The sequence below is a fragment of the Pantherophis guttatus genome, chromosome 6 (genome assembly GCF_059756535.1).
Source record: "Pantherophis guttatus breed Tessera chromosome 6, ASM5975653v1, whole genome shotgun sequence".
Lineage (NCBI taxonomy): Eukaryota > Metazoa > Chordata > Lepidosauria > Squamata > Colubridae > Pantherophis > Pantherophis guttatus.
The window spans coordinates 103,245,042-103,462,580 of NC_142068.1; the positions used below are offsets into that span (position 1 = coordinate 103,245,042).

The 217,539-nt window shown below is 42.0% G+C and overlaps 5 protein-coding genes and 1 long non-coding RNA gene across 14 annotated transcripts; 4 read left to right on the top strand and 2 right to left on the bottom strand.

The window, feature by feature from the left end:
• Positions 1–8,961: 8,961 nt before the first annotated feature.
• On the top strand, positions 8,962–24,434 carry RGR (retinal G protein coupled receptor). The gene is made up of 7 exons (XM_034434753.3): positions 8,962–9,098; positions 9,499–9,655; positions 11,510–11,631; positions 19,817–19,970; positions 21,561–21,678; positions 22,924–23,037; positions 23,638–24,434. Exons 1-7 carry the CDS (start codon positions 9,020–9,022, stop codon positions 23,779–23,781), a joined length of 888 nt encoding a protein of 295 aa, XP_034290644.1. The 5' UTR covers positions 8,962–9,019; the 3' UTR covers positions 23,782–24,434.
• An 18,125-nt stretch (positions 24,435–42,559) lies between these two features.
• SLC18A3 (solute carrier family 18 member A3) lies at positions 42,560–45,652 on the top strand. The gene has a single exon (XM_034434754.2). The coding sequence runs from the start codon at positions 43,137–43,139 to the stop codon at positions 44,730–44,732; it is 1,596 nt and encodes a 531-aa protein (XP_034290645.2). The 5' UTR covers positions 42,560–43,136; the 3' UTR covers positions 44,733–45,652.
• Positions 45,653–48,594: 2,942 nt separating this feature from the next.
• CHAT (choline O-acetyltransferase) lies at positions 48,595–111,165 on the top strand. Of its 2 annotated transcripts, none has more exons than XM_034434756.2 (15): positions 48,595–50,083; positions 57,458–57,561; positions 58,524–58,715; positions 59,315–59,433; positions 64,151–64,204; positions 72,102–72,282; positions 86,497–86,674; positions 87,891–88,060; positions 90,187–90,287; positions 92,922–93,050; positions 94,337–94,459; positions 96,079–96,220; positions 98,072–98,134; positions 101,429–101,566; positions 106,417–111,165. In XM_034434756.2, exons 2-15 carry the CDS (start codon positions 57,499–57,501, stop codon positions 106,675–106,677), a joined length of 1,914 nt encoding a protein of 637 aa, XP_034290647.1. In that variant the 5' UTR covers positions 48,595–50,083; positions 57,458–57,498; the 3' UTR covers positions 106,678–111,165. The 2 variants fall into 2 exon arrangements, with proteins under 2 accessions (XP_034290647.1, XP_034290648.1); XM_034434757.3 differs by lacking the exon at positions 48,595–50,083 and adding an exon at positions 53,506–54,473.
• A 226-nt stretch (positions 111,166–111,391) lies between these two features.
• LOC117675772 (uncharacterized) lies at positions 111,392–112,405 on the bottom strand. Its single transcript, XR_004594268.3, has 2 exons — positions 112,326–112,405; positions 111,392–111,475 (listed from the first exon to the last, which is right to left on the bottom strand). It is a non-coding gene; the product is annotated as an uncharacterized LOC117675772 (long non-coding RNA).
• A 308-nt stretch (positions 112,406–112,713) lies between these two features.
• C6H10orf53 (chromosome 6 C10orf53 homolog) lies at positions 112,714–120,507 on the top strand. Of its 2 annotated transcripts, none has more exons than XM_034434760.3 (3): positions 112,714–112,868; positions 118,046–118,165; positions 120,322–120,507. In XM_034434760.3, exons 1-3 carry the CDS (start codon positions 112,775–112,777, stop codon positions 120,345–120,347), a joined length of 240 nt encoding a protein of 79 aa, XP_034290651.1. In that variant the 5' UTR covers positions 112,714–112,774; the 3' UTR covers positions 120,348–120,507. The 2 variants fall into 2 exon arrangements, with proteins under 2 accessions (XP_034290651.1, XP_034290650.1); XM_034434759.2 differs by lacking the exon at positions 120,322–120,507 and adding an exon at positions 118,316–118,479.
• A 356-nt stretch (positions 120,508–120,863) lies between these two features.
• On the bottom strand, positions 120,864–202,449 carry OGDHL (oxoglutarate dehydrogenase L). Of its 7 annotated transcripts, none has more exons than XM_060685521.2 (23): positions 202,198–202,449; positions 194,825–195,048; positions 175,496–175,684; positions 173,283–173,385; positions 172,095–172,210; positions 171,291–171,445; positions 170,318–170,464; positions 169,328–169,418; positions 168,360–168,539; positions 167,291–167,419; positions 156,748–156,927; positions 155,084–155,236; positions 153,313–153,415; positions 149,042–149,170; positions 146,628–146,778; positions 143,789–143,916; positions 129,975–130,153; positions 128,676–128,747; positions 127,335–127,460; positions 125,899–125,971; positions 124,213–124,376; positions 122,076–122,230; positions 120,864–121,632 (listed from the first exon to the last, which is right to left on the bottom strand). In XM_060685521.2, exons 2-23 carry the CDS (start codon positions 195,029–195,031, stop codon positions 121,509–121,511), a joined length of 3,054 nt encoding a protein of 1,017 aa, XP_060541504.2. In that variant the 5' UTR covers positions 195,032–195,048; positions 202,198–202,449; the 3' UTR covers positions 120,864–121,508. The 7 variants fall into 7 exon arrangements, with proteins under 7 accessions (XP_060541504.2, XP_060541506.2, XP_060541505.2 ...); XM_060685523.2 differs by lacking the exon at positions 173,283–173,385 and adding an exon at positions 173,474–173,567; XM_060685522.2 differs by having other exon boundaries at positions 201,420–202,251.
• Between the last annotated feature and the right edge of the window lie 15,090 nt (positions 202,450–217,539).

Consider the following 217,539-nt stretch of genomic DNA (forward strand, 5'->3'; position numbering starts at 1 on the left):
GGATGCTGAGACCCTAGAAAGAGTGCAGAGAAGAGCAACAAAAATGGTAAAGGCTCTGGTAGCTAAATCATAGAATGAGCGATTCAAGAGCACTAAGGGAACTAGGTATGCTTAGCCTAGTGAAGAGGAGGCTTAGGGGCAACCCGATAGCTTTCTTCCAGGACTTGAAGGGCTGTCACCAGAAAGAAGGGGTCGATTTATCAGGACAAGAACCAACCCCAAAGGTACTTTTTCAAAAGGCAACTGGACTTCAGAAAAAGCCATTTTGGGACAACCATGACTGAGAATCTCCATGTAGAAGTTGCAATGGGTGGAAGCTGATAAGGCTGGAAGGCTGGAAATAAGGAGGAATTTCCTGACAGTGAGAACTGTCCTCCCAAAATTGCAGGTGCCTCCATCGCTGGAGGTTTTCAAGAAAAGATTGGACAGCATTTGTCAGGGATGGCATAAGGACGCCTGCCTTGAGGGAGACCTCCAAGGTCTTTCCCAACCCTCTTATTCTATGCTCTATGTTCTTTCCAATATTCTCAGGGGAAAAAAAGAGCATGTGGCTATAAAGAATCTGTATCACAGCCTAATACAAAAAGATGTTCATAAAAATGGATAAGTGAGATCTCAGATGTAATTCACAAGTTTAAAATATCTCATCATTTTCCTGATGGTCTCATAAAGCATAAGAATTCTGCTTAGTTGCCAGGATTTTCCATGGGTCTCCTAGGCAAGACCCTACCAGGACCAATTTTGGTTAGATTTTCAAGATGAGCCCGGTTCAACTAGGTGGTACCACTCAGTCCTGGGAATAATAATATTTATAGACTGTCATGATTAATAAGGCTGAATCAGAAACAGCTCAAGGAAGTGATATGTTTTGGGATGCAAAGAAACAAAGCAATCTCAAACACAATTCATAACCCTCCAATAAACTACATTTTGTGATCTATCATCTGCAGAATCATCACCAAAATTCTCTGACGCTTGGAAGAGCTGCATTCCTCCAAATATTGCAGAGACAATAGTTCCCATAGTTCCCATTGGCCAGGCCAATCAGATGGTGTAAGCAGCTCAGTAAACTCTAAGGTACCCCTGACTGTGGTGGATTGTAGTCTGGATTCCCAGGAGGGAAGGGCTGCCTTCCAGAAGAGCAAGAGACAGCAAAGTTTAGATAGTTTGATTGGGAGGAAGAGACTTAAGATGGCTCCTCCCTAGAAGTTCTCAGAGCATATCCTTATTGATGCAAGTAGTTGCTTTGACTGTAATTTTGTTGCTTGTATCCTTGCAATTTATATTGATATTGATTGTTTCTTAGGATGATTTGATTGCTTATTGTACCGTATGACTGTCACTGGGTGTTGTGCCTTGTGATTCTTGAGTGTATCTTGTCTTTTTATATACACTGAGAGCATCTGCACCAAGACAAATTCCTTGTATGTCCAATCACACTTGGTCAATAAAGAATTCTATTCTATTCTATTCTATTCTATTCTATTCTATTCTATTCTATTCTATTCTATTCTATTCTATTCTATTCTATTCTATTATTCTATTATTCTATTCTCTTCTATTCTAGTTTGGCAAGATTCTGTCTATAGATAAGGAACAGTAAAGGAAACTGTTCCTTACCTATTGACAGAATCTTACCAAACTAAAGCAACTACTTGTAAAGGAAACTGCTTTGGAGTAACTCAACATATCTATCTTGGTTTTCTAGCCTGGCAGAGACACTTTGTACCCTATAGGCAGGTAGGGAATTGCCATCAGTGGGCTTTGTTTCCATTGTCAAAGAAAGACCCTTCATTTTAGACTACATTGAACGAGACTGCTTGTGATTCTCTACCTGTCTGCATAGAAGCACGACCATCTTAGTCAGTGGTGGCAGGAAAATAGAAGGAGTTTGGTAACACCTTTTCTGATGAACACATTGCATTAAGAGGCAAAAGCTTTCTGATGAAGTAATCTACAGCTCCCTTCACCTTATTTACTGGTTTGTACTTCTTATTCGCTTTTGCATTTGCTAATGAAAGAGTTTGTTACACAAGAGAAACAGAAGGATAATGAATGAAAAAGGATTATTGATGGTGTTCCTTGCCAAAAACACAAGGAAGAATCTGATTAAATGGACAGCAATGTACTGATTTGATGTTATTTGTGAGTCAACATTAAAAACACATCATACTGATAAACTAAACAAGTCCAACACTTTAATTCAGTTCTCATCTGCTGATGATAGCAGATCCTTTGTTGTACAAACTCTCGTCTAGTTGATGATTGTGCAAAACCAGAGAAGGAGATGATTCAATCATCAAGGCCAGTGGATCACAGAAAAGAAAATATCTTCTTTTCAATAAAAATGTATTTAATAGAATAGCCAATAGAAAATAATGAAAGGATGAGTAGGTTCATACCTTATTAAGTGGTGAAAATATGTATAAAACCAGTGGAACCGCTTGCCTCCAGAAGTGGTGGATGTTCCATCATTGGAGATTTTTAAGAACAGGTTGGACAAGCATTTGTCTGCAATGCTGTAGGGCCTCCTGCTTGTGCAGGGGTTGGACTAGAAGACCTTCAAGGTCCCGCCCAACTCTGTTATTCTGCTATAACTTGTGGGATTTGTGGATTACATTATAAGAGAAGACATTGTAGATACTGGAGGAGGAGGAGGAGGAGGAGGAGGAGACTCATGTTGGTAGCTGAAAACCAGGGGAAGTCTGGAAGCATCTTTTCAGACTAGCACATTTTATTATTGGTCATGAAGTTTTACTTCTTTAAGAAAATTTTTGCAAGCATCATAGGGATTGGAAAACATTTTCCAAGGCACAAGATGCTCACCAACCTCCCTATCTCAGACAATTCCCATAGACCTTTGCAGAAAATTGGTTTCAGCCACAACTGGCAATTCTGGAAATGAGCCTAGCACAGGACTTTTATCTGTGATTACATTTTATTTTTCTACCTAGATCTCCCTGGTAGGAAGGTCTCAAAAATTCAGAGTTGTCTTCCTTTGCTGCCAATATGGCATTTTCAGTTCACATTCCATTCTCTTTGAGCAGCTTTGAGTGCTAAGAAGCTTAAGTGGATTGATAGAACAGTTCACATCACATGCTCTGACTTTCGTTAGCGTAAGAATTTTGTGCAAAAATAAAATGACTGTGGATTTTATGATGGTTTTATTGCTCTCTTGATTCCGCACTTTATTCTTCTTGTCTCGGCCAGGTAGACTTCCAATAATAATAATAATAATAATAATAATAATAATAATAATAATAATAATAATAATAATAATAATAATAATAATAATAATAATAATTTTATTTCTATACCGCCCTTCTCCCGAAGGACTCAGGGCAGTGTACAGCCTAATTAAAAACAGAATAAACATCAATTTAAAATAATTTAAAAGTATTAAATAAGTTTGGCTTAATTTAAAACCCCCAAAATTTAAAACATCTAATTTAAAATTATGTTGCTAACCCAGCCTGGCGGAACAATAGGGTCTTGAGTGCGCAGCGAAATACCCGGAGGTCGGAGATCTTACGTATTTCCGGGGGCAGTTCATTCCACAGGGCTGGGGCTCCCACAGAGAAGGCCCTCCCCCGGGTGTCGCCAGCCGACATAACTTGGCCGATGGCACCCTGAGGAGACCCTCTCTGTGGGAGCGGACTGGCCTGTGGGAGGCTATTGGTGGCAGAAGACGGTCTCGAAGGTACCCGGGTCCTATGCCATGGAGCGCTTTAAAGGTGGTAACCAACACCTTGAATCGCACCCGGAAGACCACTGGGAGCCAGTGCAGCTCGCGCAGGAGGGGTGTCACGTGGGCGCAACGGGTTGCACCCATAACCACCCGCGTGGCCGCATTCTGGACCAGTTGGAGCCTCCGAGTGCTCTTCAAGGGGAGCCCCATGTAGAGAGCATTGCAGTAGTCCAATCGGGAGGTGACAAGGGCATGAGTGACCGTGCGCAAGGCGTCCCGATCCAGAAAGGGGCGCAACTGGCGAATCAGGTGGACCTGATAAAAGGCCCCCCTGGCCACGGCCGTCATATGTTCTTCTAAAGACAGCCGTGCATCCAGGAGGACACCCAGATTGCGAGCCCTCTCTGTGGGGGGCAAAGATTCACCCCCAATAGTCAGTGATGGCACCTGCTGACTATATCGGGACGCCGGAAGCCACAACCACTCAGTCTTGGAAGGGTTGAGTCTGAGCCTGTTCCTCCCCATCCAGACCCGCACGGCCTCCAGGCAGCGAGACATCACATCAAGGGCATCGTTGGGGTGGTCTGGGGTGGAGATGTACAGCTGAGTGTCGTCAGCGTACAGATGACGACTTCCCTTGAAGAGAAAGAAGGCTGAAGATAATAACTTGGAGCAACTTAGATCCTGTGACAATACCTCTAGCTCCATCAGACAACCACATCTGCCTATCCCAGGTCTTTGGGGAGGACTCGATAGGTGGACAAAAGTGCCAAATCCAATCTAAACATCTGGCTTATCATGCAACCAAACCTTATAATAATAGAACTGGTGGGAGCACAAAATAGACAAAATTATAGTAAAGGCTGCATTAACAGAGGGACAGAATCAAAATCACCTTAAGTGTTAAAACCACTTTATAAGGCCTTGGTAAAGCATCCGGCTTTGTTTCAAATTAAAATTTGAAATATTAAAAAAAAAAGATGTTGATACTCTAGAAAGAGTGCAGAGAAGAGTAACCAAGATGATTAAGGGACTGGAGGATATGTCTAGTTTAATGAAAAGAAGGACATTATAGCAGTCTTCCAATATTTGAGGGGTTGCCACAAAGAAGAGGGGGGTCAACCTACTCTCCAAAGCACTTGAAGGCAGGACAAGAAGCAACGGATGGAAACTAATCAAAGAGAGAAGCAATTTAGAACTAAGGAGAAATTTCCTGACAGTTAGAACAATTAATCAGTGGAATGTCTTGTCTTCAGAAGTTGTAAATGCTCCAACAGTGGAGGATTTTAAGAACAGATTTGACAATTATTTGTCCAGAATGTAATAAAGTCTTCTGCTTGAGTAGATGGTTGGATTAGAAGACCTCCAAGGTTCCTTCCAACTCTTATTCTGTTAAGGAGATAACAACATCCCTATCAAAAGTAGGGCAAGCTACTATATATAAACAAGGATCAAACTCCACACACTAGTACTGATGATGTTACCTTGTTGGGTAATGAAAGGTCTCCAAGCAAACAACCAAGCTGAGATAGCATCAAAGACTCCAAAGCATATTTTTGCTTTGTTTCACAATAAGAAACCCCCTCTCCTTTTCTCCTTTGTTCCCCTGATTAGTGATTTAATCATATTTGTTTATTTCTAGTGACTCCCTAATTACATAGTATTTGCTTTGGCCACCATTCTTGTATTTTTTAGCTCTTTTTTCCCCCCAGAATTAGCCGGGTCCATTCTTAAAACTTGTCTCTACAAAGGCTTCTTGTGATCGCACAGAATGTTTCCTTTTGCATTATGCAGTTCCAGGCATGGGAGGGATACGAGGAAGAATTTTTCAGGGATTGTTGGGTTAGGATTAACACACAAAGCTTTTCTGTAAGTTTTTCCACGTGGTCGGGCCCTTTAAGAAGATAAGATTTGTAGGTGATTGGATGGAAGAAAGAAAATTCAGGACAAAGAATTGACCAGGGCAGTTAGCTGGGGGAAATCCAGACCTTGGAGGAGGGCTGGAGTCTTTTCCTTTTTTATTGCAAACATGGTTAATTCAGCATATCCTATTCCTGATGGTTTCACTGAAAGTGAGGTCTTCACCATTGGCACAATCCTGCTGGTTGAAGGTAAGATGGGCTGCTTTAAAGAGTCAGAAGGCTGTTTCTGCCATTCTCCGCCATTTCAGACTTTAAGAATGGAACAAGGAAGAATTTAAGACAGAAATTACACTTATATGTTGACTATCTCTCTTTCCTATGGATACTCCAAAGCCTTCAGTTTGGACAACCTTGGTCGACTCTGAACTTAATTTTAGTACATGTGTTCAAGGCTCCAAAACATTTGAGGGAAGTATCTAAGGAAACATCTCTTCCTACTCAACGCTGCTCAAAGTGCTTGTGATACGCTATGCGATATCAGTGAAGAGAGGTGGTTGTTGTTGTTGTAACTCTTGATTGTGGAACCTTCACCCCGTCTCCCTCTCATGTGTGCAAATACATTACATAGTACTTAATACTAGAGTCTAGAAGCTAAACTGTACAATGAACTATTTATTTGTTTGTTTGTTTGTATGTTTTCATCAAGCATGTATTAAATAACAGATATAAGTATAAACATTTTTATGAATACATGAAATGGATATGAATAAAAGGGAAGATTAGGACCGGGACGGTAGGCACGCTGGTGCGCTTATGCACGCCCCTTTTCCCAGATTGAGGGAACTGGGTATGTGTAGTCTAATGAAGAGAAGGGCGGAGGGTGATACGATAGGGATCTTCCGGTACTTGAAGGGCTGTCACAGAGAAGAGGGGGTCAGCCTGTTCTGCAAAGCACCTCAGGGCAGGACAAGAAGTAACGGGTGGAAGATTGTCCAAGAGAGATTCAATCTAGAACTAAGGGTTAGGGTTTCCGGACAGTTTCCTGACAGTGAAAACAATTAATCGGTGGAATGACTTGCCTCTGGAAGTTGTAGATGCTCCATCACTGGAGGCTTTCAAGAAGAGATTGGACAGTCATTTGTCTGAAATGGTTTCCTGCTCAAGCAGGGGGGTTGGACTAGAAGACCCCTAAGGTCCCTTCCAACCCTTGTTATTCTTCCCAGTTCACAAGCATGGGAAAGAACAAGAACAAGAAACAAGAAAATCTTATCACTGAAGTCGGAAGGAATTTGAGAGTCTTGGTCCAGAGACCACAAGATTACCCCATACGTGGATGTGGATGCATCTGCCTATTTTTGTATCTTACTTACGTTGTCTTGGTTGGATAGTGCAAACCATCTTGATAATAGAGAAAAGGCAAAATAAAATAGAACATAGAATAATGGGGTTGGAAGGGATCTTGGAGATCTTATGACCCAACCCGTTGCCCATGGCAGGAGATCCTATAGTACCATTCCAGACAAATGACTCTAACATCTATTTTTTCCTAAGAAGTGAGGCCCACATCTGACTCCAAAGCAATACTATTGCCAATTATATAGTCTAAGAAAGAATTAAGCATGAGAGGGCCTTCCCTTTCTCCTCCAGCGCCTGATCCAGGTGCCAGAAGTCCTTAAAGATTCAGGCATGTTCACCCCATTGAGTTATTTACTTACTTAAGAGGTAGGGCAAATAATAATAATCCCAACCATGTTATTTCCACCTTCTTAACAATAACTTTCCTTTCCCTTTGCTAACAAGTGACTTGACCTTTCTACTTCTGTCCAAGCCAATAAAGATGTTCTCTCTGTGAATTCATAGAGGAGATATTAAGTGGTGCAGCAACAAAAAAATCCTATTTCTGGACAGATTTTCCCTGAAGGCAGAGAAAAAGGTACATGAAACGGAAATGGTTCAGTTGATGGCAAAGGAATATTACAACATCGTTGTCTGTTGTAAAAGCATTTAGGTTGGGGGGGGGCTTCTAAAAATGAAATAAAGAGATATTTCTGTTTAGAGATATAAGTCATGAAGATCAAGTTTGATCTACCCTGCTTTCTTTGTATAAATGTATGCATATAAAATTTATTGGTTTATACATTTATTTACCAAAGCTTTATTCTACTGCATTATCTGAAGATTCCTGATGGTCTATAATGAAAATCTTCTTTGTTCTTTCTGCATCTGCATTGAAAGTAGCAGTCTAAACTATTTTGGTGAAATATTCGGAATTAATAGCGAGCTACACAAAATCCTAGAAAACCACAGAACTTTGCATTATACTATGCAAAAGAGTCCTTTATTTTGGAAGCTTGCTTATAGAGAGTCTTCCCTTTGTCTGGCATTTAAATCTTAGAATCACGGGGTTGAAAGGGACTTTAGAGGTCTTCTAGTCCAACCTCCTCTCTGGAGGGAGTGTTAAAGCCGCAATCCTTTAAAAGGGAGGGGGGGCTTTCAGAGAAATAGACACCTGGATAGGAAACTGAGCAATTCCCTCTTGCTATAGTTATTGTTAATGTTAAACTGTAAAGATTTTCAATTTAAATCTATATATGTAAATTAATATCTGTTCTTTTTTACATAGATATGACCTTTGTGGTTCTCGTTTTGGAAACAGATTTCATCTCTTTGGGCTATTCTAATGCCTTATAGAAGGTGTTTTTTTTTTCCTTTTAACAGCAACTTTATATAATATATTAGATGCAAGTTTTGAAATTCAGATGACAACCCTTTGGCTGGCCTTGTTGATCTCAGAGGTTAAGGAAGGTTGGCCCTGAATGGAGAGTCACTGAAATTCCAGGGTCTTGAAAAAATAATTCCCAAGAATAGACTGGCAAACTAGTTTCATAAGACTGCCAAAAAACCTGCCTGGAATCACCCAAAGTTGCGTTTCATTCAAGAAATCTTTATTTTGAAGTCCAACTCATGTTGAAAAATAGTTTACCCCTAACGGGGGTGAAAACACTGTTTTAATAAACATAGTAAAACCTAGGTCCTACCTGACCTTTCTTTTCAAACAAAGCACCCACAGCATTGGTTAAAGAGAGATGCTTTTGTGTCCACATGAGAAATACCTTTCTGAAATGAAGGGATTGCATGACTCAACCAACAGTCACCACCAAGCCAGTTCCAGATCATGAGCAAGCCGTGGCTGTTTTTCTCTCTCTGACATTCTCTCTTTCGTGAACGAGAGACCCTGGAGAAGGGAAGGCAGACAGTTGCTGTTCCTTCTTTTCAAAAGAGCTAAATTTGGCAGTAGCCAAACACTTTCAGAAGGCAATTGTCTTGGGGTTTTGAAGAGCAGAAAGGCGGGGGAGGGGGGAAGAGGAGGAGGGAGAGGAAGGGAGGGAGAGAGGGGGGGGGCGAGAGAGGGAGAGAACAACAACAGACAAGGTACAGTCTAGGTTAGTCTGGTTTTACAACTCCAAAGATGTCGGCACCTGACTCTCTTCCAGAAGGATTTACTGAGTTCGAAATGATGAGCTTTGGCACAATGATGCTGACGGAAGGTAAAGTGGGATGGTTATGCAACATAGACCAAACTGGATTCAGGTCTTCTTCCTGAAATTACATTGCTAAGCAAAAAAAAAAGTTTCAGAAGCCTGACAGTTGGACGTCACAGAATTTATAGTAAGGACTTTATCTAAGTCATGCAGCCTAAATTATTTATTTTTGGGGGGAACTTGACCAGATGAAGAATTCATAAAACGTTCATTGACAGAAAATGTACATTTTCCATATTGTTTTGCATATTTAATCTATATGAGATATACAAGTTATTGTTCTGAATAAACGAAGTTGCAGCGTTTTATACCTTTGTTGTTGTTTGGATTTGTGCTGATTAACCTGGTGTAAGGGTCTGAGACAAAATTACAAATCACAATAAAATGATTCCTTTTTATATTTTAGCTTTGTTTGGATTCTCTCTGAATGTGTTGTCCATCGTTGCTTTCTGGAAGATCAAGGAGATTCAAACCCCTGGCAACTTTCTGATACTCAACCTCGCTTTGTCTGATTGTGGCATTTGCATCAACGCTTTCATCGCTGCTTTCTCCAGCTTCTTAAGGTAGGCTTTATTTATTGGGAGAGATGGCTATTTTTTCCCTCCGCTTAAAAATAGCACTGAAACAACTGCAGAGAGCTGTGTGTCCTCTGAGCATGCCCTGTCTCCAAACTGATGCTCACTCAGAGCAGAGAATCATTTTCAGTACCTAACTTCTCGTTCGTGGCACTTTTCATGCAAATATAAGTCTTTGGCCATTCTAACTTGAAGATACATCGTTCCTGTCTGGGGGAGAAGGGAGGGAGGGAGGGAGGCCAGGTTATTCTGTAAAGCAGTTCTATTCCCAGGCAGAATTGACAAGGAGAAGTTGCCACCAGAAAGGGGCTTGGTTGGTCTTAAAAACGCTAGGCAGGTCAGAACTGGTTAATATGTGGTTGGGAGATCTCCAGAAAAGCTTGGAGTGATGAAGTGGAAAGCCAAAATATACCCAAAGAAGGCAAAAAAGGTTGAACTGAGAAGAAAAAAAATAGATGTGGGCATATTCTGCTGTGCCCTTAAAACTTTCTTTTTTTCATCAAGCCGGGCTGGCTTAACATATTTTTAAATTTTTAATTTTTAATTGGTTTGTCATTTTAAACTGGGGCCAAATTAATATATATTCTTTTAATTGTTCTTAATGTTTGTATTGTATGTTTTTATCTGGCTGTACACCGCCCTGAGTCCCCTGGGAGAAGGTGCGGTATATAAATTTGAAATAAAATAAAATAAAATAAAAAATAAATATTGACAGAAATGGAGGATGCCTCAAGAGAGTCATGTTCTACCCAACACCAAAATCACATGAAGCATTAGTGGCTCTTTATAAAGCCTTAGGAAGGCCACGTCTGCAATACTGCATCCAGTTTTGGTCACCCCCGTTACAAAACAGATACTGAGACTTTGGGAAAAGTGCAAAGAAGAGCAACTGACTGTTCACCGCCCTGAGTCCTTTGGGAGAAGGGCGGTATAAAAATTAAATGAATGAATAATAATAATAATAATAATAATAACTAAGATGGTTGAAGGCCTGGAGACTAAAACATATGAAGAAAGGTTGCAGGAACTGGATATGGCCAGTCCAGAGAAAGGAAGGACTAGGTGAGACATGATAGCAATATTCCAGTATTCGAGGGGCTGCTACAAAGACAGGGGGGGGTCAACATTTTCCAAAGCACCAGAAGGCAGGACAAGAAGTGATGGATGGAAACTAATCAAGGAGAGAAGCAACCTGGAATTAAGGAGAAACTTCCTAACAGTGAGGAGAATTAACCAGTGGAACAGAAGTTGCCTCCAGAATTTGTGGGTCTCCATCACTGGAGGTTTTCAAGAAGAGACTGGACAGCCATTTGTCTAAAATGGTCTAGGGTTTCCTGCTTGAGCAGGGGGTTGGACTAGAAGACCTCCAAGGTCCTTTCCAGCTCTATTCTGATTGATCTCCTACAATAGCACATTCAGACATTCGAAAGTGGCTCAAGAAAAGCAAACAAAACTGGCAGGAAGAGGCATTTGCAAAGGAGAAGTTGGAGGTAGCCAAAAGAATTAAGAACCCTTTTTTGTGAGGCTGTTTTAAATGTCTCAGGCGGCATCTCAGAACCTTCCAACAAAGGAGCTTTGACTTTGTTTCTTGGTTCCCATGTTTAGAACCTGCTTCCTCACTCTCAGAACCAGAGAAAACATGACACATTTTCACATTGCCTTGTATAATTCATGACTCTCTTTAGCAGTGCGTGCTGTGAATTTTGGATGCTATCATCTGGAAGACATCCAATACTGCCAGAAAGAATCTTTGAAGCGTCCATTTTGCTAACATTTAAGGGAAAAAATGCTCAAGTCCTCCTCCTGACATGTTTTCCTACCGTGTCATTGCTTCCCTTTCAGATATTGGCCCTACGGCTCTGACGGCTGCCAAATTCATGGCTTTCAAGGATTTTTAACAGCCCTAACAAGCATTAATTGTGCAGCTGCAATTGCGTGGGACCGATATCATCAATATTGCTCCAGTAAGTCTCTGGCTGGTTATTATTATTTTTTAAATGTATTAGTTGCATAATTTAGGGATAACTGGACATACAGAAAATGAGAATTGTGGCCAAAAGGCACCTGTACATTAAATGATCTAGAACTGTGATGGCGAACCTTTGGCACGCGTGCCAGAAGTGGCACACAGAGCCATCTCTCTGGGCATGTGAGCCGTCGCCTGTTCCTCTTCCGGGTTCTGGCGCGCTGCATAGCTGGCCTTCACAGGAGTGAAGTTTCTGGCATGCAGGAGTGCTAGAAACTGAAAGAGCAGCCACCCAGGGCGCATGCGTGTGCCAGGAAAATGATATTCCGGTTTCCGGCATGCACATACACGCCGGCCACCTGGTCTTCCAGTTTCTGGTGTGCATGCATGCGCAAAGACCAGCTGGCCAGTGCACATGTGTGCACCAGGAACCGGAAGGTCATCTTCCCGGCGTGCGCATGCGGCTGCTCTTCCGGCACTCCCACATGCGTGAAGACCAAGCGGCTGGTGTGCCAGAACCTGAAAGAGCAAGGAGAGCAGAGCTGCCAGACAGGGTGGGTGGGCCGGGGCTTCCCGCCCAAGTGGGCTTCTTGCGCGGTCCCAACCCTCCAGCCACCGACGCCCATCTGCTCTGATGCACAGGGCAGCAGGGCAGCATTTGCTGGCTGGGCGGAAGGCTCCCTGCCCGCTGCTCCTGCCGCTGCGAGGGGTTTAGGTTTAGGTTTACTTGGATTTATATACCGCCCTTCTCCCGAAGGACTCAGGCGGTGAACAGCCAAAGATAGAACACATACAATATAACATTTAAAAACAATTTAAAACATATTAAACAAATTTGGCCCATACTAATTAAAACACCCCCTTTTTAAAAGCAAATTAAAATTAAGCAATTAAAAGAGTTAGGCCAGCCCAGCTTGTTGAAATAAAAAAGTCTTGAGGGCACGGCGGAAAGTGCGTAAATCCGGGATCCTCTGTATCTCCAGAGGAGCTCGTTCCAAAGGGCAGGTGCCCCCACAGAGAAGGCTCCTCCCCTGGGGGCCACCAGTCAACACTGTTTGACCGATGGCACCCTGAGGAGCCCCTCTCTGTGGGAGCGTACTGGCCAGTGAGAGGCTTCCGGTGGTAGAAGGCGGTCTCGTAGGTACCCAGGTCCTAAGTCATGGAGCGCTCTAAAGGTGGTAACCAAGACCTTGAAGTGCACCCGGAAGAGGGTCAGCGGCGTTTCTTGCGCTGCCACTTCCGGATGGGATGCTGGAGCAGCCAGGAGGAAAAGGAGGGGTAGCCACCATCGGGAAGGCAAACTGCCCCAGGAGGGACAGAGGAGAGCTCAGGTCCTCACGCATGCAGATGCTGCTGAGGGGTAAGAGGTGCGCCAGCCGGGAAGCAGCCGGGAAGGGTGGGTTGCACTGGCTTGTTCTCGGTGGTGGGCTGGGGAGGCACTTCATCCTGGCCAGAGTTGGGGCAAAGTTCTCCCGCCTGCTGGCCCCCCAACCTGAGCCCCAGGAATGCCAACGCCCCTTACCTCCAAGGTCAGGAAGGGGCTCCGGCTTTCCAATGGAGGGAGGTGGCATTCCCCACCCAACTCTCTCCCCATCCAGGGCTGTGGAACCCGGTTGTCAGAGGGGACCCCTTGTTGTGGTCCTGCCACCCCAACAAGGATGAGGGGGGCAGGCAAGGGTGGGACAGGAAGGCATGAGGAACCCCCAAAAGGCCAGGCAGGGCCAGCGCATGCTCATCGGACAAGTGGTCTTTGCACGTGCATGCACGTCAGAAACTGGAAGACCAGGTGGCCAGATCATCTGCTCTTCCTGTTTCCAGCATGTGCGCACGCACTCCCCTTTTCAGCAGTCGGTGCGGAAAAGGTTCACCAACACTGATCTAGAAGGATGACCAAACAGTCATTTAAAAATAAGAATTCTCAGACTTTAAGGTGGCAATCTTGAAAGGAAACTTTAGGAATGTATTTCCAAACCTTGGCCACTTTAAGATATGTGGAATTCTCTCAGAACTCTGCTCCAAAATGAATACTAAGTCGTCTGCAAATGCTAGTACTTTGTATTTTCTTTTTTTATTTCCAAACCTTTTCTTTCTGGATCTTGTTGGATCTTTCTAAGCAAGACTTCCAAAGTTAATATGAATAATAAAGGAGATAGTGGACATCCTTGTCTTGTGCCCTTGCTTATGTTAAAATTTTCTGTTATATCCCTATTTACTATTACTTTCACCATTTGTTTGGAATATATTGCTTGGATCATATTTGCAAAGTTTTCAGCAAAGTCCATACATTTTAATTGTAGTATTGTAAATTGCCAGTTCATATTATCAAAGGCTTTTTGCACACCCAAGAAGGTCAACGTTAGCTGTTTTTCAGAGTGAGCTTTGTCAGATCCCTAAGAGTGATACTGCCAATCAATTTTTACAAATGCGTTATTGCTTAACGCATTGTAAGCCGCCCTGAGTCTCCGGAGAAGGGCGGCATATAAATCAAATTTTAAAAAAAAAATGGGAGAAGGGGGAGAGTTGGATTCAATTTACTAGCATTGCCTGTGTCAACAGATATTTTACAACCTATATCCTGGCGCCAAAGAGCCCTGAGATCCTCTTAACATGGAGGAATGTTTATGATAGCCATGTGGGTTGTTTCACTTTAAAGGATAACACGGTGAATACATGTTTGCTCGGTTCTCAGGAAAACTAGTAAAGAAAATATCTTCACACTTGTGTATTGGCTAAAATCTGCATTCTGACTTAAAGGAAGGGGTGTCTACCGCTTTAATCCTTCTTGTCTTGCCTAAGGTATTCAGATCTTGTTTTAACTGGGTTGCTATCACTTCTGCTTAATAAAAGGTTCCTTTTGAACAACCACGTTTCAAGAGTTTTTAGTTTCTTAAGTGGGAAGGAGAGGCAATCATTACAGTTCCAATGCATTCACAATAACCCTCACATTATTTTTCACTTGTCTTTTAGGTAGGAAACCATTCTGATCAGGGGGTATAAATTCATTTAGAAATCTTTTTAATCTCTCTGAAATTATAGAGGCATATATTTTATAGTCTACATTTAATAATGATATTGGTCTGTGGTTTCTTTATCTGTTGAGGATCTGAATCTTCTTTTGATATTAAGGTAATGTATGCTTCTGTCCATGGGTTGGGGAGCTTGGCCCCTAATAGCACTTCATTATAGACCTCCAGCATTGGTTTGTAAATTTTTATATAGTTCTCCCAGAAGCCCATGCGGTCCAAATGTTTTATTGGTTTTTTGCCTTTTACTTGCTTCTGTTAATTCCATTGTCGTTCCATGTCAGGGTGTGTAAGGACCGGTTCGGCGGCAAACAGTCATTTCATCCTTCTGGTATGCCAGGACAGTTGGCCAGCTTTTTCCAAATATTGTTATATTGCATCGTCTGACCTTTTTTCTTGACTGTAAAGTTTCCTGAAAAAATTTGTGGATTATTATTTTTTTAATAATAATCATCTATCAATTTGTATATCATTTTCTTCTCTTTCTTTTTTTTCAATTTATATGCTAGCCATCTATCTGGCCTATTTGCATCTTCAAAAAAGTTTTGTTTCGCCATTTTAATTTTTTGTGCCATTTCATCTTGTATTATTAGGTTTAGTTTTATTAGTTCAATTTGTTCTTTTATCTTATTATTTTGTGTATCATTCTGCAATTCTATATCCAGTTTTTTAAGTTCTTCTTGTAGTGTATTTTGCTGTTATTTCTTTTTTTTTTTTTACTTTTTCTTGCTATATGTGTTATCTCTAATCCTCACATGTATGCTTTTGCTGTGTCCCAAATAATTTGCACTGATGTTTCTTCTTCTTTCTATTTTCTTTAAAGAAGAATTCCATTTCTTTTTTTTGAATTGTTTGTGTGAACTCCTTATCTTTTAGAATAGTTTGGCTCAGTGTCCATCTCGGTTTCTTCCTTTGTCCCTTCCATGTACTTTTTAATGGATTGTGGCCAGCCCATATGTTCACTTCTATATCTACCTCCTGGACATCTGTTCTTATTTCTGATGACATCCACACCATATCTATTCTCGACAATGATTGATGTCTATTCGAGTAGAATGTATATTGGTTTGTCTTTGGGTTTGGGTTTGTCTCTCCATATATCCTATAAGCCTATTTCTTATGTCATTTCAAGAAAGGATTTTGGGAGTGTCCTTCTTATTTTTTTACTTTTTTTACTGCTTCTGTAATCTATTTTGGCACCCACAATTGCGTTGAAATCCCATATCATATGTATGCTTTCATAGTCCATTTCTGTTATCTTTTTGTGGAGTCTTTTATAGATTTCTTCCTGCTTATTGTTTGGAGTGAATATTGCAATCAAAAGAATCTGTTTATGGTTTATTACCACCTCAACCATTAATATTCTCCTTTGTCTGCATATACTTGTTGGTTCTCTGACATATAATGCCACTCCTCTTTTCTTTTGATGTGCTAATGCAGAGTATAATTTCCCAATTTTGGGGTATTCCAATAGGTTGCCAAATTGTTTTTTAATATGCACTTCTTGAAGACAAATTAGGTCCAATTTTAATCTTTGTAGTTTTGTGAAGGTTTTTTTTTTTCTTTTCATGGAAGAATTCAATCCATTTATATTAATTGATAGCATCTTTATTTCTTCTTCCATCTTTTCATTTATATATAGGTCTTGTCCTTCTAGTTGTTCTTATCTTTCTGTGTCTTTTTATTCTTGCACCTTCTCATTCTGCTTGCTCTTTTTTCTCCTTTTCTCTTTCTTCTTGATCTATAGCCTTTTCATTTGTATTTCATCTTGACTTTTACTTTCTATCTCTTCTCTACTTTCCTGTTCTTCATATGCAGTAAAGTGATCTCAAAGAATTTGTGTGCGTTATCTAGTGTATCCACCCTAAATTTTTTATCTTGCCAGGTAACCAGAATTCCTTCTGGTATCAGGCTTTCTTTCCTATCTTAGACATATTTGGCATACTTTTCATCTCTACCACTTATCGGAGGGGGGAAAACAAAGAATTATATCTACCCAGAGAAACTACTTCCCAAACCCCCAGGTACACCTCCTTCAGTTCTCTGGTATAGTATGTCAGCATTCCAGAAAGTCCCCAACTCCAAATAAAAATTCTGAGACAGGCATTTCTCAAAGTTCCATTTATTAGAGAAGATAAACTAGCACATCTGGGAAAACCTGAATCTGAGGGTTCCGGTTTTCCCTCAGTAAGTCAAAACCCTAAATCCAGCCCCTTCACCCATCAGTCTGCCACATATGTCGAGGGTCAAGTATCCCTCGACACAACGCCATCAAGCCAGCAAGAGACACCTCTGCAGGGGCTGGCAATGAATCAATGAAACAAAGAGACCACATTAGGAACGGTGGAGGGGGTGTATTGCGAATAGGCTTTCTGTCCACTGTGATAACAGGTGGCGGACGGAACACGGACAAAGGGCGGGAGTTAGGTGATGGGCAACCTGAACGGCAACTGGGAATGACATCATAAGTCCACGACCCGGCCATGAGCGAGCAGATTGGTGGCTGCAGATGACCTCATAAGCCCACACCCGGAGGGAATCGGGACAAGCGGCAGATTCAAAGCCCAGCAGCTGATAGGATTTAATGCTGACTGAACAACCGCCATCACACACGCCCTATATAAACAGGTGGGCGGAACACTCAGTGTCTCCGACTTTATTCTGAAAACAGACCTCAGCGCCTACTGTAAAACGCCGCGAAGCTACTATTAAACTGGGTTTGATCCTACTGTTGTGTGAGTGCCCGGTGGAGCCGTGGTGTTACCAGAGGGGCTGAGAACATGGTCCAATCATCATCCGTCCCAACTTGAGCCATCCCTGCAACCACTCCTCCTCTAGATGCAGAAACATCAAGACCTTGAACGAAGGGAAGAATGCTATTATTTCTAACTACATTCACTCTCCTAAATCCACCCTCCTACTTTCCCAGGCACATGGAGTTGACAGCGTGGAAGCTTCTGGTGCTAATATGGCTTCCAAAGCTGACATCTATAAAATTATACTCACAATCTAAAATTTCCAATCACCACCATTTAACAAAAATATATCTTTGTGATCTACAGAATTAATAGTCCTAAGAAGTCCATTGAATATTCATAATTCCCTTAAGGGTAGGTGCTTCCTCTATCCTCTTCCTCTGACAGTTTAAATTTATAATCCACGTAATTTTATCCACACTCCTGTTGTTATAATCCTCAGTCTCCTGGGTTAACTTTGACCGTTGAAGTTCTCCAGACAGGCAAAATCAGGTGGGAATAATGTAGCCCTGTTTCCCCAGTCCGTTTTGCAGTGACATCACTACCAGAAGTCTGCTTTCTTATGCCCTTCAAGTTGCAGCGATGATGATGATGATGATGATGATGATGATGATGATGATGATGATGATATAGAAAGGGCTGCACTTGAAGCTACTATTAATGTATAATAAACACTCTTAATTTTAGTGGGAGAACTTGGTACGAAAGTCCTATTGTAAAAAATGCAGTTTAAAATGCCTTAGGTTGGCCACTTTTATTCCTGTGGCCTATTTGCCCACAGTAGATGGCACCAAGGAGATTCAAAAATATTCAATCCTCTGCTGCCATCTAGTGACTGTCAAGATTTTTCTTCCACCCAGACATGTTAGGCAAAAATAAAATAAAAACCAAGCAAAGCAATCCAGTAGCTATTACACAAATTATTTCAGAGGGAAAATTCTGCTCAGATATCAGGAGCAAAGTGAGGTAACATGTTTTATTGGATGTTTCAAAAATAAGAGCAGGACTGGATAAGAGTTGGCTGACAGGAATACCTTTTCTATTTCTAAATACCCAAGACTCCCTTTTTCCCAAAGAGCCCCAAATTATGCCATAGAAATTGGTATAGGAGAAGGACAAGCAGAGACTGGAGGAAGAGTTAAGAGAGTAATCAGCCTGGAATCATTATATTCCAGTGGTGGGTTCCTCCCGGTTCAGCCCGGTTCTCCCGAGCCGGTAGTGGTGACGATATGACATCACTGAACCGGTTCTGCCCCCCACCCCCCGCGCCCCCCGCCCCCTGCATTATTCTTACTTTTTATTTGGTCCCACCCCAATCTAGTGCTGCCTCCTGAGTCCCAGCTGATCGGCTAGAGGGAAAAAACCTGTTTAAATTCTTGCCACGGGGCTTCAAAGGGCCGCCCTACAGCTGATCAGTGTTAAAAGAAAACAAATGAGTAGACCGGTGCCTGCAAAAAATAAATGGGTAGATCGGTACAGCTCTGCAAGCAGTTAAAAGCCTGGTAGATCAGTACCTCTGCTAAATCCTAAAGAATTGTCACATGACCATCAAGCCACACCCACAAAATAAGCCATGCCCACAGAATCGGTAGTAAAAAAATTTAGAACCCACCCGTGTTACATTCCCACAAACGGTCCAAGTCCAATCCCTCTTGAATTCCATTGACTCTTGTTTAGTGCCAATTTACTGGTGACCATTAGTTGACTAGATTCTTGTGTACAGGCAATAAATCTTCATCACTGGAATTTCACCTATGGTCCTGTTCCTTCACACCTGACAATTGGCTCATTTTGTGGCAAATTTCAGGAGTGCAATTCTGAACCATGCAAAACTCTTCAGGGAGATGGATATGGCGTTGATTCATCCCAAGACTCCCTGCTGTCTTTGGCAACTTGGAAATTACACAAAAGCAGACAGACAGACAACAGACCTCTTCCTGGTCTCACCTCTTCCATTCATGTCACCAGGTCACCAAACTCTTATCGTTTCCTGCAAAATGAAGAGATTGACTTGGGTCTATCTCAAGGGCGACCACTATATGTTGGGTTGCATTAAATATTGGAAATGTTTAGCTCCAGGCTCTTAGCAAACCCTTAGTTTTCCAGGCAGCAACCCTGTCTCTATCTTCCCAATTTCTGGAGGAAAAATGCTTTGGGGGCCTACAAAAGAACATGAGGTTCTTCTCTCCCGATTTGCAGGCCTGCAAGAGGAGGCCCTTCACGGTTAAAGCCTTTCCATACCCATAGAAATTCCACCTTAATGTTTCAGTAGCTTCCTCTCCAGAGCCTCTTCCCAAAACAGAGTCCACCCTCGAGTGAAAATCTGGAGAGGTTGCCCTTCCTTCCTTCCTTCCTGCACTGCAATCCCATTGCAAGTTGGTGAGCTTCAATTTTTCTCTTGTAGGGCGAAAATTACAGTGGAATTCGGTGTTCTCCATGGGGCTGTTTGCTTGGTGCTTCGCTGGCTTTTGGTCCGCCATGCCCCTTTTGGGATGGGGGGCATATGATTATGAGCCTCTGAGGACCTGTTGCACTTTGGACTATACCAAAGGAGACAGGTAAGTATTTCTGAGGCCTAATTATGGGTCCAGGCCTCTTTGGGAAGGGAGCAGTGGTGGGATTCAAATTTTTCTACTACTGGTTCTGTGGGCATGGTTTGGTGGGCATGGCTTGGTGGGGCAGCAACTTGCTGTGAGTGTCATTGAGTTGGCCATGCCCACTCAGTCACATGACCCGCTGCTCCACTGCGACGCCATCCCTCCGGCGCAGCAGGCAGTTTTCCTAGCCGGGTCTGGCAATGTGGTACGTCCGCACACACACACCGGCAGGCAATGGGGTGCGTGTGCACCGCCAGTGAGAAGAACAGGGCGGCGACAGCGGTGACAGGACTTCACTGATGCTGCATTCTTTCACTTTACCATTCACAGCAGTAACTGCGATAGAAATGTTGGGGTCTTAGTAGTGATCACTTGAATAGGAGCCAGCCGTGTGCTGCAGCTGCCAAAAAAGCCAGTGCAGTTAGGCTGCATTAATAGAGAGACAGAATCAACATCACATGAACACCAATTTATAATGCCTTTGTAAAACCATACTTGGCTTTACAAAGCATCCGGTTTTGGTCACCATAATATAAAAAAAGATGTTGAGACTCTAGATTGAGTGCAGAGAAGAGCAGCAAAGATGATTAGGGGACTGGAGACTAAAACACATGAAGAACGGTTGCAGGAATTGGTCTAGTTTAATGAAAAGAAGGACTAGGGGAGACCTGATAGCAATGTTCCAATATCTCAGGGGCTGCCACAAAGTCAAGCTATTCTCCAAAGCACCTGAGGGCAAGACAAGAAGCAACGGGTGGAATCGAACCAAGGAGAGATCCAACCTAGAAATAAGGAGAAATTTTCTGGCAGTGAGAACAGTCAGTGGAACAGAAGTCGCCTCCAGAAGTGGTGGGTGCTCCAACACTGGAGGTTTTTAAGAAGACACTGGACAACCATTTGTCTGAAATGATATCAGGTCTCCTGCTTGAGCAGGGGGATAGACTAGAAGACCTCCAAGAGCCCTTCCAACTCTATTATTCTGTTATTCTCTTGAAAGAGAATTTGTCTCTTTGTCTTCACCATTTCAACCAATGGCCATGGTAGATGGGAAAAACACCCCCTCTTTGCAATCAACTGATATGGATCTTAAAAGCCAACATGGCAAGCGATCTGGGTAACCTAACTTGAAGGACTAAGCATCAGTTTATCATCCTAGGTGTCTAGATAAGAACTCAATAGTTTGGGGAGCTTTTCCTGCATATAAAAGACAGACACAATGAAGTAGATCAGTGGTTCTCAACCTTTTTTTCACCATGGACCCTCAAGGCTTAAGATTTAAATCATAACGTTTCTTCAAGCCTGTGATGACATCGCACGCACACACCCAATCGCAGACCACAGGTTGAGAACCATTGAATCAGATCATCCTCAATCAGGGTTTGGCACCATATAAGGAAACTTTGCACCAAGTCATTTGATGCAGCTTTCAGCCTTCAGCGTCAGGTGGAGGTTTTACTCTTTCGGTATCTGTTTTACATGTTCTGATTCTTGACTACATCAGGATTCATTCCAAAGAATCATTTGCCATTCATTGTTTTTCACCCCCCCCAGAAATTACATCACGTTTCTTATTCCTCTGGTGCTGTTCAATTTTGTGACCCCGATTTTCATCATATTAATGTCCTATCAATCCATTGATAACAAATTCAGGAAAACAGGACAGCTGAAGGTAAGAAAACATTGCAACATAGAATAGTTTCCAGCAAAGCAAAGCTAGACCTTGTTTGACTTGAGTTTTCTGATTTTCATAGCATTGATACCGTGTCTATCCTGTACAGAGTGGTGTTTTCAGTTACACCAAGCTTCAGGAGACGGGATGCGACCCGTTTCATCCATATGGAGAAGTGTCAGATGTAGGTAGCTGGATCCTATTCTATAGGATGCCTATGGAGATTCTCAGTCATCCAGGTGATGGTTGTGCCAAAGGCGCTTTTCCAATAGACAACTGGACTTTCCTGGGTTTGTTTTTCCTTGAAAACATTTTGCTTCTCATCCAGAGAACTGAAGAAGCTCCTTGAATGAAAAGCAAAACATTTTCAAGGGGAAAAAAAACGAAGAAAATCCAGTTGTCTGTTGGAAAAGTCACCTTTGGGATATTCTGTAGGATCCCAACGGAGGAACTGAGCTGGCAGACCACTGGACCGGGCACTGAACTTTAAATGAGCATTTGTGTTAAATTAACTTTAGGAGCTATTGAGGGCCTGCTACTGAGCAGTGCTGAAATGAGCATAAAAGTGGGGTTTTGATCATCAGGAACTTTGCTCTCCAGATATGATGATATGGATTTCTATAGCCCAGTAGCAGGGCCTCTATCAGCAGGTTAGATGAGAATTGAAGAGACACCCATCTGTGTTGGAAAGCCCTGGGAAGGGAGACTCATGCATCCCATCTTAGCGTCTTAGCAACGGAGGTCTTTTAAATATATTGGTGGAAAAGGGTGAGTCCATGGCACAAGTTAATGGAGGAAGCCAGGATGTGTAGACAGAGACTTTTGGTTTTGGGAAAGTGTTTTATGACTTACATTACGAACCATTTATGGACAACATGATAGAGGAAGCCGTAAGTCAGTTTGAAGGTCTGGAGAACTTCAGTTTACCTATCCCTACGGTGGGAGATTAGATACAGCCCGCCCACTGCCATGTCCCTCACCATACACATATCATTGACTTTCTCCAGGGGAAAAGCTTTGAGAAGCCCAGAGTGAAGAGTGTCCAACCCCTCAATATAAGAAATTTCAAAGAATGGCACCCATAAGGAAGAATTAGGACTTTTCTGAACTCTTCAGAATTGGATACGCTTGGAGTGACAATCCATCCAGAACCCCAATTTGCTTTTTTAATATCTGACTTTATTTTTTTTTTTATGTTGATAGACAGTTGATAGGGTGCTCTAATCTTTGTTCTTCTTTTCCCAGTTTAATACTGGTTTGCCGGTGAAATCTTTGGTCCTTTGCTGGGGTCCATACTCCCTTTTGAGTATCTATGCTGCAGTGGAAAACGTGGCACTCGTCTCACCCAAAATCTTAATGGTAAGTAAGAAATGATATGAGGTCCTACCGCACTGAAATTTCTCCTGAAGGTGAAAGAAAAAGCCTGTTCCCTCTAAAACGTGGCCCTTTTACAGTTGCCTTCAAATTCACTTTGTTGATGTGATTCGGGTTTTCCATTTTTGGTCTGAGACAGCCCAGGGTGTCCCAGATGTTTTTTTTTTTATTTCTATCATTACCTGCTTCTCCATCACTTTATAGCAACCCTGACAGTGAGAACAATCAACCCATGGAACAGAAGTTGCCTTCAGAAGTTGTGGGAGCTTCATCACTGGAGGCTTTCAAGGGGAGAGTGGACTGCCATTTGTCCAGGATGGTGTAGGGTCTCCTGCTTGGGTGGGGGGTTGGACCAGATGACCTACAAGGTCCCTTCCAACTCTGTTAATCTATATGAATCTATATGAACCCATCAGCCCACCTTGGAAATGTCTTTTTCTGAGGTGTTATTGAAGGGTTAGTAGTCAAAGGGGCCGAAGGAGGGCGACCAGATCTGCAGTTTTAATATGAAATGAGGATGAAGAAGATGATCATGATAATGGTCATGGTGATGATGATGATGATGATGGTGTGGCTTTTTCACAGATTCCTGCTCTTATCGCCAAGACTTCACCAACCATGAATGCCTTCATTTACGCCTTGGGGAATGAGAACTACCGAGGAGGATTGTGGCAGTTTCTCACAGGAGAAAAAATGGAGAAACCCAAAATTGATGACAAAATGAATTAATTCACATTCTGGACATGAGGTGGGGTGGGGGAGGGGTCGCATGTGGCGAAGAGAGCGGAATGGGTACATTGCCCAAGGAGAGCCAGAATTGGTTCCCTGCTGCTCCCTTCTGGGTGCCCAACATGGGTTTCTTGCTTCATTTAGAACCCCCAAAACAGGTAGTCCCCGACATATGGCCACAATTGAGTCCAAAATATCTGCTGCTTAAATGAGACCTTTGTTAAGTGAATTCTGCTCCATTTTACGACCTTTCTTACCACAGTTGTGAAGTGAATCACTGCATTTGTTAAGTTAGCAGCGTTGTCGTTTAGAGAGTCTGGCTTCCCCATTGACTTTGCTTGTCAGAAGGTCCCGAAAGGGGCTTATGTGACCCTGTGCAGTGGTCGTAAGTCTGACAAATGGTCATAAATCACTGTTTAGTGCTGTTGGAACTCTGAATGGTCACTAAGTGAACTGTTATATAGCTGTAACTGGACACCAAAGTAGGATCCAGGCCACCAATGTTTTCCCCCGTCGTCTGCCACATTGTTCAAAGAATCGCTTCGTGCAGATGTTCTTCCCAGCCTTTGTCCCTCCGCCTGTATGTCCCCCCCCCTCCTCAGCTCCCTTTCCGTCCATCTGTCACTGTGAATAAACGGCCACAGGAAGGACAACGGTCTGGCTGCCTCCTTTCCACAGAGGACAAGGCTCCCTTCAGAAACAGGGCGGGGAAATGACCGGAATGCAAGGAAGGGAGACAGCTGAGCAGGCTGGATTTCCCCCGTCTGCTTTTGCTAGGTTACCCGGAGATTAAAGTAGGCTGGGCTAGTGCTAACGCAGATGCTTGGCCAGCCTGTGCCATTTCTACCCAATGGATGCAGGCCTGTAAAACCCAGGCAATCCGTCACCCCTGTATAGAAAAGACGTTGTGACTCTGGAAAGAGTGCAGAGAAGAACAACAAGGGGCCAGAAGCTAAACAATACGATGAATTATTGAAGGAACTAGATAGGTCTAGTCTAACAAAGAGAAGGACTAGGGGTGACATGAAAGGGGTGTTCAAATATTTGAGGGGTTGCCATATTTGAGGGGGTCAGCCTATTCTCCAAAGGACCAGAAGGCAGGACAAGAAACAATGGATGGAAACTATCCAAGGAGAGAAGCAACCTGGAACTGAGGAGAAACTTCCTAACAGTGAGGAGAATTAACTGGTGGAACGGAAGTCACCTCCAGAAGTTGTGGGTGCTCCATCACTGGAGGCTTTTAAGAAGATGTTGGACAGCCACTTGCCTGAAATGCTGTCGGGTCTCCTGCTTGAGCAGGAGGCTGGACTAGAAGACCTCCGATGTCCCTTCCAGCTCTGTTCTCGTTCTGGCTGAGAGTGGCTGGTTGGAGCTGAGCATTTACTGACCGAATGCCCTTGTCTCCGTTAATTAACACAGCACAGATTCAGCGTTACGTAAAATGAAATGAAACAAAACAAAAGCCGTTTCTCCCACACAGCTTCCTCTGTTCTGAGCTGTGGAGAAAAGGACTGGAAACCCCCCAGCCAGCCATTCAGTCGGCCCGAAGGATTGCTCCCAGAGAGCCGCCTATTAAGGGATGAGCTGTTCTCTTGTTTCCTGCATCCATTCTGGCTCCTTTAATCCTCTTACGGCTCTGAACTGACGTAGCCTCAAAGTCTCAGCTACTACAAAGCAGGGAAATTTCTTTCCATCCGTAACTTTTGGGGGGGAGGATATTTGAGGCCTCTGTTCTTCCTATTCTGGGCACTTTGGGTAGACGGGCATTTTTAGCCATATACACAATAGGAAGGGAGGAAACAGGTGGCTAATTTAAACTTAATTTTATAAATTTTGAGTCAGCCCCAGGAAACAGAACTGAACTGCAGACTCAACAACTGACCTCAATGATCCCTCACGGCTGATCCTGCACACAGTAGACACAATTGCAGGCTGGATGTCCCGTCTGCTCTTAGACATTAAGCCCAACATCTGGAAGCCACCAGAGAGGGAAGCCATCAGAATGGCATCTACTATGACCAAATAGGTTTCTTGCCCAAAACATGTGCATTCCATTGGCAGAACACATCTGGGGCTTTTTTTATTGTGGAGTGACACAGTCAGGCTATTCCAAGGGGAAAGAGGGGAAAGGGAGAGTGAGAGGAGAAGGAGGAGGGAGGAAGACAGAAAGAAAGATGAAGAGATAAAAAAGGGAGAAAAAGAGAGAGGAAAGAAAGAGGGAGGGAGAATGGGTCTTATCTTTTATCCTACACAATCTGAGACATTTCTGTTTTGAGCACCATAACTAAATTTGCACACCAAAAACAATTCAATCTTTGCTGCCAATTAGTCTTTGAAAATCAACTTTGAACAGAGAGACAGAGAAGAGAGACAAGACATGAGAGGAGAGGAAAGGAATGTTAGGAACATCTGGAAAAAGAATGAAAAACTATTTCTAAGATGCTTCATTGATTAGATTATCCTAGTAGTCAATAAAGGATGTAAACCAGGGGTGAAATCTAAAATTTTTTGCTACTGGTTCTGTGGGTGTGGCTTAATTAGTGGGCGGGGCTTGGTGGTAAGGTGACTGGGTGGGTAAGGTGGGCGTGGCCAAGTCAATGTCACTTCTTTGCCCTTTTTTAACTTACAAAACACAACACAACACAACTGGCTCACCCACAATGTAAACGCAGCTGTGCTAGACCCAAAATGGCCCCTGCAACAAGCAGGAACCTCACACAGCCACAAAAAAAACCCCAAAAAACCAACTTTCACACTTTACACACACACAACACAACACAACTGGCTCACCCACAATGTAAAAGCAGCTGTGCTAGACCCAAAATGGCCCCTGCAACAAGCGGGAACCTCACACAGCCACAAAAAGCCCCCCCAAAAAACAACTTTCACACTTTTTTTTTGAGATTTTGTGTGTTTGTGTAGTTAGAGTGAAACACTACAGAAACACACTAAATCTCAGAAAGCTGCACAAATATTATTTTATTTTATTTTATTTTTATATAAAAGCAGCTAAATTTAAAACTTCCTAAACTTTAAACAGCTAGATCTAAAAAAAGAACAACTAAAAAAAAAACCCAATTAACTATTTTTTTAAAGCTCCCAAAGAGGGAAAAAACTTACCCAATAGGACAGGGGTCTCCAACCTTGGCAACTTTAAGACTTGTGGACTTCAACTCCCAGAATTCCTCAGCCAGGAATTCTGGGAGTTGAAGTCCACAAGTCTTAAAGATGCCAAGGTTGGAGACCCCTGCAATAGAAAGTACAAGGCAGGCAATAAGGCAGGCAGGCAGATAGAGATGCTCACCGATGAGCTTGATTTCAGGCAGGGAAATTCAGTTGCTTGCTGATGCAATGGATTGCAGGGATTACAGCAAGGCGTTGCGACCAGCAGCTAAGGTAAGCAAACTACTGGTTGCTGCTGGTTAACAGGCAACTCAGCTGGGATCATCAGAGCTGGGCTTGTCAGAGCCATTTAAAAGAAAAAAAAGGCTCTGATGATCACGCAGGGGGCAGGGATTTTTGCTACCAGTTCTCCGAACTGCCCGCCGCCATCGCTACCTACTCACCCAAGCCGGTCCGAACCGGGAGCATTTCACCCCTGATGTAAACCATCCTGGCTCACCCCTCTTCCTTCTGTGACACATAGAGGCAAACTGGATAGAGGATCATCCTGAAAAAGGCCCTGAGCAGGTTACCAGGTTTGTGAAAGGCAAAAGGCTTCTTGAGAATCCATCTTGAAGCTTGCCCTGTTTGTTTCAGACTCAGTTCTGTCTGGAAATGGGATTGGATCACCTTTATGAGTCTAGCGGGTGGGCAACTCACAGTGGCCTTTTTCTTAGTTAGCTTGCCCTGGATTTCGGCCAACAGTTGGGTTGGCTTTGCTACCTTCAAAACTCAGAATGGAGTTTTGCCACAATTGGCTTCAAACATTAGAAAGGACAGTCTGTGGATTTGGGGTTACCCACCTCGTGAAGGAACTCTACATTTAGAAAGCGGGACGAACTCTCATAAACCTATTACGCCTCTATAAAACCATGCTGACACATCATGGTTTACATAAATCCAACAAAAGGATATGCACAAAAAACATGAACCTAGGACTTCACATACAAGATGGCCAATATGTTCATTATCCAAATGTTGCTGAAAATACGCATGACTCTTCTTTTCTAAGCAATCTGTGAAATACTTGCGTTCTCAGTTCTCAGTCTTCCACTGATAACAGAAAATATGACCTCCTGCAAGTACAATTCAGTGACACTTATTCTTTCAGGGGGAAAACAATGTCATTTTACTTTGCCCTGCATTGATGAATGCAGCAATGAAATGGTGTCTGTCATATCGAGGGAGCATGAATTGTGAGTGTGAAAAAGATAATTTAGCCTATTAATCACAGGAATAAGTACATCTGATGGTGATGATTTTGTAACCAATGCAAATTTCTTTTCACTTAAATCATCAGTGGGAAACTTTTAACCTGGAATGTAAAAGCATTCAAATCAATCCAAGTGAATATTTTCTTAATTGGCACATAATAAATATCCTAAGAGTTTTTTATATAGATATACAGTTTCATCAAAAATATCTTAGTGTCTGAAACACTATCAAGATGCTTTACATTTTGAAAAATATAATATCTGAGAATAATTGTTTTGTAATTCATTGCCCATCAAAACCTGTTTTAGGCTGGCCGCCGCTAGACGTTCCTTTGGGATCGTCAGCTTCCTTTGCCTGTCAGAGCCGCCTTCACAGCGGAATGGCGGCTCGAAAAAACTCTGTTTCCATGAGGAAACGGAGATAGAGCCGGCAGGGGTGGGTAGAACTCTCTGCAGAGTCCCAAAAGTTTTTTTTTTTACTTTTGGGACGGAGCGGATGAGATGCCCCATATCCCCAGCCGCTGCTCCGGGCTTTGGGAGACCTCTGCTAATGCAGAGCCAGGCGTGAAGAGCAAGCCTGCGAATTTAACAGATTACTCAAAGAAAATGTGAGCTGGACCTGTAATTTTGAAACGCAAGTATTTTACTTATCTTCTAAAAAAATTATTTAAGAGAAAAGAGGAAAGGAAAGGGGGAGAAAAAAAGCCTTTTAAAATGGCGTCTGCCGCGGCTGGAGAAGAGGCTGAAAGGAAAAGTCCTTCCGTTTTCTATTAATACAATGTAGCGGGATAAACACCACTGGCTACATTTGTAGACAAAACTTCGCTCCTGTGTCTTTTTCTCTCTTTTTTTTCCCTGGAGACTTGACATTGTTATTGATTGGAAAGAAGTCCTTTTTCTTGTTTTTTTTTTTTCCTTTTAACAAAGCTTGCCTGGGCGGAAATATGGCACTGAAACTTATAAAGTCAAACAAACAAGTAGTGAGGGGGGATTCCCCCACTAACGACTTAAAAGAACAAGTCTTAACTCTTCAGTCTCAGAAACCTGATTTTAATATAATAGAATTTCTTTTAGAGGAGATTGTAAGAAGGGATGAGATTGTGAATCAGCATCTTGAAAAATTTAAGCAGGAAATTAAAGAATTGGTGAAATCTAAGTTTGATTTTTTGGAGCAAAAAATTTTAAAAGTGGCTAATGGTTTGTCAGAATTTATGATACAGTTGGCTACAAATACTAATTTACTAGAGTCTAAAATGGAAGAAATTCAAGATAAATTGGACAATAGAACTCAAAAAATTGAAAATGATTTGATAAACACTCAGGATAATAGCCCAGAAGAAAAACCTAAAATGGAGGCTGATCAAAAGTCTGGTAATGTAGAAAATCTGCAACAGAGGATTGAAAGAGAGGTTTTAATGGTACAATATAATTTCACAGAATATGCGATAAGACTGAGAGGTTTGCAGGAAGATAACAGAGATGATTTAAGGAAAATATCTTCTGAATTTCTAGCTGGGATTTTAAAGGTTCAACCCGAGGAAGTGTTTTGTAGGATTGACAGAGTTTACAGAATAAATTCCTGGATTGCCAAGCAAAGGCAATTGCCTAGAGATGTAGTGATTTATTTTACAGACAAAGAAATTAGGAATAATATTGTGCAAAATTCCTTCAATTCTAATTTGCAACTGCATGGAAGAAAGATTTGGATTTACAAAGAACTCCCACCTAAGATATTAATGGAAAGGAAGAAATTTGCTTTTCTGGTGACTGAGTTAAAAAAGAGAAATATCCTATTCAGGTGGGACGCTCCAGTTGGTATCATATTGCGATATCAAGGAGAAAGATACCAGTTAAATACTGTTGAAAGAGCGGAAGAATTTTATCAAAACAGATTGAAAATGAACTTAACGTCTTCAGGTATAATACAGGATAAGCAGAAGGAGTTGGAAATAAAGGGAAAATATCGAGCTACAGAGACTGTACCAGATAAACTGCCTTTGGATTTTTCGGATACCCCAGCTGGATTATTTACAAATCGGAGAGAAGTGGCATCTGACTGTAATGTGATGACCTATCAACTCAAGGACAAGCACGGAAACCAATTAGGGGATATACAAGGGGCAAAAAAGAAAGATGAGACACAAAAACAAAACCAACAAGATCAATCTACAGAGCAGAATCAAAACCGACTAGTTGATACACAATCTGTAGAAAGGAAACCAGGATGGAAATCAAACCCGCAAAAAGAAAAGAAAAAAAGAAATAGGTTGCATAAAAATAGAAATTTCTAAATCAAGCAACAGTGAAGCCAGTGACTTTAAAAATGAATGAGTATGTGAAAATATAGAGGAGGCGACGTATTGGTCAATATTATCCTGAGGATGGTGACAGGCCTCTGCATTGCCGTAATTTTGGGATGTGAAAAGAGCCTCAACTGATGGATTTTAATTATCTACTTTGGAACTCCTTTTCGTGCTGATAACTATATTATAATTATCTTGAATTATAAGGCAAAAGAGTCATACTGGGGCATGCAGAAGATCTGGTTGTTACCCACTATGATGATGGGAATTAATAATCCTGATGAAAGCCACAATTATTACTACATGGAATATAACTATAATGTCACTCGGGTGGTTGTTTTTACTTTCATATATATAAGAGGATATTTACTACTGATGGGGGTAGATATGATTGAAGATTTTGAATATACTGTTGCATCAGCAAGCTATGTTACCCTATTATGGATGATGGTTTTAATAATCCAGTGGAAAGACTTTAAAGAAGATATCATATGGATTATAAATTTAAAGTTATTGTCTTTTCTTTTTTACTTAGATATAATGGAATATATATACATATATTTTTAAGTAGAGTGGGCAATGAATTAAAGATATTAAGAATTGTTGTGTATGATAATTTTGCAGGACAGTGGGTGAATAAGCTAGTTTGCAGACTGATTAGTTTAAGAAAAGGGATTTTTAAGTGATATGTTTAGGGGAGTGGAGGGAATGGATAGAGTGGAATAAATGTTAAATTAGGTTTTACGGGGAGGGCCGCTTTGAAATGCTATAGTAATATATATAGATCAAATGTTAAAGTAGGATTTATTGTATAGTTTTAAAGTGGAAGGTGGCTTTGAATTGTTGTAATAATATATAGATACAAGCTTGGGAGAGGAGAAAAGGGGTAGATTATTGCCAAATTGGGAGTTATAATACTATTTTGCTAAATTAGAAGTTATTATACAATGTTATAGTATAATGTCTTTTTTTTTTTTATTCCTTTCTTGAAATGTATGGATAAAGGGGGATGTTATAATATTAATAATATTTTTAGTAAGTAAAGGTCAGTATTTAGAGGAGGGGGTAAGTAATCTGTTATGAATTAGGTTTTTTGTTATGAAGAAGTCACAGGGGGGGACAGGGGGGAGGGGGGGTTAGGGAGGGGGAGGGGGGAAAAAGGGGGGGAAATTTTGTATTTGAAAACTTTTTCAATTAAAAAAAAAGATGCTTTACATTTTGAAAAATATAATATCTGAGAATAATTGTTTTGTAATTCATTGCCCATCAATACTGTATGTTACCGAACAATGCATGCAACATATTTATAAAATATAGGTAAGGCTAAATGCTTATTTTGGATAAACACTTAAAATTTCAAAAAAACCAGGCTCATTTGTAGACAATGGCAGAAATGTTCTGTGTATCTGCGTTTAACTGAATATAAAATTCAACACACATATTTGAAAATAAGGTATAAGTCAATTGATATTAAAGATTATCAGGGCAAAGAAACCAAATGACCTAATAATGTACACTGTGATATTCAAGGACTTTTAAATGAGCTATATTTAAAAAAAAATTGCATACAGGTATTTTGCTTGTTTTTATATGTGACAAGGGTAACATGGATTTATCTGCAATTATATTATCTACCGCTAGGTGGCAATGGTTCACTACAGATCATTCTGGAGCTTTTTTTTTTTTTTTTTTTTTTGATGTGCTGTCCACTAGTTACTGGTGCTGAAGTTGCTTCTCGTGATGATACTTCTGATCATTATGTCTGGTAACAAATGTGGATTTGCCATTTCATGTAAAACATCATTGGACTGAAACTCAGTCCTAGCTCACTGATGGGTTATTTACACACACACACAAACCCACACACACTTCAGACATGAAAGACAATACTTGGAGTAGCCCACTCTTTAAATTAATCCATCTAAAAACACAATGCATCTCTTACACTGTGAGTTGGGGGATGGATGGATGAATGGATGAATCCATCTCATTTCCAGTTTCTGGGCTGTAAATTGGGAGAAAGGATGAGCTGAGCCTATCCCTGGGGAAATGAGGATAGGAAATGGAGATGTGAAGTAGGAGGAGGGGGGAGAAGGAAGGAAGGAAGGAAGGAAGGAAGGAAGGAAGGAAGGAAGGAAGGAAGGAAGGAAGGAAGGAAGGAAGGAAGGAAGGAAGGATCTTACTGTTAAGGACATAGTTCATACCTCCCCGCTATGTTGGAAATGTAAACATCAAAAAGGAACTTATTATAAATCAACAAATAGAAATGAGGCCAGAAACTTTCTTACAGGGAATAATTACTGGGTCATATGAAAAAGAAATAAGATACTTAATTATTCACATAATTACAGCAGCACAAATAGTTTTCACCCAAAACTGAAAAAACAATGACATACCATCAGAAGACAAGGGGATTAGAAAAATTATGGAGTTGTGTGGAAATGGATAAGCTCACAAAGGAGATACAAGAAAAAGATGAAACAGACTACTACTTAGTCTGGGAGAAATGGTATAAATGGTTGGAGGAGAAACGGGGGGGAGAAAGGGGGGGACAAAAGAAAATTAAACAATGGTTAAATTAGGTGGAGGAATATGGAAACAAATGGGAAGATAAAAATTGTGGAAAGGAAACTAGGTACCCGTTTATGTTAAATAAAATATTTAGATTAAGAGAATATATATATATATATGATATATTAGAAATATATGTATAAAAGATAAAGATAAGAAAGAGAAAATGTATACATATGGATTACTGATGCGAAGATGTTGAAAAGAAGATGTAAATATCTGTTTTTGTTTGTTTGTTATTTTTTAAAAAACTGTTTAATAAAAATTATTATTAAAAAAAAGGACATAGTTTATCCCACATAATCTTCTGTTTCATTTCTGAGCAGCATACATCAATTTGTGCACCCAAAGTGATTCAATTTTTGTTGCCAATTAGTCTTTGAAAGTCAAATTTATTGCCACAAGGGATCTAAAGGAACTAAAAAAAACAGAATTCAAAATTCTTTCCTGCCACTTCCCCTTAGCACACCAATCTATATATTAATATAATTTTATTGATCCTGGCAATCCTGTTAATTCTTTTAATTGTCTCTCAGCCTGATTTCCCACTGGACACGCCATGTACCTTAAGTGCCTTCCATTTGAATTATGGCGATCTCCAAGATATTAATCCATGGTTCTAGAGGTCAGTAAATACCTGGTTATTCAAGAGAGGTCAAAACAGAGAACTACGTCAGTGTCTGCTTCTTCGATGCTCAGATCCGGCATTGAGTGTCTCGAGTGGGATGGATTCAGAGAAGAAACTAAGAATAAACCTTCCCTATTCATCTCGTTAATGTGGTCCAATCAACTAATCGCTGTCTGTGGATCAACACGATTGATTTCCATCAGATTTTTAGTGGGTCGGCTGGTCAATTGTCACAGCAGTCAGATTCACACATGTGTAAGTTTCACCTAATTTTCTTCACTGGTGAATTGCCTGAGCACCTGCTGACTGACCCTCAGTGGCCTTGTCCAAATGACTTTTTGAAAACCTGGCTGTTGGAAACGGTACCACATTCTCTCTGTGACGATCCCATCAAGTCTGCTCATCACCAGCTGGGATCCATGGAGTTTCAGAGAGCAATCTTACTTCCATGGTTTAATTAAAAGCAACTAGTTCAAAATAATTTTAAAGCGTGCTCTTTTTTTTTTTTTTCCTCAGGAGGAAAGAGTTAGAATCTATCTCTATTTGCCTTTTAAGACATGTGAAGTTTTGTTTTCTTCTGCTAGAGTCTGGGAGAACCCAGGAATATTAAGGGTGCATTTCTAACCAGACTTCCTGCTATTGATCTCTGGAGCTTTACATCCGAGCTAACTTCTACAGGCTTGTACTTTTTATTTGCCAAATCAGAAATATGGAAATTCAAAAGACTACACTTATTCTCACCAAACAATGAGACCCACTGAACACAGAAAACATTATCTCTGAGAAAACAGGCATAGATTTTTTTTCCTTTATTTTTGACCACAGAGTTCCCATTCCACTCTTGGTTTCCATTTTCTCATTTCCCTCCAACTGAGAGCTCCTGGCACAAGTATTTTGAATATACTTCTCTTTCTCCACCCCCTCACCTCCCACTTGGGGGGGGGGAGAGAAGACCTTATCCAAGTCTTCTTGAGGAAGGAAAAGTACACTCTGACAAGAAAGCCGTCGAGTACTGCCAAACTCTTAAAGAGGATGAAATCTTTCTTAAAACCACTGATTCCAGAAGCTATTAAGGCAATGAGCCTTCCTTAAGACCTTAACCTTATTTTCCTGGCAACAGCTCCCTGCTCTCAGACTCGGAGCCTTAGCAGAAGGCGAGTCACCTGATGAGTAAGCTACGTATGATCATTTGCCTGTTGTGCTCCTCTCCAAAGCCCAAACCTGTTCTCGAACACGTACAGGGAGTCCTTGACTTAGAACACTTCATTCAGTGACCGTTCAAAGTTACAACAGCACTGAAAAGGGTGATTTCTGCTCGCTTTTCAGTTACGACCTCTTCAGCATCCCCATAAGCATGACATCAAAATTCAGAGGCTGAACAACTGGTTTGTATTTATGACCACTGCTGTGTCCCAAGGTCATGTGATCCCCTTTTGCGACCTTCTGACAAGCAAAGTCAACGGGGAAACCAGATTCAACCAGGTGACTAACTTTACAACTGCAGTGATTCACTTAACAACCATGGTAAGAAAGGTCATAAAATGGGGCAAAATTCATTTAACAAATGTCTCACTTAAACAACAAAAATTCTGGGCTCAATTGTGGTCGTAAGTCGAGGACTGCCTGTAGTTGGCAATCTCACAGGCCTGTCTTGCTTTCTTAAAGCTCGGGTTACCCCTGTTAGAGTCCGATCACAGTTATGAACTTCTTGAAAACTGTGTTCTGGTCACGATGTAAAGAGGAATTAAGGATCTTTCTCCCCTATTCAGACTTAAACTACAAACCACTAAGAGTTTCCTTTTAACTGGCCCTAGGTTGAGCCTCCAAGCACCTCATTAGCTATATCTTACTCTACCTGTCAGGTACAAGCAACCAGACCCATAGTTCGAAGTAGGTACTTTATTGCTCCATGCCTATTCCACAGGAATCTTCCCAGACTTGCAGATTCCACCTGGAAAGACCACATAAGGCTGAAAGGCATTCAGTGGAGGTTAGGCCTTGCCTTCTTGTGTAACGAGTCCAGGCTAATTCCCTACTTGAACCCTCCTCCTGACCAGGAAGGCTGCCCTCCAACCATAGCTCCCCAAATCAAGAAAATAAAAAAGAGACAGGGGACAATTCACATCTCTGCCTGGATATTTCCGGGAGGACAAATGGTTTGTTTATCTCGAGTCATCCTTCCTATATATTATTATATTTCATAAAAGCTTCCAGTGATTAGTAACACAGCAAAAGATACATGTTCAATGTCCATGATAAATCCAGCAGATAAAATAAAAATTATCTACGGGAATAAAACCAAAACTATAAAGCTATGACTGAAGGCATGATGCCACAGCCAAAACAGAGACCATCACCAACAGATACTCCTTCAAAGTAGTTCAGTCAAGATGCATGATGGTTGACCGGACTGCGGCTCCTCCTCCTGTCTCCCAAGGTCATTCTCTCATTCCATGTGACCAACTAATCGCCCAAAGCTTTCAGAAGGACCCCAGCTCCTCCAGCTACTGGGAAATGGTCAGCAACAGGGCAGAACTAATTTCTGCATGTAGACAGAGGCAATCCACAACACCTGGGCTATAAGGGGGCAGCCTTAGGAAATACCGAGTTCTTTTGCAGGATGAGCCTACTGGACAGGACCATTCCAGATGAATCAGTGCTGTAAAGAAGGGAGAGAGAGAGAAGTGGACAAGGTAGGCTGTAAGCATTAAGAGTCAAGGCAGGAAGGGCTGTGTAGATCTCTGGCTGGGTGGGACGAACACAATGAGACAAGCTGAAAGACAAGCTGCACCCCGGGAGAAATAGGCCAAGAATAAGCAGACAAGCGTTAGCAATGAAAGGAAACCGGGCCACCAAAGAACAGAGTGGCTGGACACCATCAAAGTTGACACCAACCAGGACACAGAAAAACTCAAAGAAGTCGTGCAAGATTGGAAGACGTGGCGAAATCTGACCCATAAAATCTCCAAGAGTCGGACATGACTGAACGGCTAACTTTGTCATCAAGCAGACAAGCAAAGAGGCATTAAAGAACAAGACCCTTCTCACTACATACTTTGCAAGAGACCCCAGCACAGCCCCAGCCCTACATCTGCTCCTGACCCATGGACTATTTGGATAGCCAGGAGCCAACGTCCATGGGGCCAACCCAGGACCTCACATTGAAAAGTCTCTGCAAGTCTCTTGCGCACAACCAGCTGACTTGGCTGAATAAGGCTGAATTTATTACGAAGCTCTTAGCAAATGTAACCCTGTTTCTCCTTGCTAATAATAGGGATGACAAATGTTCCCCTGAGATGAAGAAAACAGCCTCTGTGTTTTCCAGACACAGCCTGTTCCCCCTCCGCCCACCCCCCAAAGTGAGGCAGAGTCCATTTACATGACGGGAAATGGCTTTTAGCCTTGATTAAAAGAGGGGATTTAATCAAATAGAGTGCCTCATCAACCAAGGGCCAAGATGCCGGTGCTAGTGCGGCATGGCGATAAAGCAGAGCCAGCGACTCCACCGCTCAGTCCTGCCAGAGCCAAGAGGAGGCCCTTCCCGCCCAACGCTGCCGTGATGTGCATCTCAAGCAGGAAGGTGGCCTCTCTCGCGCTTTGGCAGGTGCTCGTGGCTTCCACTCAGGGATGAACGTTTCTGAGGTGTGTCACCCTCTGTCTGAAGACCAACTGACCACTGTTTGTTTAGCAACCATTCGGAGTGACGACGACACTGGAAAAAGTGACTTACGACCATTGTTCACACTTACGATCATTGCAGCATCCCCATGTAAATCACATGATTTTTACATTCAGATACTTGGCAACTGGTTCATCCTTAGGATGGTCGCTGTGTCCAGGGGTCTCGTGATCCTCTTTTGTGACCGCCTGACAAGGAAAATCAATGGGAAAACCAGATTCACTTAACAACAGTGTGACTAATTGAAGAACTGCAGGATTCAAAGGTGGTGAGAAATGTCATAAAATGGGACAAAACTCATTTAGAAACATAAATTTTGGGCTGAATTGTGGTCGTAAGTCAAGCACTATCTGTACTGTCCGTAGCTTGTTTGGTCTTCATTAAGAGGAAACTTCCTCTTTCTTTCTTTCTTATTTCTTCATCCACAACTGACGTTTCCACAGAAATAGAAAGAATTTATGCAGTTCCTTTTGAAGGTTGACCTTTCCCCAGCTCTCTCTTAACTGGAAGATTGGGTAGATTATATGGATGGATGGATGGGTGGGTGGATAGATAGGTAGGTAGGTAGGTAGGTAGGTAGATAGTTAGATAGATAGATAGATAGATAGATAGATAGATAGATAGATAGATAGATAGATAGATAGATAGATAGATAGATAATACATACATACCAATAAGGCAGATATAGATCACCAATAAAACACTGGGGTGGGGGATGTAATTTTCAAAAGACAGAAAACTGATACTAAACGAAGGTGTAGTTTGGGGAGACACAACACACACACATACACACACACATCATCTCAAAGATGAGCACTAAATTTTAAATGTCCATATATTTATTTCATTCATTTAATTTACTAATACACTGTTGTAACTGAATGCAAACTTTTCAAAGATAGAACCTAAATTTTAATCATTCAGACTTCACCCTTTATAGTCCTTTGTGCTTTCTGAGTTTCCACGCAGATGTTTCATTAGATCTTCGATGCTTCTGAAGGTGTTACCTACTCCGGCAATGGAATGACTGCATCAAAACAACCAAGCTCAGAGAGCACCAAAGACTCTACAGTTCAAAGACTCTGAGCTACAGAGATTCTCTTCCACTCACCTTTTTAGTTTTCAAAATATGCCATCTAATTTTCTATTTTTTTTTTAAGTTATTTAAATGCTATTTAAAATGCATATGCATGAAATGCATAGATTCATGAAAATGATGTCAATAACATCTTGGAACATTTCTGCTGTCCCTTAACTTGTAATCCAACGAGTGATTTTCAAGCAAGGACGGTACCAGATGACTCTCTTAATTGAGCTGACTTCCATGCAAAATGATCCGTTGGTTGTTTGATTTGGTAAAGTTGATCTACAGCCATGGAGCCACTCAAATCACCTGTTGCGAAAACAGAATTTGACCATAATTACTTAAGACATTTTGCTTTAAAACCTCAGACAATATCTGCTGACAGTGGAATTATATTTTTTTTTCCTTTTGGCCTCCTCAGAATGCCTGTGTGAGCAAATTAAGACGGCCTGGACTCCGTGCTAAGGTACCATATATAATGTAGCCAAGCACAACTAATTGTAACAATATTTGTCAAAGTATTCCCCTGAATTAACCCATTCGCCCTTTTTTTTCTAACAGATCTATCACGTGTTCTTACTCTAATTTATTCACTAGCAAAATACCGAAACCATGAAATAAATTTTTCAACCATTGTCCAGCCTTAGCTTTTCCCTTTTTTTAAAGCTGGAAAATGAACCTTCCAATCTAAAACTTACTTGAACATTTTCGGGCTTCTTTAATTGGTTTCCTTTGTAGATTGTCGATTATTTTTATTTGGAATTCAAGATAAATGAGACAGCCGTATGACTGTTACACAGTGTGTAATACCCATACTCAAAAAATATGAAAAGGCCAGAAGCCAGAAGATCATAATCTAACAGTTTATGCAGAGTTTGAAACACTAAACTCTTGCTGGATTTATTCAACAAGAGAATAAAAGTGAAATGTTACTCAGCCTTCCTCATAAATAACTTCTAAGGTCTTCGGTAGACTTTTCCCCCACAGAATTGCAATAAAAAAGGACCCTACCCTGAAAAGAACCATTAGTCTACGTATTTAGTTGTATCATAAAAAGCAATAGAAGTAAAATTAAGTGGTGTTCACTTGCTTTTCTTATTTTCTGCTTTCTTTTTTCTTGCTAGCACTCTTAAACATCTATTTTAAAAAATAAAAAGCAGTACTTTAATTGGGAGATGACTATTCATATCTGCTATTTGCACTGCTGTTTAACAGATTTACTAGAAAGGCATTATTGATATGTAATATTCATATTCTCAGAAGTAACATTCAAATCCAGGCCAGACTATTCTCTGGTTCAACCCCATCCGAGCTGCAAATTCTGTAGTTCATTATGTCCTCAGTCTCAGTCCTCAGACTTGCCATCTGTACTATTCAATATGCAAAATGAAATCTCCAGGATCGGATCAAAGACCGCGTGAATAAACAGATAGATTTAGTTGAGGTTTAGCTATTCACCCTGGTGAATTAAGTCACCCTGGTGATTTAAACTGAATGGAGTCATTGCAAGAGGACCATGTAGTAAATCTCCTCTTACAACTACTACCATGTTTTCCCCAAAATAAGACATCCCCTGATAATGAGCCCAATCGGGCTTTTGAGCTCATGGCAATAAGGCCAAGTGCTTATTTCAGGGTTCACAAAAATATAAGACAGAGTCTTATTTTGGGGGAAACACGGTAGTATGTGCCTGTCTTGTCAGAACGTCAAGGAGATTCGCATTTGTTCAAGGAACTTGACATAATGTGAACAGGGAACAGTCACGATCTGGATGAAGGCAAATCTACGTGTCCCACGATAACATCGCAAGGTCCAATCTGGGTCGGTCACAGAGACCAGAGGTTTTGTCTTCCGAGCTTTCGGACTCACGCTGGAGCCAATCGTCAGGGAATTTCTCTCTAGCCTAGTCATGATCCATTTAGAATGACAGAATAATAGAACAACAGTTTTGGAAGGTACCTTGGAGAGGCCTTCTAGTCCAACACCCCACTCAAGCAGGAGACACTATACCATTCCAGACAAGTGGTTGTCCAGGGTCTTCTTAAAAGCCTCCAGTGATGGAGCACACAATTTTCATGTACTAGCTTCTTAAAGTAGTATAACAGAAAACCTCTACTCCTTTAATGGGACAGATTATGATTGTCTATGGGGCATGCCCAACATCTGAAATGCTTCTCAATGACCCATGAAATTCAGCCAACTCATCTGAGCTAACCAATGACACTCCTTGCCATGTGTCACCCCTCCCCCCTCCCCCCCCCCCCGCAAATGAAATCCAAAAGGCAGAAAGCAGGAAGGAACTAGCAATCCAGTAGCACAGGGTGGGCTTTTTTGAAAAGTGTGGTTGTTTGTACAGTCCACCCCTGCCTCCAGCACACAAATGGAACATTCGTTCAATGAGGGTACCAGAAGAGCTCCGCTGGATTAGCTGAGTCTCTAGAGCAGTGGTTCTCAACCTTCCTAATGCCGCGACCCTTTAATACAGTTCCTCATGTTGTGGTGACCCCCAGCCATAAAATTATTCCTAAAACCATTGAAAATATGTGTTTTCCGATGGTCTTAGGCGACCCCTGTGAAAGGGTCATTCGACCCCCAAAGGGGTCGCGACCCACAGGTTGAGAACCACTGCTCTAGAGGTTTCCAGGAAAGCCATAAACCTACCACTTCCTGACACAGCTGCCCTTTAAGGCAGGCTGCTATCAATTCCACACTTCTGGTGACTTTCTCAGGTTTCCCTTTAGAAAGCTATTCAAACTGGGGTCCTCACCTCCTTTCAGTTAGCAAATTCAAGCTGAATTTTGAGCCAGGACACAACTTATCCCAGATCAGCCGGCCTCTCTTTTCAGCCATGACCTCAGGACAATTCCCTTCCTTCCCTCTTCCCCAACCCGGAAAGCCCTCCGGTGACTTTTAGCTATTCCGGGTTTAAAGTAGGGTCTCCTGGGATCCTGGAGGTATCTAAAATCAGTTAGGCCTTCTCTCTCCTTGGCCTGGAGAGACCTCAAGGGACTGGGAAGAGAACCAGGAGAGGAGAGACATCCGCATAGCAGCAGAATCCAAGTGGACATCAGGAGGAATTTCCCATGAGAACACGAGGACAATCAGTGAGAACTGATCCCTCACTGAGACAGTGAGAACAATCAATCAATGGAACTATTCTGTCAGAGTTGAAGAAGCTTCTTGGATGAGAAACGAAACGTCTTCAAAAGGAAAAACCAGAAAGTCCAGTTGCCTCCTGAAAAAGCACCTTTGGGACAACCATGGATGACGGAGAATCTCTACAGTCTCCACAGAACAGCCTCTTCTCCCAGAGTTGTGGCTGCTGCATCGCTGGAGGTTTTCAAGAAGAGACCGGACAACTATTTGACCAGGATGGTACAAGGCTCCTGCCTTGAAAAGGGGGTTGGACTGGAAGACCTCCAAGCTCCCTTCCAGCCCTAGGATTCTATGTATGCCAGTTCACAGCTGGATGCGAAGCACTTCAACTCAGCCAGCAGCGGAAGGAGACATTTTGTTTCTTTAAAGGAGAATATTTGTAGCTCAGGGCTGACATGAGGGGTCCTGGGGGGGTCTTGGAGCCTGGTGGTTTTCTGGCAGACGTTTCATGATCCAAAGTAGGTAGCATCATCAGTGCTAGTTCCGTAGTTTCAGTCATGAGAAGGTCTGCAAGGAAACCACCAGGCTCCAAGACCCCCCAGGACCCCTCACCCTTGGCTTTAGAGAAAGAGCTCCTTCCTTTCATGGGGTCCTTCCCCAGCCTCCTGCGCTCTCAGGCTGCCAGCCCTCCTAGACTGGGAAGGGGGGAACTGGGCCGAGGGACTTCCGTCTCCATCTTACACCTTTCCAGACTGCCCGGCTTTCTCAAGCCCAGCCGTGTCCCGCCAGCCGGCTCAGCCCAGCCGCTCCAGACTCCAGGTGCGGCCTCGCCCGCCCGCTGGCCCCCGGGGGCTCCTTGGAGGCAGCCATTGGCTCCGAGTCCTCCATGTGTTAAATTAGCCGAATGAGAGGCAGCCGGGCCAGCGACCGCTCGGGAGGGGGGCTTCGTTCTGCGTCATCGAAGGGGGGAGGAGGAGGGGAGCCAGCGCGCGTGGGGAGGGACGGAGGGGAAAAGGAGAAGAGCCCGCAACTTTCCCCCGCGCCGATGGCAGCGAGAGGCAGCTTTTCCCCAGCCGCGCAGGCTGCGCCTCGGGGCGCTCCGTCCAAGCCAGCCTGAGCGATGCTGCGGACAGGAGGATCCCGGCCAGCCGCGCTCCTCTGAACCGACCCGGCAAGGCAAGAGAGGCGGGCTGGCCAACCTCGCGCCGCCGGGCCGATTGACGGGCAGCCCCCCTCGCTTGCCCTCGCCCGCCGGCTAGCGGAGCCCCACCGGAGAGAGCGAGGCTCAGGGCGGCCGAGAAGGCGATCCAGCGGCAGCCCGCCACGCACGCCGGAGCCGAGCCGGGACAGACGGAGCGGGCCCCGACCTCCACCTGGCGCCGAGAAGGCAGGCAGGCAGGCAGGCAGGCGGGAGGGAAGCGCCCTACGGGAGCGCAGTGGGCCCGCACCCGAAGCGCGGCGACGGAGGGGCGGCGCAGCGCTTCTGCACAGCCCGAGAAAGGCGGCGAGAGGTGCGGGCGGCGCGGGCTGGACGGCCGGGCAAGCGGCACCGAGAAGCTCGCGCGCCCGCCCTCCATGCCCCTCTAGCGTCCCTGGCCCGGCAGTCGCAGGCGGCAGGATGCAGGAGGCGGCCGGCGGCTCGGCGGGTGCCCGCCGGGCGGTGGAGCAGCTGTCGGAGGCGGTGGGGCTGCGGGCCAAGGCTCTGGGCAGCGCCCTGCAGGAGGCTCACCGCCAGCGGCGCCTCCTGCTGGCCATCGTCTGCGTGGCGCTGCTGCTGGACAACATGCTCTACATGGTCATCGTGCCCATCATCCCGCACTACCTGGCCACCATGGGCGGCGGGGAGGCGCCGTCGGCGCGGCAGAGCCCGGCCGGCAACGTCAGCGGCGCCGGCAACGCCACCCAGAGCCCGGGGCTGCTGCTGCCGCCGCCGCCGCCGCCGCCCGACAACCGGGACCTGAAGATCGGCGTGCTCTTCGCCTCCAAGGCGCTCCTGCAGCTGCTGGTCAACCCGCTGACCGGCACCTTCATCGACCGCGTGGGCTACGTCCTGCCGCTGCTGATCGGGCTGCTGGTCATGTTCCTCTCCACGCTCATCTTCGCCTTCGCCGAGAACTACGCCACGCTCTTCGTGGCGCGCAGCCTGCAGGGGCTGGGCTCGGCCTTCGCCGACACCTCCGGGGTGGCCCTCATCGCGGACAAGTACCCGGAGGAGTCGGAGCGCACGCGCGCCCTGGGCCTGGCGCTGGCCTTCATCTCCTTCGGCAGCCTGGTGGCGCCCCCCTTCGGCGGCATCCTCTACCGGTTCGCCCGCAAGCAGACGCCCTTCCTGGTGCTGGCCTTCGTCTCCCTCCTGGACGCCCTGCTGCTGCTGGTGGCCCTCAAGCCCTTCGCCCGCAGGGCCCGGGAGAACATGCCGGTGGGCACCCCCATCCACCGGCTCATGCTCGACCCCTACATCGCGGTGGTGGCCGGGGCCCTCACCACCTGCAACGTGCCCCTGGCCTTCCTGGAGCCCACCATCGCCGTCTGGATGAACAGCACCATGAAGGCCAGCGAGTGGGAGATGGGGCTGGCGTGGCTGCCGGCCTTCTTCCCCCACATCCTGGGCGTCTTCGTCACCATCAAACTGGCGGACAAGTATCCCCACCTGCAGTGGTTTTACGGGGCGCTGGGCATGGTCATCATCGGGGCCAGCTCCTGCGTGGTGCCTGCTTGCCGGAACTTCGGACAACTGATGGTTCCCTTGTGTGGCATCTGCTTCGGCATTGCCCTGGTGGACACGGCCCTTCTGCCCACCCTCGCCTTCTTGGTCGATGTGCGCCATGTGTCCGTCTACGGCAGCGTCTATGCCATCGCCGACATCTCCTATTCCGTGGCCTACGCCCTGGGGCCCATCGTGGCCGGAGAGATTGTCCACTCTTTTGGCTTCACCCAACTCAGCTTGGGCATGGGCCTGGTCAATGTCCTCTATTCCCCGGTCCTGCTGGCTCTCAAAAACATTTGCCAGATGAAGCCCTCCCACTCGGAGAGGAACATCCTTCTTGACGAGGAGCCCAAAGGACTCTATGATACCATCAAGATGGAAGAACGCAAAGCCAAGGGTAGAAACCTCCACCCGGTGGGGGATTTTGAAGAGAATAGTGTAGATCCTTATCAAAGAGACTTTAAAGGGGCTTTTGAGGATGATTCCTCAGACTACGACTATACTTAGGGCTTGGTAGAGTTGGAAGAGGGACAGTGTCTCAGCTATTGTCTCCATATCTCCTATGTGCTACACATTAACCTTTCTCTAAATACGACAGTCTTCTTCCTCTCTCTCCCTCTCTCTCTGTCTCTGTCTCTGTCTCTCTCTCTCTGTCTCTCCCCCCCCCCATCTCCGTCTCAAGTTAGGACTTAAACCAGTCTATTGAGATTAAAACTGTCTATCCCCAAATAGTATAATTGCATAGATGTATTGGTCCTTTCTTGTTACAAGAAATGTAGACCTCCCATGCTTTCTGCGGTTCTGCCAAAGGTTTGGGGGCAGCAGTGTTGTGTGTGACTTAAGACTGGTTCACACGTGCATGTATGTATCCTTTGATGCATCGGTTTGGTTGGTTTCATTTTTCTTTGTTTTTATTCCCAGTTCCAAAGCCACACTTTATCTATACTTGATTAAAATATAGTTAAGGCGGAAGCCACGAGTTGCACATGCCCTGTTCCTCCCATGTCTGCTGTGCATGTGTGACATGATCTGAGTGTTCTGTCTGGGACATTAGATCTGGGCATCTTCTCACTCGAGATATTGCAGTTATGCCTGTGTGAACCAGCTTCACCTTTACCAGATGCTTCAAAAATACACATCCAGGGTCTCCGTAAATATTGTACATTTATAGACAGATCTCTACCTGGAATTTTTCCATCGGATTCACGTCTTAATGCCAGCAGTGGAAATTATGTTATGTTATTTTTTTCCTCCTGGAGGAGAAAAAAACAAGACAAAATGGTAACCTCTTTTTTATTTTTATTTATTTATTTATTCATTTATTTATTTCCTATTGTGCTGCTACTCGTCAATGAAATATGCCATACTATGTTTTAGACTGAAACTGTTACATTCATATGGGTGTGAATAAATAACGTTCCAGGGAATATTTGTCTTGGTTTTATTGTGTGCACGTTAAGATGAATCCTAAATACACAAAGAAAATATACAGATGAAAGTCAAATCTGAGTATCTACCCAGAAGTCATCCCTCTACCTACTGTATACGCTGAGTATTTTCCCGGAAAACTGTGTAAGATCAACAATTTCAGTCTATTTTGATCACTCAACAACTTAATGTTTAAGTTTTTAAAAATCTATAACTTCCAGTTGCAAATAGCAGGCAGGTAGCTTCTTAGCACTTTTATGTCCATTCCTGGGGGGGGGGGATCAGCATTTTGGGATATCCAGCTAGTTAATGAATTATTTCTGAAACAACAGATACAATAATGTAATCCTTCCCAGAAAAAAAAGCTACAAAAGGGACACACGCACGCACGCGCACACACACACCAATAAAAGATAATTTAAAAAAAAAAAATCCACTGTCATTAATAAACAAATCCCAAGCATGAAATCTGCTCTTCTTACAAATATTTTAACTGAGTTGGCTCATCCTGGCTTAGTTTTTATTTTGGTTTGGAATGAGTCTCTCTTAAGATCAGCTCCGTTTGGGGTTTTCTATTTATTCATTTGTTTGTTTATTTGTTTTAATCATGATTGGAAGGCAGTAGAATTTTTCAAGAATTGTTTCTAATAGGTCGCTGCCACACCCCGTTAGACAGATTCAGTTACGTTCACAAACTATGTGTAGAATGCAGGTCTGTAATTTCTCTCGTTTATTTCCCCAAAGTTTAGACAGCTACTTATTAGATGGAAGCTTTAGTTACTTCTGGGTAACTTCCTGTAGGATCCTTGATATACGGTGAGTATTTTATCATCCCTTTAGGATCCCGCGCTTTGTGCTTTGTGCTATTTGTGTAGGATGGTTGCAAACCGTCCTCTGATTTCCAGGCTAACCAAAGGCCTCCCCGATCTATTTTCTTCCCCAAAGCCCCGTCCTTCCATCAACCTGCTCGACTGCACCGCGTGGCCTGTCCATTTCATGCTACTCCCCAAGGGCTGCGCAAAACGCCTTGCTTGCTTTTTCACACTTTCATCCCTTTTTCGCACGACAGACTATGCGTGGCCACGTCCTGATTCGCCTCCCCCCCCCAAGCAAGTTTGGGGGGCCTCGAGTTCTATCAGCCCGAAGCTGTGGATTTTAGGGGACCGTGATCCAGGATTTCTTAACTTCCCCACAGTTGTCTGTCTCTGACCGGAGAGTTTCCAAGACCGTTTCTGGTTTATTTATTTTTCCTTCTTCTTTTTAATCTTCTCCGTTTCACGGAGGGCCTCAGAGAAGAGGGAGCAGGCTCCCATCCGTCGCAGCGAGCGGGTTCAAGATCGCCCAGCTGCCCACCTGCCTGAAGGACCTCAGCCGGGCTTCTCCCCGCGGGACTCTGCAGGGCTGACCCCCCCGCATTTCTGGACATTATTTTCGCCCGCTTTGATCTCAGAGCTTCGAGCGTTTTCTTTTCCTCCGCAGCTTGGCTGTGTCTCCTCGGAGGTAAAAGCCAGTCGGTGAAATCCGCGAAATCCTCCGAAGCAGCCCCGGATTTCGTTTACAGACCTCGCTGGTTCAAGCCCAGGAAATTGGAAAACTTCGTCTCCGATCGTATCTCGTTCCTATTCTGGTTTCTCCCACCTGCCATCCCGGTGAGGCGAACGGGTCTAACCAGGTGTTGGGGCTGCACTTCGCTTTTCTTTCTTTTTTAAATTGACTTTGCCATTAAATTCGAAGGGTGACGAATTGCAACAGAACTGGAAAAGTAGGCGTGTTATTTCATTGAAGAGATGTCTTCTGAATATTCTGCCCAAAAAAAGGAGGGAGGGAGGAGGGAGAAATGAAAGAAAGAAAGAAGGAGGGAGGGAGGGAAGGAGGGAGGGGGAAAGGAAGGAAGGAAGGAAGGAAGGAAGGAAAAGAAAATGGGAAGGAGGAAAAATGGAAGAGAGGGAGGGAGGGAGGGAGGAGTGTTGGGGACAGAAAGAGAGAGAGAGCACGGTGGAAGGGAAGATGGAAGATGGACGAAAGGAAGGGAAAGAAACAGAAAAGAAAAAATGGCAAGGAAGAGAACTAAGTTTATTCTTCATTGTTCTAATTTTCCACTTCAATCCACACTGCTGTGCTTATCCCCCCTTAGTCAGAAGTGCGTCCTGTGCAAATCCACCAGACTGCAACCAAAGAATCGTGCCTGGAGGAGCCTGGCCCAAGGGATCCAGCAGCCCAGATGTTTTGGGCAAATGCCTTCGCCGCCTTTCCTACCCTGGTTCTGATCTCCTTATCAAATGGCAGCCGACTTCTTCCTTATGGAAGGGAGAGCAAGACGCTTCCGGATGCAAGATTCTTGGCAGCCAGGAGAGGAGAGGAAAGAACTGCTTGTGGGCTGATATAGGAAGGCTGGAGAGATGGGTTGAAGGAATAGGGTGGCAGAGGCAGGAATGACTGCTGCCATCTTGAAATTGACTTGGGCATTAGTCAAGAGAACAAGCAAGGCTTATTCGTTCAACATCCAGGTCCTGAAAAGGCCCACCTGAAAACCATGGATTGCAAATCCAAGAACTAGTTCTGTTTGAGAAAAATTGGGAGCAGTCTGGGGGCAGCTTTGCAGATCAACAAACTTCCTCCCATCGTGACACACACACACACCCATCCCTTGTGCAGACGGCAGGGCTAATTTTTCTCCCTACATAAAGTGGGACCCGTTTTGATTCCTGTTGAGGAAGCAGAAATTAAAAAAACCTTGAAGGATCACCCCAGTCAACAAAGATTCTTTTAACAGGCATTGTTCTGAATGGCCTATTATAACAGGGCCAAAGGACCTTCCTCCCTCCCTCCCTCCCTCCCTTCCTTCTTCCAAACAGGTCACTTTTTCTTGTTTTCTTAAACTACTGGATTGTGGATGGACTTGAAGATTCAGTTGCTGCATTCACACGACCCCTTCACTGGGTCATTTATGAACCGAAAAACCTGGGCCTCATTCGCACAACCAGCTAAGCTTAGTGAGTTTGATACAGGTAAACAGGTGAATGGTGTTGTGGGAAGGTTTCTTTTCCCTCCTCTGCCCTCCCTTCCCCAGTTGTTCATTAGAGAATCCTCGACTATTTAGAAGTCCCTCCTGTCCCTCACACCTAAGTGACTCTGCACCTTGAGCTTTGCAAAGGAAGGTTGTTCCTGCGAGGAAAGACACACAGGCCCTGTCTCCTCTGCATCAAAGCAGGGAGGCAACTCCCATGATCTGACCGGCCTCCTTTTCACCTGAGAGTTTAATCTACACCTCCCTCCTTATTAATCCAGCAAAGTCTTAGCCTGGCCAAAAAATGAAAGTGGGGTCTTTACCAGCACCCCCCCCCTTTGAGAAAGGAGTACGGACTAGAGGTGTGTCTTTGGGGTGTGGGAAGGTGGGGTCATCCCCTCCTGGAGCGGGGAGGGAAAAAGCCCACCCTATCATTGGTCTGGAGAGGTTGACCCCCCCAACCCAAGGGACAATGAGCCTCGGGTCAGCCGGGCGCTAATGAAGGCTGGCTGGAGGGGCCAATCTAGAAGATTCCATTCAGGTGCCCACTCTCTTGACTGACCCAAGCAAAGGCTGGCACACCTTCTGATTGGCAGAGACCACCAAGGACTTTGAAATGTAGGTACGGCACAGGAAGGTGGAAGGAAAAAGAGGCGAGACCGGGGCTGTTCATCTGAGTGGACCCCTCCAGCCTCTCCCCCGCTGGCTTCCTCCCCTTCAAGCGACTTAACCTATAACCTCCAAATGGCGCTGGCGGGAGTTGTAGTCCAGCCACACCTTCGGAGAGCGCCAGGTTGAAGATGGGCCGCCCTGCCATCTCCTTCTCCCGCACCACCAAAGACGCGGCACACTTCAAGCTGCCGCCCGGAGCCTCCCTTACCGCGGAGTAAATTCCAGGGTCGGGAGGGGGGCTTGTTTTTGAGGAGCCCACGCAACGACTCGCTTCGCCGGACAGGTTTCGCTTCTCCCGGCTTCCTTCCAAGAGCCCAACGGTAGGAGAGCGCGGAGCGCCTGGGGGGACTCCTGCCCGCTTTTGCCAAGTTGGTCGCCGGGTGGAAAGAGCGATGCCCGGGCGGCGCGCCCCTCCTTTAGCCGGGACGGCCGAGCCCCCTTTCCCTGCCTGCCTGGCCAAGAAGTTTGGGGAGTTGCGGAGCCGCCGAGGTTGCGCTCTGGCGCGGTGAAGAGCCGGCCCGTGAAAGGGAGGCGGGCAGACGAAAGGAGACCCTTCTCCGCCCGGCCTCTGCCTTTACCGGCTCTACCTCCTCGCCCGTACCGGGCTGACGAAGAGGAAGGCGCAGAACGGGAGCCCGGCAGCCGAGGGAGGCAGGTGAGCTCCGGCGGATGCACCATGGACAGCGCCGCTTGAACTGCTTCTTCCCTGGGCGAAGCGTCTGCGCCGGCTCCACGGGGGCGCCCCTTCCAGGTAAGAGCCCGCCCGGCCAGCTCCCCCGGCCAGGGAAAGAGTCGGCGGCTCCGTCCGCGCCGCCCGCGAAGAAGCCGGTTTCAGCCTCCCGTTTGCTTAGAGGGCGCTTTGGGCACCGGGATGCAGTTCTGCTTGTGGCAAGCAGCCAGCCGCCTTGGATGCGATGAGGAGTGCAGGTGCTTGGGAGGAGCCAGAAGTCGAGTTAATTCGGTTGTGGGAACACAGAGCGCAACCCCTGAGGAGGGGCTGTTTGGAAAAGCTGGCTAGGCGGCCTTTTCTCTCCGTCGGTCAGAGTGGGGGGGGGCATTTCCAGAGGGAAGCCTTGGGGGGCTTTGGAGGCGTTTTGTCTGGTCTTGGTAGCGCTCTTTTAGTTCCCTAAGAGCCGAAGAGGAAGGGGGGCTTGGACGGCCGGTCTGGAGGCTCCTAAGGAGGAAAGAGCAGGGCCACAGCAAGCGCCGGGGGACGCGGGGGGGGGCTCGCTGCGCCCGCTGCGTGGCGGCCCTTGAAACTTCGGGAGGGAACCGGCTGCGAGACCGGGAGGCGGCTTTTGGCCAAGCCGGCCCGATGGGGGGCTTTTCCCTTCTTCCGGCCTGTGGGGTTTGGAACCCGCTCGGCTGCTGGTCGGGCAAGTCCAAAGCTTCCAGCTGAGCGTGGGAGCGCTTCGTTCTCTCTTCCCCGCCTAAAAGGGCCGCGCTTGTGAGGGGGGGGGATCTGACTCAAGAGCCGCGCTTGCGGAGACCAGGAGGCGGAAACCGGGAGCGAACCCTGAAATAGTTTCGGATGGGCAATGGCCTCCGGCGCTTCCACTGTCGAATAAAGGGGGCCGGTGAGCGTGGCAGGGGCAGGGTGGCTGCGCCGCGCTCTCTGAAGCTCACCTTTTCCCGGAAAGTACCGCTCAAGGCAGCGTCTGTCAGCTAACGCTTCACCTTAAGACCAGCGGTGGGATTCAGCCGGAGCGCACCGCTTTGCTACCACCGGTGGCCAATTCCCGGGCAGAGGTGGAACGCCGCCGCGTTTAAGTGCCGGTGGGCCTGGGCGGCTGCTGGAAAGGGACGGGCCCATTTCAGCGCCTGGCTTCCCACACGCGCTTCTTCACCTACTTGACTTCCAGGTCCGTCGCGTTTCTCGCCGCCGGGTGCAGGCAAAGGAAAGTTTGTGGGACAAAATAAATAAATAAATAAAGTTCAATTAATCAATTCCAACTTGTGGGGGAGGGGAGGGGGATCTCGCGAAGTTGGAACTGATCGATTGCGCTTTTTCTTTTTTTAGTCCCAAAACTTTTCTTTCCCTACACACAGGGCGAGAAACACGACGGAGCTGGAAATCAGGTAGGCAAAGAAATGCTTGGGGGAAGCGGGGGCATCTGGGCGCTGGGTGCGAGGGAAGGAGGGGGCCACTTTCCCAGCTCCTCCTCCTTCCCTCCGTTGCCCGTTTCTCCATTGCAGCGCAGCGCCCGCGATCCACTTTGAGTGTGTGTGTAATTTAACAACCGGTTCCTCCAGGGTCAGAACGGTTGCAGGAATTGGGTTTGTCTAGTGGAAAGAAGGACTAAGGGAGACATGGTAGTCTTCCAATATTCGAGGGGCTGCCCCAAAGAAGAGGGAGTCAAGCTATTCTCCAAAGCTCCTGAGGGCAGGACAAGAAGCAACGGGTGGAAATCAATCAAGAAGAAAAGCAACCTAGAACTAAGGAGAAATGTTCTGACAGAGAGAACAATTAATCAAAGATGACGGATGAGGCTGCAGGCAGTTGGCAAATTTGCCACCATGCATCTTTTTTAAGAAGAAAAATTGTGCCCATCCATCAATAGACCCTGTTTCTTGTTTATTTCTGGAACTGGTGGTCAGTAAACTGCATTCTAGAATGTTCTTGGTTGCAATTAGTTGATTTCCCAAGGAAGGGTCCATATAAGAATGTGGTGGTTTATATGCACACCTCTGCTTTTGTCCTGGTTGCTCTCTATCCTTCCATCCAGTTGTAGTGCCCTTCCCATGGCATGCATGCCCATCATTACGTGTCCAATTTGGGGAGCGTTTACCCTGATGCAAGTGAATTTCTCTCTGATTTCTTTCCGTAGATCAACCCATAGGTGGTCCTTGTAAACCAGATGGCTGCCCAGAAAAAACTGAGCAAATCTCTCTGTCCTCCACCTCTCTCTTTCTGCTGAGCTAAACAAGGCAACTTTGTCGACTGCAACCCATAGGATTGATTTAGGATTAGAAATTTCTAATCCCCTGGATGAGGGCCTGGATGTTGGGGTGGAGCTTTGTGCGTGTGATTTTTTTGATACGTGGACAATACGATTTTTATGGGCTTCAGCCCAATTTTCTTTCAAATGGATTGTATAATTTGATTCTGTTTTATTTCCATTCCCCACTTAGGGTTCCATGGGTGTGGGGAGAGAGAGAGAGAGAGGCGAAAAAGAGAGAAAAACAGAGACAGAGAGAAAAAGAGAGAAAAATGAAAAAGAAAGAAAGAGAGAGAGAGAGTGAGAAAGAGAAAAAAACAGAAACAGAGAAAGAGAGAGAGAAAGATGAAAAAGAAAGGAAAACAGAGACAGAGAGTGAGAAAGTGGAAAGAAAGAGGAAAAAGAGAGAGGGAGAGAGGCTTTCAATAATATTGGGGGGGATCGGGATTGCAACTGCTCTTTTCAAAATGTGTTTCCTGACTCTAGAATGCCACAGGAGCAAAAGGCCAGCTAGCACGTCTCATAACTTCATGGCTGGTTAACAGCCCCTTTCAAAATCTCTGCCTCCCCATGCAGGAGCTTTGCTCAGTTCTCCTGTCAAGCACTTGGCTTCCATCAGACTTGTGGGACAGGGCAGCCCCTCTGACTGTCCCTCTAGCATAATGCGGGGACAGATGGTGACGGCACCAAGGTCCAGGCTGCCAAAAGCCAAGGAATCCAGGTGCGAGCCAAGGCAACAGCCAGGGAATAATGCTGCGGTGCCACTGGCATTCTCACGCATACAGGCAACTCCTTGGGGGCTGAAGAGGAGGCCTAGGCTAACCTGTGTGGTGTGCATGCGTGGGTGTGTTTATTCCTCCCCACCTCCCTCCTTGGTTCAGAATGAATGCAGATCTTCCACCAGGACTCCCCTTCTTCTGATGAGAAGGACAGGGACGGTACCAATAAGAGAGAATATTTTTTTGTAGCTCAAGGAGAAGGGAGGCCCTTGACGCTCTCTGAGCTTGGCAGACGTTTCATTATCCAAACCAGGTAACACCACCATTGCTAGAAGGGAGGGGGGGTTGCAGGGGGGAGGAGGAGGAGGAGGAGGAGGAGGAGGAGGAGAGGTGGAGGTGAGTGGGAGGAGGAGGGCTGTGGGGTCCTTGGTGCTCTCTGAGTTTGGTGCTTTTCTTGCACTGCTGCCGTTACCTACTTGGGTAATGAAATGTCTGCAAGAAAACCATGAGACCACCAAGGACCCCTGAGAGGCAGAGATGGGAAAGCCATGGCATTTCTAAGCCTCCAAGAAAAAGCTTAAAGGAAAGAAAGAGCTGAGAAAAATCGCACAATCCAAGGACCTTCAAACAGAAATAGGGGGGAGGAGAGAGACTTTTTTTTTATGCGTACAGAAAAGATGAACTTAGACCGGTTCAAAAAAAGACAATTCAATTTGCTTTCAATGCTCTTTCGTATGTTGCAGTAATGGAATTTCTTAACAAAAACAAATGTTTCCAATGCTAGACTCAAATGTATGGAAGAATATTTCTGTTATAATATTGTGTCTCAGGGTTATAATAGTTAAGGTGCAGCGTTCTGTTTAAAGCTCGTATGTATCTTGAAGAATTAAAGATAAAATATATTCTTCCCCCTTTTCTCTCTCCCGTAATAAGATGGTGACACCATCCACAAAGACTTTTTGGAGAACCTCTCTAACTCTGAATTTCTACCCATTTTGTCTCGCCAGTTAGAAATGAATGAGAGAGACAAATATGTTTTTCCTGACCCAGGCTCCAGTCTCATATATTGCTACAAGGATGAAGTGTGTCTCTGTCTTTTTTAATCTAGAAACCCTGAGACACAATGAAATTAACAAGACTTTGAACGCTCTGAGCTGCAAGGTTCCCTAAAACGTTTTGCGCCCTTCGTTTTCTCCTGGTGGTGCTCTGGGGAAAATGGCCCTAGAAAAGCAATTTCGGGAGGCAGTGAATCGTACGTCATTTTTAGACCTGCACAATGACAAAGTTGAACCCTTCCCCAAAGGAGCTGGTCTCAGACCATGCGTTTCGGTTTGGAGAAGACAAATGACTGAAGAGATCAAGGACAGCAGAGAAACCCATGGAACCTGGGCAGTTGTAAACTCAAGGAAAGTGGGTTTCCCCTACAGTCTAAAGGGAAGGCACCCTTGAAGGAGAAGCTGCTTCCGCCAAAGACAATAGTGAGGTGAAATTCCTCCCTCCTCCCCTCCTTCCTTCCTTTCTTTCTGCCCTCTTCTCCCTCTTTCTTCTTCCTTCCTTCCTTCCTTCCTTCCTTCCTTCCTTCCTTCCTTCCTTCCCCCTGCCTCCCCTTCCCTTGTTGTGACATTTAGGGTGGAATGCAGAAGTGAACAACAGGATGCATCTGTCTGGGTCAGTCTGCTCTTTTAAGATAAAAATACCTTGTGTCATCTCAGCAACTCCTTACTGGCAGGGAGAGAAATATTTGGCCTTGACCAAAGTTTTAGGCCTGTAATATTGGAGCTTCAAGTTAGAACCAAAGATAATGTCTGTACCCCAAATCTAGTCCTCCTCACCCTCACTCATTCTCCTTCCCTCCTTCCTTCCTTCCATGCATCCATCCACCCTCCCCTCCCTCCCTTTCACCTTTCCTTTCCTTTCTTCCTTCCCTCCCCATTTCTTCTTCCTTCCTCCCTTCCATCCATCCATCCATCCATCCATCCTCACCCCTACCTCCTTCCTTTCCTTCCTTCCCTCCCCCTCCCTCTGTCTCCTTCCTTCCTTCCTTCCTGACACTTTCCCAATCTAAAGAGATTTTCACCTGTCTTACCACAGATATTGATATCACACAGTAATAACTCACTTATATATTTGAAGACATAAAATATCACCAGCTCCAACCTTAGAAGCTGCCCTGTTTCTCCCCTTTCCTCCCACTTCACTTAATACTAATGCAGTCTCCAAATAAGAGCACAGAACTTAGCTAAAAGAGGCCTATTTCCTTACATCCTTAGAAATACAAAGGGAGAAACCTTAGATCGGGGGTGTCAGACTCAAGGCCTGTGGGCCAAATCCGGCCCACGGGGTGCTTAGATCTGGCCCATGGGGCCGCTCTGGAAACAGCGAAGGACTGGCCCACAGCGCCTCTGTCAGTGGAAAGGGGGCCTGGTGGGCCGCACGCAGCCCTCCCGAGGTCCGTTTTCACTGGCTGAGGGTTGCAGGAGGCCAGGGTTGCGACTGAAACTGGAGCTCGGGAGCTGATTTCATCGGGCCACCACAGGCGCCCCCTCCCACGAGTGAGGTCAAGATGGCCACGCCCACCCTGGCCCCCTGAGGTCAACCACAACCCTGATGTGGCCCTCAATGAAATTGAGTTTGACACCCCTGCCTTAGATTGAGAGTTGCTTGTATTTTTTATTCTATAACTGTACTAAAGAAAGTCGGAAGTCATTCTTTTTCTCTTTCTTTCTCTTTCTTTCTCTGAACTTTTATTCTTTTCCTTTCCTGAGCATTTTTCTTTTCAGATTTCCCTTTTCTATTTGTTTACCTTTCAAGTTTGTAATTTTTGTTTTGCAAAGTCAATAAAGTTATTTTTTAAAAAATACAAAAGGAGGGAGGTGAATCACCCACATCTGGAGAAACTAAATGTCTGAATCATCCCAAATGCAGACAGAAATTTAGGACAGGACAGTATTAAGCAAATAAGATTTCTCCTTCTCCTTCTTTAAAACCTTCAAGATGTTTGAAATTGAAAATAAGAAATGCCTCAGCTGTTTATAATACCATTCATTTCATTTCCTTTCTCCATCTTAAACTCCTGTCTTTGGTAAGACATCCATTTCCCTCTCTCTCTCTCCTTTTCTCTCTCTCTCTCTCTCCCTCTCTCTCTCTCTCCTTTTCTCTCTCTCCTTTTCTCTCTCTCTCTCTCTCTCTCTCCCTCCCCCCCTCTCCTTTTCTCTCTCTCTCCTTTTCTCTCTCTCTCTCTCTCTCTCTCTCCCTCCCTCTCTCTCTCTCTCTCTCCTTTTCTCTTTCTCTCTCCTTTTCTTTCTTTTTCATCTTTCTCTCTCTCCTTCTCTCTCTCTCTCTTTCCTTTTTATTCTGCAAATCATAAATAACTGTTTCCTCCCATTGAAGCCTACATAATATTGTTGCTTGTACCTATTAAGGTCTTCAGAATGTCTCATTTTCCCCCTTACAATTGAGGGAGAATTTGGGTGTGTCCTGAGCGAACCAGCCACACTAATCTGACTCCAGCCATGATTTAAAGTCGGATCAATCTCTCCTCTCCCTATTGGGAAGGTTCCCGTTCCTTTTCTTGCAGATTATTCTTCGCTTTGGAAGGATTGCAAAGGCCACAGGACCCCATAAATGTCAATCTCCCCATTGCAGGTCCACTGGCTGGATGGCGCAGGAGAAGTTCAACACAATCAACTCAGCCAGCATTAATTTGACTCCTAGCATTTGCCTGACCCCTTAAATCATCTGGACAGAAGTGGCCATAAAAGCCTCTATGGAGGATTTTTTTCCTTTGGCATAATTAAGTTTTCTACAGCATGGAATCCTTGAGAAATAAGTCCACATTGTATTTGACATTTGTCTGGGAGGCCTTGGCATAGCAATTAGACTGTCATGGAGAGGTCTTCTTCTCTTCTCGGATGGGAGGTTCCACCTTCATTTTCCTACTAACCATCAACATGGTTGTATCGTCCGGTCCTGTATTTATCCAAATTGATTGTGCGTTTATAAACACCGACTGAATTGTGCTCAGTGCCCAGTTTTCTCATCTTCTTCATAGAGAGTTGAACATTTGATGTGTTATCCTTTTTTCTTGAAGTGCCCAATTCCCCCCACCAGAACAAATTGCTGATCAAAAAGAATTTGGTGGGGTTTCATTTTCTTTCCTGCAAATAAGTGCCACCACACCAAGATTAAGTGCATGTTAACACAAGTTGGGAAGGAAAAAATAGGGAAATGTTTGTGTCACCTGCAGTATTTTAGGGTTCACTTTCTACCTTCTAGCTTCTGAACCATTGCAGCTAGAAGGCAACAAAAAAGAGACACAAGCGGGATTTGGTTCTAGATTGTAGAGAAATGTTCTTCATCTGGAAAAGTCTATTTCTTAGATTTTCCTCTATGAAGACTATAATTTATCCAGGTATGTAATGCCTGACCCAAGCATTGCACTGTTAAGTTTATCTCTGCTTCCTTCAGGTTTTGCGATCCGTTGAAAAGCTCTAGAGAGGAGACTCAAAATGCCAATCCAAGAGAAGATCAAAGCAAAGAAGGAAAATGGCGCCCAAAGCCAAGATGAGATGGTGAGTGATGTAAGAAGCATCAGAATGGAAGTTGCATTTGGAGTGGGGGGGGCGGCAATTTTCATTGGGGTGGAGAAGAGTTTAGATCAAGGATGTCCAACGTTGGCAACTTCAAGACTTGTGGACTTCAACTCCCAGAATTCCCCAGCCAGCATTCTCGGAGTTGAAGTTCACATGTCTTAAAGTTGCCAAGGTTGGAGAACCCTGGTTTCGAGGAATAGATATCACAGTGTTCCTCTTCATGGACGAAATGAGTGAAGTTGCCTTCAGAAATTGAACAATTCACTTATCCGTGGAAAACAAATTAGCATGAAGTGCGAAGGATGGTCAATTAAGATTAAGATTATGTGTGTACTGAACAATTCTATAGATGTTTGCCTAGAAATCAACTGATATCTCCCTCCCCACTTACCCCCCCCCCAAAAAAGCAAAAGATGGGAAAGAAGGCAACAACCAAGGTCAGAGACAAAGGATGTGGGTTCTTTCTGGATTGAAAGAAATGCTCAGGATGTCCCTTCTTCACAAATCCTCTCAAAGCATAAAAGTTTTAGCTTCAGCCATCCCCTTCTCCTTCCATCTTCCATCTTCCCCAGCATCAGGGTCTTCTCCAAGGAGTCGTCTCTTCTCATTCGGTGGCTGAAGTATTTGAGGTCCAGCTTCAGTATCTGTCCTTCCAAAACACAGTTAGGGTTGATTTCTTTTAGGATTGACTGATTTAATCTCCTTGAAGTCCAAAGGATACTCAAAAGTCTTCTCTAATGCAAGGGTTTATTATCTGTAGCAAATTACAACTTCTATGCAATTTCCCAACATATAATAATATTGTTCCTAGAAGGAACCTGAAAGAAAGTGTGTGGTAGGTTAGAATATCAAGGCAGAATTTCAACTACAAAAAATAGTTTTGTAAAACAAAATACTATGAGAATATCCCATTACTAATAGCTTGGACTCTTTTTTATTAGGTACTGCCCAAGCTCCCGGTTCCCCCCCTCCAGCAAACATTAGATAGGTACCTTCAGTGCATGAAACATCTGGTGACTGAAGAACAATATAAGAAAACAAAGACTCTTGTGGAGAAGTTTGGGGCACCAGGAAACCAGGGAGAATTCCTTCAGAAGAAGCTTCTTGAAAGACATGAACAAATGGAGAATTGGGTATGTCTTCTGCCCTTAAACTGCAAATATGTTTCTCATAGAAGATGTGAAAAGAGCTAGAATCACACTGGGGTCTAAGCTTCTTTCTCCTTTATTCCCTCCTCCAAGGAATTGGTTGAGATGCTCTGATATCATCAAGGAATTATTAGTACAGACAAATGTTTATTTACAGACTTCCTTTTTTGAAGACAATGGGAAATTAACATGGGAGAGAAGAATCACTGTAGACCTGTAGTCATCAAAGAACATTAATATTAAAATTGAGTCCTAGTTTGGGTAAGGCACCAGGTTAGGAAGCAAGAGATGGTGAGTTCTAGTCCCATGACGGTGGGACTAGTTAACTAGGTGGTGAGTTCTAGTTAACCATGAAAGCCAGATGGATGACTTTGGCTGATCACTCTCTCTTAGCCCAACCCATCTCACAGGGTGGTGGTTGTGGGAAAATAGGAAGAGGAAAGTGTGTTGGAAATGTTCATCATGTTGAGTTATTTATGAAAATAATGAAGGCGGGGCACAAATAAATTTTAAAAAATAGAAAGAAAAAGGCATTTATGGTAAAAGATAATGTACCACCCCCCCTCTCTCTCTCTCTTTGGTAGGTATTGCAATATTGGCTAGATGACATGTATCTTAATAACCGATCAGCTCTTCCCATCAATTCTAGCCCAGGAATTATCTTTGCTTGCCAAGAGTTTCAAGAAGCAGATGATCAACTGAGGTAAAGTATCTGAAGACTCACCGAAGACCACAAACATTCTGTTCCGGCTACATCTGTAGCACTGCAGACAGCTGGTCATTTGTATCCTTTTAGAGAGTGGTTGAGGCCACCTGGAGGTTTATCTGTGTCCTCAGGGTCAAATGCAAAGGACCAGCTGTTTGCAAGGAGTATAAACCCTTCCATTCCCTACCATCCTGTCAGAGCTGAAGAAGCTTCTTGGATGAGAAGTGAAATGTCTTCAAAAGAAAAAACAAGAAAGTCCAGTTGCCTCTAGAAAAAACAAAAAAAACAAAAAACATCTTTGGGACATTCATGAGCTGGATGGCCAAGAATCTCCATAGACAGAGAGAATATCAAATCGTTCTGTTCCGATCACTGTCTCAGGAATTGACCAGTGGTGGGTTGCCCCAGTTTGGACCGGTTTGCAAGAACCGGTAGTAAAACCGGTGGGAGGCTCCGCCCACCGACCCGGACATCTTCAGGAAGTTTCTGCGCATGCGCAGAAGCTTCTGTGGATGTGCAGAAGCGTGCGGTCCCATTGCGAACCAGTTGTAAAGGTAAGTAGAACCCACCCCTGTTGCTACTGGTTTGCACCGATCGGGCGAACCGGTAGCGGTGGCGCAGAAGCACCGTGCGCAAGCATGCAAGCGCCCACACGAGCGAACTGGTATCAACGGGATTTGGAACCCTCCCCTGGAATCGACCTCAATCAAAATGAACGCCTTCATTCATGGGACACTGTGTTTAACTTTCAAGTCCCCAGCTCCTTCGTCTCTCTGTCTGACGCCAACCTATCGGTTAAGCAGCCTCTTTTTCATGTCATCTCAGCTACAGCCCAACCAGATCCCGGCATGCCCCACTGAATTTAAAAAGGGTGAACCATGTTAAGATTGTGCTTTGTCTTGCTTTAAATAAGCCTGTGTTGAAAATGAAAGCAGGTTTTTCTGCCTTCACCCTGTTTTGGTTATTCTTCATATTCATTAGATAATTTATATCCCACCCTTCTGATTCCTTTTCCGTTGTCTGGAGACATTAATCACAAGCAAGATCATAAAATCACAATGACACATAAACTAAAAGCAATAAAAATAGATAAACTACAGACAGCTCCAGCAGATAAAAACAACAAAAATGAGTAGTTGTTATATGTATGAATGTGTAAGTATATAAACACACACACACACACACACACACACACTGTCCTGCTTGTCGGAACAGATAAACAAATATTACAAACAGAGATATTATCGTATTTCCTACTAATGTTATAATATTCCAATCAATTAAAATATATACAAATCCTTCTAAGTGACTGGATTGTTCTCAAAGAGAGTGGATTAACTGTAAGAGGAGAATATTGTCTTTGATCATGTAGAAACCAGAGGCTCACATTTCTCAAGAAAAACATTTTCATGTGTCTGCCCTTACCTACAGATTTGAAAACTAAAATGATCTGGGAAGATAAATTGGACTGAAAATTACTTCTGCTACTTATGGCATATCCCCCCCCCAATAAACAGTCTCCTTGGGCCCTCCTATCTACGAAAGGTTCATTTCTGTTTTGCTCGAGTGATACTACTGCCAGACAGTATGGAAGACTCAATCAAATTGCAATGTCTGAGCAACTAAAACATTTGCCTTTTGGATTATAGCTTGCTCAGAATTGTGGAATTAAGATAGAGGTACTTTGGTGAACAGTTGGGGTTTTAAGCTAGCCATTTTTAAAACCTGAAGTGAGATCAGTATGAAGCATTCATGGAAAAGAAGGTTATTTTAATAGGGCGCAAATGGTTTCTAGACCTGTTCATATATTATGAGTATCATTATGGGACAATTTGGGTGAATGAACAATTTAGATAGAGTCTTCAGATATGTAGCAGTGAAACTAGGGCTAATTTTGCATGCTTTGATATTCTGAAATTACCATCTGTAAATCCAAATCCTTATATTTAATGACTGCCAATCCAAGGATTAAGATATATTCCCATGATTTTGGAACAAAATTAAGTATTCATTAACCCAGTGATGCCAAGAAAACTGTTATATTTGATGGAGCTAAGGTGGAAACCAAAATAATTATCCAGAAATAAGTTCCATTGCTAACTTCCAGGTAAATAGAATTATCATTTCAGTCTTAATATTATACATTAAGCAACATGGCACAATATATAGAACTAACACAAGAAGCTATTTTATAACTGATCTATCCAGATCAATATTAGACCAATATTAGACATATTTGGCAGGCAGCAAGTTGAGGAAAAGATCTTTTCTTGTTTATGGGATCTACATACAGGATTCTCTCTCAGATCTATCGAATCTGTCTGTCTGTCTGTCTGTCTATCTATCTATCTATCTATCTATCTATCTATCTATCTATCTATCTATCTCCCTCCCTCTCCCTCCTACCCCTCCCCTCCGTCATAATTTTTTCTGGCATGTCCTGGCCTTCCCTTAATTCTGTTCAATTAATATTGCCTAAGAATTCAAATGTTTAAATAGGTTGAGGTTCCAGTAAGAGACAGCTCCTAGTACTGTAAGAAGCTTGGCTGACCCCTCCACCCCCACCCCACCCCAAAAGAAGATTGATCTTAGTATTTGGAAGAAGTAGGGAGGACAAGCACATTGTCTCTTTAAAGCATCCACTTCCCAGGTTGACTGCTTTAAGCAGTGGACTTAAACTTTAATAGTCAACGGTTTAAAGCTGCCACATCTTATCCTATCCATGTAGTCACCTCAAATCAGGACACAATTAAAGGAGACTTTTCATTTAAAAATTTCCAAAGCACCTTTTAAAAAATGTTTTTAGATATATTTCTCCTTTTTTATTACAACAAGCCCTCCCTGAGTATAAGGTCAAATTTTTACTGGTCAAATTAAATAGCATTTTCTAAAGTACAGAGGGAATGTAAAAATATTGAAACTCTGATTAAATGCCTTGATTGAGATTGTTCTGCTAATGTGATTATGTGCTCAATCTCATTTTACTTTGAGTACAATCCAAGAATTCCAATGCTCGTGAAGTCTAAAAGCCTCATTTCTTACTTCGTCTGTCACAAGGCACAGAGACAACAGCTCTCCATTTACATCTGAGTTACATCTCAGACTCAGCTTTCCAATTAGCCCTCCCTAATTCCGATGTATGCTGGCTAAATCATATGATCTGCAAATGTTATTGACGTGCACTGTAAAATTACAGAACGACAGCACTGACCAGAAGCTCTTCTTTGGAATCTTTCAGAAATGTATTATCAGTGCTGATTTGGCTGCAAACTAAATAGCTTCATTGTGGCAGCTATTTTATTTTTCTGCTTTGCATCTGTTATTTGCAGAGCTCCTGACCCGGAAAAGGCCTCTTAGCCTGCTGGAGCCCTATAGAGAAACCTTAAACAGGAGGAGGAAACAGAAAATGCTGCCCAGATACAATCTTGACCAGATATGAACTGCAATAAGACAATTGTAATTTTAAAAATTGTTCAGAAAAAAGCAGAGAATGCATCCAAAATGTCAGTCTGGCCATTCCTGCACAGTACCGTAAATCATCAGTAGTTAAGGCTAGCCCAAACCGAAGGCGGCTTGAAACAAACAACCCAGGATCCTCCCAAAGGGGCTTTTTCAGGAGGCAACTGGACTTCCTTGTTTTTTCTTTTGAAGACGTTTCGCTTCTCACCCAAGAAGCTTCTTCAGCTCCGACAGGATGGTGGGGAACGGAAGGATTGATATTCCTTGGAGACAGCTGGTCATTTGCCTCCTTTCAGAGGGTCTTTGAAGCACTGGGAGGTCTATCTGTGTCCTCAGGGTCACCTGAGTAAGTGTTCCTGGTTCCTGCAGTCTGCAATTTTTCCTCTGGAAATCCATTCCTACTCTCACACCGTTCCAAGGGTGTTCATCCCAAATTGTATAGCTAAATTCTGTAGAGATCCTCAGTCATCCAGGTCACAGTTGTCCCAAAAGGTGGTTTTTCAGGAGGCAACTGGACTTTCTTGTTTTTCTTTTGAAGATGTTTCACTTCTCATCCAAGAAGTTTCTTCAACTCTGACCGGATGGTGGGGAATGGAAGGATTGATATTCCTTGCAGACAGCTGGTCATTTGCCTCCTTTCAGAGAGCCGTTGAAACATTTGGTGGTTTATCTGTGTCCTCATGTGTCATGGGACAACCATGACCTAGATGACTGAGGATCTCTACAGACTTCTAACCCATGATCCTGTTTGTCTGTCTTCAGGAAAAAAATAAGGAGAGATTAAAGATTATCCTTTTGTAGGAAGAGTTTGTGAGGGAAAGAGAGGATTGGGAGCATTAAAATAGCTCTGTCCTGCCGCATTTTTGCTAAACCACTGGTATCTCCTGGCTGGCCAATTTCAAGGAGTAATCCAATTTGAATAGGTTCAAGAAATTTATTAAGAGACTTCCTTAATATGTTGTTAAAACAATGGATTTAGATTCAGAAGACCTAGGTTTGAGTTCACATGTCATATCAGGGATCTAACCTACTTTGCAGAACAAATTAGCTGAGAATCTCACCCATTCCCTTTTCAGAGGTGATTTAAAAATGGAAGTAATAAGATTAATTAATACTGATGGACAATATATCAAGTTGCTCCTTGATTGTCAGCTGGCAAAGGACCACCATGATAATTTGATGATGATGATGATGATGATGAGTATATAATTTCTTGCTACAGAAATCCATGGGGCTTATATATTTTGACTTTTAGGTTTGCAGCCAATCTCATTTCTGGAGTTCTGGATTATAAAGCTCTCCTGGACAGGTAAGCCATTTGTCTCTTACAAATAGAATCCCTTCTTAAATGAGGGACAGAAGCAAAAGGGGGTTGAGATGAGTTCATGCAGCAATGAAGTCACCCTCTCGAAATAAACCATGTTCTGAGGAGAATTGTAGGTGTAATTTAGATGTACCGCTTTTAGGGGAAAATCCCATAAATTGTGGACAATTCACAAGAATATATCTGACTTTAGTCCCAGACTCTGGAACTGATAGGAAAGAAGGTCTGAAGATTAGAAGAGCTGAAAAGCACAAAAAGTGTTTCTATGCACAGCACATTTTCTGAGCAGGAGCAACATTGCTACATGACATACGATCCCAGGGCTGAAGGCCATCCTCCCAAGGACTCCAAAATTTTGGATGCTTCTTTTTTTTTAAGAGGTTGGGGAAAATGATAGAAGACACAATTAGAAGTTTAATGACATTTCAGTTGAATGAAAAGGAAAGATAACTGAAAAGTAAAGAATGTTAATTTGCCTTTGTCTCCACCAATTACTCCTGGAAGGAGGGTTCCAGTGGTGATGTTCAAAAGCCCAAGCCTGGTCCTCAGCAGGGGTGAAATGTAAAATTTGTTACTACCGGTTCTGTGGGCGTGGCTTGGTGTGTGTGGGGGGGGTAATGTGACTGGGTGGGCATGGCCAACTTTTTTTTTTTAACTTTTAAAAGCATTTTTTTCTACAACCTCTTTGGCTGAAGAAAAAATGCTTTTAAAAGCCTCTGACGATCCCAGCTGATCCGCACGATCATCAGAGGCTTTTTTTTTTTTTTTACTTTTAAAAGCATTTTTTCAGCCGAAGAGGTTGTACAAAAAATGCTTTTAAAAATAATAAAAAAAAAAACCTCTGATGATCGCACGGCTCAGCTGGGCATGGGGGGGGGCACGCCGGGATTTTTGCTACCGGTTCTCTGAACCACCTGCTACCATCGCTACTGGATCGGATGATCCGGTCCAAACTGGGAGCATTTCACCCCTGGTCCTTAGCCCTGAAAAAGTTGTGCACCCCAGAATTATAGTTTGGCATCAAAAGGCAACCATTTCCAGTTCCTTGCAGGAAGGATTTATGAAATCGTGATGTCATAACACTGAGTAGCATAACAAAACTAGACCTGTGTGGGATGGAATTTAAGATGTTGTTATGAATAGATATGATCATTTGCCAAAGCACAAAAGCTTTGTATACTCATTCCATTACGGGCCAGTGTATCTTTCTTAGCATTGTTGAACCTGGCTGCATGTGCTATGTCTTGTGTTGAGTAACCCTCTTTTGTTAGGTCACACTTTAGCTCAACAATGCATTCCTGCTTCAGATCTGTTCAATAAATCATCTTCAGTCCAGACTATGATACAGGCTATTATCCAATTCAAATGACCAGAACTATTTGAAAATTGAATCAACTCCATAAAATAGGATTTGATGTGATTTGAAAGGTTGGATTGGGTTGATTTAATTTGTTGAAACAATCTGGGGTAGGAACCGCTTTTACGTGTGCTCAAAATCCTTTTAAATTGTTGAATTTATTCAAATGCATCTTGGGTGATTCAACAGTGGGATTCAACAATTTGATTTGAGAGAGTCTATCAAATATTATTCTGATTGAAACTCTGGGGAAAAAAATCTTTGTTCCAGAGGAAACAGTGATAGGATATTTTGCCAAACAATTCATCAATTCTGTTGTTTCCACCTAGTTTAGCACAACGTCTTTTACAGTCTCCAGAGAACATTGTTTACAAAACATTATAATTATGAATTTTTCTACTGTCCTTAAAATGAGACATTAATATGATACCATAATTCAATTTTAGCATCTCAAGCTTCTCCCAAATTGTAGGCAATTAGGCATCACATTGGCCTAGCAGCTTTGCCTGCCCTTTAAAAAGGACTAAGTCCATCTAACATCTTCCTTGTGTCACCACAAAAAAATTACACTCCTCTCTGGCAGAAGGACCTCTGCCGTGCATAGCAACATTCTCAAGTAGACACCTTTGGTCTTTATTATTGACTATTACTGGGTTTTCTCCAATGCTCATTCATGAATGGTTGGAATGTGGACATGTTAAGAATGATGGTTTTTCGGAGGCTTCCGGGAGTGATGTCACAGCGGAGCAGGGAAATGGGGCTCTGTTATTCTCACCCAATTTCTCCTGTCTGGTGGCCCCCATGGGTATCGTTAAGCCTGGAGGGTTAGGAAAGGTAGAGGGGAAGCCCCGAAGACTGCGTGGAGAAGGGCAATCTCCCGCTAGAGTGAAGGGAAACCAGGGGTGAAATGCTCCCAGTTCAGACCAGATCGCCCGATCCAGTAGCGATGGCAGTGGGTGGTTCAGAAAACCATCAGAGGCTTTTAAAAGCATTTTCTTTACAATCTTTTCAGCCGAAGAGGTTGTAGAAAAAATGGTTTTAAAAGAAAAAAAAAACCCCTCTGACGATCAGGTAACTCAATATAGTTGAGATATTGAGTAAATATCTCAACTATAATGGTAAATGGAGACCTAATAGATAAAGTCATTATAAACAAGGGGGTTAGGCAAGGATGCCCACTATCCCCCTTCTTATTTATTCTCTCGCTAGAAGTTTTATTGATTCAGGCCAGGGATAATCAGGAAATAAAAGGGTTGAAAATTAAAAAAGAAGAGTACAAAACACAGGCATATGCAGACAATATGGCTTTCATAATAGAGAATCCTTTTGAAACTGGAGAATTACTAATACAGGAAATAGAGAAATTTGGTATGGTCACGAGTTTAAAAATAAATAAAAACAAAATGAAGATAATAACCAAAAATCTCACACAAGGCCAAAATAAGGAATTAGAGAGGATATTGGAAATTCAAGTAGTGAAAAAAGTAAAGTATCTTCGCACTTGGTTAACAGCAAAAATTTCCTCTATAAAAGAAGTTAACTATTTAAAATTACTACAACAAATTCGAAAGGATTTAGAAAATTGGGCAAAGCTACAATTATCTTTGATTGGAAGAGGGGCGACCATAAAAATGAACATCTTACCAAAATTTTTATACTTATTCCAAATGGTACCCATAAAACTAGGGATTTTTTTTTTTTAAGAATTGAACAAAATAACTCTAAAATTCATTTGGCTGGGGAAAAAAAACTAGAATTAAATTAAAAGATTCTACAAGATTCTAGAATTAAAGGAGGCTTCAGCCTTCTGGATTGGGAACTCTACTACCAGGCGGCAGCTGTAACATGGCTCAAGGAGTGAATAAATTTAAAAAATAGAAGAATACTAACGATAGAGGGACATGACTTTCAGCGGGGCTGGCACGCCTTCATTTGGGAGGGAAAGAACAGAGCTCACAAATATTTCCAGAGACATCAGGTGAGAGATTCCCTATTAGAGATTTGGATGAAAATTAAAAGAAATTTCTACACAAAAATCCCCAGATGGATATCAACAATGGAAGCAATGATCTATCCCAATTTAATTGATTTAAAAAGAATAGTAATTTATAAAGAGCTTCTAGATGATCAAGGGAGACTTAAATCTAATCAGGAATTAACATCACAGGGAATTAAAATAGATTGGTGGCCCTACCTACAGATTCAAACAAGATATTAAAAAGATTCAGAACAATTTGGGTTTCAAATCAAGCAACAAGAAATGGATAAAATACTAACAGGGACTGATGAAAAAACGATTACCAAAACATATAACTGCCTCCTCAAATTTAAAATGGAGGAGGAAACTGTGAAAGAAACAATATTAATTTGGGTGAAAAATTTTGGGTATAATATAGAAATGAAGCATTGGGAAAAATTATGGGGGGAAAATTATAAAATGACAATGTTGGCCGCATACAAGGAAAATATCTACAAAATGTTTTATGGATGGCATTTACCCCTGGCGAGATTGGCCAAGATGTCTCCAAATAACCCACCAAATTGTTGGAAATGTAACCATCAACAAGGGACATACTGCCACATGTCTTGGACATGTCCCAAAGTGAGAGATTATTGGTTAAAAATTAAAAAGTGGTTGGAGGAAATTATTGAACTAAAAATTGACTTGAAACCAATGTTATTTCTTCTGGGTATTATAAAAGGAAAGAAGAATAAAGAAACTCAATACCTTATGCTTCATATAATTACGGCAGCCAAAATATCATTTGCCCAAAATTGGAAACAACAACACACTCCATCAAACACAATGATTATAAAAAAGGTGCTAGAATGCACAGAAATGAATAAATTAACAATGGAATTAAGGGACAGAGAGGAAATAGTATATTATGAGACATGGAATAGGTGGTATAACTGGCTGGAAAAAAAGTCTAAAATTAATGTATGGTGAACGTTAAGAGAAGATAATATAACAATATATATATATATATTTAGAGTGCAGTAGATATGTATATATTGTATATATTAGATAAATAAATACTTAAGAAATAAGAATGTATATGTACACGATAAGCCGAAGGATATGATGAATTTAAGAAAAAATTCTGATAACGGAAAGCTGTAAAAGTGTAACTGATTTTAAAAGTGAAAAATGTTGAATAAAAATTATTTAAAAAAATAAAAAGCAACATGTTAACCTATTGGAATATTCCAAAATTAGGAAATTGTACATGTCACTAGCACATCAAAAGAAAAGAGGGGTAGCATTATATGTTAGAAATTCATTAAAAATTCGTTAAGCTGACTTTGTATAAAAAAGAACACCGATTGGGGGGGGCAAAAAAGCCCTACTAAGCAGGTATATACGAAAGTATGAAGGCTATTGCTTAAAAGCATTGTAAGCCGCCCTGAGTCTCCGGAGACGGGCGGCATATAAATCAAACTAATAAAATAATAATAAATAAATAAATAATAAACAAGTATAGGCAGATGAAGGGAGAATACTAATGATGAAGATACTAATAAACCAGAAACAAACCCTCTTGATTGCAAAATACGCTCAAAATAATAAGCAGGAAGAGTTTTACAAAAGACTTCATAAAAAGATAACTGAAGTGGACTATGAAAATATATGCATAATAGGGGATTTCAATGCACTTGTGGACATTAAAAATGATTATAGAAGCAGCAAAAGAATAAAAAAACAAGAAGAACACTTCCAAAAACCTTCTCTGAAATGACACAAGAAATAGGCGTGCAGGATGTATGGCGAGCGCTAAACGCAAAGGTAAATCAATACACATTCTGCTCAAACAGACATCAATTGTGCTCGAGAATAGACCTGGTGTGGATGACCTCAGGAATGAGAACAGATGTCCAAGAGGTAGAGATAGCAGTGAACATACGGGCAGATCACTATCCCATAAAAGTTATATGGAAGGGACAAAAGAAGAAACTGAGATGGACAATGAATCAAACTATCCTAAAAGACAAGGAGTTCATACGAATGATGGAAAAAGAAATGGAATTTTTCCTAAAAGAAAATAGAAAAGAAGAAACATCACTGCAAAATGTCTGGGATATGGCAAAAGCATACATGCGAGGACGAGTGATAACATACATAACAAGAAGAAGCAAGAAAAAGAAACAACAGCAAAACATATTACAAGATGAGCTTAAAAGACTAGAGATAAAACTGCAGAAGGACCCGCAAAAAAACAAGAGAAAAGAGAAAAGACGGGTTTCCGGCAGAACTTTGCAAAAGCTTACAAGAGGTACTAGGACCATTATTGCTGGAGGTCTACAATGAAGCGTTATCAAAGGCCAAACTCCCCAAAACTTGGACAGAAGTATACAGTACATTACATTAATACCAAAGGCAGACACAGATCCTCAACAGATAAAAAACTACAGAGCAATATCATTACTTAATGTAGATTATAAAACATTCGCCTCTATAATTTCAGAAAGATTAAAAAGATTTTTAGACGAATTAATACATCCCAACCAGAATGGTTTTCAACCTAAAAGACAATTAAAAAATAACATGAGGATTATTATTAACATATTGGAATACTACAAAAAACAGCTAGCATTGATCTTTCTGGATGCACAAAAAGTTTTTGATAACATGAACTGGCAGTTTATGACATCACAGTTAAAAAACATGAACTTCAGTGAAAACTTTGTGAAGATGATCCAAGCAATATATTCCAATCAAACGGTGAAAGTGATAGTAAATGGAGAAATAAATAAATAATAAATGGAGAAAAATTTGACATAAACAAGGGTACACTATCTCCTCTTTTATTCACACTAATCCTAAAGGTCTTATTCAGACAGACCAGACAAGACCCAGAAATAAAAGGTTTGAAGATAAAAAAAAAATGTTCTGCTCCAGCTACGGACCCCAAAGAACGCAGCACACACAAAGTCTGTTCAAACCTTAGTTTACTAAATAAACCAATCTTTTACAACAACGGCTGTTAATTAATTGCATTAACAGCCGCCAAGAATTCAAAGAATAAGAACTAAAAGCTTACTATGGTTGGCAGAATGCCCAGAAGCAATTTGCAGGAAGCTGATAAAATAAGCAAGACAAGACACGAAGGTATGTGAATGAAGTTGTTCCCTGCAAATTGCTTCAGTCGGTGTTCCTCCTTAAATAGGCTAGCCACGATGCAAGGCAAAAAACCAAGAATCAAATTGAAAATGTTACAAGATTTTAAAAACAAGGGAGGATTTGGGCTACCAGACTGGGAGCTGTATTATCAGGCCTTAGTGCTCACATGGGTGGAGGAGTGGATAAATTAGAAGAACAAAAGAATATGGACCATAGAATGGCATGATTTACAATTGGGGTGACCTGCATTTGTATGATATGGAAAAAGTAAACCACATAGTTACTTCCAAAGGCACTATATCAGAACTGCTCTGTTGTCAGTGTGGGGAAAAATCAAACAGAATCACTATATGAAAATACCGGTCTGGCTAGCCACGATGGAGGCGTTAATATACCCTAATGTTTTAGACCTGGATAAAATTGTAAGGTACAAAGATGTACTAAATGAACAAGGGGATTCAAAATCAAAAGAGGAACTAAAAAAATCAGGGAATTGATTTGGACTGGTGGCCACCTATTCAGATACAAATGAGACATAAGAAAGATACAGAGATGTATGGATTTTTATAAGGAACCCCAAGAATTGGAAAAGATACTGTTAGGGACAGATGAAAAATTAATAAAGAAAATTTATAATTACTATTGAACTCTAAAATGGAAGAAGAATATATAAAAGAAACCATGACAGCATGGGCAAATTTTTTGGGGTATATTCTAGAATTAGATAATTGGCAAAAACTATGGGAAAGACATTACAAATTAACAATGTCAATGGCATACAAAGAAAACCTGTACAAAATGTTTTATAGATGGCAATTGCCACCAGCGAGAATGGCAAAAATGTTCCCAAACATGTCACCAGAATGTTGAAAATGTAAACAGGTACCAGGATCGTACTATCATATGTGGTGGACCTGTCCAACGGCAAAAGGATATTGGTCAAAGATAAAAAGGTGGTTAGAAGAGATGACAGCACAACAAATAGGTCTAAAACCAGAACTATTCTTATTAGGTATACAATAAAAGAATCACATACTTAATGTTACATGTAATAACAGCAGCTAGAATCACATATACACAAAATTGGAAAAACGAAAGTATACCTGTAGATAAAAAAGTAATAAAATATTAGAATGTGCCAAATTGGACAGGTTAACAATGGAATTTAAAGATAAAGAGGAATCTTGAGTATTACTCAACATGGGACTAATTATACAAATGGTTAGACAACAGATGCAGAGATTAGTAACTGAATAATGAAAGCTCAACAAAATAGAAATAGATACAGTTGTATAGAATACTTCCTTTTTATCTCTCATGGTTCTAACTGATCTGATCAGATTTCTTTTCCTTCTTCCCTCACACACACACATTATGATTGGTCTTTTGTTCTGTTCCTCCAGCCATGCACTCCCTGTGGATTTTGCTCGTGGACAACTCTCCGGTCACCCCCTTTGTATGAAGCAATACTACGGACTCTTCTCTTCTTATCGTCTTCCGGGACATACCAAGGACACCCTCGTGTCCCAGAAAAGCAATATTATGCCTGAACCAGATCATATCATTGTTGCTTGTAACAATCAGGTGAGGGCATCTGAATCCTACATTTTTTAAAAAATATATATATATATCTACCCCTCACCCACTTTCTTAAATTGATCGAGAATGTATACAAATTCAAGTTATGGGAGTTTTGCCTAGTCTGGGTGATCATTAGGTGTATGAACTTCAGGTTCCAGAATTCACCAATCAATGCAGCCAGTGCTGAGAATTTGGGGGATTGAAGTCCATATATCTGGAATTTTTTTAAAAAATGCCTGAAAACAGGACCAACAGTGTCAGGTCCCATATGTTTCTATTGGGACCCTGGCATTCTGGTGGGAGAGGGAAGGATTGGAGGGATCTCTATCTGAAGTTTCTGTTTCTATTTACTGCTTGGAGAGATTGCTTTATGAAGTTTCTGTTACTGTTTCCTGCATTGCTGTACTGTGGGAAGGGTTTTGTTTACACTGTTTTAAATTGCTGTGTTTTAAGTGGGAACATTTAGTTCCTGCCTAGACCTCTTGCTATCACAAGCCTTTCAAGAAAAGTGCCATTAGGCAGGAAATGTGAACTGGTCAACCCGGAGAGTAACAGTCCTACCATGGGGACTGTGCACCCCATGTCTGCCCAGGGTAACGACCACATAATCCAAGCAGACGAGATCCTCAATGCCTGGATCACGGAGTCCATTGCCTCAAGCATCGCTGCCAAGCCAAGGTGGTCCATCGGCGTTGGGAAGAAGGAAGGCTGGGGCGGCAGGACCAAGGATGTCACCCTCACCAGTGGGAGCCACTGACCCAGCTGGAAGCAGGAGATGGAAGACCTTTACAAAGATGACAAACTGGAAGAAGCCCCAGACTGGTCCAACCAAGGAAGCCCTGAGCCTCATGAGGGAGGCCATCCATGGCATGCGGATCCAGGGTGCCCCAGCTTGCACTGCAGGCAAGGTAGGAGTGCAAAAGGAGGGTACCAATGGACAAAAGGGATCCCCAACCCCAGGGGCATCTACAGGGTTGTCACACTGGCTCTAGAAGGATCCACTGCACTTTGGATGGTGAGCCTCCATAACGCAGATACACTGGAGCTCTGCAACTTCAACCACTTCATGACAGCCCTGAGACAGAGATTTGAGGACCCCCCTAGTTGACCACAAGGCTAGAGATTGCAGAAGGCACATCAGACAGGGGCACCATCCAGTCACTGAGTACATCGAAGAGTTTCGTGACCTGACTTGCCACATAGTTTAGCCAGAGGAAATACTTATGAGTTGGTTCAAAGATGGCTTAAATGATTGCCTGTATAATGCCTACGTTGCCCATGGAGCCCCAGTTCACCTGCATGGTTGGTGTGTCTTGGCTGAGGAAACTGAAATCAACCAAACTTGAAACCAGTACCACGCAAGCTGCTTCTGGAAGATATCCCCACTGGAAGGGAGAAGAGACCAAACCTCTCTCTGCCCCACTGCACTCAGCCACCTGCTTCAATTGCAGGAAGGAAGGCCACCGTACAGCTGAGCGCCATGCAAGGATGCCCACCCAGAAGGGAGAGAAGCAGGTTGGAGGGAAACCCTCAAAGCCATCACTGTGTTCCAGAGATGCCACCCTAAAGACTCATGCAGTCGTTGAGTTCCCGCTGGAATTAATTACAGTGCAAGGAACTCTGACCTCTCTGATCAGTCAGAGAGCGACTACAAAGACCCTTTGGTAAGTGGGGTGCACAAGAAGCCTAATTAGCCCAACTCTGGTTGGGGAATTGGGCATTCAACTAAGGCCACTAAAAACCCCAGTCTCATTCTGCCAACTTGGTGGGTCCATTGCAGGTGGTGCCCTGGCCACATTTGCTACTGAACCACTCAAACTAATGATGGCAAATCACTCCGAAACCATTGCTTTCATTGTGACACCAGGCCTCTTGTTCTGGGACACTGGCCCCTTGTTCTGGGACTGACCTGGTTAAAGAAGTGGAACCCAAGGGTGGACTGGATGGAGAGGATGCTCCAATTCCCTAGTAATGAATAAATCTGGAGTGAGGAACCAGACTGGAATACCGCAGAGTGAAGAGGTAGCTGTGACTGCAGCGAATGGCCCCTACTGGGTGTCCCCAGGGAATACTGAGATTTGATGGATGTTTTCAGCAAAGCAGCCTCAGATGAACTTCCCCCCCAAAGGTCTACAGACTGTGCCATCGAGATTTTACCGGGGCCAAACTGCCTAAGCCAAAACTTTATGCTATGACTCCCTGGGAACTGGATGAACTGCGGCAATTTATAAACAAAAAACTCAAGCGTGGGTTCATCGAACTGGTGAGAAAGTCTTGTTCCGGGAGAAGGATGGCTCATTACGCTTATGTGTGGATTATATCCCCTATCCCTAATGAAGGATATGCTGGCCCACCTGGCGAAGGGGAGTACTTTTTCCAAACTAGACTTAAGGGAGGCTTATTACCGGATCAGGATCCAGGAGGGGGATGAATGGAAAACAGCATTTAATTGTCCGTTGGGATGTTTCAGTTCAAGGTTTTGCCATTCGGGCTCCAAGGGGCTCCCGCCATTTTCATGCAGCTGATTAATGAGGTGCTACATGAGCACTTGTATAAGGGAATTATTGTTTATCTTGATGATATATTGATTTATACTGAAACTAAGACGCAACATGTTAAATTGGTGTCGGAGGTTTTGAAGAAATTAAGAGCAGCTAAGTTGTTTGCCAAACTCTCCAAATGTGATTTTCTCCAAGATAAAATAGATTACCTAGGGTACAGAATCTCTCACTGGGGGTGGAAATGGACCCCACAAAAGTCAGAGCAGTCCTCAATTGGGAAACCTCCCATACTCACAAACAATTGCAGAGCTTCTTGCGGTTTGCTAACTTTTATAAGCAGTTTATCCCTCTTTTGCCCAAATAGTGTTGCTGATAACGAATCTGTTAAAAACCAAGGAGGTAGATAAACCAAAACCTAGCCAATCACTGAATTGGACTATGGACTGCCAAGCGGCATTTGAAAAACTGAAAAAACTTTTTTCGGCCAAACCTGTGTTAAAACACCCAGATCCAGAGAGACCATTTGTAATCCAGGCCAATGCCAGTGATGTGGAAATCAGTGCGGTTATACTCCTAGAGAATGAAAAAGGCAAGTTACAACATTGTGCATACACCTACAGGAAATTAACTGACTGAACAGAGATGGGCAATATGGGGAAAGGAGGCTTTTGCAGTTAGGTGGGCACTCCTAACTTGGAGAAATTTCTTAGAAGGAAGCAAAATAACTTTCCAAGTATGGACCAACCACAAGGACTTGGAAGCACTCAAAAACCCACAGAAAATGTCCCCAAAACTAGTCCAGTGGGCACAGTACTTCCAATGCTTTAATTTCACTTTGAAGTATTTACCTGTTCTGACTTAGGCTTCCTGAGATGGTAAAAAGCACACGATTAGTCCCAAAAACCCTCTTTTTATTTCAACGGCTATGAATTCTGTTCATTCACAGCCTGTAATGAGTCACAAATAGTTTGTAAAGAGTCTGACAAAAGTCTGCCACAGTCCTTTGGGATAAGGCTGATAAGCACCCACCTTTATCTCCCTTGACATGCTGCCAAAGACTTAATTGGCAATTACCTTTGCAAGGCCACAAGGAGCACAGAGTCAAAATGGAGCTTCAGAATTTAAACCGATCAGAACGAACAAAGTTGCTTCCTGCAAAGGCTCACATGCCTTTGCTCCTCCTTTATGTCTTATGGGAGGGACCAATCATCTCCAAGCCCTACTCCTGAGTCATCCCTTTTGTCTTAACTGTTCTTCCCTTCTGGCAGCTCTGTGCATGCACACACTAGGAACAGGTTCTCCCTGTTCCTCTACCTCACTGATGTCCGACTATGGAGGCTCCGGAGGCAGCACATAACCCCCAGGTGGCCCTGGCCCCCTCTCTGCCTCCGATGCAGAGCCCTCATCTGAGCCTTCCTCAGACTTGAGGACTGGCCCATGTTCCTCCCCAACCTCCTTACTGTCCGACTCTGCTGCCAGATCCGCAGGCCACTGGTGGACCACAACATTACTGGGAGGAAAATGCAGATGCCTTGTCCAGACTATCGCAATACAACAGTGCAGTGATGGGATTCAGCCAGTTCACACCACTTTGGGAGAACCGGTTGTTAACTTTCTGTGTAGTTTGGCAAACTGGTTGTTGGAAGAAATCATTAGGTTGTTAAAGTACTTGAATCCCACCACTGCAACAGTGGTAAGGCGGAAGTAATTATTATTATTATTATTATTTTTTAAATTTTTATTAATAATAAAAAGAAAAAACAAAACCAACATATATACATAAAATGACATACAAAACTAACAAACATCGATTCAGTCCAATGACTGACTCTTAGAAGTTACTATAACGGTGGGGTATTTTCCATTTTTCGATTTATATCAATGTCTATAATCATCTGTTTACATGGTTATATATATATATATATAATTGATTCCTTATTTACTTCTATACATTTCTATTGATTAGTCATAAACTATCCTTGTATTCCTATTTTTGCCTCCAGCCAGCCGTACCATCTTTGCCATACTAAATAGTAATCAGTGTCATCTTTCTCTTGTATTTCTTTTGTAAGCTTATCTAATTCTGCGCATTCTGTAATTTTAGCTATTATTTTGTCTTCTGTAGGTAACTGTTCAGATTGCCAATGTTGGGCAAAGAGTATACGTGCTGCTGTGAGGATATGAATGATTAGATATTTTATTTCTTTGGTATAATTTGGTGTGATGATTCCCAATAAAAAGGTTTCCGGTCTCATTTCAAGTTTTTGTTTCGTAATTTCCTCAATCATTGTTTTGATTTGTTGCCAGTATTGTTTTGCCCTTCGGCATAGCCACCAGAGATGATAGTATGTCCCTTTCTGTGATTTACATTTCCAGCACATCGGAGATGTATTTGGGAACATCTTGGCTAGACGCGCCGGTGGGAGGTGCCATCGGTAGAACATTTTGTAAAGGTTTTCTTTGTAGGGTATGGACAGTGTCATCTTATAATTTATCTTCCACAAATTCTCCCACTTATCCAATTCAATAGTATATCCTATGTTTTTGGCCCATGTTATCATGTTTTCTTTGACAACCTCCTCTTCCAATTTGTATTGTAATAGGTACTTATAAATTTTGGTGATCATTTTCTCATCTGCACTTTGTAATATTTTATCCAATTCATTTGGTTCATTTTGGAATCCGAATTGTGCCCGATCAGTTTTGTATCTTGATTCTATTTGCATGTATGGCCACCAATCAATGTCTATACCCTGATTTTGTAATTCTTGTCTTGTTTGTAATTCTCCTTCACTGTTCAGTAGTTCTTTATAAGTCCTCATTTTCGCTATGTCCATAGCATTGGGGTATATTTGTGCTTCCATTGTCGATAGCCATCGTGGGATCTTGGTGTAATGTTTCCTAACCTCTTGCCATGATTTGTACAATGCTTCTCTAATGATATGTTGCTGAAAATACCCATGGTGCTTATCCTTTCCCTCCCAGAGAAAGGCATGCCATCCGCGATGTAGATCAAAGCCTTCTAGTGATAACATTCTTTTATTCTTAAGATCTATCCAGTCCCTTATCCAGTTTAGCGACGCTGCTTTATAATATAGCTCCCAGTCCGGTAGGCCTAGGCCTCCTTTTTCCCTGGTATCTTGCATACATTTTATTTTAATTCTGGCCCTTTTCCCATTCCAAATAAATTTTGTTGTTATTTTAGTAAGGTCCTTAAAGAAGTTCTTTCCTGGCCAGATTGGGGCTACTTGGAAAAGGTAGAGTAATCTAGGGAGTATGTTCATTTTTATGGATGCAATTTTCCCTAGGAATGACAGTTGTAATTTATTCCACGTTTCCAGGTCTTTTCTAATTTGTTTCATTAATTTATTGTAATTGTCTTCTCTGATTGTTATTGCTTCGGCCGTAAGCCAGATTCCTAAATACTTTATTCTCTTTACAATTTGTATTCCTAATTTGTCTTCTAGTTGTATCTCTTGTACCTTTGTCAAGTTCTTTGTTAACACTTTAGTTTTTTGTTTGTTAATTTTAAGCCCTGCGACTCTTCCATATTCCTCTATCCTCGCTAAAAGTTTGGCTCCTGTTGTTTCCGGTTGCTCCATTATAAACACCACGTCATCAGCAAAGGCTTGCAATTTGTACTCCTCTTTCCGTGTTCTCAAATCTTTTATTTCGGGGTCTTTCCTGACTTCATTTAATAATATTTCCAAAGAGATTATGAACAATAGTGGGGATAAGGGGCAGCCTTGTCTCACTCCTTTTTGTATATCTAAGTTTTCAGTCATATCTCCATTGATCATAATTTTGGCCGTTTGGAGGGAGTATATTCTTCTAATCATTTGTAAAAATTTAGCACCAAAGTCCATAATTTCTAATTGCGATATGAGGAAGTTCCAGTTTAAATTATCAAAGGCCTTTTGTGCGTCTAAGAAGAGTAAGGCTGCTTGTTTATCGTTTCTTTTCTCGTAATGTTCCAGGACATTAATAATTGTTCTTATGTTATTTTTGATCTGTCTTCTTGGAACAAAACCGTTCTGATCCGTATGTATATATTTATGAATAATTGTTTTCAGTCTTTGCGTTATGACCAACATGAAGAGTTTATAATCTACATTAAGCAGTGAAATCGGCCTATAATTTTTAATTTGTGTGGGGTCTGTGTCTTCTTTAGGGATAAGTGTAATGATGGTTTCAGTCCAGGATTTGGGAATTTCTGCCTCTAATAATGCATCGTTGAGAACCAGGAGTAACAGTTCATCCATTGCATTTTGACAGTTCTTATAAAACTCCATTGGTATACCGTCCGGGCCTGGAACTTTGTTGTTTTTTTTGCTTTTTCCTTGCTTCCACCAGCTCAGACATCGTAATTGGTCTATTTAATGCTTCTCTATGGGACTTCTCTAATTTTATGATGTTTGTTTTACCTAGGTATTCCTTAATGTCTTCCTCCCGAATCTCTTCTCCCTTATAGAGACTTTGAAAGAAGTCTTTAACTATACGTTTTTTGTCTAGGTTGGTGTGGTGTATTTGTCCTGTTTCGTCTTGCAATTGAAATATTGTTCTCCTTTCTTTTTCTTTTTTCAATTTATACGCTAACCAGCGCCCCGTTTTGTTTGCATGCTCAAAGTGTTTCTGCTTTGCTAATTTAATTTTCTGTGCGATTTCTGTCTGGGTAGTCAGATTGATTCTGTGTTTAGTAAAATTTAATTTTGCTTTTATTGTTTTGTTTTGGGGGTCCTTCTGCAATTCTAATTCATATGTTCTGAGTTCTTCTAACAACTTATTCCTTGACTGTTGTTTCTCTTTATTTTTTTTTGCCATATACGCGATTGTGAGACCTCTTATATATGCTTTAATTGTGTCCCAAAGATTTTGAAGTGATGTCTGTTCTTTAGTGTTTATTTGTAGGAACATTTTAACCTCTTTCTCGATCATCTGTATATATTCCTTATCCTTTATTATTCCCGTATCCATCATCCACCTCCTTTGCTTTCGATGTCCCTTCCATATTATTCTAATGGGGTTATGATCTGCCCAGGTGTTCACTGCTATTTCGATATCTTTTACCTCCTCTCTGAGATCTGAAGTCATCCAGGCCATGTCAATCCTAGACCATGACTGATGTGGGTTTGAATAATATGTATATTGTTTCGTTTGCATGTTTGCCTCTCTCCATACGTCATGTAGGTGTAGTTCATTGATCATATCCTTGAAGGGTTCCGGTAGAGTTTTCTTTCTGGTTTTACTTTGTTTGGTACTCCGGTAATCTTTTTCTATGTCCGTGATTGCGTTGAAGTCTCCTACCATACAGATAGCTTCGTACTCCAGGTCTTTAATTATATTGTGTAGCTTTTTGAAAAAATCATTTTGATTTACGTTGGGTGCATATATAGATATTAATAGTATTGTTTTGGATTCTGTTTGTATTTCTATTATTAAGAAACGTCCTTCTGTGTCTGCATATATTTGTTTTGTTTTTAGGTATTTCTTCACATATATTACGACTCCTCTCTTTTTTTGGTCTCCAAGCGCTGCATATAGTCTTCCTAATCTTTGATTATCCAATAGTTTTTGATGCTGTCTTTTAATATGTACCTCTTGGAGTGTTATAATATCCATTTCTAGTTTTTGAAGTTTTGTAAATGTGTGTTTTCTTTTTGCTGGTGAATTAAGTCCGTTTATGTTGATTGAAATGAGTTTTAACTCTTTTTCCATCTCTCTTTATTTATTTATCCGTTGATTGCAGTCTTTTGTTGTTTCTGAGTATCATTTGCGTCTTTTCCCTCGCTCCCTCTCTCTCCATTCTTTCTCTTTCCAATCTTCTCCCCTCTTCTTGGTCTCTTCCTTCTTTCTCCGTCTGCCGTTCCTCTTGCCTCTTAGGACCCTCTTCTTTTCTACTCTCTTGGTCCTCCTCCAGCACGAAGTGTTGATCAAAGAAGTCCTGTGCTTTTCCTATGTTATCAATTCTATATTTTTTGTCTTCCCAGGAAATTAGTAGACCCTCCGGTATTAGCCAACGGAACTTTATTTTAAATTTATTTAATTGTGCCGTTAGGAAGTTGTAGTTCCTTCTTTGGTCCCTCGTCCTTTTTGGTATCTGTTTGAGGGTTAAAATTTCTCTTCCCTTATACATAGCTGTATCCTCTCTCATCTTCCTATAGATCTCTTCTTTTAAGGATTTTTTTGTAAATCTGATATGTATTTCCTTTGGCAGTTTGTTTCTCCGGGCGTAGTTCGTGTGGACTCTATAGATTTCGTCTATTCCACTTCGAATCTCTTCCTTGTTCCTCTGGGTCACTTCAGAGAGTATCTCAGTCATGATTTCTCCTAAGTCCTCCTCCTTTTGCTCTTCTACATTCTGGAACCTTAGGTAGAAGGATGCCTTCTCCATCTCAAGATATGATACCGTGTCCTCTAAATCCTTATTTGTAGCTGCTTGGTCATATTCCATCCTCTCCATTTTCTTATTTGTATATTCTATTCTCTCCTCCACCTTACAAATCCTCTGTTCATTTTCCTCCATTTTATGTTGTATCTTTCCTATCTTCTCGTCCATGTTCCTAATATTATCCTTTATCTCTCCCACATCCATCCTTAGTTCCTCGTGGTTTTTCCTTGTCTCCTCATGGTTATAGGCCATAGTCTCTTGCATTTTATTCATTCCTTCCTGGATCGTCGTTAATATGGAATGAATGTTTTGCATACTAAGGGTGGGAACTGCTTTATCCTTTTCCGTGGTTTCAGCTGTTTTTTGTTGTATTGGGGAGGCCATGAGTATCATCTGACTTGATGGTATTTTCTTACTTAACTTAGAGATTGTTGTTGAGCTTGTAGTTGCCATTTGTATTTCTTTTAATATCTTCTCCCAGAATCTCATATACTGATTTCTATTTAGGTTATTCTATTTCTTTTGGGATTTTTGTATGGTTAGTGGCTTTCAATAGTCCGGGTAATCCCAAGCAAATAAGCAACTAGGATAGGTTCCCTTGTCACACTATCACTATCTATATGTAAATTTATCTATAAGTTCTATTTTCCCTTTTTCGATATTTTACAGAGATCTTCAATTCAAAATAACTGTCTGGTCTGTATTACTCTCTAAACATAGGGGTAGAATATAAGGGGGGGGAAGCGAGGGAAAAGTCTAATACTTCAGCAATTCATCAGTTAACTATCCTTATATTTGGTTATTTACTATCTTATTTAAATTAATTGTTAAGTACTATTAATTAATATTTATCAAATCAATTACCTTAATTTCAACCCTAAAATCAATTAATCTGTCTAATATAGTTTTCAAAGCTAGACATGCAAAGAGATATAATATTTAACTACCAAGATAAAATATAGCACTAAGATAAATATAGTTATATATTAAGAGTAAATATAAAATTAAATTAACAGTTATATATATAGTATATAATATATAATATATAGGATTTTATAGGTTTCACAAACAATACATTTAATATTAATGCCTTCTATGGTTCTTAATCACTAATTTGTTATCAGCTTTTAATACAATTAATTATACTTTACAGTTGATTCTTCTTCTTCTTCTTTTTCTGGATCACTCTCTTCTCTCTCTCTCTCTCTTTTTTTTCTTTTCCTTCTCTTCTTCCCAAATTTGTATCTTTCTTATTTATTGTTCAAAGTCCAAAGTTCTAAGTCCAATGTCCAATGTCCAAATATTTTTAGATTGAGTGTCCAATGTCCACCAAAGCTTCAAAACCCCCAAGTGTCCACCTTTCAAACAGAGAGAGAAAAGGAGTAGAGGGTAGAATAATCCAAATCCCGAAGTTTAGGTCCAAACCTCCAAATTTCCAAAGTCCAAAAGTCCAAGAGTCCCAAGAGAAATATTCCGCTTAAATTAATTTAATTTAGCTCGAAAAGTCAGTGATCTCCACTTTAAGCGAAGTTTTCCTGGCGCTCTCTCTTCCGGTATCGAATGTTTGTTAGATGTCTCGTTATCGCTTCTACAAAGTCTGTCAAATTAACCCCCTTTCTCTCCTTAAATTCCGTCTCTCCTCTGTGGCTGTATATTCAAAAACCAAGCTTGTCTGGGCTCGCCTTCTCCTCCTGGGTTTCCTCCGCTTTCACCGGCTGCTAAATTGTGCGCTGTCACTGTCAAAATGGAAGCTGTCTCCGCTTATTTCTCAGTCGCCGCTATCTAGCTTCTTAGTTGGAGTTTTAACTTCTTCCGCCTTCGAATTTCACGTTATGGGTTGTAAATATACCTTTTGAGCTTTTTTCTTTCCCGATCTTTCCACCGAAGTCTTCTTTATTTGATTTTCGCTTCCCTCTTAGTCAGCTGTCAACGTTTCTGGCCAGCCGGGTGGCTGGTTTTTCCCCGATCAGGATTAAGGGGGGGTTTCCTGAACCTTCGGGGGGATTGCTGTCCTCCCCGAGGTCCTCGGAGTTTCCCCTTTTTTCTATTGACCTATCCGAGGTCAATAGTGCCTATATCGGCTCCTAAATCGGCGATATTAGGGACTTGGAGAACGGAGAACCGTTCCTTTCGTCCCTAACACGATGACGTCACCGCCGGAAGTGGGGGCGGAAGTAATTAAACCCATGCTCCCAGCCCCCCAATTAGCAGCTAAAGTTGTCACACGCTCTCAGACAAAGAACAACTCCACCACCTTAGAAAATGCCACCACCACAGAATTCAAAAAGAACTTGGAAACAGATGAGTGGTTTAGTGCCCATAGACATACTTGTATAATACAAGAGGGGTTACCTTGGGTGGGAAATAAGCTGTATGTCTCAGATAGGGAAAGGCTGAAAGCTATGCAAGCTTGTCATGACTCCAAATTAACTGGTCACTTTGTAAAAACATTAAATTTACTGAAACGGCAATTCATAGAAAGCTATGTAGCAAGTTGCCCCATTTGTGATGCCACTAAATGCAGGCAGGGAAAAAAACCCAATTTACTGCAGCTGGTGGCTGATCCTTCAGCACCATGGAGAGAGATTTCCATGGATTTTATTGTAGAATTGCCTGAGAGTTCTGGAAACACAGTGATCTGGGTTGTCACAGACCTTTTCTCAAAGCAGGTTCACTTCATCCCACACCAAAAGATCCCTATGGCCAAAGCCTTGGCTAAGCTGTTTTTGGTCCACATATACTGCTTGCATGGGGCCCCATGATGTTATTTCAGACAGAGGAGTCCAGTTCACATCCAAATTCTGGAAAGCCTTTTTGGACCTACTTGGAACCAAACAGGTACTGTTCCAGAACTAAGTTTGTTTGTTCTGTGGCCCTGTTTGTTTATGGATGATGACTAGAACTTAGTCATTATCTGCAAACAAACAGGGCCACGGAACGAATGAACTCAGTTCTGGAACAGTACCTGCATTGTTTTATTAATTATCAGCAGGACAACTAGACCAAGCTATTGCCTTTTACAGAAGTGGCCTATAATAATGCAGTTCACACTAGCACAGGTTTTACCCCTTTCAGAGTGGCCACAGGGCAAGAATTTAATGCTATGCCTGAGTTACCCTTACATGAACCAGAAATCCCCTCCTTGAAACAGTGGATCAGTGATTTGCAAACCATTTGGGCGGTGGTCCGCAAAGCCTTGGATGAAGCCAAGGCTGCCTATAAAGCACAAGCAGATAAGAAACAAATAGAACCGAGACCTTATAAAGTGTGGGACAAAGTTTACCTTTCCACCAAGTTTCTAAAATCTTTGCAGTAGTCTAAAATAGCTGGGCCCTAAATACATTGGGCCTTTTTTTTTTTTTTTAATTTGATTTATATGCCGCCCTTCTCCGGAGACTCAGGGCAGCTTACAGTGCATTAAGCAATAGCCTTCATACTTTTGTATATTTATACAAAGTCAGCTTATTGCCCCCACAAACTGGGTCCTCATTTAACCTACCTTAGAAAGGATGGAAGGCTGAGTCAACCTTGAGCCTGGCAAGATTTGAACTTACTTTAATTGCAGACAGCTGGTGTTAAATTACAGTGTCTTGTCTGCAGAGCTATCCAGACTCTCCCCATTGTTCGTATTAACCCTGTCATGGTGGAATTGCAACTCCCTAAGTCATTACAGCAAGTCCACCCCATTTTTCATTGTAGCTTGCTGAAGCCTGAAATCACCTCTGACCTTCATCTGGTTACTACCCCTGTTCCACCCCCTTTTATGATAAAGGACGAACAACATTTTGAAATTCAAGAAATTCTAGACTCTAGGAAATTCCACGGAGTCACTTAGTACCTGGTGGCTTGGAAACACCCTCCCATTTTCACACAATGAATGAGTTCATAAAAAACATGTGCATGTCCCTAAATTAATATGTACAGTATATTTCATCAATTGTACCCTGACGAACCTTGCTGATTTTATGTTTTCTTTGTCTCCCCTTCCCTCTTTTTTCTTTTCTTTCTGGTGGACTTCCCATTTTTCTAGGGGGGGCAGCATGTCAGGTCCCATATGTTTCTATTGGGACGCTGGCATTCTGGTGGGAGGGGGAAGGATTGGGGGATCTCTATCTGAAGTTTCTGTTTCTATTTACTGCTTGGAAAGATATCTATCTGAAGTTTCTGTTTCCTGCATTGCTGTACTGTGGGAGGGGTTTTGTTTGCACTGCTTTAAATTGCTGTTTTTTTAAGTGAGAACATTTAGTTCCTGCCTAGACCTCACAAGCCTTTCAATAAAAGCTCCTTTTGGAACAACTGCAGTTTCAAGAGTCCTGCTTTCTTGGGAAGATTGGAGAGGCAAGACTTTACAAACAGGTTGAGAAGAAATAAAAAAGGAAGTGAAAAGTTTGTTCCAAATGAATGCCTCCTTCTTCTCAGTTGACTTTTGGCCATCGAAGCAAAACTGAATATACTCTTGGTGACTGGAGTCACAATTTGTTCTCAAGGACCTGAGGACCTCACATACTGAGACTGAGGTTGGCAGATTTTCTGTCTGTTTCCCCTTTTTCCAGAGAAAGCTTCACTTTTTTTTCTTTTTTTAAGTTAGTAATTTTTAATTGTATTTACCAACCAACTTTTCTCAAAGTGTTTGAGACAGAGTACGTGGGGAAAATAAGGTAGACACGACTGTGGGGTACATTGAACAGTTGTATCTCCACAACTACAATCCTACAAGGTAAAATTTATTGTGGTAAACTGACTAACCCAATCATTCAATGAGTTTGTGATGTAGTGAAGATTTCAGTCTGGGTTTCCTAATTCCAATTCCCCTAAACATTGGATTTATTATTAAACTTATTATTTACTGGTGAATCCACATCTCAGAAGAGTCAAAATGGCAGCCGTGATCATGTGATGAGAGCCCCGCCCCTTTTTTAAAATGCACAACATGTACAAACATAAATAAAAAGTGGTGAAGCTTTATATGGTTGTAACCATCATTTTGACTTTTTTGACACCCTCACCCCACTGCCATTAGGTGCTCTTCTTGTAAAACAATGTCTTGGAATTGTCTCACTGGTCTAGCTGGCCGATGTCTGGCACAAACACGCCTAGTTCAATTTTACTTTGGCCCCATCTAAATGTGCTTTGTTGATGCTCAGAGGCTGGTGATGGGGCAGGGCAGAATGTGGATGGGTCAAGAAACCAAGCCAAGCAGGAAGGAGTTGTGAATGGCCTCCAGGAGGACATCAGCAAGGTAAGAATGGCCTTCAGGCAGCAGCAGTCGTCCCTTGATTCAAAGATGAAACCATGCTCCTCTTTTCATTCCTGATTCTTTCTCCGCAGTTTTTTGTTTTGGACGTGGTGATTAATTTCCGGCGTCTCAGCGAAGGAGACCTTTTCACTCAGTTACGGAAGATAGTTAAGATGTCGGAGAATGAGGAAGAGAGGCTGCCTCCAATTGGTCTCCTGACCTCAGATGGAAGGCTGGAGTGGGCCACATCCAGGGCGATCCTCATGGAAGGTCAGCGAGAGCCTCCTGGGAGTCCCACACACCCCATCATTCAGTTATTTGGTGGAGGTCCTCAACAGCGGCTATCCCCTTTCTAGCATTTTTCCATTCCCCTTTTCTTTTTCCCCTTGCTCCGGGGACTTCTTGCTCTGCCTATAGTCTCCTTGTCCAATAAGTCCATCTCACTTATTCCTTTTAACTTGTCAAGAAGTCTGGAAATCCTACAGAACGACACTTCAATCATTCTTAGCATGTGGCATATTTTAATTCTGGACCACATCTGAACCCAAATTAAAAGCATACCCAGATTTAATTTTGGGGATAATATCAAAACAGCCCAATTTCAATGGAGCATGTCCACCTATTATTTCTTCTTTAAGAAATATCCATCTAGGCCTCATTTCCACATTACAAAAACTGAAATGAGGTTGCTGAAAGTTCTACCATTCTGTGGGCTCAGATGGTTCTCCTATCCAAGTAGAGCCATCTCATCCCAGACATGAGAGATCTCTGGTCCCATCTAAAAAGACAATTTCTATTTTCATAAATTGTAATGCTCACATTTCCTCTTGTTACTGGAGGTAAGGAATTATTAGAGGTGGAAGAGGCTTCAAGGCTTCCTTAGGCAAAGATTAGATTGCCAGTAGAAGAGAATTTTGTAACACAGGGTTGAACTCTGGAGCCCTTGGTGGTCTCTGAGCTTGGTGGTTTTCTTTCAGACATTGACCCAGTTGGGTAACATCATCGGTGCTTGGGTGTGCAAACCCCATTCCCTTTTCACACTGATGATGTCACCTAGTTGGGTAATGAAACGTCTGCAAGAAAACAACCAAGCTCAGAGAGCACCAAGGACCCCGCAATGATTAGATTGTAAGACTATCTAATATCCAGTTGGAATGATTTGATTTCAGATGTCAGCCTCATAAAATGTGTACGACTACATGTCTACGCGTAAGTCCATCAAGTTACTAAAGAGACCTGGTGCTTTTCAAGTTCAGCAGATGAATTTATAGAGGGGAGTCAATCAAATTGCTTTGAGAGCTAATCTCCTCCCAGCCTTGATGGGTAAAAACCCAAATGTTGTTCACCCTAAACTTCCACTGGCTTCATTCTGAAGTAACAAAATACTTCTCAGAGAATGAGTGTACGAAGCATAACAATTGCATCTCGGAGCGAAAAATCAAGGAACAGTCTGCCATTATTCCGAGCAAATTGTTTTCTACTCTAGATTCTACAAACCGAGACTCCCTTGATATGATTGAACGAAGCCTGTGCTTGGTCTGCCTCGATAGTCCATCTGGAGAAGAGCTGAATGACACCAACAGGGCCTTGCAGCTTCTCCATGGTGGAGGCTACCCTAGAAATGGTGCCAATCGCTGGTATGATAAGTCTACGCAGGTAAGTCCCAACAACCAGCAGAGGGAAACAGCACACACACACATTCCTGGCTGAATCAGGGGAGGCAATTAAGATCTTCTACAGGCAACAGTGACTTACAACAGTGTGTTTAGTTACCATTCAAAATCACAATGGCATTGAAAAAAGTGACTTACAACCTTTTCTCACACTTATAACCACTGCATTATCCCCACGGTCACATTCTTTACATTCGGATGCTTGGCAACTGATTCGTATTTGTGACAGCTGCACTGTCCTGGGGTCATGGGATCCCCTTTTGCGACCTTCTGCCAAGCAAAATCAATGGGGAAGTCAAGATCACTTAACAACCGTGTTACTAACTTAACAACTGCAGTGATTCACTGAACATCAGTGGCAAGAAAGGTCATAAGAAGGGGCAAAATTCACTTAACAAATTTCTCACTTAGCAACATAAATTTTGGGCTCAATTGAGGTCAGACCTCGAAGACTACCTGTGGTCTGGCTACAATGTGGGACTCTCAAAGAGCTCAAAAGAGCTTCCTATCCAGGCTTAAGAAGCCGAAAATGGATCTGGACCTTCTGGGTCCAAATCTGCCTTCTGCACTATGTGCAGCCCACCTCTCTACCACTATGTGCAGCCCACCTCTCTACCGCTCTCTACCGCCCACCTCTCTACCGCTATGGCACGACCAGGCTGACTGTCTTTGAAGGCCCTCCAAAGGCCTCAGCTTCCTTCACATAACGGTCTAGAAGTGATGGTTCGTTCGGACTTTGTCAAAATTTATCTAGCCTTCATTGGAAGCAGACTGTACTAGGAGGGAAAAGAAAGAAAACATTGGAATGTATCCCAGGTTCTGTCTTCAACTTATCGCTTGCTTCAAGTCCTCCAGCAACACGTAATGGTGAAGAGTGTTTTTCCCATTCTCTCACATCTTCACTTTCACATGGAATAGCAGAATAACAGAATTGGAAGGGACCTTGGAGGTCTTCGAGTCCAATCCCCTGCTCAAGCGGGAAACCAATGCCATTCTGTACAAGTGGCTGTCCAACCTCTTCTTAAAAACTTTCAGTGCCAACTTCTGGAGGCAACTTCTGTTCCACTGGTTAATTGTGCTCACTGTCGGGAAACTTCTCCTTAGTTCCAGGTTGCTTCTCTCCTTGATTAGTTCCCATCGATGGCTTCTTGTCCTGCCTTCAGGGGCATTGGAGAATATAGACTGGCCCCCTTTCCTTTGGCTCCTCCAATGATATAGGGCCTCCGGCTTGAGCAGGGGATTAGGACTAACAGACCTTCCCCCTCTGTTATTCCGTGTGAAAGTGAAGACAAGAGAGAACCCTTGGAGAGGAGGAGAATGCCTCCCTATGGAATATCTTCATAGGCATCGTTCATCCTGAGACGAAAGCCTGCTCTGGGTCAGGGTGCCTGAGGGTCGGCTTTTTGGCAAACAAACCTTTCAGCTGCTATAAGGTGTCTTGGCATTCTAGTGTCCACTGTAGGGGTTGACTCGGCTGTGGCTGTTGCGGGCCCTTCCCCGCCTTCAACAGTTCGGTGATAGGCCAGGCAATTTTGGCAAAGGCGGGGATGAATTGCCGGTAGAAGTTGGCGAACCCCAGGAAACTCTGCAGTTGCTTGCGGGTGCCTGGGGGTTGCCAATCTAGTACCGCTTTTACTTTTCCTGGATCCATCTCTACTCCCTCGCCAGACACTCGGTATCCCAGATAGTCTAGGTGGGTCTTGTGGAACTCACACTTTGACAGCTTTGTGTATAGTTTGGCTGCCAGGAGTTTCTTTAACACCAGCTTCACGTATCAATTTAATTCAGGCTTGACACTGTTTTTTGAAAAAAATCAATGACATTTTTATGCCTTTGCACTTCCTTTCAATGTTCTCTTAGGTGCTTTTTGATATTTCACGTCATCAACTATGTCAAGTTTAAGACCTTTGGATATTGTTATACTGGGGAATTTAAAATTATTTCTGTGATAATTGGCCAATGCATAAAACAAACCCAGTCTCCAATACTAATACTGGCTGGTCTATTTCTCTAACTGGTATCTTAAAGGCAAAATGTACTGCATTCTTTTGAACTCAAGAGTCACCAAATCCACATTTCGCTTCTGCCTAAATTAATGTCCCTGCTTAGTTTGTCGTAGGGCGAGATGGAGTCTGTGGAACAGTGTGTGAACACTCTCCATTTGATGGGATCATTCTCGTGCAGTGCATCGAACACTTGCTGAAGCACATGTAAGTTACCTTCAGCTGCTCTAAGAAACCACCTGCTTTTTCACTTCAACGTGTGCCTTGCATGTTTTCCAGTGACATTTAGATTTCAGCAATAATTTGAAGCCAACATCACTTAACTGGGATCTTTCTCATTTCTTTTCCTTGCAACTTATTGTTTCTTTATATGAAAGGGAATCAAAGTACATTCACACCAACTTTTACCCTCAACATACTCACATTTGCACTGCGATCAAACTGCTGGTGTAAACAAATTTCACATGCAAAAATCCCCTTTCATGCAAACCAATCATTACAATTATTTCAGAGAGCTTTTCACAAGCCAATGAGTTCCATTTTCTAAATAATGTTGTGTACTATTAGAAGGTTTCATCCTCCATCCAGGTCTGGAAATGATTACACACATACACATACACATATACCATCCAACAACATTTTCAGACATGTGGAGGTTTTGTCCATCCCTTTAAATCTCCACTTTTTCTTTCCTTGGTCAATCTGTAGCTCATTCTTCAAGCGGTGGGAAAACTCAGGAAGTAGTTTAATCAAAAATGTGATTTTGGGCCCTAACTTCTGCCAGTTTCCCACAGTTTCAAACTCAAGCTGAGAACTTTGCTTAATTTGCCGGCCGGCCAAACATATCACAATCAATTCAATCCCATTCAATTCTACACACTATTATTATAGATGAACATCTAATAATTTTTAACAGAGATCACATCAAACTGATCAAGTCAAATTAGGCTTTACCCTTTTATTACCTGCTAAACCCCAGGTGGGAAGAACTATAAACCTTAAAAGTAGAATCTTATAACACTGCAGTATTTCTTTTCTTCTACTCCTGGGTCTTCCTACCACATATAACAATATAAACTAACCATATCTTCTTTGGTCAGCCCCACTTCTGAATCATCTTACTGTATTGGGGGGGGCCTTCCCCAACCTCTTAGTATTTTTCCCTAAAGGACTAGTCGGGTCTATTTACAATTTGCGATTCTTCCTAATTGTTTTAATGAACTTCTCACTTTTACTCAAAGTTACAGCCATTTCTCCTCAAGCACTGGATTGTTATTACCTGTCTTTGCCCTGGGGATTTTCTGTCCCTTCTGATTCTAGCTTGACTCTCCCAGCCGGCACTGGCCTATTTTTAAAGATCCAAACTCCTCTCTATCTATCTCAATCTCCCAGCAGACACTGGCCTATTTTTAAAGATCCAAACTCTTCTTAATTTACATGTCCATGGAGCCAGGTTAGAATCATCCCATTGACTTGGTAGCTGTCCTAAAAGACTGTCGGAAGGGATTTGTTAGCGTTACAATTTTTTTCTTTAGGTTTACAACAACAACTACAACAATTACCCATCCTCTTGAGAGTTTCCCTGATTATGGTTCCCTGAGCCACTCAAAATCCACAATACCAGTTCACTTCCCTTCGGGCTGGCCTTCCCCCTCACATAAGGAAATGCAACCTTTCATGTCCGCACTTGCTTTGCACTCACCAGGGTTCCAGAACACAGTCCAACACACACACACACACACACACACACACACACACACTGCCGTTATCACAGAACCTCTCACAATCACTCTCCTGACCACCCAGGTACAATTGCGTGTTTCCCTCCTTCGGGCCAAAAGTTTCTTACCTGGGCCAGTGCACCAGGTTACCTGGTCCTGGGCCTCAGTCGTTGACTCTCTCTCTCTCTCTTTTTCTTTTCTTTGATTTTGTAGACCAGAGTTGTTGATTTAGTTTGGCTCGGAGCCCGCAATGGGAAGCTAGGTCTCAGATAACTCTAGGCAGTTGAAATCAACAGGCGCGCCCACAGAATTTACTGAGAAAAGCCCCCCCCCCCCTCGAGCCCCACATTGGGCGCCAAGTTTATGAGATATAAGACCCAAATATTTTAATCCTCACAATTCATAAACGTCTGGTTCACAAAATCAAAGGTTTATTGGAGATAAAATGAAGAAAAATAAAAAGCAGTTGCAAGCGCGGCCTCAATCGTTCCCAAATGGATTGAGTTCAAAGAGCGCAAGAAGCAGTTTTCAAGCGACTCATTTTATACTCCTACCCAATGCACACCACGCCTAAGAATCCCTCCCAACTCCCCTTTATTCTCCTTAATCATTCTCCAAGTTGTTTTACACTTTAAAGGCTCATCTTGTCATTTCCTGCCTAAAAACAATTATCTTATCATATTTACTTTTAATTTTCACCTTGAGCGGATGTTCCTATCTTACTGATAGTGGTCTTGCCTAGGTTCCTGTCTCCAAGAGAGCTTTTAGCAAGTCTTAACACATTCTCTCTAATTACAATTTGTAGTCAGTTTGCAACAGTAAGAACATCATAGCTTTTTAATACATTAAACACTTTTATAAAAGAGTAACATTATTCATTTCACAGACACCAAGAGCTAAGCTCAACCTCTTATTTCAGACAGAAAAAAAACATTTCCTGTAATTTGTCAAACTCTGATTTTCAACTGTAGCTAAAACTAGTTCTGACTTGGAAGCAATCATATATGGAGCAGGGCAGGCATCTAAGAGAGACTTTCCCTGAGCTGACTCAGAAGGGCAGGTCACAAAACTAATGAATCACCCAACCAACCATTGGACTCCTCTACTTCTCTACGAACAGGAAAGAAGGAGCAAAGAAACTGGTCAGAGCAGACTCAGTGAGTGAGCTCCCCGCTCCAAGGAGGCTACGGTGGAAATGTTCTCCGGAAATTCAGAATCACTTGGCTTCTTCTGCAGAAAAACTGGAAAGGTACAAGGAGTTCCCGAGGAGGTTCAACTTCATGCAGAGATATTAGGGCTGCAGGTTTTCAAGGATTAATCTGAGGAGCACAATCAATAGGCAGTGGGTTCATGAACTGATTGGGGGGCAGATACTGGTGGAGTAAAGAGCAAACAGCAGAGTTGTTGCTGGTGGAAGAAAGTGCAAAAAAAAACATGTTATATATGATTAAGGATATCCTGCCTGCCTGCCTGCCTTTCTCTCATCCCTTCCCCTGTTTCCTTCCTTCCTCCTTCCTTCCTTCCTTCCTTCCTTCCTTCCTTCCTTCCTTCCTTCCTTCCTTCCTTTTCTTAGTCATAATTCTATATTTTGTAACTCTGTATTAGCAAATGTAAGATAGGCACTATAGGAAAAATGGTGGTGACGTCTCATCACAAATCCGCCTCCTCAGGCAGCACCATGGTTTAAATCAGTAGCTTCTCCATTTAAAACATCTGTTCTCTCTGGCTTGTCACTAAAAGGACTGAAGAGGAAAAACTCTTTTATGCTGTTGGATATTTCAGTTATGTGTTTGTTTGTTTTTCCCGTTTGCTTATTTTACTATTCCTATTTTGCTTTTGCATTACAAGCACCTTGGGAAAAATCCCAGCCTTGAAAAATGGCAAAGAAATGTATTAAATGCCAGGGCTGTGCACAACCTTTGAAGTAAGTCAAATGTCCCTCAGAAAGCTCTGTTAAATATATAAATATCTGGAAAAACATCCATGCAAAGGAGCAGGGCTGACCCCCCTGCAGGATTCGGCCCCGTCCTTCACCAGGGGGACGTCCTGTGTATTATTGTCAGTGTGTTCCTATGGCATTAATAATAACTCCAAAGAAGAGAGCTTAGTTTTTGCATTTTATGTAAACTTTTACCCTTTGTGGGTGCACAAGCTGTTCTCTAATTAGTCTGAGGAATAAGTCGAGAGCTCGAGAGTCGAGAGCGAACACTGCCCACGGGAGTAGAAGGAACTAATTTGAATACTAGAGCAGCTCATTTGAATTCAAGCCTTAGCGCTTTGCATAGGCTTGTGCTTCTGATTGTGAACCTGCTTCTCCTGAACTGCTTATTCCAGTGCTCAGAGGAAATGTATAGCTTCTTCAATTGCACTAAACAATCCATTGGATGTCTGGGGACTGAGTTTAATGCCTGAATTTCAAGTTTTTTATGGACACAATGCTGCCAATGCTTTGGGCAGCTTGTCGGGAGAAGCATTTTTATTTTTTAAAAAAGATGATGAGAACTTCTCACTTTTATGCCTCTTCTCCTTTTCTAGACTGGTGAAGAATCTGGATTTTGTCGCTTATAAGTTTGAAAACTATGGGAAAGAATTTATCAAAAAACAGAAGATGAGTCCAGATGCCTACATCCAAGTAGCACTCCAGTTGGCCTTTTACCGGTATGTGAAGGAAATATGTTGACCGCACAGATTTCAGTCCAGGCCAAATTGCCTGCTGTGCCTTTGTCTCCATTAGTCTGTAAATCACCTGCGGCTTTCTCTATAGCTGCCCTTAATACAAATGGTTTTGGCAAAGCTACACGTTACATAGGAGTAAGCAGCTGGGATGGGCATGGAACCGACAGCCTTGAACTAAACAGCATTCTAAATCCCAGGGAGAACAGGGACCTTAGAACTGGTGTCCACACATGGCTCGGAGGATGGAGTTGTGTTTATTGATAAAGAACACAATGAAAGCAGATTAGAATCCAATGAATGATAAAGAAGACTGCTACCAGGATAGCCTGCTATCTACTTTGTGGTCAAAAGTCCAGGCTGTTCAAAGGTTCTCTGCCTGGAAAGAGAAAGTTCAGAGCAGGCCACCAATCTTCTGCACCTTCAGGTATAGAGTTATGGAGAAGATCCTGAGATGTTCGTTTCTTCTCTGACCTGTTGTCTGAAAATTCAAGGTATTTCTACCGTGTCTTCCCACATGGGGTACCAAGAGGGATGGTTGAACTATCCTCCCATACAGAAACAAGTAAACAAATCCTTCCCAGTCTAGATTGTCTTCTGGATATTGTGGAGATAAGTTAAATGATTATTTTTCCATCTCACACTCAAGGTGTTCAGCACTGTGGTGAGAAGGAACCGAAGAAAACGATACAACATTTCCAGGATCCAACCAAAGTATAAGCTGATCCTAGGAATCTTTTTGGGAAGAGCCACTTTATAGAGCTCTGTAAACCCTGTGACTATGCCATGAGATGACATTTGACGATGCTGTAGCCACACAAATTCCACCACTTACACGCTGACTCCAGAACTCTTGACACAAATTCAGAATCTGGAAAAGGATGACTTTTGACTTCAGCTCAGTTCCTACAATCTTCATAGCCCTCTCTGTAATTTTCCTGGTAACAGAGATACATTTCAAGTGCTTTTTGCTTTTCATTTTCCATATAGGCTGTCATCCTACAATTTTCTTTTTAGGGAACAGTCATCCAAATACTAACTAGGACTGATCCCGCCTAGCTTTTCCAGTTCAACCAAAGGTTAACTAGATGCTGCCGTCTAAAGAAAGAATTCACAATTGCAAAAGGGGGCACACGGCCAGCCATTCCACACACACAGTCTAGACAGAACTAGATATTCTGTCTAGATGTAACAAGACATTTCCTTAGATGTTGGGCTTCTTAATTTTTGTATCTCTGATGAGAATTTGTTTTTGATTAATTGTAAGTTTGCTTGCCACCCAGAGTCACTTGTAGAGAGGAACGGACATCCCAAATCCAAATCAATTAAACCATATTCTGTAGGATAAGCCTTTACACTCCACTAAGGATTCCACCACTTTTTAATCACAAAGTAATCTAGAACAGAGTTGTGATAACTGAGGCCCAAAATTCCAGGTGGTCATTAGATTCTTCCCATAGTTAAAAATGAAGTCTTAAACCCAACGGAAAACACAATAGTAAAATATACACCTGGATCAGGATGCTACTGTTTTCTTCTAGCTGTTTAGAGCTTCTATAATAAGGAGACGCTCCAATCAGGATTCTATTGTTGTTTCACTGTAGGTTGAACATGAGGCTGGTTCCCACCTATGAAAGTGCTTCTCTTCGTCGCTATGAATGCGGGAGGGTAGACAACATCCGCTCCGCCACTCCTGAAGCATTAACGTTTGCAAAAGGAATGGTAGATAAGAAATCAGCTCTCCAGGTCTCTGACTCCTTGGCTTATGTTTCGGGTTTATATATGCATTCCATTTCTATTCCTGTCTTTCCTGTGATCAAGTACCCAAGACAGCTAAGAAGTCAAATCTTCTACTGTTGGAGATGATCAATTCTCTTACTCTATAAATGGTTTGAGGTAGATAGATTGGGGGATGCTTTACTTCTTTGCTTGTCCAGAAAGGACAGGTGTATAGACAGGAAGAGCAAGAAAGAGAAGAAATACTGGATTTTACAATGAATACTTTGGTGGCGAGTAATCCTTGGTAAATGTCCAGTGATGGGGAGTTAAAAATAATCCTATGCTAAGCTATATCCATTTAGTAAGTGCAAATGACGCTGTAACAACTCACCTTAAGGGATAACTATAATGCACTTGCGGAATCAGTAGAATTGGGCATTGTTTAGTCTTGGTTTTCAGCAGGTGCTTCAAAGCAAATGAGAAAACAAATAGCACCAGCTTGAACTCTTTAAAGCACCTGTATTTAAGTATCCCTGGGTTCTCATAGCAGCTGAGGAGAGCAGGCCTGCAAGTTGTAGCTGCTTTAAAAAGCTCCTGCATGCAGTGAGCTACTCTTTTGCTGATCACACCAAGCTAATTCTTCAGCCACTGAAGCATTTAATGATTGGTTTGTTACTATTAAAACCGTGTTCATTGTGCTGGCTTCAGTTATATTGAACCTCCTGTAATCTTCATGGCTTCTGGGGAACCTTTCAGATATATTGAGTGGAGATGTTAAGAGTTGTAATCCATCAGATTTGGGGAGTGCCATGTTGGGGAAGTCAGCCATATCTCCGGTTGGACGTAACAGCCTATCTCTGGATTTGTATATGTTCTTTCTCCATGCTATAACACAAGGAGAAATCAACATCTACAGAACCCAAAGATGGACATGTAACTACTCAGCATTCCAGTATTTTAACATTTATTAGTTTACATAATAAAATACAAAAGCAAATAGTAGGACACAGAGGGAGGGGAAGGAGAAAAGAGAAGTGACGAAGGGTAAAAAAAGGTATTAACTTCCGACTCTCTCTGTTGCAGTAGAATAAAGCATTAACATCAAACCTCAACTTTTTACTTTCCCATAATATAAACTAGCCATTTCTCTAATGACAAATCAATCTAACTGGTAAAACCCAAAATCAAAGTTTCATTTTTTTCCACCTCAAGCACAAAGTCCAGAAGTGGCTTCCAAGTAGAAACCAAAGTACATATAATCCTTTCTTTTTTTTTTTAATTTGATTTATATGCCGCCCTTCTCCGAAGACTCAGGGCGGCTTACAATGCGTTAAGCAATAGCCTTCATCCTTTTGTATATTTATACAAAGTCAGCTTATTGCCCCCACAAACCGGGTCCTCATTTTACCTACCTTAGAAAGGATGGAAGGCTGAGTCAACCTTGAGCCTGGGGAGATTTGAACTTGCAGTAATTGCAGACAGCTGATGTTAATAACAGTTAATAACAGTGCTTTAGTCTGCTGCGCCATCAGGGCTCATTCTTTGAACCAAATGGTCAATTTAGCCATCTCTGCCAACTCCATCAGCTTCTGTACTCAGCATTCCAGTCTTTTCCTCTATTTTTCTCTTGAAGACTGAAGCTTAACTGTGCATTTTCAAACTGATTTTGGTACGATGTTTTAACCCAAGTATTGCAGCGTTTGAAATAAAGGGGCAGATGTTGTTCAAACTTGCATTCTAGTTTAGGATCAGTTCTACTCCCAGGGCAGGCTTCCTAATGCATCTGTACTAAAGGAATTAATCACTGCATTAAAAGTAATGGGATTGCCCATGTGGATATATACATTTGAAAATCCCTGTGTTCTGTTTTATCTACAGAATTCTGAAAAAATGCAGCTATTTAAGAGTGCAATAACCGCTCAGACCAATTACACTATTTTGGTAAGCATCTACTATATGAAAAAAATAGTTCATTGCTAAAAAAACAAAACAAAACCAACTATCCTAGTGATGGTGATAACTATGAAATACAAGTACTTCACTTTCCAGAAATCAGAGGCTGAAATAAAATATTTTTGTTTATTTTCAACTTTATGTCTGGTATAAAATTTGTTGTGTTTTAAATGTTTCAAGAAAGGTACCTACAGAATGAGTTACATAGGTAAAATTGCTTTCAAATCCATTCATGTGCTTTTTAATGTGCAATTCCTTGCTTGCTACTCAACTATGCAGCCACTAGAGGGTAGCAAAGATACACTTCAGTGCTGCCATCTAGTGGCCATTGAGATTTTTGCATCCCAGATCAGGTAGCCTTACTTAAAATCCTAATATCGTCTTCAGTGTTTCTATCTGTTTCTTCTTGCCCTGGCTTTGGGTGCTTTGGAGAATAGCTTGACTCCCTCTTCTTTGTGGCAGCCCCTCAGATATTGGAACACTATGATCATGTTCCCCCCCCAATCCTTAGACACACCCAATTCTTGCAACTGTTCTTCATATGTTTTAGCCTCCAGTACCCTAATTATCTTCGCTCCTCTCTGCACTCTTTCTAGACTCTCCACCAGGGGTGAAATGCTCCCGGTTTGGACCGGATTGCCTGATCCGGTAGCGATGGTGGCAGGTGGTTCGAAGTACTGGTAGCAAAAATCCCTGCGCGTCCCCCCACCATGCCCAGCTGAGCCGCACGATCATCAGAGGCTTTTTTTTTTTTTACTTTTAAAAGCATTTTTTCTACAACCTCTTGGTTGTAGAAAAAATGCTTTTAAAAGTAAAAAAAAAAAGTTGGCCACGCCCACCCAATCACATTATCCCCCCACCAAGCCACGCCCACAGAACTGGCAGTAACAAATTTTACATTTCGCCACTGCTCTCAACCTATTTTTTATATCATGGTGATCAAAACTGGATGCAATATCCCAAATGTGGTCTTGCCAAGGCATTGTGTGATCTTGATTCTATCCCTCTGTTAGGGCTGTGTTGTTCTGACATGGCGTGGCTCCATTTTCCATGTGCCCAAGATCTGGCCATCATTCCTTCACAGTTAGCAGCAGCTCCTGGCGTGTAGAATCTCCACCCCATCTGTTTCCCAAGTGAAAGCTGCATTAATTGGATCTAGAGCCAAATCCAGCATGACTCTTCCAAAGTTCTTAAGATCTTTCCTTCACAATCTTTGTTCCAGAAACAATTCTTCCAGATGTAGCCTAGATAGCCTAGATAGTTTAATTATTCTTTGCTTAGCAAATGATTGTGATATATTAAACTTTGTACCCTTAGCAAAAATAATGTAGGTTTCTCTCCCTCTTCCTCCCCCCCCCCCCACACACACTTGTGAAGAATGTGTTGGCACCTCCTTTATTGTGTTAGGACACAGCGGCCTCTTTCTCTTCATTAATCTACCTTGGAAGGATGTCAGTGCTTATAGCCTTATAAATCACACTAGATAGGAAAACATTTTCATTGATCCTCCAATCCATTTCTTCTGATGGGAGGAAACCATGGTAACCTCAGTTTGATCACCTTTCCTCACACTCATTCTGATGTCAGACAGGCCAACATTGGTTTCTTGCTTTGCTAAAGATCCATGGACAGTTCTTTATTCTTTGCTTGGAGTATTTAAATTAATTAAATAATAATAATAATAATAATAATAATAATAATAATAATAATAATAATAATTTGTTTAACCAAAGCTTTGAAGAATGAATGAAATGGTTAGGTTGTAGCCAGGGGTGGGTTCTACTTACCTTTACTACCAGTTCGCAACGGGGCACGCGCAGAAGCATTTTGATGATGTCAGGGTCAGTGGGCGGAGCCTCCCACCAGTTTTACTACCAGTTCTATAGAACCGGTGCGAACCGGAGACAACCCACCACTGGTTGTAGCAGTGAGAATCTGTTTTTTTTAAAAAAAAAAAAATTGGGCAGAAAATTTTAATCTTTTAATTAAAGAACCCCATATTATGCCCATAAAGATAATATGCAGTCTGGGAAAAATTGCCCTAAGTCAATATACAATTTACACAGCATTGCAAAGTTTCTAGACACACTATTGTAAACATTAATGACAGTAGTTTAATATCACCCAGAGGTGGGTTTCTACTGGTTCACCCGAACTGGGGCGAACCGGTAGTGGCAGTGGTGGGAGGCTCCGCCCACTCACCCACACGTCATCATGGACACTCTGCACATGCGCAGAAGCGCCAGGCGTGCTCACAGTTCTGAACCGGTAGCGAAGGTAAATGGAAACCACTACTGATATTACCATCCTATAAATTTATTAAGCACATTTTACTTTTATGATAAAAATGATCAAAATCCTAGTAGGGAGGTACAACAAGATTAATCATACAAATTTACATAAAGCATTAAAAATATAGGATAAAATAAGAACAATAGCAAATCCAGGAAACAGCAGTGGTGAACAAGTAAGATTTTTGACTGGTTCAGTCCAATCCAGGAGTTTCTTTTTTGTAGAAATGCTGAGATGTATCTGTCAGCCCCATTAGGTAGATCAGACCAGGAAATCAAATCTATAGGATGATTAGCATTTTGTTTGGTTCAGATTGATTCTGATAACAAAATTTTGCAACTCTGATTGTACGTGAACCATTTTCTGAATGTTAATTCATTGTTCGGGACTTTTAAAGAAAACTTCGTCCTCTTTTGCCAAATCAACCAATCCTGCTTATCTCTGTCAAGGTCATCTTCTCTCCTCTTTACTTTTTATCCCATTGAGTTCAGTAGAGTTCCTTCAAACAGCAAGGCTAGGATTGTGTCCTTCTTGATTTTCCACTTCTAAAGAAGTGCCAATATCAAGCTGAACATTGCCACAGTATCCACTGAGTAAAAATGAAGGGCCACAAAGATGATTAGGGGACTGGAGGCTAAAACATATGAAGAACAGTTGCACAAATTGGCTATGTCTAGTTTAATGAAAAGGAGGCCTGGGCTGACATCACAGCAGTCTTTCAATCAACCATGGAATGACTTGCCTCCAGAAGTTGTGGGTGCTCCATCACTGGAAGTTTTTAAGAAGGAATTAGTCAACCATTTGTCTGAAATGGTGTATAGGATTTCCTGCCTGAGCAGCGGGTTGGACTAGAAGACCTCTCTTCCAACTCTGTTATTCTGTTTTCTTAAGATGGAAATGGTTTCGTGTTAAATCCCAAAGTAGAAATTGATAGGCTGGCATCTTGCTGCAGTGATCGATTATGCCTCCTTTCTCCTGTTTGGGGCACAGGCTATCACAGGCATGGCTATCGACAACCATCTATTGGGACTGCGAGAGATGGCCCGAGAAAACTTCGAAGAACTGCCAGACTTCTTTACTGATGAAACGTATTTGGCAAGCAATCGATTTGTTCTCTCCACCAGCCAGGTGAGTGAAATTTTCCTGGGATTAATCAGAGGAAGGAATCTCCATTATTCTCACCGTGACAGTCCTTATGAATCAGTGACAACTTGAGATGAAGCCGGTAAAGACTTTCTGATGCTCAACAACCCTTTAAAATGTTCTGAGTTTCCACTTCTTGGGCTTTTGACAGGAGAAATGAACAGCCAGTGGCTGTCTGTTTGGGCAATAAACATGGGTACATTAAACAAAGGGTAAACTCTAATTTAAGTAAATCAATGTTCTCTTCCCCAAAAAGTGGATCAAAGCTGATTGAGAAATGTTCAAGCAAATTATTATTATTATTATTATTATTATTATTATTATTATTATTATTATTATATTAATTAATTAAATTTATATACCGCCCTACTCCCGAAGGACTCAGGGCAGTGAACAGCCAAAAGATAAAATACACATAGTACAAACGTTAAAAAACCATTTAAAATACATTAAATACTTTGGCCCAAAACAAATTTAAAACACCCCAATTTATAAGACAAATTTAAAAAGCAATTTAAAAGGGAAGTTAGGCCAGACCAGCCTGCTGGAATAAGAATGTTTTGAGGGTATGGCGGAAAGTGCGCAGATCCGGGATCCTCCGTATCTCCGGGAGGAGCTCGTTCCAGATGGCAGGTGTCCCCACAGAGAAGGCTCTCCCCCTGGGGGCTGCCAGTCAACACTGTTTGACCGATGGCACCTGAGAAGCCCCTCTCTATGGGAGCGTACTGGTCGGTGGGAGGCTACTGGTGGCAAAAGGCGGTCTCGTAAGTACCCTGGTCCTAAGCCATGGAGCGCTTTGAAGGTGATAACCAGAACCTTGAAGCGCACTTGGAAGACCACCGGGAGCCAGTGCAGCTCGCGCAGGAGAGGTGTTACATGGGAGCGCCACGTTGCTCCCGTCACCACCCGCGCGGCCACATTCTGGACCAGCTGGAGCCTCCGGGTGCTCCTCAAGGGGAGCCCCATGTAGAGAGCATTGCAGTAGTCCAGGCGGGAAGTGACGAGAGCATGAGTAACCGTACTTAACAAGTCCCGATCCAGAAAGGGACGCAACTGGCGGATCAGGCGACCCTGATAAAATACCCTCCCGGCCACAGCCGTCATATGCTCTTCTAAAGACAGCTGTGAGTCCAGGAGGACACCCAAGTTTCAAGCCCTCTCCATGGGGGCCAACGACTCATCTCCAATAGTCAGTGATGGCACCCACTGACTATTTCGGGATGTCAGAAACCACAGCCACTCGGTCTTGGATGGGTTGAGCCTGAGTCTGTTTCTCCCCATCCAGATCCGTACAGCCTCCAGGCACTGGGACATCACTTCAAGGGCAGAATATAACCAGAAATATGAAATATTATTTTGTCAAAGGGTTGTGCTTAATCTTTAAGCAATATGCCAAGCAGGCAGAACAGTGGGAAGAGCTGAGAAAAGAACCAAACTGAACAGAACTTATAAATATATTTAATTAAAAGTAATTTAAAATTAATTGATTCAATATCCTTAATATGAAGGTGAGTTTGGTCTAGTGATTAAGACACTAGGCTAGAAACTGGGAGTCCATGAGTTCGGATGCTGCCTTAGCCATGAAAGCCGGCCGGGTGACTTTGAGCCAATCACCAGGAGGTGGCGAGTTCTAGTTTCACCTTAGGCATGAAAGTCAACTCACCTCTCGGGTTCATTGGTGTTGTGGAGAAAATAGGACGAGAAAGCAGGTGTATCAGATGTGTTTGCCACTTTGAGATATTTGTAAAAATAATAGAGGCGGGATACATGTAATTTAATAAAAAATAAAATAACTAAATAATGCCAGGTATTTAAGAATTCTCTTTCTCTCAATTTTTTTTTAAAAAAAAAACTTAATGTTATGGCAGGGGAGGTGCTCTAAGCACCCCCACTCCACCCCAGTGTTCTCTCAGATGAGGCTCCAGGTTAGGCATTCTTATTGAAGTGGATTACAGGGACGGCTGGCGTCTTTCATCCTTCGCTCACAGGGCTGGTTTCAAGCATTTGAAGTGTCCCTTGCAAAGACCTGCCGAGCATGAAGATCCAAACTGTTCTCTCTCCCTTTGCTCCTCAAGTCAAGACCATTTCGTTTGTGGATTCTTTGAGCTGCTCACCCTGTGAACGTAACACATTTCCGTCAGTGCTGAAATTGAAAACTTTTTACTACCGGTTCTGTGGGCGTGGCTTGGTGGGCATGGCAGGGGAAGGATACTGCAAAATCCCCATTCCCACCCCACTCTGGGGCCAGCCAGAGGTGGTATTTGCCGGTCTCCGAACTACTCAAAATTTCCGCTACCGGTTCTCCATAACCTGTCAGAATCTGCTGGATTTCACCCCTGATTTCTGTGCAAACACAGTCTTAGCCTACCAGACTATGGTAACAACCACTGGATTCACCTTCTGCGTGAGAGACAGAAGGTCAGACATTTTTTTTTTTTTTTGCCTCTCAAAAAATGGTCAGAGGGAAGCTTCTAATGCACAGTGTAGACAAGGAATCTAATAAGTCATTCGATCTCATCATGCTGTCTGGAGGTTTTTTTCAGATGTGACTGTGCGTAAGCCAGCCATCCTTACATTAATTCTCCAAGAAACCATCCATGGATTTAAAAAAAAGAGGTGGGGGGAGGGAGGAATTTGAATAGCTTGATGGCCTTTGGCTGGGGTACAGCAAATTTATCTGCTTCTTCTATAACTTCGTTAGCGGGACTAATGGCCTGTCCGGTGCCATTAAAAGCTAAATGCCACTTTTGAAAGCCTGTCCACAACAAAGGCAAGAGCATAAGGATTTCTTAACCTCCAGCATTTTGCTTTTAAAGAAAGGTTTGCATTCCACAACAATAATGAAACTCGAAACAAACTGGGGGGGGGGGAGAATGACAAACATAGGACTCTGTCCCTAAGAAATAGCTTCTTGCAAAATTTACTGCCTCCGAGGCTTTTTCAAGATAATAAATCTCTGAGATTTGAATAAGCCCAACTCTTAAATGTATACTCCGTAACTGCTCCCTGTTAAGACGTTAAGGGGAAGATGGCTATCTTTCATATTAGTAGGTTGCCAATGAAAGAGAACTGACAAGCAAAGGAATAACATTATTTCAAGACTAATGGGTTCTCCTGAACTCGCAGAGGGTGTGCTCAAAAATCTGATTACTTTTGGATTAAATTGACAAAGCTGTAGACTGCAGAAGATATATAATAAAATGATCCAATTAAAAGAACAAGCATGGCCAGCTTGGTTGTCCATCCACCCAATCATCATCATTCAAAGTGGATTAGGATCAAGGAAACGGGACTCGTAGCTTTTGTTTTCCAAACCAAAAGCATCTCCTAAGAAGTTCCTGAAATAATTCCCAAACTTGGCATTGGTGGAACCAGTGAAGAGGTCACACAGAACATAGAATAATAGAGTTGGAAGGGACCTCAGAGGTCTTCTAGTTCAACCCCCTGTTCGAGCAGGTGAACCTACACCCGTGATGGTGAACCTATAGTGGCACGTGAAGCCATGTCGACTGGCATGCGCAGCCTTGCCTGTTTGTCTTCCGGGTTTCTGCCATGCAGGCAAGCACAAAGTTGTCCTTCGCACGCATGGCAGTGCCAAAAACTGCCAGCTGATTGCGGGGTGTGCAAACGCCCCAGAACCCAGAAGTTTGGCTTTTCCAGTGTGCGATCCCTTCGTGCATGCGGCAGTGCCGAAAACCAGCCTGCGCATGTACGCCGGCCGGCTGATCATCGGGCACGCGTGTGCGCTAGAACCCAGAAGTTCGGCTTTTCCAGAGTGTGATCCTGAAGAGCGTGTGTGCGTGTGTGCAACGTTTCAGCATGACTTTTTTAGCACTTGGTGCCAAAAAGGTTCGCCATCACTGCCCTAGACCATTTCAGATAAATGGTTGTCCAGTCTCTTTTGAAAGCCTCCAGTGATGGAGCACCCACAATTTCTGAAGGCAAGCTGTTCCATTGGTTGATTGCTCTCACCGTTAGGGAATTTCTCCTTAGTTCGAGGTTACCTCTCTCCTTGGTTAGTTTCCATCCATTGTTTCTTGTCTTGCCTTTGGGTGCTTTGGAAAATAGTTTGACATCCCCCCCCCCATCTTGGTACACTATCATTGGTACACTTTCTAGGAGCCCCTCAAATATTGGTACACCCCTAGTCCTTCTTTTCAATAAACTAGACATAGCCAATTCCTGTAACCAATTCTTCTTACATTTTAGCCTCCAGCCCCCCAATCATTTTTGTTGTTCTTCTCTGCACTCATGATGATGAATTACGATGATGACATTATCCCTTGATAACTTCAAGGGATAATGTCACATTAACATCATCAAATGATGCTGCTGAAGTTATCCCTTCAGTCGTGTCTGACTCATGATGATTCTGTGGACCAGCTCTCTCCATATCTTCCCATCTTGCACTACTTTGAGTTGTTCTATGCTCTGGTTTTGTCAACTTTGATGGTGTCCAGGCACCATGTTCTTTGGCAGCCTGGTTTCCTTTTACCGCTAACTCTTCCAAACATAATTGCTTTCTCTAGTGAATCCCCCAAAGTAAATGAGATGCAGTTTTGTGGTTTTGAATGGGTCAAATAATAATAAATAATTCAATCCAAGTACCATGTCTGGTCTCTGGCTTGGAGCTCAATTGATATTTAAAAATATGTTCTATGAATTGAAGATGATGATCTTGAATGGGTTTAGTCATTTCCTTCTTCTTTCACTGTCAAAATGACAATCCCCAAACCAGCTCATTGTCGGTGCATCTCTTGAGCTCCATAGTGGTGGGCGTGAGGCCTTAAGTTGGCCATCTTAACTTAACCCTGTTTTGTTATTCTTAAAATTAGGTTCCTACCACAATGGAGATGTTCTGCTGTTACGGGCCGGTGATTCCTCAAGGCTATGGGGCTTGCTACAATCCACAGTCCCAGCACATCTTATTCTGCATTTCAAGCTTCAAAAACTGTCGCGAGACCTCTTCCAGCCAATTTGTCAAAGCCATAAGTGAAAGTCTAATGGACTTGAAAGAGCTCTGTAGCGAATCCAGTTTGACCTCGACAAGCCGGCAGGCTAAACTGGACGGATGTCCTCCAGTTGCCAAACCCTAATGCCATGCGTGTCGTAGTCTTTTCCTTCCTCCTCTCTGCAAAATCTTCTTAATGTGGAGTGATGTTTCTGTGAAAATGCCAGCTATTTATTGGAGGCAGGAGAACTTTATTTTTCTTTAAGCGAGTATTCCTAGCCCTATTTATCATGACGAGAGCTTAAATTATCGAGAAAGCTGACATTTCAGTGCTGCACAGAGCAAATGTGTGAATAATGTTTGACCCAAAGAACGAAATTACATGCAATTCATCTCAATGTGAAATAAGCAGTTATTGCTAGTATTTTAGAAATAGCTGCTGTGAACGTGCAATATATCCCATGCGTGAGAGTTCCAACTCTCTATAATTTATCCATTTATGAAGTATATAAACTGCTTCAGTCTAAGCAGGATACAAAGAGCCACAGTGATGAAGCCAATGCAAACATTTTTTTAAGAAAATACAGCAGGACCTAAGAAATGATATTGTGCTAACCACATTAATTAAAAATATTCCCAATTTTAAGAGCAAGGCTCCTAGAAAGAGATGCTTATCTCTCATTTTAAGGATGGATATATCAAAACTTTTTGAAAGAGTTTGCTCTGATTGAACCTGCTGGCCTGGAAAGACTCTGCCCTCTTTTTGTCCTCCGGAGCAATTGGTCCATGTGGTCTTGGTCTCGAGAGAAACCAAAGAGCACCATGGATGATGCTGAAGGTCAGGTAGATATTTCAAAAAACCTACTATAGGAATTATCTTTCACAAGAGCACAGTCAAATCTTCTGGAGAAGATTGGGTTAGAAGCCAATGAAGATTGTAAGGTATTTTCCTTCTCTTCAATTTTTAAAGGCCATTTTGAATCCTGAATTAATTAATTACTGTGTCCCTAAAAGGTGAGGCAGGCTAAGAAGCTGATGCCATATCCATCAGGACTGCCTTCATTGCAATGGCTCTAATAACAGAATATTGCAAGGCTGAATGTGCTTCTCTCCTCCCTCACTTTACCTTCCTGTGAACTTGAGTGGGCTTGTCTGTGATGTTTTCTCAGATTATTCTTTTGGCCCGGCCGGGCTCAGGCCCCACTGACCGTTGCCTTAGGAGTAGCTATTCCTCTTGTCCTTCAACCCCATTCCTGATGCCCTCTACAATTACCAGCTCAAATGCTTTACCTGTTATTGTACTTGTATCACATTCTCTTCCGGGAAGTTGTAATAAGTGTTGCATGTTTTAATTGTTTCATTAGGGAAAAAAAAGATGTGACATGTATGTGGCTCAGGGTTGAATTGTTGAATTCCTAGTGTTCATTGAGCTTGTCTTCTTACAAGATGCTTCATTACCAGGGTAGGGAAGATCATCAGGGCACAATGGAGGAGCACAAGAAAAAGATGTGAACCCGCAAGAGTTGTGGTTTCAACTCCAGCCACTGCAAGAGATCCAAGTGTTACCATCAGGCTGTTCCAGAATGGCCTGTGAGGCAGCCTGAGGCAGATGGGAAATTTATGTGCCAGGACAATGGTATTTCTTGGAAGGATCAGAGTTTAACAGATGTTGAAGGCTTCCTTTGCATGCCGTCTATAACTGTAGTTCAATACTTGACATCTCTGGCAATGACTAGGGAGATGTCTTTCTGATAATCCAGTCTGCCAGTGTGAACTGTACTGAAATAATTACAGTATTATGAACTACATCAATGTCCTGGCTTTTAGTAAGGCAGATTGCCCAACTCACTACTCTTCAAATTCCTAGCTCTTGGAACTGCAGTCATAGAATGATGGAATCAGAGATTCATATTTCTAGATGCAGAATCCAATCCTGGCTGTCAGGCCCAGAGAATCAAGAAGGACATGTAGAGTTATGTCAAGAGTAGTTTATTGTTGTTCATTTACAGACAGAATCTTGCCAGATAAAAGATCTGGCAATCTACAGATACATAGTTTGTGAATGGATAGGGAGGAACTGTTTTAGCCCACTTCCTGCCTCCCAGATATTCCAAGCTGTGCTGTTTCTTTGCCCACTGAGCAGGAACCTCTCTTTCCTCTGACTCTAGACTATGTTCCATCCCACTGGCCCATTCCTCAAATTGAAACAGACAGCCTCTGTTCGAAAATATCCCACAAAAGGAGTCCAATATCCAACTTGGGTCATTGGTTCCACACTGTCAACTTGTTTTCCTGTTAGGGTTATTTACCCCTAACATTCAATCAGCATCTGCCTTCTTGCCATTTTTTTTTCCGGTCCAAAGAGCACCTTTTTGACTCTCCTTTTCAAGTCTTTTGAGATGGCCACCATTTCACCACTCAGTCTTCTCAAGACTAAAGGTGCTCATCTCCTACCATCTTTGTTCATAGGACTATTTTTAGGCTCTTCCTTTTTCTGGTTGCCTCTGTCTAAACCAAATCTACTTTCTCTGTGTCTTCTTAAAATGTAGTGCCCATAAATGGAAACAAAATTTGTGGTGGGATCTGTCCAAAGCTAACTCAGCATACTTGAAAAATGCCAGGTTAAAAAAGAATAACATAAGTCCTCTCTCTTCTTGGCTGTATCTGTTTACATATACATTTGTTTTTTCCTCAATGGCTGTTCCTTTCTTCTCCCCACCATTAGACCCATCTGTCTAGAAATTCTTCTGAGAAATGGGTGATCTATTATCTGGTTTGCATGAAATGGTTAATGCAGTGAAACAATTCAATCTTTGTCCTGCATAATATAAGACCTCTTCTTGAACCTTTCCCAGCAACTCATGTTAATTCCTAGAAATAAATGAAGCAGCAGATAAATGTTCTGTACTCATAGATTCCAGAAACAAGCATGCTTTCAGATTAAAACTGAAGATTCAGGGATATTTTGAGAAATTTGATAAAGTATCGGCTGAAGTCCTGTTTCAGTCCAGTGTACTGGATAAAGCAACGTCTCTTGGACAAAATGCTTGTCCATGCATTGTTATGCAAAACTTACCCAATTTATATTCTGGGCACCCTTCCATCAAACTGTCCTATTATGTGATAACACTATTTTTCTCTTATGTGCATGCTTTGTGGTTGCTTGGATTTCAGGGAAGTTTCCATGTCAGTTAAAGTGAGTTGTAGCCAAAGAGGAAAATGCATTTTTACTTTGCAACTTAGAAAAGTATATATCATGGCTATCTATGCTAATTTAATGGGAAATGTACAAAAGGGATTGGTTGTGGACTTGCAGGATGAGTGCCCTGAAGGTTTGTTGGAGATGATGAAGTAAAAAATATTGACTTCTTAAAGGTTAACGATCAGATCCCTTGGTTTCTAAGGAACACTTTACTTACTTTATCTGGCCTGCAGGTTCCAACCAAGGAAAACTTGGATCTTTGCAGTTGAAGGTTTGATTTCCAAAGGAAGCTAATTACCAAATTCTCCATCCCTAGCAGGTTGGTGGTGACACAATATAGACAGAACAGCAGCACAGTTAGCAATTCGAGCTTTCCATCAACAAAATTCCACCCACCCAACTAAGTGATTTTGGGCTAGTGATTAAACCCACTGAACGTGTCCCATTGGAGTGCCCGTGAGTTTTGCCCAAAGCTCCTTGCAGAAGGACAAAATACCAAAAAAAAAATAAAAAAATAAAAAAAAGTCTTCTGAAGGAGCTTGGATGGGTGCACCAGCAAAGCCCAAATTGGGCATCTTGGTAGGTTGGGTTCTAGAAGCATCAAAACTATCAGTGAATTTTACTCTTCTCACTATTCACAGCCGCGATTTTTTCATTTGCAAAAATGTTTACATATTTATGCAATATATATTGAACGCACACATAAACCAAGCACTTTATTGACGTCCATAAGTTTTCTGATTTTTGTTTTCTTCCTCCCAGTGGAGAATTTTTATGGTGAGGTATGTGAGCAAGGGTTATTTTTCCCCCTCCTTTGCAATCCAGCTCTTCCATCCCAAAGCTATTTTTTTTATGCTGAAAAAAGGAGACGGGTTAACTGCATTCATGAGTCAATTTCTCATGATCCAATCAAAATCATTGATCCAATACAAAACTAACATTTGGGGCAGTATATGAATCAGCACACAGGAAAGAGATCTGTTGCTTAATTTTTTTTTTAACAGAGTATCTGGGCTTTAAAAAAAGAAGATGATCTTTAGATGAAAGAAAAGAGTTGGTTTTGGTCCTCTTATGGCTGCATGGATTTAGACAGGTTAGCTATAAGAACTGTATTCAGGTGAGCTGATAAGAGTTATGATGTAGCAACAAGGTGACAATATATCCCAACTTTTTATACTGTGTGCTACATTAAAGTCAATATTTTAGTAATATTTTATTTTTATAACATAGTATTGATCGATGCCAAATCTAAATGTGTATTTCGATAGCCTCTGTGGTTAGTATCAGCTACAGATTGTGAGTTCCCAGGTATCAAATCATCCCCATTGTCAGTTTTGAAGTTCATGGCACATTGTATACACTAAGAATTTAGAGTCCATTGATTGTTAATTGCAAAGGAGTAGTGAATAAAAAGCAAAATTTTAAAAAAAACCAGCGGTGGTGGGTTTTATTCTGAACCAAGTATGTGTTTTAGCCTCGCTTGTTCAAGCTTGTTTCAAGCAAAACTGGACACTGATCTTCCTGGGGGGGGAGGGGGGGGATCTACTGATGTGTTTGCATCCAATTAGATGGCACATAATCAATCAATCATTTCCACCAAAGAGAGCAATCTCTGACCTGCACACTAGTTCTCTATGTACCTCATTCATACCTAATATGGGCTAATATTTCATTTATTTATTTATTGAACTTGTATGTCACGTTTCTCACCGGAGATGATTTTAGGCCTTCTAGAATGCACCTAGATAAATAGAAATAATAGGAAATTTAAAATACAAATAGGAATTTACAATTCAGTTAAAATAAAACTGACCCATGTGGAGAGCGAAGGAGCCAAGTGCATAGGGAGAGGAGGTATGTGGGGGGGGGGAGTTTCTCCACTCCATTAACCACTTCCATAACCGTTGGAGTCCCAATCTAATTGGCACAGCCCTCTCTTCAAGGCCCTTCAGAAGGCCAAAAGGGCAGATGAAGCTCTCGCCTGGAGGAAGCAGGATAGTCCAGAGGGCGGAACCCACAGGAGGAAAGACCGGAACTGGATTGCCAGATTACAAGAACACAGTGATGGGTTTCTTTCTTTTAAATGAATGGGATCCCTTCTCCCCCAAAATAAGAGTGGGAACAGAAGCAGATTCTGCAAGACCAATGCTCCCCTTTTCATCCTCAGTAAGTCCTTCAATTTTGGTTAACTTGCCACCAAATTTCATATTGGATTTGGGGCAAGTAACAGATGCAAGTGACTTCCTTCCAGATGTCTCACAATGCTGGAGTAGAAGACCAAATAAAATGCCCCCCTCTTCCCCAATTCCAACCTCACTTCTTTCCTGGGGTCTCAGCTGTGGTCCTGTAGCCCATCTGGGGAGAGAATTGTGGTCCCAATCCTGGGCTACTTGCCTAACCTTATCAGTCTTGGCAGCCAATATTAACATAAGCCTTAAGAGACTGGAGAGAGCATATCTCTTGCAGTTGGAGAGGAACCGTAAGATCCCCAGAGAAATTAGCCTGTGATAAGATGGGCATCCAATACATTTGATAAATAATAATTTGTAAAGGTCTGTTCAGTCCTATGAAGCTGCAGGGAAAGAACTCACCTTATTGTGGTTCACTACAATGCTGAGCTACAGTTCAGAGAATAGACTGGCTGAATTCACACCAGCCTCTCATCTAAAAGCCAAATTATGGTATTATGAATCCAGCGGAGGTGTTTTTAGTACCCACATCATTAGGAAAATGACTGTAGTTGGAGCGCATGACAAAAGTCTACACACCTTCACCAAGTGATCAAAATCCCACCAATGTGCCAGTTTGAAGTTCTGCAGAATCTCTCTCTCTCTCCCCCTGAAAATGAAGCGCCACAGAATTGAGCATTTTTTTCCCTTTGTGACACTTCATCCCTAAGGAAACGACAAGCTTTGCCATGGCTACTGTGGGTGATGTCAAAGCCACCACAGCTTCCTAGGCAGCAAAGAAGGACGTGTTTCAGCTCCACCCTCAGTTTGCTTCCTCATTCCTCAGGAGTCTTCTTATAGCTGGCCCAGCAATGCCAAAGAATGCTCTGGTGACTCTCAGATATGGGCCTTATCGAAGCTGTGGGGTGGTGGAGCACAGGACTTTTCGCCTGGAGGGCATGCAAGGTGCGTGACTCCCACTTGCTTCTTGCTAAGAGAAGAACGGTGTATGGAGATTCTCAGTCATCCAGGTCATGGTTGTCCCAAAGCTGCTTGGACTTCCTTTGTTTTTCCTTGAAGATGTTTCGCTTCTCATCCAAGAAGCTTCATCAGTAATGACAGGATAGTGGGGCGGGGCGGGGTGGGTGGGAGGATGGAAGAATTAGTTCTGATAGGTTGGAAGACCTCAGTGACTGGAGGGAAGAGTTCTGCATGGAAGCTGTCTTTGTGGGTGGCAGATGCAGGTCACATGTGGCCTCCAACCCCACCCTTCAATTTACAGTTCTCCATCATCATTTTGAGTTCCACTGCTGAAATGTAACAAAACTGCCCATTTTGTGATGTTTGAGGTACTTTTGGAACTTCATCCTTCATTCCTGCCATCCCCCCCAAAAAGAACAAAAATGGGCTGACAGATTTCAGCTCTGTCCCACCACAGATGACCTCCTATGGGCCTTCAGAAGTTAATGAGTTAGCTGCACTTTTCACCCAATGCCCAGTCCAAGCTGAATAAATCATCCAACTAATAAATCTACCTTTTCCATAGACATCTGAAAATGGTGCACTTATGGGTGAATTCTCAGGTGAACATCTTGGCTTCTACACTAATCTGGCATTGGTTAACCACACCAATTTCTGTTTGTAATAAGTGAATGAAAATTCACTTAAGTTAAAGGACTTCTAGTTCTTTACTTGCTTGCTTCTTTCACTGGATGGAAAAAAATGGATGGAAACTAACCAAGGAGAGAGCCAACTTAGAACTAAGGAGAAATTTCTTGACAGTGAGAACAATGAACCGGTGGGAATAGATTGCCTCCCAGAGTTGTGGCTGCTCCATCACTGGAGGGTTTTGAGAAGAGACTGGACAGCCACTTGTCTGGAATAGTAGAGGGTCTCCTGGTCAAGCAGGGGAGTGGACTAGAAGACCTCCAAGATCCCTTCCAACTCTTGTTATTCTGTCATGTTCTATGTTCTTCCAACCGATTTTTTTCCTACTGAGATAAATGCTTTCCCTTGAACTGAACAAAGTACTAAACCCAATAAATTAAGAAAGGAATGTGCATGGAATTCTTTTCTCTTCTGGTGAAAAACAACTGTGGTAGGGGTTTTCGCTTACTTTTGGAGGAGACTTTATACTGTTTTCTGCTCTCTGTTCTGTTTGATAAGATGATGAAAATTTCAGAAAAGCTGACAACTTTAGCTGTCTGTGGGAACAAGAAAGTCATTTTCTTTCTGAATTACAAACCATCTGAGCATCTTGCATGTCATTTTGTTGTGCTTTGTGAATGCTTTTAATACTGAAGAGATGGCAGTTGTTATCAACACAAAGGTATGCAAATATATATTTGTATCTTCCACAAAACTTCTGTGTCAAGCAATGCGTGGGGCACCCTAGGTGAAAATCCCCAAACAAACATGCATTCAAGAGGGTCTGGTTTGCTGGGTTCAAGGAGAGTTGGTCCTAGGTGAGTGGGTTTAACCTCAAAGGTGTTGCTAGCAAAGAAAACAAGTGCTCTATGGGATCACGAGAGGAAAGTTCATTTTAACACTTCTTTTCATACAACCTACTTCAACCTACTTGGCTGAACTTACAAAGCTAAGCAGGGTTGAAACTAGTTAAAACATAGAAGGGGAATCACCATAAATTACCCACATTGTAGACTGAGACTGGGAAACTTTCCAGAAATTAATGTAGAAGATATAAATGCTTCCATGTCATTATCAAGGAAGCTACGTGGATGACATGTCCATGAAGTTGGACTAGAAGACCTCTGAGGTCCCTTTCGGCCCTGTGATTCTATGTTCTAAATCATTTTTGACTTGATTCAAAGACGACTTCATTTTCTAATCCTTCTTGCTGATGCACATTGAAAACACATTGCCTGTTATGCTGAAGACCGTGGATCTTGTTCACCTTTTTATATGATAACCCCTCAAAGCCAAAGCCAACACTTACTGCCCCTTTCATCACTTCACTTATAAGGAAAAATCCATGCCTTTTCTTATAAGAACCAGAGTTTTTACACAATTTGTATCTGCTTAGTTTTATTCCCAAGGAACCCATAACAGCAATACAATGGGATGGGATGGGATGGGACAGGAATTGGATAGGACAGGACAGGAATGGAATAGAATAGACAGAGCTGGAAGGGACCTTGGAGATCTTCTAGTCCAACCCCCTGCTTAGGCAGGAAACCCTACACCCTTTCAGACAAATGGTTGTCCAGTCTCTTCTTAAAAACTTCCAGTGGTTTACATACAAATACAAGATAATATAATGAGGGAGCTGATAAAAGTTCAGCTCCAGGGATCTTATAGACTTTTCATCTTCTTTATAAAGTCAAGGTTTGGCTTTTTTATATAAAACATTGGGGAAATTTATGGATTGTTTTTGGAATGCTTGATTTATACATAAAGGGGCCTATAGGGCAGATGTAGAAATTGAAGAATACCAGTCATGCCCAACCTGAAATTTTAACAGGGAATATATATATATAAATCAATGTATGTATGTATGTATGCATGTATGTATGTATGTATACATATGTGTCTGTGTGCGCACACACACACGCACGCACGCTAGAAAGCAAGAGCACTTGAGTCCTGCCCTATCCGTAGAGGCCAGCTGGGTGACTTTGGGCCAGTCACTCTCTCTCAACCAACTTACCTCACAGGATTGTTGTTGTGGGCAAAGGAGGAGGAGGAAGGCGTCTTGGATAACTGCCATCCAGGGAATAAAGTCAGTATTTTAAATGGAAGCCAAGAAAAGAATCATCCCATGGATTTTAAAGCAATTCAGAGAGCATTGGATCAGCCACACTTTTTGGCAGATCTAAGGAGCTCTGGAGAACCGAGAATTTTCTGATTAAAGAAAATTTCCATTAAATTTCCCAATGGTGAACTTATCAGGAATGGGCCTTAAAGTTTAGGCTTTATTTTTGCAAGAACTTCAAATTCATTCTAACAGCATAAATAGGGTTAAAATCCAAAATGCAAAATGTTTATTATACTTTTATTGAAAAGTATAATATAAAATTGTTACTGGCAGCCAAAGACAAATACCATAATATCTGCTCGGACTTTATTTAATTATTTTTATGATTATTTTTTAAATTAAACCACCGACTAGCTGGAACTTTCTGGTTGACGCTAAAACATCCACAATTTGATTTGGGCCATATAGATAAATTCCGAATTTTTTTAGAAAGGATTTTGATGACTGCCTTGTTGCTGGTCCTTAGTTCACACAGAAGCCCTAATAGACTTTTCACAAATCCCAAATAGCATTGGAAATGTAATAGGCTTCCATTATAATTTGACCAGATTGTCATCAATGCCGGAGTGGGGTGGGTGGGGAGGTGGGTGTTATCTCTACTGGCACTCTCTAGATAATCCAATATATATTGCTTCTTGATGTTCTTATTATTATTATTTTGGGAAAAGCAGAATAGAAAAATGTCACAAGTCAGGGAGAAGTGGCAGCGCAGGGGGAAGAGTTTATTTTCTGCATTCTGCTAATTGCACAAACCCATTAAGTCTCTCCAGAAAGCACTAAGAACATCTTCGGCATCTCTCCTGGTCTAGCGAAACATTAGCCCAAACTTCAAGAGCCTAATTAACCGGACTTCTTGCTGGTGGAACTTCCTGTCATTCATCAAGAAGCTAAATTAAAATTCAGCCTGAGGACTCGGGGGGCAGAGGGAAGTCACAGCTGGCTTGGAGAGAAAGGCTGAAGTGGACCCACACCGGCAGATAAAAGTTCCCGCAATTGTGAAATTCTTCAAAGGAAGAAAACATTATGTCTGCCTCTCCAAAAGAGCAAAACTTGCATGTTCACATCCCAAAAAATTAAAGGGAAAATACCATATCCGGCAATTTATTTATCTGTATTGTGTTGGCAACTTTGCCTTCTAATTCAGTTTCTTGCCCAGTTGCTAGAGGAACAGAAATCTACAATAGCTGGAGTAAAAATTAAGAGTCCTTATATTGGTGGAAGGCTGAGGATAGAAAGTCAAGTTAACTCCTGACAATGTCTAAAGAGCCTTGGTAGCACAGTGGACTAATGCACTGTTATTAACATCTGCTGCCTGCAATTACTGCAAGTTCAAATCTCTCCAAGGCTCAAGGTTGACTCAGCCTTCCATCCTTTCAAAGATAGGTAAATTGAGGGCCCAGTTTGTGGGGGCAATAAGCTGACTTTGTATAAATATACAAAAGGATGAAGGCTATTGCTTAACGCATTGTAAGCCGCCCTGAGTCTCTGGAGAAGGGCGGCATATAAATTAAAGCAAAAAAAAAAAAAAAGGTCTATTTCAGGGCAAAACCCTCAAGGCCTGCTTTAAAAAAAAACCAAAAAAAAAAAAAAAACAACCCTGCTGTGTTTGGTTTTGTCTTTGTTGCATGAACCTGTTTTTAAAATTATTTGACTAGGCAGAAAAATAAATAAATAAGCAGGTACACAAACCATAAGTTCTCTGTAAGGTCTGACCTATGAATAAGACAGACATATTTAAAGCCTGTTTAACTTGGCATGGGAGAAACCACCAGCCGACTTTCTCTTTTCCAGCTCAGATAGGAAGCAACGAGGGTTTTCTGAGAGTCACACAACTCTCCAATGAAGACACGTTTTCTTGAGTCTTTAATTTAGAAACAGCAAATTAATGGGGGGAGACTTAAAGGAGTTGGCCCAGGGTCGGAAAAATAAGGCTCTATCGTTGTTTTGTCACACAGTCAGTCAGATGTCTAGACTGGCTTGGGAGTCTTTGTCCACCTGGAGTCTCCTTCCAAGGACCCGGGATAGGCAGATGTGGTTGTGTGATGGAGCCAGAGGTACCATCGCAGGATGGAAGCTATTTTGAGTCAAGCTGCCTTTTCAACTGACTGATGGTGAATTTGTCAATGCCGATGAAGGTGTTCCAGTGGTGCTCCAGATGTTATTGGGATTGCGCCCAAGGCCCCTATGACTCTGGGTGCTGCCTTTGCTTTCTTTGGCCGCAGTTGTTCTGCTTCTGTTTGCAGGTCTCTATCATCATTGTTATTCTTATTAATCTTGTGATTAAATATTGTGAGGCCCTTCGTGTACTGTGGATGTCAACAGCTTTGGGAACGAACCCTGTTTTCTGCCTGCTCTACTTTTTCTGCAGCTGTGTTAAAAGAAGATGGGCATCAAATTGTTCTCGAGCAAATTCCCGATTGGAATGATGTGCAGCTGATCGTGAATGGAGAGACCGTCTTCCAGTGCAACATTAATGATTTAGATTTTGGTAAGTGCCAATGGCATCGACACGGGCTCAAGTATCTCAGAGGTTCGCTCCATGTACTCATGGCTAAGAAATGCAACAAATCAAGATCCATTGATGTGCTATGAATTTTGATCTATTAATTACCACCCCTTCTTGCTCTCTTGCTCTCAGGAGGAGATGGAAAGTTGGACCCTCTTTGCCAAGAAGCTCGAGAGGCAGTCTTAAAAGCCTACTGAAGTTTTGTTGTGTTTTGTTTTTTTTAAAAGCTCATTTCTCACGAAGGAAGGCTCCTTTTCTACCTTGATGCCAAAACAGTACTATCTCCAATTCACAAATCACTTCTCTGTTTTATATCTAATTCTTTAGAGCCTTTTTGTCCTTGTGCTTTTCTATGCTCATCTTGATCTTTTGAAGTGTTCCTCACCTTCTTGAACCATCCCCGTGACCACAGGGGGAGAGGGATGATCCAAGCTGCATTGCATTCCTTAGTCCTGTGTTGAAGCCTCCCGAGAACCACCTTTCTACTCCATTCCTCTGAATAGAGAGTATAGAGAGAGCTGTTTGCTACGAGATGGGTGGCAAATAAATTCAATAACACATAAATAAAATAAGACGATTGCATCCCGCTCCCTCAAGTACTTGAAAGATTCGAAGTCACCAGTTTCTCATATCAATCCAAAACAATTGTATTCTAGGTAGCAGAGATTCATATAGTATAACATTTAACTATAGGAAGGAAGACTTCCAGTACTATATTCCACATAACAATCTCTCCTGAATATGACAATAAAATCACTTGTTTTATCTCCTACCATGACATGTCATTAGCTGTCATTAGCCATGAATTTGACCGAGCGTCTTGCATTACTACTAGGACTTTGCCAATACTGTAAGGTATGCTTTGTATTAATAACAATCTACTCATACCTTTCTTTAATAGTGAATTTTAAACTAAGAACTGATAATTGAGAGTGTATTTCCATACTTATTTCATATAAATACCAACAATGACTTCACCATCAGGAGAATGAATATGGGACTAGGTTATGAAATATATAATGTGTAGAGAAGAAGAATATATATAGATATGTAAAAGAATAGAAATGAAATGTCCAATATATGATATGATCTATGTATATGACTATCTTATTATGGTTTTAATTGTTTTTATAATTGTTTGATAATTTAATAAAGTTCGTTTTAAAATAAAAAACAACAACAATCTACTCATATCCTGTCCATTTCTATTGAATTAGCAGAGTTTATGAAGAAGGTTTTCCTTTTCTGTGTGGAATAGGATCACCAAGAATCTCCAGCATGTTTCTGTGCTGCTAATGTGAAGCTATTCATGATCTATGGAGCTTCTTAAATATCCAGGTTATCCCAAAGGTGCTTTTTCCCAGAATGCAAATGGACTTTCTTGGGATTTTTTTCCTTTGAAAACATTTCGCTTCTCATCGAAGGAGCTTCTTCATTTCTGAATCCAGCAAGTCCAGTTGCCTTCAGCACCTTTGGGGCTATACAGGATCAGTATCTCTCTCTCCCAAGGAAGAGTCTTCAATTACTCTAGTCCGGTGCAATGTTTGACTTTTCTCGCTTGAAAGTTTATCCAGGCACAAGACAGGGTCATTTGTGGTGCAAGGACTCACCCTTGAAGAAACCCATCCGGTCTCTTCCCTGAATTTCTATCAGGGGGCCCAGCTTTAGTCTCATTTTAGAAGGAAGACCAACAAATGATACAGAGAACTGAACCATAGTTCCATTTATGCACAGAATAAAAACATAAATTAATTTGTGTGCCTGTATGACTGGGTAAAAGAAATCTGTGCATAATTACCAAAAGCACATTAATGGGCTCCTAGACTGCCTAGAAAGATGACATTTGAGATGCTGTTTAAAAGATTGTGAGTCGACAACTGAGAAAATGTTGATATTTCTCCTTCAGGATGCTGAGTATCACAGGAATCACGAAGAATTCGGAAACTTTTTAAAAATAAAACACAAACACAGGATGCTTTCTACTAATTTTCTACTAATTCATAGGTTTTCTTTAAAATGGCCTGAAGGTTCAGAAAAGTAACACCTGGCAAACCTATTAACTTCAGTGTAGTTATGTTGGTATAAAAAACAAAACTAAGTTTGTTCAAAAGATGTTCTCTGTCTTGCAATTCTCCCAGGATTAAACTGCAAAGACTTCGAATAAAATCAAACTATAGATGGAATAATGATAAATTATAACAACAACAACAACAACAACAACAACAACGATGATGGAGGTCAAATTTTGGTGAGCAAGATGCTAGGATTAATCGGTAAAGATGAGACTGTCATAAAACCACAAATAAACCAGACCTTACATGTTATTATTTACTTGTCACGTCTTGGATATTGTTTATTTTTAAAGCAGAATGGTCTGACCCACAAACAACAACAGCAGAAAGCCAGGCTTTCACATTTCTATCTCTATGTTAATTTTGCTCAGTTCCCAGCTACAAGAGCATTTACTACTGAAAGGAAGACAGAAAATATTTCAAGATCCACTGAGATGATCTTTCTTGTGAAATATATAGACTCCCTGTTATTTACATTGCATTCGGGCATTCCCTTTGAGATACTTCTTAAAGAAAAACTCTAAATGTTTTGCCATATTTCAGCTTTCTATGTGGTTGCGAAGAGTCAACACCAACTTGATGCCACAGAGTCAAATACTGGCAGAATATTTCTGATGAATCCTGTTTTATTATTCTTATGATTACCACCGCAGTTACATTTTACAATATACAGGGCAACATAACTTTCTTGGCCCTTTTTAATTGAAAATTCCCAGCTACGTTGCAAGATGAAGTAGCGATATAGTACGTCAGAGCTATTCGCAATCGTATTTTTAGTATACTGTATCTGTCTTATCTCTGCATCTTTTTCGTTTACAACCTTTGCCGATTTTGTGGATTCTGATGAGTGCATGGTTTTCTCTCAGCACAATCCTAAGGAGTAATCTAGGTACCTAAAACAGAATCTATATCCTGTTTATATCTACAGGAAGTTAACAAAGAAGGAGAGATCACTAGAAACGTTGGCAACTACTGCTCCAGTCTTAAAGCACAAGACTTGGGCTACTTGGCTGTCTCTCCGCTAAGAGGTAGCCGTGCTGTAATTCTTAAAGCCAAATTAACGGAATCATAAATTACTTCTAACATTTACAGCATACATACAGCTAATTTGACAAGCTTTTGAAGGAGCTGACTACTTCCCTGCCTAAAAACCGAAACCCTCAACTAGCTTTCATTCCCTTTTTATGGTGATGGCCTTCCTTCCATAAATACATACATTCTAGATAATGTAGCAAGGGAACCCAGGCCAAGGCTCAAAATGTCTTCCCTTCAAAGGCCTCCAGATTGAAGGCTGTATCCAAAAATCTTCGGAGCGAGACGAGATGAGTGTTTTTATTACCTGTGGCCGGAGCAGCCGCTGGGTCCCGACCAACATACCTTAAGATACAAGAGGAAATAAATTAGAGATTTCTCTGAAGTAGGTGTGGATATAATAATACCTACTAACGCTATAATTTCTGATGGACGGCTGATTATACAGGAGATAACTAGCAAGGCTGAATAGCTGTCTGCTACAGCATCCACATCTTACATGGGCAACTAGAAGTTCAGCCAACATTTACCCAGCTCTATGACTAAAGTGGTCTTCCAAATTTCTTCACTCTATTTTCCAAAAAGATTTCAGATCTCTACTGTAGATCAGTGCTCCAAGCAGATTCCCCCATGTGGTCTATTTAGACTCCATAGGGGTCCACCAATCCATCTTAGAAGAAATGCAATTTACTGGCTGGACATGCTCCATGCACTGCAAATTCCAGGCTTACCGCCTGGCGCTAAATGATTTTCAGGTGATCACTGATATCCAATGCAAGCACTGTTACCATATAGGTCGAGTATGGTTGACGATGGTCCGGAAACGAGGCTTGACATAGTCATAGTAGCCTATGTTCTTGTGCTCTTCTTGGCACCAGACAAGTTCGGCTTTAGCATATTTCTCGATTTCCTCTTTTAGCAAATCAAAAGGAAATGGTGAGATCTAGAGGGAAAACATCAAAGGACCCTCTGAAATATAAAGATGTCACGTTCTGCAGCTGTACATCTTATTCCCCAAATGCTTCCCTAACGGGGTCTCCCATGCACACAAACAAGGAGCCTTAAAGGTTTTATTCGATCTATGAATCAAAGCGAACCAAACAGTCTGCATGTCTTGCACAGATGTGAGGATTATGGTGCAGTTATTCGTTATATCTTTCCAAGCTTCCACCTGTTAGGATGGTAAGTGTGAGAGCATGCATGAAAATATAAATTAAAATAGGAATGTTGGCGATGATTTTTGTTTAAAAACTTGGTAGTTGTGGGAGAAGAGCAGGCAGAGTCTGGGGGCAGAGTCAAGAGAGTCATCAGCCTAGAGTCATTCCATTCCTATAAATGGTCTAGGTCTCTTGAATTCTGTTGACTCTTATCTAGTGTCAATTTAGTGTTGAACGCTAGTTGACTAGAGTCTTGTCTATAGGCTTGAGCAATAAATCAGCTTAACTAGAACTTAACATTTGATTCTTCGTGCCTGACAGCAGCCCACATGCAAAACAGAATAGGCAGGATCACTTGAAGAAGGCTCCTTGCACTCCAAATGATGAGTAAAGAAATGATCCTGCATCTTAATCCAAGGAGAAATAATACTTTTTTCCCCTACACAAACAGTATCAGATTAGTCAACTGTGGGGTTACAGTTAGCAGTTTTGCTACTTTTATATAGCTGAAGTACAGCTTTTTCTTGTGGGTTTTGCATCAGTGCATATATTTGCAGCTACTTTCATTTGGTATATATTTCTTAAATTTCACTATTATGAAATTACATCACCAAAATTAAGCTACTTGGGGTCTCAGTATTCTAAGAGGAAGATGACTGGTATCATTTGTTTTCATTACCAATGCTCCCTAATGGAATGAAATTTGAATGGCTCATCTGATAAATATCAAAATAATAATAATTTAAAAAACAGTACATAGTTCTTGGTTCATGAACTATGCATACATTTGCCAGAAGAATTCCAACGATTATCTTTAGGCCAAGGAGAATTCATAGGCACATCAATTCAAAACCCCATCTCAATTACTTAAAAAAAATTCTACAGGATGCAATACTTTAAGGGAAATAAATATGAGAATATTTGGACCCTTTACTGTGCCATGTATTACTGGCTAATATCATGAAACCAAAATAAAGCAGAAGAAAAACATTTTCATTCAAACGTCCATTGGAGACACCAGGGCTTTTAACTTGCAAATGAAAGAAATGGAGTGAAATATCACAGTGACAAGCAGAGTCACAATTAAGATGCAAATGATCAATAATATTATTAAAACTTTGTGGAGGAAAGATGGCTTTGTAATTTACATGATAAACTAGGTTCCATCAGATACTATTTTAACCTTGGCATCCACTGTCACAATCAGAACAGCTTTTATTTCAGTACAGAATAGTGCACTGAAATAAAAGCTCTTCTGATTGTGACAACGGATGCCAAGATTAAAATATTACCTGATGGAATCTATATACAGAATACTACTATCCTTTTTTTTTTCCTGATATTTTTCCTGCAAAAAAAAAAAAAAAACACCCCAAATAAAGGAGAACATTTGTAGCTCAGGGTTGGAATGAGGGGTCCTTGGTGCTCTCTGAACTTGGTTGTTTTCTTGCAAATGTTTCATGACCCAACTAGGTAACATCATCAGTGCTGGAAAGAGGAAGAGGAGGAGGAGGAGGACTGTGGGATCCGTAGTGCTCTTTGAGCTTGGTTGTTTTCTTGCAGACATTTCATGATCCAAACTAGGTAGCATTGATGATGTTACCTACAAAAAAACAACCAAGCTCAGAGAGCACCAAGGACTCCTAAAAAAAACCCACCAGTTTAGAGTCTGACTAATCAAAGACTCAAAGTTTGACTCTAATTACCACATAAATGTAAAATTGTTTCTAAAACAAATGTTCTAGAGTTTCTACAGCACAAGTTTTACCTGCTCCAATCTGATGATAGCCACTGCTTTTTCCAGATCTTGATTTTTCCTTTCTTTAACAAGATCATAATATACCTTCCCAGTACAGAAAATCACCCGATTCACCTCCCGGGGGGTTTCAGCGGCAACTCCTTCTTCTGCAATCACACGCTTAAACTTGGTACCTAGGAAGAACACACAAGGTTGGACTATAAAACCCAAAGATGAATCATTAATGTGATTAGTAGAATAAGAGGAATAATAGTTATTTCTTATTCTTCTGATTCCACATTCATGATTTTCTGCAGAGATGTTCTAGAGATGTCAAACTCAATTTCATGAGGGTTGTGTTTGACCTCAGGGGCCGGGTGGGCGCAGCTGGGGTGGGCATGACCAGCTCGACATCACTGGTGTCAGGGGTACCTGTGGTGACCCAGACGGGGCTGGGGGATCCATTGTCTCCAGTTCCGTTTTCAGCTGCAACAGCCTCCTGCAGCCCTCTGCCAGCAAATGGAGCTCCGTATTCACTGGCAGAGGCACCACGGGTTAGTCCCACGGGGCAGATCTAAGCACCCCATGGGCCGGATCCACCAGTGGTGGTATTCAGCCGGTTCTATCTGGTTCGGGCGAAGCTGTAGCGGCAGCTGTGGGAGGCTCTGCCCACCCGCCCGGATGTCATCATGTCCCGTTTTCGATGCTCTGCACGTGCGCAGAGCTGGCATGTGTGAGCGAAGCAAGCACACTCTCACATTTGCAAAGCAGTAGCAAAAGTAAGTGAATACCACCTCTGGAATGGACAATGCAGGAAGCTGCACCCTTCCCAGAGGATCAGGCTAGTATGGGGATGAAGTTAGATCCTGCTGGTCCAGATTCCCAGGAATCAGTTTCTATGAGATCACGGCCCATATGCATGGGCCTTCTTGACCAGTATTTTTAGTGGTTAGGGAATTCTGAGAGTTGAATTCCACACATCTTAAATTTCTCACCTGCAAGTATGTGTGTAAGATTAAGCATACATGTAAGCTTGCTTAGATGTATGTTTGTTTAATTTTATGCACATACTGATATGTTCATTTAATCTTACACACGTACATGAGATCACCTTTTATTTTTTATGGACCAAAAGCCAACATAAGCCAGAATGGGGAATTCTGAGAGTTGAAGTCCACAGATCTTAAATTTCCCACCTGTATGTACGTGTATAAGATTAAACACACCTATAAGCTTGCTTGTATGTATGTTTGTTTAATCTTACAGACATACTCATATATATGTTTAACCCTACGGACATACATGAGATCACCTTTTGTTTTTCATAGCCCCAAATCCAACATAAGCCAGAACACTGACCAAGGGGCATTCAGAGGAGGTACAGGATTTCCCTCTTAGCTAATGGGTCGTGGCAGGATAGGATGGTCCAGTCAGAGAGGACGTATTGAAGGAGACCCGACTCCCAAGTGAATACAGGCAGGATTCCACTCTCGTTCCTCCCAGCAGCTTCAGCAAAACTGAGCTCTACCTTCAGGCATCTGGGTGGGTCGCTGTTTTCCTCTCCCTGCTCTGCCGGTGGCTGCAGATGCACCAGATTTGAGCAGGGGACAGGAAATCCTGCAGGGTCAGCCCAAAACCCTGAACAGTTAGAAGTTCCGATTGTCTCCCCTGAGCAAGTCACAGCAAGCAAAACGTTTCCAAAACACGCAAATCTACCTGGCACCATTTCATCAAAACTGGATTTTGCTTCAGGATGTCTCAGCAATGACTTAGGGGTGAAGATAATTAGCTGTAAAATCATTAAAATGTGAGTTTGTCACCAGAGTCAGTACATAGTTTCCAGTATATTCAAACAAGCATTGAATCAAAGGCTGAATTGTTTACAACCAAATCATCAGTGAAGTCCTGGGTGAGACCCTAACAGAAATAGCCTACTGAAAAGGTCCCTCTACTAATCAGTTAAGATTAATTGGGTCCTGCTCTTAACTAAGGTTCTGCAACTCCAGTCGACTCTATTATTTTTAAAGATAGCTCAAAGCAACCTCCCAAAGTGCATTTCGTGAATCAAAGACATCACCACAAGAAAGAAAATGAAAAATGAAAATGAAATAACCCAAGGTTTTACGGAAATTTCAAAACTGTTTCCGCCAAAATATGTGGAAGCTGTAATTTACCAGAATGACATCAGAAAACTCCAGGCTCTGAGGCAGAACAGAAAAATATCTCTGAGAATGGAATCATGCAGTTTTCACCCCTCGGAATCACTGACCCATTCGTATAGTCTGGATCAACTGGAAAAGGTGGGAAAGCAGCCAGATCCGAATGTACAGATAAATATCAATATTCAAAATGGGCAGAAAAATAACTTCCAGATAAGAAGACCACAACTGAGCCCAACATTTCTGTTGCTAAGTGAGACATTTGTTAAATGAGTTTTGCCCCATTTTATGACTTTTCTTGCCAGGTTTTTTAAAGGGAATCCCGGCAGTTGTTAAGTTAGTGACACGATTGTTAAGTGAATCTGGTTTTCCCCACTGACTTTGCATGTCAGAACGTCGCAAAAGGGGATCGTGTGACTACAAGACACTGCAAGCGTCATAAATATGAGTCAGTTCCCAAGCATCTGAATTTTGAGCACGTGACCAAGGGTCACGTGCAACGGTCATAAGTGTGAAAAAATGGTCATCAGTGACTTTTTCAGTGCCGTTGTAACTTTGAACGGTCACTAAACGGACTGTTGTAAATTGAGGACTACTTGTATAATGTCCTCATTGTTTCCATTCTTTAGGTCACTTCTGGGATATCCGTCTGGCCTTCTCTCATGCAGCCTCTTGCAATCAGTAATTTGCATGCAACCGTGGTGCAGTGGTGGTGCAGTGGTTAGGGTGCAGTAGAGCAGTTAATTCTGCTGACTGCTGGCTGCCAGCAGTTCAGCAGTTCTATCCTGACCGGCTCAAGGTTGACTCAGCCTTCCATCCTTCCAAAGTGGGTAAAATGAGGAGCTAGATTGTTGGGGGCAAGAGGCTGACTCTGTAAACATCCCTTAGAGAGGGCTTTAAAGCACTGTGTAGCGGTATATAAGTCTAAGTGCTAAGTGCCAGGGCTATTACAGGCGATGCATAAATGACAAACGCAACCATTTCACGACTTACCGGTTTCCTGAAGGGCAACAATATCTGCCTTCGGAGGACGTGGAAATAGCTGGCTGGTGTTGAGCAGTTCACCACGATCCAATTGCAGTCATAGAGCTGAGAAACCTCAAAGTCGTCTTTGAATTGCTGGAGAGGGACAGGATCAAAGGTATTAGGAAGCCAGACGTGGCTTTCAGGCCATCTGCTACGGCCGTTTGATTTTCCCAAGGGCTTGGAGACGGGTGGGGAGGGAGGGTCTTCAGGTGAGATGCAGCCGTTCCTCCAAGGCTCGTTTCAGTCGGAGGAACCTCAGATGCTTCTTGGACCGTCACAAAAGGCACCCAGGGAGCAGAATTTGTCGATTGCAGTGAAGCACAGCTCCTTGTGACGGCCCACAAAGATGCGTGCTTTCATTTGGGTCTTTATCTGGGGTTGTGCTCTGTTGTGATTAATGTCAATGTAATAACTTAGGGGCTGTTAGGAAAATACACGGACATTTTTCCAGTTAGGAGCAATTTTGTGTACAAACAGTGGGACCCCACAAGGAGAGTCTTTAGTCTTGAGACCCAGGATTAAATCCCTCTGGTCCTCTGTTCCCACCAGGGAAGACCAATCTACTCTTAGCAACCAGCCATGAAAGTATATATATATTATTACATTAATTTATTTGATTTTTTAATGAGTTTTACTGTTTTTTAAATGTGTTTTTTTATATTCTGTAAACCGCCTTGAGTCGCCAAGGGTGAATAGGCAGCAATTTAAATCTAATAAATAAATAAATAAATTTCCAATATTTGGGGTTCCCTGCGTCTGAAGTGCTGGTTGTTAGGAAGGTGACTAAACCCATAGTTAATTTCCCTGATATATTTTAAAAACTGAATATTTCAGCCAAAGTTTCTCTGGATAAAGGTAATGACTAAAAATACTAAAATTATGTGCTTTGTGTAACCTATTGTAAATTGTGTGGCAAATCTGCTAAGGTCAGATAATTTGAGTGGTGGTTATGAGATCTTGTTTGCTGTATCTTATATTCCTGCATCAGGTAAATAATACGTATTAACTGGCCCACTATCTGTCCATGCACATTTTATATTTTACTAATATGTGGTGATCCTAGTTGTGATTTTATTGATTTCCTAGCAATGGAAGCTTATAATGACTATATGCAGAGGGGTTTTCTTTCCACTGTCAAAAGATGGTATGCTTAATCCACCAGTACATTGCCTTTTTTTGGGGGGGTGGGGGGAAGTCTGCTCAATTAATATCATTGATGATCTAAAATCAGTGATTGATAGGAAATGTTATTAACAAGGATGAAATGGCAGGGGAAGAGATAGAGAATCAATCAATAAACCTACTTACAGGGAATGCATCGGGATCATCATTACTCATCTGAAGGAACCTCTCCGGTCTGGCTGACGAATGCTCCGGACCCTGATAGTTACAGCATTTGAAGGAAAACAAGTTTAATTATCTACCCTCTAAATCCAAATAAAATTGCCATTTCGGGCAGAATTGCTCTGGCAACAGTGCAATACAAAATTAACAGCTACAAAGGACGGCATGATATACAAGCTGGTCCAGCAAGATATTTTAACAGTAGAAATCCTGCTTGAATCATGACATGAATTTATATCACTTGATTCAAACAGTTGAGTAGAAGCCGTAGCCTTTACCACCAATGGCTACTGCACAGATTTAGTAGCTGATTACTACGTGTGTATATTATAAGTGTGGAACGGGTTATAACTCTATAAAATCTCTCAGCATCGAGACTTACTAGAATGAGCAGGGCTTATTCTCGGGTATATATTAAATCACCTATAAACATTTGCCATTTTCTTCACTGATACTTTTATTCTTCACAAAAGATTCACATTACAGAAGAACCATTGAAGGTGTGAGGATTCCTGAACCAGGCAGGAGAGCCGTCCAGAAGACCTCAAAGTCCTCTTCTTTCTTTATCTTTATTTTTATCTTTACTTGATTTGTATACCGCCCTACTCCCGAAGGACTCAGGGCGGTGAACAGCCAAACAGTAAAATACATAAATACAAAATTTAAAAACAGGCTAAAATCGAATTAAACAATTTGGCCCAGACAAATTAAAACACCCCAATCATTTAAAAAACAGATTAAAATTTGCATATTAAAAAGAAGAGAGGGAAAAGATTAGGCCAGGCCCGCCTGGTGGAATAAAAAGGTCTTCTAATCCTTCTGTTGTGTGAACCTATTTCAAGCAGGTGGAACATAGAATAATACGGTTGGAAGGGACCTTGGAGGTCTTCTAGACAAACCCCCTGCCCAAGGCAGGAGATCCTATAGCTATTCTGGACTTTCTTTGAGCTTCATGAGGTGGATTCACATGACCACAGAAAGAATAACAGAAAAAGAGAGTAACAGACTTGGAAGGGACATTGGAGGTCCTCCAGTCCAACCCACACAGCCCACCCACCCACCCAAGCAGGAGACCCTGTATACCATGGGGGCAGATAAGGGGCTGTCCCGCCTCTTCTTAAAAGCCTCCTATATTTTAAAAGCCTATTTAAATAGGAAAGGCAAAATACGTAGGAAAAAACTGCATTATTTCAAAGCTTCAGTAAGGAAACGAACTGCTTCTTGCCAACCCGGAAGTATTATTGCGATTGGCGAAAGGCCTACCATTCCTTCCATTCCGTGGGGCAAAAGAAGGGCGATTCCATTGTGACGGACCCACTTGGCTTGCCCAGAACTGATGAACTGGTCAATGATGCACTGGGCGGTGTTGTGAAAATCGCCAAACTGAGCTTCCCAGCACACAAGGGCATTGGGACTCGACATCGCAAAACCAAGTTCAAAACCTAAGCAAGCAAGAAAGCAAGAAAGGAAAAGGTGTGATCAAACCCAGCTGTTGCCATAGTGGAAAATACAGGGAGTCCTTCTTTAGTGACAGCCCCCAAGTGAAACTGGCAAATCAGGCGTTAAGCAAAGCATCGTAAAACCGTGACTGTGCTTAGAATTGGACTTCAGCTTTCTTTTACTTGACAGACCCGCAAAGGTTGTAAAAATGTGAATACTTGTCATAACGTTACTTTTTCATAGTTTTTGCAACAGCAAAAAGTCAGTGAACAAGGATTACCGGTATCTATAGTTAAAGATTGAATTATTGAGCACTTGATGTGTAGCCAGAGATGTGCTAAATAAACATCTGGAGAATGAGAAACCAGATCAGAGAACATCCAGAACCCAGAGAAACACAATTAAGATAAAACAACCTTTATTGTCATTTACCCGTATGCACAATGGCACACATTAAAATGAAATTCCGATGCCCCACTCTCGGAGGAAGGACAATATCTGAACAATATCCCCATCCTAAGGATGACAACATAATAACAGCAGCAGCACCAAAGATGCCAAGTTATACAAAAATGACACCAAAACGTATATTAACTACAGTCCATTTTGAATACTTCCTGTCATGCTTAGACACACTGGAAACAGAGTTACCAGCCAGGATCAGAAGCTAAAGTAAGGTCTTATTAGATCTCTTAATCATTATTACTTAATAGAATCCCTTCCTTGTGGCTTCTCTGTCAAAATATCTTCTACATCTTCTATATTTCCAGCTTGGAAATCATCACGGTTTCTGAAACTTGAGTTCTCAGCCTTTGTATTTAAACTAAACTAAACTAAACTGGTTTAGAAAAACTGGGAATAAATCTAGTCTCTGTTTAGTTGTATAGTATACTTATCGAAACATTATCTATGGAGATAGAAAATTAATTCAAGTAATGTAGAAAAAAATTGCAGTATGCTTAACACATGACAGGTGGCTACAGGCCAAAGTTGCTGCCGTTTCAATGCCTTAAAGTGGTCGTATTCTACATTTAGTTGGAATGCTTTCAAATGTTAAATGAATCTCTTTTTTCCCCCTCTTCTCTTCTGACGGTGAGGATGAACTGGGCGTTAGAAAATCACTAAAAGGATAGAACAAAAAATTACTACACTGACCAGCACAGTTCTTGCACAGCTATTGTTCAAGCACAATAACAGCAAATGGTCAGAACAGCTGTGATCTCTCTGCAATTCTGTTGTGTTGTGCCACAGTACAAGATTTCAAGCAGAGCTGGAAACTTCATGAAAACATTAAATGACACTAACCTAGTTTATTTTTAAATAACCCATGACAATGCCAAGCTATTTGTCTTTATGACTCCCGTGTTGCTATGGCAGACAATGCCTTTCAGATAAAAAAAAATATCCCTCCCTCCCTCTCCCCCCCCCGCCCTTTCTCTCTCGTCTTCTGCCCTCAAGCTTTCTTTCCCTAAATGTTTGCACTGAAATAGGTCACAAGATTGGTAAGGGTACAAATGCATTGTGTGTTGCCCATTAAGACTTTATCTTCAACTTAAGTCAAAGGGAGGGATAAGAATACAAATACTTGCCCATGTGATGTGCTGATAGATGACTGTGTGTGTATCTTCATAAACGACTTAGATGAGGGAATAGAAGGGGGACTTACCACATTTGCGGATGATACTAAGCTGGCAGGAATAGCTAACAGCCCTAGATGGTAGGCTGAAGATCCAGATGGATCTTGACAGACTTGAACACTGGGCCCTGTCTAACAAAATGAAATTCAATGCAGAGAAAAGTAAAGTCTTACACTTAGGTAAGAAAAACCAAAAGGACACATATAGACTGGGGGAAACCAGGCTTAGTGGCAGTGACTGTGAGAGAGATCTTGGAGTCTTAGTGGACAACCTGTTAAATAGGAGCCAGCAGTGTGCGGTGGCAGCCAAAAAAGCCAAGGCAATCCTAAAATGCATTAACAGAGGGATACAATCAAGATCAAGTGAGTTACTAATACTGCTCTATAAAGCCTTAGTAAGACCACACCTGAAATTATGTATCCAGTTTTGGTCACCATACTATAAAAAAAGATGTTGAGACTCTAGAAAGAGTGCAGAGAAGAGCAACCAAGAGGATTACGGGAGGCTAAAACGTACAAAGAACGGTTGCAGAAACCGGGCATGGCTAGTCTAGTGAAGAGAAGAACCAGGAGAGACATGACAGCAGTCTGTGGCAGCCCCAATATTTGAGGGGCTGCCACAGAGAGAAGGAGGTCGATTTTCCAAAGCACCTGAAGGGCAGACAAGGAACAATGGATGGGAACTGATCAAGGCCTAGAAATAAGGAGAAATTTTCTGACAGTGAGAACACTTAGCCCGTAGAACAGCTTGCCTACAAAAGTTGTGGGAGCTTCACCACTGGAAACCTCCAAGAGACCGGACTTCCATCTGTCAGAAATGGTGTAGGGTCCCCTGCTTGGGTGGGGTAGACTAGATGACCTACAAGGTCCCTTCCAACTCTATTATTCTGTTATTTCTGTTATATAAATACCCTGTTCTGAATAAAAGATCCTCAGGTCCTGAAACAGATTACAAGTATTGGAGACTTGATAGATTCTCCCGAGAAGAAATAGATTCTATTCTATGTAGACATTTATTCTATGAGAATGAATGATATATTATTCCCCACAGCAAAGAGAAGCAGAGATGGTTAAACTGATTCTTTTATCCAAATAAGAGATGATATTTAATTTTGCCTCTATTTTGAAATTGCTTCAGGATTTTGTGTTTGTAATGCGAAAGAAAAAAAAAAGAAACTTTGATTCTGTTTTTGTAAACTAAACAGGCTTATTGTTATAGAAATGGCTTGTACATGCTGTTGTGTAAAAGCAAAAAGTTGTGGTTGTATTGTTGTTACCTTCTACTGTGCTAAAGAGCATCGGAAGTTGGTGCCTTTTTCTTTATTTTTTTTCTCCTGCTAAACTGTACCCTTTTTTCTCCTCCCTCTCTTCTTATTTTTCTGTGTTTTTCTTTGTATTTTATACTTCGATAAACTAATTAAAAAGTTTTTAGCATGAGATTACAAGTATTTGAGTATAACTAGAATGATGGGGAAATTTGATGGGGAATAATTAAATAAGCTGGAATAGTAGAGTCCCAAGTGTGGAATTCATTTTACTTAAATAAGTAAATATAGATTAACAGAGTTGGAAGGGACCTTGTAGGTCATCTAGTCCAAGGTCATCTAGTATTGTTCTCACTATCAGAAAATTTCTCCTTCTTTCCAGGTTGAATCTCTCCTTGTTCAGTTTCCATCCATTGTTCCTTGTCTGGCCTTCAGGTGCCTTGGAAAATAGCTTGACCCCCTCCTCTCTGTGGCAGCCCCTCAAATATTGGAAGACGGCTATCCTGTCTCCCCTGCTCCTTCTCTTCACTAGACTAGCCAGGCCCACTTCCTGCAACCGTTCATCGTATGTTTTAGCCTTCAGTCCTCTAATCATCCTGGTTGTCGGCTCATATTTAACTGGTTGTCCACTAAGAGTCCAAGATCCCTCTCACAGTTACTGGTTTCACCCAGTCTGTATGTATGCTTTTGGGTTTTTTTTCCCTAAGTATAAGACTTTACTTTTCTCTACATTGAATACTTATCATTGACTATGGTATGGGCACAATAAAGAGAAAATGACAGATAGACTAGAATAACAGAGTTGGAAGGGACCTTGGAGGTCTTCTAGTCCAACCCCCTGCTTAGGCAGGAAACCTTACACCACAGATAAATGGTTATCCAATTTCCCTTACCTAGAGCCTGAGTTTGCAAATACGAAAAAAAGAACAATATGGAAAAATCATATTGGGGTTCTTGAAATCCAGTTCATTTCTGCAGGTACCTGGTGAACGTTAATTGGTTCCGTCATCAATGATAAATTTACTGAGTTGAAGAGAGCAGGGTCAGCTCTGATAAGAAGTTGGACTGGAGGCTTCCAACAAATTCCAGGGCTGTTAATTGCATTTCGAAGTCCAAAAACACATTGGAAGTTAATCATATTAAACTGCTTCCATGTTATTGTTACCTAAACTTTATGGATTTCTCTTTGAAGTGATGAGGAGCCAAGCCTTCCTCAACGAGTCATCTGAAATTCTCTTTTTTTCCTACCTGTGAAAGAAGAGCTAGGAAGAGGCAACCTCTGGCCTTTGTTCTTCTTTCTCCCAAGGTATCAACCGCAGTGACTCTAGTAGGCTGGGCAGCCAGCCAGAGCACAGGAGACAATGCCGGAGGCAAAGAGCTCGGGGCCAAAGAGAAGCAAGGGGTGGGGTGGGTGCAGCAACCTTGATCAGAGAGGCCCCTTCACAGGCATGTACTTATTGGAGCATTTCAATGGCATCTGGTAAATGTGGTTCCTGTGGGACAGATTTGGATGTGTGATTGCAGCCACAGTGGCTACATTGGGCAGGCCTTTCCCTGGTTTGCTTTGCTACTTCCACAGCAGCTGAAAAAACAGCACATATATAGGTAGAGTTCATCTGATATGTATTTTAATTTAGCTCTCCATCTGTCTGCCCATCCATCCATCCATCCATCTCTCTCTTTTATTTATCTATTATGTTTCTATCAAGTATCTATATCTATCTATCTATTTTATTTATTTAATCTATCTCTCCATCTGTCTATCCATCCATCCATCCATCCATCCATCCATCTCTCTCTTTTATTTATCTATTATGTTTCTATCAAGTATCTATATCTATCTATCTATTTTATTTATTTAATCTATCTCTCCATCTGTCTATCCATCCATCCATCCATCCATCCATCCATCTCTCTCTTTTATTTATCTATTATGTTTCTATCGTATCTATATCTATCTATCTATCTATTTTATTTATTTAATCTATCCCTCCATCTCTCCATCTGTCCATCCATCCATCCATCACCGTCTCTTTCTATCGAGTATCTATATATCATTCAATAGCAAATGCGCCAAACACCCACCCATTATTATTCCAGACTGAATCTTTTTAAAAAAGATGCTTTTAAAAAGTTGATATTTGTCATGTTTTAGTTAAAATTGTTTGTTTCTTGGATTTGTGCTTTTCTTCTTTTCTGACTACTGGCTTCATATTATAGTGTTACACTTTTAATCTGATTCACAGGAAAATATTTTTGTTCCTTAATAGCCTACAGGCAACCAAAGAAACTAAGATTCTAATTAAACATAATATTAATAACAACAATAACATGGGTGAAAAAAATTACCCTACAAGCTCAGAAAGGCCGATAGCTGAAAGGCAGAATTGGATGCAGCCCCTGACAAAGGCAAACATGCTGAATGGCATCAAATATAAAAGTTGATAGTTAATTGAAAATAGATTTTTTTAAAAAAAGATTACTGCAAAGCTAATTACCTCCTCAATCTTTAGGCAGTGCATTGCAACAGGAATAATATTGCTTTCTGAAAATTGTTCTTCCCACATCTTTATCATTAAGTAGAGATATACCAATCCGAGACCTTGTGGTACAGGCGGCAAACCCCCTGACCACAACTGATTTCAACTCCCTTCCCCCCACCCACCCCCCCCAGGACATGTCACAGCGGTCTAGGTGGTCAATTCACTCGCTTGCATCCTGCAGGAACTGCCAATTTTTCAAACTACCCCAAGATCTAAGACGGGGGCCTTTGAGATGGCCTGCAGCTTGTCACCAGAGCTTCAACCCCCCCAGCAAACCCTCTGGATCAGGTCTCATGTACTCGTCGCTTATATGATGGAGACCGCAGAGACTCAAGCCTGCAACCTACTTCAAGAGAAAAAGCCTCCTGGAATTTATCGAATTTATTGCACGGAATTAATGTCGATATTATATAGGCGAAGCTGTTTTAACATGGGCCACATCAAGGGAGGAGAGTTTCCACTTATGAAGGTGGTACCTTTTCATTACCAGGCTCCAAATAGCTAGCTCACTGCTAGCTAAAGAAAACCAGAAATAAGAGAGGGTTATTAAGTTATTGTCAAAAGGAATTAAAGTATAACATAGGGTTGGCTTCTAAAAACATCATATATAGTCAGACCTGCTGTCCATTCTATATCTATGCTAAACCTTTCGGTATTGTGGCCTGTCCCACCCAAACCTTGGAGAATTCTGTAACTATGCTAAACCTTTTCCTATTCCGTCCCCAAAGAGGCGCTTGTTATCGAGAGAAATTGCTCCACCCTTTCATATAAAAGTGACTTCTACTGTGGGTGGCCTGTAGCGTATGCCTATAGCAATGTCATTCTTTTTTCCTTTTGTAATGGCCCAAATGCATCCAGGATGGTTTTCTGCTGTATTTCTATAGGGATGTAGTTATTTCTTATATGTAGCACAAATCCACCTCCATTTTTATTAGGTCTGCTTTATTTAAGCAATTTAAATCCCTCTAGCCGGATATGTTCCATTTGTGGGTTTCATCCCATCAAGTTTTGGTGATGGCGAGAATGTCGTTTCTGCCCTCATGTACCTGGATTTCTACTTCACCCCGTTTGTTCCTCATACTTTGTGCCTTGTGTATTTGTGTAGAGGCCTTTCAGTCCTTTTAGACTGACCCACTGTTTGTTTTCCACATAAACTGTTTTGTGTCTGAGTTTCCCTTCTTCCTTATCTCTTGTTCGATTAGTGCACGTAGTGTGGCACACACTATGAAAATCTTGATTTTTCTTAACAGCAACCTTAATATTTTTAACCGTACAAACATCTATGTTTAGAAACACCGACAACCCTATTAGTTTTAGATTGCTGGGGACAGAAATGTTATGTATGATTATCGTAATTCTCTGTCCACCCCACCCCCACCCCCACCCCCACCCCAGTTTAAATGCTTCTCCAGAAAACTCCTGAATTTAGTGCTAAGTAACTCAGTCCCTTTCTGTGATGGATGCAAACCATCTCTTTTATACAGCTTTTCATCAGACCAGCTGCAGACAGCCTGACTAACATAATCAAAACCTTCCACTTCATACCAGTCTTTTAGCCACATATTAACTCTGCCATAACCTGGCTTTTTCCTTTTTGCTCCTTATACTCAGATAAAACCTCTGAAAAAGACTATGGCCTCTCCTGCTAAGTTTCTGTCCCAAGCTCTGGAAATCCTTCTGCACAGGACAGATCGTTATTATCACACTCCTGACTAGCATTTGTTCTGACCCAACCTTCGCAGAAGCAAGAAACAGACTCCTTCTCTGCAAAGAAAAACCCCTCTTTAGTTACACCTTGTGAATTAACTGCATTCACCCAGAAAGTCCAGGCAAGAGTCCGACAAGGACTCAACTGAAGCAATAGGCCTTATCAGCTTGATACGATAATTGCGAGGCTGTGCGCTCCCAGCCGAAGGGCTGCAAATTAAGTCAGTTCAAATGGACAAATCTCAGTTTTGGCAAGGCAGTCTTTGTCGCATGAAACACAATGAGCAATATCTCCAGAAATGCGAACGGTTGTCTGCTACGACCACCAATCACTCCCCTTTCCTCATATTTATTCCCCAGCCAAGGAGGGCCCATTCAGCATCCACGTTTGTTTTGCTTCCCGAGTTGACTCCTTGTCCTCTGTTGTTCACCTCTCCTATCTGCTCTGCACATACGTGCATATGGAACAGGCCCCAGCCCTGTTCTTCCCCCTCACTAATCTCTGACTCCAAAGCCAGCTGCCGATCCAGTGGCTGGGAAATGCCAGATGGCCCTGGTGCTATCTCTGTGTCCGATGCTGAGCATCCATCAAAACTTTCCTCGGGCTCCAGAATTGGCCCAAGTTCTTCCCCAACCTCTTCATCATCCGAGTCTGCCGCCAGCTCCACTGGCAGCTGGTGGGCCACAACAGCATTCTTGACTATCTTTTTCTCTGCTGGCAGTAGCACCAAGCAGACCCTTCACATCTTTCAAAACTTCCACATTCTCTCTAAATTGATACCTGAGTCACTACATGTTCAACAAGGACACTATATCTATTGTGCAGTGATACACCAAAAGCTTCGTGTTTATGGTCCACAGCTCTGCATCTATCAGATCCAACTGTAGTCCATGCTCTCCTGTCTCTGCTTTTCCTACACGGCCCTCCCAATCTTTGAGACTGAGGCCAGGTCAGCAGCGGGAAGGGAGGGGCGCAAGTGGGAGATGGCAGCATCAGAGCCCTCCCTGGCTCTTTCCCAAGATGCCCTGGCCTAAAAGGGCGATCCCATGTGAAGCTGCCGGGCAATTCTGTGTGAAGAAGGGGGCAGGCCGATAGGACAGAGTGTGAAGTTGGTGCTTCTGGGATGAGGGGAGCTGGCCGCAGCTGCTCACCTGCCCACCCTCCGGCCTGGGAGCATGTGGCTGCTCCAGCAGCATCACCCCTTCGTCCACGGGCCCTTCCCTGCCCATCCGTGCCCTTTGGCCTTACCTTTGCGGCAGCAACGTGTAGTGAGCGTTGAACCTTTGAAATGAGCAGAAGTGGGAAGTGCGGCTGGACAGTGGACGATAAGGGCAACAGCTGGAGGAGGCCTCCCCAGGGCCCCTCTCAGCCAGGAAAAGCCAGCTATGCAGGAAGTGGCTGGGAGGCGAGGGGTGAGGGGTGGGGCTTAACATCACTACTCCGTGGGCCAGATATGTTGGGTTGGTGGGCTGCATCCCTCCCTCGGGCCATAGTTTGAGGATACCTGGTCTATACTATAGGCCACCCAACCAAACAGAGGAAATAGATGAACTTTTTGCTAGTCAGCTAACTAAGGTATGTAGGAAGCACATCACAATAGTAATGGGGGATTTTAACTACCCTGACATCAACTGGGAGACAAACTCTGCACCAAGTGGAAGATCCAACAGGTTCCTAACAAACCTAGCAGACAACTTTGTGAACAAAGGCTTGCGACAAAAGTAAAAAATAACCCAAAAAAGGAGCTTCTTCCAACATGTTAAAAACAAGAAAAAAGTCAAGAAAACAATTGGTCCATTGCTGGGAGAAAGTGGCAAGCAGGTGACAAGCAACAGGGAGAAAGCAGAACTACTTAAGTCATTTTTTGCATCTGTCTTTACACAAAGGGAAAAAAACAGCTCAACCTATCAAAAACACAAGTTAAAATAGGGAAGAAAATGGTAAGTGAACACCTGTCTACCCTAGATGAGTTCAAATCACCAAGACTGGATGGATTACACCCCAAGGTTCTGAAGGAACTGGCAGACGAGATCTCAGAACCACTGAACTATATCTTTCAAAGATCCTGGAGCACAGGGGAACTGCTAGAGGACTGGAAAAGAGCTGATGTAGTTCCCATCTTCAAAAAAGGAAAAAAGATAGATCCAGGAAACTACAGACCTATCAGCCTGACCTCAATACCAGGGAAAATTCTGGAAAAGATAATCAAGCAACAAATCAGTGAACACCTAGAAGCAAACAAAGTCATAACCAAAAGCCAACATGGGTTTGTCAAAAACAGATCATGTCAGACTATCATGCCAGACTAATCTTATTGCATACTTTGACAAAGTGACAAAATTAGTGGACCAGAGGAATGCTGTCGATATAATTTACTTGGCCTTCAGTAAAGGATTTTAGACCATAACCTACTAGATAAAGTAGAAAAATATGGGTTAGGCAGCATCACCAACAGATGGATTCGTAACTGGCTGACCAACCACACTCAATGTGTAGCCCTCAATGGAACTGCATCTTCATGGAGGGAAGTATGCAGTGGAGTACCCCAAGGCTCTGTTTTAGGCCCAGTACTCTTCAACATCTTCATCAATGACTTGTACGAGGGGATAGATGGGGAACTCATCAAATTTGCAGATGACACCAAGCTGGCAGGAATAGCTAACATTCCAGAAGATAGGCTCAAGATACGGAAGGATCTTGACAGACTTGAACATTGGGCGCTATCTAACAAAAGGAAATTCAACAGTGAAAAAAGCAAGGTTCTACATTTAGGCAAGAAAAACAAAATGCACAGGTACTGTATATGTGGTACCTTGCTCAATAGCAGTAACTATGAGAGGGATCTTGGAGTCCTAGTGGACAACCATTTAGATAGGAGCCAGCCGTGTGCAGCAGCTGCCCAAAAAGCCAACACGGTCCTAGGCTGCATAAACAGAGGGATAGATTCCAGATCACGTGAAGGGTTAATACCACTTTATAATGCCTTGGTAAGGCCACACTTGGAATATTGCATTCAGTTTTGGTCGCCATGATGGAAAAAAGATGTGGAAACTCTAGAAAGAGTGCAGAGAAGAGCAACAAAGATGATTAGGGGACTGAAGGCTAAAACATATGAAGAACAATTGCAGGAACTGGGTATGTCTAGTTTAATGAAAAGAAGGGGAGACTAGGGGAGACATGATAGCTGGGTTCCGATATCTCAGGAGTTGCCACAGAGAGGGAGGGAGGGAGTCAAGCTATTCTCCAAAGCACCTGAAGGCAGGCAAGAAGCAACGGATGGAAACTAATCAAGGAAAGAAGCAACTTAGAACTAAGGAGAAATTTCCTGACAGTTAGAACAATTCATCAGTGGAACAACTTGCCTCCAGAATTTATTTATTTATTTATTTTGATTTCTATACCGCCCTACTCCCGAAGGACTCAGGGCGGTGCACAGCCAAACAATAAAACACATACATACAAAATTTAAAAGTAGAATTAAAATCAAATTTTATGTGTTTTTATTGTTTGGCTGTGTACCGCCCTGAGTCCTTCGGGAGTAGGGCGGTATAGAAATCTAATAAAATAAATAAAAAATAAATAAATTAATTAAATAGTTTTGGCCCAGACAAATTAAAACCCCGAACTATTTAAAACCAATTTTAAAATTTGAATATATGAAATACTAAAAAATATTAAAAATTAAAAATTCTTTTATAAAAGAGGGAGAAAATTAGGCCAGGCCCGCCTGGTGAAATAATAAGGTCTTTAGAGCACGGCGGAAGGTGCGCAGATCCGGAATCCTCCATATCTCGGGGGGGAGCTCGTTCCAGATAGTAGGTGCCCCCACAGAGAAGGCTCTCCCCCTGGGGGCCGCCAGTCGGCATTGTTTGGCTGACGGCACCCGGAAGAGCCCCTCTCTATGGGAGTGTACCGGCCGGTACAGACTATTGGTGGCAGTAGGCGGTCCCGCAAGTACCCAGGTCCTGAGCCATGGAGCGCTTTAAAGGTGGTAACCAAAACCTTGAAGCGCACCCAGAAGACCACCAGGAGCCAATGCAGCTCGCGCAGGAGGGGTGTTACGTGGGAACGCCATGTCGCTCCCATTACCACCCGCGCAGCTGCACTCTGCGCCAGTTGGAGCCTCCGGGTGCTCCTCAAGGGGAGCCCCATGTAGAGAGCGTTGCAATAGTCCAGGCGGGAGGTGACGAGGGCATGAGTGACCGTGCGTAACGAGTCCCGATCCAGAAAGGGACGCAACTGGCGAATCAGGCAAACCTGATGAAAAATCCTCCCAGTCACAGCCATCAAATGCTCTTCTAAAGACAGCCGTGAATCCAGGAGGACGCCCAAGTTGCGCGCCCTCTCCGTGGGGGCCAATGATTCGCCCCCAATAGTCAGTGATGGCACCAACTGACTATATCGGGACGTCAGAAACCACAGCCACAGGGTCTTGGATGGGTTGAGCCTGAGCCTATTCCTCCCCATCCAGATCCGCACCGGGACATCACTTCAAGGGCATCGTTGGGGTGAATGCTCCAACACTGGAAGTTTCTAAGAAGATATTGGATAACCATTTGTCTGAAGTGGTGTAGGGTTTCCTGCCTAAGCAGGGGGGTGGACTAGAAGACCTTCAAGGTCCCTTCCAACTCTGTTATTCTATTCTAAATGCAATTCTAATACAAACAGTGATTTAATTCCCACATGGCTAGCTTGATCCAATGGACAAAGTCCCAGTTCTCTCCAACCTGTGTTGAGACACTCCTCCCAAAGACCCCTGGTGCTATGCAAATGCAATACATATACAACCGGTGTCTGAGTAAATAAGTAAAATTATTTCTGCTTGTGAGAATATTCTTTCTTCTTGCCACAATTATCATTAAATATGTCTTCCTATGAGAAGGATACTAGGTATTTTAACATTGTCATGTCCCCAGTAATTAAAGCAAAAGTTATGGAAGCAGTATTTTTATCTGAGGAGTTCATTGTTATTATCTTTGTACCAATATATCTAAAGTCAGTTAAAAGAATTTGTGAAACGTCAAATAGTTCCATAACTTTCTTTTGCCTAATTATAATATTTGCTACTGTGATTTTATATCTTCCTGCAATATACATCTTTTCTCTCTTGTTTCAAGGAGTTTCAGGAAGCAGACGTTATTTCATTTTTTAAAAAAATTAAATCACTTGCTATTAAAAATGATAAAGCCATTATTCCCCCACTTTCATACCCATCATAACACTCATACCATGAGCCTCTTTATTTGCTTCTTTCTTTTACAATTTTTATAACTCACTACATTTATGCTATATATAAACGGTATTTCATTTCGAGAACGTCATGCTGAAGGATAATTGGAATGTATTTTCCACTACAACTTCAACAGCCATAATGGCATTACTGTAGGATACAACTAGGTCTGTGATGACGAACCTGTGGCACGCATAGCCATATCAGTGGGCACGCTAGCTCAGCTCTGGCGTGCATGCGCGCGCCAACCAGCTGATTTTCAGGCCTTCTGGGCCCACCAGAACTAGGGAAACAGGCTGTTTCCTGCCTCCGGAGGGCCTGGGGGGGTAGGGAAGGCCCATTTTTCTTTCTCACCTGGCTCCAGATCCTCTCTATGCATCGGGGGAGGGTGAAAACAGCCTCTCCCACTCCCTCAGAGGCCCTCCGGAGGCCTGAAACAGCCCATTTCCCAACTCCCGGTGGGACAGGAAGTGACTTTCTTGCTTTCCTCAGCCTCTAGAGACTCCCAGAGAGGGAGTGGGAGTGGGGAAGGGAGTGGGAGTGGGGAAGGCTGTTTTCACCCTCCCCAGATGCATAGAGAGGATCTGGAGCCAGGTGAGAAAGAAAAACGGGCCTACCTGGCCATCGCGTGCCAGGAGCAGGGGGGAGGGGGGTTGCACGTGCAGGGCGGGGTGCATAGAATTATGGGTTGGGCACGTGCATGCATGAACCTCCCCTGGCCCCCCCATCCTGGCATGCAATGGCAAAAAGGTCAGCCATCACTGAACTAGGCTGAGCCCGAGGGAGGGATCAAATGTGTCATCAGTCTCGAGTCACTTTGCGTCCACAAGTGATCTAAGTCCAGCTCTCCTTGAATTCCTTTGGCTCTTACCTACCGCCAACTGGCTTTGAAGCTCTAAAGCTTCTAGAGAGCTTTAGCAAAGAATAAACCTATATATTCACTGAATAGCCTGGACTCCTGATTTCCTTCAGTTGACATTACTGTTATCACAATGAAGAATGATTTGCTGCATCTTATATTTCCTTCCCAATGGTAGCCACCTAAAAATTATGTTAATAGAAAAAGAGCTAGGGTTTATTTCCTGGTGTAACACAATAAAAGAGGTCCAGATTTTTTTTTTAAAAAAAGAGTTGTTGTTTTTAGAAAAATGTAATGAATACATTGACATGATATTAAAATATAGTTCAATCTGATTATCAAAGCTATGCACATCCATTTAAGCTAAATAACTCTAAAGAAAACCATCCAACTTACCCAAGACTCCGTATTCTGAAAGAGAGCTATTGCACACGGTATATGGAGCCTGCTGCTCCCACAGGTGATTCATAGGAACACAAGTCCTTTTGTCGACATTTTGATCATGCAGCACATGATGGCGATGGCTACCAAGGTTTTCAGCAAGCCAGTTGAAAAGAATTTGGGGGAAAAAATGCAACAGAGGTGTGAAACACTGAACATTTGGCCACCTTAAATGTATTACTGCAAGAAGAGCCTTGGTAGTACAGTGGTTTAGTGCACCCTGTTATTAACACAGCTGCCTGCAATTTCTGCAGGTTCGAATCTCTCCAAGGCTCAAGGTTGACTCAGCCTTCCATCCTTTCTAAGGTAGGTGAAATGAGGACCCAGTTTGTGGGGGCAATAAGCTGACTTTGTGTAAAATATACAAAAGTATGAAGGCTATTGCTTAATGCATTGTAAGCCGCCCTGAGTCTCCGGAGAAGGGCGGCATATAAATCAAATTAAAAAAAAAAAAAAAACTTTCATTGAGTCCGAAAGGTGCTTTTCCCAAAGGCAACTGGACTTTGTTTTTTTTCTTTGAAAATGTTTTGCTTCTCATCCAAGAACTGAAGAAGCTTCTTGGAACAGAAGAAAAAGGTTTTCAAAGAAAAAACAAAGAAAGTCCAGTTGCCTTTTGGAAAAGCACCTTTGGGGCAACCATGACCTGGATGATAGAGAATCTCCATAGGCAATTTTGCTTGAGCAGCCTCTCTGACCACTGCAGGGATTTTTTTTTTTTTTTTTTGCTTTAATTTATATGCCGCCCTTCTCCGGAGACTCAGGGAGGCTTACAATGCGTTAAGCAATAGCCTTCATACTTTTGTATATTTTATACAAAGTCAGCTGATTGCCCCCACAAACTGGGTCCTCATTTCACCTACCTTAGAAAGGATGGAAGGCTGAGTCAACCTTGAGCCTTGGAGAGATTCGAACCAGCAGTAATTGCAAGCAGCAGATATTAATAACTGTGCTTTAGTCCGCTGTGCTACCAAGGCTCAGGTATTGGATTCAGGCCAAGATATGGTGGTTTGCCTTTAAGCAAAGGAGTTCCCAACCTTACATTCAACTTAAATCGGGGCTGTCCTTGCTAGCGTCTCACCTGCTTTCCCAACCTGAAGATCGCATATTTCTTTAAAAAATAATAATTTGGAGGAATGGGATGAAGCCCTTAAACAGGATGCTTCTGCCTCTCGGCCACCAAAGATAACTTTGGCACCGTTGTTATGCAACGCATGAAGCTTTTCGAGTTAAGCAGTTATACTCCATAAAATATGAAGTGTGGAAGCTATTACACAACATGGCTGCTTTCCCTCAAATTACGGCTGCAAAATTCTATAGCTCATTGCTTTTAGACGTGAACAGTTTGCATCGTGCCTCCTTGGTTTCCACGTCCTTAAGCAATCCTCAAGACCAGGGCTTGAAAGAGCGCATTCTTTGCTACCCACCCTCCACACATTCGCTGCTGAGAGGCCCCTCGAGCACCATTAATCAGCATTAGAATGGGGCACCCAGGACCATTCTCAAAACAGAGACGACTGAAGTAATTACTGTAATCCATTAACTCCCCAAGCAAGACTAACTGAGTGAAACACACCAATATGTTCATCTTCTAGAACCACGAAAGAAAAAAAGGGGCCATTACCCTGAAAATAGCTATTCTGTGGACATATGCTTCCCCAAGCTGCAGGCAGGAGCTTTGATCTCCTGATGCAAAGTGTAACTCCGAAACAAACTAAGATGATAAAAAAAGGTTGACTCAAAGGTCAGAGAATGACTATGAAAAACTAATTGAGAGAGCAAATTTAGCTCGCTTCTCACCTCATTTAAAAACAAAAGAGCAAGCTTGAATGCCGAACTTTCTTCTAGTCTTCAGACTAAAACAGGAACGAGTTATCCCATAATAAATAATGTTTTCTGTAAAGGGTGGGTAATCTTTGTCATTTTTACTAAACCATACAGAGAGAAAGACAACGATTCCTTTGGAAATTGTAAAATTCTAAATCATACTGTAATAGCAATTTCTGATGTGCTGTCCACATTTCTTTGAAAGCTGAAGTGAGAATCTCATCATCACAAATTTCATGCAGTTCCTTTCTGTTCTCCACATTTAAGCAAAAAAAAAAAAAAATCCACTCCGGACACTTCTAGGGATTCTTGCAGTCAGTTTCTGCAAGAAATTCGGAGGTTCGTATTCTGCTGCCCGTATAATTGTGTCTTGTTTTTAACTAACATTCCAAGCATTCAGTCGTGGTTTTCACTTACCTTCACTACCAGGTTCGGAACTGGGAGTTCATGTGCGGCGCTTCTGAGCATGCGCAGAGCCTTCCGCTGCCGCCGCTACCGGTTCTCTCGAACCAGGGCGAACCAGTAGAAACCCACCACTGCAAGCGTTAGAGGCAGTATGCATGCCAATAACACACCCTAATTTTGAGGCAGGCAAGTAAGAGCACCAATTCTTACTAAAATATTTATGTTTGTCCCAAAGGTGCTTTTCCAAAAGGCAACTGGGCTGTCTTGGTTTTTTTCCCTTGAAAATGTTTCACTTCTCACCTAAGAAGCTTCTTCAGTTCTGATTGAATGGTGGGGAATGGAAGGATTTATATACTTTGCAGTTCTTTGCAATCCCCTCATTCCCCACATTCAGTCAGAACCGAAGAAGCTTCTTGGGTGAGAAGCAAAACGTTTTCAAGGGAAAAGCCAAGAAAGTCAGTTGTCTTTTGGAAAAGCACCTTTGGGACAACCTGGATGACGGATTTCTCTCCATAAATCCTTTTATGTTTTCTCCCCAATGCATGGCAGACGATTGACAACTCACCTGAAAGTCCCCCGTTCTACATCCTGACCACTTAACCGGACATGGATGCCCTCTTTCAATAAGGACCCAAAAGCCATGTATTCTCCCAGGGCCCAGTCAACAACCCGGTTTGTGGTCATTTCTAGTCGACTTTTCAAAATCCGAGAAAGTCCTAAAAAAGGAGAAAAGGAGAAAAAAGGAGACCTATTGACTTGTTCTCACTCACAAAGCAAAACCAGAAGGAGGAAGGAGTTAATATTATGCTCATTCACTGCCTTGAGTTACTTATAAAATAATAAAGGTGGGGATAAAAATCTAATAAATACATAAATAAACCATCTAGATCAGTTATCTTAAAGAGCTGAAAGACATAATACATGAATTCCACGGTGGCCTCATTTAAACTTTTAATTCACTTTCCTTCTTGACTATTCTGCATTTCTGCTGGCTGCTACACTCCAATTGGACTCGCAAAACTTCCATGCAATTAAGTTCCTGCTAGGTTCCAGTCCTGTCTTATTATTTACCTTGTTGTTGTTAAATCACAGAATACTTTGAGTATACATATAAAGCCTCCTTAATCCTCCTTATACCTCATACCAGTAATATATTTGCATTTAAAATTGAATCCTTAGATCGGTATCTATTTCCCCAGACAACTTAGTATTCATCTCTAAGTTTTGTTACCATTTTTAACCTCTGCCTGTTTGATTTAAATGCCTACCTTTTTATTTTAAATTGTGTTATTCATGAAATAAGCAACAAAAGAGCCTTGATGGTGCAGCGGACTAAAGTGCTGTTAAGTGCTAGCACTTAGCTGCCAGCTGCCTGCAATTAGTGCAAGTTTGAATCTCACCAGGCTCGAGGTTGATTCAGCCTTCCATCCTTCCGAGGTAGGTAAATTGAGGACCCGGATTGTGGGGGCAATGAGCCAACTTTGTATAGAACAACACCGCTTAGGGGGCCCGAAAGCCCTAATAAGCAGGTATATACAAATAAGTATGCAGGCTATTGCTATAATGCATTGTAACCCTAATGCATTGCTGCCCTACGTGCTGCCCTTCTTCTACGGAGAAGGGCAGCATATAAATTGGACTAATAAATAAATAAATAAATAAATAATAAAATGCTGCAGAAATACTTATTAACAAATAATGCACATTCTGCATTTCATTAATGGAAGAATGAATGATTTGCTGAATTTGTGACGTTTCGCAACAGAAGCAAAGGCTCTGTTTATACATATATTAAGGCTTAATATTCATGAAACAAGCAAGATTTCACTTTGTTGCAACTGTTTCAACTCTAGTATGTCTGATAAACTAAAATCAAATCAATTGCCTCTTCAAAATTAGAAACATTTAGAGATGCCCATAAAGTAACACGCAGATGGTTACTTCTCAGTGACCCAGAAATGTCTATCTGGATTTAACCAAATATTCATCTATCAAACTTTCTAGCAACTACAGAACTTCTATTAGCCATACATCATATACATGGCTTCCTTCAAATGCTTCCTAATGAGTAATGATATTGTAATTTAGTAAGAACATTTTTGTTAATTGCATGCCACTTGGACATTAGAGAATTAAAGAATTATAATTGAAAGCATTGCAATAAAGGCTTCTCGGGAATTTTAATTGCCCAAACCTCCTGGGGATCAATCTCAAAGGAAGGAAAAAAAATAAATAAAATATAGCCAGCTGATTGAATAATTTGTTATTAGACCTACACAGCATGACTAGAGATACAAAGATGTGAAAATATGTTGTTAGTTCATGAGAAAGTTGACTCCTTAGAGAAGCCGGACAGTGGTTAGGAGAACCTGTTAAAGCAGAGGCTTTTTAAATGTAGAGATACAGAAAGATCAGAGTAGACACAATTTTTGATTTCCTTCACAACCCTGCCTTTCCGGCTTCTTTCTTCTTTCTACTTTTTTTTAATAGTCCATCGTGCAAAAAACAAAAAACTTTTAACTTCGCATGTTCGCTTGGAGGAATGCGCAGGTACAATGAGCTCCATTGTAAAAGGCACAAGACTTGTGTTCACGATCAATAAGAACATCTGCTATTACTGTATTTACTTTATTACCTTATTACTTCATTTACCATTGAGCTAGCACTAATTCCAATGCGATATCTGCCTAGGTCATTAAAGCTAATGACTTCTTCCTGATGGTTTCAGTTCAGTTTCTTAGAAAAGCACAATTAATGAACCTGACATTCAAATCCGATATTTGGATTCAAATAATGATGATGCCCACTGCTAGGGGAGTGAAGTGGGGGTAAATGCTTCCTCTTTGGAAAATCATCATTGGAACGAGGGAGAAAAAGGAAGTTTGCATCTTTGTGGGATCCAAACCCCAGCTGTCTGGAAGAGAAGAGAAGCTGAGGTTCCCAACCCAGAAGGAAGGAAGGAAGGAAGATGTTCCTCACCTCCGTGTATTTTGAAGCCTTCAAGGGGCACAGAACTGGCAACTTGGCCAATATGGGTCAGTAGCTCCTCGGGGATGCCTGTGGGAGGACAGGTCATACTCTTTGGTTCACCATCCAAGTTAAAAAACCCTGGAAAATAGAGACATTTGGAATAGTATGCAAAACCATTGAGTCTCTCCCTCCCTCCCTCCCTCCCTCTTTGAAAGTCAATTGAGGAATTGCAGCAAAAGGTGCCATCTACAAATAACAAAAGAACAGAGTTGGTAGGGACCTCGGAGGTCTTCTAGTCCAGCCTCCTGCTCAAGCAAGAGGCCCTCGACCATTCCAGACAAGTGCCTGTCCAGTCTCTTCTTAAAAGCCTCCAGAGTTGGAGCAGCCACAACTTCTGAAGGCAACTTCTGTTCCACTGGTTCATTGTTCTCAATGATTGTAGGTTATAAGTATGTTAAATTCTCAGTTCCCATTTATATCTCTGCTTTCAGGCCAAATGATAAATGAATGTAACACTGATCCAACTTAATCCTTAATCAGAATAGAGCTGGAAGGGAGAGCATTGCTGTTCCACTTCGGGTGAAACCTGAAGTGGTGGAAACATGGACATGAGGGGCCTTTCCCAATACCTGAAATCTCCCTGATAGCAGCACTATCTCCATCTTCTCTCCTCTTCCCACTACTTCAGATTTCACCCAATGTGAAACGGGAATACTCTGTGAAAGATTGGATATTATTAGCTTAGGGCTATTCTGGTATTTCACTATCAAGTCATGGGGCTGCAGGAATGTCTACTTTCGGACTGCTTGACTCCTCTGTAAATCCAGCATTGGACTCCAGAGGTCCACCAGGGTTCAAATTTGTGTAAGTTTATCAAAATGCAGAAATAAAAAGAGAAACGAAAATAATGGGGGAAATGGGGAAGGGGGAAGAGGAAAAAGTGCAGGGGAAAGGATCAGAAGAAAAAGAAAAGCATTGAATCCCACCTGCCATCCCACCATGCAGCCCTGCTTTGCTTTGATGGCAGCCTGCCATAAAGTACGGGGGGAGGGGAGGATATGACAGGAACCAGAAGGGCCAACCAGAGACCACGGTTGAACGATCCAAGGATACAGGCATGGGAACGGAGTGGGAATGTCCACCAAAGAGACACCAAACTTTAGAACTGGTTTAAAACAACTGGTTTGAACCTTATTGGACATTACACAAAGATGACCAAGATGGTGGGGGAAGGCCTGGGAGAAAAGAAAGTTACTGGGTTTATGTGGGAATCCTCAGATCTGGCTTTGCTTATGCTGTAACCACTTGGCTTTTAGTAAAAGTATACCTTCTACTACAAATGGAAACTACAGACCAATCAGCCTAACATGAATACCCAGGAAGTTTCTGGAAAAGATAATAAAAAAAACAGATCTGCCAACATCTAGAAACAAGTAAAGTAATAACTAGCACGGGTTTGTTAAAAACAGATCATGCCAAACCAATCTTATTTCATTCTTCAACATAGTGACTAAATTAGTAGACCAGCGAAATACTGTGGATATAATATACTTAGGTTTCAGCAAGGTATTCAACAAAGTAGACCACAACCTACTTCTTCATAAGCTAGAAAAAAGTGGGATAGATAGCATCACCACCAGATGGATGACAAACCGTCCTCAACGAGTAGTCCTTAATGGGTCTAAGTCTACATGGAGGGAAGTAAGCAGTGGGGTGCCACAAGGTTCCGTCTTAGGCTCAGGACTCTTCAATATCTTCATAAACGACTTAGATGAGGGAATAGAAGGGGAACTTTTTTTTTTTAATTTTTTAATTTGATTTATATGCCACCCTTCTCCGAAGACTCAGGGCGGCTTACAATGTGCTCAGCAATAGCCTTCATCCTTTTGTATATTTATACAAAGTCAGCTTATTGCCCCCACAAACTGGGTCCTCATTTCACCTACCTTAGAAAGGATGGAAGGCTGAGTCAACCTTGAGCCTTGGCGAGATTCGAACCCTGCAGTAATTGCAGGCAGCTGATCTTAATAAGCTTAATAACAGGGTGCCTTAAACCCCTGTACTACCAAAGCTCTTGCCAAATTTGAGGATGATACTAAGCTGGCAGGAATAGCTAACACCTCGAAAATAGGCTCAAGTTCCAGATGGATCTTGACAGACTTGAACACTGGGCCTTATCTAACAAAATGAAATTCAATGGAGAGAAAAGCAAAGTCTTACATTTAGGCAAGGAAAACCAAAAATACACATATTCAGGGGTGAAATGCTACCAGTTCAGACCAGTTCTCCAAAATTGGTAGTAATAAAAGCTATCAGTTCGCCTGAACCAGTAGTAAAAAAATGGTACTGATTCGTCCGAACCAGTATTTCCAGTTCAGCTGTGCCGCAAGATTTGTATTTGCTAGAAAGCAGGAAATCCTGCTTTCTAGCAAATCTAAATCATGTGGCACAGCTGTTCTCCCCCTTCTACTTACCTTCTTAAGCCTCCTTTTTCAGCACTGCGTGGTAGCACCTGTAGTACGGACATGCGCATAGCGCACATTTGGCGCACACTGCGCATGTGCCCACAGCAAACCAGTAGCAGACCTCGACGATTTCACCACTGCACATATAGACTGGGGGAAACCAGGCTTAGTGGCAGTGACTGTGAGAGGGATCTTGGAGTCTTAGTGGACAACTAGCTAAATAGGAGGCAACAGTGTGCAGCAGCAGCAGCCAAAAAAGGCAATGCAATCCTAAATTGTATTAACATCAAAATCAAGTGAGGTACTAATACCACTCTATAAAGCCTTAGTAAGACCACACCTAGAATACTGCATCCAGTTTTGGTCACCACACTATAAAAAAGAGGTTGAGACTCTAGAAAAAGTGCAGAGGAGAGCAACCAGGATGATTAGGGGACTGGAGGCTAAAACATATGAAGAACGGTTACAGAACTGGGCCTGGCTGGTCTAGTGAAGAGAAGGACCAGGGGAGATAGGAGAGCATCTTCCAATACTTGAGGGGCTGCCACAGAGAGGAGGAGGGGGTAGCCTATTTTCCAAAGCACCCGAAGGCCAGACAAGGAATAATGGATGGAAACTGATCAAGGAGAGATTCAACCTAGAAATAAGGAGAAATTTTCTGACAGTGAGAACAATCAACCCATGGAACAGAAGTTGCCTTCGGAAGTTGAGGGAGCTTCATCACTGGAGGCTCTCAGGAAAAGATTGGACTGCCATTTGTTAGAAATGGTGTAGGGTCTCCTGCTTGGGCTGGGGGTTGGACTAGATGACCTACAAGATCCCTTCCAACTGTGTTAATCTAATCTTTCCTAAATGCCCAAGCTGGGACAAGCTTGACAATAAGGTAATAGCATACAACCTTAACTTTTACTTTTACATAATAATATATATTAGCCATTTCTATAATAACAAACCTATCTAAACTCAAAATCAAGCAGAACCCCAAATCAAAATTTTATTTTTTTCCCACCTCCTGCACAAAGTCCAAAAGTGGTTTCCAAGAAGAAACAAAGTTAATTATATTCTTTTCTTTAATCAAATTTATTGCAAAATTATTGCCAACTTCCGAGGCCGAAGTCATATCCTGAGAAAGGGCTCAACCTCCCACATGGGGACCCACCAATTAATATTATATATTCTGAGATATTATATATTTATTCAGACATATTGCCCACCCAACCTTTGATGATTTCTATGGAGATGAGAAACCACTTTTAGGCTGAAAAGACTTTCTGGCTTGGTGGTTTCAGAGACCTTAAGAGAAAGATAGGATTAGGATAGGAGGTGGAAAGTGAAATATTTTTAACCTCTTTTGTGGGAAGGGAGATTTGCTGAAGGTACCACTTCCTTTTTGCTTCTCAAACATGCTGACAACAGCTTCTGTCTTGTAAATTTAATATTTGAAGAGGCCCACAAAGGGACAGACATAGGATGATTAGAGAAAAATAATAAGAAAGCTGTCACCATTGCAAAGGATGCTGGGGAGTGTGTGTGTGTGTGTGTGTGTGTGTGTGTGTGTGTGTGTGTGTGTGTGTGTGTGAGAAAAGAGTCAAGTAGGCAGCCATAATTATGCCAATGGGACTTTGCTCCTTTTTTACATGTTTCATATGCCAATACTCTTGATCACCTCAACAAAAACAACATTTAACCAATCACAATGCATTATTTTAAAGTGTGGAAACATTACGTGCGCGATTAGCCATGCTTGGGGCAGTGGTGGGGGTGGGGGTACTGAAAAGCCGAGCATCTCAATGCAATTGCCAACCATCTTGTTACCTGGCCAAGGAGAATCCAGCCAGTGTTTAATATGGAGAATTTTATTATCTTTGGACCTGGTGTAAGCTTCTTCACAGATCTTATCATACTTTGCAATTTCTTCCTGTAGAAGAGAAGGAGGGGGAGGGAGAAATCACAGACGGGAACTAGTGGTTCGATCAGAGAGTGAGTTTTTAACCAACTGTTATCCAGAATCAATCTTTGTCTCCTTTTTTGTATTTTCCCTTTTTTGGTTTCCTCTTGAAAAATGCTGCCAACCTTCTTGATGTGGCTTAAATCTTGTCCACAAGTAAATATGTTATCAATGCCAATCCACTGATTAAATATCAGTATGGGAAAGGAACCATCAAATTATTTCTGAATCTAAGCAACGAGACTAATTTAGCACACTAAGCGAAATGATATCTGCCTTGGCTGTACAGATGTAACACTAACTTCCAAATGTGGTATATCCAAAAGAGAGTAGTCATAGTCCTAGGCTCATATATAACAGAAAACTATGATTAACTGCAGTTTTCAGCAGGACAAGAAAGACTATTTGGTTGCAAGCATTCATCTACCTGACATTCTTCGGATTTTCCAAATTTGCATGAGTATCTTCCCATAAACACATATCAGAACTATGTGATGTATCAAGTGTATCAACCACATCTCACTTATTTATGATTTATAAATCACATAGGAGGATATTCCTTGGAGGCTAATGATAGCCGTCAAAGACCTACATTCACAGTTCTCTGTGGAAGTTCTTGGACTTTTGAAGAACGTGTGCAGATTTTAGAAGGCCCTCAACTAAGGCCATGCTGGATGATGCCTTGATTCTTTGAAGAGCAGCTTAGGAAGGACTCTCCCTTCATAGAGACCCCGTGAGTGAAGGAGCCTTCAGTCCCTGAGGTTACACCATTATATTCTAAAACTTGAGTCCTTCGGGAGTAGGGCGGTATACAAATTGAAATAATAAATAAATAAATAAATAAATAAAAACTGAAGTCCTCACTTGACCAATGAGCTCACCTGATGTTTCTTCAGACCTCCACCCCCTAATATTTCATCCACTATGAGGATAAGAGAGCCCCCTCCCCCTTCCTCACCGTGAACAAGGCTCTCCAGAGGAACAACAGTGTAGACAAGCAAAAACAAATAAATATAATCCCATTGTGTTTTTTATCACCATAATACATAAGAGATTTCCTGCTTTCCAAATCACAATGAGTAGGATTCAAGATCAGGCCATTATTTGGGGAAGAAGACCTCAGGCAAGAGAAATGCAATAATAATTTAAATGACACCCGGCTACTCTTCTATAACAGAATCAAGCTTTTTGAAGTAACTCCGCTTAACAAGGTACCCACAATCTTTGGTGGGTCTCTCTGATCTGTTCTTGCTTCCAGTGACACTGGACTCCATCTCTCCGAAGTCCTGAGACACACAGAATGGATGCTGGTAATCTTTGAGAAGTTACCTTTGGGTTTAAGCCCCGTTTTAGAAATGGTGTGTTGTGTGCAACCGTCAAATCTTCCATCCCTTGTCCCTGATTTGCTTTTCACCTTTCTGGTTATTATTCACTCATCATGACTACTGGTCTTCGTTCTTGTTTTGCTTAACGTTGCTAAATGTTAAAATGTTACTTTATTTTTAAGTAACAACCTGGTTTCCACCATTAGTTACATATAGAAAAATAACGATCAGTGGAAAGATGCCCCAGTTGGAGCAACGGGTTCCGGCAACGTTCCTTGTCACCAGCACCACCACCCCCATTGCCATGGTCTACCTCAAACTCTTGCAGCGTGACCACCCCGTCGGCAATCAGCTGGTCAGCATACTTTTTCAACACCGGCACCTGCTTTGAAATCTGCTTGTACATCAGTGGTTGAGTGAACATGGGCTCATCCATTTCGTTATGGCCTCGTCTTCGATAACAAACCTGCAGAGGAAGGTTGGGTTTTCATCAGGATGAAGTCCCAAAGATGCTTTTTTAAGAGGCCACTGGAATATCTTTGTTGTTTTTTTCCTGAAGATGTTTTGCTTCTCATCCAAGAAGCTTCTTTAGCTATTCAGCTTCTCCTTGGATGAGAATCAAAACATCTTCAAGGAAAAAACCGTCCAGTTGCCTCTTGAAAAAGCACCTTTAGGATAAACATGACCAGGATGACTGAGAATCTCCACAGACATCAGGATGAAGTTGTACCGTATTCACTCTCTAAACAGAGCAAAGAAATTATTCCTTTCTTTTCTGATGTCTTTTTGCCATTTTCCATATAAAATGGTGTTCAAACTTACTAAACTATGAATTGTTGATATGTATATATTTATTGCAATATTGCAGTAATTGCAATATTGAACTGCAAGGCGATCCAACCGGTCAGTCCTAGAGGAGATCAACCCTGACTGCTCTTTAGAAGGCCAGATCCTGAAGATGAAACTCAAATACTTTGGCCACCTAATGAGAAGGAAGGACTCCCTGGAGAAGAGCCTCATGCTGGGAACAATGGAGGGCAAAAGAAGAAGGGGACGACAGAGAAGGAGGTGGCTGGATGGAGACACTGAAGCAGTCGGCGTGAGCTTAAATGGACTCCAGAGGATGGTAGAGGACAGGAAGGCCTGGAGGAACATTGTCCATGGGGTCGCGATGGGTCGGACATGACTTTGCAACTAACAACAACAACAACAACATATATTTATTTATTTGTTAAATTTATTTGCTGCCTATCTCACTGTAGGACTACCAGCCAGTATCAGAGGCTAAAGAAAAGTCATAAAAAGGAAGAAAAATGAAAGGTGTGTAAACAGAACAGAAGTAAAATAATAGAACAATAAACTAAATAATGACCCGTCAAGAATAAATACATCAGTGTGATAATCATAAAGATGGATGGGTGGGTGAAGAGCAGAGAGCAAGGCGGGGGGGGGGATAGGTGGATGCCATCAATCTAGCAATCACTTCCGGCATTGCATGTTCTATGTTGCTATCCACCCAATTGCAAGTTTTTAAAAAAGCAAAATATGAACCATTGGCAAGCATAAGCGGTATATTTTTAAAGAGAATAATTTCTTTGGTTTCCTGCAGAGTGAAGCATCTAATCACAGCAACCTGAGATCCTATTTTTCATTGACTTCTACATACATTTAAGAGAACCGTTCAGCTTATTCACACTGTCTCACATTCAGGACTCTCTGGAGAACTTAAGGACCACAATTTGAAAAGTACAGGCATTCCCTTCAGAGTCTAGGGGTCTAAAGGCAAGATTGTACTGATGGTCTCTTCTCACAACAGCTTTGCTCCTGAGAAATTCCCAGAAGACATTTTGCAGCAGCACCAGCAGAAAACTCACTGAGAGGAAGGGGCTGCTTTAAAAAGCTCTCCTGTACGCATGGGAAGGAAGATTTTATGCACACATTGAGATACCCGTTTGAGTAAAGAATAGGAGCCCTCACCAGATCTATAACCACGTCTTTGTTAAAAGTGTTTCTCCACTCGGCAGCAACACTGCATACATACATCACTGCTTCTGGATCATCAGCGTTCACATGGAAGATGGGTGCATTGACTACCCGGGCCACATCTGTCGGATATGGAGAGGACCGAGCCATTCGTGGGTCTGTAGTAAAACCAATCTTAAAACGCGAGATAAACTGGTTAACCAAGTAAATGCAGTGCTCCTTTTCTTTCACTTCTCTGTAACGGAAAGTCATTCAAGTGGACTCATTGGTGCTCTTTGAGCTGGGTTGTTTTGCCTGCAGATATTTCATTGCCAAGTTAGGTAATAATTAAAAAAAAACAAAACCCACTGATGATGTTACCTAGCTGGCTCATGAAATGTCTACAAGAAAACCACCGGGCTCAAAGAACCCCGAGGACTCCACAATATAAACCTGAATTACAAAGATTGTCTTCTATTGGAGTCATTAAAGTGTCTGATATTTATATCAATAATTATTAACAATTACTAATAATTAATTTTCTAACAACAATAATCAAATGTTTACTGTATCAATAATCACTTAATCATGCAAAACTTTATAAACTTCTTAATTTATATATTCCACCATTTATCTTAATAACTTGATTGCTTTCAATTAGACATTTATTTCATCTCTCACAATTATGTTTGGTTCTTAATGTTTTTATATTACAAAGGCTGAAAGTCTCATCTGTCTCTTATTATTATTATTATTATTATTATTATTATTATTATTATTATTATTATTATTATTATTATTATTATTATTCATTAAATATGAAACTCAGTCAACTGAACATTTAAAAATGCATCACAAATACCATTGACTGGGGCTAATGGTTGATATGGGTTGCTGCCAGCATCCTAGGTATCAACCAAGTACCTTCTTTCTTTTTTTTAAACAAGTTTTATTGGGTTTTTTCTTTTCTCCTCTCCCACCTTCACCCACATCTTTCTTTCTTTTCTTTTCTTTTTTTTTGAACAGAGTGTTGGTCATTTCTTATCTTATACAATTAGTCAAATTCAAATACATTTTACTCAATTACAATTTTTTTCAATATCGTCTTCCCCCTTTCCTTTTTTTTTGAATATATCTCAGTATTTCTATACTTGCATATATAAACACCTTCTTCATTTATCCCTAAATTCTAACTTTGCTAGTTGTACATATTTGTCCTCTTTTATTCTTTAACAATTCATTCTTTTTCCTAATATATTTATATTTGTTTGTTCAGAGCTGCCTTTCTTCCACTTCATCTTCTTCTTTTTTATTATACAGCAATCTCTCTCCTCAAACCTAACCTCTCCCTCCTTCCAACTTTTTCCCCCCACCTTCTTCTTCTCTTCTCTACTTCCCCTTCCCTTCTCCTCCTCTCTTCTCCCGTCTTACCTTCTCTCCTACTCTGCTTTCCCTTCCCTTCCTTCCTCCTTACTCTTCCATCCCTCTCTCTCCTTCCTACTCCCCTCCAATTCCTTCATCTCTCGCTATTGCTGTATTCATTTTCAATTTAATGTTTTCCATTCTGGAGTTCAGGCAGCCCCGATCCCTTATCTTTTTAATTATTAACAATATATTTCATCTTATTCTCTTTTTTCCTTTAAGTCTTTACTCAAACACTTTTCTACTCTCTTGTCTTTTTTACTTTTACCAATATATTTTTTCTACTTTACTTCTTGCAAGTATAACATTTAAATCATTTTTATCATTTCAATTTCATTCAATTTTACATTCAATTTCAATCATTAAATATATTTCTCAAAACATTTTAACAATATATTTCCACTTATTCAAATATATATTTATAAAGCGCATCTTAATCCTTTCTCATTTTACCCAATCCGATTAGTTCTTAAAATATTCTTAATTTGTCTTTTTTTCTCTTTTTAACTATGTTTCAAATATATAGTTTGGAATATTTCAAATATTACATTTCCCTCAACTGATTTATTCATATTGTTAAAACTTATCATTCTGTAAACCTCCAATATCCTTGAGCATGTGACATTTATTACAGTTTTCCCTTTGTTTCTACTTTTCTTTTCCTTTTTCGTATCTTTTCATACGAAAAGATACGAAATATTAATATTTTGTATCTTAAAATCGTGAAATGTTTGCCCTTTATTTCCCATTATTTTCCATCTCTTTTCCCTCTTTCTTATATTTCCACTGTAAATCCCAGTGTAATCATTTATATTTTTAATATTTTTCCTTCTCCTCGACCCTCTTTTCCTTCTTTGCCTTTGGTTTTCCCTTTTTCTTCCTTTCTTTTGTATTTTAAAGTTCTGCACTCTCCTATTTTGCCCTATATTTCCCATTGTTTCTCCTTTTTCTTTCCTTTTTTCTTTCCTTTTTCTTTTCCTTTTCATTGTTAATTCTAGTATGCTTATTTTGTATTTTAAAATCATAAAATCTTTTATTTTGTCCTTTATTTCTTATTATTTTCCATCTCTTTTCCCTCTTTCTTACCCTTCCACTGTTAATCTCAGTGTAATCATTTAAGTTTTTTGTATTTTCCCTGTTCCACCCTCTTCTTTGTTTCTTTTCTTTTTGTCCATATTTAATATTACAATTATTCGCTTTTCCATAGTCAGTCTCTTTGTCTTCTTCATTATCCACCTATCTTTCTTGTTTCTCTTTAGTCATTTCTTTTTCATCTTCAGCACATTCTAGTTCTGTCTTTGCCTCCTCAGATTTCGATTTTCCATGCAAATTTATAATCATTTCTTTTATTTCCAAACACATCGTCTTTATCAGTTCATTAAGTTCCTGTTCCATTTTATTCTTTCTGGATTGAGTTATTCCAGTTTTAAATCACATTAAGGTCCTTCTTTTATAATCATCAAAGTCTGTCCTCTTGTAGGCAAAACGTATCCTCCTTAGTTCTCGCCAGTTATCTTTTTTTAAAAGTTCAAGGTTTTAAAAGTAAAATAATTCCATATCATGCTCTTCCTTCTTCTGCAGATGTCTCTCTATAATCCACAGTTCCACTCATCTAATTAACAAATTGCCATTTTATTTGTAATCCACATCCATGGAGAAAAAATCCAGTTTTCACATCTTCTTTCACCTTTATATATCATCAATAAGTTTATAATCTGATTGTCAGCCTCCGCCTTTACAGCTTTGGCTGCCATAGTAACGGGAGGGGGGAGAGCTAGGTAACATGGGGGGGGAGGGTGCTGGAGGAATCTGGAGAAATCGAAACCGACAGTTAAGCTACCGGACTGTATCTTTGAAGCTGCCATCGGGCCAATGGTCGTGGCATTCCTGATTGATGATGCTGCCAGATGTGTGCTTCCACCTGACCCCTGGAAGACCTTTGGATTGGATGATATACAGTGGACAGTGGGAGGGGATGCTTTCTATATGCAATTTTCGCGGGTATTGCCTTAGATTCTGCTTTCCTTTGGTTGCGTTCACTTCATCTTCTAGTAAAAGTACCTTTCTCTATAAACAATGGAATTTGGGTCATTCTTTCCTGGACTTTGAAGGAAGCACATCTGACATTACGCAGAATCTCATCTCCAGCCATCCCGGATAAACACTGAGGGGGCTCATGTCTGAACAAGAGAGTGAAGGAGACCAGATGGGAGCTTCTGGCTCTACTATAATTTCACTTCAAGCGGAGAAGGAAGCTGCAGAATGGATGGAAAAAATTTGGCTGAGAGAGGAGCCAGAGGAAGCTAGATGGTCGAGGGGAGTAGGAAGGTTGCCGGACCTGGGGAGGACCCCCCAAGGAGTAACCAGCTCCAGACCTCATAAGGGAGAGGCGGTGTGGCTGCAAGAGCAAAAGGAGAGCCGCATGATTGCTCAGGCAATGCAACTCCTCCGCGATGCCGAGGGAAGCCAGAAAAGCCGTGAGTCTTATGTATTCCCTGTGGGGAAGGGAGGAGACTACCCCAGGCTGGATCCAGAAGAGACAGCCTGTGGGGGAGAGGAAGAGGAAGCTGGGGAAGAAACATCTCAGGCTTCTGGAGCTCAAGCGAGGCATGCAGCAGCCCAGGGACCCCCAGCCTTGCAGGCCCCACCCTGCAGACGCAAAAAGCCAAAAATTCCCCCCGAACCGGAAAATATGATGGGAACCCGAAGACCTTGGGGCTTTTCTTGACCCAAGTGTGGAACCACATGCAGGACTGTGGGGAGGATTACTTATCAGATGCGGCACGAGTGAGATGCGTCACAAATGTCTTAGAGGGAGTAGCAGCTGAATGGATGGTGGTCCTCCACAATAATAACTCTCCCTTGCTGAGGAATTACAACCTGTTCATGGGGGCTCTTAGGAGGCGGTTTGAAGACCACCTAGCTAAGCGGAAAGCGAGACTCAGAATGAAGGGTATCCAGCAGGGCCGGAGATCGGTGGCAGAATACACCCAAGAATTTCGCGAACTGGCGCCCTACATGACAGGGTGGTCAGAAGCGGACCTACTGGAGAGTTTCAAGGACGGACTAAATGAAGACATATACAAAGAATGTAGAGCATGGGGGGTCCCCGAAGACTTGCAGAGTTGGTACGTAGTAGCTGAGGATGTGGAGATCGAACTGGCCCGAAGACGACTCCGAGGGGGCCGTGCAGGGGACCCGTCATCCTCCTTCTACCGCAAAGGAGCACCAAAGACGGGCGCAGGGAGAGCAGAATTCAAACCCAAATCGAAGCACCTCACGTGCTTCAAATGTGGAAAGGAAGGCCATCGGGCCGCTGAATGTTTCTCCAAGCCAGTGCCAAAATCTACCAGCTCGGGACCAAAGAAGGCTGACAAAGCACCCGCAAAAGCTCGCGAAACCGCCCTGAAAGGGGAAGTCGTTGAGTTCACTCCCTGAAACCAGGGTGAGTTGGGAACTCTTACCACCGCGGACAACAGCAGGACAGACTCCGACTCCGATGATCTGGTGAATCACACTGAGGGCCCCATGCTCATCCCCATAGAAATAAGGGTGCCGTCCACAGGGGCACATGCGCAGATGTTAACCCTATTAGATTCTGGGTGCAGCAGGTGCATAATCAGCCCGGAAGTGGTGGAGAAAATGGGCCTGAGGCTAAAAACATTAAAAAGGCCCATTGCGTTCTGCCAGTTGGACGGATCGATTGCAGGAGGGGGCCCAGCCAGCTTTGTGACCGAACCCATTGAAATGCAATTGGGGGATCACGAAGAGACCCTCAGTTTTATTGTGGCCCTGACCTCTCATACTTGGACTGCCCTGGCTCCGTAGATGTAACCCACGTGTTAACTGGAAGACAGCACCAAAAAACCGAGACTATCCAAGTTCCAGATTTACATTTCCATTTGTCCATCACTTTTAATTCTTTATTCGGGTTTTTCTATGGCGCGCTTGTCATTCTCATTTTCTCTTTCCATCTGCCATCTCCCCCCACCGCTATTTAGCCGCAATTTCCATGCCGGGGTAATTTTAGTAATTGTTTAGTAGTTGAAAATATTTAAAATTTTCTTTTTATTGTCTGTGGGTTAGCCGATCACTCACCCAACACCAGGACTCTGTCCAAATCTTCCCTCCTGCACATCACTTGCTCCAGAGGCTCCAGCTTCATGGCGATTCACTCTGATCGCTGCCCATCCCCCCATCACCAGCTCGGGGAGAGTTTCTCGGGCTATCCAAGGGACTTGCCTGTCCCTCTTTAGACACTGAGTTGCCTCTCTTTCTTCACTGTCCCTACAGGACAGCTTCGGTCCAAAGACTCACCAGTGACGGTTCATCTGGCTGGATTTTGCCGAGTTCGTCGGAGCCCGACATTTTTCCCAGCCAGTACTGCCGCGCTGCTTCCGGATTCGCCAACCAAGTACCTTCTTAAGATGTACGATGTTCCAAGTAGCGCAGTTTTTCGCAGTTCTGCTGGTGTTATTGCAGAAAGCTGCAATTTGCTGATGAACTTTATAAAATTCTTGGACATGGTACCAAGTGCCCCGATGACAATGGGTATCACTGTTACATGTTTCATCCATAGCCATGTAGTTTTGATGGCCAGGTTGCAATATTTCATGATTTTTTCCAGTTCTTTTTCTTCGACTCTGGCGTCTCCTGGTACTGCAATGTCAATAAATAGCACGTTTCGGTTTCCGACAACTGTGATATCTGGCATGTTGTGTTCCAAGTGACAATCCATCTCTATTCGAAAGTCCCACAAGATCTTCACCTTCTCCTTTTCTATAACTTTTTCCAGTTTATGTTCCCATGACTTTTTGGATACAGGAAAGTCATATTTTTTACATAATGACCAGTGGACTAATTTAGAACTCAGTCATGTCTCGCTTTGTAATCAGTTTGTGCAATTTTGCTGCATTCACATATTAAATGTGAAATAGTTTCGACTTTGTTGTTGCAAAGTCGGCAGTTTGGATTATCGGTGGATTTTTGTATCTTCGTTTTCATGGCATTAGTTTGTAGTGCTTGCTCTTGAGCAGCGAGTATTAAACCTTCTGTTTCTTTTTTGATGGTTCCCATCTTAAGCCATGCCCATGTAAAGTTGTCATCACATTTTCCTTCAATGTTTTTCAAGTGCTGTCCATGCAAAGCTCTGGTTTTCCATCTATTTAATCTGTCATCCAGCTGTTTTTCCTTCTATTCTGCCTTCTGTTGTTTTTATAATGTTCTCTGTTTTCACAGCCTGCAGCAATTTTTCTGTACTTTGGTTCACATAATCATTCAAACTTCATTTTTCTTCTTCTACAGTTTGATGGATTTGCAATAGTCCTCTGCCCCTAATAAATATTAATAATAATATTTATTATTATTAATAAATAATCTTTAGTGAGATTTACAGTCTTTGAGACTGGTTAATAGCTCAGCAGCTTGAGTCCTAACCAAGGACCTAGGAACTGTTAAGGTATCATCGGAGGATGTAAGCTGTTCTGAGTAAGGTGGTTTTTTGTAGAGTCAAAATGTTCAAGTCCGGTAAATTTAGAATTTCTAAATAGTGGGGTAGCCGCTCCAAGGGCTCCAATTACAATCGGGACAATACACAATTTCTTTTTCCACAGTCGCTCAACTTCAATTTGCAAGTCCCGGTACTTTGTGATTTTTTCTTGCTGCTTATCTTCAATCCGTGCATCACCAGATATTGCAATGTCAATGAACCATTCTTTTTTCTTGACATTATTATTATTATTATTATTGGTTAATCTTTAGTGAGATTCACAGCCTTTGAGGCTGGTTAATAGCTCAGCAGCTCGAGTCCTAACCAAGGACCTAGGAACTGTTAAGGTATCGTCGGAGGATGTAAGCTGTTCTGAGTAAGGTGGTTTTTTTGGAGAGTCAAAATGTTCAAGTCCGGCAAATTTAGAATTTCTAAATAGCAGGGTAGCCCTTTGGGTATTGCTCCAAGGGCTCCAATTACAATCGGGACAACACACAATTTCTTTTTCCACAGTCGCTCAACTTCAATTTGCAAATCCCGGTACTTTGTGATTTTTTCTTGCTGCTTTTCTTCAATCCGTGCATCACCAGGTATTGCAATGTCGATGAACCATACTTTTTTCTTTTCAACTATTGTTATGTCAGGTGTGTTGTGGACCAAGTGCCTGTCAGTTTGAATCCTAAAGTCCCACAAGATCTTGAGTTTCTCATTCTCTAAAACTTTCTCAACCTGATGTTCCGAGTGGTTTTTGCTGTACTCAAATCCAAACTTCTGGCACAATTTCCAGTGAATGATTTTAGCAACACGGTCATGGCGTTGTAGGTAGTCAGTTTGTGAAATTTTGCTGCACCCACTGATCAGGTGGTCGACTGTCTCCTCTTTCTCATTACAGAGGCGGCATTTGCTGCTGGTGGTAACATGTTGAATTTTTGCCTTCATGCAGTTTGTGGTTAGGGCTTGTTCTTGAGCTGCCAAAATAAAGCTTTCTGTTTCTTTTTTCAGTACTCCTGATCTTAACCAGTTCCAAGTTAGTTTCTGGTCAGCTTTGCCTTCAATACTTTTCAAGTATTGGCCATGCAGAGCTTTGTGTTTCTAATTTTCAGCTCGCTGCTCAGTTACTTCTTTCTTATATTCTGCTTTTGTTTGAGTTGTCTTTAAAAGGCCTCCTTTATTTACTTCCTTAATCATTGGTTCTTCACTTTTCTGGATGTAATCATTCAAGCTGCATTTTTCTTCTTCCACAGTCTGCTTTACTTGTAGGAGTCCTCGACCACCCTCTGCTCTTGGTAAATATAATCGGTCAACATCACTTTTAGGGTGCAAGGCATGATTCATTGTCATAAGCTTCCTTGTTTTTCTGTCCAAATTGTCTAACTCCATCTGGGTCCAGTCAATTATTCCTGCAGAGTATCTAATCACAGGTATAGCCCAGGTATTTATGGCTTTTATGATGTTTCCTCCACTCAATTTGGACATTAATATCTTACGAATTCGCCGAATGTACTTGGCTGAAGTTAATTCCTTGACTTTATTATGCATTAAGTCAGAGGCTTCTAAAATCCCCAAGTACTTGTAGCCTTCTTCTGATTTTACTGCCTTTATCATTTCTTCATTCTCTAGTTCTATTCCATCCTCTTCTATGATCTTGCCTGCTTTGGTTGCTATTGTTGCACATTTGTCAATTCCAAACTGCATAATGTCTTGGCTGAATTCTTTTGTGTTTTCAATTAATAAATTCATTTCAGCTTTTGTTTTACCAAACAGCTTCAAATCATCCATGTACATCAAGTGCGAGATTTTCAGTCCTTTCTTTGCAAGCTCGTATCCACAGTTCATCTTCTTCAAAATGATTGTCAGTGGTAGCATTGAGAGTATAAAAAGTAGGGGTGAAAGGGAATCGCCCTGGAAAATGCCTCGTTTAATTTCAACTTCACCCAGTTCTTCTTCATTAGCCATAAGTTTTGTTTTCCAGAGGTTCATTGAAGATTCCATAAATTTTTGTATGTTGCTGCTGATGCCTAATATTTCCAGGCATTTCTTGATCCAGCTATGGGGAACTGAATCAAATGCTTTCTTATAGTCTATCCAAGCCATGAACAGGTTGGTTCGTCTTTTCTTTGAGTTCTTTAGGATTAGCTTGTCGATCAGCAATTGATCTTTTGTTCCTCTTGAGTTTTTGCAGCATCCTTTCTGTTCTACAGGAAGCAAGTTATTTCTTTCCAGGTATCCATAGATGATGATGATGATGATGATGATGATGATGATGATGATGATGATGATGATTATTATTATTATTATTATTATTATTATTATTATTATTATTATTTCCTTAACTCTGTGCAATCTTCTCCCAGTCTTTCATCGTTCTCTGTCCAGTCCCTTTTTTTCTTTTCTGTCCTTTATCCTCCACTTCAATTCTCTTCAATTGTAAAGTTTATTGTCAATCTCCAAAAATGTCCAAAATATCCAATTTCAACAGCCTTAATTAGAAATCCCTAATCTTATTGTTTTCCAGTTCTATTCCGTCTACACCTCCATTAAATCCAATGTCTCAAATCACCACTCAAGTTCCGCCTTTAATAAAGTCTTTTTCGTTCTTTAAATCCTTCCGTAAATTTCACAGTCCTAATAACATGAACAATAATGGAATAAATATATTTAATTTATAATCACTACCGCTCAATCCTCAAGATATATCCAGCTGGAGTTTTCTTTCCTCTTTTCACCTAATATCTCACCTTTTGCGCAGTCACTGCTTGTCAAATTGTTTCTTCCACTCCTCTTCCTTCTAATCACTGTGTTTATTTGGCAGTATTTCTGCCTCAAGTTTTGGAGTCTCGGTATCTCTGCTCCCCCGTTCAACAATATAATTGTACCTCCTTTTTGGGATCTTCTCTCCTACCAATTGCAATTCTGTTGGTTTTGATCTTCGCTTCCTACTCCTTGGCTGTCAGCACTTCGGGCCAGCCAAAATGTCTGGTTTCTTCCCCGCCAGAATTAGGTTTCTCCTGAACCTTCGGAGGGATTGCTTCCCCCCCCCCCAAGGTCCTCAAAGATTCCTCTTTTTTCTATCAATCTCTCTGGGATTGATAGTGCCTATTTAGGCTTCCTAGCTGGGAAAAGTTAAGTTTCAAGAACGGAGCCCAGTTCCCTCGCCCCACTCACGCTGACATCACCGCCGGAAGTATTATTTCATTCTTTTCTTCTTCAATTTAACAACATTTTCAGTAGCAGAAGAGACAGAGAAAATAAAATCTACACAGTCCGTGTCAATTCAAGATTGAACAAGCATGACTTTGCTTTAAATTCAGAGTTAACCCGCATATGCAAACCAATATTATTTTGTTACACTTTACAATATTATTACACTTTAAGAGAGAGGGGGGAGGGGGAAGAGAGAGACAGACAGACAGATAGACAGGAATCTCCAATTTAATATCCTCCAAATGTGTTGGGGCTACAACTCTGGTTAACTGGATCTTCTAAGAGCTGTAATTCTTAACCAATATTTTTCTGCCATAGAAAAATTCAATTCCATGCGGGACCAAATGTCACATAGGATCTGTTATCTATTACAGTAGCTTCAAAAAGAGCTGTTGAAAGATGCTAATGCAACTCAAATTCTTAAGGACAGTCTCTGCTTTGTACCTGGTTGTTGACCACAACATGAATAGTTCCATTTGTGGTGTATGGTGGAAGATCACTCAGATGGAAAGTTTCATAAACCACTCCTTGACCAGCAAAGGCCGCATCTCCATGTAGAAGTATAGACATAACCTAAGTTGTAATGGGTTTAAAAATAATACATGTAGTTACCAACCAACGATCTTACAAACAAGCATTTCTGTTTTTGGATGGAATTCACAAAGATTATTATGAAGGTGATGCAAGTGCGTTGGAAGAGGAGCTGTGAATGTGAAGCAGTTGCATGAACCATGTTGGTGTTTCTTTAAGGATTTGTGCAATCCTTTAAAAGCTGCACCCTGGAGCCACTTCATGCCTTAAGCAAAGAGCAGTTCTCAAAATTACCAGGTGGGTCTGGAAAGGTACGGGTTCTGTAATGATTTTGAAAAGAAGATCTTTGCATTTCCACAGATCCTGAAGCACTTCTTCTGGAGATACAGAGACCTACTGGTTATGGCCTTTAGTGCCCTCAATGTCTTGGGGCCAAATTCCCTAAAAGAGCTTCTGGAGCTCACAAATGAATTCTCCAGCTTCTCTCCTGGTTGGAATGGGACAAATCACCATGGCTGACTAGCCCTGGCTGTCTCACAGTGGCTGACTCACCCTGGCCAACTCACGGTGGCCAACTCACTGTGGGACCACTTGCTGTGGAACAATTCAACATAGGATAACTCAAGAGAGGGACAAGTAGAGAACTGCAGCTCACCCCAGCCTGGAGGACTTCCAAAGTTGAGAAGGTTCAAACCTAAAGCAAGACAAGGCCCGCTGCAATTCACTTGTCCCTCTCTTGAGTTATCCTGCGTAGAATTGTCCCTCAGTGAATTTTCCCACAGGGAGTTGGCCGTGGCAAGTTGTCCGAGACCCCTCTAGGTTGCACAATGATGACATGACATGCCAGGCATAATTTGCTCAGCTTGTACTGAACATCCATGGTGATTTCCCACTTACCTTCTATAAATTCAACTTGAGCCAGAATGAGCTTTGAAAATGGAACCTGTATGACAGTCAACCGAAGCTATTAAGACAATGTTACCTTTCTTCCTTCGGTATCCCCTCGGTAAAACTGTTCAGCTTTAGTTTTGCCTTGGACAACAGGATCTACCGCTTCCAAATGAGATGGGTTGGCCACAAGGGACAGGGTGATCTTTTTGTTCGTTACTCGGTTGATTCGCTCGTGATACATTCCCAAATGATATTTTACATCTCCAGATCCCTTAGGCAATCAGAAATTAGGAATGTTAATCTAAGCATATGCTCCCAGGATGGATTGGCAGAATGTTAAGCAATGATTTCTTTACGTAAACTCTGACTTATTTGTATGTCTTTATCGAATCAGCAAAATACAATATACCAAGAGTTTATGAAGATTCTCAGTCATCCAGGTCATGGTTGTCTCAAAAGTGCTTTTTTTCAAGAGACAACTGGACTTTCAGGTTTTTCTTTGAAGACGTCTCGCTTCTCATCCAAGACGTTTCTTCAGAGAAGGGGGGGGGATGGTGAGGTTACAGAAAGCTGCTCCTTAAAGAAACATTGCTTAATTCTTAGCAGTTGGTCTCGTGAGTATGAAATCCATAGAGAATCGCAGAGAATAATAAAACATTAAAAAACCATTATAGAGCAAGAAGAAGCAGCTTCTTGGATGAGAAGCAAAGCATCGTCAAAGAAAAAACAACAACAGAAAAGTCCAGTTGCCTCCTGAAAAAGCCCCATGAAGGGACAACCATGACCTGGATGACTGAGAATCTCCACAGACAGCTACATCCTGATAGGCCAAGTGTGGAATCCTTGCTTTTTAAAAAATATATATATTTAATATACAATGTAAATAATTATTGTTCAGTGATATGGCAGAGCATCCAAATTAATTAAACAAATGGTCACTCTAGCTTTTATGGAAAGTTGATCAAGTTGCCAAAACCCAAAATACCCACACAACAGTGTGATCAAGACAACCAATAGTAGCCGACAATATTTGGAAAAGTTGAAAGGATATTTTCCCACCTCATCAGCTGCTTCAAGCTTTGGGTCGAATTGACAAAATATTTGTTCAAGTTCTTTTCGAATAACATTTGCCAACACATTCAGTCTTCCTCTGGGAGGAAAAAAAAGCATCCAAAATAAATCCCAAGAGTTAAAAATCAACAAATCTATACCCATATAATCGATGGCTAAGATCAGTGATCAGTGTCATACATCATGGTTTAAAATGTTACTATTTCTCTCCCTAATGTTATTATCAGTGTATTTATACCTCACCTAAATGTGAGCAGAAGTGTTTTAAAAGATAAGATAAATTACTGAAATTAGCAGACCATTAATAAACAGACAATAAGCTGAAAGGCTAAACTGCCAATTGTTGGGAACAATGGACGAGAGAATTGGGAAAAAGCAGCACGCAACAGCATTAAATGTTAAAAGGTGTTCGAATCTCACCAGGCTCAAGGTTGACTCAGTCTTCCAGCCTTCCAGGGTCAGTCAAATGAGGACCCAGATTGTTGAAGGTAATAGAGGCTGATTCTGTAAACCGCTTAGAGAGGGCTATAAAGCATCATGAAGCGGTATATAAGTGCTATTGCTATTGCTAAGAGATTCATTCATTGTCAATACATAACTGTGATTTGCTCCCGATGCCACTCTAGAAGTGTGCCTTGATGATAGTAGCAATAGCACTTAGACTTCAGGGTGCTTTACAGCTCTCTCTAAGCAGTTTACAAAGTCAGCTTATTGCCCCCCAACAAACTGGCTCCTCATTTTACCACCCTCGGAAGGATGGAAGGCTGAGCCAACCTTGAACCGGTCAGGATCGAATTGCCGGCAGCCGGCAGTCAACAGAAGTAGCCTGCAGTCCTGCAGTCCTGCGCTACCACGGCTCTTATTAGCATTCTACAGCCAATGTTTAAAAACAAAAGTGAGGCCCAAATCCCTGATAATATTCAGGAACTGCAAGCCAGTGCCTTGCTGAGGGATTAAATGACCCAGCCAGGCAATTACCTGTGGGGCATGCCCATTATAACATATTCAATTCCCATTTCACTTGATTTATCAATGATTGTTTTAAGAGCAGGAATCATGACTTCGCATCCTTCCAAGCCAAAGCGCTTTTCCGATGACCATTTCCTAGCCAGGAAATCCTCAAACCTAAGGAAGTGAAAAAGCAAACTCAGGTCTGTTGCTAAAACAAAAAGCAAACATCCATTGATGTAGCACGTATAATGACCTCAAACAATCCCAATCTTAGAAATTGCACTTGAATACAAGAGTATTGCATAGTTATTTATCAGCAACAAGTAAACAGGATTCCTTAATAAAATAAAGGGAGGGAGGAACAGGAGGGAAGGGGAGTGGAGAGGGGAAGAGAGGCATATAGGATCAGAATCCATCCATATAGCCATTAATAAGGAGTCTGTTCTTCTTGTATAGAAACTAGATACTAAGAAATGCCTTCCCACTTTATTAAATCGATCCGTCTCATGTTAATCAGCACAAGCAGCAGAAATTGTACGGCTGAAGGTTTTTCCCCCCACTTCCAGAAAGATAAATGAGCAAAACTTCTGTGTGACATGCGGTTAACAGCCTGTCACTCAAATGTCATGTTAACCCAATTATTAAAAGCATCTGGCTGGAATTCATTTTTATTTTAATTAAATTCAAGCAACAGTGATCTACAGCTGTCTCGCTGAATAAATACTCCCAGGGAAGGCAAATGTTGTATTTGAGGAACAATGTGAAATTAATATTTAAACGTTCTTGAGAGGACAAGCATTCGTGGGTAGGTTCATTAACTGTGATGAGGGCTCCCCAAAATGCTGTGTTTTTATGGGGTTTTTTGCCTCAACCTGCCCTAAGAATGCAGAGGGAGGGGAAACCCTGAGTATTTACTAAACAGCTAAGACAGCTTTGCTGAAAGAGGTTCTCCTAAGGCAGATCTCAACAGCACACGCTTATCACATCCTTCCAAATATACCTTGTGGATCGTACCAGCCTGGCCAACAATGTCCGTTTTTCTTCGTTGTTAAATTTCATGACACCGGGCATCTCAAACTTCTGCCGGATCCAATCACACTGTTCCACATCATTAATAAACATAAATTCCAGCCCTATGTGTTGACAATAGGTATTCTGGACAGCAAGGCAATAGATGTATAAATGAAAAGGGGGATATGACAGGCAAGTCAACAAAGTTTTCCTTTACAGTCTATTGCTACACCTTATATAGAAGTCCATACAGCTGCGCAGTAGAACATGGGAGCAATCCTCCCTTTTCGTTCACAGAGGGCATCTCTCTCCAGCTCACATCCCCCACCCAAATGCCAATCTCCCCCCCCCCCATTTACTATGGCAGTCGATAGCAAGCAAGCATCGTAGAGGCTGACACTGTGTTTCTCCCTACCCATAGTATTACCTCCTTCAAAATCCCCAGGAACTCTGGCTGCATTTTGTTTCCGAGACATTCCTCTGACTAGTGATATTAATTTACCACCAACAACTAGTTAAATAAAATTTGTAGCAAGAAATGATACAGCCGCTTTGGGGTCATCAGATTTTACTCCTCACCAGAAGACTGGAGACTGTTGGGGCCCTTGGTGCTCTCTGAGCTTGGTGGTTTTCTTGCAGACGTTTCATGACCCAACTAGATTACATCATCAGGGCTAGAAGGGAAGTGGGGGGTTTGCTCTCTTTTTATATTCCAGTGGCTTGCCCTGTCAGTGTTGGTGGAAGACTGATAATCGCCCACGTCCCATTTAGGAGAAGAAGCAACCACACTGACCTCCAGCCGCCTGATAATCTCCCGTAGAGAAAGCATCGTCTCATTTCCTCCTATGAAGGTGGTTGTGGGCAATCGGAAGACTTTGTCCAAGTCAGATTCGTACAAGCCATAAAACTCTGTGAGGTGGACATGATTAGCAAAGAGACAGGAAGGCGGCAAGCCAAAGTCAAACAAGGGTCCCACACCCCAAGGATCTCCACCTGACACGTGCTCACCTTCTTCCCTTTCAGACCTTCTCTGCAAAGAATTGCCTTCTCATGGGGAGAAGAAGGGTTGCATACTGACTGGATTCACACAACACACTGAGTGACTGGCTAACCCATGATTTACCGAGGGAGCCCTGCGTGATTAGATTTGAGCAAGCTATGCCGTAAGACATGGTTGACATATAGAACGGCTAATGGGAGATGTGAATGCCTCCGTTATACTGCTTAGTCAAAAATGGATGTAGAGCGAACACACATTTGGTGCTTGCTTGGAGATTTTTGCAACCATGCGAGCATTTTTTTCAAGACATTATGATGCAAGTTAATGCCTTATCTATTGAAATACTGTATATATTTTCTTTCTCAGGATTTCTTATTTTAGTATTTATTTCTTAGTTAATTTTTTGAAGAGGGAACTGACTTCTGAACATGTTTATGGAGATTTTTGGTCAAATAGGTCATGATTGTCCCAAAGGTGCTTTTTCAGGAGGCAACTGGACTTTTTTTTCCCTTGAAGACATTTCACTTCTCATCCAAGAAGCTTCTTCCAAAGAAACTCCGAAGAAGCTTCTTGGATAAGAAGTGAAACATCTTCAAGGCAAAACAAGGAAAGTCCAGTTGCCTCTTGAAAAAGCACCTTTGGGATGACTTCTGAATATTTCTTAAAGTTCACCCCAGATTCCTGCTACTTAAAAACCTCTCTCTTCAGGCCTATACAAACAGACACACCCTTCAGTTAAGTATACAATGCATGTGTGAACATACGCAAAAATCCACATACATATAAAAAATGCTAATCTATTTACGATAAACTAATACACATAATTAGAGGACAATCTCACTAAAAAAGATTTGGCTGCTACGTTCCAGTAGGAAAAAAAATTGCAATGCTTAACTAACTTGCCAGTTGTGTTTTGTTTCCCTGAGACATTCCTCTGACTATGGATATTAATTTACCACCAAGGCGGTTTAAAACTCTCACCCAGTTTATCTATAGTAGTGATTAAATCCGACGGAATGAATGAATCCAAATCGGCATCCAGGATTCCTAAGGGATCCAACTGAGCCACGTGGTGTCCCCGGATCTGAAGAGGTCAGAGTGGGAAAGAAGGGAAGTAGGAAAGGCGAAGAAAAGAACAAACATCATGCTAAACTGAGTCAATCAAAGCTCACCGAAACTTGTGGAATTACAGTGATTCATGGAAGCATCAAAAGAAACGGCATGAATCCCCAGAGGATCAAGCTGGGCTTTGTAGTGCCCTACAAACTGAAGATAAGAACTCCTGTCATTTATGGGTATGGGAATTATAAGAAATCTTGTCTTACCTAGTTTGCAAAATTTGGTCCAATTAGCAATGAAAAGCATTTTTATATCCAATGGCAAGTGTTAAAATTCTAATTCTAATTTTAAATTAGTTTTTTCAAATTAATTTCAAAATTAAAATTCTAAGGTGCATTCCTTATAGCAAACAGACCAGTGGTAGGTTGCTCCTGGTTCAGTCCGGTTCTATAGAACCGATAGTAAAACCGGCGGGAGGCTCCACTCACCCACCACACCATCATCATGGTTGACCTGCGCATGTGCAGAAGCAGCACAAGCGAGCGAAACGAGCGCGCATGCATGCTCCCGCTGCGAACCGGTAGTAAAGGTAATTAGAACCCACCCGTGAAACAGACAGAACTCTATCCAGTGACATCACAAAATAGCACTGGGAAATTTCAGTGGTGAATATTCCCAAATTGGTACTTGTGTGGTTATTCTTATGTTTGTGCATGATACGACACCCTTCTGATAAGTTCAACGTAGGCTTTAATTCTCTTAAATATTCTCTAAGTAGATGGGCACGGGGTCTAGGACAACTCACCACAGGCAACTTGCCAACTCCGTGTGGGATTAGATCCTTTTATTATTTACCAAAGCATTACAAAAGGTAGCAATCGTAGGAATGATTTCCTTTGATAAAAGGAAATAAAATAATTCCTTGAGAAAAACATAGTCAACAAAAATAAAAGGAAGTAAATGAATCCCATGAAGTTGTCCCCTGGTGAGTTGGCCATGGCAAGTTGGCTGTGGTGGCTTGTCCCATTCCGGTGTGCATATGTGGGTGTTTAGAAACAAGTTATAGCAATAGCGTTGAAGACTTATATATCACTTCACAGTGTTTTACAGCCCTGTCAAAGTGGTTTACAGAGTCAGCCTATTGCCCTCCAACCATCTGGAGAGAATTAGGAAACAGGACTTTTCCTTCTGAGTGCCCTAATTGCACATACAGCATTGGATAAGATATTACTTCTGGTCAATTTGCAAGAGACGACGGCTCTTTCTGTTGCTTTGAACAAATTCCACTTAGAATGATTATACTGTAAACAGTTCTCTTCAATTCTGCTCAGCTGGTATTTATATTACAGTAAACCAATTTCTGTTCTGAAGCAAAAGAATGCACAGTAGGTCTTCTGTTGTATTTGATATCTTACTGAGATAGACATGAGTCTCCCCTAAACATTTGTTAGGGGGTATAGCCACAGATATATTTTAGTGTCAAAGGTCACTTCATTTTCAAAGGCCTTGGCTTGGCAGCTTTCTTTGATTTCCCCTTGCAATAGATGTCCCATATCCATCCATCCATCCTTCCTTCCTTCCTTCCTTCCTTCCTTCCTTCCTTCCTTCCTTTCCTCCCACCCACCCTCCCTCCCTCTATTTTATTAACAAATAGATTCTTGTTGCTGGTACATTGCTGGTACCCTGCAATGCTGTTTTATTCAGTACAATTTCTAAGATTCTAAGATTATTCGGTGCAATTTCTAAGATTGTTGCTTGCTGTGAACAGTTTAAGTCTGTGGTCCTTCCTTCCTCTTTCTTTGGCTTCATATACTGTATCTGATGGATGCTACTGAATTTGGCAGTTATGGAAACATGGCACAGAAATGGTAAAGAGTGAAAATTATTATTCCCTGTTAAACAACAGTGTATCGTTATGCCCGGTGGTACTCTTTTTACCCAACCCCTTAGAAATTAGATTAAGAACTTTCACAAAATCAAATGTCTCCTTCGACAGGATAATATAAAGCTGGACAACTTTGACAGAAGTTAAGTTATTAAAAACTTAATAACTTTAATAAGTTATTTAATAAGTTATTAAAAACTTCTAAGAACGTTTTCAAATGGAAATGGAAGAGAGTCTCTTGTTCACTTACCTGGTAGGCTCTGATCAAGGACTGGACCGCCAGATGGTCTTCAACCAGCTTCTCAGCCATACCAGGTGCTTTAGTCAGCCTATGGCTTTGGAGGGATGTTTTCGTTTCAGAAAGGTCTGGCAAAGTTGAAGAGAGGGGCTGTCCAGGAAGAGCCTTAGCAGTAGCATTACGGAAAAATAAATCCCAAGACTAAAGAAGATGGTTGAGGGCAAGAGAGGAGTGAGAAATGGTTAACTTAGACCTGGCAAGATTTCAACAACGTAATACTGTGTCAGACCTGCCTCAACTTGGTCTTCTAAGTAAAAAAGATCCTTAACTCCATTGGTTGATTAAGGTATAGTTTACTAAAAGTCAAATGAATTACAATAGTGCAAAGCCAGAACTAAGGGTTCACACAGCAAATTTTCCCAGTTAATTTTCCTCCCTTAGTCCCTTCCCATTACTTGTCTCTTCTTGTCCAATCAAATTTAAAAGAGATGCTTTGGAAACAGTCACTCATGTCAACATTCTTCTTCCAAGGAAACAACCTTGAAGACTTCCTCGGTTCTCGCAGAGAACTCTTCTCACAATTCGGTTTCACTTTCCCCCAAGCTCTCTCCTTCCCTTCCAGCTCCCATCGGGGCCCATGGCGGACTGGCAGTGAGGTGGCAGTTCTGACATACTGATCCAAACAGAAGCCCTCACTTTGACATCCCTTTTCCTACTTCCGTATCCTAAACCTCCCATTCAGGTCTTCACACATATCCTATTATCATCCTTGTTGAAAAACCAAAGGCAGCCATTGCAAATGTATTAAGAAATTATTATTATTATTAAATGCCCTATTACATTTGGATTCAACAGTTAGAATCAGAAACGACCAATGGATTTATATAGTGATCTTTCCTCTACCCAGTGATGCATTTCAATCCTGCCTTGTTTTTATGGTGGTTTCCTACATTACCAATATCAATACAAAATGTAGTAAGCTGTGACTGGCTGATCCATGGTTTGCTGAATAATTCACAACACGGCTCTCGTAATGCTGAGCCAAAACTTAATAAATAGGCTTGCATGAGCCACACGCTGCTAGCCAACCACTGAAGCCTAGCATGTTGAATGAACCAAAGTCTTGCAGATAGTACATGGTCCAATTGGTTGAATAAACTATGGTCCGGTGAATCAAATTTCCTTAGAGGAGTTTGCCATTGAATATTTCTGCTTATCTACTACAAAAATCCCCATCTTCTGAAAACGAATGAAGTATGGACTTGTTAGACAATGATAGTATATTTTCATTACTAGACTGTGTTGTTTCTCTGTGCCATATGATATATGTGGGTATGTGGGTATATGCATAATCTTCTATTTATGTATTTATATTTTTGTCATGCTTATGTAGTGTATGTTGGAGGTGGTGACTCTTTGAGAGCTGTAGGTAATGAAATTTCATTTTAATGTGTGCTGATTAGTGTACATTTAAAGTGACAATAAAGTTATTGTAAGTGTCAACTTCAAACCAAACCTAGCAGCAGCCATCTTTCTGTTCCTCAGTTGCCACACAGAGGAGGAAGGGGGGGGAAGGAGGTTGGAATGCATTACATGACACAACAGAGAGCTTTTTCATGAGAACCAAGGTCATCTCTACTAGCAACCAATAAGGTCGGGGAAGGAATGCCCGAAGAGATTGCCAATTAACCCAATTGGCCAACGTGATCTGTGACACTTGGGGATGGGGTTATTTCCTAGTTTAATTATACTGAAACCACAGGAAAAATTTAGGATTGGTTTTTCTTTGAAGCTGTGCCAATATGATATACTCAATCAAGAAGTCCTTTGAGAAGGAACCAAGTCTCAAGAGTTCTGCTTTGCTTGGATTTAGTCAGAGCCTTGACATTAAGTTATTCGTGTCATTCATTTGAATGTGAAAATCTTCTTCAAATGAAGATCAACTCCTGGTGACTCCATGGATGGAGGGAGCTCCCTGTTGCTTTTTCACTAATGCTTTCATCGGAGGTGTTTTGCAGTTTCTATCCCTAGAGCCTTCCAGGTCCTCCAGGGTTAATCCTGTTTAGCTTTCCTGTGCAACCAAGGTCAAGTGAGGCAAGACAGCCTGGAATCACAAGTGTCATCTGGGAACAGCATCATTGCAATCTCCTTGGCGGTGTGATGGAAGCAGCTTGCATTGTCTTCCTCCTGGATCATTTTTCTCCTTCCCAATCTACCACCAGCCTTGAGGCTTCATGGTTATCCCTTTTCAAGAATTAATCAGGGTCAATTGAGATAGCCAAGGACAACCAAGTGCTGCTAATTGTTTAGGCAGACAGATGCTGGCACAACTAAGCCTGTACTTAATTTAACCTCGAGGCACTCCACTCCACGAACTGAAGGACAGATCAATTCCCTGCTTCATCAATTCCCTGCTTCGTAATAGAATGAGTAACTCAATTTGCATGACTTGCAAATCCTCAACCAAGTGAGCAAAAAGTCATTATTATCTGTTGAACCAAGAAGGAAACATTCACTGCCTATCCCCAAAGAGATCACACCCAGGTAGGAAAGCAATTATCCCAATAGCATTCTTGATTTAGCATCTTATAATAAACTTCATTTTATGAATATCTTAAAGAGTGAAATAGTTATGTTACAGGTAGTCCTCAACTTACAACAGTTCATTGAATGACCATTTGAAGTTACAATGGCACTGAAAAAAATGACTTATGACCGTTTTTCACACTTTTCACCACTGCAGCATCCCCTTGGTTACATGGTCAAAATTCAGATGCTTGGCAGCTGACTCACATTTATGATGGTTGCAGAGTCCTGGGGTCACATGATCCCCTTTTGCGACCTTGTGACAGGCCAAGTCACTGGAGAAGCCAAATTCACTTAACAACAGTGTGACTAATTTAACAACTGCAGTGATTCGCTTAACAACTCTAGCAAGCAAGGTCATGAAATGGGGCAAAATTCATTGAACAAATATCTCGTTTAGCAACAGAAATTTAGGGCTCAATTGTGGTCATAAGTCAAGGACTATCTGTATAGAGCAACCAGAAGACAGTTTTAAGGCAGAAAAATGATAATCCATCATTATGGACACATTAATGTAGATTACTACATTTGTAAGACTTCAATTTAATTTATTATAAAGCCCAGTGTCAGCCTCCACCTTTACTGCTTTGGCTGCCATAGTAACGGGAGGGGGGAGAGCTAGGTAGCATGGGGGGGGGGAAGCGTGCTGGAGGAAACGAAACCGATAGTTAAGCCACCGGACTGTATTTTTGTTAAGGATATTGTTGTTGTGTTACCAACCAGCAGAGTGTAGAGCACAGAGAAACGTTGCTGAGAGCAATGAATAAGAGATATGCAAACTGGTTTATCAAAGGTTTACTTTATAGTGAAAAAACAGTCTCATAGTCTTTTAAATCAATCCAAGTCTTTGCCAGTTAAATCAGTCCAGTGATACAAAATCTTCTTACCGCACAAACAGTAGTTGGTTAGAATAATAAACTCACTCTGGTTCACAAACCACGATGGTAGCAGATCCATCCAACGATGATAGCACAATGGATAGCACTCCTCACACAATGGTAGCTTATCATCAACTGAATACATTACAGTACCTTTCTTAAATACGTTCACAACTAATTACAGCATGATTCAGCATTACAATGAATCAGCAGGAAAACTTTAAAGTCACACAATACATATTCATATTAAAGTCACAGAACACATCTATTGCCTGGACAACTTGTTAGGCTCAAATCATATCCTAACAATCTTTGAAGCTGCCGTCGGGCCAACGGTCGTGGCATTCCTGATCGATGACATTGCCAGACGTGTGCTTCCACCTGACCCCTGGAAGACCTTTGGATTGGATGATATACGGTGGACAGTGGGAGGGGATGCTTTCTATATGCAATTTTTGCACGCATTGCCTTACATTCTGCTTTCCTTTGGTTGCATTCACTTCATTTTCTAGTAAAAGTACCTTTCTCTATAAACAATGGAGTTTGGGTCATTCTTTCCTGGACTTTGAAAGAAGCACACCTGACATTAAGCAGAAATCTCTTCTCCAGCCATCCTGGATAAATACTGAGGGGGCTGAACCCAAGATATGTCTGACCAAGAGAGTGAAGGAGACCAGATGGGAGCTTCTGGCTCTATGATGACTTCACTTCAAGCGGAGAAGGAAGCTGCAGAATGGATGGAAAAAATTTGGCTAAGAGAGGAGCCAGAGGAAGCTAGATGGTCGAGGGGAGTAGGAAGGTTGCCGGACTTGGGGAGGACCCCCCAAGGAGTAACCAGCTCCAGACCTTGTAAGGGAGAGGCGGTGTGGCTGCAAGAGCAAAAGGAGAGCCTCATGATCGCTCAGGCGATGCAACTCCTCCGCGATGCTGAGGAAAGCCGCAAAAACTGTGAGTCTTATGTATTCCCTGTGGGGAAGGGAGGAGACTACCCCAGACTGGATCCAGAAGAGACAGCCTGTGGGGGAGAGGAAGAAGAAGCTGGGGAAGAAACATCTCAGGCTTCTGGAGCTCAAGCGAGGCATGCAGCAGCCCAGGGACCCCCAGCCTTGCAGGCCCCACCCTGCAGACGCAAAAAGCCAAAAATTCCCCCCGAACCGGAAAATATGATGGGAACCCGAAGACCTTGGGGCTTTTCTTGACCCAAGTGTGGAACCACATGCAGGACTGGGGGGAGGATTACTTATCAGATGCGGCACGAGTGAGATGCGTCACAAATGTCTTAGAGGGAGTAGCAGCTGAATGGATGGTGGTCCTCCACAATAATAACTCTCCCTTGCTGAGGAATTACAACCTGTTCATGGGGGCTCTTAGGAGGCGGTTTGAAGACCACCTAGCTGAGCGGAAAGCGAGACTCAGAATGAAGGGTATCCAGCAGGGCCGGAGATCGGTGGCAGAATACACCCAAGAATTTCGCGAACTGGCACTCTACATGACAGGGTGGTCAGAAGCGGCCCTACTGGAGAGTTTCAAGGACGGACTGAATGAAGACATATACAAAGACTGTAGAGCACGGGGGGTCCCTGAAGACTTGCAGAGTTGGTACGTAGTAGCTGAGGATGTGGAAATTGAGCTGGCCCGAAGCCAACTCTGAGGGGGCCGTGCAGGAGACCCGTCATCCTCCTTCTACCGCAAAGGAGCACCAAAGGCGGGCGCGAGGAGAGCAGAATTCAAACCAAAATTGAAGCCCTTCACGTGTTTCAAATGTGGAAAGGAAGGCCATCGGGCCGCTGAATGTTTCTCCAAGCCAGTACCAAAATCTACCAGCTCGGGACCAAAGAAGGCTGACAAAGCACCCGCAAAAGCTCGCGAAACTGCCCTGAAAGGAGAAGTCGTTGAGTTCGCTCCCCGAAACCAGGGTGAGTTGGGAACTCTTACCACCGCGGACAACAGCAGGACAGACTCCGACTCCAATGATCTGGTGAATCACACTGTGGGCCCCATGCTCATCCCCATAGAAATAAGGGTGCCGTCCACAGGGGCACATGTGCAGATGTTAGCCCTATTAGACTCTGGGTGCACCAGGTGCATAATCAGCCCGAAAATGCTGGAGAAAATGGGCCTGAGGCTAAAAACGTGAAAAAGGCCCATTGCGTTCTGTCAGTTGGATGGATCAATTGCAGGAGGAGGCCCAGCCAGCTTTGTGAGCAAACCCATTGAAATGCAATTAGGGGATCACGTAGAGACCCTCAGGTTTATTGTGGCCACTGGCATGGAACGACCCCTCATACTTGGACTGCCCTGGCTCCGTAGATGGAACCCACGTGTTAACTGGAAAATGGGGGTTTTGTGCATTCGCACCGGAAAACCGAGACTAGAGAGGGAAGAAAACCCCCTGGATGATGGAGTAGAACACGAAAAGGCGGAAGTGGCAATAGGCCACATCGAAGGGGAGGAAAAGATTCCAAAGGAGTATTGGGATCTCCGAGAAGTTTTTAGTGAAAAGGCCTCGGATGTACTACTCCCCCACAGAGCTACGGACTGTACCATTGAAATACTCCCCGGGGTGAAGCTCCCTAAGCCAAAGATCTACCCCATGACCCCTCAAGAACTAGGGGAATTGCGAAACTTCATTGATAAAAACCTAGAACGGGGTTTTATCCAACCAGCCAGACCAAGGGTGGCGGCGCCTGTAATGTTCCGAGAAAAGAAAGATGGCTCCTTTCGTTTGGTACTTGATTATAGGAATATCAACGCTATTTGCGTGGAAAACGTTTACCCCCTGCCGCTCATGAAGGACATGCTAGCACATTTAGGAAAGGGGAAAATTTTCACCAAACTGGACTTATGAGAGGCATACTACAGAGTGAGAATTAAGGAGGGGGATGAATGGAAAACCGCGTTTAGCTGCCCACTGGGATGTTTCCAGTTTCGAGTGCTCCCTTTTGGACTACAAGGAGCCCCTGCTGTGTTCATGCAATTGATTAACAAAGTACTGCATGAGCACCTGTATAAGGGGGTGCTGGTTTACTTGGATGACATTCTTATCTACTCTGAGAGCATGGACGACCATGTGAAATTGGTGCAAACTGTCCTGAAAAAACTCAGGGCTGCTGAACTATATGCCCAACTCTCTAAATGCGAGTTCCACCAAAGCAAAATTGACTATCTTGGATATCGCATATCGCATGAGGGAATAGAGATGGACCCTGGAAAAGTTCGGGCAGTATTGGAATGGGCTGCACCACGCACCCGCAAACAACTACAAAGTTTCCTCGGATTTGCTAACTTCTAGAGACAGTTTATCCCCTCGTTCGCCAAAATTGCGCTGCCAATAACAAATCTTCTGAAAACAAAAGGTGAAGTAAGACCAAAGCCCTCACGAGCTCTTGAATGGACTATGGACTGTCAGGCGGCATTCGAAAAGTTGAAATGGTTGTTTGCTGCTGAACCAGTCCTCAAACATCCGGACATGGAAGAGCCTTTTGTAGTACATGCTGACGCGAGCGACGTGGCAGTAGGAGCAGTACTTCTGCAGAAGAATGCAGAAGGGAAATTACAACCCTGTGCCTATACGTCCCGCAAATTGTCAGAGACCGCAAGGAGATGGGCCATATGGGAGAAGGAAACTTTTGCAGTGCAATGGGCGTTGTTAACATGGAGACAATTTCTTGAAGGAGCTAAGCATCCTTTTGAAGTTTGGACTGACCATAAAAACTTGGAGGCTTTGAAAACACTGCGTAAGCTGTCACCAAAGCAAGTTCGTTGGGCTCAACACTTCAACCGTTTTAATTTCACTTTACGCTACCTTCCTGGTGGAAAGAACTTCATGGCGGATGCACTTTCCAGATTGCCTCAATACAACAGTACCAAGGAGGAAGTGGTTCGGCCTATCATACCTGTGACACAACTAGCAGCGCCAGTAACTACCAGAGCACAGACGAGGGCTGATCCAGCCCTCTTGGGCGATTTGCTTCAGAAACTACAAGAAGCTCTAAAGACTGACGAGTGGTTTTGAACCCACTCGAATGAATGTACACTCCGTGATGGACTAGCTTGGATTGGGGCCAAATTGTATGTTCCGGGCAGTTTAAGAGTAGTGGTGTTGCAGCACGCTCATGACACCAAGACGGCAGGACACTTTGGATTTGTTAAAACTCTACATCTCGTTAAAAGACAATTCTGGTGACTTCCTGTTTGCTGCTGGCCGCCGCCAGACGTTCCTTAGGGATCGTCAGCTTCCACTGCCTGTTAGAGCCGCCTTCACAACGGAACGGCGGCTCGAAAAAACTCCGTTCCCATGAGGAAACGGAGATAGAGCCGGCAGGGGTGGGTAGAACTCTCTGCAGAGTCCCAAAAGTTTTTCTTTTACTTTTGGGATGGAGCGGATGAGATGCCCCATATCCCCAGCCGTTGCTCCGGGCTTTGGGAGACCTCTGCTAATGCAGAGCCAGGCGTCAAAAGCAAGCTTGCGAATTTGACAGATTACTCAAAGAAAATGTGAGCTGGACCTGTAATACTGAAGCGCAAGTATTTTACTTATCTTTTAAAAATTACTTAAGAGAATAGAGGAAGAGAAAGAGGAAAAAAGTTTCTTTTTAAAATGGCGTCTGCCGCGGCTGGAGAAGAGTTTGAGAGGGAAAGTTCTTCCGTTTTTTATTATTACAATGTAGCGGAATAAATACCACTGGCTACATTTGTAGACAAAACTCCGCTCCTGTTTTTGTTTTTCTCTTTTTTCCCCTGGAGGCTTGAGTGTTGCTGGCTGGAAGTCTTTTGTCTTGTTTTTTTTTTTTTCTTCTTCTAACAAAGCCTGCCTAGGCGGAAACATGGCACTGAGGCTTGTGAAGTCAGACAAACAAATAGGTGGGGGGGATTCCCCCACCAAGAATTTAAAGCAATATGTTTTAACTCTTCAGTCCCAGAAACCTGATTTTAATATAATAGAATTTCTCTTAGAGGAGATTGAAAGAAGGGATGAGATTGTGAATCAGCAACTTGAAAAATTTAAGCAGGAAACTAAGGAATTGGTGAAATCCAAGTTTGACTTTTTGCAGCAAAAAATTTTAAAATTGCCAGAATTCATGATTCGGTTGGATACAAATACTAATTTACTAGAGTCAAAAATGGATGAAATTCAAGATAAATTGGACAATAGATTTCAAAAAATTGAAAATGATTTGTTAAATATTCAGGATTATAGTTCAGAAGAAAAATTTAAAATGGATGCTGACCAAAAGTCTGGTAATGTAGAATATCTGGAACAGAGGATTCAAAAAGAGGTTCTAAAGATACAATATAATTTCACAGAATATGCAATAAGACTTAGAGGTTTGCAGGAAAATAACAGAGATGACTTAAGGAAAATATCTTCTGAATTTCTAGCTGGGATTTTAAAGATTCAACCTGAGGAAGTGTTTTGTAGGATTGACAGAGCTTATCGAATAAACTCTTGGACTGCCAAGCAAAGGCAATTGCCTAGAGATGTGGTAATCTATTTTTCAGATAAAGAAATTAGGAATAAAATTGTGCAAAATTCCTTCAATTCTAATTTGCAATTGTATGGAAGAAAGATTTGGATTTACAAGGAACTCCCACCTAAGATATTAATGGAAAGGAAGAAATTTGGCTTTCTGGTGTCTGAGTTAAAAAGGAGAAATATTCAATTCCGGTGGGACGTCCCAGTTGGTATTATATTGAGATATCAAGGAGAAAGATACCAGTTAAATACTGTTGAAAGGGCGGAAGAATTTTATCAAAATAGGTTGAAAATGAATTTAACGTCTTCAGATATAATACAGGATAAGCAGAAGGAGCTGGAACTAAAGACAGAGACTGTACCAGATAAATTGCCTTTGGATTTATCGGATACCCCAGCTGGATTATCTACAAATTTGAGAGAAGTGCCATCTGATTTTAATGTGATGACTTATCAAGGCAAGGACAAGCATGGAAACCAATTAGAGGATATACAAGGGATAAAAAAGAAATGCGAGACACAAAAAATTAGGATGGAGGTCAAACCCACAAAAAGAAAACAAAAAAAGAAATAGGTTGTACAAAAATAGAAATTTCTAACCCAAGCAACAGTGAAGCCAGTGATTTTAAAATATGAATGATTATGTGAAAACATAGAGGAGGCGACATATTGGTCAATATCATCCTGAGGATAGTGGCAGATCTCTGCATTGCCGTAATTTTGGGACATGGAAAGAGCCTCAAATTGATGGTTTTGAATTATCTATTTTGAAACTTCCTTTTGTGTTGATAAATATATTATAATTATCTTGAATTATAAGGCAAGAGAATCACATTGGGACATGCAGAAGATCGGGTTGTTACCCAATACGATGATGGAAATTAATAATCCTGATGAAACCCACAATTATTATTATATGGAATACAATTATAATGTCACTCGGGTGGTTGTTTTTACTTTTATATATATAAGAAGATGTTTACTACTGATGGGGGCAGATATGATTGGAGATCTTGAATAAACTGTTGCATCCGCAAGCTATGTCACCCTATTATGGATGTTGGTTTTAACAATCCAGTGGAAAGACTTCAAGAAGATATTATATGGACTATAAATTTAAAGTTATTGTCTTTTCTTTTTTTTATTTAGATATAATGGAATATATATATATATATATATTTTTAAGTAGTGTGGGCAGTGAATTAAAGATATCAAGAATTGTTGTGTATGGTAAATTTGTAAGACAGTGGGTGAATAAGCTAGCTACAGACGGATTAGTTTAAGAAAAGGGATTTTTAAGTGATACATTTAGGGGAGTGGAGGAAATGGATAGAGTGGAATAAATGTTAAATTAGATTTTATGGGGAGCCCGTTTTGAAATGTTATTAAAGTAGGACTTATTGTATAGTTTTAAAGTGGAAGGTGGTTTTGAATTGTTGCAATAATGCATAGATATAAAACACTATTATGCTAAATTAGAGTTATTTTATAATAGTTATAGTATAATGTGTTTGTTTTTTTTTGTTTTGTTTTTTTTTTCTCTTCTTCTTTTCTGAAATGTATGGATAAAGGGGGATTTATAATACTTTTAGTAAGTAAAGGTCAGTATTTTGAGGAGGGAGTAAGTAATCTGTTATGAATTAGGGTTTTTTTTTGTTACGAAGAAGTCACAGGGGGGGAAGGGTGGGGGAGGGGGGGTTAGGGAGGGGGGGAGGGGGGGGGAAAAGGGGGAAAAATTTGTATTTGAAAACCTTTTCAATAAAAAAAAAAAAAAAAAAAAAAAAAAGACAATTCTGGTGGCCTGCACTCAAAAAGGACATAGAGGCATATGTAGCTAGCTGTCCGGTGTGTGCCTCAGCTAAGAGACCTCCAGGGAAGCCACCTGGTTTACTTCAGAGTGTGACAAGGCCAAATGCTCCTTGGGAAGAGATATCCATGGATTTTATTATAGACCTACCGGAGAGTGGGGGTTGCACAGTCATTTGGGCAGTAACAGATTTGTTTTCCAAACAAGTGCATTTCATCCCTTGTTCTAAAATCCCTTCAGCTAAAACCCTTGCAAAATTGTTTATTCAGCATGTTTATCGATTACATGGGGCTCCAAAACGTATAATCTCGGACAGGGGTGTGCAATTTACCTCCAACTTTTGGAAGGAGTTTTTAGGGTTAATAGGCTCTGCCCAGGGGTTAAGCTCCACCCACCACCCCCAGACAAATGGGGCTTGTGAGAGAACCAATGCCGTGTTAGAACAGTACCTGAGATGTTACATAAATTACCAGCAAGATAACTGGGTGGACTTATTGCCATTTGCGGAGGTGGCGTATAATAACTCCATACATAGCAGCACCGGTTTCACTCCGTTTAAGGTGGCCTCTGGCCAAGAGTTTGTGCCAATCCCGGAGCTACTACAGGATAACCCACAGAACCCCTCTTTAATTGAGTGGATCGAACAACTACGGGGTACTTGGGTAGTAACTCGAAAAGCTTTAGATGACGCACACCGAGCACATAAAGCCCAAGCTGACAAAAAGAGGTGCCCAGCACACGTTTACAAAGTGGGTGATATGGTTTAACCTTCCACCAAATATTTACAGACCTCCCAGAAATCAAAAAAGCTCGGACCAAAGTATGTGGGGCCTTTCCCAATCACTAGACTCATCAACCCAGTCACAGTTGAATTGGAAGTGCCAAAAATATTGAGACGAATCCACCCTGTGTTTCATGTTAGCTTACTGAAACCAGAACATTCGTCCCCTTTGCGTCCGAACCAGGACTCTCCTCTGGTCCCCATACTGATAGAAGGGGAACAACATTTTGAAGTTAAGGAAATCTTGGATTCTAGGAAGCATCAAGGTAAAATGCAGTATTTGTGGCCTGGAAGCATTTCCCATTATCTCAAGCTGAATTGCTGAATAAATGTGATGTCCGGGCGCCAAAGAAAGTTCAGTTGTTTCACACCAAATATCGTGATAAACCCTAATTTCTATGTTGTGTTGTTTTCTCTTTCCCTATTTAGGACTAACATCTCTTCTGCAGAGGGGCCGAATGTCACCCTCCGCCTTTACTGCTTTGGCTGCCATAGTAATGGGAGAGGGGAGAGCTAGGTAGCATGGGGGGGGGAAGCATGCTGGAGGAAACGAAACGGATAGTTAAGCCACCGGACTGTATCCTTGAAGCTGCCATCGGGCCAACAGTCATGGCATTCCTGATTGATGACGCTGCCAGACGTGTGCTTCCACCTGACCCCTGGGAGACCTTTGGATTGGATGATATACGGTGGACAGTGGGAGGGGATGCTTTCTATATGCAATTTTCGCACGCATTGCCTTAGATTCTGCTTTCCTTTGGTTGCGTTCACTTCGTTTTCTAGTAAAAGTATCTTTCTCTATAAACAATGGAGTTTGGGTCATTCTTTCCTGGACTTTGAAGGAAGCACACCTGACACCCAGGACTAAATATGGCTCCAGAAAAAGATTTGCATGATTTCAGGTAAACTCTTTCTTAGTACATATTAGTGCTCCCTAAAGATTTGCATTTCTAGTAGCTGGATTTGCAAAGTTGATTGTGTCGGGCGTAATAATTGTATTTAAGGAAACAAAGCCAAACCACCTTCACCACAGCAGATAAGCAGAATCAAGGAAATCGTAGCACCTTCATGGGAGATTGGCTGCAGATTGAGAAGATCACAGCAGATGGAAATTCCATAGGCATCCGAGCAATTTTTTCCCCCAATTAATCTTGTGATAGTAATGACTGAATCTTGTCAACCCCCTTCCCAGTGATATATAATCCTGACATTACTCCATGAGTAGAAATTAATGCTAGTTTGTATTAGTGGTACAGAGGGAGGAAGGAAAAAGCAGACGGGATCTTAAAAGTTGACCCAATGGATTAACAGGGGGAAAAATAAAGTTTTCAAGCAAATATGGTTGAAATCTAAACATTATTTTCATTTTTTTTTCATTGCTTCCTGTTTAGGATTTGCAGCATTGTTGTTTTAACCATTCAGTCGTGTCCCACTCTTGGTGACTTGATAGGCAAGTGCTCTCCATGCTACCCTGTCAATCACAGTTTCTTCCAGTTGTTGGATGTTCAGCTTTGTATCAGATTTGATGTTATCGAGTCAGGGCATTCTTCGCTCACCCCTTCTTCTTGTTCGGCTAATCATTCCTAGCCTCCTTGCCTTCTCCAATGAATTTGCACGCATGACATGGCCAAAGTAAATCAGTCTGTAGTGTTATGAGTTTAGCTTCTAGTGATAGTGATCTGTCTGATTTTATAGGATTTAACACCTCTCTGTTGCCCTGTTGCCTCTGTTACTCTGACTGCCCATGGTTTATGCAGTTATTTAAGCCAGCACCACGCTTCAAAGGTGCCAATTCTTCTTCGATCAGCCATTCTTAGTGTCCAACTCTCACACCCATCCATCATTATAGGGAAGGCTATTGTTCTAATTAGTCTGCCTTTTGTATTTATATCAACATCTCTACTTTTCCAGATCTTATTCATGTTAAGTATTGCAGTATTAGTAAGTGTCAAAAGACAGCTAGGTTATATTATGCTTGTATTATTGTTCATTGCACAGTCAGCCAGATGTTTAGACTGGATTGGGCATCTTTGTCCACCTAGAGTCTCCTTCCAAGGACCCGGGATAGGCAGATGTGGTTATGTGATGGACACAGAGATATCATTGCAGGATGGAAGCTGTTCTGAGTGAAACTGCCTTTTGCAATTGACTGGTGGTGAATTTGTCAATGCTGATGAAGGTGTTCCAGTGGTGCTCCAGATGTTTTGGGATTGCACCCAAGGCCCCTTTGACTGTGGCTACTGCCTTTGGGACATCATATTTAAATTCAGTTTTTAGCACATGTCCTGAGAGTTTAGCATAGCCATGGCAATGCAGCATGCATTAGTGGCCAATGTCCCATTGAAAAAAGATCTTAAACAGGCTGTGGATTCTGTGGAAAGTTACATTAACATTTAGTCTTTTTCAGGGAAAAAAAGTCCAAGGTTTATGTTTAGGCAAGTCTCATTGTGGAATAATCCTGCATGAGATGAGGCTGTAGATAGGATTGTTATCTTGTCCACCTACCAAAGAGGAAGCCTACAGAAAAGGTGTTAAAATGCTGTACAATCAGGCCAGAAATGTATTAACAAGGGAGATCAGAGCAGCACAAAGAAGCTACTCTGAAAAGCTAAGGAATCAGTTCTCAACAAATGAACCAGCAAACATGTGGAAAACTTTAAAAATATCACTGGTTACGGCAAACCTCCTTCCCAGGCTGAAGGAAATCAGCAACTGGCAGAGGACCTGAACGTGTTTTACTGCAGGTTTGAAAGGCAACTATAGCCATCTATCTCCACAACCCCCATCTCAGACACACCATCAACAGCCAAACATCTTGCAACTGACCTTTTCTCAAACACACCAACAACATTCAAATCTCCTACAACTGACTCCATCCCATTGGGTTCACAGCCCCTGGTGATCACAGAAAAGGAAGTGCAAGATCTATTCCACAGATAAAAGCCAGGAAAAGCACCAGGCCCAGACAAGATAACTCCTTCTTGATTAAAAGTCTCTGCTGACCAATTGGCCCCCATCTTCACCCAAATCTTCAATAAATCACTAGAGATGTGCCATGTTCCTTCTTGCTTCAAACGCTCTACTATCATCCCAGTGCCGAAGAAGCCCTTCATCAAGGAACTGAATGACTACAGACCAGTTGCTCTAACATCTGTAGTTATGAAAATCTTTGAAAGGCTAGCGATGTCCCACTTGAAAACCATCACGGATCCGGGCTTCCGGTTGGCACCGCCGGCATCGCGGACGGTCTTTTAGGACCGCCAGCCCTGCGATTCCGTTGGAGCCGTTCTGACAGCGCTAATCAGCTGTCAGATGGCTTGAAAACCTCTCCTTCGGGAGAAGAAGGAGAGGAGAGCCGGTGGGCGAGGGTAGAGCTCTCCGGGAGCCCCTGGAGCAATTCCAGGGGCTTGGAGGGTAAGAGCTCCCCGTTCAGCCCACTGAAGCTCCGCATCCATGGCGACTCCGTTTTAAACGGAGCCAGACGCAGGCGACCAACTCTGCTGTCAACAAAGAGATTAACTGATTCCAAAAGCAGACAGAACGGAAGCAGGAGAAGAAGCCTTTGCAAGTATGTTGCTTAACTCCTGGGATACATTGTTTCCACTTGATTTTGCTGAGCTGGAGGTGGAAGTGGCGTCTTCATTGTGGGCGGAAAAGTGAAAGTTAAGTGCTTGTTAACAGATTTGTGCTTAGAGACTGGACTTAAGCTGCTGGGATTTGAGAGCTGGGCGTAGAAAAGACTATCTTGCTTGATAAATTACAAATAAATCTGAGAAAGCTGCTCAAGAGATTTTATGGCTTTGAAAAGAAAAATTCTTTTAAGATAACATGGCTTCCAAGCAAGGAGTTCCTGAAAGTGGTGGAAGCTCTCTAATGGCATCAGAAATGATACAGAGAACTGACTCACAGAGTCAGGAGGTTTTTGTTTTTTTTAGAGACCTTACAGAATTTATAAAGGAAGCCATGAATAACCAAATTGTAATTATTAACAACTTAACAGCAATCATGGAACGAAAATCTATAGAACTGGTGGAGGAGATAAAAGCAAATGAGGATGTTCTTGAAGGAAAGCACAATGACAATGTAGGAGACATTTTGACTAAAGCAGAGAAGCTGGAATTGGCTGATTCTCAAGAATTTTCAAACTTTATTCCTGCCCTTTTGGAAGTAACTGACAGAACTTTTCAAAAATATAATTTGGAGCAGAAAGAAGAAGAAACTGACCAGCCCTACGAGGTTTTGGAAGATTTGGCAGAGGCTTTCACACAATTAATTGAAATGCAACAACTGGACTTTTCCTTACACACTGATCGAGTTAACTCTATGAACTAACTGATTATATAAGCAAGAAGAAGATTTGGGGGCTCCAAATCAGAGGAAATGGTTCCAAGAAAGGGACAAGTTTTAAAGATACATCAACCCCCAGTTGAAATTCAAAACCTCCTCAAAATAAACGTAAGAGGGAGGAAGAAAGATTGGAAAAAATACAGAAAGAAAGGAAGAATGGAAGATTTAACTTTCTTTGGTCTAATAATTGATGTATTAATGATTAATTACAATGATTAAGTAAATGAATTAAGAACCCAATTAATGATTAAGATTTAAGAAAAAATATTTGAATTTTGAGAGAAAGTAGGAGGGAGAGTAAAATTTAAGTAAATGAACTAAGAATATCTTACAGATGTATCACGAGATTTTTAGGCTTTGAATGATTTATTAGTGTTTGTTAATGTTTTTAAAACTCTTAGGTTTAAAGGATTATATGCTATTTTGAGTTTAAAGGGAGGTTGATGAATAATCTGTAGAAGGGGAGTTAAGGGTTCTAGGGAGTTTTAAGTCTTGCATTAACTTAGCATATTTTAGCGTCTGTTTGGTAAAATTTATATCCTGTTTTTCTTCTGGGAAGTCGGGGGAGGGGGGTGGGAAGGGGGGATTGAAGGTTGGGTTTATAAATGTTTAAATAAGACAAGTGAAAATGTTATTTGTTTGATTAAAAATAATAAAAACCTTTTCTCAAAAAAAAAAAAAAAACCCCATCACGGATCCGTTGTTAGACTCCCTGCAATTTGCATACCGAGCAAATAGCTTGACAGATGATGCTGTTAATATGGCTCTGCACTACATCCTACAACATCTTGAATCTCCAAAGACCTACGCAAGGGTCCTCTTTGTAGACTTTAATTCAGCATTCAATACCATCATACTGGACATTCTTCTAACTAAACTAAATCAGCTACAGGTACCTGAACACACTTGTAAGTGGATCATAAGCTTCCTAGCAGACAGGAAGCAGCAGGTGAAGCTAAGCAAATACTGTACAATTAGCACAGGGGCCTTGTACCTGTACAATTAGCACAGGGGTCTTGTACCTGTACAATTAGCACAGGGCCCCCCAAGGATGTGTCCTCTCTCCACTTCTCTTCTCTCTATATACCAATGACTGCATCTCAAATAATCCATCTATTAAACTACTGAAGTTTGCAGATGATACAACATTGACTGATCTCATTCGAGACAACGATGAATCCGCATACAGATGGGAGGTTGAACAAGTATCCTCGTGGTACAAGCAGAACAATCTGGAACTGAACACTCTCAAAACCATAGAAATGATGGTAGACTTTAGGAGAAACCCTCCCATACTACTACCTCTTACAAAATACTAGACAACACAGCATCAATAGTAGAGACCTTCAAATTTCTAGGTTTTATCATATCTCAAAACCTAAAATGGACACCTAACATCAAAAATGTCATCAAAAAAGCACAACAAAGAATGTTCTTTCTGCTCCAACTCTGGAAGCTCAAACTGCCCAAGGAGCTGCTGATCCAGTTCTACAGAGGAATTATTGAGTCTGTCATCTGCACCTCTATAACTGTCTGGTTCGGTTCTGCAACCCAACAAGACAGACACAGACTTCCATGGATAATTAAAACTGCAGAAAAAGCAATTACTACCAACCTACCTTCCACTGAGGACTTGTATACTGCACGAGTCAAAGAGGGCTGTGAAAATATTTACAGACCCCTCTCATCCTGGACATAAATTGTTTCAACTCCTACCCATGCTATAGAGCATTGTACACCAAGACAACTAGATACAAGAACAGTTTTTTCCCAAATGCCATCACCCTACTAAACGAATAATTCCCTCAACACTGTCAAACTATTCACTAAGTCTGAATTACTCTTACTATTAGTCTTCTCATCGTTCCTATCACCCATCTCCTCCCACTTGTGACTGCATGACTGTAATTTTGTTGCTTATATCCTTGCGATTTATATTGATATTGATTGTTTCCTACTATGATTTGATTGGTTATCGTACCGTATGACTGTCACTGGGTGTTGTGCCTTCTGATTCTTGATGAGTGTATCTTGTCTTTTTATGTACACTGTGAGCTTATGCACTGGAGACAAATTCCTTGTGTTTCCAATCACACTTGGCCAATAAAGAATTCTATTCTATTCTATTCTATTCTATTCTATTCTATTCTATTCTATTCTATTCTATTCTATTCTTTTTTTTTTTTAATTTGATTTATATGCCGCCCTTCTCCGGAGACTCAGGGCGGCTTACAATGCGTTAAGCAATAGCCTTCATACTTTTGTATATTTATACAAAGTCAGCTTATTGCCCCCACAAACTGGGTCCTCATTTAACCTACCTTAGAAAGGATGGAAGGCTGAGTCAACCTTGAGCCTTGGAGAGATTCGAACCAGCAGTAAATTGCAGGCAGCTGTGTTAATAACAGGGTGCTTTAAACCACTGTAGTACCAAGGCTCTATTCTATTCTATTCTATTCTATTCTATTCTATTCTATTCTATTCTATTCTATTCTATTCTATTCTATTCTATTGCTGTGTCAAGAGAAGGGGAAATCTCTCTCTCGATATATATTTTTTTCAAATATATTATTTGATCTGTGGTGATTCAGTCATTGCAAAATGTTTCTTCTAGATGTACAGTATATGTCTTCATGGTATTCTCCCCAGGAGATGACTCCCTCAAAAGTTTATTTTAGAATATTCTAGCATACTAAAGATGGAATCTACATAAATCTGTGCAATATTTGCCTATACAACTTCTAAGGTCAATCCCTGCATTTTGGGAATCTTAGCACTGATTTAAAAAAAAAAAAATCTCATGGGAAAGGGCAACAATAGGCCATATCCAGCGCCTAATAAAAATACAAAATTCTGTACGAAAAGCATAAGCTTTTAAGTAACAGCGTTAGTTATAAAAGTTTATATCTTAAAGTTTATTTAAATGTTTAATAATAAAAGTTTATTTTATTCGCATAGATTCAAGACTCCTAACCCAATTTGCTGATATTCTCAAGAAATCTAATAGCTTAGACTTTGTGAAAGAAAACAGCCCTGAAGCTCCAAATAATTAAAATTTAAAATTAGAATGCAATATTGCTATGCCAAAGTTGAGAAATAACAAAGCACAAGAACTCCTAATTTAATTAACAAACTATGTACGAAGTTCCTTTCTATCCACTCTTCTGTCTGCAAAAGATCATGCTGCACAGAAGCATATACTAGATTTCATGACACAAGATAATCACAGCGAAATTATAATATTATAAGAGGAACGTAAAAGCCGAATAACTGTGGAAGAAACCTGCTGGTGTTCCCCTATTAATTAAAGTTTTAATATAAATCCAAAAATAAATAAATAAAAAGTTTCATTTCTGAACACTTTCTCATCTGAATAAACAAGGAGCACAGGCAGCACTGAGAGGAAACAGAAGCACAAGCATCAATTTTAAAGTGTCCTAAGAAGTCTAAGATACATAAATCTTACCTTATGCACACTATTTGGTTCTTCAAGCCATGCATAATACATTTCTTCAACATAGGTTGAATTGCTCCCGCTCAAAAATGGTTCTTTGACTCCAGGGGAAACATAAGGCCGACTTGGCCAAAATGCTGTCCTGTTTACATTCTTCTTCACAAAGGAAGAAATGCCACAGCATTTCAGAGTATCAGCGAGCAACCGCAAGTGACTCATATTTCATCGATGGGGAACTATGTCAAAGGAAAAACAGACAACACATGATGGTTATCTTACAATAAAACACACACTGTGTTACCAATAGAATATTTATAGCTCAGGGTTGAACTGTAGGGTCTTTGGTGCTCGCTGAGCTTGGTGGCTTTCATTACCCAACTAGGTAACTCCATGGGTGCTAGGAGAGAGCGGGGTTTGTAAAGAGGAGGCCGAGGCAGAGAAGGAGAACTGTGGAGTCTCTGGTTGTTTTCTAGCAGACATTTCATTACCCAACTAGGTAACATGATCGGTGCTAGGAGGAAGTTGGGTGAGCAAATGTGTGGAGTTTCTTACAAGCAAGGAAAGCTATATTTGAAGTCTAATTCTGTTGGTGTTCTTAGAATGCAGCGCTGTCATTAATTCCGTTAAATGTCTTGGTTTTTTTCTCCATAGATATTAAAGTGAGTGTGAAGTGAATCAGCCCATCTGTTGAGTGTTCCTTCTAAAAATAGGACATGCTCAAACAATGGTGGTCACCACCAGCAAGAGAGCATCGCAATGCAAGGGCCACACCTTGAGAATGAGCATACACTGACGCCGGTCCCAAAACGACACAGCCCTGCATTGCAACACTTTACCTTCTTGCTAGGTTTTTGTCCTCCACCCACCTTCCCACAGGGACGTCATATCTCCAATCCATAGCGTATCTGAATCCATTCTCCCATATAATTTTCCCAGGATGCCACTTTAAGTACTGGAAGAATCACCCATCATCCAAAGGGCTAGTGATTCAAGGTGAACGTCCATCCTCAATAACTCCTCCCACTCTTAGAATATTCTTCTCTTAGGGTGGATGGATTCTGTGTTCCAAAAATGGCAGAAAATAAAGGCTAGGTCAGGGGTCTCCAACATGGATAACTTTAACCCGCAGCATGGCTGTCTGGGGAATTCTAGGAGCTGAAATCCACAGGTCTTATGGTTCCCAAGGTTGGACACCTCTGTGAAAATTGCTTTCTATGTATCTTAAAGGATTAGGATTCCTGATTAGTTTTACTTATAGTGAAGCTGTAACTATATTATAATTATGTAAACAGTGTTCCAGTATTTGAGGGGCTGCCACAAAGAGGAGGGGATCAACCTATTCTCCAAAGCATCTGGAGAAAAGACAAGAAACAATGGGTGGAAAATAATCAAGGAGACCCTGGAACTAAGGAGAAACTTCCTAACAATGAGAACAGTAAACCAGTTGAATGGCTTGCCTTCAAATGTTGTGGTTGCTTCATCACTGGAGGTTTTTAAGAAGAGACTGGATAGCCACTTGTCAGGGTATAGGGTCTCCTGCTTGAATAGGGAGTTGGACTAGAAGACCTCCAAGGTTCCTTCCAGCGGTGTTCTGATTGACTTGATTGACTTAGTAAAGGATCAGTGGTCTTTAATTTTCAACTGCTGCTCCCTATTTCTGACACTGCTTGTGCATTTCTGCCCACATTTTTGTAAACATTTGACCACTGTTATGCCAAAAATCCTAAAGGCAGTTCAAAAGCCTTAAAGGCATGATTCAAAATTATATATATATATATATATATATATATATATATATATATATATATATATATATATATATATATATATATATATATATGTTTTCTCAGGTTTTCGCGGGTGTTTGTATGTAGGTCTTTGGTTATTCGGGTCTTCTCCCACGTAAAATTGGAAGTGTCTTGGCGACGTTTCGACGAAGTCTCATTCGTCATCTTCAGGCTGGTGTTCTCGGCTTCGTGCTTCCAGGAGCAATGTGAGATCGCAGCTGTCTCTTCCTTTCAACACCCCCACTAGCAGTTAAAAGGAAGAGACAGCTGCGATCTCACATTGCTCCTGGAAGCACGAAGCCGAGAACACCAGCCTGAAGATGACGAATGAGACTTCGTCGAAACGTCGCCAAGACACTTCCAATTTTACGTGGGAGAAGACCCGAATAACCAAAGACCTACATATATATATATATATATATATATATATATATATATATATATATTTATGTACGTAATACACACACACACACACACACACACACACACACAATCCTCAAAAGCTTCATGCTCACACTATGGCAGCAAATCTTGTCTTCCAAATGCCTATGATTTGTTTAGCAATCTATGGGAATGTGGGCATTGTCAATTATACAAATATTGTTCCAGCTTGTAACATATCGTTATAGTCTCAATCCAGCATATCTACTTCTCTTTGATTCACTGAGTAAACCAGAATTCCCAAGGTTTGCATAACTGGCATAAACTACAGTTTATAAACAATAATGGTAAACTATAGTTTATAAATAACAATGGTTGAATTGTATGTATAAATGATTTGGCTTAGTTAATAAATAATGTATAATTTTAAGTGTGACTTTATGTGATTTTTAAACCTTTGGGAAATAAAAAAAAAATTGGGGGGTGATATGTTTCTACCTTTACAAATAACCCTTGGATAAAAGTTGCTAAAATTAATTCCCTGGGATATTATGCACAATATGATTTTTATTTAATTCTGCATCCAAACTAACATTTTTTTTTTAATTTATGCATTTCTTAATCAAATTATATAGCCATCCATCTCTCCCACTGAGATTCTGAATGGTGTGCAACAGATAAAACAGAAAATATTTTAAAAAAGTTTAATGCTAACTCATTCCTCAAAATTAAATTCAAAGTTTAAAGGAGAAAATCCTGATGATATTCCAAACGGGACAAAACCTGATCCCATTGTGCTCCAGTACCTAAAACTATCACCCGGTAATACAAAGACAGCAGTTGGACAATGAATGGATAGCCACAAGCTGCTAAGAATAGTTTGGGGCAATACCTCCACAATTTTAACATCCACTTTGATTTTTTGTAAAATAAATAAATAAATAAAGATATATAGATCCAACCACTAAATTCACTGCATGTGGGGTAGGAATGAGAGAGAGCTTAATCCTTCCTCAGTTTCATTGTTTTCAGAAACAAGGCTTCTAAAGGCATATCTCAACTGAATGCACTGGTGATAAATTGCAAATTGAATACAGTAATTAAATGTACGGTGAAGCATCTGGTTGGGGGAAAAAACTACTATCTTGAATAGTAGCAGTGGCATCACTAAGAAATGGTGACACACATGGACAATATTGTGATGACACAGCTGACACCGCACAATGACCTGTTTCCAGGTCTGAAAGTCACATTTGCGAGGCACCGTCATTTCTGGTCCCCCCCCTCCCCAAACTACTGTGTGACTTGTTTTGATTTTGATTTAGTACTAAGTGTGCACTGCAGTCATCTATTAAGTGCACTTTCTATCTTAGCATGTGGTATAAACCCACCCAACTATGGTTTATTCAATAAATCACAATTAACTACACTATGACTTACAGTCGCCTGATGTAAACCTATTCATTTACTTCAAGACATGGACAGGAAAATGTACTCTTTTTTGAGAACAGTGGATTCACATATTTAGAGACCCCATGAAGTTTCTCTATGTACAACTCTACAACTGATGTATAGCTATGTTTAGTATTTGCTTAGGGATGCAAAGCAAGCCGTAACATCCATTTGTGTTTTGCAGCAATACATGTAAAAAGAAAGTGAGCACATACATTCACATTCACTAGCACACAAAGAGAGTACTTTATTTTAAATTCACAGAGAAACTTGACCCCTTAATGATTGCTTCCCTGACTAAAGAATTATTTTGCAAACATCAGGCCATAGACCTAAGTTCAGTCTACTATTTACCCTGTTTCCCCCAAAATAAGACATCCTCTGATAATGAGCCCAATCAGGCTTTTGAGCACATGGCATTAAGGCCAAGCGCTTATTTCAGGGTTCAAAAAAATATAAGACAGGGTCTTATTTTTGGGGAAACACGGTATTAATTGTCTGATTAATCACTTTTTATCAACTTTTAATCAGTGGTGAAATCCTCCGCGGATTGCCACCGGTTCACTGCCCACGAATGTGTGGTGCGCGCCAAATGTGTGCTGCGTGCGTGCGTGCACAATGCGATTTAAAGCATGCTGTGCGCGCATGTGCATCAAACGCATGCTCTGCACACATGTCCAGTGCAAACTAAATGCACGCTGCAAATACATGCGCAGTGCATGCCAAACACAGTGCGTGCCAAATGCATGCTGTGCGCACGCGCATGCACACCAAACACGTACTTTGTGTGGAAAAAGGAGGCTTAACAAGGTAAGTAGAACGGGGGGGAGGGGGGGCAACAGCTATGCCATACGATTTAAGATTCGCTAGAAAGCAAATCCTGCAGCACAGCTGATCATCGGAAATACCGGTTCAGATGAACTGGTAGCTTTTTTTTACTACTGGTTCGCCCGAACCAATGCGAACCAGTAGCATCTCACCCCTGCTTTTAATGCCCATAGAAACAGACTTTCTCCAAAACAATCTGTCCCTAAATTGGCCTATCAGTCTTCCAATGGTGCATTCATCATCTCTGAAGCGACGCGCTTGGCACCCTGTTGTCGTCTTCTCTTTCCTGACATCGAGATCACATGAAGATGACATGAAGTATTAGTACCACTTTGTAAGATCACATCTGGAATACTGCATACAGTTTTGGTCACCACATTTCAAAAAAATGTTGAGATTTTGGAAAAAATGCAGAGAAGAGCAACTAGGATGATTAAAGGCCTGGAGACAAAAACGTATTAAGAATGGTTGCAGGAACTAAGTATGGCCAGTCTAGAGAAAAGAAGGACTAAAGGGGACATGATAGCAGGTATTCCAGTATGTGAGGGGCTGCCACAAAGAAGAGGGGGTCAACCTCTTCTCCAAAGCACCAGAGGGCAGGACAAGAAGCCATGGATGGAAACTAACCAAGGAGAGAAGCAACTTAGAACTAAGGAGAAACTTCCTGACAGTGAGAGCAACCAGTGGAATTTCTTGCCTTCAGAAGTTGAGGGTGCTCCATCACTGGAGGTTTTTAAGAAAAGTCTGGACAGCCATCTGTCCGAAATGGTACAGGATCTCCTGCTTGAGCAGGGGGTTGGACTAGAAGACCTCCAAGGTCTCTTCCAGCTGTATTCTGACTCTTTCCCAGCATTAGAGCTTTCTTCAGAAGCCAAGGTCTTTGCATAACATGAAGTAGAATAATTTGAGTCTTGTCATTTGTGCCTACAGTGAGAATGCTGGGTTGATGAGCCATTTATTCTTTTTGTCGCTGTCCATGGTACTCAGGACTCTTCCAACACTAAAGTTCTAAGCATACGCTTCCTATCCTGCTTCTTTGAGATCCAACCTCTGCTTCCATGGAGTGTCATGGGTAATACCACAGTTTGCAGAATTCTGATTTTTGTAAACATAAACACATCGCAGAATTTGAATATTTTTTTTCAAGGCCTTCATAGCTGCTATAGTAAGTGCTAGTCTATGTATTTTTTTAACTGTTCCTTTACTGTTGATGATTGATCTTAAAAGGCAAAGTTATCCATCATTTTGATTTATTTGTTGTCAGTTCTAAGGCTGTTGTTCCACCCATTGTTATTAGTTTATATTTATACAAAATTACAATTCTTAGATCATTTTAATACACTCCATGTAACAGTCTTGAGCATTTTTTTAAAAAAATCCTTAGGTAGTTGTATTTTGCCATTGTGATAATGGAATAATTGAAATCACAACTCGTGTTTTTCATGTAGTCATTTTTACAGGCATAGGAGACGTTCACCTCCAAACCCCATTAATAATTAAAATTTCAGGGCCCTCAGACTGGTTTACCTTGAATGACTCGCTGACAAAGTAATCCATTGCCTTAAACACTGAAAAATATGGCTTTACAGTCTGTAAAATGCAGCAAGCGAATGTTTGGTCCTTCTTACTGCTATGCTGTTATCCCAAAGGGTATCCAAAAGATATGGTCAACAAGTCAAGACAGGAGTCATGGAAAGCAAAGCTTCAATTATGATGTCACAAATCCCAATGACATTTTTTACTACATCCTGCTGACATCGCTGCTTTGTGCTTTTTTGTTACATTGCTTGATAAATGACCATACCAAAGAATTCCTTCCTTCCTTCCTTCCTTTCTCATCTATCCACTAAATATCTATGTACCCACCCATCCACCCACCCACCCATCATCCATCCATCTCTATCACCCACCAAACATCTAATTATGCAGCAGACCACCATCTATCCATGCATCCATCCCTCTGTGCATTCATATTTATCTACCTACCTATATTATCTATCTATCTATCTATCTATCTATCTATCTATCTATCTATCTATCTCTATCATCTGTCTAACTACCTACCTATTTCTTATCTATTTTCACCAACTTTAATTGAAGAATGCATTAATTGAATACATATTGGTTGTGCTTCTGTTGACAGTATCTATAATGCTTACAAACTGCTCTGTCAGATTCTTATCCTGGAAGGCAGACGATGATGGTGGTGGTGAGGATGATGATGATGATGACGGTGGTTCCATTATCAGTCCTTTCCTCCTCTATTTCCTTCTGGATGTCCTTGGGTGCATCCACCAAGAGATGACTCAGGAAAGAGAGATGCCAGGCCATGAGTGACCCCTCTGCCTGCATAGGGCTTGGCAGCAGAGCCCCCATGAAACAGGGCCAGGCCTGTTGATCCTCATTGTCCCTCTTGGCCCCCTAAACCTCCCTGGACTACTACTCCCGTGCCCCCTCCCCCGCCCACCGTCCCCCTGGAGCCCACCGACCACACTCGGGCGACGCTGGGAGGCTGCCTGGATGAAAGCGGGGTCCCAGCGCCTCTGCTTCCCAGGCAAAGCCCAGCCCAGCCCAGGCCCCGAGAAGGCGGGGCACGGTTGCCCTGGAAACCCAAGCTTCTCCGGGTGCTGCGCAACGGCCCCCCTTCCCCGCAGAGGGAGGGAGGGAGGGAGGGAGGGCCGGCCCGGTTGCCGTGGAGACGAGCGTCCGCGCGGGCAGAGGGCGGGTCGCCTCGACGGCCGCGCTCAGTTGCCGTAGCAACGCGGTGGGAGGGAAGCAGGCCGCCCGCCTGCTTTGCGGCCTAGGTCACCCTCAGTCGCGGCCGCAAAGGGCTCAGGTGCGGCGGGAGCCTGGCCGACCCCCTCCACGCATCCTAGGGGGCCGAGGCCGCGGAAACGCCGCGTCCCCAAAGCCCGGACGGTCTAGGGAGAGGCCTACCTGCCCGGCTGCCGGTCGGGGAGCCGCTGTCCGCTGTCCGAGCGGTGCTGGAGCGGGCGCGCATGCGCAGCTGGCTCAAAGGCAGGCGCTCCTGGACCGCCGAGTGGGCGCCCGCGGGCGGCCTGAAGCCCGAAGTCTAAAAGGCTTGGCGTTTTCCCTCTTCTTCTCAGAATTCAGCCCCTTAAGCGCCCCTTCCTGGCTCCCTGCAGGGTGAGATACGTAAGGTCACAGAACAACAAGCAGCAGATCGCCTCGGTTGTTGAGGTCCCAACAGGAAAGAGAAAGGGGGCAAGGAGAGGACAGGGGCTGCCCCTCAAGGTGCCTTCGGTGGGTCGCCCTCCGAGGCCAGCCTAGAGGCCGGATCGAGAGGAAGAGTTTTCCGTCGTGTCTATGGTCATCCTTAGTTCTACGAGGGAGAAAAAAAACCCCTCTGCCTCTTCTCTGCTTGAATATTCAGCAACAAGGCCGCCCGTGAGCATCACCCGGCAACATTTGGCTCCTGTCCTTCTTTTTTTCCCCTGGATTTCTTCCTCCGAAACACAATTTTCTGAGGCCTTTTTTTTTATTTTATTTTATTTTATTTCGAATTTATATACCGCACCTTCTCCCGAGGGACTCAGGGCGGCGTACAGCCAGATAAAAACATACAATACAAACATTAAAAACAATTAAAAGAATATATATTAATTTGATGTTGGTGCTTGCTTTACTGTGAGGCATGGAGCAGCACAACAACCCCATCCAAGTCCCCTTATCCGTAGAACGGATGAAGATTGCCACCTCCTCACATGCATCACAATTTGGGCTGAGGTCGGAAGGCAATGAGGAGGAAGAAGAACGTTCCCTTGGCCTCGGGAGATGCAAAGGAAACAAAATGGTTGCAATTAGTCCAATTGAGCGAGTGGGCTGCAAAAATTGGTTTCCCACAGTCACACTAGTGGCGGCGACGAAGGAATGTCAAGAGAGGCATCAGGGAATTGTTGCATTGGGTATGAAAGAGAAGAACCCTGGTTGTCAATATTACTTCACAAGGCTTAATCTGTTGCAGAGGATTTGAAATAAGAAACGTGTGTTTGTAAACATCAGAAAGAGGCATTTGCACTCTCCTTTTCTGGACAGTAACCTCCATCATGGAATTTAGGGATGGCTTCCAGCAAGGAGAAGATTGACCAAGAAAAACATCCTGGAAGACTAGGGAAAATATTCTGAATAGAACTCTTATCAGAACTCTAACAAAACTCTAAAACTCAGTTTTAGAACTCTTACCAGTTTTGAGTTTTGGCTCTTTGCCAGTGGCCAGCCTGGAGAGGAAGCGCATGGCCTTAGCTCTGTGCTCGGGACATTGAACGCTCAATGCGTGGGGCATTGAGCGGCTGTCGGCCTGCATGGGGGGAGAGAGGGAGTGGGAAGTGGGGGGGGGGTCTTCCCGACAGGATCCAGGTTGGAGTCACCTTATTTTGTGTGGATCTCTAATGCTTGGCTTTGCTTGCCAGCATCCACTCCCCCTCCACAGCCCAAGTGGTTAGATTCACATGACAAGTGAAGTTGAACAGGAGAGCATAGATAGATAGATAGATAGATAGATAGATAGATAGATAGATAGATAGATAGATATGGATGGGACAGAGAAAGAGAGATAAAGAGAGGGAGAGAGGGAAAGAGAGAGAAACAGAGAGGCAGAGGGAGGGAAAGAGAAAGAGACACAGAGAGAGAGGAAGGGAAAGAGAAAAGAGGGGAGGGTAAAAGAGAGGGGGAAGAGAAAGACAGAGAAAGACAGAGAGGGAGGAAAAGAGAGAATGATATTACAAAAAATTTTCTTTTTTATTGTTGCTAAACGTAATATTTCAAAAACGGGAAAAAAATGAAGGGGCATAAAAGTGCATTTATCATGTTTTTCTTAGAACAATTAGCTGAACTCTGGGTAGTAAAACCTCATTATTCAGGTTGAATTGCCGTGTTGGCACTTTGTGATAAATACTTATTTATTTATTTGTTTGTTTGTTTATTGAATTTATATTGCCGCCTATTCACCCATGGTGACTCAAGGCAGCTTACAGAATAAAGGACCACATTTAAAACAATAAAAACTAACAAACAGAATCAAATAAATTAATACAGTACAATAAAAAAAATCACCCCCCACCTCCCACCCACCCCCCACCCCGGCAGCAGCAGATCACACAAGCCATTTAATGGGCTCCATCCCGCTCTGGGTTCCCCAGGCACACTGGCAGAGCCACCAAAATAGGTGGGCTTTGGGCTGCCGTTTGGGCACTCGGTCTCTCAAAGGTTCGCCATTCCTGCCCTCGACCCTTTCAGACCAAGGCTTGTCCCGTCTCTTCTTGAAAGCCTCCAGTGATGGAGCCCCCACACCTTCTGGAGGCCATCTGGGTCCACTGGTCCATTGTCCTCACTGTCAGGAAATTTCCCCTTTGTTGGAGATTGGTTCTCTGTTTCCATTCATGGCTGCTTCTCCTGCCTTCAGTGCTCTGGGAAATAGGTTGACCCGCCTCTCCTTTGTGGCATCCCCCCCCCCTCAAATATTGGAAGACTGCTATCCTGTCCCCCCTTCTCTTCCTTTTCTTCCCCACTGCAAGCCCCTTTCCCACATTATGCCAGCCCAACTTCCCAGGGCGCACGTGAGGAAATGCTGCCTGGGCGCTGCATCTGCTCCTGCCCCCTCATGCATTTTCATAGACTGACTAATGCAGCTCTCCTACAATTTCTAGGAAATTTCACTGAAATCCTGTATATTTGCCACCCTGTTGAGCTGTGAATCTGATCTTTGTGACCTCTGGCTCTTATAAAATGGCATGTTAAATTTCTCTGGTCCAAGGGAAGCAACCTGAAATCTGTTTTTTTGTTGTTGTTGCTGCTGCTGCTGCTGCTGTTGTTAGAATCCTTTTAGTCAAATAACTTTCTGCACATAAGCCTATGCGAAAGAAATGTACTTTTCTTACATAACATCTCTCTAAATACATTTAATGGGTTTCTTTTCTACAACATACAACATACAACTACAACAGCATTATCCTTTTAACATAGATTTCATGTCATGTCATAGTCCTTTCCTGGTGCATTTTCTTTAGTATTCAGGAGGCCATTTCCTGATATTTCTTTTAATGTGCCTGTTCCTTTATTCAGGCTGTTTCCTATTTGCAAAAACAATCAACTAGGACCAGCTAAGAACTTGAGAGAGAATGAGTTTGCCATCCACTCAAGTCCTTTGGTGGGGCTCACGTTGGGAGGTTATATTTGGTGTGGGGGCAGCTAATGAAGCTTTTGAAGCCCTAGTCTCAGAGTTTGATTGCAATTTCTGAAAAGGTGCCTCACTTAAAGGTTTATTTGCACTAATCAACATCATGTTGAGCCTCAAAGCTGAAGTCCTCTTTAGCAGGAAAGCCCCCGCCGAGCTATTCTGCCAGAACGAAGCCAGTTCTCCTGTTTACTTTTGTTCTTTGTACCATATCTATTTTTAATGGAAGTCTTTGAAGTCGCTTCCCAAACCTGTTGCACAGGTGCGAGGCCTCCAATTCCTTTTTAACACCTTCCTCCCATGTCACCCTTCTTTGTTCATGCAAACCCTTCGAGGTCTTCAGACCTCTCACCTGCCTAGGCACTGACTCCATTAAAAGAGGACAGATTGAGGGGAAGGCAGGGGGTCATTCATAGTCACACGCCAGGCATCTCTTTTTCTCATTGTGTTCTTCACCACAATCCTTTGAAACTCTTCATGTGGGCATGGCTGATGGAATCGAGCAGCCATTTTTTATAGAACCATAAAAATGATTGTTCTGTCGTAGGAGGATTTCCTATATGCTTCCAAAGGATGCCCTATGTTTGCCAATTCACAGATATTCCCTGAGATACAAGCTTCATATTCCTTGGGATTTATGCTCAAGTAGGGCATGTATATGAGCCACTCTGGTGTAGTGGTTAGAGACACTGGTTGTTTTTATTGTTCAGTCACTAAATTGTGCCTGAATTGTGCCTATGATCCATGGAATTAGTGATTCCATGGACCATAGCATGCCAGGTCCCCATGTCCTCCACTGTCTCCTAAATTCATGCCCATTGCATTGATGACACTATCCCACCATCTCATCCTCTGCCGCCCCCTTCTCCTTCTTGCCTTCCAACTTTCCCAACATCAGGATGTTCTCAAAGGAGTCCTCTCTTCCCATTTGGTGGCCAAAGTATTGAAGCTTCAGCTTCAATATCCGTCCTTCCAAAGAACACGGTTGATTTCCTTTAGGATCGACTGATTGGATTTCCTTTCAGTCCAAGGGACTCTCAAAAGTCTTCTCCAACACCACAGTTCAAAAGCAAAAGACACTGTGTCAGGTTCCAAGTAATGCATCCATCACAAATTGAACTCCGAGGCATTCCGTTTTCTCAAAGAACAAATGTATTTAGATACACCAACTTGGCACTAACTGGTGAAAAGCCAGTACTGAAGTTCCCGGGCTTTTCACCGCAATATAAGTTTCAATTTTCTCAAGTTTCCATAACAAACTGTCACATTGTCCAACCAAGATGGGAGGTGGTTGCTTGGTGACTTCTCTCCTCCTCCTCCGATCAGCCAGCCATTGGAATGTGCTTGACTCATTGGCTAGCTATGATATTTTGGCTGAAGTCCCCTTCAGGTCCAAACTGTGTCAAACCTAATTCATGTCAATACCCAAGGATACAAACAAACCCACACCCCAATCAAATTCAGGTTTGACACACTGGGCCAGAAACCGAAAAGCATGAGCTCCAATTTTGCTTAAACATGGAAACGAACCAGTTTAGTTTAAGCCAGCCATGTCTTCTCAATCCCAGGAAGAGGGGAAACCACTTCCAAAAGTATTGCCCAGGATTAGTCTGGGATTAGTCCAGGCAGTGGCCAGGAGTCAAGAGTGACTTGAAGGTATTCAAAAGTACATCTACTGCCTAAATCAACTGGTTTCAATTCATCCATTGTAACCTTTATAGGAAATTGACAGTTCATTTCATTTGCAAAGGAAGTGATGGCTGCATGTAAAAAAGAAATAACTGAGACATTCCGATGAGTAATGGTTGTGACATAGGAATCAGGTTCCACATGTTTTACGATCAGGGTATTTACGAGCATCAGTCTTGATCTGCACTTTATATATGTAGCTGAAATATGCCCAGGCAAGACAGAGCACAAGAAGTCTTAGGCGAATCCCAATATTTGAAGCACTAGACTCAGGAGCCATTCCAGTTCCCCCACTTCCGCTTCATAGCCCTGGAAAGCACCCAGGGAAAAGAAAGAACTTTTGGGAGCAGGGCACGAAGCCCTCCCTCGCCAGTGAAATGTTTGCAGCCAACAGTTCACTCGATATGTAAAATCACCCGGCATAGCTGGCAGAAATCTGCCACCTGTCCTCTTTTAGTTGACATCTCAGCTAATAGGGAGTTTGAATTACAGCTTTACCTCCAGACAGGGCAAACCTTTGAAACGGAGCTGAGACCATTGACTAGGCAAGGAGTGAATTGGTCCTGGTCATGCTGGCTCGGCAGGGGGAAATAGGCTGGAGGGCGGGGGGGGGGATGGCTGAACACACCAGGCGCCATGCTCCATGCTTTTATTGGCACTTGATTTGTGAGCTTTGCTTTCGCCGTTGTAGCTCATATCTTTTAATTACCCATTAAAAGAAGAGCCGCCTCTGGTTGGTCTCTGTTCCGAAGCACTCTTTGCCTTCTAACGTTTCACATATTGAAAGATCCTTGCAGTTTAAGGGATCGGGATCTCTCACTCTTTAAATGCAAGCAGTGTCTTCCTGGTAAACAGTGGCAAGTAAGAATGGAAGTAAATTCAAATGGGCAGGCCAGGAAAGATTCGGACAATTTCAACTGGCTGGATGGCTGGATAGATAGATAGATAGATAGATAGATAGATAGATAGATAGATAGATAAAAAGATAGATAGATAGATAGATAAAAAGATAGATAGATAGATAGATAGATAGATAGATAGATAGATAGATAGATAGATAGATAGATCTAGAATATGTTACAAATAACAGTGACTGATTCTTCCCTTACTTCTGAATCTTCAGTGACTAAACGACTGACCATCCTTTGGAACTGTGATTCAGGTTACTGGCTTTGTGAGCACCTGTTCTTGGCCCAGAAGGTCCCCAGGTGAAATCCTGAAATTATATTGAAATATGAAGTTGCTCTGGGTAAATTAATTAATTAAATTAATCTAGTTGTTACGGTAATCATTATTAAAAAGAGGCATTTACATTTCATATGGATACTCATTTAAACTGATTAAAAAGTTTAAATTAATTTGGCTTTTAAGTGTAATATGACAGAAATCTCTGTGACTCAAAACCTTGCACTCTATTCTGAGAACATCTATTGAGTCCTCAAGATTTATTTTATGGAGCTTCTAAGTTGTGCATTGGTAGCAAGTAGCCAGGAATTTTGCTGAAGCTGAGCAAGTCTACTGTTGTAAGGGAAGATATTTGAAAACTCTTATTACTTCTCGCAAGAAAGGCATCACAAGAAAGAATATAACTGCTGATTCTAACAATCGATGTTTTCTCTGCAATGTAGGCCCCATGGCTCAAATGTAGTGTGAAAAACAGAGCTGGTAGTTCTATCTGCTTCACTGTTGGTTTGATCGGCATCCTGCTATGAATATGGGGGAGGGGGTAAATAATGCCTTTATTTTGAAGGCACCTGTCAGGGCTTGACATGTGTATTTTTCTCCAATTTCTCAGTAGACAGAGCTGGCTGTTTAGAATCTCTCAAGAAATCAGTTCTTTACGATACTGTTTTTCAATTTGATAAACTTATGAATATCAAGTGTGCCTCGTGTGGCCAAGACAAAATGGCAAATAATGGGTTGATGGCTCATGTAACCCAGTGGGTGGTAAATAATTTCAGAATCAGGTTTTTTTTTCCCTGGCACCAAAGAAAACCATTTACTTCAGGAAGAAGACCTGTTTACTTTCAGCTATTTCCATTGTGGAATGCTTTTCTGGGGGAATCTCTGTTCTGAATGTTTTCTTCCTTGGGGAACCAATAGTATCACTGGTCACATGATAATATAAAAATAAGCCTGTTTTGCTTGCCTGCTCATAACTTTGTTCATTTCTGCAGGTCAACAGGCCTTGACACTCTGTCCTCAATGATGGTGTTGCATTTTTCCAGGAGGGAGGAGTTCCCCTTGTGGAAATGTGCCCGCCAGGTTTCCGTGCATTCCATCAGCCAAGGACTCAGGGAAGCGGTGGGGGAGTGGCAGCAATCATTAGAGAAAGTCTTTGCCCGAGGGAGGCCACTGTTCCTCAGATAGCCGGATGTGAGTCCCTCCTTGTGAAGTGGGGTCGGGGGATTCAGATGGGCCTACTGATTGCGTACCTGGCTCCCTGCCACATAACAGCGGTCCTGCCTGAGCTGCTCGACATTATAGCCGGGGTGGCGGTGGAAACCCCCAGACTTATTGTTATGGGGGATTTTAACCTGCCATCCGCTGGTGAGATGTCGGAGACGGCTCGGGAGTTCATGGCTTCCATGACGGCCATGGACCTGACCCAGGTAGTTCAAGGCCCCACCCACTTGGGGAATCACACTCTGGACTTGATTTTTGTCTCTGATCAGTGGCTGAATGATCTAAGAATAGGGGATATAGACATCAAGCCCTTGTCATGGTCTGATCATTCTCTCCTTCACATGGACTTTCAAGTCACTTCCACCCACCACAGGGAGACGGAACCAACCAAATGGTTCCGCCCCAGGCGCCTGATGGACCCCGAAAGGTTCCTGATGGAGCTTGGGCCATTTCCTGAGACTCTGGCTCACGACTCGACTGAGGACCTGGTGGTCGCCTGGGACAGGGCGGCTACTGGGGCCTTGGACCGCGTCGTGCCTTTGCGGCCTCTGACCCGATGCCGATCTCGTCTAGCTCCTTGGTTTTCCGAGGAGCTGAGAGAGATGAAGCGTCGGAAAAGACGCCTGGAGAGCGATTGGAGGACAAGCCGATCTGAATCTGACCGAACACAGGTGAGATCTTATATTAAGACCTACCTAGTGGCGATAAGAGCGGCGAAGTCTCCGCTCTTATTGCATCTGCAGAGAACCGCCCAGCTGCGCTGTTTAGGGTGACCCGCTCCTTACTTCAGGTGGGGGTACGGGAAGATCCCTTAAAGGGTCGAGCTGAGGATTTTGTACAATTCCTGCATGATAAAGTCGCTCAGATTTGGGAAGGCCTGGACTTCATGGGGCTCCCCTTGAAAAGCACCCGGAGGCTCCAACTGGTCCAGAACGTAGCCGCACAGGTGATTATGGGCGCAGCTCGTTACGCCCATGTAACACCTTTCCTACGCGAGCTGCACTGGCTCCCAGTGGTCTTCCGGGTGCGATTCAAGCTGTTAGTTATCACCTTTAAAGCGCTCCATGGCTTAGGACCTGGGTACCTACGAGACCGTCTTTTGCCACCAATAGCCTCCCACCGACCAGTTCGTTCTCACAGGGAGGGACTACTCAGGGTACCGTCAGTCAAATTATGCCGACTGGCGACTCCCAGGGGGAGGGCCTTCTCTGTGGGGGCTCCAACCCTTTGGAATGAACTGCCCCCGGAGATACGGAATATCCCTGATCTCCGTGCTTTCCGCCGTGCCCTCAAGACCCTGATGTTCCAACAGGCAGGGCTAAACATACGAACATGTGAATGATTTTTGAAATGTTATCTAATTCTGGGTTTTATTTAATTGACCAAACTAAGTAATAATTTTAATTAGCAATTTTATGATGTTTGTGTGTCTATATTTTTCTTGACTGTACACCGCCTTGAGTCCTATGGGAGAAAGGCGGTATAGAAATATAATAAATAAATAAATAAATAAATAAATAAAAATTTTTCACTGTGTGTGTGTGTGTGTGTGTGTGTGTGTTTACTTACTTTACTTTCCTGAGATATGGAAATGTCATGCTTACGTCAACTCTAAAGGCAGTGCTATTGGTTCAGCGTTATTTATAAATCTACAAGCAAAAGCAAAATCCATACAAAGGCAAGAGTCATAGAAAAAAAAAAGGGAAATGATACACTTGAGTGGAAGTCAGCTCCTGTAATGGAAATGACCCTGGGAGACAGAGCAATGAGAAGCAACCAAGGGAACAGTCAGATAAAAGGCACAGTAGGAATTTGGGTGGGGCAAGGGCCTCAGAAGAGACCCTCCCTAGTTTGGGGGCTGTAAAGAGGATAGGGAGAGAGTAGTGCTTTGAGACTTGCCAGATAGATGTCAGCCTTGCCATGTAGACCAGACAGGAAATAGCAATAGCACTTAGATTTATATACCGCTTCACAGTGCTTTCCAGCTCCAAGCTGTTTACAGAGTCAGCCTCTTGCCCCTAACAATCTGGGTCCTCATTTTACTCACCTCGGAAGGATGGAAGGCTAAGTCAACCTTGAGCCTGGTGAGATTTGAACTGCTGGCAGCCGGCAGTCAGCAGAATTAACTGCACTACTGCATTCTAACCACTGCACCACCATGGCTCAGTACAAGAGATGAGCTTTTTTCTATTTTATTGCAAGATTTTGTTAACAGAATCTTGTGAGTCTGAAAGTACTTTTCTCCCCCCACCCCCATATCTGCTTTACAGCCAAGAAATTAGGGAGGGTCCCTTTGGAGATCCTTGCTCCATCATTGCTCTGGCTGCCTTTCCTTGTCCTGTGTCCCAAGGTCATCCCCACACACCATTACATCTCCTGATAACAGCTGTGTCTGCGCAGGTTGCCTGGCTGGCAGTTATGGAAAGGGCTCATCCCTGCCTCCTTCTGGACTTTTCTTTGACATCTCAGTGTTGCCGGTCATCCTTGGAAATTCTTGACATCCTTCCATTCAAATACTGAGACAGCCATGAGTAGCTTCCGAAATCAACCACAGTTCCTGTTTCAAATGTCTTTAAAGTTTTTTTTTTTTAAATGTCTTGAACACCTAGTCAGTTGAGTTTTGCATTCTTTTATAGATCCTGTCATAAAATCTGATCATGCTCCTGAAAATTATGGTTTTTAGCAAGTTGGTTTAAGGTAGTGTATGTCATTATGACATGATCCACCATTTTAATTACAAACAATTAATCAGTGGAACTACCTGCCTCCAGAAGTTGTGAATGAGCCAACACTGGAAGCTTTTAAGAAGAGACTGGGCAGCCATTTGTCTGAAATGGTCTAGGGTTTCCTGCCTAAGCAGGGAGTTTGACTAGAAAACCTCCAAGGTTCCTCCCAACTCTGTTATCCTATCCAATTCTTGATCAAACCCCCCCACTACCAAAAGACTTTGAGATTTACTTTTTCAAATACATACAGGGTCAACAAATGTGAAGTGTTTGAAATATATGTAAAACTTTTACACAGGCTAAAATTACAGCACATGCTTGACAGAAGCAGCAAAAGGAAGAAAACCTTACTGTAGTCATTTGGAAAGGCAAGAAAAAGAAAAAAGCATTGAATATGTATGTGATAAATTATGCTGTGGAACTAAACAATGCCTTTCAGGTCTGCTACACTGGCACTTGATCAACCCCATGAATATTCATTTAACTGTATTAAATAAACAATTGGGAATAGCAGAAATCTGGAAAATGTTAGCTTCTCCGCAATTTTTGGATTTCTATAATTGTTTTAGAGTTCTAAAGTGATGATAACAGGTGAGCAATTGGAAAGTTTTCTGTACAGAATAAATTTGGCAAAATTTTCTCATGCTTATTCAAGGATATTAACTGTACATTTAATGCTACAGGAGGCACTTAATACCATTAGTTTTATGAGGTTCAGAGAGGCCCCAGTGCAGATAGTTTCCCTAGGGAATGGTGCTAACAATACGAAGAGAGCTTAGGTCCTATGGTGTTAGAGATATCCCATGAATCCTTTGAAAATTAGTTTCTATTTTGCGGTCCTTGGTGCTCTTTGAGCTTGGGTCTGTTTTTGCTTTTTGTAGCCGTTTCATTACCCAACTAGGTAACATCATCAGTGCTAGAAGAAAGTGGATATAAGTTTTATGATATGGAGGTCCATATAAGGATTATTCTGAAATTGAGAAAGAGTCCTTACACAGCTGTCACAGGTGAAACCCAAATCCAATTTTACTGCATGTGTATTCAGGTCCTTCTCTGCAATCTAGAGATTACCCTGGAAGCCAACATATGGCTGGTTGCATCCCACTTTCACCCATGTAAAAATAGCTCATAAAAACTTGGCGCATTGAAGCGGATGGACATGAAGCACCTACTTCAAAATATATTCCATGTTTAAGAGTGGCCTTAGAGGCCTGTGGTGAATTGATTAAAGATGGACTATATTTTAAAGGATGCTGCTTTTGTCTCTCCGATACTCAAATTTGCCAGGCTCTTGCAAAAGAAATCATTGCATCACTTGAATTTGTGAAGCATGATATCATGTTGAATGAAAATACTATTTCATGTGTATGAGTTTGGTTTTCTGATCAGTTAAGCTGAAGTTAAAATATTTGTATGGCTGGAATTTTACGAATATCATTTCTGCCCAAAATTCCTCAGGCAGCAACAGAAATAATGATGTTAAATCCCAGCATTGTAATTACCTATACTATATAACATGCTGAAGAGTTTGAGGCACTGGGAGATTTAATTACTGGGTTTGTTGGGTCTTTTGATAAAAAAGAAGAAAAGGAATATATACAATTATTCCAGTTTATTTTCATGACATTTTGCTCTAAATCCAATCAATTCATGGTTAGCATAAGAGGAAAAAGTGTTATTTAATAAAAGAATATAGTTGTTCCAAGCATGTTCCTTAACAGTTAATTTGGAAAATTGATGCTTATTATAAAGAAACATTTACAAGGGTTATGAAGCAGTAAACTGTAAGAGTGGGACCTGAAATTCTAGGGAAGACTTTCATAATTTCTGGAACAGAAAGCTGCTATTGTAAAAGCGGAATTAGCATGAATTCAATTGAAATGTGGAATGGGTTGCCTGCGCAGTAATTTTACTTATTTAATTGTGGGTTCCCTGCTTAGTTTCTGAGGCCTACTAACTGTAGTTATAGTCAAAGCTAATTCATTTCAGTTCTGTGGATTGAACAAAAATAGACTATATTTCATGTTGTATTTTGATTTGCACACCTGGGACTTCTTGTAATTGACCAGAAATTCCTCAGTCATATAGTGGGGAAGGAAGGGAGGGAAGGGGAAGGGGAAGGGGAAGGGAAGGTTGTAAGTAGCTAAAGAGTTTCTTGATCGTGGAGAACACTTAGTGTTGGAAGTTTGCATAATGGCCAGCAGGAAATATAAAATATTCAGAAAGTTTTCAAACGTTTTAAAAATACTTTATTATTTTAATATATATGGTCTTCAAAAGTAGTAGTGCTAAACTTGGGTCAATAAGGATTTGAAAATCGGGCATTTTTCAGTGATCATCTAAGGACAAACTGGAAGCTTTATACCAATAATGCTACACAGTATTACCTCTAAATACCAACATTTCCTGTTTCATCTCTGTGCACATTTAAAATAGAAACTTACCAATTTAATATGAGAAATATCTTGAATTTTGCAGATCACCTTGAAATCTTCCCCTCACTGGAAGCCTCCAGAACAGTCCTCCATTCCAGATGCATTTGGAATTAACTTCTGGAATTAGCCCTATGTTAAGCTTTAAACCTTATCCGAAGCTGTCAAGCTTCAACTGCTAGCTCATCAGTATTGTGGAAACACATTGCTAACTTGTGCTAATACAAGGGAGGGACCATCCAGGATAGGTGAGGCCACTGATGCATAAATGAACACATATTGGATCTCTTTTAACCACCGTCTGTCTGTGTGTGTCACTCCGTTCTGAATTGCAAGAAGTCTGCAGAACAAGCTGACAGTCAGGTTGTGTAGAAATGGATGGGAAGGAAAGAGACGCTTCATATACAGTCGTAGGCTGCCTTCACTTAAGCAGTGATAAATGCACGAGGGATCGGCTGCAAGCATAACAAGACCATAAATATGAAGCTTGTTTAGTGGCGGGGATGTCAGAAAACTACAGCAGCTGATATTTTACATTTTATAAATTGTGCCAATTTATTTTTAAAAATGTTAAGTATGTTTGGAAAAGATAGGCAGTCACAGGAATACTTTAACTCCTTCCCAACTGTCATTAATCTTAGCCCATTTCATTCTCAGAAAAAACATTTTTAATTCAATACAGTGGCATTTCTAAAAGGGGGAAGTTGGAAGTCTGGTTTTCGATTAACCCTCTCATTCCCAAGAAACAAGAGCTCTGAGTTACAAAATGGTTGAAGACCAATAGCCAAGTTTTGGGAAATGTCTACAAGAAAGGAAGAACTTTTGTCCTGGGTTCAACCATTTTTTTTGGTCAACACTTGCTTGCTTTTGAAGCTCAAGAGAGTTATCTGTCTGTTGGAAATGTCCTTGAGGAGCTGGAACATTAATTTGTTATATTTTGGTCCAAAATATGCAAGGTTGTCCACATGTTTTTAAAGTGATTGCTCCTTGCCAGACAGACAAAGATTGTTAGTCAAGGATCTCTCTCTCTCCCCCCCCCCTTTTCTGTGTCTATAGATTCTGTTATTCTATTTGATTTTCAGTGTCCCCAATATTTGAAATTATGTTATGAAAAATTATGGGTCAATTGTCTATGAAGCATAGGCAAAAGAGTAACTCTGAATCCATCTTCCAGTTTGCATCAGTGGATTTAAAATAATCTTTGCAAATGTCTGAAGGAGTCTTCCTTGTTCAGAGAAACAACGGGGAGAATTTTATGAAAATTTACTCAAATTTCCGAGTTCAATTTTCATATGGACATTACATGTAGTTTTTGTGACAATAACAGAATGGCATTTTGAACGGACTTTTTCAAGGTACTTTATTTAGGATACAACTTTCCATGAACCATTTGCTCTTGCTCCTCTTCTTCTTCCTCTTCCAGTCCGAACCTATTTTGCATGCATTATGTCTACATGATGCAAGTCATACATTGTAATATTAATGGTTTAGACAATATGTTCTGTCAATATTGAAAGATGCGTTTTTTATTCTTCTTAGAAATTGCATCAGATGTGAAGACATGTGCAGGGACCTGTTTTTTGAAACTCATGCTGCCTGCCTCCAATTGTTCCTGCCTCATTTTTGGATATCGGTATCTGGTAAACTTTCAAAATTTGTGTTTTATTAGTGTTGTATATCAATGATTGCATAACATTTGTAGATACCATACGATCGATCGATCAATCAATCAATCTTTCAATATTTTTCAAATGCCTTTTTTTAAAGGAAATTGTATGTTAAAAATGATTGATAATTTTGATCATTTAAAAGCACGGTAAATGAGAAGTCATGTTGTTCTTCTGGTTTAGACTAAGGGGATGTCCTGATGACTGATCCAGATATCAGCCTGGTCCAACTCTACTTAAGCTTTTTTGAAATGAGCTAAAATTGACTAGTTGTGACCATCTAGATGGACAATTTTGACAGCAGAAGGTGCAACTGGAAAAGCCACGCTTCTCTCTCTACTTGAATTCCCGGGTTGAAATTCAGCCTTTGGTTGAAACACTCATGTCCCCATGTTGGTTTTCAGTAAAGCAACGAAAAGTAAAACGCAAGATTCACAAAATGGGGACGGGGTAAACTTAGCAATTCTCAGCAGCAATTCTTTGCTCTCACCCTTTCCCAGAAGAGCCACTGTTTCTAGAGAACAGATGCTTCTTTCAATAATTAAAAAAAAAAATCTTGCGAAGAATCCTCGCTCTCATTCGACTCCAGGCCTTTGTTTCCAAACAATGGTATTTTCCCTCAAGGGAAGCGGGAGAGATTTTAAAAGGTCAGAGACAGGGAAGGCTGAAACTCCCTGCTGTTGGTGGGAGTTGCAAGGGGATGGGGACACACACCTTCCGACCTCTTCTTTGAGGCTGACAAAAAAAAAAAAAAAAAAAAGGAATATTCAGATAGACTGAAGGGTCGATTCATGAATAACACGTGAAGACGAAAAGTTGGCGTTCAATTAAACTGTAGAGCAGCTTTGAAGAACACTCCAGCCCTTTGTGTGTGTGTGTGTGTGTGTGTGTGTGTGTGTGTGTGTGTGTGTGTGTATTTTAGCCTCCAGGTTGTTTCTTCTGCATATAACTTTGTACAGGTTATACCAAAAATTAAGTAAGCTTGCTGTACGTTACTTAAACTTGTAACATACAATTCCAGGAATGTCAACTTCTACAGATATCCACTTAGATCAGAGTACATCCACAACTGACTTGTAGGGTATAATCCCTTTGAACTTTTAACCGTTCAAAATCTATGAGGCCAATTGGTGACATCCCTGAGCAAATGCAATTGAAGTTAAAAA

What these genes read in the sequence shown, in the direction of transcription:
- RGR (XM_034434753.3), top strand. Translation starts at nt 9,020, where the DNA reads ATGTCGGCACCTGACTCTCTTCCAGAAGGATTTACTGAGTTCGAAATG. An exon ending in CACAATGATGCTGACGGAAG is followed by an intron (nt 9,099 to 9,498) that starts GTAAAGTGGGAT and finishes TTTATATTTTAG; the next exon opens with CTTTGTTTGGATTCTCTCTG. An exon ending in ATATCATCAATATTGCTCCA is followed by an intron (nt 11,632 to 19,816) that starts GTAAGTCTCTGG and finishes TTTCTCTTGTAG; the next exon opens with GGCGAAAATTACAGTGGAAT.
- CHAT (XM_034434756.2), top strand. Translation starts at nt 57,499, where the DNA reads ATGCCAATCCAAGAGAAGATCAAAGCAAAGAAGGAAAATGGCGCCCAA. An exon ending in GAAGCAGATGATCAACTGAG is followed by an intron (nt 59,434 to 64,150) that starts GTAAAGTATCTG and finishes TTTGACTTTTAG; the next exon opens with GTTTGCAGCCAATCTCATTT. An exon ending in TCTGCAGAAAAACTGGAAAG is followed by an intron (nt 93,051 to 94,336) that starts GTACAAGGAGTT and finishes CTCCTTTTCTAG; the next exon opens with ACTGGTGAAGAATCTGGATT.
- C6H10orf53 (XM_034434759.2), top strand. Translation starts at nt 112,775, where the DNA reads ATGCCAAAGAATGCTCTGGTGACTCTCAGATATGGGCCTTATCGAAGC. An exon ending in TCGCCTGGAGGGCATGCAAG is followed by an intron (nt 112,869 to 118,045) that starts GTGCGTGACTCC and finishes CTTTTTCTGCAG; the next exon opens with CTGTGTTAAAAGAAGATGGG. An exon ending in CATTAATGATTTAGATTTTG is followed by an intron (nt 118,166 to 118,315) that starts GTAAGTGCCAAT and finishes TCTTGCTCTCAG; the next exon opens with GAGGAGATGGAAAGTTGGAC.
- SLC18A3 (XM_034434754.2), top strand. Translation starts at nt 43,137, where the DNA reads ATGCAGGAGGCGGCCGGCGGCTCGGCGGGTGCCCGCCGGGCGGTGGAG.
- OGDHL (XM_060685521.2), bottom strand. Translation starts at nt 195,031, where the DNA reads ATGAGTCACTTGCGGTTGCTCGCTGATACTCTGAAATGCTGTGGCATT. An exon ending in AGATTATCAGGCGGCTGGAG is followed by an intron (nt 171,446 to 172,094) that starts GTCAGTGTGGTT and finishes CTTGCTGTCCAG; the next exon opens with AATACCTATTGTCAACACAT. An exon ending in CCCACGGAATGGAAGGAATG is followed by an intron (nt 128,748 to 129,974) that starts GTAGGCCTTTCG and finishes TGTAACTATCAG; the next exon opens with GGTCCGGAGCATTCGTCAGC.